This window comes from Arvicanthis niloticus, chromosome 3 (assembly GCF_011762505.2).
Source record: "Arvicanthis niloticus isolate mArvNil1 chromosome 3, mArvNil1.pat.X, whole genome shotgun sequence".
Lineage (NCBI taxonomy): Eukaryota > Metazoa > Chordata > Mammalia > Rodentia > Muridae > Arvicanthis > Arvicanthis niloticus.
The window spans coordinates 23,184,070-23,472,427 of NC_047660.1; the positions used below are offsets into that span (position 1 = coordinate 23,184,070).

General features: G+C 39.7%; 4 protein-coding genes across 9 annotated transcripts; 2 read left to right on the forward strand and 2 right to left on the reverse strand.

Moving 5' to 3' along the window:
* Positions 1–13,871: 13,871 nt before the first annotated feature.
* Pibf1 (progesterone immunomodulatory binding factor 1) lies at positions 13,872–173,674 on the reverse strand. 4 transcript variants are annotated; one of them, XM_076930667.1, is made up of 18 exons: positions 173,534–173,674; positions 172,038–172,310; positions 168,067–168,167; positions 166,583–166,781; positions 161,038–161,157; positions 137,277–137,410; positions 133,634–133,742; positions 132,900–133,081; positions 130,010–130,135; positions 120,214–120,312; positions 89,930–90,095; positions 86,963–87,113; positions 85,808–85,898; positions 77,502–77,604; positions 56,203–56,333; positions 43,631–43,715; positions 24,789–24,959; positions 13,872–14,202 (listed from the first exon to the last, which is right to left on the reverse strand). In XM_076930667.1, the coding sequence occupies exons 2-18, from the start codon at positions 172,287–172,289 to the stop codon at positions 14,152–14,154; spliced, it is 2,271 nt and encodes a 756-aa protein (XP_076786782.1). In that variant the 5' UTR covers positions 172,290–172,310; positions 173,534–173,674; the 3' UTR covers positions 13,872–14,151. The 4 variants fall into 4 exon arrangements, 3 of the variants coding, with proteins under 3 accessions (XP_076786782.1, XP_034355161.1, XP_076786783.1); XM_034499270.2 differs by lacking the exon at positions 173,534–173,674 and adding an exon at positions 173,230–173,464; XR_013109239.1 differs by lacking the exons at positions 43,631–43,715; positions 173,534–173,674 and adding an exon at positions 173,230–173,465.
* Positions 173,675–173,729: 55 nt separating this feature from the next.
* Positions 173,730–204,031, forward strand: Dis3 (DIS3 exosome endoribonuclease and 3''-5'' exoribonuclease). 3 transcript variants are annotated; one of them, XM_034498289.2, is made up of 22 exons: positions 173,759–173,957; positions 174,193–174,260; positions 174,529–174,686; positions 176,363–176,556; positions 177,329–177,402; positions 179,019–179,186; positions 185,085–185,249; positions 186,457–186,570; positions 186,756–186,893; positions 187,604–187,750; positions 188,651–188,767; positions 188,998–189,099; positions 191,205–191,269; positions 191,357–191,441; positions 193,246–193,373; positions 194,677–194,763; positions 196,095–196,251; positions 197,595–197,809; positions 197,925–198,093; positions 198,194–198,352; positions 199,126–199,248; positions 200,035–204,031. In XM_034498289.2, the coding sequence occupies exons 4-22, from the start codon at positions 176,463–176,465 to the stop codon at positions 200,116–200,118; spliced, it is 2,391 nt and encodes a 796-aa protein (XP_034354180.1). In that variant the 5' UTR covers positions 173,759–173,957; positions 174,193–174,260; positions 174,529–174,686; positions 176,363–176,462; the 3' UTR covers positions 200,119–204,031. The 3 variants fall into 3 exon arrangements, with proteins under 3 accessions (XP_034354181.1, XP_034354179.1, XP_034354180.1); XM_034498290.2 differs by lacking the exon at positions 174,529–174,686 and having other exon boundaries at positions 173,730–173,957; XM_034498288.2 differs by lacking the exon at positions 174,193–174,260 and having other exon boundaries at positions 173,730–173,957.
* On the reverse strand, positions 203,349–226,094 carry Bora (BORA aurora kinase A activator). The gene is made up of 12 exons (XM_034498291.2): positions 225,793–226,094; positions 225,002–225,169; positions 223,485–223,591; positions 219,529–219,574; positions 216,700–216,781; positions 213,314–213,379; positions 212,716–212,772; positions 211,631–211,794; positions 210,908–211,043; positions 207,648–208,228; positions 204,564–204,695; positions 203,349–203,629 (listed from the first exon to the last, which is right to left on the reverse strand). The coding sequence occupies exons 2-12, from the start codon at positions 225,152–225,154 to the stop codon at positions 203,564–203,566; spliced, it is 1,590 nt and encodes a 529-aa protein (XP_034354182.1). The 5' UTR covers positions 225,155–225,169; positions 225,793–226,094; the 3' UTR covers positions 203,349–203,563.
* Positions 226,095–226,276: 182 nt separating this feature from the next.
* Positions 226,277–239,678, forward strand: Mzt1 (mitotic spindle organizing protein 1). Its single transcript, XM_034498798.2, has 3 exons — positions 226,277–226,465; positions 231,623–231,768; positions 236,249–239,678. The coding sequence occupies exons 1-3, from the start codon at positions 226,396–226,398 to the stop codon at positions 236,267–236,269; spliced, it is 237 nt and encodes a 78-aa protein (XP_034354689.1). The 5' UTR covers positions 226,277–226,395; the 3' UTR covers positions 236,270–239,678.
* Positions 239,679–288,358: the final 48,680 nt, after the last annotated feature.

Here is a 288,358-nt window from a genome sequence, read left to right on the forward strand (position 1 = left end):
TGATATATTTTGATATGTTTGACATGGGGATGTCTTTGAGGACCTTTCTGAATTGGCTTCCTTGAGGTGAGAAGACACCGGGTCAAATGTGGGTAACCAGGGTTAAGTCCTTGGCTGCATCAAAAGGAGAAAATGTACCGAATGCCAACATTCATAGACCTTTGCTTCCTGACTGGATGCCTGGTGACCTGCAGCCCCACACTGTCTCGAGATTCCCATCACCATGAAGGACGATCTCAAACCTGGAGCTAAAATAAGCCATTCCTTAAGCTGCCTGTCTGAGGTGGTTTTCACACCAATAAAGAAACTAATATGCTGTATTAGAGTAGAGACATGTGATATCACCAAGTGAAGCTTCCTAGGTTCCAGGCTAAGACCCGTGTGTGATGAGAGAGAGAGAGAGAGAGAGAGAGAGAGAGAGAGAGAGAGAGAGAGAGAGAGAGAGAGAGAAACAAGTGAGTCGGTGTGGGTGTGGTGGCGGTGACCATGGGCAGGGTCAGGGCTGTCCACCTGAACCCTATGAAATAAAAAAAGTAGCCATGGCAAAGTACATCCTGGGGAGAGTGCTTTGTACAGCTAGATTTCAATCATGGTGTTTATATTTCCATCTTTGTTTTTTGTTTTTCAAGGCAGGGTTTCTCTGTATATAGTCCTGGCTGTCCTGGAACTCACTCTGTAGACCAGGCTGGCCTCGAACTCAGAAATCCACCTGCCTCTGACTCCTGAGTGCTGGGATTAAAGGCGTGCACCACCACCGCCCGCCTTATATCTCCATCTTATCTTGCTCCTCATGTGCTGGGGGGGACCTGAGACCCAGAGGGGAGAAAATCAGCCGGAAGGCAGGGGTGGCATTCTGCATTCTCTACCGGAGGACCCCGGGAAAACCTGAAGAGTTTAAGGAGCAAATGAAGGATTTGGTTTTGAAAAGCAGGCATCTTCCTGGAGTCAGCCTGGGTGGAGGGAGGCTGGTCATTCTAAAAGCTTTTATGTCTTATACAGAAATCCCGGGGTTCCCTATTATCATGAATGCAACACCCATTCTCTTGGGAGGTGACTACTAGGCAGCCGCAAACAGGTGCTCTTAGGTTTGCTACAACTTTGTTAGGTTTGGAAACTGCCTCTACCAAGGAAGTCTCCCCGCCCCCCAAAAACAAAAACAAAGACTATGTTTCCCCTTGTTTTCTAAGAGGGACTGGCACTTAATATCAGTGTTGTGGCTTTTCATTAAGAATATTAACCATTGTTTCAAAATAGAAACTACGAATCTGAGAAGAGCCGTCTGGTGGCCTAAAATTTTTGTTAATTTGGCTTTCCGACAAACAATGATAGTTACCAACAATGGCTCCACAAAGAACAAAAGATAAAATGGTGGAGCATTTACTTTACACTTTAGACTTAGAATGGCCCCAAGGCCCTTCCCTTTCCTGGTGTTTGGTGGTCACATGACCCTATCCCTCCTCCTCTGGAGAGAATTTCAGACCTCTGCAATTCCTCAGAAAAAAAAAAAGTGATACCAGCTGACCCACAGACAATGCAGGTAGAGACCAGATATGGAATAAGGCTTGACTTCAATAGGAAGGGCTGGAGAAGCCATTATCAGCCAGGCTGCAGGCTTTGTATGCAAGAGGAAACACAGACAAAGGGGCTATCCAACCATATTTGAGCTGAAACTGTCCCTGTAATCTTGGAATGTTGGGCAAATTTTATTCAGAATATGATTTCTTTCCCTCACACTCTGCCGCCCAAAATGTGTGAAAACTTGTCTGGGGAAAAAAAAAAAGTGTGACAGCACACACTTGTAATTCTAGCCTCTAGGAGGCTGAGCCTAGACGGCAAAGTCAAGGATGCCGGTGGGCGTGGTGGTACAAGTTTGTAATCCTTGGTTTAGGAAGTGGAGACTAGGGAATCAGGTCATCCTTGGTTTTGGAGAGTTTGATGCAATCCTGGTTAACATGGGGCCTTGTCCTCTCCTTCACAAATTAAAAGAAATATGTAAAAAGGGTGTTAGAAATATGAATATTTTGGGAACTCATTACTGTCCCATTTTTAGTTTCAACTTGAATGAAACTGCATAACGGGAAAAGTGTACTGTTGTATTTAGAAACAAAGCAAGGCTTAGGGCTCACTTTGTCTTCTTCTGGTAGAGACTGTGGGGCAGAGGATGGAAGTAAGGCCTCCTACGTTGTAGCAAGTGTTCTACTGATAACAGCCAAGCCTATGTTCTGGTTTTGTGATCAAATTTCTAATGTTCCTTTTCAATTCAAAGGGGTGTGTGTGTGCTATAGCCCAAAGATAGAACTCTTATCTTGCAGGCTCTGGAGCTTGGCTTCAATATCAAGTATTGGGGTGAGTGTATAGAATTCTTTTGTTGAATGCAGTAGCCAGTGTCTACTAATTCTGCTCTCAGAAAAAAAGGAAGATTACAGATTTGGGGTCAGCAAGGCCTAAACACAAGACTGTGTTCTCTGCAAAGTTCTTCGTGTGCTCTTCACCCGTTTAGTCTGTATGACAGAGTACTTTTTCTTAGAGTCTGAGCAGAAGTGTACGTAGCAAAGCGAGGCCAAGCAAGTACTTCAAACGGCTGCCCCAAGGCTCGAGAGTACGTGTGTGCATGTCTGTGCATACCGGTCTGCGAGAGCGCGCGCGCTCGTGTGTGTGTGTGTGTGTGTGTGTGTGTGTGTGTGTGTGTGTGTGTGTGTGTGTAGGTTGGACGACAGGGAGCAGGGCCCTCCTACAATTAGTCATTAATTAAGAGAATGCCTCACAGACTTGCTTACAGGCCAATCTGAGGGAGGGATTCTCTCATTTGGAGATTCCTCAGTTTGTGTCAAACTGACCAAGGAACTAGTTAAACGACTTTTAGAAATGTGCTCCCTCCCTCCCTCCCTCTCCCACTCGGGGTCATAGGACCAGCAGACCAGCTCAGCAGCAGCCCTTAACGTGACTCATCTCATCTGCCCTGGTTTTGGTTTTTGAGGCTGTAGCCCAGGCTGTCCTCTGGAATTGTAAGTGTGTATTGCCATGGCAGACAGCTGGAGCAGTGACTGGAGCCTGCTCTTGTACAAGGATAAGCCACATGGACACACCAGCCTTTAAGGCAATCGGCACTTCTGGTCTGGAAGGGGAGAAGTGATTTCTACAATGTCTACAAAGTTCATTGGTCCACTAGTAAACGATTTAAAAAATGTGTCACTGATACACAAGTTCATGATAAGACCACAACAATTACAACAATAAAAAACAAAGCTGGTGGAAAAGCAACAGTCATCTGTCTGGCCAGTTACAGACCAGCCCAGGCTGGTCTTGAACTTGTGATCCTTTTTTTCTGCCTCTCAAGTGCTGAGATTATAGGTGTACCTAGCTAAACGGTTTGAAGTTTATTTGTTAAAACATGGCCTACTGGCTTTCAGTTTTTAATTATTCCAATTGTATTTTCTCTACTTTTCAATTTTATTTCTTACAATGTGGGGCAATATACATTTTGAGTACATGATGCTGAGATTGGAGATGATGTTGGGAGGATACTGGGGGAATTGGATAGGGAGTAATTATCCTTAAGATACATACATATATATGTATATATATTTTTCAAAGATTAAATAAAATTACTGAAAAAAATATATTTTACATATAATATATTCTGATCAGGATTTCTCCTCTCCCATCTTCTCCTGGAAAATATTAGTTGAAAATTGTTAAGACTTACAAAAAAAGCAACTACGTATGGTGACACAGTGGTATAATCCCAGCACTTGAAATGAAGGTGTTTAAGGCCCCCTTTGGGTATATAGAGAGTTCAAGGCCAGTAGGAGCCACATGAGGTCATGTCTCAAGCAAGTAATCAAAATGATAACAGGAAACAGAGAAAGGAAAAGGATGTGTTCTAGGCTTTGCAGAATGACACATATGGATCTAGAGAGAACACATAGATAATTGTGGCTTACATTTTAAGCCCTAGGTCTCCCATGCATACAGTTATGATATGGTGCATGAGTATCATCAGATTCAGGTCTCCAAATGGCTTGTGAGAAAGCTTGATGACCACCCTGGAGCAGCAGCATTAGGGGGGTAATGGAACCTTTAAGATGTGAGGTCTGATAGATGTAAGCGACATCACCGAGGGAGGACTTGATGGGCTACTGGCGGCTGAGGCTCTCCACCTCCTCGGCCTTAGTGAGATGAGCAGGCTTGCTCCATCATGTGACCACCGGAGGGCTTGGCCCTACGGGCCCAAAGACAATGGTGCCAACTGACAGCACCAAATCTGCCTGCCCAAGCAAACTTTCCTTCCTCTAAGAGATGTTATGTCCTCGGGTATTTAGTCACAGTAAACTTGTGACAGAAACTGCTGGGGTAGTTAGGGAGGAGTGTGTGCTGGTGTGCCCACCACATGAGTTGGGAAGGGAATGAAATACGTGTATAAAACTCAAGTGCTGAAATCTTTCGTTTCCAATGAGAACTGGATACATCACTAGGAACTTGTGATTCCCCTCCCACCACCATTGATGACCAATTGATTGACACCAACGAACCCCATTTGGCCATTTGGTCCTAGCTCTGCCTTCTCCAAAGCAGTATTATTGATGCTCAGAATACTCCATGCTCTGGATTTCATAAGCTATATCCTCGTAGCATCCTTTAGCTAGACTTTATTTCCTTCCTCTTTTTGTCTCCTTTCTTGTCCTTCATTGCTTTCCTTTTTTCGATAGGGATACACACACACACACACACACACACACACACACACACACACACACACACACACGCACGCACGCGCACACACACACACACACACACACACTCTCCCAGGCTAACCGTGAATTTATTAAGTAGCTGAGAATGACCTTGGATTCCTGATCCTCTTTTCTGGGAAACTGGCAGTCTTACTAAGCCTGATTTGTGCACTTGGGGGCTAGAACTCAGGGCTTTGTGCATGTTAGGCAAACACTATCACTAAGCTACCCACACTAGCTTGGCATTTCTAGGGTTTTTTTTTTTTCTTTTTTTTCTTTTTTTTTCTGTCTGAAGACTGGAAATTACATTTGACCTAAAGATCTGGGCTAATTTAAAATTTTTATTTTGCAAAGGTGCTTACAGGTATTGTTTCCTAGCTCAATTATATCAGGCTAAGAGGCATGTCGTTTCTGGTTGTATCCTTTTTTTTTTTTTTTTTTTTTTTTTTTTTTTTTTTTTAGATTTATTTATTCATTTAACATGTGTGAATATATTCTCGCTGTCTTCAGACACACCAGAAGAGGGCATCAGACTCCATTACAGATGGTTGTGAGCCACCATGTGGTTGCTGGGAATTGAACTCAGGACCTCTTGAAGAGCAATCAATGCTCTTAACCGCTGAGCCATCTTTCCAGCCCTGTATCTGTTTTTAGTGATGGTAATAAGACTGACTGGGAGTCAGGTGATACAAACTCTTGGTGTTATCTTTTATCTAATTGCTTTGGCATTCCTGGTGATAGTCACCCAAATCATTTACTTTGTTGGCATTCGTAGATTGTGATTACCTCAGGTACTTTCTCCTCTTTTGGAAAGGCATCCTAGGAGAGTAAAAGAGTTAACTGCACATGTAATTTAAGTCACAGTGGCACATGCCTGAAATTCCAGCAACTGGGAGGTGAAGGCAGAAGGAGTTCAAGGCTAGCCTCGGCTAAACCAGCTTGGTTTACTTGAGACTCTGTTGGGGAAAAAAAAAGTTACAATTTAGGGGCTGAGAATGTAACCAGAGAGAGGTGCAGGACTTGTCTACCTGTTTGAAACCCTATTCATCCCGTGGCCTCCATCTCAAACATGTACCCTGTAATAGACACTGATTATTTAATATCGACAAAGCCATCACCATAATCAAGATAGTGATTCTGTCTCTCCAAGATATCCCTTTACTTGTTTATATACTTGGAAATATTCATTCATTCATTGTTTTTTTTTTTGTTTTTGTTTTTTGTTTTTTGTTTTTTTTTTTAAAAAAAAAACCCCACAAAGAAATCAGGACTGTGGTTGAAACAATTGCTCAGCAGCTATGAACATTGATTGCTCTTGCAGGGGACCTCGGTTTGGTTCCCAGCTGACAGTTTTCATAAGTCCAGTTCTAGGGGATATTACACCGTCTTCTGAACTGTATGATGAGAGGGCATGCTTATGTTCCATGTACCTGCATTGAGGCAGAACACTAATCAAATGTAAAACAAGCAAAAAAAACCAAAAAACAAAAAAACTCAACATTTTGTGAGGTAGACCAATCAATGGAGCTTGGGACTTGGGTCCTGAGGGTTGGGTTTAATGAAGGAAATATGGGGAAGGGTGACTAGTGACTATTAGTCATTAGTCACAGTGACAGGCAGGTTGTATTGTTTCTTGAACAGGGAACACTAAAGGACCAGCTTGGAGAGTTCACTTCGAACCTGTTTAAGGGCCAGTGTACACAGGAACAGAAGTGCCAAATAGGCAGGCGTTAAAAGGAACAGCTTGGATCAGCGCAGAAACTATATATTAATTACAGAATGGAAAGAGAAAAGGCTCATGGGAGAAAAGTGCTGAAGGATTCGGATATTTTATGGTTCTGTAGAGGGGGAGAGAAAAAGTCATCGTGCGTGGAGGTGCACACCTGTAATCCCAGCACTCCCGAGGCAGAGGGAGCAGGATTGTTGCAAAGTTTGACAATCCTTATCTACACAGGGATTTCCAGGCTAGGCAGGGCCACGCAGCTACAGCCAGTCTTAAGACAAAGAAAGAAACAAACGAAGATGTTACACCTGCCCAGAGAATGGCATTTCTGAGTGTAAAGCTGAAGACTGGCCTATGGACTCAAACCAAACAAAAGCTGCCCCCTGAGGACTCCTGGTGGCTACCTGACTGGAAGTGTCCAGTGATCTCTACGCCTCAGGATACCTTTCTCAGAAGCTCTAGTTAGTCATTAAATTAAAACAAAGTACTATTACAGCTATTTTCCTTTGGCTAGCCTATCCAATAGCAACGGAAAGTTATAACTACTTTTTTTTTTTTTTGAGACATAGTCTTGCCTGTCTCAGCTTCCTAAGTTGGACAATAAAACACATTATCATCATTAGGATGAAAAAAAAAAAAAAAAAAAAACCTGGATATTTCAGACACACAAACAGCTTTTTATTTGGTTCTGTTTGTTGTTTCCTTTTGGACACACAGGGTCTCATTGTACAGCCTCTGGCTTGGCGACCTGGGACTTACTGTGTAAATCAGGCTGGTCTCTAATGTGCAATGTTCTGGGATGATAGGTGCTTACTATCACGCGTAGCCTCTTGAAAATAAAATTAAAAATACTTTAAATAGACAAGGCCTCACTATGTTGCCAAGAGAATCATCTGGGCTCAAGCCATCATCTTCTTCCTCCTCCATCTCTTCCTCTCTTCTTACTATCTGTAACTCCAGGGAGTTGAATGTCCCTTTTTGCCCTTCTTGAACACCAAGCATACATGTGATTCACAGACATAAAAAAATCCCCATTTATATAATATAAACAGATAATTAAAAAAAAAAAAACCCTGACTAGTATAAACACTGAATTTAGAACATTTTGGAGTCACTAAATAATGGTTCTTCTTTTAAGGAATTACCATCTTGAAAATGACTTAAGAATGAAAACTTCTTCCAGGGTTTGAGATATCCCTGTTTTTTGTTTACTCGGGATGAGGGTCTTGCCATGTTGGCCAGGCACATCTAGAACTGGCTAGATCAAAGACTATCCTCTCTCAGCTTCCCTAGTAGCAGGGATTAAAGGCATGTACTGCTATACCCGGTTTGTGGAGTAATTTTTCAGTGTTTTGAGAAAAGTGTAACCCTAATTCATAGAGGCAAGGCTGGTCTCAGACTCAACGTAGCCCAGAGTGGGCTGGAACTCCCTGATGTAGCTTAGGCAGGCTTTGAAACGGATTCTCATGCCTCATCTCCCAGGCACTTGGATTACAGACCTTCACCACACCCGGTTTATGTTATACTGGGAAGCCAGGGCTGCCTGCATGCTAGGCAGGCACACAACCACGCTACATCCACAGCCCATCATTCAAATCTGCAGAACCAGATCTGCTTCCTACCCATGAGTCTGTGCGACCTAATACACTACTGTTCGTGGGCCCATATGTACTCCTACACCACCAAAGGGTGATCAGGATGGTTTTTTAGCTGGGCTTGGTGGTGCATACCTATAATCCTAGCACTTTGGAAACTGAGACAGGAGGATTTTAAGTCTAACAATATCTGTACCTGATGGCTCAAGCCCATTATCCTAGCACAAGGCAGAAGAATCACAAACTGGAAGCCAGCCTGGCTTACAAAGTGAAACCCAGTCTTAAAAAGCAAACAACTAAAAAGGACTCAAAGAACACGACCCTTCTCCCGTGGTTTCCAGCTACCACTGCACGGGCAGGATGGTGACCCTCGAATTCAGTTCGAACCCCGGTCTAGTTTCCCATCTTCTATGTTTTCCCATTTATTTACTCATTAGTGTGTGTACATGCCGCAGCACACGTGTGAAGGTCAGAGGACAACCTGTGGATGTAGGTTCTCTACTTTGACCATGTGCGTGTCTCTCTGAACCTCAACTCTACTTTTTAATCTTGGGCCATTAATTTACTCTAGCACACCTGCTTTCTCGAAGAGAGCATGCAGGCATGCTCTTTTAAAGATTTATTTATTTTATGTATGTTTGTATATGTATGTATTCATGTATGCATGTATGTATGTATGTATTTAATGTATATTGTCGCTGTCTTCAGACACACCAGAAGATGGCATCAGATTCCACTACAGACAATTGTGAGCCACCAATGTGGTTGCTGGGAATTGAACTCAGGACCTCTGGAAGAAGAGTTTTAATGTTCTTAACCACAGAGCCATCTTGCCAGCCTGAAGCCATGCTCCTGACAGTGTTGTCTTTCTGCAAGTCAGTCTTTCTCTTTTAAGATCCCCTCATTTTTTATACATTGTGTTTGCTCACTTGTCTGCTCCACAGCCAGGTGCCCCAGATGCATGGGATCCCCTGGAGCTGCAGTTTTGGATGACTGTGAGCTGTCGAATGCATGTTGCAAATCGGATCTGCATTCTCTGCAGGAACAACTGTTCTTAACTGCCAGGCCCTTGCTGCTGTCTTAACTCTCCGGCTGAAATCTATACTACAATCTCTTTATTAAGCTCCTTAAAGCAAGCCAACCGAATATAAAATAACAAATAAAGATAGGGATGGGGACTGAGCTCAGCTGGTAGCACGCAAAGAGCCTTGGGTTCCAGCCCTACCACCACCAAACAGGATTTGCTGGTGAACACAAATAATCCCATACTAGGGAGGTAGAGACGGGAACATGAGAAGTTCACAGTCATTTCCATTTCTCATTCCATAGCGTTTGAGGCCAGCTTGGGACACATGAAACTTCATTTCACAGAGGCAAAAACCAAAACCAATCAACCAAAAGTCCCAACAACAAACTCATAGTCCAGTGGTTCTCAACCTGTTCTCTCCTTTGAGGGGAGGGGTTGATGAATCCTTTCGCAGGGATCACCTAAGAACTCCGGTAAAACAGATACTTACATTACAATACACAACACTAGCTAAATTACAGTTATACAGTAGTAAAAATAATTGTATGGCTCTGGGGTCACCACATGATGAGGAACTGTACTAAAGGGCCTGCAGTAGAAAGGCAGACAACTACTGCCCAGTTAAGGAGGTAATGTGAAGACTAAGTAGTAATACTCAGAGGAGCAGAAACTACAGAACACAGTTCCTAGCTGGTGGGATGAGCTTTGGAATGGTAGGGATCCTTCTTACATTTAGGCAGTATTTCATAAAACATTCACCAGGAGAGGAGGTGAGGGTTAAGAGGTCACAGATCATTGCACGATCCAAGAGGGAGGAAGTCATTTTAGATCAAGCTGCTTTACTAGCCTCCCCCCAAACCAACCAACCAACCAATCAACCAACCAACCAACCAACCAACCAACCAACCAACCAACCAACCAACCAACCAACCCACACCACCCTCCTGACCCCCCAATGGTGCATGGTCTGGGGTGTGGCTCAGTTGCAGAATGCTTGCGTAATGTGAATGAAAAGAAACCCTGTGTATATTCCCCAGCCTGCATAAATCAGGTGTGATGGGCACATCTGTAATCCCAGCACTCAGGTGAGGAAGGAGGGTCAGAAGCTCTGGGACAGCCTTGGGTTTTCCACCAACCTGGGCTATGAGTTACCCTTGCCTGCATGTCTGTCAGTCTGTCTGTCTCTCTCAAACACACACACACACACACACACACACACACACACACACACACACACACAAACTCAAATGGTGCCGACATATGCTAGTTTATCATATTAACATTCTAGGTATCCAATGTGAAATTATGTTGCTATTTGACCTGATAGGAAATTGGGAGAATAACAAAATTTCCCAAACAGAAGTTCTCTTTGCTTTAATCCTTACAAAAGAAAAAAGGAAACGACATTAAACATCTGAGTATCATGGTGCTGGACTTTCATGCAGAGCCTTGCACTGCATCACTGAGATACACTTCCAGCCCCCAAATTAATTTGAAAATAAGACCGATCTTTTTTTTTTTTGTTTTTTTTTTTGGGTTTTTTTTTTTTTTTTTTTTTTGACTGTTTTGGGTTTTGACGACAAGGTTTTTGTAGCCCTAGAATCCTGTTGCATCTACCTCCCAAGTGCTAGGATTACAAAGTATGTCATCATTCTCAGTTTGACTTTCATTTCTGCTTCCTTCAGTCTTCCTGACTGAAGCGTTCATTCAGTTGAATGCTTGTCTAGGATGCATGAGGTCCTGGGTTCAATCCCCAACCTGAGGGGGGAAAAAGTACAAAGTCTTTACTTTGTTGTAATCTTGCCTTTGGACAGATCTTTCTGTTTATGTGTAACTGTAACTTGTTGGTGGGTGATGTAACACTGTGGTGGGATATTTGTCTAACAAGTTCACCTCCGTAGGTTCCATTCCCAGTCTGTTCTTTCTTGGCTGCTCCAGCTCCTCCTCTATGGTATGGACTTGAATACTTACTAGATGCTAAGTCCTAACTCTACCACCTCCCTTCCAACCACACAGGAGCTGGGATCTTAGGCACACTCCCATTCCTAGGGGAACATGTATGGCAAGTCAAAACAAATCATATTACTTCCTTTACCACTGAACAGCTATGTGGTTGACACTGCTCCATGACAAACAACGATACAACTTTACAGCAAACTGAACAAATATCGATGGAAAAGCAGAATTCTGCCAGATTTTACTGGCTAATGAGAATATGAAATATAAGCAAAAAAAAAAAAAAAAAAAAAAACAAAACAACAACAACAAAAAAACCAAAAAAACAAAACAAAACAAAAAAAAACCTCATAAAACACCAAAACTGACTCCACCTTGGTATTTGTCCACCACTTTAGGGGGTTAGAAACATTCTATAGTAGACTTTACAAAAGATTCCTTAATACACCTTTAATCTCAGCACTGAAAGCTCTGTGAGTTCAAAGCTAGCCTGGTCTATACACTGAGTTCCAGAATAGCTAAGGCTACACAGTGAGACCCTGTCTCTAACAACAATAAGCAAAAAACAATGCAACTCCCCCCAAAAGAAAAAACTTAATATATAGTTTATTACTTTACAAATGTTACTGTGTTGGCTGTGTAGATGCAGGTGCATGTGTGTGTCACAGTGGGTGTCCTGAAGAGGCCAGAGGAGCTTTCAGGAGTCAGCTCCCTCCCTCCTGTATCTGGGGCCTGGTTTGGAACTTAGATTGTCAAGTTGGCAGTCACTGAGTCATTTCGATGGCCCTGCAAATGATTCTTAGTGCAAGAGATGCCAGGTGTTAGGGTATTTTTATGATAATATATAATCTCAGAATTTACATAGTCCAGAAAGCTTACTCACCAAAATACTTAGAAGCCAAACCTTTAAGAAATGAATACAGAGCTAAACTGAGAATTCTCATTAGAAGAAGCACTTAAAGAAATGTACAAAGTCCTTAGTCATCAGAGAAATGCAATTCAAAACAACTCATAGGTTCCATCTTATACCCATCAGAATGGCTAAGACCCAAATCTCATGAGATGGCACATGGTGGTGAGGGTGGGGAGCAAGGGCAACACCCCTCCACTGCTGGTGGGACACTTTGGAAATCAATTCTGTGTTTTCTCAGAAAACTGGGAATAGTACTACCTCAAGACCCAACTATACCATTCCTGGGCATATCCCCAAAAGATGCTCCACCATACCACAAAGACACTTTCTCAACTATGTTCACAGCAGTTTTATTCATAATAGTCAGAAACCGGAAACAACCTACATGTCCCTCAACTGAAGAATGGGCAAGAAAGTGTCGTATATCTGCACAATGGAATACTATTCAGCTATTAAAAACAAAGACATCCTGAATTTTGCAGGAAAATGGATGGAACTTGAGACTATCATCCTGAGTGAGGTAACCCAGACCCAAGAGGACATGCATAGTATGTACTCACTGATAAGCCATATTAGTGGATATTAGCCATAAAATACAGGTACCATGCTACACTCCACAGACCCAAAGAAGCTAAACAAGAAGGAAGGCACAAGTGAGGAAACTTGAATCTCAGTTGGAAGGGGGAATAAGGGCTAGAGAGATGGCTCAGTGGTTAAGAGCACTGACTGCTTTTCTGGAGGTCCTGAGTTCAATTTCCAGCAACTACTCAGTGGCTCACAACCATCTGTAATAGGATCTGATGCCCTCTTCTGGTGTGTCTGAAGCTACAGTGTATTCATATAAATAAAATAAATAAATATTTAAAAAAAAAGAAGGGGGAATAGAACAGTTATAAGAGGCAGACTGAGGGTGAGAACAGGGTGGGAGAAAGGATGGGGAGGGGAGTGAGAGAGTTCAGGATCAGGTGTGGGGAGGGACAGGAGAGATGGCCATATGGCCATGAAAATGAATGGAAATCTGCAACTGACAGGGGTAGGGAGGTGGGGGGCATCTCCAGGATGAGACAGAGACATGGGATAAGGTAGGTGCCCAAAAATCAATGGGGGTGACCTTAGCTGTGACTCACAGCATTGGGAATATGGAACCTGAAAAGACCACCTCCTGTAGCCAAGCAGGAACCCCAGTGGAGCGATAGGGACACCAATCTACCCACAAAACTTTCTACCACAAATTCATCCTGTCTACAAGAAATGCAGGCACAGGGGAGGGAACAGAGACTGAGGGAATGGCCAATCAATAGCTCAATTTGAGACCCATTCAATGGGCCAGCACCAATCTCTGACACTATTTGTGCTCGCAGACAGGACTCTAGCATGGCTATCCTTTGAGAGGCTCCATCCAGCACCTGACTCAAACAGATGCAGAAACCGACAGCTTGGGGACTCTTATGGAAGAATAGAAGGAAGGACAGTGGGTCTCTAAAGGGACAAGAACTCCACAGGAAGACCATCAGGGTCAACTAACCTGGGGCTGTCAGAAACTGAACTACCAACCAGATGGGCTGGACCTAGACCTCCCCGAACACACGTAGCAGATGTACAGCTTGGTCTTCATGTGGATCTTGAACAACTGGAGCCGGGGCTATCCCAAAAGCCTGTATGTGGGATATTTTTTTCCAGCTGGGCTGCCTTGTCTGGCCTTAGTGAGAAAGGATGAGCCTAGCCTCCCAGAGGCTTGATGTGTCATGGTAGGAGGTATACCCAGGGAGGCCCCTACCTGTTCTGAGAAGAGGAAGGGGGAGTGGGGGGAAGAATTGTGGAGGGGGTGACCAGGAGGGGAGCAATAAGTGGGATGTAAAGTGAATAAGTAAAAAAAAAAAAATAAACAAAAGAAATCTATATTTATAAAAACTATACAATGTAGTCAGGAGATAGAAGACATTTATTTTATAACAAAATACATAAAACTACATATAAAGTATATGACTATATTTTATATGTTGATTATACTAAAATTTGTTCATTTAACATTAGTTAAAATTAACATTAAGTTACTTATATATGAAAATATCAAGTACATGATTGAAATGAGCCTTTCTCCCCAACAGACACAGCACTTCAGGAACACATGATAACACAGGCCCACTCCAATGAGAGCTGAGGGCCTGGCTGGGTTAGGCTCCAGCTCTCTGCAACACCAAACACTAGGCCTTCATCTTTTGATTCTTGGGCCATTCTTGTGCTTCCTTTTTAGTCTGAAAAGGAAAAAGAAGAAGAGTCTATTAAATAAAGTGATCCAAGGAGGAGGTGATTCAAAGGACTGCACACCTGCCTGGGGTAGCTTGTGTACACTGGACAAAACCCAGGTCTCCTTAATTCATGCAGCCATCATGCATCTGACACAGCACTTTCAGGTTAGCGGTTGCCGAGTCCTTTATAAGAAATGAGCTCCTCCTTAGTTGATGTGGGTCTTTTCCTGCTTTTGCCTTCAGGTGGTAGTGCACCAGGCAACTCACGGCCACCTAAGCCAGCACAGGCCCTGGCTTCCCAGCTACTTGTCTCAAGCTCAAGTACAACAGGGGAACTCAGACAGGAAGAGTGAGAGAGAACTTGAGAGTGGGAAGAGCTCCAAGAGAGGGCTGTCACGGTGCTGCCTTTTCTGAGGGCCTCTATGGTTTTGGAATTGGATGGAAACTGAGGTCATCTCTATTAAGATTGGATGAGATATGGGCTGAGCTGGTAAGGAGACCACAGGCCTGCACAAGCTCCCCCTGCCTCAACAGGAAAGTTAACAATCTATTTCAGGGGAAGCGCCACTGTCCAGTCACACCAAGGCCCTGGCTGGCTTTGAACTCATTTAGCCAAGGAAGATCTTGAATTCACAATCTTACATCAATTTCCTGAGTGCCGGGATTACTGGCAACACGTGTCAGTCCTTCCAATCTTATTTCAGTTATTTAGACTTTGTTTAGCACAGGTTTTAGTACACAGCAAAACCAAAGGGCAGGCTTAGATATGTCCCCCGCCCCCATTGCAACACACGATGGTCTTGAACTCTAGCCGAAGATGGCATTAAACTTCCGATCCTACATCCATCTCCTAACTGTTCAGATTATCCACATGAGCTACTGTACCCTGTTTATGCAATGCAAACCCCCTGGACTTCTTGAGTGCTCAGCACTCTCCAGGTGAGCTGCCCCTCTCCATACCCACATCCTTCACCACAGTGGTACATCTGCTATAGCTGCTGAAGCCAGAGTGTATGTTAGAGTCACTGCTGGTACAAAGACTTTGGTTTTGGGCAAATATCTAAAGCTATGTATATGTCACTAGAGTATTATACAGAATGATTTCAGTGCCCATAAGACATGCTCATGGGAGAGGATGCTCTATGTTTTTCTTATATTGTTTCTGGCTAGCTTTGGGTACTTAGCATTATTAGGACTGGCTGTGTAAGTTAGGTTGTGAATTATTCCTGATTGGCTTTAAACCAGCAAGCCCCACATGACCCTGAACTTCTGATATGCCTGTCTCCATTTCCCAAGTGCTGAAAATGTGGTTTGCTCTCCCTTATCTGATTTATGTGACACTTGAGATGGAACCCAGGGCTTCCTGCACGCTAGGTAAACACTCCTACTAAATCAATCAAGAGTTACATTCTCAACCCCCAAACTGGGAATTGTTTCTAATTTTTGAAAAAAGATGATGGAAAATTGATATAATTTCATTCTTAAAGGTTTGGTAGAATTTACCAGGTAAATCATTTGGGTCTAGTTTTTGTTTTTTGAGATAGGGTTTCTCTATATAGCCTTGGCTGTCCTGGATGTAGACCAGGCTAGTCTTGAACTCAGAGATCCACCTGCCTTTGCCTCCCAAATGCTGGGCTTAAAGGTGTTTGTCACCACTGCCTGGTCTTATTGTTTTGATAGATATAAGTCAATTCACATTTAAAAACACTTATTTTTATTATTCTCCATTTTGTATACGTGTGCTTATGTGTAGATATGGGCACTTGAGCGTAGGATCCCCTGGAGCTGGAGGTATAGATGGCTGTGAGTCACCTGACTAGGGTACTGAGAACCGATCTTGGTTCTTATGCTGAGCCATCTCTTCTGCTAGTTTCTGATTAGGTTTATTAATAGGAAGCAGAGAGGGTTTGCAGGTGCAGAGAGAGAGAGAAGCTGGGTATAATTCCCTTTTTTGTCTGGTTATAGTTTGATAATAACTAAGGTCTGTGACCACAGCAGCAGAGTTTCCACAGAAAGTCTATCATCTCTTAGGTCCTTCTGAGTCCTGGGAATGGTTATAGCATTGCACAATTCCTGTCTGTTTTATCACTTGGTTTCCATGTGCTTGTAGCAGCAGTTCTCTCAGATTGTGGCATGTCCCCTTAAGGGGCCTTGGCTGTAGTACCTGGCCTCATAGGGTTGTTAGGAGAGTAAATGGCACAGTGCATAAAAACACTTAACCCTCAACGGTTTAAGTACAGGCACTCCACAGTCCCCTTTGTCTCTCCCTTCTGCTTTTTTTTTTTTTTTGGTTTTTCGAGACAGGGTTTCTCTGTGTAGCCCTGGCTGTCCTGGAACTCACTCGGTAGACCAGGCTAGCCTCGAACTCAGAAATCCGCCTGCCTCTGCCTCCCAAGTGCTGGGATTAAAGGCGTGCGCCACCACCGCCCGGCCCTTCTGCTTTTTTGAGACAGTTTGCTGCTAAGATGAGACTGGTCTGTAACTGGTGGTCATCCTGCCTTAGGCTTCAGTTCAAGGTCACCCCAACTCTAGCAGGGCTGCTCTGAACCTCAGGATTTCTTTTAGTGCTCCTGAAGCCTCTACAAGGGTATCTGCTATTGAGATAGAGTCTCACATAGCCCATGCAGGTCGCAATCAGCTATGTTGTTGGATTGGTGATGTGCCCAGCACTTGGAAAGCAGAGGGAGGAAGACCAAGAGCCAAAATGGACACATAGTGAATTCAAGGCCAGCCTGTGCCACATTCGACTGTATCTTCCTTCCAAAGGGAGTGCGACAAGAAGCAGCCGCGTAGCTGAGGCTGGTTTTGAGATGCTGATCTTCATGCCCTCAGTTCCTAAGGACTAGGATTACAGCACAGCCGCCATGCCTGGTTTTGAGGACTGATTCTAGGGCTTCATGACTGCGAGGCAAGTGCCCTACAACGGAGCCACACACGCAGGCCCAAGCTCTGCACTTAGCTAAGTCATTACAGTTTACCCGAGTCATCTACTTAATAAGTTGTGCATTCTCTGTGGGAAGTCAGAAAATGATGTTCAATAAAGGGTGGTTTAATGAACAAATATATCTCTACTGTTAATTTTTAATCTAAATGTGATCTATAATAATGAGAGTATTTGGCAGCAGGCCTCTATGTAAGACCAAGTTTTGATACTGGATAAAATTGGATATTAATTGGATTAAAAATCTGGATATCCAATTAATATTTCTTAAAAAAACTTTTAAAGGTGAAGCAGATTGTTTTGGAACTTTTTCTGATTGAGATTCAAGTCAAGCTTTATAAAGATTACATTTTAAAATAATTTCTGTGTATTGTTGACATTTGATAAGTATTAGAAAGAACTTAATTTTAAACTTATTTATTGTAAGCTCCCACCCCCCCGGCCCCCAGTTTTTCTAGACAGGATTTCTCCATGTCGAAGAAATGGCTGCCCTGACTCACTTTAGACCAGGCTGGCTTTGAACTCACAGAGATCCACTTGCACGCACCACCACGCCCAGCTTTAAATTTTTTTTTTTTTGGATAGGGTCAATGGTGCATTTCTTTAATTCCAGCAATTGGAAGGCAAAGACAGGTGGATCTCTCAGAGTTCCAGGCTTGGATGATCTATTCAGATTTTCAGGCCAGCAAAATCTACAAAGTGAGACCCTGTCTTAAAAGGGGGAAAACAAAATAAAAAAGAAAGAAAAGCCATCTATCCATCCACCCATCATCCACCCATCCATCATCCATCCATCCATCCATCCATCATCCATCTATCCATCCATCCATCCATCCATCCATCCATTATCCATCCATCCATCCATCCATCCATCCATCCATCCATCCATCCATCCATCCTGTAGTACAGCTCCATCTCCCTGTACTCCCTTTAAGTCTACTTCCATTGATTGGAACGCATTACCCTATCTTCCCTAATGTGTCTCATGGGGAGGGTCTGTCATCTCCTCCAGTCTGTTTCTAAAGCTGTCAATTCTCCCGCTTCAGTATATTGTGAATTTCTGTTGAATTATGAAACAGATAATCTTGTTTCTGCTTCCCAAGGGCTGGGATTACAACCACGAACCACTATGTCCAGTTGAAACTATTTTTTTTTATTAGAGATATAACATACATGAATGAAGCTTGAAGACACTACACAGAGTGAAATAAACCAGAAAGATAAATCTAAATTAGATAAATTCCCATGAGCAGAGAGTAGGATTATGGTTACCAATGGCTGGAGAAGGAAAGGGGAGTTATTTAATGGTCTAGAGCTTCAGTTCTACATAACAGAAAAATATTCAGAGATTTGTCTTATAAGATTGTATATACTGAACACTACTAAACTATACACGTGAAATGGTTAAGATGGCAGAATATACATTTTGTATTACAATAGAGAAAAAGGAAAGTGTAAGCTTTTAGACAAAACACCTTGAGAGATGGGCTTGAGGACACGTATGTGTAATGGCAACATTAGAAGGCTTAGGATGTGGCTCTTGTTGTCAAGGCTACAGGCTGAGGATGCAGCTCCTGTTGTCAAGGCTACAGGCTGAGGATGCAGCTCCTGTTGTCAAGGCTACAGGCTGAGAATACAGCTCCTGTTGTCAAGGCTACAGGCTGAGGATGCAGCTCCTGTTGTCAAGGCTACAGGCTGAAGATACAGCTCCTGTTATCAAGGCTACAGGCTGAGGATGCAGCTCTTGTTGTCAAGGCTACAGGCTGAGGATGCAGCTCTTGTTGTCAAGGCTACAGGCTGAGGATGCAGGAGGATCAGTAAGAGCTCAAGGCTACAGGCTAAGGATGCAGCTCCTGTTGTCAAGGCTACAGGCTGAGGATGCAGGAGGATCAGTAAGAGCTCAAGGCTACAGGCTAAGGATGCAGCTCCTAGTGGTAGAGTGCTTGCATAACACACACAAAGCCCTTGGTTTGAGCCCAGCACCAGGTAAATCGGAGTGGCAACCTCAGCATTTGGCTGACAGAGACACCCAAGGGTATGTTCTACACAAGTGTCAGGCCACCCTTGGACCCCTAAGACCTTGGAGCTGGGTGAGAGATAATACTGAAAAATGTAGTATTTCCTGATAGTTACTTGAACTGTTATATCAGTCATGCATTTTGCTATATATTTTGTATTCTATAGCCTTCTATACTTAACAGCAAAGATGTTTTTACTACCATCTTTAAATGGTAGTAAAAGATCCATCTTTAAATGGATATTTTAAATGGTAGTTTTAGAATACTACCATTTAAAAATTCCCCCAAGGCCTGGGCAGTGGTGGCTTATGTCTTTAATCCCAGCAGTTTGGAGGCAGAGGCAAGTAGATCTCTGAGTTCGAGGCCAGCCTCATCTGGAGAGTGAGTTTCAGGACAGCGCTATACGCAGAGGAGCCTTGTGTGGGAAAGAACAGAATCTGTCTATGTGGTGAGTATGGTAGCTCATGCCTGTCATCCTAGCACTGACGCAGAAGCTTTGCTAAGAGTTTGGGGCTGCTCGCCACAGTGAGTTTAAGGCGATCCTGACTATAAAATGACACTATCTTAAAAACCAAAATACCAGGCTGGAGAAACCGCTCATCGGTTAAGAGCACTGACTGCTATTCCACAGGTCTTGAGTTCAATTCCACAGCAACATGGTGGTTCACAACCATCTGTAATGGGATCTGATGCTCTCTTCTGGTGTGTCTGAAGACAGCTACAGTGTACTCATATACATTAAATAAACAAACAAACAAATAATCTTAAAAAAAAAGAAAGAACAAAATACCAACCCAACCCAAGGCAAACGGAGCTAAGCCTTTCTCACTACTATATATGGGGTCGGATGGTGAGCGCCCATTCCTACAGATCTTGGGCAGGTGTTCAAGCATCACCTTTTCAGGCGGCTAGACCTTCTCACCCTCACCCTCCTTCCTGTTTTGCTTTTCTCTACAGACTATACCATGCTCTCACACCCTCATAGTTTACTCTGAGTCTTGCAGGCAGGGTCTCACTGGCTGCAAGGAGCTTAGACTCCTTGAACTGGCAAGTCTCCTACCTCTGCCTTCTGAGTGTTGGGATCACAGCACATCAGGCTGAGCTCTTTACCACAGCTCTGAATTTTGGGCAAACCCAGGGCCTGGTGCATGCTGGATTAATGCTCTATCACTGAGCTCCATCCCTGCCTGTGCTAGACACACAAAAGCTGCATAAATGTCTCAGTATGTAATTTATAGTATTCAAATCGGAGTGAATCCCTTAAAATATTTATTGTGAAAGAAGAAAACTCAGTCTATTTTTGTGTTGACTTAAAGTCTATCTTCATCTGGAGTATAAACAGGGGTTTCTAACCCACTGGCCTATGCCATTACTCAGCACAAGAAATGAAGGGATGCAGCCTGGATCTGCCACAACAGACACTGCTCAGTTCTATGTAAGTCTGAGCATGCGGTCTGAGAGTTGATACACAGTGTTTCTCAGATGTTCGTATGAAAGAGCATACAGGACAACAGGGCTAGAGCATGGCTGTAACTAAACCAGGAAGCAAGGTTCTTGACCAGAAAGACAGCATGCAACTCTACGGAATGGTCCAAACAGGAAGGCACAGAAGTAACACATTCAGTTGTATGAAGTTAAACTCATTTGTATTTAGATCCTACATAGCCCTGGCAGGCCTGGATTTGTGGTAATCCTCTTGCCTCTGCCTCGTCTGCAATGACATGTGTGTATCATCACGTCTAGCCATTGGGAAATGTCTGCCTTAGCTCACATAGCGATTGTAATTTATGCTTCCTAGAATTCCATTAGGACTGAACCTATGACTTCTCATCTACCTAGCATCTTATCTTACTCTTGCTGGTTACTACCAAAACGTGAACAAATGTCAAGAAAATTATGGTGGTTTTGATAGGTTGACTTGACTCATAAAATGAGGAAGTCTTTATTTCCAGATAGTTTATCTACTGATGTGTTATTACTAGTACATTAGCAAAGCTTTAACTTCTAGAAATTATTTTGGAGTGGATTATAAGTTTCTAATCTATTACCAACTCTTGATTAGTATGAAGTGATCAGTATAACATGGACCATGGATTAACAGGTATGCCCATGGTCTGCTTGTATATGGGTTAGATACTAAATTAGATATTTTAATAGAAATAAACAATACAAAGAAATATAAGCACATTATAATAGAGTCTGGGTGTAGCACACAAAGGCAAGTCATTCAGTGTTGGACCCTTTAAAAACTTTTCGAACTCTGAACAGACCATGGATAACATTTTTGGGCATAATGATTCAGATATACAAGTAGCTATTCTTTATTTTGGTAATTCCATCTTTAGATAAACAGTGGTATCTCTTTTATTCTACTATCCTAACAGTTTTTGTGTGTAACTAAGTTTGATATGCCTCCTTCAGTTATTAACACAATTAACCTTTTAAGTAAGAAGAGTCCCTGGCCCCTGCCCAAAGAGGGTTTCTGAGATCCACTGCTCCTGCCTCCTGAGTGCTGGGATTAAAGGCATGTGCAATCACTGCCTGGCAGAGAGTCCTTATTTTAAATTCACCACTCACATAAGTTCTTTCAGATGAAGCCAATTTCCATTTATTTATGTATGTAACATTATTGAGACATACTTAATGATTATCTTTTATTACTGTGAACACTGCTTTAATTATTATGTGCTTGCACTTGCTTAAGCTAATTATATTTATAATTTTATAGAGAAACAGTACAAATTAATAAAAATACTTTAATTGGTACAATGTTAACAGGTCCCAAAGTAAACCACTCCACATTTTGTAAGGCACTCAGAGAGCTGCTGTGAAAACACATGACCAGATTAACTGGGAGCCTACCAGAAGTAACTCATTAGTTCCAGGGGGATTTTGGAGCCGATGAACTGATAAGACAAAAACCTTTGTGTCATCTAGACGTAGCCAGCTAAGGCATGAATGTCTAACTTGGGGATTCTAACACAGTGAGCAAGTTTGTTAAAATGAGCAGGAAGAGTGACTGATAAAAGCAGACAAATAAGCCTGCTGGCTTACTCCTGGCATCCAGACAAAGAGCTGGGGATTGAGACTCTATTAGTGTTTAACCAGCACAACTTCTAAGGAGGAGAAAGACTGTGTTTAGTAGACATAATTACTCTGTTTTCTAAAATGCTACAGGCTAGGACACAAATATGGATTTTTAAGTCTTCATAGGTAGAGCCCAACTTCAAGGAGTTCCAGTTGGTCTGGGTTTATATGGACAAAACTTGAGACTGTCTGGGATCATTCGTCCCTTACTTCCGCATCCCAACGTCACTCAGAAATTTATTTCAAAGGGTTTTACACTAAACTATATACGGAAGAGGCTATGGTAGTATTTCTGACTTTAGAAATAAAAATTAAATCTTTTTTTTTTTCCAGATAGGTTCTCTCATTCTGTAGTGCAGGCTAGTCTGAAATTCACTATGTAACTCATGTTGGCCTCAAACTTAAGGCTAGCCTCTTGCCTCAGCCTCTCAAGTACTGAGAACACAGGGAGATATCATGCCCAACTGAGCTGCAGGCTTCTGAGTGAGAGGTCCCCATTGGGTGCTGCTAGTTGCATAGGCACTGCTAACTCTGGTTTGCAGATGGTGCTCACTTTCTAGAGCTTAGTTCCTTACTGAGTATGTAATGCTGGTTTCAGAGCTACTTAGACAAGCGAACTGGAGAGATAAGAACTGATTTCTTCCCCGGCATACAGCAAGCGTGTGCTGACACAGTGGACGTGGACAGAATGTACAGAAGGCATCTGGAGACAAGGGCTGTGCTGAGGTCAGAGGAAGGAAGGAGCCTACACTAGGCACAATGGATGGGGGCTCGGTGGCCATGGCTGCTGAGCTCCCCAAGCTGCCCCTTAAGGAGAGCGCTCAGATGACCTGCTGCTCTCCCTGGCCTACATTTCTGCACAGTGTACCCTTACAGTAGGGTTCCTTTGTTTGATGAAGACTGAAGCTTTCCCATTTTTTTAAAATGGGAAGCTAAAACTTGGGGGTAGTATGAGTCTGTAATCCCAGCATCTGCAGGCAGAGACAGACATATGAGTTGGCTAGCCTAGCAAAGCCTATCTGTGAGATCCTTCTAAACATTCAACAGCTGGAACTGTAGCTCAGAGCAGACTCCTTGCCATACACATGTAAAAGAAGGGTTTCAGTCCCTAGCACGGAGGAAAGGAGGTTAGATGACATAATCACAAAGTATCTTCACATCACTCATCTTGGGAAGCCAGAGCTGTGTGTGTAAAGAGAAGGCTGGCATCACAATTCCTGTGCTCAACTCCTTTTTATAAGCATGTAGAGAACTTCAATTTCTTTTTAAAGTTCAAGGGCTCACTGAACAAAATATCAAAGAAAACTTTTCTGGTTTTGAGTCTTGTAGGACTGCAAGTTAAACCTCATGTTTTCTCTTGGACGACCATCTTGAAGCAGAGTAATTACTAAAGGTACTGTCTGTTGCCTTTTTACTCCTTTTTGTATTATTTGCTGAAACACATATATTTCAACATTTCCTAAAGTGCTTTCTATACACGTCTCCATCTCTTTCTTTAAGCTAGGGAGGGTTTCACTATGTAGTTCACTATGGGGATAAGGTTGGCCTTAGAATCCTGAGTGCACCGACTCTGCCTCCCACATTCTGGGGCTACAGGTGTGCTAGCCAACGCCCCTTTTATTTTTTGGCTCTCCAACACTTTTTAATTATATTTTAAAAATTATTTTTGATCTTTTTCTCTCTTTTCTCCCTTCATCTCCGTCACCCACTTTGCCACCTTCCCCCACAATAAACCTCTCTCTCGTGGAAAAAAAATTATTTTCAGATAGGGTCTCATCAAAGTTGACCACACTGGTTTAGAATTTACAATTCCCCTGCCCAAGCCTCTCAAGTGTCTGAGATGGCAGGCACACACTGGTTAGCATGGACTGTTTTTATTCTGCAGGAGAGACTCAGAACACAACATTTTTTACCGAACAGGAGCAGGTGCTATTTTTTGCCCTTTTTATTCTTAGGCAAATTAAACATGATTTTCTGAGGAGGCCACTGTGGGGGGGGGGGGGGGAATAAAGTGCTTGCCATACATGCACATGCACGAGGACCCGAGTGTGGATTCCTAGAATCCACTACAGTGGGATGCAGTGATGCAAGTCTAGAATCTCAGAGTCCTAGGCATGAGATGGGAGATAGAGACTGAAAAATCCCAGGAAGCTTGAGGGCCAGGAGCAGAAAACAAGAGACGCAATGTTGTCCTCCAACCCCCATATATGTATGTGGCTCACATGACCACAATGAACATGCACAGACATAGCAGTATCATGTGCATACCCAAAATGAAAAAATCAGTTAGAATAACATTTTGAGTCCTGTAGGTGGGAGAAGGAAAAATGTAGACTTAGGATAATTTCTAAACAAGTTCAATATGCTAGTTAGAAACATAAAATTCAACTCTCATCTAATGTATACATTTAGAAAATGGATTAATAAAGTTATTGCTAGACCGTTGCATAATACTATCCAAATTAGTTTAAAACAAATATGATGGAAAAGAAAAAATATAGTGAGAATCAGAGATTAAAATTCTAAATATTTTTAGCTGTACTTACAAACAGTGTTGGCTTGGGTTTAAATATATTATCTTCATGTTCTCTTGGCATGTTCAAAGTCTTTGCTTGATTTTCTGTCCTACTTTTTGATTCCATTTTTGTAAGAAGTAAGTTGTTCTCAGAATGTTTACTACACATATTAGTGATGATCTGCTTCATAGCTGCAAATTCCTGTTGATATATGAAAACAAGAAAACAATAAGTATGATTTTGGCAGTCAGACTAATAATGATTGACATTAATGCATTTCTTTAAGTACATGAAATATTTAAATAATTATGTCATATATAAGTTGTGAAAGGAAAACGATGTATAACAATAATGCATATAATTCTTAAAGTAGTAAATATGACATTACTTTGGCATTGTATTGCAACTAACTTTTTTGTTTGTTTGGAGACAGGGTTTCTCTGTATAACAGCCCTGGGTGTTCTGAAACTCACTCTGTAGACCAGGCTGATCTTGAACTCAGAGATCTCCATGCCTCTGCCTCACAAGTGCTAGGTACAACACAATGGCTTTTAGTATGCTAGTGGTTGGTAGTTTTTCTGCATATTAGAGTCACACATGGAGCTTCAACAAATACCCCATGACGTGTGTGTGTCACAGGTACAGACGGTAACACAATTGCTGTGGAATGCATCTGGACTTCTACTGCAGTGTTCTGCAGACTTCTGTTGAGTAGATGGGTTAATTATTCTTTAATTGCTAGAAATGAAACCCGGGCCTTGTGCATGGCAGGTAGTCAGCCTGATGATGCTGTCCTCTTTCTGATGCCATCGATTACCTCGTGAAGTCCAAACTGAAGAAGGCAGAGAAAGAACACAGAAGCGTCCGTGTGACCATGACTTCGGTCAGTCAGTTTAGTGCAGCTTTAGCACTTCTGTAGCTGGAGGAGCCCTGGAGCCTTTTACAAACGGTAAATGGAGTTGCTAGCGTTGCCATTTCTAATTTTTCCAGTCCTGGAGATTGAGTCCAGGGCCTTGTGTATGCCAGCCCCAAGTACTTTACCACTGAGCTACACCCCATCCTGTCAAGTTGCCTTTCCAAAATATTTATTTCTTTACTTATTTCAGACAAGCGCTATGCTATGTAGTCATTACTTTGTAGCTCAGGATAGCCTGGAACTCAAGACAGTCCCATTGCCTCAGGCTTCACACTGTTGGGATTTTAAGCACATGTCACTTGGATTTTAGTTTGCCTTTTGAACAATTAATTATGCTCAATTCTTTGAAGAATTTAGAGTGAAATTTGCAACCGCATCCTTTCAAGCCTATTATTTTCTTCACAGACAAACACTGGCTAGTGGATGCTTGTGACTACTAAAAACCGACGCATCAAACCCAAATCCCTGGGGAAATGGTGAGCTACCTTATTCATCTGTAGACTAATGGTGGGCTCTGCTCTAGGTAATTCATGCCAACACACAAACTCAGGGCAACAGAAGGATGCCCTGCTCCCTGCTACTGATCTGTTTATAGATGTCAGCGATGTGTCAGAGCAAGTCCCTACAGGCCTCTCTTTTCTGGCTGTCATTAGTTCTATTTAGAACTACCTAGCTGGAGTAGATATTTTAAAACAGACTGTGGCGTTTGAGCCATGCTGCCTTACTAACTCCAGGGCCAGGGGAGGAGCTGGACCCTGCAGTGCTGGAGTCCTTCCTTTCTCCTTTCTGTAGTGCCACTGATGTCTTGCCTAAAACATACAAGACTGTGTGTGAACACAGTCACAATGGTTTGGGCCATTGTGAGACCCATTTTGCTTTCAAGATTGTCTTACTTAATTTATGGTAAAGAGTGCAGCATTGATTTAATGTTAAGCGTATTCTCAGTCGCAACAGATTTTATTTTATTGTTTTTTTTTTTTCCTTTGACAAGGTTTCTGGTAGCCCAGGCTGACCTCTAATTTTCTTTGTAGGCGAGGATGATTTTGGACTTTTGATCCCCCTGAATGCTGGAATTACAGGCTTGTACCACGTGCTTATGTGGTTATGTGTTTATGGACAGCGCCCAGGGTTTTGTGTAGCCAGGCAAGCTCTTTACCAAGTAAGCTACATCCTCAGCCTCATGGGACAGCTGAGCTTTTGCACCCCCTAATGGGAAAGGGGAAACTGATGTTTTCCTAGTCTATCAAAACCACAGAGTTTCTCTCTTGCTTTTGCTGGTGTATACAGAAGCACGTTCAAGAAACAGATTCTCCTTGATGTTGATCAGAAGATTAGAAGGGAGATTAATGTCTTTGTTTCATCTAGACTATGATTACCACAATTTGGGAAGCTAAGATCACAGTGCCACTTTCATCTGAGAGCATAAACAATATTAACATGGTCTCTGAAATCCAGAAAGAACACTTTAAAAGCAGCCACATTTGGTAAAATTTCTATTAGGATCAGATTGCTATTGTGCACACCAGAATAATGCTTACAAGATATTTCTCAGCTTTCTCATTTTTGGCTTGTATGCTGAGCTCTTAAGTTATTAATATAAACATATTAACATATACCAACACAAATGTTTATATTACTTGAATATTTACATATAATATATAATGTTTATTTCAAGTAGGGGCTCACTGCATAACCTTGTTTAGCCTGAAACTTCCTATGTAGAACAGGCTGACCTTGAACTCACAGATAGTCCTCTGACTCTGCATTAAAAATTTATTTATTTATTTATTGTTTGTTTGTTTGTTTAGCATGTGCATGTTTGTTTAGCATGTGCACTAGAGGACATGCTTATTCCATCGTTTGTGTGTGAAGGTCAGAGGAAGGGCGTTCTGTCAGCTGTGAATATTTGCTTTGTGCTGTAACATTTCTTCTAGTTCCTTATAGTTTCTAATTTTGAAGTACAGTTTACATGATTTTTTTTTTTTTTTTTTGGATGTTAGGGGCTGTTTGCCAGAATGACAAGATTCATTTGAAAAAGACAGTTGAAATATAAGACAGATATATATATATATCACCATTTGTGTGTGTATAATGATCTTTCTAGCAGGTCTCACTCTAGGGCTATCATGAAGAATGCAGAAGTCTTCCCCAAAAGTGACTGTTCCTTCATTCTGTCTAATTCTAGCTTATTCTTGGCTGACGATTAATTCAGAAAGTCATTTCCAAAACTTAAAAAAATTCTGTCTTTCTGGTATGTAAGGTTCATAAAATGATTATAATTATGAGGATGAATGAGGCAGTAATTACATTAACAAATGAAGAACTATTTGATTATAGAAATAAAACCAAGGCTAAATCAAAGACAAAACCAAACCAAACCCCTGTCTTGTGAGCTGGTACGGCAGCAACCCCAAACACTTATGATGCTAAGGAAGGGAGACTGAGAATTCAAAGCCAGCCCGAGCCACCTTTGGAGACCCCTCCCTGCCCCCACACACAAACACCCCTGTAGCATAGTCTTCTAGAATGGCAGAGTGAAAGCTAAGGAGCTGCTTATGACATTCATTACTGATGATGGTGACCGTTACTGCCCAATCTCTCTGAGAAACTGCTCTCTTGAATCCTAAAGTACACATCTTGGTCATTTACTATTAAGGATTCACAGAGTGGTGGCATGTTAGCACAGCTCAACTGTTGAGCAGCTGCTTAATGGTATTGCATAGCTGATGCCAATAAATTGCTCAAAGTTGTAAACTCTGCAAAGATGTTGGCAAGGGGACACATAGATAGCATTTCTCGATGAAAATAGCTCTGACAAGTATAATGCAAACTATGTGCTCCCCTGGAGTACAAGGAAGTATTTTTATATATGAGCAAAAACATGTTAGGACCACAGGGCCAGACAATTCTGTACATCTTTAGCTTTAGGTTATACAAGGTAGAAATTAACCTGGCTTTAAGTCAAGAACATACTTTGCATAAATTTCATTTAAAGGTACATTTTAAATTATATTATACATTTTTATTTACTTGGCTTTTTGAGGCAGGGTCTTTCTAGGTAACTGTAGAGGATCTCAAACTCATAGTGTAGCCCAGGCTAAATTTAAACTTGTGGTAATCATTCTGCCTCAGTTTCAGTATCTCCAGTGTTGGGATTACAGTTGTGAACCATTTTAAAAGGAAAGCATTTTGCTTTAGAAAATTTCAAAGACAAAAAAGGGGGCCAGCTGGCCACAGTGGTGCATGCTTTTAATCTAAGAACTTGAGAGGCAGAAGCAGGTGGATTTCTGTAAGTTCAAGGCTAGCCTGGTCTACACAGCAAGTTCCAGGACACCAGAGCTATGTAGTGAGACCCTATCTCAAACCCAAATACCAAACCAAACCAAACAAGAAAACACCAACCAATGAACCTATCAACAATCAGAGAAGCAACCAAAAAGAAATAAAAGGAAGAAACTGGGCCAGAAAGATGGCTCAATGGGTAAAGCCACTTGCTGCTAAGCCTAAGGACCTAGATTTGACTCAAAAGATCCACATGGTGGAAGGAGATAACCAACTCCCACAAGCTTGTCCTCTGACCTCCACACAGTGACTGTGGTATCCACATACTTCCCCCCACAAAATAAATACAGAATTAAAAAAAATTAAAAGGGGCTGGAGAGATGGTTCAAAGACTAAGATTTCTAGCTTATATTCTAGAGGACCCGGATTCAATTCCTGGTACCCACATGATGGCTCATAATGATCTGTAACTCCAGTCCAGGAAGGTCTGACTCCCTCTTCTGACCTCCATGGATATAACACACGCAAGTGGTGCCTAGACATATATGTAGGCAAAGGACCCATACACACACACATTTTAAAGGGAAGTGAAGAGTGTAGCGTGCTGGCTAGTTATACACACAAACATTTAAAGGGAAGTGAAGAGTGTAGCATGCTGGCTGGCTGGGTTGTTTTTTGGTCAATTTGACATAAGCTAGAATCACTATGAGGACTATTGAAGAGAAGAGTTGGGAAAATTCCTGTAGCAGACTAACCTATGGCAACCCTGTGGGACACTGTTTTTAAAAGGTAGTGACTGATGTGAGAGGGCCCAGTCCATTATGAGTGGAGCCAAAGTCAGGGCACAGTGGTCATAGGCTGTATAAAGAAGCAGGGTGAGCAATTCAGTAAGTGGCCTTCTGCCATTCTCTGCACTCAGTTCTTACCTGCAGACTCCTCTGACTTCCTTGGGCAATGGGGTAAGACCTGAGAGTTGTAAGCAGAAATCAACCCTTTCTTCCTCAGGTTGTTGTGGGTATGGAGTTTTATTACAGCAATAGTAAAGTATTTAATACATATAGCACGCTGGATTCTCTATTCACTACTTACCTTCAATACTGCTTATCATTTTATCAATTATTTACTGACTAATTTATTCACTTATTGTGGGGGACCATGTGTGCATGCATGTGTGTACCTTGAGACAAGTTTCTTTACCTGCATGTACCAGGCTAGGAGGCCTGCAAGCTTCTGTGAAAGTTCCCAGTCTTTGCTTCCACCTTGCAGCAGGAGCCCTGGGATGACAGAATGTTCACAGGTTCCGGGGCTTTAACTAAGGTCCCGTTAAAGCAACATGTGCTGTACCCCCTGAGCCATCTCTCCAGCTGCTATCTTTTTTGTTTTTTTTTCAAGGTAGAACTTCACACTGCAGCCATATTGACTTGCTGTTCACTGTATGGTTCAGGCTGGTGGGGAACTTGGGGCAATACTGCTTCAGACATCTGAACGTGAAGCTCTCAGGGCCAAATTTCAAAACTATTTTTTTGAAGCTTTATCAAACCAGATTTCACATGCTACATAATTCTTTTATTTAAAATGCTCAGAAGTTTTTTAGGACATAGAAATCCCTTATGTTACAGTGGCTGACTTAGCATTTTTCAACCTAACAATGGTGTGCAAGTGGTAAGATTTCAGTATATTATGTTCAATTCTGAACATAGTATATGACACGTGACATAACTTCTTCCTTCTCTCCACCACCTTTCCCTCTCTCCCCAACTCCTTGCAGACAAGGCTATCCTGGAAATTATCTATGTGGCCCAGAATGGCCTAGAATTTACAATCCTCTTACCACTGCTGCCTCCTGAGTGTTGGGATTACAGGCAAGCAGTACCATGCCTGGTGACAGGCAGGGAGTCTCCAGTGACAGTGGGCACTGGTTGTGAGCTGCAACTCTCAGCCAGCTGTGCAGGGGGATGTGCGATTTACAGTCCTCAGCCCAATGTGCTGTTAGTGTTCATGGGGGAGAACTCATAGTCACTGTGTTCTCCGCTCTCAGTACAGTACTAACCTAATTACTTGAGTGGCCAGTGAGATGCCTCAGTGGGGAAAGGAGCTGCTTGCCATGGAGCTTAGCAACTTGAGTTCAGGCCTGGGATCTACATGGTGGAAGGAGAGAACTGACTCCCGCAAACTGTCAACTAACGTCCACATGCATGCCCTGGCAAGTGCAAGTGTGTGTGCACACGCACAGGCACACGCACGCATGCACATGGCATGAGATAATCAACACCTTAATACAGAATAGGCTTTATGTTTGATAACTTTGTACAATGTTCTTAGAACATTCAAAGTTAGCAACCTTGAATGTTTGGTAAATTATTTTAAATGTATTTTTACTTAGCATATTTTATTTTATTATTTGTAAATTTAAAATTTAATTAATTTTTTATTGCCAACATGAATTAATTTTTAATTATACATTCACGAGTGTTTGGTCTGCATATTCTTTTTTTTTATTTTATATTTTATTTACATTTAAGATGCCATCCCCTTTCCACATTTCCCCTCCCTAGAACACCCCTGTCCCATGCCCCCCCTTTCCTTTTTGCTTTTATACGTTTTTTTTTTTTTAATGTTAATCAAAGGATTTATAAGTTTGGTAATCTTAGCATATTTTAAAACTATGGTAAATCTACTGAAACATAACTCCACTGTAAGTCTAGGAATATCTGTATTTACAGGTACCAGCAGCATTGTTAATTTTAATTCTCGTATTAAAAGAAATCGATTTTTTTTAAAAGAAAGAAATCTGATGCTGGCTGGGCACAGGGACACACATATGCCTTAATCCGAGTACTTTGGAAGTGGAGATAGGAGGATGAGGATTCAAGGTTATTCCTGGCTCCAGAGCTCAGTGCCACCGGCCTAGCATGTGCAAAGCGCTGGGTCCCCCACCCTGCCCATTTAGTTTAATTAAAAGTTACTTATTCCAGGCACGATGTTGTGGCAAACACCTTAATCCTAGCACTAGGGAGGCAGAGGTGGAGGTAGGTGATCTCTGAGTCTAAGGCCAGTCTGGTCTATAGAGTGAGTTTCAGGATAGCTGGGGCTGTAATATACAGAGACTCTAGCTCTAAAAGTTACTTATTCCATATTCTAAGACTTCAGTTACAGAAGGAAACAATAGCCAAAATAGCTTTTATATGGCAAAGTGTCAGAAACTGGTATCAGTATATGTTTCAGAATTCTTCAGCCTGACTCTTAAGTGGTTAATCTTATTTGTAGGGCACGCTCACATTAGCACTGACTGTCCTCACAGTGTACGGTGTGCAGGCGGAGGACATGAAGAGACAGGGACTAGTATTCACTGAACATTCCCAATGTGCCAGGCTTCATATTGTCTATTAGAAAAAATTTAATTTTGGCTATTATATAAGAAGTAAATACTATCTCAGTTTTTAAAATGAGGATTAGTAGGCTGGATTAGTAGTCAAGTTCATTTTGTTACTAAGAAGAGAAAACAGTATTCAAATGTAGGGTTTTTCTGGGTTCAAAGTATAAATTATGTATACAATCAAGGGCTTCTGTTAAGGCCTTTGAAACATAATGTCAGGTTTGAAAGGTAGCTCACATTATATAACCCAGACCCACACACAATTAAAATACTCCCTCTACACACACTGTTTACATGTATTCAGTTATCACACCACAAATACATACAATTATTATGAGTCAATAAAAGATAAAAAAAAAAAAAAAAAGACAACTCCTTTGACCATATGGCCATTAGCTCAGGCTTGAAAAATAAAGACAAATTATCAATTTAGCTTTTCTCTACTAAGCTACAAAAACAAACCAAAATCAATGCTGCCCCCACCCTATCTGCCAACAAAAGCAAAACAAAGTCAAACATGGAAGGCATCTCCAGCCTTGGATGAGCCATTTCCTTAGAACTGCTTGTTTTTCTTATGTCCTATCTTTCCTAAACACCCAGTCCATCTGTCTCCTTTAGGAGAGAGCAGCAATGTTTAATCGTCTTCATTCTTTTCTTCAGATCATCGTGTAATATGTTTCAGCCTCTGGCTGATCAAGTTCTAGCTCCTTACCCCAAGGTTTGGAGATAACACAATCATGTATGGTGCTATACTCTGTACATGACATAAGCTCAGTGAGAGTTCCAGTGTTCCGCTGAGTGACAGCAATGGGAGGTGACTGGATCACTGCTATCAGTTGATGGTGGGAGAGAAGGCTAAAATGAACAAACTGAGGTGTGAACACTTTGAAGAAGTGTGAACAGTGAGGTCTGAAGACAACGGAATATGAACCCAGTAAAGTGTGAATACACTAAAAACACATTTAAGTAAGAACACATGGAAGTATGAGTACATTGAAGTATGTCCATACTTCAGTATAGACACGCCAAAGCAGAAATTTATATAAATAAATGTATGCATTATGCACTGTGGACAACTGGTGTGAACACACTAAAATATGAGCACACTGGAGAAGTGCAAGCACACTGGAGAAGTGAGGGCACACTGGAGAAGTGTGGGCACACTGGAGAAGCTTCTGATGAAATCTGCTGCCACTGCTGACTTTGCTTGGCCTGTCCTTATACATGCATTTAGTTGCTATTTCTGGTCTTTATTGGTTTGGCATAATCTAATAGTTCTTTGATGTTTTTTTCCCCCTCTGTGACTCACATTCAGCATCAGTTTTAGCTTTTAAACCTCATCTTCCACTGTGAACACTACATTTTGGAACGTAGCTTACTTCAGGGTATACGCTCTCTCTGACTTGTATTCAAAACATTCCATTCTGGTCTCAGTTTTAGTTTCTTGATATGTGAATGATAAGTTCAATCACCTATTAAATTTAGATCAAAGTATCACCAATATTGTTACTTCTGACCATAACCTAATAGTATTTTCTCTTGGCCACTGCATATTTCAAGAGACTTGGAGCTTTTTAGGTGGGGTGTGTGTGTGTGTGTGTGTGTGTGTATTTTGTCATAAGCTACTATTGTTGAAAGGGAGTCATAAAAAAGAAAGTTAAAAAGAGGGTTAGAAAGAAGTCATTTACTCATTTCTTCTTTACAATGATCAGGGCTAGAAAAGAATGAGTGTATAGAACTTTTTGCTATGCAAGCTTGATAACCAGAGTTTAATTTGCATCACCAATGTGGAAAAGCCTGATGTGGAGGCGCACATCTGTAAACCCAGCACCCCTTGGGCAAGATGAGAGGCACAGCCAGGACAACTGCTAGCACAGCAGCAGAAAATTGTCCTTTGACTTCCAAATGTGCACTTGTCATGTATGTCCCACAACCTCCATACAAACCTTAAAAAAAGAAAATACAGATAAGTATACTTATTCTTTTAAAATATATTCAATAAACTCTTCAAATAATACACATTTCATTCTTTAAAAATAAAAGACACTCTGAAGTTGACAAGTTTCTTTAGCACATAACAGATATGAGAGTGTGGCAGAAAAAGCCAAAAGGGCATTTACACATAGATAAAATATCTTTATGATGAGATATTTTATTGCTTCATACAAGACAGAGATTTATGTGCAGGAAACAAGAAAGGTATTACAGAATTTAAAGAAGATGTTGAAAAGAATGTGGCAAAAGCAGAACAGAACAGTTCTACTGTGTTCTCTGAAGTGTAGATAAAATGATTCTAAAGAAATTCAAATGGCTGGGCAGAATGGTCCAGACTGAGGCAGGAGGGCACTAAGTTTGGTGCCTGCCTGGAATACATAGTGATATCCTGTTACAAATTCAAGTTATGCAACTCAAATTCAAGGAGTTAGCATTCCACAGACTGGAGAACTGAGAGTAAGCACTGCTCCTGTGAAGTGGGAATAAACTTAGCCCACAGCTCTTGAGAGGCTTCTGTGCAGACTGTGAAGGCAAAGGGACTACATGGTAAGACAGAAATAACCATACTGTATCTGGCTAGGCTGACCGGCCAGCAACTCCTGGGATCGACCTTTCTCTAGGTCCCGAGTGCTAGGACTGCAAGCGAGCATTTGCTACTCCACTTGGCTTTCTATTAGGCTGCTAGGGACTAAACTCAGGTCCTCGTCCTTGAGGGGAAGCCTATACTGATGAAACTATTTTCCTATGCCTTAAATATCAAATATTATTTAGAAAAGATGGCTATTTTGAGGAGTAATCTTTTTCAGTCAGTTTATTATTAGTATTTTGTGGTGGTGCTAGGGGATGAATGTAGGGCTTCATGCATAACCGACAAGTATTTTGCATTGCAATGCAAGCTTTAACTAAATTGTTCAGGCTGCAATCCATGCAGTCCTTACCCTGCAATCCTCTTGTCAACAGTCTTGTGTAACTGGCCCATGTCACCAGCCATAAACAAAAAAATTCCTCTTTTGAGTTTTATATAGAATAACCAAAAGGCATGGAGGGGTAACCTAGAGCCTGTCTTTTAGCTGTCTCCTTATCCCAGGTGTACTAGGTTGGGAGCATTCTGTAACTGTTCCCCAATAGCGTACTTAGTATAATATCCTTGACTTGAAAACATTTAAAAGAGCTTAAAAGAAGAATTTATAATAGCTCAAGATTATTTATCCTTTGAATATTCTCTGTCATGAATTCACAGACCTTTACATGGAAAAAACCTCTAACTCTGTGTGGACCTGGGGATGTATCTCAGGGGCAGTGTAGGAGCACCGCTCAGTCTGCCACCCAGACTGCAAAAAGACCCCCTACCCCCAAAAATAGGAGAACAAAAAACAAGACAAAATCTACAACAACATCAAACCAACCAAAGCAATCAGTATTGTATGTTCGAGTTTTATAGCTTTTCACTATAACGAGTCTTTCCTTTTCTTTACCACTCACCTACACTTGTTTAATTTTAATGTTTTGCATATGTTTTACCACTGACTTACTATTTAACTTGTAGCAAGCACAATCATTGTTGATTAGAAATGCACAAGCCTGAAAAGCAATTATGGTTTCATTTAAGGAAATATTACCTTACCTACTCGGTGACTTTTTATTTTTTCAGTCATGTTGAATGTAAAAAGTACTGAATAGGTGTATAAGAGGAACAATGTAACAAGTTATTAAGAAACTTTCCACAGTGAAGTATGAACCAAAAAGGGTGACACACAAACAGAAATATGCAATTTGTGGGGGCCCTTTATAAAGCAAGTGCCCAAGGGGCACGTGGGATGTGAAATGCCTGACATCTTCCGAGAAATCACAAAGAACATATGAGTGAGACTCCCGGGAACATAAACATCCCAACCGTCAAAGAACGATCATTATACTGTGACTTCACTGGGAAGGAAGCAGCCTAACTGCAGGCTTTGTTCCCTTCGGCTAGGTGACATGCACTGCCACCAGAAATGGGTTATCTAGGGCAATGGAAGTCTGCTCAACTCTCAACTGAGTGTAGCTTTGTACACTCTAGGGGATTAGTAAGGAGTGATTGATTAATTTGGGTTATATACCACTTGACGTGACCATGGATCCCAGAAACTTTACTGAAAGAAACACTTGAAATGGACTGTAGACATGCTAGGTCTTAGGTGTCCTACAAATGCTTGCATTTCCCAGACACTAGATAAGCAGAGCTGCCGCGGCTACAGTTCTCACGTCTTGGATTTTTAGTAGTGGCCCTGTGCTAGACAAACTGCTTTGGCAGCTTACAAATGTGACCAGCCCTGTTTCTTTCTAAGTGGTTTTCTTTGGGAGCAGAGGCGGTCAGTCAAGACACTGCACATGCAGAAAGCCAAGGGTGTAGGAAAAGGGGAAAGGAGGGGGACTGGTAAAAGATGCTGTAATATTTTGGCTCTGGCTTCCTTTGGCTGGAGGATGCCAAGTTAGCCAAAGTGGTAGTCTTTGTGTTTTGTGTGTCCTGGAAAGGCTAAGAGGTATTGTGTTGCTTGCCACTTGTCTTTGTATTGGTTTGGCAGCTCTTCTGTGCATCCTCTTTATTGTGGAGATGTTAGTGGGTTCCTGCGTCCTCCACAGTTTATTCTCAATGCTCTGGCCAGCTGAGGTGGGTTGCTGTCATCTGCTGCTGCACTGAGTTATCGTCTACTGCACACTATCCGGCTGGTGCTCCACTCCAGCTGCCTTAGAGAAGTGAGAACTTTCCTTTTTTTAAAAAATATTATTTATTTATTTAATGTATATAAGTACACTGTAGCTGTCTTCAGACACACTAGAAGAGGGCATGGGGTTCCATTACAGATGGTTGTGAGCTACCATGTGGTTGCTGGGAATTGAACTCAGGACCGCTGGAAGAGCAGTCAGTGCTCTTAACCACTGAGCCATCGCTCTAGCCCTTTGGTTTGTTTTTTGTTTGTTTAAGATAGAGTCTCAATATGCAGAAATCACTATGCAGAGCAGGCAAAACCCAACTCATAGTCATCTGCCTGCCTCTAGCTCCTGAGTGCTAGGAAAAAAAAGCAGGGGCCGCCTTCTCTTCCTCTCCTCCTCTCCTCTCTTCTTCTCCCCTCTCCTCTGTCCCCTCCTCTCCCCTCCTTTCCTGTTTTCTCTCCTCCTCACTCCCCCCTCCCCTTCCCTTCTCCCCCTACCTCCTTAGACAGGATTGTCCTATGTGAGGACTGTCCTATGTACTTTAGGCTGGCCTCAAACTCAGTACTTTGTCCGTGGTTCCATCCTCCTGCCTCAGACTCCTAAGAACTAGGACTAGAGGTCCATGCCACTATGGCCAGCTAATCCATTGTACTTCACAACTACTGACTAGATGGCCATTTCAGAAGTTTCAGTGCATCATGTCAGGACAGATGTGATGGAATATGACCTCATGGTAGACAGAAGCCTCCGAGAACCTGGCTTGCTTGACCTCTTGGCAGTATGCTGGTGCTGACAGCATCCTTCGCTCTTAGTGGCATTACCTGTGCTTTCTCAGCTTGCCTTTCCTCCTGATGCTCTTTGTGATGTCAGTGGCTCTTCACTCTGTTGTGTTAGTGCTTCTGGAGATCCTGCCATGTACCTTTTTTGTTCTCATTCTATGTACTCTCATGAGTTAATCTGTTTCCATGTAAAAGAATTATGCTGTGACTCACATCTTTATATTTAAATAAGTTCTTTCTTGGGCTTAAAAACTCATGTTTTGACCTTGAAATGGATATATATATTCACGTAGATATTTACCTTTCTTCCCCAAGTTTATTCTTCCTTCTACCACCACAGACCTAGGATCAAGCCAAAAGCTGGCCATCAGCTCTCATTTCTCCCTCTGCATCAGCCCCTAAATCTAATGACTAAGTGCTGCGATGTGCTTTAAATCAGTCTATTTTGACTCACACCATCACCAGCAATCTAGTTCCAGTGAAATTCTGGACTAGCTTCCTAAGTGAGGATCTCACCACTCACTTACTCTAACTCCAAAGGCTGTGGGAATGGGGCTCTTACACCAGAGCCTAAAGCTTGGGACAGTATCAAAATACACACTTGGTCAACTAAAGACATTCTTCCAACTCTCAGGAGCTTATTTATGAGGACCTATAGTCTGCCCTCTTTAAATATATATCTACACACACACACACATACACACACACACACACACACGTATATATGAAAGGAGAGAGAAAAGTATTAAAAAAATTAAAGGTTTGGGGGTGTAGCTTAGCTCAATGACAGAGCACTTCCCCAAGAAATGAGGCCCTGAGCTTAACTCCCAGCACCACAACAGACAGACAGAGACAAACAGTTCAATAATAAAGAAAAGCAGAAACAGAATTTTCAGACATGATCATATTTCTCCTTCTCTTAAGGCAATATGAAAGGAAGAAAGTGGTAGACAGTAAGTGACTCTTGGTGACTCTCAGGGGACAGTTGTGGAATAGCTGGTCCAAGAGATCATAGTTCCTTCACTGAATGCTTCCAACTTCTAGTTTCTCAGCTCTGTTACTGCTAATAAGAACAGCACAGGGCCCATTTGTTTCCTTTTACCTGTTTCTTTCTAACCCTAACTGCTTAAGGTTTCTATTTTGTCTGTGTCATCAGGTGCCAGTCCTAGAGCAAGTGACGACATATAAAGGTAAGACCTGCTTGGAAGGGAAATAAAAAAGGGCACTGTAGAGCATCAAAAGTGGAAGACGGGGAAAAGATGGTAATACCTGGGTGAGATGTTCAGCTATGAGTTTTCCTGGCAATTAGGAAAAAAATGAAGTACATTGTTTTTATTTTCTGAAGAAAGAAAGAAGGAAGGCTATAAGTTCATTTATAGAGGCAAAACTTTCCTGGAAGTAATATAAACAATAATTCTCATGTTTTTGTTTTGTTTTTGTTTTGTCTAAATGGGACTAAGCATAAAAAACCAAGTTGACTTGCCTTTTGTTTTTTAAAAGGAAAAAATGTATTTTCTTATTTCTGCAGTATGTGAGCTGCACGTATATCGGCTCCAGTTTCACCATTAGCAGCTTCGTCTGTGCCAGCAGGGCCTGTGACAGAGGTGGAGTGCAGTGAGGGCTAAAGCAAGGGATCTGCGAGGCAGAGCTTAGTGACTTCCTAGAGCAGTTTTCCAAAACAGAGACATAGCATTGGACTTTGTGCTTTTATGATGTTCATCATAAAAGCTGAGATCATGACAATAATTTGCCTTGATGGAAGGAATTTTCTGAGACACCCTGTCTTTTCCTGCATTTTAGTCTCACTGAATACTGGAACAAAGCACGGGGACACAGACTGCAGAGATGTGGCCTGACATCCAATCACATTCACATACAGATTTTCCGTAAAGATGTCAAGACTAAAAATCATCTACCATATACCTCTGATATATACAACTATTTACGAATATAAATACTAAAACATTTCAGCATAAGAGGCCAATATATAATTTTATAAATTCATGTAAGATGAGAGGACACACTTTTTCTTGTTGTTGCTTGGGTCAGAATCTCATGTAGCCCAGGCTGGCCTTGGACCTGCTATGTAGCTGATAATGTCCTTGAACTTCTAATCTTCCTGCCTCCTCCCCCCAAATGCAAGCACACTTGGTTTTTATCAAGTTTTGGTTATTAAACATGGAGCCTCAGGCATGGCAGGAAAGCACTGCACCAGCTGAGCCACACCCCAGCTCTAGAGCAGACCTACTTCTCAACAGGTATTGTTCTGAGGGAACACTAACTTAGATAATGAAAACTTTGTGTGGTCAGACTCCAAATGTCTTAGAAATGACAATCTGCCCTACTTGGTGCCTTTCTTATTATTTACCAGCAGCTGTCAGTGTTTGACTTGGCTGTAACTCATGGTACATGAACGTGTAGAGGTACACAAGAACTTTAAGGCAGTGGTCTGCCTTAAAGGTGGACCTGGTGCCCTAACTCAGAACAGTATCTGTGGAACTTTAAAGTGTTTATTTGTTTTCTATCCGAATCATTAACTTAAACATTTGAAATTTAGCTGACTACAGTCATGACCTAACATTAAATGATCTCCCCAGGGCCGTCACTAGTATGAAGTAAGCCAATACCTTGGGTGCTGTTAATCAGGTTTTGTCATTGTGACCAAGTGCCTGAGAGGACAACTGAAGGGAAGATGGATTATCCTGGTTCACAGCCTTTTAGCTAGTATCTGAACTCGTGAAAAATGTGGCTTCGAGTTTAATGTATAAAATGTAGAAATAAAACTGCTTCTATAATTTTCGAAGTCTAGCATAATTCTTTAGAATTAAAAAATTTTAATTCTTGAGGCAGAATTGAGACTTAGCATTCTGAAAGGAAAGTCAGATAGAGATTTATGATGGATCAGAAACCTTTGGTTATGATTGATCTCTTACACAGTAAGAACACACACTGGATGGATAACTCAGGCTTCCATAGTGAGGAAATAATTACTGGAAGGCAGAATTCCAGGAAAAACGTGACGGTTGCACTGATGGCGAAGGCCTAGAATGCCCAAAGCTGGGAGAAAAAAGAGGCAGCAGCAAAGCAGCCTGGCCATCTGTCACTAACGGACCTATCTACCTCAAGGGTGTCTTCAACTGGACGGAGTCCAGAGGCTTGCAATGGAGCTCAGCTGAAAGTGTGCTAGCACACATCAGGTCCCGTGTTTGGTCCCAGCAGTCTAATAACTAGTCATGGCAGCACACACCTTGAAATCTTAGCACTTGGTAGGTGGAGGCAGGAGGATCATAAGTCCAACATTTGGCTACAATGTGTGCTTGAGACTAACCTGTGGTACATGAGCCTGTATCAAAAAGCAAGAAAATAAAATACAAATCAGCTCAGGACTCCCTTCTTATCCCTTGCTTTGTTTGTTAGTTTTTAAGAGTTTTACTGTTTAGGACAGTCTGCCTCAAATTCTCCATCTCCCACTCAGCACCTAGAGAGCTGCAGCACAGGCCATGGTTGCCATGGTCACTTCTTTACTGTGTCCACCATCTAAGAGAGCTTATTCCAAAAGCCATTTATTTATTTTTAATTAGATTCTAATTTGTGTGTGTGTGTCTCCCCCCCCCCGCCCCTGTGTGTGTATGTGTGTGTGAGCCTGCTTGACTGTATATGCACCATAGACATGCAGCTGCCCACAGGGCTGGAAGATGTCAAGATACCTACAACTGGAAGTGCATGCAGCTGTGAGCTGCCCATAGGCGGCCCAGGAACTGGGCCCGAATGTCTAAGCAAGCAAGTGCTCTTGACTGAGCCAACTCTCCAGCCCCATACCCATCTCTAGCAAAGACAACCCTCTAACTCCTCCAGCACCACTTCTAGGACAGGCACCTTTAAACTAGTTCCAGCAACAGTCTCCAGTTAATCTCTCAACAATATTCTTCCAGTGATTTCCTCCCACATAGTTGACAGACTTTTTCTACACCAGAAAGTACCTTTACTAATCTCATAAATCAGTGATTTCTTTTTAGACTCTTTGTTGCATAAAAATAAAACTGATAGAAACATTGTTGAAAAGAAGCAATGATTAAGATAGTTCACTGGAAAAATGCTTTAGGCTGAATCATTACATGTAGCAGATGTTGGTAAGGATACAGAGATACTAGAACTCTTATTATTGCAATATAAAGTACAAGAACACACTCACCCTAGAAACGTCGGGCAGCTTCTTACCAACATATGCTCACCCTGCATTTGTGCTCTAGCATGTATCCAAGGGAAACAGAGGCCCATGGTTTGCACAAATATCTACATACAACTTTTTAGAGTGGTTTTTATCTGTAGATTTGATAATATAGTTTAAAATGAAACATACAAACAAATACCGTAAATATGTAATCATAATCTAGATACAAAATTATAACTAGTATATTACATTGCACATTAATGCAAGAGTAAATTAAAAATTTAAATGTACCATAACATGACCTAAATAACTGTCAACTGATGAATGGATTAGTGCACTGTGCTGTAGATGGATAATATGGCATAGATCTCAGTTAATTAAAAAATGCTATGTGTGAAATGCTACATGTTGCTAATGTAATTTATATAACTTTCTATAAACGGTGGAACTACAGATAAAGAAAACAGGTTGACATTAAGGCACAGGACTGGGGAAAAGAAAGGAAGTCACCCCAAAGGGGGCATGAAGAATTTTTTTGGGTGGTGAGATTATTTTACATATTGACACTGGTAGTAGTAACAACTACATTTATTTGCCAAAAGAAATAGAAAAATTAATGCTTCCAAAGTTAAGTCATACTATGTATTTGTGTGTGTGTGTGTGTTTTGAGGTATGGTTTTCTCATGTACCTTAGGCCAACTTCAAACTTCCTATGTAGCTAAGGATGACCTTGCATTTCTGACCATTCTGCCCCTCTTGCCTGAGTGCTGGAATTATGAGTGTCACTATGCTCAGCTTTTACCTGGTGCTAAGGATGAAACCTAGGCCCTTGTGCATACCAGGCAAGCAATTTACCAACTGTGCTATATACCTGCCCTGTTTATATTATCTAATAAATCTAATGCAAACCACAAATAATCGGCCAGCATAAACTGGACTGGATGGATTTAAAGAGACAGAAGGGTAGAAGGAAGGGAGAGGTAGGGAGGTAAGGAGAAAAAGAATTCAAGGTTAGGTGAGTAGGAATGTGGGAAGAATCTGAGAGAAGGGTATGAATATGATCTAAATACACTGTATGAAATATTGTAAAGTTTATAAATTAAAAAAATTAGTTTCTCAAAGAATTAAAACCATTTGGTGAGCAACATTTAGGAAGTGGGAGGGTCAGAAGTACATAGTTATCCTTGGCTAGAGAGCTGGGGCCAGCCTCAGACTCATCAGACCACCACCGCAACAACAACCACAACCACCACAGCAACAATACAAAAAGAAAAAGTAAAAAAAAGCAGCACTTGAACTTAGTTAAAGCTCAGCGTGTCTGCTGTGTACTAAGGCTGGGCATGCTGTAATGGTAAGACAGAGGAACAGTGAGGAAACATGGTAAAAAGAAATAAAGCAGGTAGTGATTAAATAATGTACAAATCAGTGATTGAGATATAACAAATAATACCAGTGAACAAGAAACACATTCCAGAAGTGAGTTACCTCTACAAATAAAGTCCATCACAAATCAAATGTTATAAAAATGGAGAGATCACAGTGAGCTACAAACAGAAGTCACTGATGACCACAGGATACAAGGATCTAATTATCTTAACCTAAATATGCACTTGAAAAATGCTCAAAAGATGACAGACTATCACAAGGTGGGACAAGTACCTCACGGTGGTTTAGAAGCTGCTCCAAGTCCAATGCCATCTGGTTCTTCGTCTGCAGCAGGGCTGACTTTTCTTTATTTAAGTTGCTGTTAAAAACCCAAGTTTTAAAAAGTGATCATGTTGTGTGAATTTTGTTAAGAGACAAATAAATAGAATAAACATAAATCTGATGGTGTGAACTGAAGATAAATTGGGTTTGTAGTCAATAAAGACAGCAGAGCAGATACTGTTAGATTTGATGAGTGGCTTAGTTATTGAGCAAGGGGAATTTTTGACAGTTGGACTATCCTGTCTGCTGTGGGTACATAACCACTCTTTTATTGACTGCTTACTTCTGAAATGTTGAAAGAAAGTAAAGAGCAAGTATATATACATGGACAAACATTGAAACAAGATATTAGAAGTCAAATTGAAACATTTATCCCTATAACAGTAGTATTTTATAATTTGTCACATAGTAAATTATGAAGTATATAATTTAAATAAATAAGTCTACTGTAAACTCTGCAAAAAAATCATTTTGTCTCCAAATTCTTAGTTCCTCTTCAATTTCTATGTTTACATTGCAATTTTTCTTACTGATAAGTACTGATTTATGATACTGCCCATTATAAGGTCATATTAATATTCTAAGAAATGACTGAGCACTGCTTTATATTATCTGCAATTTTACTATTTAATGAACACAAATTAGTGGGAAGAATCAAATGAAAGTCTATATATTATCATTAGTAAAAACAATCTATGTGACCAGTTCTATAAGAATTGAGAAAAGCAATAATAAATCAAAGTGGCACAGTTCCTCAAATGTTGAGACAAAAATCTGCAAGGGTGAAATGAAGTTAATAGATGTATTTTGTTGTAAGATATCTTTAGGTTATATTTAGTGAAAAGTTATCAATTATCAAAATAATAGAAGGGTCTTTTTGAACTAAGATAACTTTTAGAAGAAAGATAAAGAGCATTGTGGAAAAATTGGTAAATCAAAGGATTTAAAAAACAAAAACAAAAAAAACCCTTCCCACCTACTTGTTAAGTCAACTTCCCCTTGAGGCCCATGTATCCTCTGAAGGAGAGGCTGGAGGCAGTTCCACCGGCTTCCTACTGTGCCATTCACTCAGCTGAGCCATGCAAATGCAGTGCTCCACTGAAACTCGTTTGCACTTCTGTAAAAGTGTAAACTGCTCATGGCTGTCAAAGGGATATGCGAATTACCTAGTGAATGATTCCATAAAGCGCTGAACACATAAAATTCTACATAAATGCTGTACACTATTACTAACCTAGATGAAAAACAGGCATCAGAGGAAAACAGTAATTAAATGCCAATAAAGGCAAGCAGCTCAGCAGAAAAACAAACTGGCAGGCAGAGGTAGGCGCCAGGGATCCTACTAAGCCTAGCCGTTGAAAAGAATTAAATGGTGTTCCACCAGGTTCTAAGGCATGGCAAGCATCTGATATTTCTGAAATGCTCAAATTCAAAGTGATTTATATTTTATCTGAAGATATATATTCCTCAAAATGAATGTAAAATCCAGTAAATAGAACTAGGTCTTTTCAAGGAGTGTTTACATTCTTTTACATATACACAATGGTTAAACACTTGCTCATATACAGTTCGTGCCCCCCCCCCCCAGCCCTGCTCTGTCTCAAACACTAAGCCCATGAAACAAAATACCATACAATGGGAATGGATTGTTGAAGTACTTAAAGGACCCTGACTGGACATTTTCTAGGAAGGCTTTATGTACAGTATTCAACCTTTAAGGACAACGCAAGGACTCCACAATTAAACAGCAAAGCAGACACACACTGGGTGGGGGAATAACACAGAGTATCTGTCCTGCATTTGAAAGAAAGCGGTTTGCACAAGCAACATGGATGCTTCAGACCACATTTCTGTGACTGGAAGATCTGGGGATATCCTTGCTATAACATATTTAAGTCACAAGGCACAACACCTTTAACATGGCCATTTCTAAAATTTCCGTGATCCACTGTCCTGAAAGCACTGATAGCACATAGATTTAGTCTTTAAGTAGTTTTTAACAGTGGAAACTTACTTTTAGAAATATAAACCTTGCATGTGTGACTCAGAAAGCTACAAACAAATCTCCTTAGGAGCATATCTATCTTGAACGGTATATTACAGCTGTAATTGTTCATTTCATTGTTAATTATTACTTAGAAATTCATGTTTATGGCTCTGTCTCACCTGCTATATGAAAACATATTCCTGATATATTGTACCTTAACTTCCTGGATCAATACAGTCTGGCTTAGCCTTGTGAGAGAAGTTGACAATGTAGTCTTTCTTCTCTAACTATTTAGTTAAGAATAAACTGAGAGCTTACAGACAGCAGGGAAAGAAAATTTATGCAAATCATTCTTTTTTCATGGTCCCTTCAGATCCAAAGTAGAGATCACACTGTATTTTCCAGACTGACTGTCTCTTGTGGCATGGTGGAGAGTTAACATGCTACTTTTAGAATAGATTACCACTTTAATGACAGGGGAATTCAAAGGAGTTACTAGCAACATCTTAATGTGAGCTTTCTGACATGCTTTGGATTTGATTTCAGTACATATTTACTCTAACCTTTCTGGATACCAAGCACACTGTATATAATAGTATGGCAGTATGGTACACTGGTAGAATGCTTGCCTGAATAAATTGTAAATATTTAAACTTGTAAGGGTTAAGGGTAGTATGGTATTATTTAATTTTCCAAGAGAATAATGAAGTTACTCAGTTCTTTGTTGGTTAAGACAAAGTCTCATGTAACCCAGGTGGGCCTCAAGCTCCTACATAGCTGAGGGTGACCATGAACTTAAAACTTATTAATTTGTGTGTGTGTGTGTATGTGTGTGTGTGTGTGTGTGTGTGTGTGAGAGAGAGACAGAGACAGAGACAGAGACAGAGAGAAACAGAGAGAGACAGAGAGACAGATATGGGCCAGTGTACCTGCCTATGTGGAAGCCACAGGAAGAGATAAGGTCTCCTCTCCTTCTGCCTGATTCCCTTGGATGGTCTCCTACTAAGCCTGGAGCTAGGGGCAGTGGGCAAGCTCCAGTGATCCTCCTTATTGCATCCCCACAGCAGTGATTACAGCTACATGTGGCCACACCTAGTTTTTTTTAGTTGTTAAGATGCATACTGGCATCTGAACTCAGGGCTTTGTGTTTGCACAGCGAGCATTCTTCCGCTCTGAGCCACGTCTCTAGCACTGTCACTGGCTTCTGGAGGTTGGACCACACCTCAGCACTTACACGTGTGCAGAGGCAGATAACAATCACACTACTTTGATTTTTCACAATGCTTCACCTGGGAGCAAGATATATCCCATCAAATATTAGTTCAGAATCTGTTAACATATATTGTGAATTTATGAAACACTACTTTGATAATCTGAGAATGGTGGTGCCTTCCTTTTGTGAGCTCAAGAACAACCTGGTTTAGGTAGTGGGTTCTAGGACAGCCAAGGCTACATAGTGAGACCCTGTTTCAAAAGTATTTTCTGGTAGCTAATCCCATGACTGACTTAGTTTTATAATTACTGTTGCCATAAATATAGTTTTTTTCCCCAAATTCAACATTCTTATTTTTAAGGTAATTATCCACACACTGAGTTGTCAAGAGTTAGATAAATACAAATAATGGCAATCACCTATGATATTTAGATATTATGCTATATCTATTATAAAAATTGTATGTTAATCTTCAGAATAACCATATGAATTAGGTATGTAAACACCACTTTCACAGATGAAGAAGCTGGCTGTATAGTTCAATACCATAGCCATTAGCCACTGTGAAATTTAAAATAAACATTAACTTAATTTAATGGAACTAGGAAATTTGTTTCTCAGTGACGTGGGAAGTGGCTATCATACTGGATAGTGCAGATATAGAAATTTTTTATTGTTGCAGAAAGTTTGATAACATAATAATACAGAGAGCTTTACTAACTTGCCCCAATTCAAAGAGAAGCCCTGGGCTACATTATAACTCATGTAATCTATATACAGAGTCAGTATGATGTATCCCCCAACTTTAGGAAGAGATCTTACTCACCCTACTTTTTAATTATGCATGTATGTATGAGTCTGTGTGTGGGTCTCTGTACATGTGAGTGTAGGCACCGCAGAGTCTGGAAGAGAGTGTAGGAGCCCCTAGGGCTGGGGCAGCTGGGAGCAAAGCCTTGTGGGTCCTGGAAATTAAACTCCTTTGTGTTTTCTGCAAGAGCAGCACACACTGTCAAGCACTATGCAGCTCTCTAGCCTGTTCAGTATACCTTAAGATAAAGGTCATTTATTATGTACTATTGTAAATGAGAAAAACTATAACCATATATCTGTCATGTCATTAACTGACTTTAATAAATACCCTACTCTATTTCGTGTCTCTTTCTTAGCTATGCTATTTAAGAAGTTACCCATGATCCAGGGCAGAGCATAGGAGGCAGTATAACATAATGGCTGAGACCATAACATAACATAATGGCTGAGACTGCAGAATTATCAAGTAGGGAGACCGGGATTCAACTTCAGTTCTACTGTCACATGGTATGTTCAGGGGATAAGCTGCTTACTTTCTCAAGAGATGAATTTATCTGTGTAATCTTTTCTAACAGCTAGCTATTATTTTTTTATGATAAACATTTCTAGCTACTTTGATTCTTAGAAAAATAGTATTTACAAATTATTTCAAGGCAAAGTGTATGAGGTATTTTTCTCTAGGTTTTAACAATCTGTTTTCCAAGATGATAAAGGTAAAATGATAGTATTATAAAATCTGTATTAAATATATAATACAATGACAAAAAGTTTCATCTTTAGTTTTATCCTCAGTTTTCCTAAAATAATGACACATATAGTAGATGATGAAAGACATAATTTCTGTTTGGAAGACATAGTGAAATCCATTAACTAGTTGAATTAATTTGTCAGAAATATTTTAAACTGGGTAGGAGAAATGGCTCATCTGTTAAGAGCACTGATTGCTATTCCACAGGTCATGAGTTCAATTCCCAGCAACCACATGGTGGCTCACAATCATCTATAATGGGGTTTGATGCCCTCTTCTGGTGTGTTTGAAGAGAGCAATGCTGTACTCACATACATGAAATAAATAAATCTTTGAAAAAAAATACTTTAAAGTTTTAACCAGTAATTTTAGAAATAAACTTTTATTTATTTTGATGTTTGCTATATATATCTGACTTTATTTTATTACCCCAAAATTAAGAACACAAATAAAGTTCTGGAACAATTATTTTAGTAGGAATGATAAGAGATAAAGAAGATTTGTATTGGAATCTTGTGGCTGGGGCAGACAATTAGCTGCTTTTCTCCTGTGAAGACACCATATCCTGAGACATCCTAGAGGAGCCACTGTACCCAGAGCAGCAGACACCTGGCTGGACTGCTCCCATGAAGATACCATATCCTGAAACATCCTAGAGGAGACATTGTACCCAGAGAAGCTGGAGTTCAGGATCACAGGATCACAGAGACATCTGGACCCTGAGGAATTCTGACACAAGCAAGATAACTGGAAAGACAGGCTCCAGTCAGAGACAGTGAGTGCAGGAAGCACTAGAGTTAACCAGATGGCGAAAGGTAAGCCCAAGAACATAAGCAACAGAAACAAAAGTTACTTGGCATCATCAGAACCAAGTTCGCCCACCATAGCAAGCCCTGTGGTGTTATGGACATCCCATAACACAGAAAAGCAGGATTCAGAATTAAAATCACTTCTCATGATGATGATAGAGGACATTAAGAAGGACATAAATAACTCCCTTAAAGAAGTACAGGAGAACACAGGCAAACAGGTAGAAGCCCTTAAAGAGAAAACACAAAAATCCCTTAAAAAATTACAAGAGAACACAACCAAACAGGTGAAGGAATTAAAACCATCCAGGATCTAAAAATGGAAGTAGAAACAATAACGAAATCTCAAAGGGAGACTACCCTGGAGATAGAAAACCTAGGAAAAAAATCAGGAGTCATAGATGCAAGCATCACCAACAGAATACAAGAGATAGAAGAAAGAATCTCATGTGCAGAAAATACCATAACATTGACACAACTGTCAAAGAAAACGCAAAATGTAAAAGCTCCTAACCCAAAACATCCAGGAAATCCAGGACACAATTAGAAGGCCAAAACTAAGGATAATAGGTATAGAGGAGGGTGAAGATTCCCAACTTAAAGGGCCAGTAAATATCTTCAACAAAATTATAAAGGAAAACTTCCCTAAAGAAGAAGATGTTCATGAACATACAAGAAGCCTACAAAACTCCAAATAGACTAGACCAGAAAAGAAATAACTTCTGTCACATAATAATCAAAACATCAAATGTACAAAACAAAGAAAAATTACTAAAAGCAGTAAGGGAAAAAGGTATAGTAACATATAAAGGCAGAACCATAAGAATTACACCAGACTTCTCACCAGAGACTACAAAAGCCATAAGATGCTGGACTGATATCATATAGACCCTAAGAGAACACAAATGCCAGCCCAGTCTATTATACTCAGCAAAACTCTCAATCACTATTGATGGAGAAACCAACATATTCCATGACAAAACCAAATTTACACAATATCTCTCCACAAATCCAGCTCTTCAAAGGATAATTGATAGGAAATTCCAACACAAGGAAGGAAAAACCTACAACCTAGAAAAAGCAAGGAAGTAATCTTCCAACAACACCCAAAGAAGAGAGTTACACAAACATAATTGCACCTCTAATAACAAAAATAACAGGAAGCAACAATCATTTTTCCTTAGTATCTCTTAGTATCAATGGACTCAACTCTCCAATAAAAAGGTATAGACTATCAGACTGGATACATAAACAGGACCCAGAATTTTGCTGCATACAGGAAATGCACCTCAGTGACAAAGACAGACACTACCTCAGAGTAAAAGGATGGAAAACAATCTTCCAAGCAAATGGTCCCGAGAAACAAGCTGGAGTAACGATTCTAATATCAAATAAAATCGACTTTCAACCAAAAGTAATCAAAAAAGATAAGAAAGGACATGTTATACTCATCAAAAAAAAAAATATCTACCAAGATGAACTCTCAATTCTAAACATCTATGCCCCAAATGCAAGGGTACCCACATACATAAAAGAAACTTTACCAAAGCTCAAAGCATACATTGTACCTCACAGAATAATAGTGGGGGATTTCAATACTCCACTCCGAGCAATGGACAGATCATGGAAACAAAAACTAAACCGAGACACCAATGAAACTAACAGAAGTTATGAATTGGATGGATTTAACTTATATCTATAGAACATTTCATCCTAAAACAAAAGAATATACCTTTTTCTCAGCACCTCATGGTACCTTCTCCAAAACAGACCATATAACTGGTCACAAAGCAGGCCTCAACTGATACAAAAAGATTGAAATAATCCCTTGCACCCTATCAGATCACCATGGATTAAGGCTGGTCTTTAATAATGACAAAACCAATGGAAAGCCCATATACACGTGGAAACTGAAAAATGCTCTATTCAATGATGACTTGGTCAAGGAATAAATAAAGAAATTAAAGACTTTTTAGAATTTAATGAAAATGAGGACACATCATACCAAAACTTGTGGGACTCCATGAAAGCAGTACTAAGAGGAGAACACATAGCTCTAGGTGCCTACAAAAAGAAACTGGAGAGAGCATCCACTAACAAGTTAACAGCACACCTGAAAGCTTTAGAACAAAAAGAGTCAAATACACCCAAGAGGAGTAGACAGCAGGAAATAATCAAACTCAGGGCTGAAATTGACCAAGTAGAAACAGAAAGAACTATACAAAATATCAACAAAACCAGGAGCTGGTTCTTTGAGAAAATCAACAAGATAGATAAACTCTTAGCCAGACTAACCAAAGGGCACAGAGATAGTATCCAAATTAATAAAATCAGAACTGAAAAGGGAGACATAACAACAGAAACAGAGGAAATTAAAAAAATCATGAGATCCTACTACAAAGGCCTATACTCAACAAAATTGGAAAATCTGGATGAAATGAAAAATTTTCTAGACAGATACCAGGTACCAAAATTAAATCAGGAGCAGATAAACTATCTAAACAGTCCCATAACCCCTAAAGAAATAGAAGCAGTCATTAAAAGTCTCCCCACCAAAAAAAGTCCGGGACCAGAATGTTTTAGTGCAGAATTCTATCAGACCTTCAAGAAAGACCTAATACCAATTCTCTTTAAACTATTTCACAGAATAGAAACAGTAGAAACACTACCCAATTCATTCTATGACGCTACAATCATGCTCATACCTAAACCTCACAAAGACCCAACAAAGAAAGAGAACTTCAGACCAATCTCTTTTATGAATATTGATGCAAAAATACTCAATAAAATTCTCGAAAACCGAATCCAAGAACACATCAAAACAATCATCCATCATGATCAAGCAGGCTTTTTCCTAGGAATGCAGGGATGGTTTAATATTCGGAAATCCATCAATGTAATCCACTATATAAACAAACTCAAAGCAAAAAACCACATGATCATCTCACTAGATGCTGAGAAAGCATTTGACAAAATTTAACATCCCTTCATGGTAAAAGTCTTGGAAAGATCAGGAATTCAAGGCTCATACCTAAACATAGTAAAAGCAATACACCGCAAGCCAGTAGCCAACATCAAACTAAATGGAGAGAAACTTGAAGCAATCCCACTAAGATCAGGGACTAGACAAGGCTGCCCACTCTCACCCTACCTATTCAATATAGTACTGGAAGTCCTAGCCAGAAAAATTAGACAACAAAAAGAAGTCAAAGGGATACAAATAGAAAAAGAAGAAGTCAAAATTTCACTATTTGCAGATGATATGACAGTATACTTAAGCGACCCTAAAACTTCCACCAGAAACTTCCTAAACCCGATAAACAACTTCAGGAGAGTGGCTGGATATAAAATCAACACAAACAAATCAGTAGCCTTCCTCTACTCAAAGGATAAACAGGATGAAAAAGAAATTAGGGAAATGACACCCTTTACAATAATCACAAATAATATAAAATATCTTGGAGTGAATCTAACCAAGCAAGTGAAAGATCTGTATGACAAGAACTTCAAGTCTCTGAAGAAAGAAATTGAAGATCTCAGAAGATGGAAAGATCTTCCATGCTCCTGGATTGGCAGGATTAACTTAGTAAAAATGGCCATTTTGCCAAAAGCAATCTACAGGTTCAATGCAATCCCCATCAAAATTCCAAATCAATTCTTCATAGAGATAGAAAGAGCAATTTGAAAATTCATTTGGAATAACAAAAAACCCAGGATATTGAGAACTATTCTCAACAATAAAAGAACTTCTGAGGGAATCACCATCCCTGACCTCAAACTGTACTATAGAGCAATAGTGATAAAAACTGCATGGTATTGGTACAGAGACAGGCAGTGGATTCAATGGAATAGAATTGAAGATCCAGAAATGAACCCACATACCTATGGCCACTTGATCTTTGACAAAGGAGCTAAAACCATCCGGTGGAAAAAGAACAGCATTTTCAACAAATGGTGTTGGTTCAACTGGAGGTCAGCATGTAGAAGAATGCAAATCGATCCATTCTTATTTCCTTGTAGAAAGCTCAAGTCCAAGTGGATAAAGGACCTTCACATAAAACCAGATACAATGAAACTAATAGAAGAGAAGGTGGGGAAGACCCTCGAATACCTAGGCACAGTGGAAAAATTCCTGAACAGAACATGAATGGCTTATACTCTAAGATCAAGAATTGACAAATGGGACCTCATAAAATTGCAAAGCTTCTGTAAAGCAAAGGACACTGTCAATAGGACAAAACGGCAACCAATAGATTGGGAAAAGATCATTACCAACCCTATATCTGATAGAGGGCTAATATCCAATATCCACAAAGAACTCAAGAAATTATACTCCAGACAACCAAATAACCCTATTAAAAACGGGGTACAGAGCTAAACCAAGAATTCTCAACTGAGGAAACTCAAATGCCTGAGAAGCACCTTAAGAAATGCTCAACATCCTTAGTCATCAGGGAAATGCAAATCAACACAGACCTGAGATACCACCTCACACCAGTCAGAATGGCTAAGATCAAAAACTCAGGTGATAGTAGATGCTGGCAAGGATATGGAGAAAGAGGGCCACTCCTCCATTGTTGGTGGGATTGCAAGATGGTACAACCACTATGGAAATCAGTCTGGCAGTTCATCAGAAAATTGGACATAGTATTACCTGAGGATCCAGCTATACCACTCCTGGGCATATACCCAGAAGATGCTCCAACATATAACAAGGACATATGCTCCATTATGTTCCTAGCAGCCTTATTTATAATAGCTAGAAGCTGGAAAGAACCCAGATGTCCTTCAACAGAGGAAAGGATACAAAAAATGTGGTACATTTACACAATGGAGTATTACTCAGCTATTAAAAATAATGAATTCAAGAAATTGTTACATAAATGGATGCAACTAGAAAATATAATCCTGTGTGAGGTAACCCAATCACAAAAGAACACACATGGTATTTATTCACTGATAAGTGGATATTAGCCCAAAAGCTTGAAATAGCCAAGATTCAACTCACAGACCACATGAAGCTCAGGAAGAAAGAAGACCAAGTGTGGGTGCCTCGATCCTACTTAGAAGGAGTAATAAAATACTCAAGGGAGCAAATATGGAGACAAATCGTGGGACAGAAACTGAAGGAGGGGCCATCTGGAGACTGTTCCACCTGGGTATCCATCCCATGTGCTGTCACCAAAGGTAGACACTGATGTGGATGCCAGGAAGTGTATGCTCACAACTAACCATTGATCTGATCAAGGGGTTCCCAATGGAGGAGTTAGAGAGAAGACTGAAGGAGCTGAAAGGGTTGGTGGCCCCATGAGGAGAGCAACAATACCAACCAACCAGAGCTCCCCAGGGTCTAAACCAGCAGCCTGGGAGCACAAAGGGAGGGACCCATGACTCCATCTGTATATCTAGGGGAGGATGGCCTTGTTTGGCATAGGTGGGAGAGGAGATCCTTGGTCCCATGAAGGCTGGACACCGAGTGTGTGTGGGGGATTGGAGGGTGGGGAGGTGAGAGTGGTGGGGTAGGTGGGGGCACATCCTCATAGAAGTAGCAGGAGTCGGGGTGGGATAGAGGGTTCCTAGGTAGGGGAGAAATCGGGTAAGGGGATAAAATCTGAAATGTAAATATAATATCCAATAAAAAAAAAGAACACTTATACTTCAGAATTAGAAGGAATGGTTTAATGTCTTCGTTTGTACATCTTAGGAAAATTGTTCACCAATTTTTTTTTTTGTTTCACATTCATAGTGGTTTAACAGTTATTCAGAAAATAAAATTTTTATATTGATCTTAAATTTAATAACTATGATAAATAACCAACTACTCATGAGTCAAAATCTTGTTCTCATCTTGTAGTATCATTTTTTTTTTCCTGTTTAAAAAACTAAAAATAGGTGCTAGTAAGAGGGCTTAGCAGGTAAGGGTGCTTGCTGCTAAGCATGACACCCCCCCCTCACACACACACAGAGACAACCAATCCCCCAGACTTCTAAATGAACAGAATAAAGAATGTGAATGACTGAGCTGGTACACATTAATCCCAGCACTTAGGAGGCAGAGACAGTCAGGCAAATTTCTCAGTTTGAGGCCATCCTGGTCTCCCGAGCTACTTCAAGACAGTCACACAGAGAAACCCTGTTATGAAAAGCCAAAAAAAGAAACAGCCATTCTATAAAGAATGCGAATGACCAGTAAGTGAGGCAACTGTTTTGCATAAGTTTTTTTTGTTTCTAGCATAGAGCCAGTTTTAAACAAAGGTATTGAAAAGAAACTTATTTACTGAAACTGAGGTAATTCTTGGGTTATTTCATGTAATGGGTCAGAGGCAGATAAGCCTAGAATGTTCTAAGTAACTGTGTAAATTTGATCTGTTTCAAAAGCCATTTTGACTCTACAAATGCTATCTGCTTCTATCCTTCCCTCTTGTCTGCCCACATCTTAGGAAATAACTAAGAGGACAAGAGCAGCTGGCTCTTCTGGCCTGTAGTATGGCAGTGTGGCGCTAGTCCACATGGCCTGATTTTCATGCTAAGATTTCCTGTCATAGGGTTCATATGAACACTTCATAAGACAGTAACGTGAGAGTATAGGTGTGCACATGTTCGCAGTGTGTGGGCGATGGAGGTCAGGAGTCAGTGCTTTCCCCCTTGTTTAAGATACCTTTGTTTGTTTGCTGTTGCTTCTGCCATGATCAACATCTTGCTTTAGAAGCACTGGCACTGTAGACCTGCCCCGCTGAGGCTGGGTCCATGTAAGTTCTGGAGATCTAAACTCAGGTCCTCACCCAGCAGGCACGTTTGCCAGTGAGCTGGCTCCAAACTTCTTTTAAGTTTGGATCCTTGTATTATTTCAGACTATGCTCATAATTAAACAATTTAGAAAGTACAATCCAAGTTATGAAACAGCAACATATTAACACTGTCTTTATTATTTAAATAAAAGATGTGTCGATGGTTTACCTGACATCTTTCTCAAGTTGAGCTGTACACTTCATGAGTGAGTCAATCTTGGAATCCCTCTGTCGCACAGACTCTATGAGGTATCTGTAGGGTTGTTGAGTCTGATTTAACAGTGAGTTAGATCTGTCAAGCTAGAAAAACACACATCTCATTAAACTGCAGAAAACTTGACAACACACTGAAACCATCCAAAATGCTCTACCGTTATTGCACATTAACCTCCTAATGTGACTTTTCTGACACTGGGGACTGGACGCAGGACCTCAGGTACTGAGGACTGCACTGTACTGAGCTCCACAAATGAGAGTGCACCAAATTCTTTTGCACATTAACTATTCTGAAAGGCTACATAAATCTGTATACATTTGGAAGTTTAAAAAATAACTAATTGCTGGGTGGTGGTGATGCATACCTTTAATCCTTGGAGCACCTGGGAGGCAGAGCAGCTGGATCTGAGTTTGAGAATGGATTAGTCTACACAGTGAGTTCTAGGACAGCTAGTGCTACACAGAGAACCCCTGTCACACACACACACACACACAAAAATCAACCAACCAACCAACCAACCAACCAAAAAAGAATTAAAAAAAAAAAAGGACTAATCAATATAGTCATTATTACTAACAGGAATATGATAGTATACAAAACAAGAAAATGTAAAATGCTAAGAAATATCAGTTTTGGAGAATGGTCACCCACATTTTCTATTTGTATACCTGATCAACCACAGGACACATTCATACATACATACATACGTATGTACGTACATACATACATACTTCCTTCTAATAAACATTCACTAGATAAAACAAAGTCTTTCATTTAGACTTTATTTCTAAAAACATATAACTCTGTAGACTAGACTGGCTTTGACTTCAGCCAGGCATGGTAGCACACGACACTAATCCCAGCACTCAGAAGCAGAGGGAAGCAGATTTTTGTGAGTTCCCAAGGCCAGCCTAGTCTACAAAGTGAATTCCAAGACAACTATGGCTGTTACACAGAGAAACCCTGTGTCAAAAACAAAAACATACATACATGCATACATACACAGACACATACAAACACACACACATATATACATATATCAAAATCATTCAACAGTTTTTATTTCTTTATATTCTCTTTAGTTTTAAAATTATATAATTTATGTACCTTAATAATTTCATATAATTAAAAAAATTTAAAAATTGTAGTTAAATAATTTTTTTAACCATTTAAACCATTTTTTTTTTTTTTTTTTGGGTCCGGGGACAAAAGCCCTGGGCCACCATGTCCAGCACATTAAACAATATTTTTAAGTGTACAATTCAGTAGCATTAATTATGCTCACAATATTTTAGAACCATTATACTTATCTTTTATTTCAGTGCTAGGGATGAAAGCCAGGTCACATACATGTCAACTAGATGTCACATAAATATCAACTAATCTGTGTTCCAAACTCAAAAGAACTAGCTGGACCACCTCTGTATTTCAAGACTGAGTCATGGCTTTGCTTCAGCCTCATGAGTGGGGATTGCAGATATAGCACAACATCTGTTTACATTTTCTTTCATAAGTCCATTTTAAAATCTACATGCTTGTAAACTTTAAGCTTTATATACAACTTAATATTTCAGTTTTTTTTTTTTTGGGGGGGGGGGAGAATTTCATTCATTTTATGAACACAGTAAGAGAAGCTGGGTGCAATGTTCCATGCTTTTAATCCCAATACTTGGAAGGCAGAGGCAGGTGGATCTCTGTGAGTTCTGGGCCAGCCTGGTCTACATAGTAAGTTCCAGGACAGCCAGAGCTACAGAGCCACATAGTGAGTCCCTATCTTGAGAAAACCAACTAACAAACCAACCAACCAACCAACCAACCAAAAAAGTTAACAGTAAGTGGGCTATCGAGATGGCTGTGCTAGTAAAGACTCTTTTTGCCTACAGTGCAGTATCATGACTCCATGTAAAGGTAGAAAAATGTGTTCTCTGACCTCTGCTACACCATGCTTGTCTATGTATACACACACACACACACACACACACACACACACCCCACACACACACATACACTGACTGAGGGAAGGGGGTTAAGATGGAGATGGGATGTTTCCTGATGAAGGTGGAAAGAATGAACAAAGAGGCAGCAGACAGTGGAGTAGACAGGGAGCAGAAGGAAACACAGGAGCTGCTGTAAAGAAAGCTTCTGGGAAGGCCAGCTTTTCCTCTCTAGTTAGGGTTTTGGTGTGTTTTTCTTTTGTTCAGATATTCATTCTTTAAAACCCACTGTGAGGTCACTGGGAATCTTACTCTATTAAGCTGCTTTAGAAACATTCAAATATGCAACCGAACTGAGTTAGTTCTACTATCCTGTAAAACCAGTTTCCTTAGTCAATTATGTCAAACAATTGCCTTGACTTTGTTTTCACAGAACTGACCCTGGCTGAATAAACTCAACTGACAAGTCGCTTTGTGTTTCAAAGTGCAGTCTTCTGCTAGTGCCAGAGAGGTGGAAGGGGCAAAGGTGGAAAGGAAAGGGCGAGCACCTATGCACTGTAGGAAACGTTGGTCTAGCGTGAGCAGTCTAAAACTTAGCAATCTCATTTTAATTGCACGAAGAGTGTAACAGCTGTCATCCATCCTACACGTTTTAGTTCACTTTTTTTTTTTTTTTTTCCACAACAGCAACTCCATGTCTTTGATTTTAAAAGAGTAAAGTGAGCTGAAGCCTTACTTTTAGGGCATCACATATACCTGCCGGGACTTGCTCACGCTCAGGAAAACCACAACATTACATGTTCTAAGGATATACGTCTTTATAACTGTGTGTAATCTTCTTCCAAATATTTGTGCAGCCCCCATCCCCAGCTCTCTAGGGCCTTGTGTGCACCACCTGATGGTAGGCTAGTAAGTGCTCTACCACTGACATAAAACTTTATCCTCTCCAGGGTGAAGAAAGAATATAACGTTTAAAAAAAAAAAAAGTGGTGATATTTTTATTTTTAAAAAGGTTAATTGAACAAGTTTAATTCCTCTGATTAAAAATTTTCTCCAATATGGCTTTAAAAGGCTTTTTCTACTTACAGTAATACATATTCAAAAAGTTTCACAACCAACTCCTGCCCATTAGTAATCTTTTCCTTATAGAAAGGCATTAGTAACTAATGACTAAGGCACTATACAATACATGACTCATGACTAAACCCAGGATACAATAGTTTATAGAATTGCTATTCCTCCTTTGTTTCAAACATACGTACATATGATTCAGAGTAAATCAGTACCTGATTAATATGTATATTTTGCATTCAAATAGTAATTCAAATTATACTTTGATGATAATCCAAATTTATATCTTTCTCTTAAGATTTACAAAAATTTACAGATGACCACACTTTGTTATGTTTTGTTTTATCTCCTCCCCCACTCCCACCCTCCCTTCCTTTCTTTTGTTTATTTTTTGGTTTTTTGAGATAGGGTCTCTTTGTGTAGCCCTGACTGTTCTAGAACTCACTTTTTCACTCTGCAGATCAGGGTGGCTTCAAACTCAGAAATCTCCCTGCCTCTGCCCACACAGTGCTGGGATAAAAGCTGTGTGCCAGCACTGCCTAGCTTGAGTGCTTTTTTCTTAAATGTAGAATTTTTTCTTGTGAAATTTCTTTTCATAGGAACTCCTGGAAAGCAGATCCTTTGTTATCAGGGACAGATTGTACTGTGTTCTACGAAGTGGACTTCCATACATATGATGTAAGTAAAGGTGGATTATAATAACTGTTTGCACATCCTTGGTTACTCTTTCAGATCATGCTGGGAATATGAAATGTCTACTAGATGTTCAACATGAGGCAAAAATCTTAATCACTTAGGGAAATGTTACAAAACAATGAGTCTCATCCTGACCAGGACTAAACTAAAATTCAATAGGGCTCTGGCTCTGAGAAATAGCCGGACCTGGAAAGTGGGCAGCCATCAGTCTTGTACTTGCTTTGGGCTGTTTCAATCAACTATTTTTGTGAGCAAGCCATCTCATAACTTGAACTGAGTATCCTCCCGATCAAAGTCAGTTCTATTTTGTGTATTAACGACATCATCATCTCCAAGAAGTTTAAGATTTAGTTGTTGGAATCTGGGTGAAAGGGTCAAAGTGTGTCAAGTGTGTCGTGCTGGTTGCTGGGCTGGAGAGAGGCCCAGAGAGTCCTGGGGGTGGGGCAGTGTAGACAGGCTTGTAGTGGAGATACAACAACTGGGGTTTACAACAGTAGCTGTCCACCAATGTTTCTGCACGCTTTCTTGTACTTTAATAATCAAAAGCAAGTATGAGCTAATTGACCATCAATTATGCTTCTGGTTTTGAGAGTCTTAAAAAAAAATTGAGACAGTCTCTATGTGTAGTCCATTGACTCTTCCGTGTGTTTGGATCATAGGGATGAAGTACAAGGCATGGTCCAGCCCCAACCGTGTTGGTACGCTGCCAGCAATGTTGGCATGAGGAGACGGTCACAAGACGAAGATGGTAAAGCATTTGAATTACCAGTATGGAAAAGACAATTGGATTTACTGAAGTATACAGGACTGTAAGCATTCTCCATTCAGAGTGTGGCCCTGCATAATGTTTATTAAAAGTTGTTACAAAAAAAGAATTCTTTGGTGTCATTCTACACCTCCTTGATCACATCCTTGATGGCAGGGTTTAGAAGCCTATACCTTAAATTAGAACCTTGGATGACCCTTACGCTCATTAATGATTGTCTGGTTGTTTATTTCAGAAAGGGTCTCACACCATCGCCTGGGCTGGCCCAGAACTCACAACTTATTCATGCCTTAGTTCCCCCAAATCCTAAGATTCCAGGTGGGAACAAACTTTATTAACATTTTAGAATTACTGTTGAGGTATGAGAACTGAGCAAAGGACAGACATGAGAGGACCATCTCCATAAGAGGTAGAGGAAAAAGAAGGTGGAGACAACAGCTCAGGAAAGAAAAAGGGCGGCCCGGTTGTGGTAGCGCACGCCTTTGATCCCAGCAGGTGGGAGGCGGAGGCAGGCAGATTTCTGAGTTCAAGGCCAGCCTGGTCTACAGAGTGAGTTCCAGGACAGCCAGGGCCACACAGAGAAACCCTGTCTCAAAAAAAAAAAAAAAAAAAAAAAAAAAAAAAAAAAAAAGACTTGTCAGGAAAGAAAAAGGGTGCTTGCCGCTTGCCACACAGCAGGATGACTCAGGCTGCAGTAAAACAGACTAAACAGACTCCTGATAGTTGTTCTATGATGATCACAATACTCAGTACATATATATGCACAGTCCCCCCACACACGCGGTAGAAGATGGCTAAGTCAACTAAAGCACCATACGAATTGTAGTGGCAGGGTTACAATGGCCTCTGTAAGGTAAAATTAAATAATCTATAATGTTACATCTCAGGTAGATCAAATTTGATGTGCACCGAGAACACTAGTGATGAGAAAGTTATTTAACTATGAGGAAAGGGCATACTGACAGAGGAAGAAAATATATTAATAAATAAATGTATTTAAAGGAAGAATAAAAAAGATGCTGAAAAATCCTCTGGTAAAGGGGCTCAGTGAAAATCAGCTCAGGTGATTTAACTCTGGGATGCTGATGTTACCCATGCTGTGATGAGGGAAAGAGGTTAGATGTGTAAAGCTAAAGAACCAGGTAGCTGTTGGCGGGACCCAGTCAATAGTCAACAACATGAATTTACTATGCTTCCAAACTGCTATAAAAAGAACAACTTTCCTTAAGAAATTTTTAGCACATTTTCATAAGTCCAAAAGTGTCTTTTGCCTTTCTTCTGATACGTCTTTATAGAATACATAGTAGACTGTAAGATATTATACACCTATAATCTATTGGTAGAAATCTGTATATTTGTTATTAAGATGAAGTTATAATTTCCTAAATGGTACAAAATTTATTTTGATTTCAAATTTAAGGTTTTTATTTTATTTAGAAATAGCTGAGAGGAGTTAACAGACAACAGTCCAGATTACCTTACATGGATAGTTGGTTTTCAAAACATCAGAAGTCCATAGAATTGACGCTACAAATATCTATATATTAATGTCCATTCTGATTAGAGACCTGTCTGCTCCTGACAGCTTCCTGTCGTGGATTCTAAGAAGAAATTGAGCATCCTTGGAGTTACTCCAGTTGTGTGGTAACAGCCACTAGGCAAGAATTGCCTCTTTCCATCTACAGACAAATTACTGTCCAGAAAAGGACACAGATGCAGAATAGTCGACTGATTATATCTGCCTAGACAGAGTAATCAGCCCTTAATAATCCTGCATCACTAATGTCTGTCAGATGACTCTGGGCCAGAAGGCTGAAGATTTGATGCTTGAACGTTCGGTAGTATAGGGGCTTTTCAGGTGTTCAGCGGTCTCTATAAATTGGCTAAGTTTTAGAAGCTATGCTTAGTGCTTCCCATAACTTCAGTTAACTCAGTCATTCTGGATTTCTGATGGGGTTGAAGACCTATAGTCTCATAGCCAATCCTGGCTATTTACTTTGAGAGAAAAGATATGAGTAGATAGTTTTCAGCTGACAATCATTCTAAAGCAAAAAAAACAAAACAAAAAACAAAACAAAACAAAACAAAAAACAAAAACAACAACAACAAAAAACCCAGGATCAAAAGTAAGTGTTTTAGTTAGAAGAGATGACAGAGGTTCTGGTTAGTCAACAAAATGATGGACTGGGTATTAGGACTATCTTGTACCTCACTGGTACAATTAGGAATAAGTATGCTCTAATTGTAATTTGAGAGAAAAGTGTTACTTTAACAGGAAGAGTGATATGTAGGAGGAGCTAAGTGGGAAGGAGTATTGAGAGGAAGAGATGGAGTAAGGAGAGAAGATGAAGGAGAGGAGAAGCTAGGTGATGAGAGAGAGAAAGAGAGAGGGGGCATGGAGGCAGATGTTCACAGGTCTCCACCAGTCAGAGATAGTTTTTATATCTAGGTTGGCTATTGGGTTACGCTTCTGATTGAGCATTACCAAACTTATAAATCCTTTGATTAACATTTAAAAAAATTGCATAAAAGCAAAAAGGAAAGGGGGGGCATGGGACAGGGGTTTTCTAGGGAGAGGAAATGTCGAAAGGGGATGGCATCTTAAATGTAAATAAAATATTAAATAAAATTAAAAAAAAAGAAGTTAAAAAGTCAGGTTGAAAACAAAGAAACTCGAAAGAAATGCAAAAGAAAAGAGGGGTAATAATTGTTCTTTTTTGTATTCCATAGCATGGAATTGAAAGTTGTAAGTTAATATTTCATGGTATGGGTTTGTTAACAGAGTTAAGTTCATTATTATAGGAATCACACAGAGGTTTGCAAGCTAGTAAGTTGTTGTCCCTGGGCCATTGTGAGAGAAGGTAGGAAGAACAAAGGTCTTAGCGTTGATCTTTCAATTTAATTTTTCTATGTTTGAATTTTCCTCAGTACAAATAAAATATGATTAATTTTTTCATCAAAACTATGTATACATTCAATCAAGATTAAAAGTAAGTACTGGGTTTATTTTTTATAAGAAGAAAAAAAAAAAAAGATATTCTACACACTAAGAGACCTGGTGGATGCATTTGGCAGCAAGACCATGAAGAATACTAGTGTACATCAGCGCTACGGTGATTGATAAGGTTCAAGACAGCATGGAAAAAAAAGTCAGGAGGCTTGAGAGACTGAACAAATATAGAATGGAGTTCAAACAGAGTACTACTGTAATGAAGGGCCTAGAAGAAGCCCGGGTCCTCTGGAAGAACAACAAGTGCTCTCTATCTTTCTAGCTCTAAGAAATGAATGAATGAACTAGAGATAGAGTTTCCCTGTGGCGCTTTGGCTCTTCTGCAACTCACTCTATAGAGCAGGCTGGTCTCAAACTTAGAGATTCTCCTACCTGTGACTTCAGAGTGCTAGGATTAAAGGCATGCTCCACCACTGCCTGGCTAAGAAATTCTTTTTAAAATGGCTCAACGGTATAGCAATGTCAGATTTGAGATGAAATCTACGGAGAATTTGTATAGTGTTTTGCAAATGGCTCTTAGCATATTGTCCTAGATTTAGAATAACTAATATTTTTCAAGAATGAACCATAATCAAGATTTCTTTTTTGGCACTGCTGTTGTCTGTCCTCCCTCCCTCCCTCCCTCCCTCCCTCCCTCCCTCCCTCCCTCCCTCCCTCCCTCCCTCCCTCCCTCCCCGCTTCTTTCCTACCTCCCTTCCCTTCTGTTTTTTGCTTCTTTCAAGGAAAGAGGCCAAGCAGTCTTTGAGCACATGGTTTTCCTGTCTTAGCTTCAGGGCTAGGATTGTATTGCGGTTGTCTTCCCTCCGTTCCTCCCTTCTTCCTTCCTTCCCTCCCTCCCTCCCTCCCTCCCACCTTCCAGGACAACTGTCTTGCTACATAAGCCAAGGGTCATTGAGTAGATGGTTTTCCTGTCTGAGCTTCAAGGATTAAGACTGTAGGTACACACCACAATAACAGCTTAAAGAATTCTTGCTTTAAATGTTTCACAAGGTTTGACACAGACGTGCTACTGCAGTAACAGCAAATGTTTTGTCCTTATAGCACATTAATTATTTACACGGAATATAAGCACATGTGCTTTAACTAACTATTAATTATTTTAAGGCAGGGTAACCCAGGCTGGCCTCACACTCAAGATGTAGCTAAGGATAATCTTAAACTCCTCATCCTTTTGTTACCACTCACATGTGCTAGGATTATAGGTAGATAGATGCCACTGTGCTGGTTTATGGGGTACAGGCGGTCAAAATTAGGAATTGGTTCACGTGAAGGAAGTGACTCTATCAAATGAGTCACATGCTCAGTTCTGTTTATCATTATTAAAGCAAATGTTATTTTTCATAAAGTTCCATAGCAAAATAGCCTCAAAACACAAGTGTCAGAGTGACATTCATTAATGAAGCTGGTTTTCCTACTGTGTCACAGTTCCTGTGAATTTTGTTTGTCCAGACATCCCCCTTATTTCATAAATTCTTCAAAACTTGCCATGACTCGTCAACGTAGTAAGCACTCACATCTAGTTATATGACACTCTGAATGCCACCTCTATGAAAATGCTGTGAAAATGCTATGAAAATGCTTCTCTTTCAGAGAAGATTAGCTCCCAAATTCCTTCCCAGGAGAAAAGCCATATGCACACTCAGATTTATTATCTGCAAAGAATGGCAATATAACTCATGAAGTAAATGAACTTAACTGAATCTAACCAAGAAATGACATAATAGAATCATAAACAAACATCAAAAACAATATTGCGATTGTATTTACGGTCAAGAAAACGAAGTCTGAAAATAGGCCATGGAAATGGGAAAAGGATTCTAAGTAAAAGGTCCATAAATGAGTAGTGTTTAACATTCTTAGCCATCAGGGAAATACAGACTAAAACTACTTTGAAATTCATACTTACTGCAGGAGCAATAAACTCTATCTCACCCGTGAGATACATGGCAGCAAATGCTGGTGAAGATGTTAAGAAAGAGGAGTACCTACACAGTTGGTAGGAATATGAACTGATGCAAATGTTATGGAGATAAGTCTGGAGTTTTCTCAGAGGGGTAAGACTAGCATTACTACATGACCCAGGTCACCACTCTCTTGGACACACATACATATATAGAAGTCCATATAATATTACAGAGATACTGATACTCCATGGCCTATTCACAAAGGCCCAAAAATCGAATCAGCTTAGATGCTCATCAACTGATGAATGGATAATAAACCCATAGTACCAATATATAATGGGATTTAATGAAATGTAAAGAAAAATGCAGAAAAATGGATGGAAATGGAAAATATACTAAGGGAGTAATCCGTGCACAGAAAACCAAATGCCAGGTGCTTTCTCTCATATGTGGATCATAGATTTAGAATCACGCGTTTGCTTTGGAATGTCTCTAGAAATCATAGAGCTAAAAAACGGTGATGGGACGGGAAGGTCTTCAGGAGAGTGGGATATAGAACCAAGTGATATGAGAGTGGAGAGGAAATGCTGGGGTAGCAAGGCTTAACCAGGAAGAGGAAGAGCAACGGAGAGGAGGGACTAGGTAGAGGAAGGTTAGTCTAAACCATCAGTCTATTGGTCACTTTGTATAAGTGGATAACGCTGATTCAAGAATCCACAAGATAGCAAATGAAAGCGCTAGCACCAGATGTGGGATACTTCTCTACAGTTAAGAAGGCCCAGAGGTCAACACAACAGTATAGGTTATTGCTCTACGCAGTGCTCTGGGCTTCCTGCCAGGTCTAAAAGGTAATACCCCACTGGTGAATAAACAGCACTCTGGTTGCAGGACATGGAAAAAAACCAAAGTGGAAATAACCTTTCCTTTGATGACAAGCTTTCATACTTCTGGAAGATACTATGTAGATAGCCAGGGAGAAAACCCATCAGTGTCTTATCCGGCTGTAGACCTTGTATGCTCTAACAGTGGCTTGTAAGACAAGATCTCCAAGCTAGTACAGTAGGACAAGACTGTTATATGAGGATAAACAACTATGTTCTGACTAGATCTGAGGCCTACTTCACAGAAGGGAGTTCATGCCTAGTGCCGTGGACCTGGTCAAAAGCCCATGGCTGGTATCTTAGGGTTACTATTGCTACGATGAAACATCATGACCAAAAAGCAACTTGGAGAGGAAAAAGTTTATTTCTTTCAGAGTTCCATAAAACAGTTCATTATCAAAAGTAGTGTGGGCAGGAACTCACACAGGGTAGAAACCTGAAGGGAGGAGCTTCTACAGAGGCCATGGAAGAGTGCTGCTTACTGACTTGCTCCCTATGGCTTGCTCAGCCTGCTTTTTATAGAACAGAGAGCCACCAGCTCAGGGGTGGCCCCATCCACAATGCACTGGCCCTCCCTCATCCATTACTAATTAAGAAACTGCCTTGCAGGCGTGTGCACAGCCAGATCTTAAGGGGGCAATTTGTTAATTGAGGCTCCCTACTCTCTGATAACTCTAGCTTGTGTCAGGTTGACATAAAACTAGCCAGCACAGTTGGGGAGGTCACACGCCTTGTTTTGCTAAATGGGTAGTTGTCAAGCTTTCTCTTAAATAACTGTTTATATAAATTAGACTACAGCTGTTTTAAGACATGGTCAGAAAGCTTTATGAAGTGAACAGAGGTTGTTAATGCAGAGGCATGGATAGTCAAGGTGCTAAGACTTCTGAGTGACATTTTCTTTTTTATTAAAAAGAGTCTTCTCTCCTATAATACAGTTTTCCTGACCACAGTTTCTCCTTCCTCCACTCTTTCCAGCTCCCCTCTCCTAGATCTACTCCTCTTCCATTTCCCTTCAGAAAGGAGTGACTGAGTGCTCAAGCACTAAGATGAATATCACCTGTCCCAAGGCTCAGGGACATTAAGGAAAATGGAGCAGAGGAATGAGAGAGAGGATGTGGAAGATGGCTGTGGATGCTGTGTTCTGGGCATGCTGTGGCTATTGTACTCATGAAGTCACAGCAGCTGCAGCTGCCAACAGACCTTGCACAGGACATGTAAAAAAAAAAAATCGTAACACCCAAGGCTGCACCTGATGAACAAACCCCAGTGACAGCACTCACTCAAGATAACCAGACACAGTCCTAGAATCCTATGATACTCAGTGGACAGTATATAAGCAAAGACCAATTTAGAGAGAGACACCACCTTGATTTGCCCAGCTGGGGAGTTTCCCCTAGGATCCTGACCCTCGAACAAGAAGCTTTTGTCAGAGACTGGATCTGACCTTTAGCTAAGATATGCCACACAGGTGATCAGCCTTGGGGAAACAGGCTTAAGACCATAGTTAGGAATTTAGAGTGTAAACCTTATGTGATGATCTTCAGCATAATAAAATATAACTTTTGTTATACTAACTAATATGTATCTACCTTCTTGCTTATGACAGATTTGAATAAATTGTATAGATATATGGAACTGTCAAATAGTGAGACATTGTATTTGAATAAATTCTTTAAAAGTCAAAGGAAAGTGAAAAAAACTTATCCTCTTCCCTCCCCTGAAAGGGTTTGAGAATTTTCATTAGAGAAGTACAAGCTTCATAAAGAAACAAATTGGAATTCCAGAACTATAAGCTAATATTTGAGATCAAAGAGATAGTAGGTGAAATTAATGGCAGTTTATATGCTGGTGAAGAAACATTAGGACATGATACCACAAGAGAAATTACATAAAATCAGCTAGGTGGTAGTGGCACATGCTTTTAATCCCACCATTTGGGAGGCTGAGATAAGTGACTCAGAATCTGAGTTCGAGGCCTGCCTGGTCTACAAGGAAAGTTACAGGACAGCCAAGGCAACACAGAGAAGCCCTGCCTTAATTAAAAGAAGAGAAACAGAGGTGGGGGGGGGGGGAGAAATTACGTAAAATCAAAAGCAGAAAATAGACTGAAAATATATAGTACACCATTAGCTCGACTCTGGACAACTTCAAGCAACCATACATGTCACCTTGGAGTTACCAAAAGAAACAGAGGACAGTGGGAAATAAATTTAATGAACTCACATGTAAAAACTCCAACAAAACCCAAGTATAGCAAAAAAGAAACCATGGCAGGCCCATAGGTCAATTTAGAAAGAACAACCTGCAAAGCAGGTAAAGAAACACATGCTAGTGAGAGGCAGAGGTCAAGAGAACATATCCTAGAGGGACTAAGGTTAAAGACCATGTTCTAGTAGGAGACAACAGTCAGGAGAACACATTCTAGTGAGACTGTTTTACTTAGGATTTCCGTTGCTGTGAAGAGACACCATGACCAAGGCAACTCTGTTTTTGTTTTGTTTTGTTTTTCCAAGGCAATTCTTTTTTTTTTTTTGGTTTTTTTTCGAGACAGGGTTTCTCTGTGTAGCCCTGGCTGTCCTGGAACTCACTCTGTAGACCAGGCTGGCCTCGAACTCAGAAATCCACCTGCCTCTGCCTCGCAAGTGCTGGGATTAAAGGCGTGCGCCACCACCGCCCGGCCCAAGGCAACTCTTATAAAGAACAGAATTTAATTGAGGTTCTGAGATTCCATCCATTATCATCATAGTGAGAAGCGTGGCAGCATCCAAGCAGGCATGGTACAGGAGGAGATGAGAGTTCTACATCTTGTTCTCAAGGCAAACAGAAGACTGGCTTGCAGACAACTAGGAGAAGGGTCTCAAAGCTCCCCCTAATCCCCTGCCCCCAGTGACCCACTTCCTCTAACAAGGCCACACCTCCTAATAGTGCCACTCACTCCCTGGGCCAAGCATATCAAAACCACCGCAGAGACAAAGGTCATGAAAACATATTTTAGTGAGGGACAAAGGTCTGGAGAACAGCATTCTGGCAAACACAATGCTAAACTAAAAACTAAAATACATCTTTCAAATCCTAAAAATTAGGTAAGAATGAGACACAGGAGGAAGTCAGCCTCACACTACCCTCCCCCTCTTCCCCTACCTCCCTCCTGCCTTTCCTGGATAGGAACTGAACTTGGGGGCCCTGCTAATGTTAGAAACATGATCTGTCTCTGAATTGTAGTCCCAGTCCTCTTTTTAATTTTTTTATTTTTTTAGGCAAAGTCTTGCTAACTTGCTGAGGCTGGCCTTACACTTTTTCTATAACCTAAGTAGGTATTTAACTTAAAATCCTTTCCTGAGTAATAAAACTATAGGCCTGAACTGCCAGGCCCAGCTAACTTCAAATTTTACCTGGGCAAAAAGTCTTTCCAGAAACAAAACTGAGCCCAGCAATCCCATGTCCACTTGACTGAAAATGTGATTCAGACATTCAATTGTTCCTGAAGCATAATTCATAATAGCAGAAAGGTAGGAAGAGCCTGAATGTTTACCACAGAATGAAAAAACAATCTCTGGCAAATATACAAATACATGGAACAGAATATTATTTATTAGTAGAATGTCATGAAGTATAAGGTGTATGCTATGATGTAGATGAACCTAGAAAACAGTATTCTCAATAAAAGAGGCTAGACACAAAAGGCCAGCCTGTATGGTTCCCTTTATCCTACTACGCTGAGTAGGTAAATGCAGAGAAAAGCCATAGGTCTGTCTGTTTAGTGGTGGGTGTGAGTGATTGATTACTTAGTGGGTACTGGCTTTATTATGTAGTAATGAAAATGTCTTAGAACTAGTTAGAAGTGATTGCACCATATTCTGAATGAATGTAAGATGGTTTACTTTACAATGATTAATTTTATGACATGTGAGTTTCATCTGGGAATTAAAAACCAATGATGAATCATAAAACATAAAAATGATAAATTGGACTTTATCAAAATAAAAAAAAGTTCATACATCAAGGAACAGTCACAAGAGGATGCAAGACAACTTGAAACCTTGGAGAATGTATTTGCCATCACTTATGTGCTAAAGGTTTGCAATCCAGAATACACAGACAATTCCTGCCAATCAACAAGAATATCAAGCCAAAAGATACAACTAAAAATCAGGGAAAATGAGTTGAAAACATATTTCTATAGTTGAGAGTCCCTCATTAATTTATATTGCAATTAAGTTGTCACTGCAACTGTATTAAGATAGGTGGTATCTGAGTTAGGCATGTAGCTCATGGTAGAACTTTAGACTGGGTTCTACCCTCAGCATAGTAACAAAAACGCGAATAACAACAACATAAACACTAAGGGGTGAAATTTAAGAGGTGTTGAGACCTCCAAGAGCCTTGTAGAGGAATTTTAATCCAGCAACATGACTGCTCTGGCAAGAGACCACATCCAAAGACCTTCTAGATCTGTGCTATCCAGGTGGAATCACAAAACTTTAATCCCCCTGGCTGGAATTTGAACACACTCTTAGAAAACACCTTTAATCCAATGAAGGTAAAACTGATTTGTAGAAGGAAGCAGCCATGTTTGAAAGTGTTTAATTGAGGGCCAGAAAAAAATGATGAATCAGAGAAAGACTGACAGAATGAGTCAGAGATAGGAGATGCCCAACTTACAAAGAACAGTCAGGAAAGAGAGGTGACTTAGGAGAGCAGTACAAGGAGAGATGGGGATATAAAGAGGAGACAGTTTTACAGAGACAGGCTTGCAGGTGAAGACAGAGCAAGTCAGAGAATGAGAAGGAAGAAGACAGAAGATTAGAAAAGATTATGGTCAGAGTTAATTTAGGGCCAAGCAGAGTAATTTAGTGAGAAGCAGAGAGAAGTCAGTTTCAGTCAGTCAGCTTGGAGAGGATTTAGGGCCAGAATAGCTGAGTTAACCAGCCAGCCAGAGCCAGAGCCAGAGCCAGAGCCAGAGCCAGGCAGTGGTGGCACACGTCTTTAATCCCAGCACTTGGGAGGCAGAGGCAGGTGGATTTCTGAGTTTGAGGCCAGCCTGGTCTACAGAGTGAGCTCCAGGACAGCCTGGGCTACACAGAGAAACCCTGTCTTGAAAAACCAAAAACCAAAAACCAAAAACCAAAAAAAAAAAAAAAAAAAAAAAAAAAAAAAAAAAACCAACAACAAAAAAACCACCCCCCCCCCCCCAAACAAAACAAAAAAACAGCCAGCCAGAGGTCAGAAAGAACTAGAAAGGGTGAGCTTATTCAGCAGCAAGTCTCCAAAATGACAATTACATCTGGCCAGCCTTCATGAACATATTGCAGTCTTTATTACAAGAATGGCAGAGATGCTACTACATAGCAACAAGATGTGGCTACATCATGACCCAAGTAAACCTTTATTATATATAAATTACCCAACTGTGTTACTCTGAAAGTAGAAAATAGACCAAGACAGATATTTCTCTACGTATAGAGAAATAGCCAAGATGAAGTAAAAAAAATGCCTGACATTATTAATCATTAGGGATATGTCAAATCAAAGTCACAATGAGCTACAATTTTATATCCACAAAGATAGCTAGAATTAACAAGCAACCAGCAAGCATATAATGGGTCAAAGTTTGTCAGCTGGATGACATCTGGAATCAACTACAATCCAAGAAGCTGGGGATGCCTCTAAAGGATTTTTATGATTGGATCATTTGAGGTGGGAAGACCTCCTCTAATTCTGGGCCATACCGTCTGGTGGCAGCTTATAAGCTTTTGTTTTTTTCCTGTTTGCCCTCACTCTTGCTGGCAAGTTCACCTATTCTGTTGCCAAGACATTTCTTCACTGATATTAGAATCTACTTTTTTTCAGATTATAGTGTAGGCTGAAGATTGGCAGCTCTCTAGGACTCCACTAGGAGTCCATCATCAGATTGGGATTGCTAAAACATCTCTCATGGACTATACAACTATACAACTACTGGATTTTCAGCCTTTCCATCAGAAGATATATACTTTGACTACTCAGAAGACAGCCTGTAAACCACACTAATAAATGATATATATGGAAACAGAAAACCTTGACATGGCTTGTATAATGTAAGATGATTGTAATGCCAATGACTCTTGAAGACATAGCAAGTGAAAGACACCAGATACAAACATGGAAGGTTGCATAATTTCTTTTTTATGGAATATATAAAATAGGGAAATCTGTGGAGAAAGACAATTCATTAAGTACACACCAGATGCTGCAAGAGGTGAGAATGGGAAAGGAAATGATGACTTAGAATGTATAGGTTTCCTTCTAGGATGATGAAATTGGTCTATAATTATGTGGTAGTGATGGATATACAACACTGTAAATATGCTAAAGGCTACTCACTGAATTCTAAAATGGTTTATATAATAAACTTATGTGAATTTTCTACAACAACAACAGACTGCACTTAATACTTGGGAGTTGGAGGCAACAGTTCCAGGACATTATGAGCTAGACACAGGGAGTTCAAGGTCATCCTTGGCCATATATTGAGTTTGAATTTAGGAGGAAATCTGTCTAAAAACGGTATGTGCATGTGTGGGAAGGGTGGAAAGATGGCTCAGCAGTTCAGAACACTTGTTTCTCTTTTAGAGGACCTGGATTTGATTCCCAGAACCCACATGGTGGCTCCACTTGTAACTCCAATTTTTAGGAGTCCAGATCCATGGTACACTTACATCCATGTAAATGAGACATCCATACAAAAATGATTATTTAAACAAAGTAAAAAATGCACAAACATAAAGATAAGATTCCAGACTGTACACCAGGGATGATTAACTATTTGATTAAATATACTATCTTTTTCTCATACTAACATTTCTCTTCATAAGATGTTTAACTGTTAACAATAATGGCGATATACTGTGGTGTTCATAGACATAAATAGGTCTATGACAACAAAAGCACCAAGATTAGGAGGGGATATATAATTCTACTTAAACCAACTGCAATCATTATAAAATTATAAACAATGAAATAAAACAATAAAACATGAACTCAATTGAAAGCAGGAAGAAAATAGGACAAGATCACACAGAAGTAGTAGTAGAGACAAAGTAGAAAGACGGCAGGTCATAGCATATCAATAGGCATATTACATGATAATTCTACTTATACTGAGCATACATTTTCCTGTCCTGGCTAAACTCAGAAAGATCAAGAATCTACCTGCTGACACTAATCAAAAGCTAAAAACAGTGCTGAAAACAACAAGGACCTAATGAACAAGAGCAAATACACTGTCGATGAGTGCCGAGCAGTTCAAGACTGTTGGGTCCTCAGTACTCTTCCCTCTGACCCCTCTTCTGTTCAGTCAGCCATGTTCCAGATGGAACCTGGGGATGTGGGAATGCTAGGCAATCTGAGCTACATCATTAGCCTGTTTTCCCCCATTTTATATATAAAGTCAATGCAATCTCAAAATCATAGCAACTTTTTCTCTCCCAGGAATGAATAAACTGGTTATAAAATTCATAGGGAAGTACAAAAAATACAGAGTGGCCACAAGTTGAATCGGAGAATCAACGGTGCTGATTTCAAGATACTATACAACTGTAACAACCATGGTGTGCACATAGAGACCAGCAGGTAACTAGAAGGAAACAGGTCTAGACATAGTCTCATTCATCAATGATTAAATGATCTTCAACAAGTGCTACGACAGTTGAGTTTCAATGTGAAAATTTGTGAATTTCAATGGATGCTTTTCATTTCATGTAAAAAAACATAATCACAAATGGATCACAGACCTAAAACTATCACCACTTTAAAGTGTTAACCTTTCTGTCTACAAAAAGGCTTTGTGACACCAGAGTAGGCAATGATATTTTAGATGTAACATTTAATCAATAGTAGATGTGACTGTTAATTAATTAATTAATTGTACATCCTGACTGGAGTTTACCCTTCCCCCCTCTCCACCCTGTCCCTCTCCCCTGCTCATCTCCTCTGTTTGCCTTCAGAAAAGGATAGGTCTCTCATGGATACCAACTGGCCAAGGCAGATCAAGTTGCAGCAAGAATAGGTACTTTCTTTCCTATTAAGACTAGATGAAGGAATCCAGTAAGAGAAAGGGTCCCAAAGGTAGGCAACAGAGTCAGAGACAGCTCCTGGAGTCCCACAAGAAGCCCAAGCTATACAACTGTAACATATGTGCAGAGGGCCTAGGTGAGACTCATGGAGGCTCCCTGGTCGTGGGTTCAGTCTCTGTGAGCCCCTATGACCTCAGGTTAGTTGATTCTATGAGTTTTCTTGTGTTGTCCTTGACTCCTATGAAATTGGGTTTTGGAGACAGCATGTGATAACTAATCATGGTTGTCAACTTGATACACCTGGGAATAGGGAACCTTGGCTGAGGAACTGCCTCCAGGCAATCAATTTTCTTGATAGAAAACTAAGAAAGGGGGGACAGTGGTGGCACACACCTTTAATCCCAGCACTTGGGAGGCAGAGGCAGGCCGATTTCTGAGTTCGAAGCCACCCTGGTCTACAGAGTGAGTTCCAGGACAGCCAGAGCTACACAGAGAAACCCTGTCTCGAAAAACCAAAAAAAGAAAACTAAGAAAGGAAGGGGTCTGGCCTACTGTGGGAGGTTCCTTCTGTAGGCAGCGAGGCTCTGGTTGGATCAGCAAAGTAGCTGATCACAAGCCTGGGAGCAAACCATTGAGCAGAACTCCTCTGTGGTCTCTGCTCCAGCTTCTGTCTCTAGGTTCTTGCTTTGGTTTTCCTTAATGAACGACTGTAACCTGTAAGTCAGGTGCCTCAAGTAGCTTTCTCCACCATGGTGTTTATTACCCCAACAAGAATGACGCTAGAACAGGAGTCCTGACATTTGGTATGCAAGTTATGCTGGTCTCAAACTCACAGAAATGCTACTGCCTCAGCCTCCCAAGGTCTGCAGTTTCTTTCCTTTCTTGGTTGATTTTTTTTTTTTTTTTTTTTTTGAGATGGGTTTCTTTTAGTGCCCTAGGTTCTCCATGGATTCCTAATGATAATCTTCCTCCCTTTGCTTCCTGAGTGCTGGGGTTATACATGAGCCATTATACTTGGTTTCCTTTGATTATTTTATTGCTATTTGCACCTAAAAGTATGCTAGAACTTACTTGTAGCAACAGTAAATTTGTAGAATTTTGTGAGGTTGTTGTTAAATGCAATCAAAATTAAAATGTACATAAATATATACAAAGGTCAATTCTATTAAAGACAAAGGAATATGTAGTCAAATGTTCACCAAATGTTATGTTACATTTCCTCTGTGTGAGTTCACAGATGTGTACTACACCTAGACAGTCTAAATCTTATAATAATGTTTGCTGAAGACCTTTCTTCATAAGGCTTGGTGGTTAGAGAGACAGCCTATGGTTAGTCCTAGGCCACAGATACGAGTAAGCACAGACAACGGAGCTCCCCTCTCCTCCTGTTATAATCATTGTTGGCATCTGCCCACATTCCATTGTATCTACCTTAATCTCTGATGTTTCTTATTCTCATTTCAACACTTAGTGTAGAGACCCTCTTACCATTAAAAATGCTTTATCAGTAGATACTATAAGGATAAAGGAACAGGTTCTTAAGAAAACAAAGAGGCCAAACGTGGACTTCATGCATATAGCACTCACACTATGGCAGAATGCCCAATACCTGCAGAGGTTCCAGGCAGTGGGCCAACATTGAGTGGGCAAGGTGAACATGTCATCTGTTTTCACTAGGTTTTTGTCAATTTGACAAAAGCCTTTAGAACATTTTTTAAAAAAAATATTTATTTATTTATGTATGTGAGTACAATGTACAAGGTCATTCTCTTTACATACACCATAGGATGGCATCAAATCCCATGGTTGTGAGCCACCATGTGGTTGCTGGGAATTTAACTCTGGACCTCTGGAAGAGCAGTCAGTGCTCTTAACCACTGAGCCATCTCTCCAGCCCTCTCAGGAACATTTTCTTAATTAGTGATTAATGTGGGAGGACCCAGCCCATTGTGAGTGGGGCCACCTCTGGGCTGGTGGTTCTGGGCTCTAAAAGAAAGCAGATTGAGAAAGCCACGAGGAACAGCACTTGTCTATGATGTCTGCATTTGTTCCTGCTTCCAGGTTCCTGTTCTGAGTTCCTGTCCTAACTTCCTTTGATGATGAATAGCAATATGGAAGTGTAAGGCAAGTTTTTCTTCCCAAGTTGTTTTTGGTCATGGTGTTCCATCACAGCAATATTAATACCAACTAAGACAGGCTTCCAGCCCTAATCAAGAAACTACCTGCAACTGATATAACTTACAAAAAAGAAAACAGGTTCTCTCTTAATGGTATCTCACTGTCTATACCAACCACACTCAGTGCAACCCTGTGCCAGGAGTACTTGGCCAACACAAAGCAAACAAACTCAAGGGTATTTTTGTGGACTGTTTGTTTCATTTTGATTTGTTTTGTTGTGATTGTTTTTGACTTGATTTATTTTTGTCTTTTTTTTTTTCTTTTTCTGGAGATAGACAGAAAACAAGATTGGGTGAGAAGGGAGATCTGGGAGGAATTGAGGAGGGGAAAACATGATCAAAATATAGTATATGAAAAACTTTTTTCAATAAAAACAAAAAATTTAAAAGACTTGGTATTTTTTAATTAAACAGAAACTTTAAAAAATTCAAATATTTAAAACTCAGTTGTCAGTGAGAAAATAATGTCAACAAAATCTGCCAAGCTTGTCTTGCCAGTGGATGCTCTCAGGGCTGAGGCTCTGTGACTAGCCTCCATCACACTTCCTCGTTCTGGGCATTCCATTTCCCCTCTCTTCTGCTTTGCCATACACACTAAGCTATTTAGGACTCTCAACATTCGGTGAAGTTTACAAGTTTGAAATCATGTTGTGACCAGCTTATTTTCAGACTGCTCAGCAAGTAACTGTAGGTGTTAACAAGGCATGCACAGAGAAAGCAGCATGCTTCTTTCTAGGTCTTCTGATCCAGCTACTCACCTCTTGTGAAAGCTGTCTTACTTGGTTCTTTTGATGTTCCAGATCTTTTAAAATTAATGAATTTTGTTTTTCTAACTGAAGAACTCTTCTTGCCAAGTGGACACTAAGTAAACAAAATGAAAAGCATTTATGTACACCAAAGTAAAATGCTGCCTAAACACGCAATAGATATTTGTATGCTAGAAAGTGAACCCATTCTTCCCTAATAACACACACACAGTAACAGAAAACAATGACAATACAAAGCAAAAATCACTGGAAGAGCAATACTTTTAGCAATTCTGACCTTTGAAAGTAACAACTCTGACATTTCGATATGGTAAGTGTGATATACTGATTACCTGATTATGGTTTCTAGCCCTTTCTTTTCTTTTCTTTTTTTTTTTTTTTTTTTTTTTGGTTTTTCGAGACAGGGTTTCTCTGTGTAGTCCTGGCTGTCCTGGAACTCACTCGGTAGACCAGGCTGGCCTCCAACTCAGAAATCCGCCTGCCTCTGACTCCCAAGTGCTGGGATTAAAGGCGTGCGCCACCACCGCCCGGCTAGCCCTTTCCATTGATGCAGAATTACATTAAATTACTAGCTTGACAGAAAAAGATAACCATTTACAGCTTTCTCATTTTAACAAGAGTTTCCAAATTACAAATTACTTGAAATTATTATCAGAAATTATATGAATATTATGTGCAAAATTATTTGAAATTACTTGAATATTATGTGCAAAAGCTTACATTTGGAAAGTGTTTATACTGGTCAATATTATGAATTTTATAATACAAAACATAATCCAACAGGCTTCCTATTGCAAATGGAGGTGGAAGAGATGTGTACCATGTGAAGAATGGCCACAGTACAGGCAGAGTCTGTGCTAAAGGAACCCCCTTCCTCCCAGTGTTTTATGTCCTCCTCCCCTGGCAGGGTCTTAAGTGTGTATCCTAGGCTGGCCTCAACTGTTCCCGTACGTTAGCCCCAGTGTTAGGATCACGGGTACATACCCATAGACCATTATGGTCTGCACCCCATCACAGCCCTTCGTTTGTTTGGTTTTGATTTTTCAAGGCAGGGTTTCTCTGTGTAGCCCTTGCTATCTATTAAACAATTCCAAGGACTCAAAGAAAACACACACAATTTTTAAAAAGAAATACTGGTTATGCTGAGAAATCATGTTGTTTTCAAGACCTACATTATATTTTCATGTTTTATATTAGTTAATCTATCAATTTAACCTATGAATGGAGCATTCACAGAATCCAAATGAATAGAACTTATCACACTGTTGAGTTTTTTTTTTTTTTTTTAATTTCTACCAAATAACCCTACAGAACAAAATGAGTCCTACTGCATTTACATTTCCCAGCCAAAGACAACGGAATTCATGTAAGACTCCGTAAACATCATCTAACGAGTTTATGTGTCAGGACTGCTCATCCAAAGTGAAAAATACAAGTTTTTGTAAATGTTTATAGAGTGATCTCAACAGTGTGTCTACATCTAACATTCATGGATCTGGCATGGTATTTGCCAATCAGTTGACATTACAGATGAAAACCAAGTAGTCTTCATTTTTTTTGACAATAATTCTTTAAAAAATTATGTGCTAAAATACATAATAATATACAAGTAGCACAATAAACACCAACTTAAAGTTCAGAGTTGTGCAGCTCTCAGTACAGCATAACTTGAGACCATTTTTATTACCCTGCAAGCAGTCATCCTTCACCTTCTCCACTCTTTAGTAAATGCCTCTTAACAACCCCCCTCCCCCACTTCATTTTAGGGAACCTCTAAACAACTTTCTTCATATGCATTTTAAAGTTTTGTACAGAAAACAATTCAGGTTATAAAACCTCTCCCTCCGGGGTGGGGGTGGGGAATCAGGTTTTCTTTGTTAATTAATAAAACAAATGTAGTTTTGGGTTTCTCTTTGTAGCCCTTGCTGTCTTCAGCCTGGCATGAGTGCTGGGACTAAAGGCATGCGCCATTACAACTGTCTTTAGTCATGTAAGGCCCCCAGGAAGGGAGGACCTCACCCAAGCCTTGGGAATTCTCGGCCACTCATTAACTCACAAGACACCAAACTTGATGCAATCAGCAAGAGGTATATTTCGATCAGTATACTGAGGTCAAGACCCATGACCCACGCAGGGGCAGTGGGGTCTGACCCCTGGGCTTGGGAGACAGAGAGAATTTAAAGCCAAAAACTACAACTCAGGGGGGAAACCACAACCCAGGGGGAGTAAAGGAGGATTATTGGAGAGCACCTGTGGAAAGTCCCAGCCCATTATTTAGTTTGTGACAGGGTCCAAGGAACAGTCAATGGGGAACATTTTGTATAGGCTATTCTCTAAGAGCCTGTATGTAATCAGCCATCTATCTCGTGGTCAGCCAAGTTCCTGAAACACAGAGCTCATGACCAAGCTGACCTACACTCTTGGTTCTGCTTAGGCTGCTAGGAGTTTTTGAAAATTTTTTAACCCTTTCAGTCACATTTCTTAATGTTGCTTTTGGATTAAATCTGCTGGTTTTAACTGTGTCTGTGAACTCCATATTTTATACCACTAGCTCCAATTTTATCTGTTTAATTATAATCTCTGATTATTATCAATCACACTTTTATCTTCTTCCTTACTTTTCATATATATATATGCATATATACATATATACATATATACATATACACATATACACATATACACATATACATATATACATATGCACATACACACATAGTGTAGTTTCTATATTTTTGTTACAGAACATACCCTTTAGGGTCTTTTCTAAATAACAATTTATCAACAAATATATGCTGTAGGTATTGACAATATTTGTGTAATAATGCTTATGAAACAAAGAACACAGTTAAATTCAATTTCAAAGAAGTATAGATGAGAGGAAACTTTTATGCAAATAAAACGTTTGTTTTCTATTAAGGAATGAAATGAGATGTAACAGTCCTTTGTTTACCAACATTCTGAAGATGATAGTGACTAGGTGATAGCAAGTGAAGTACATTATACTGTTCACTTGGTTTGGGTAACTTGTGTGTAGCAAAGTGCTCTTATGCAGATATAGTGACAAAGTAAAAACTATCAGATGATGTGAACACTAAAGCAAGAAATTCCATGCCAGTGTTTTAGTGTTAACACAAGGGTAGGGTCGTAAAAAGAGTGCCCCTGGTTATAGTTAAGGCATTTTGGGAGGGAAACTCCATTCAAGGCAGATGAAAGGAGCTACAGTTTGTGTATGATATGCCAGTGGATCTCACACCTCTTCAGATCACCAGAGGCACCAGGCACACATTAGAACATATACATATGCACAGGCAAAACTCTTATACACATAAAAAATACAGAGAAGAATTAAAGAAACACAATAGGAAGAAAATTTTACAAATTAAAAATGCTGTAAAATATCTCCCATCATCTGGATCAGCATGAACAAAGAGGGGTACACCACAACAACAGTGTCAGGTGTCATCGTATAGTGTGGGGGCACAAGCTGCACAGAACCAGAAACTCGTTTGCTATTTTCAAATAGTTGCTACTCAAACAAAAACATTACTTCAGATTTTCAAGTTTTGTCACGTCAAAAAGTTAATCTTATTGTAATCTACTTCAATTATATAAGCCTTGTTTGGCTTTCCACGTTGTGTACCAGAAAGACTTTTAAGAAGGTCTGCAATTATTTATGCTTGTAGGAAACCTCAAAGTGCTAGTTACCTTACTGTACGCTTACACATTTATCAGAACCTTTAAAATTCTGTATCATATGAGAAACACAATCTGTTGCTATCATCTCACAGGAAATCAGTGTTGCAGTGCCTCCAGAAATGGACTCAGATAAACAAACAAAACAAAACAAAACACAAACAAACCAAACTCAAATGCCCACGGTTCATGTATTTTAAAGGCTTCATTAAAAATGTAAAACAAAAGTATTTTAATTAAATTATTTCATTTGGTGCCGAGAAGTTTTGGAATCCTGATCTTTCTTTTCTTTTCTTTTCTTTTCTTTTCTTTCTTTCTTTTTTTTTTTTTTTGTTTTTCGAGACAGGGTTTCTCTGTGTAGCCCTGGCTGTCCTGGAACTCACTCTGTAGACCAGGCTGGCCTCGAACTCAGAAATCCGCCTGCCTCTGCCTCCCAAGTGCTGGGATTAAAGGCGTGCGCCACCACCGCCCAGCTCAATTTAATTCTTAAAATATTATTTTGGCAGCAACAGGCAACTCTTAGTTCTTTTATGGGCTTCATCAGAGATTGATAGCAACGTTGCAGTTTTCTGTAGCTACTTCAAATGATTTGAAGCTGTTTTAAGGTTAGCGTACAATGTAGTAGGTTTCAGTGTGTCACGCATGCCACTAGTTGTTAGTCTCATGCTCCTCTTTCCTACTGACGGTCCCTTCTCGTACCCTCGGTCACCCTTTGCATTCCAAGTGTTGCTCTCAGTCTCCTAGGGAATATATTTTGAAGATTATTTATACATAAGAAATGTTCATAAGCCAGGCAGTGGTGACACACACCTTTAATCCCAGCTCTTGGGAGGCCGAGGCAGGCGAATTTCTGAGTTCGAGGCCAGCCTGGTCTACAGAGTGAGTTCCAGGACAGCCAGGGCTACACAGAGAAATCCTGTCTCAACCCCCTACCCCCAAATGTTCACAATAGGATACTAAGGTAAAAACTAAAGTATTAAATTATATAATGTCCAAAAAAGTGCAAGGAAATTCATATATTTGTATAAATTTCTGATTCGTTATTTTGAATAATGGGATTACCATCAATTTACCTAATTTTTAAAATACTTATAATCAGTTAAATAGTAACATTACATATTTAATATCAGCTGTTGAATATATAAAGTTTTAAATTAAAATAAGTATGAAGGAAATATATAGCAGTTGAGAAATAGGTTCCTTTGTATGCACTTTGTAATACACTTCCTCATAATGATATATAATGACAACTTTGTTATGAAGCACTCCATTTGCGACGGTGAGTCATTTCTATGAGTCACTTTAAATCTGCAGTGGTTTAATTTCAAATGCGAAAAACTAGTAAGTATAGATTCTGTAAAGGCCACACTGCTCTCTCATCTTAAGCAAATACATTTCAAGAGGGCACAAGGCAAGCACCTTCTGTACAAAGAGCCCTTAAGAAACCAAGTGTTGATTTTGCAATCTTCAAAAGTGCATCAGATCCTAAAGTGGATTAGGTGCCACTACTCAAACTGCACATAGTAGGTACTCAATAAAAACCGTTGAATGACTAACTGTAGGGATGCATACATGTCTTCCTTGGATGTCTAGACTTACACTCTCTTCCCTCAGTTTAGATGACCTGAGAAGCACTTCCTCAAAATAGCCTTGGGCTCACCATGAGAAGAATGCCTGGCACCAGCTGGCAAGGGTATTAATAGCATACCCATTAGGCACTTGTTCAGGGTGCACAGATAGCTCGGTGATAGAATCTTCAGAAATATTTGGACAGTTAAGATCATTTGCACTATGAATCACTTGTGGTTCTTTAAATCTTGGGCATCAAAGCAAAGCAAAACAAAACAAAACAAAACAAACAAACAAAACAAAACATCCTCTGTACCAAACACTAACCAACCAACCAAACCTACCAAATAAACAAAATACACCTAACTTCTGGTTTTGTGAACAACTTTAAAAAGTAAGCAACAATCACATTTAATTCCGAAGCTTCATATTGGAAAGGAAGCTTACAATAGCAAAAATAGTTTTCCCCTTGTAAGAACCAGTCTCCAGGATTCAGATGTTAAAACCAGGCCTGAGCTTTTCCATCAGCCTTGAACTCTGTGTGTGTCCCATCCTCTCAGCAGTGCAGGCTCTTGTTCAAGGAAGCCCATTCACATTTCTACTTTCTCCAGGAACAATGGACTAAAAGAACCAGATATATTTAAAAATTGCAAAATATCCTGAAGCATTAACATCAGCCTTGGGGAGCACCAAGAAGGGATAGGATAGCAACCAATTTTTCAAATATTAAGTAATTTAGAAGCTGGACGGTGGTGGCGCATGCTTTTAATCCCAGCACTTGGGAGGCAGACGCAGGCGGATTTCTGAGTTCAAGGCCAGCCTGGTCTACAGAGTGAGTTCCAGGACAGCCAGGGCTACACAGAGAAACCCTGTCTCGAAAAACTAAAAAAAAAAAAAAAAGTAATTTAGAAGCACCTGAACCTCTACTAAACATAATTAATCATTCTAGCTATAAACTGATACTTTCTAGTTTTATCTATTTATGATCCAGATTTTTCAAATATTTAATAAACAATATAAGTTCTTAAGCATTCTTTTTACTTTTTAAAATGCTACCCCTTACTGTTTTAGATAGTCATAAAGATAAATTATATCTTCATGTTACTGTATTGTTCCCTTCCAAACTATCTACAGAAGGAGCCAGAGACTGCTCAGTGGTTACGAGCCTGCGTACACTGCTCTCTAAAGACATAACCTTTGTTCCCACCCCCAGGATGTAATTCCAGCTTCAGGAGATCTGATGCTCTCTTTCACACGTACATAGATGCACACTCAGAGATCTGTACACTTTTTCCTACTCCACAGGCACCTGAGTGGACATTTGCAAAGACATATGCATAAATACAAATGTACATACACACACGTACACACACACACACACACACACACACACACACACCCACCCACGCAAGCATGCATGCGTGCGTACAAAATAAAAATCTTAGCAGGGCTACACAGAGAAACCCTGTCTGGAACAGACAAAAAGAAGCAAAACAAGAACAACAACAAAATCTTTTAAAAGAATTATGGAATTTATCTACAAAAGTATCAAAACATGGATTTTTTTCTTTTGTACACTTCTGAATTTCTAAATTAACCCCCATAAAACAAAATCAGTTTTGAAACCTTGAACATTCAGGCAAAGGAAAAAAATGACTAGGTATTCTACAGTGAGCTTGGAAGGTTGGAGAATAAGATGGGGTTGCTGACATGAAAAATTTCTACCTAGGTGAAGAAATTAGATGGGAAAGAATGGCTGAAAACAAACATGCTACCGCGCTGTAGAGAAAACAAGTGGAGGTGAGTCCTAAACTGTCATACTGAGCACAGAAGCAAAGGAGGATACTGATGTGTGGGGCATACTATGGAGGGGCTGGTGAGCCTGGTGGGTAAACACTAAGATTGGAGGTGGTAGCAAGAGGAGCAGTCAGATTGTAACACAAGCAATGCTCATCAGTGCAGGTGTCTGCTGGTGTATCAGAGACACCTCCCCAGGGAACCATGCCTCCTGCTTAGTCCTCTAACCAGTTCGGATCTGCATAGAGCCCTAGCCGAAAACGCTCTTCTTTTTTTTCTTTTCTTTTTCTCCTTCCACTTCCCTTCCTCTCCTATCACCTGCCTTTCACCCCTTCTCTTCTTTCTCTATTTCTTTTCCTTCTTTCTCTGTTGACCATAGGATGGTCTAGAATCCATTACCTAGCTCAGGTAGAACTCAGGACTCAAGCTTTAAGATCATCCAGCCTGGTGGTGGGGAATAAGGGTGCACCATCACTTGGGGCTAGCCTCTGTGATTTATTTTTTACATTAATTAGTGATTTCAGAGGATTAGCAAATTAGAGAATCTCTAGATTAGATTAACTGAGGTGCGCAACACACACTAAATGCCGGTGGCACCATTCATCCCACTATGCTTCCTTCCTGTGCATTTATGTGAGCAGCTACCTCATGCTCCTGCTGACATGACCCCTTGGTGAACTCTCCCCGCCCGAGCTGTGAGCCAAACACCCCTGCCTTCCTCATGGTGCTCTTCTCTAATGTTTGGTCACAGCAATAAGACATGGACCTAACACTTCTGGATAGTTGTAACTGTAGTATATATGCTTTCTCCATATTCCTTTCTTTAATATGTATTATATACAATAATATATTACATGTTAAGATACATATCAAGAAATATAGGCACATAAGTAATAAACAAAGGATATAGAAATTGAAGGTAGTTCAATTAGTTCTAACCTAAAAATTACTGCTACAAAGCATTTGTACTTACCTGACATTAATGTGAAAATAAAATGGCCTTAAAAGTTAGTGCATCTAATACCATGAAAATTCTAATGTACGCATCTACTAACCATTAAATTCACTTAAATAGAGATGAAGTTCATCATTATTAGCATGTCCTACTTTGTGAGCACTTTAATATTTATGAATATTAAGAACAAGTAACTTTATCATTCAACTCAGCACATTACCAGGATGCACTGTGTGACTCCACTCTGCCTGAGTAGATAAGAGAAATCTTATCGATTTACCTCTGCTTCAGTCGTCTTTTAGCTGTTGTGGGAACATTAGCACCATAGCCATAGGAATACAGGATTCTTTCAGCCTCATCTTCATTTTCAACTGAAAAGTAGTAACATGTATGATGTGAAATAACTCTTAATAAAAGATATGATAATGAATTAAAATTCCAAGAACATTCCTAAGGACTAATGCACATTTGAGAGAGGTGAAGCATATTAAAGTATATTTCGGTTGTATTTGTTGATTTATTTTTAGAAGATGTTAAGGGATTATATCACCTGATAAGCTATGCTTTCTTATAGAGCAAGTAACTCAGGTATGTTATTCGGAAGGATTCAAGAACTTTTAATATGGACTATACATTATAAAATATGACAAAATTGCCGGGCGGTGGTGGCGCACGCCTTTAATCCCAGCACTTGGGAGGCAGAGGCAGGCGGATTTCTGAGTTCGAAGCCAGCCTGGTTTACAGAGTGAGTTCCAGGACAGCCAGGGCTACACAGAGAAACCCTGTCTTGAAAAAACAAACAAAAAAAGATAAAATTATAGAATCAGTTTGATAAAGGTGATTTTTGTTTTGTTTTTGCAACAAATTCTCATGCGGCCTTGGCTTCCCTTGAACTTAAGTATGTCAAGGATGACCCTGAGCTACTGATTCTCCAGCCTCCACTTCCTGAGTACTGAGATTCCAGAAAGACACAACCAGAGCCAAGGCTGGCCTAGAACTGGAGAGCTTCTGGCCTCCTTTCCCTGAGGGTAGGATTATGGAGGTGCCACCACACTTACTATCAGCCTTTGGTGTTTCTGTTTTGGTTTTCACTGCTGTGTAAGGGACTGAATCCAAAGCTTGCAGAGTAGGTGAGCACTCCACCAGTGAGCTACAAGGCTAGTCCCGAGGCAAAAAATTTTTCTAAAACTTTGTACTAGTTTCTGACAGAAAGAAACATTTACTGCTTAATCTGTTTTTTTTTTTTTTAATTTAGCTACTGAAATTTTAATCAAGTAATATTAAAAACAGAATATTCTTTAAATCACATTTTAAATAAATATATACTAAGATATTTTTAGAAATGATTCCACCTTTCCTTTGTAGCCAAAAAATAAAAAAAGACTATCCATGGGCATAAGTCACGTGGGTGGGTGGGGGAGACACACAGACTTACTTTCTGCTGTTTGCATGATTATTTCATCAAGCTCCTTTTCCAGTTTCTCGTAAATGTCTAACCTTGCCTGATGCTCCGAGTTCTGCGCCTCTAGCTCGGTAATGCGTTTTTCAGAAGAAGTTTGGAGACTATAAAATTCTTTAGTTAAAACCTAGCAGTGGAAGAAGAATGACAGAAGTTGAAATAATTCAGATTTACTCAGGTTCACAGGTAAAGGAACAAGATGATGCAGTGATAGGTTTATACCTCTTCTCTTTCACCCACAGAAATGTTAAGACTACACTGAGAGGACAACTGAGGCGAGAATACATATTTACTTCTTAGGTAAATAATTCTGGTGTAGTTAACTGAACTTATGAAATGCTTTGTCAGTAACTATATATGCTTCCGAATAAAAATGAACTTAGGGGTAAGGTTAACCTTTGTGTGTTACGAGTTCAAATAGAGACAGCAGTGTGAGACTTACCTGGGGCCAGGTATGAGGCAGTCAGCACAGAACTGTACAAAGACAGTGTAGTGAGCTCTACAGTGTTCCATCAGTGCTGCTCAGCCTGCCTTGCTCATGCTTTTAGCATGTTTGGTTTCCTAACAGGCTCCAGTTAAACACAGAAAGAAAATGAAAGTTCCACATAGGGCAGTAACAAAAATGCCTATGCAAAGAAAGGGTTTCTTTTCTCCTTCCTTCCTTCCTTTCTTCCATCCATCCATCCATCCTTCCTTTCTCTCTCTCTCCTTCCTTCCTTCATTCATCCTTCCTCTCCTTCTTTCTTTCTTTTTGTTACTTTTTTATTCTTTTATTTTTTTTTCACATTTCAAATGTTGTCCCCTTTTCCCAGTCTCCCCTCTGCAAACCTCCCATCCTATTCCCTTTCCCCTTTGCCTCTAAGAGCACTCTCCCACCCACCCACTCCCACCGCCTCTAAGAGCACTCCCCCACCTACCCACTCCCACCTCACCCCTCTAGCATCCCCCTTTGCTGGGGCATCAAGCCTCCACAGGACCAAGTGCCTCCCCTCCCTCTGATAAGGCAATCCTTTGCTACATATATATGTAGTGGGAGCCATGGGCACAAAACAAGCCTCAACAGATACATAAAAACCATATATATTTTCTAAATTAGAAACAAATGTTACAATGTAATTAATTGATATTATAATTTGGGAAAAGTTTCAATTAGGAAAGTCTTTAATTTTTTTTTTAAAATTAATTTTTGCCGGGCAGTGGTGGCGCACGCCTTTAGTCCCAGCACTGGGGAAGCAGAGGCAGGCGGATTTCTGAGTTCGAGGCCAGGCTGGTCTACAGAGTGAGTTCCAGGACAGCTGAGGCTATACAGAGAAACCCTGTCTTGAAAAACCAAAAAAAAAAAAAAAAAAAAAAAAAAAAAAAAAGAAAAAAGAAAAAAAAATTAATTTTATTGTTCTGCATATGGGTGTTTTGCCTGAGTGCCTGTCTATGCTAGTGGAGTCCAGAAGAGAGCATTTGCCCCTCTAAAACTGGAGTTCTGTTGGGGGCCGACTTTTAGCAGAAAGTGGCTAGATCAACTTTGCAGCCATCTTGAGCCATATACCCTGACAAGAGACTTGTTTTTCAACAGCCTACAACAGCTGAGCACACTGACAAACATCTTGTTTATCTCACATAGCTGGTTTTGCTGTTTAGTGAGCCAGCTGCAAGGCACACGTGGTAAGGAGTCTTCAGCTGTGTTCCCCTGCTTGTGCTTATAAATACCCAGTATTTCCTTGCAATAGGAAGCAATAAAGGAGTCAATAGGAGTCAATGGGTGACAGTACATGAGACTTGACCACACTGGTTTATCTCCACTCTTCAGGTCTCTTCCCCTTCTTCCCCCCACTCTCTCTCTTGCTAGACCCCTACCCTCGGACCGGAGCAGTAGAGCAGTCTGGGACATTTTGGCCCCCAAGCATGGGGCAGCTCGGGCTGAAACAGAGTTCTAGGGTGTGAGCCACCATGTGGGTGCTGGGAATAGAACCTGGGTCCTCTGGAAGAGACATTTCTTTAGCCCCAGGAAAGACTTTTAATAGACTAATTTTCAGTTTCATTATCTTCCATTTTTGTATTGACCTATAATTATATGTTTTCATAACTAAGTCCATTCATATGCAGAGAGGAAAACTAAAAACATGAAGTGCTTAAGTTAAGCTAACAACAAAATACCACCTATTTTAAAATGTAATAAATATTTCTTCTCATTTTTTCAGAAAAATCTGTAAAAATATTGGCTATTACCTACATATTCTTCCACTTGTACTACAGCAATCCCTTGTTGGGTAACAAACATGCTGAAAATTGAGCCAATGAGATAGCTCTGCTTGCCGAGTTCCACACTGTGGAAGGACAGAACTGACTACCTTGAGTTGTCCTCTGACTTCCAAACGTTGCCCACCATGCACACAAGCGTGAACACTCACAAGCATGAAAACAAACAAATGTAAAATTTTATATGGTAAAACATTAGAAACAGTTTTCTTGATTAATGTAAAGTACCAACTATCCCATTCCAGAAAGATGGTGCTTTTTAATATACATCTTTGTAGCTCTACAGTTTTCTTCCTGTCAGTTTCAGTTTTCTTACGTGAGTATTCCCAATAATTATATATTTTTTGTTAGTGTGAATGAAACCTTTTTAATTTTTTAAAATCAATTTTAGTTGTTTGTGGCACACATATTTCTGCTATCCATATATCTTTTCTTTCACTGTTTTGTTTTTAGAATAGGGCCTTATTACTTAGTTCTGGCTGGCTCCATGAGCCTCGCACATGTGATCCTCCTGTCTCAGCCTTCAGAGTGCTGGGATTCCAGGTGTGATCCACTGTATGTAGCTCTCTATCCTTATTTTCTTGTGAGGACAAGGTACAGTCCTCTAGGAGAAACAAAGGTCTACGAAAATGTCATATACTTAGAAAGTTCATACTCTATGCTTATCAAGGGAAAGCTGGATAAAGGTACCTCCAATTTCTTCTGATATTTTTCACACTCCAACTGGCACTGTGTAAGATTTCTTGCAGTTTCCTCTTGCAGGAGTTGAACACGCTCACTTTCAAAGGACTTCAGCTGACTCTGATGGAGAAATTCTGACACTTTGCTTTCTGTACTAAGCTGGAGTTCTCTGTACCTGCAAGAAGCAGAATGGTGATAGCCTCCCACGGAGGTGTGAGGGTTTATGAAAGCACAACCTCAGCTCTACTTCCCACCCCATCATATTAGGATTGCATAATTAATAATATATATTTACTCAGAAAAGCTTTTGTAATTTAGTAATGCATATGGATGGACACATATACTAAAATATACATTTGAATATTATAAAAAATGATGTACCAAACATCAAATGGTATATTTAACAACCCAGATAGTAATATTCTCTTCATTTCCTAAGTATAACTATAATAAAAGTATTCATAATTAACATATAAGTCACCATATACTCTAACAGTGAAAATATTCTATATTGATTGTGTCCTAAGAGAAAGAGAAGCAGATATATTGTATTTTTCACAGAGTCACTATGAATCTAGCACTGTGCTATGTACATTATTAAAATGCATTTATTTAAATATTGAACTATAACTGTAAGAGATAATGGGAATATACTAGACCAATGGTTGTTCTTTGTTTCTTAAAGAACTTTTAATTTCAGGGGAAGACAGGAAAACAAATGAGTGATAAGGATACTCTCCAGGTCAAAGGGCACACATGGAAAAGAGACCAGCTGGGTGCATGTGCCTGGGGGCGGAGCGGGGGAGAGAGAGAGAGAGAGAGAGAGAGAGAGAGAGAGAGAGAGAAAGAGAATGAATGAGAATGAATGTGTGTGTGTGTGTGTGTGTGTGTGTGATCTAAGAATACAGGCCACTTCACTTTAGCACACGTATCTTTGGTAAGAGAGTGTTACATGTAGGCTGGAGAAAGTTCCAGGTAGTACATACCATATATCCAGTACCAGTAAGGCTTTAAGAAAAAGTCAGCTTTTATGCTGTTTTGTAAAGCCCTAACATATTTAAAAACTTCTTATGATTTTACTAAACATACTGTTTTAGGGGTTGGAGGGACAGTGCACCAGGTAAAGTGCTTGCGGCAATGATTTGCTTACTGTGACTGTCTGTCTCAGATAAATGACTTCATATACTTACAGCTGAGTAACATGCGACTTTGTGGATAGGTCACATTTGTTTATCCATTTAACAGATGAACGCTTGGGCTGTGTCTGCTTTGGGGCATGAGCAATGGTACTATGAACATTTGTATGAAAGTTTTATAAACATGCTTTCAATTTCTTGTAGCTAAAATGAAACCCTATTAACTATTTGAGGACTTGCTAAATTGTTTTGCAGCAAAGAGCATGATAGTTTCACCACATTTCGTTGAACACTTATCAATGTCTGATTTATTACAGCTATTCTAATGGGTATGGAGTGGTACACATATATCATGATCAAAATGTTATTAATTTAGCATTTTACTGAAATGGAAACGTCTCCTTACTCAAGTCAAACAGTATTTAAATCCATAAAAGACATGAAATCACCTGGCATGATGTGATACACCTGTAATGTCATACTGGGGAGAAGCAAGCATGAGAGCAGGGAATTGAAGCTCATCCTAGCCCCCATAGCAAGTTCAAAGCCAACCTAAGTTACATGAAACTGTCTCCAAAAAAAAAAAAAAAAAAAAAAAAAAAACCCAAAAAACCAAAACAATCAACCCCACACCAACCAATCCCCACACCATGCACATATTGTGGAAACTTTTCTCTGTATGCTAACTTCAGTGCATATATACACTACACAACTGAAGTCGATTTGGATAGGTCACTGAGACTGTGAGGTATTGACCTTTAGGGTAATTTGTTTTAGAAGGTTAAGGTGAAAAATCTGCCTTTCCTGGGTTTAGAACCCTTGAGGTGTTTTGGTACCACTGACAGCTTCAAACAGGCAATTAGCCGAGCGCTTATGCACTAGCACACCTGGAAGCTCAGTTCAGCACTCATGTTCTTTCCTAGAGTAAAACCCGAAGCAGTAGACAGCAGCAGCACAGTTAGAACACAGGTAACGTAACAAAGTTAATCAACTGTCCAGCGGAAAATGATAAGTGTCTCCAAACATCTGATCTCCTTTAGGGACGGAGCTTCTCTAAAACCAAATGATCATTCTCAGCACCGATTTATTTTCCTGGTGTTTAGGGAAAGAATTGGCCTTCAGTCATTATGTCTTTACAATAGTCTTGACGACTTGACTTTGCTAAATTGAACTGTGAAGTGCTGTATCAGCACAACAGCTACCCAAGCCGGTCTAACTGAGGAGCGGATGAGGCCAGAGCTCAGCCTACAGTTTCAGGTAACTCCCACTTAACTTGTTTTGCTCACGCAACTTGTTGCATTCTTCTCTGTTGACTCAGACCTCTCATCTCGTCCTCTTCATTTGTAAACTTACTTGAACCAAGTCAGTACTGTCCGCACAGGAGCACCTTCATGTTTGGTGTTCTACTTCAGCAAAGCAACCTTAGGAGGTCAACTCTTCTATGCAGTAGAATCAGAATGCCTACCTGTCCTCAGCCATTTGGGCCTGGAACCTGACTCCATCTATTTTTATGATATATTTATAATCAGCTCTTTAGATAAGAGCCATCTATATATTACACACTACTTTAAAACAATAGTAGAAAGTTCTAGAAAGACTTTTACAGAAATTTAAGAGCTAGAAGAACAAAGAGAAAAAGCAGGAAGTTACTAGCAAGTTAACCGTCAAGAAATCTCTTAAGTTGGGGCTGTGGGAAGAGCAATAGTGTTTGCCCCGAAAAACGTCAGGACCTGGGTCCTATCCCTAGAACCCAAAGCAGGGTGACAAAGCAGGATGGGGTGGCCTATGCTCGAAATCCCAGCATTGGAGAGGCCAAGAAAGGCAGATTTTTGAGGCTCCCTCATCAGGCAACTTAGCATGCAAGGTGAAAAGTCCTGTGTCAACAAAACAGAACAAAACCCACAGATGGCCCCAGAAGAACAACTCTTGACTTTGTTCCTTAACCTCCATAGTACCTGCCTCCAAGTGTGTACACAGGCATAGCAAGCACAAATTAAGAAAAGGAAGAGCAATCCAGCAGTAAGGTCATAATTCTTAGGAACATTTATTTAGACTTTCTCTGTTTTGCTCTGCCTTTCATCTCTCCAGCTCTTTGAGAGAGCTTTTTCAGGTTCGGCTGGCCCTGGAACTCACTTTGTAGGAAAACATGACCTTGCACTTCCGATCCTCCTCTTCTGTCTCCCTAGTGCTGAGATTACATAGTGCCACTGTCCCAGAAAGCATGGATTTTGTCTTCTAACTCCCCAACCTTTCCTTCCATATTGGCAAGGACTACAGACTTGAGTACCCTGCTAATGAACCACATTCTTCTTAGTATGAATCTTTTACTTGATGTCAGTTTTTCAAACATATGATAAAAAACAGAAATAACTGGTTTTTAAATGTTATCTACAAAATGTTCATGGCTTACCCTACATTAAAACAGGACATGGATTTGAAACACAACAACATAATCTCATTTTGTAGACAAGCAGTAAACAAAATGTGTTTTAATCAGTGGTAATGTTCATGCAATCACCAGAACCAGGAAATGCTCCACACAGTAGGAACTTTCCCAGCAGTCTTGTTTGGAAGTAGGACACTGAGAAGGTCTAGACAGAGCATTTGTTTGTGCACACCAGGACAAATGAGTATAAAGAAAGAACATGGGGAGAGCTTCTGAGCCCGGGCAGGCTGGCAAAAGCTCAGCACAGTGGCAGCCTGAGGAAGACATTCTCAGAATGGCTACCTGCTTCCAGGGCTTCATGGATGGGCCAGTAGAAAGAATCCTAGGCCTCACAGTCTTGGCTAGGACTGGGAAATCCTGACTGTAGGGCATTTTAGTTCTAATTCTATAAGCAACTGGGGTCAAAGCCTTCTGAAAACCATTCTGTCCTTGAAGGCTGAGCTTCACCAGGCAATGTTCTCTAGCCTTCAGTGGATTTAGCCATAGGGAACGGGCTGATGAGGGCAGGTGCTAACCTGTCTAATACAGTGAGAGTTAGCCCTCACTCACAGGATGACTGCTGCTTCTAGTCCCATTATTGCCCTCTCCACTGCATAAGTAATTTATGAAACTTTTCTTGAATTCTGTAAGTAACTAAACCAATTCTTAGGATAACAACTTGAAACATTACAGACATCTTTCTTTACTACTACTTTCAAACCATTTCTCCTTGTAGAAATCATCAGTTACCAGTGTTCTTTGTCCAACCCCTCCCTTCTCCCCAAACATGCATGTGTCCTGTAGAGGACAGACTCCAGTCTCCTCTGTTACACAGTTGGCACCGTATCACAATATTCTTTATTTACACCCCCCTTTCCACGTTATGTGTCTTGGACTACTTTAAGTCTGAAACTCATCCTTTTATATTTGTTTACAATGTGAATGCAGTCATGATTAATTTCCTTTTATTTGCTAATTCTAAGCTGAGAAACGTTTAGATAGTGCTCAGCCATGCTGGTGATGTTCATCCGGCTCTAAAGGACACTGTAGGACCACAGATCTGAAACTCTGCTCCACTAGCTGGCTGAGGTGGCACACATCTTTAATCCCAGCACTTAGAGGGCAGAATAGGCATATCTCTGAGTCAAGGCCAACCTTGTTTACAAAGAGAGAGCTCCAGGACATCCAGGTCTATATGGAAAAACCTGTCTCAAAAACAAACAATGCCCCGCAAACAAAAAAACCCTTTGGTATACTGTACAATTTTATACCTTAAATAGCTATATTGACTTAAAATGCTAATAAAAGCATATAAATTATGACTTCCCCATATCTTTACAAATATTTTCATTACCTATATATACTTGCTATGTATATTTTATGAATTAAACCTTCAAATAGTGCTTGCCAGCTTTCCCTTTGATGTAAATTACAAAAATATTTTTATGTGCTGAGGATATCCACTTAGTAGTGGATGACTTACTTAGTGTTCATTCAGTCTTCAGGAAAACACATGCACACGTGGTATCCATGCCTGCAAGGCATGCGGTTCATGTGCTATCCACGTGCTATCCACGTGCTATCCACGTGCTATCCACATGCTATCCATGCTATAGACGCCTGTAAGGCTTACGTCATATCCACACCTGCAAGGAACGTGGCAAAAGCCTATAAATACCCCAGATTTCCCTTCAATAGAGGAGACAAAAAGACAAGAGAATATGAGAGAGACAATAAAGGAGAGAGAGACACAATAAATGAGACTTGAGACTTGATCAGACCCTCTGTCTTTTGTCTCCATTCTTCGAGTTGCTTGCCCCACACTCTCTCTCGCTAGACCCAGACCTGCAGAACAGAGTGGGCCGTTACAGTTTGGCCGCCCCACGTGGGGCAGCGCGGCCGCTATAATTCATTATCCTCACACATAGATACTAGCCGTGGAGGTTGCTATACTCACAAGAACTTAAGTTATGAGAAAGATGAACACATCCTAAAAAAATAATGTGATTGTAAAAGGATAGCTTGGAGAAGAAGGGCAGAGGGAAAATTTTACCTCACATGGTTTGATTTAGAGGTAATTTTACAAAAAGCAACTCAAATTTTTGTTGGGAGCCGACTTTAGTAGAAAGCGGCTAGATCAACTTTGCAGCCATCTGGAACCATATACCCTGATGAAAGACTTGGTTTTCAAAAGCCTATAACAGCTGAAGCACACTCTGATAAATATATTGTTTATCCCACATAGCTTGTTTTGCTGTTTAGTGACCTCAGCTGTATGGTGCACGTGGTAAAGTGTTTTCACCTGTGTTCTCCTGCTTGTGTATATAAATACCTCAGAATTCCCTTCAATAGAAGAGACTTGATCACACCCTGTCTTGTCTCCATTCTTCACGTCGCCTGCCCCAAGAGCCCCACTCTCTCTCTCTTGACCAGAGCACTTAGCCCCAAAAGCGTTGAGCAAAAGCGTTGAGGAAGAGCACGGCCCGCAACAAATTTTGATAAGGCAAATTTAATAAATAGATATTAAGTACTTCTTATTTAAATAATTTTGTTTTGACTTCATATAATGAAGTAGTAACTGACTTTAAAATAATTATGCATAAATTTAATATTAAAGTAATTATTTTCTTAAATTATAATTTTACATATTATATATTTTACATATATAAATTATAAGTTTACATACTATTTAACAAGAAAGATTTCCCATTGTTCAGATTATATACTAATGTAGCATATTTTACAAATCATGGATACTAAGCACATGCTGTACCATTGAGTGGCATTCCCTAGTCCTTAAAAAGGTACACTATGTCCTCAAGTATAGTATAAATAAATCTTTAAAAAAATTACTGTTATATATAATAAGATTAGTACTAAAATGAGTACTACACATGCAAATGTTTTCAATATAGAAAACTTAAGAATTAGTATGTCTGAGTAGCCAGTTCTGGCAGTATACACCTATAATTGCAGCAGTTGGCAGGTAGAGGCGGGGGGGGGGGGGGGGCAGGAGTTTAGGGTTATCCTTAGTTATATAGTGAAGTTCAAGGCCAGTTTGAGCTATTTGAAATATTGTCTCAAAAGACTCCCAAACTAAAACTAAAAAATAATTACTGTTGATTAGGAATTCACTTCATGCTGATGTTAAAATAGAAAATACTATATGAGATTATGCTTTTGTCTAAACATACCTAGAAAGCAAGTCAAAAATTTTATTGAAAATTAGGGGAGCAATTATAAGAGCTTAAGTATATACACATAGACTTGTACACAAAGCTCTGCTCACATAGGTCTTCTTCCCCTCTGCACTGTGGAATTTTACAAACTGAAGAGCAATCAGGTAAGAAAAACTCCCAACAATGTGGCAATAATGACTGCTATAGGGTAGGAGAAAAGCATTTGAAAGGCAGTTGGATATTTGTGCAAACGTTTCTGTCACTTACATTTCTTCAACCAGTTAGCTTCTCAGCTGAAATACTACATCTGTCATTTTTGGCTTACAAGCTAATTCTTAAATGAATGTGAGAGATGGTTTTTGCAGAGTTAAAAAACGCTGAGTATGTTTAACAACTGTACCATGGACTTATGAGAATTTCAAGCATGCATTTAGAGTAATTTGATGCATCTATCATATCATGATAAAATAAAATTGTAAGCTCATCAGTAAAACAAACACTATGTTGTAATATTTGGCAATTTTGTTAAGGCAAAAAAAAAAAAGGTATGTGCAAATAAAAGTACTTAACTGAAAGAAATACAAAAAAAGAATGCTGTTTTTAAAATAAGCCAGAGTGTGAAGGACATAAACTTTTAGGGTAAAACATTTTATAACACTGTTTGAATACTGCTGCTTTCTATTCTGTCTTTTCTGGAACCATGACAACACCTCAAATGTCAGCCTGAACTATCCTTTGAGCAAGAGTATTTACTGTATTTGTGCTTCACAGCACACAGTTCCATCCCATAGTCCTTTCACTGTGTATGTGTACAGGGCTAAAGAGAGAGAATAACACACACACACACACACACACACACACACACACACACACACACGGGCTGATCTAAAAACATCATTAGAAGAAGCACGTGTTGTTTTCTGTGGCAGCACATGCCATAACACATGCCTATAGCACATTCACATGCCTATAGCACATGCCTATAGCACATGCACATGCCTACAGCACATGTACACGCCTATGGCACATGCTATAGCACATGCCTTTAGCACATGTAAACGCCTATGGCACATGCTATAGCACATGCCTATAGCACATGCACATGCCTATAGCACATGCCTATATCCCAGCTACTCAGGAGGCAGGCTTGAAGTCAGCATGGATGACTTAGAGACCCAGACTTAGGAAAGGAAAACAAAACACAACAGGTGAGAGTATAGCTTGGTGCTTGCTTGCTGACCAAATAAACTAAGGTTCAGTCCTTAGTACGGCCCCATCAAAAGAAAACAAGACAGAAGCATGCTGAAGGCTGCTTTTATGATAGAGACTGTGAAGCATTATCAGTGGCAGGGTGGAGGGAAATTGAGTACAAGGTATGGGAAAACTTAAGAGGGACTAAGCAAGTCATGATGCATTGGTTTCTGGAGAAAAGACACGTCCTATAAACCTTAACTTAGCAAGAAATGGCCCAGAATTGCAGGAGACTGGTAAATTCCTCACTGGGGATTTAGAAATCAGAGTCCTAGGTTTTAAAACCTCTTACATTTGGTAACCTTGATCACTCACAAGATTTCTTTCCAAATAGAAAGAATGACCCCTGAGCTTTGTTTTATCTAGTGTATTTTGGGAGGACCACCTCAACTAGCTGCAGAATTTCTAAGAATCCACCTTAATGGCTCTGCCTTGGACCAAATAAAATCTCAAGGACAAAATAAAAACAAGAACAAGAACAACAATAACAACAACTAAACATAAAACTACTCAAGCTCAAGTTAGGGGCAAATGAGTGAGCTAAGTCAAGCAAAATGGTGGCGATGCTATCCAGTACAATTAAATGCTTGTTTCTAGGAGGCAGAGATCTTGTCTAGTTCATATTTGGACTCCTAGCATCCAGTATATCAGTGGGCACGCTGGAAATTCATAATGAATTTTTGTTGAAAAAAAAAAGCAGTCCTATTACCTGACGATGTCAGGCATTGTAAAATTAAATTGTTAACTAGGCCAATAGCAGGCTACAACACAAAAGCAGATCTGACAAAGGGCAGTCTTTCTTTTCTTTTCTTTTCTTTTCTTTTCTTTTCTTTTCTTTCTAGAGTATGACGAAGCTAGTCCAGTTAAGATGATCATTTCCAGGGTTAGGTGTCAGTATCAGATAAAAACAAATTATAGGGAAAGAAGAAAAGAGAAAACAAAAATGATTACAGGTTAGGTATGACTGAGCTATAAAAAAAGATTAATGTTTCTAAAAATGTACAGTTTGGATAATGCTGATCATGGTACAAAGAGACATGACAACATTTTAGAAACATTTAAAAAACAGAAGAACAAACAATGTAATCTGACAGAATCTAAATTCTGTTATGAATTAAACTTAGTGCAAAATCTAGGCAATTTTAATAGCCTAAGCAAGTCACTGGCCTACTCCCAAGAACATGACAGACTCTACGACGTCAACAAAGAGAAACCTGAGAGTAATGCAGTTGTCTCTCCCTTCTCCTCTGACATCACATAAGACTTATGTTTACTTTTGATGTGCTCAGTAAGGTGCAGACTTCATAATGTTGAGTCTCATTTAAAATAGAGACAACAAGCAATGTAAACACCTGGAGTTGACAGGAAAGGAACTTTAGGTTCATCACACAATGAATAAAGGAACCAGAGTAAAGCTACAACGACTTATTTCTAACAGTGAAGATGCAGTCACAGAGATTTTCATCATGTGTGGTATATACACAGTTACAGAATGCTGGGGATGTAGCTCAGTTTTCTTGTCTAACACAGAGAAAACTGTAAGCTCCATCCCCACCAAAAAGAGACAAAAATAAAAAGTACTCATCAACAGTGAAAAAAAATAAGTTCAGCTACATGAAATTTTCTACTTTATGTCCAATTGTGGAAACACACACACACACACACACACACACGTGTGTATACCTGTATATCTAGGTGCATTTGCTTTGCCAGTCCATGTGCATATGGAAGACAGGCTGAGTTAGGATATCTTCCTTTGTTGCTGTCTGCCTGATTTCTTGAGACTGGTTCTCTCACTTAACCCAGAGCTCATCATTTCAGCCAAAACTGCTGGCCACTGATCTCCTGGGGACATGCCTGTCTCTGCCCTGCAAGCCCTGAGGTTACAAATATGCACCATCATGTCTGGCTTTTTATGTGGGTGGGGGGATCTGAACTCAAGTCCTCATGCTTGCACAGCAGATTCTTTAGCCAGTGAGCCATCTCCGAATCCCAACAATGTACTAGACTTTAACATTACTGAAGGTTATTCAACACGAGGGGCTACAGAGATGCTCAGTGGTTAATTGCACACAGTATGCTTGCAGAGTTTGTGCAGCCTGAGTGTGGTTTCCCACATTCATGTCCAGTGGCTCACAACCAACCATCTGTCTCTTCTGGACTCCACTGGTTTCTGATTCATACATGCAGACTGCCCCAGCCACACACATAGAACTGAAAATAAAACATTTTTAAAAGAGAATATTCCAAATGATATGATACCTGCAAATATTAACAAAATGTTTTAAATACAAAGTACAGTTCTTACAAATAAAATTCATAAAAAGAAAATAAGTCAAAATAACTTTTCCACAATTCACAGCTTTTCATAATTATACACAAATAAATTCCAAGAACTACTATAGCTATCATTTCATTGAAAGTTTATAAAATGTTTAAGCCATTAACTTCGATAGTACTGTAATGTTTTCTATCATTGCAGTTATGTGGTTAGGAAGCTGTAACTTGTAGCTCCAGCATGGCACGATATATAAGCTACAAGTGTTCTACCATGTAAAAGTGGTAAATAAGAACTGGCATAGCAATGCACAAGGCAGTAAGGGCTGTCTTAGGGTCACTATCGTGGTCATGAAACACCACGACTAAGGGCAACTCGGGGAGGAAAGGGCTGATCTAGATTTCCCTTTCACATCACTTCTTATCACCGAAGGAAGTCAGGACAGAAACTCAAACAAAGCAGGAACCTGAAAGCAGGAGCTGATGCAGAGGACATGAAAGAGTGCTGCTTACTGGCTTGCTCCCTGTGGTTTGCTCAGACTGATTTCTTATAGAACCCAGGATTCTCCCACAAGGACTGGGCCATCCTAAATCAATCACTAATCAAGAAAACACACTACAAGCTTGCCTGCAGCTGCATCTTATGGAGGCACTTTCTCAATTGAGGTTTCCTCCTTACTGAGAGTGGTACTATTAGGAGATGTGGCCTTGTTGAAGGAAGTGTGTCACTGGGGCTGGGTTTTGTTTGATGGTTTAGATGCTCAAGTCAAGCCCAGTGGCTTACTCTCTTTCCTGCTGCCTGCTGATCCAGATGTAGAATTCTCAGGTACTTCTCAAGCACCTATTTACAGCAATAAAATGCTAAGACACAATATTTGAGTAGTCTATAGATGTTGAATACTTTCTACAAATAAGAGAGGCATTACTGGTTTAATTGGACTCTAAAGAACACAGGAACTAACCAAATGAAAAACTGGCTGACATCCTGATTTCCTTTAAAAGCATTTATTTCATAGCTTCAATTTTTTAGAAATTAAAGACTGGTGTCTTTTATTGAAAAATCGAATTTATAGTTTATAAGTGTCATTTCTTTAGGCTCAATATAGAAATCAGTGAATTTTACAACATGCATTTCTCATTTAACATCTATTTACTGGTAGATCAAGTATACGATTAAACTAATGGTAAAAGGCAAGTAAGAAAGAACATGGTTTGTGGTGCTTTTGCACAGAACAATCCATTCTTGCAAGTGTGAGATTACTTACTATAGTTTAATTTTCCTGTAAGCTACTTCTGTAAGCTGTCTCAAGGTTCACATTTCATTGAGCCTTATATGTATATGAATTATTTGCAAATAAGGGAGGCTTTCCATTTGTAAAATGAAACCCAATTTTCATGAAAATTTTAATAAACATCAATTAAAAAACCCATGGATTGTGGTGGTTTCAATAGGTATGGCCCCCATAAATTCATGTGTTTGAATATGCTTGGCCAACAGGGAGTGGCACTGTTAGGAGGTGTGGCCTTATTGGAGTTAGTGTGTCACAGGGGAGACAGGCTTTAAGGTCTCCTATGCTCAAGTTCTGCCCATTGTGAACTACTGTCCCCTTCTGCTGCCTGCAGATCAAGTTGTGGAACCTCGGGCTCCTCAACAACATGTCTGACTCCTTACTGCCATGCTTTCGACAATGATGATATGGACTAACCCTCTAAGCTGTCGTAGGCATGTTGTCACTTCATAGCAATGGAAACCCTAAGACATAGATATATATTTTTTAAGTGTGAAAATGCATGCCGGGCGGTGGTGGCGCACGCCTTTAATCCCAGCACTTGGGAGGCAGAGGCAGGCGGATTTCTGAGTTCGAGGCCAGCCTGGTCTACAAAGTGAGTTCCAGGACAGCCAGGACTACACAGAGAAACCATGTCTCGAAACAAACAAACAAACAAACAAACAAAAATGCATGAAACTCACAAGAGTTTGAATTGCTAGCAGCTAGCGTATGTGGTAAGTTTTACATAAGAGATTCCTTTAGAAAGCATTATAATGGGGAGTTATTACTCAGCTGCATGAAGCAGCCTGAACAGAGCTAGTCAGAGCGTGATCTACTTCTTTATCCAGTGGTCCACTATTGTGAAGACACACCATGACCATGGTGGCTTTTTATAAAGGAACACATTTATTTGGGGCTGGCCTACAGTTTCAGAAGCTTAGTCCGTTCCTGGCATGGTGGGAAGCATGGCGGTGTGCAGGCAGATGTGGTGCTGGAGAAGGAGCTCCGAGCTCTACACCTAGATCCACAGGCAGCAGGAAGAGACAGGGAGCTACTAAGCCTGGGCTGAGCATCTGAAAACCCAAAGCCCACCCCTGTGCCACACTCTCTCCACAAGGCCAGAGCAACCTAATAAAGCCACACCTCCTAAGCCCTGTCAGGTAGTGTCACTCCCTAATGACCAAGCATTTAAATATATGACCTTATGGGGACCGTTTTTTCAAACTAACGCAACTTTTATGGTTGTAAAAATAACACCTACATATCTTACTTCAAAATTAACTAATTGAATGATAATAATAAAGAGTAGTTATTGAGAACTTCAAATTGCATAATAAATTACATTTAATTCTAATAATTGTATGAAACACAAAATTATATATTGACCCTCTTTCTTCATTTCCAGCAAAATACTAATTAACTTTTGAGACAGTGTCTTGCTATGTAGCTCAAGCTGGCCTGGAAGTGTCTGTCTACTCTATCAGATGGACGTAATTTCATTGTGCTCTCTCTCAGCCTTCTGAATGTAGGGATTACAGACACGTGAAACCATTAGAAGATAAGGCCTTTTTGGAGTAGGTGTGGCTTTGCTGGAGGAAGTGTGTTACCAGAGGGTGGGCTTTCAGCTCACCAGCTCAAGCCAATTCACTTCCTGCTGCCTGTCAATGTGGATCTAGCACTCTCACCTGCATTTCTAGCACCATGTCTGCCTGCATGCTGCCATGGTTCCCACCAGGACACAAATGGACTCAGCCTCTGAAAGTGTAAGCCAACCACAATAAATGGTTTCCTTTATAAGAGGTGTAGCCATCATAGTGTTTCTTACAGCAATAAAACCCTAAGAGAGAATGTTTTCATGTGTAGTAATGATTTTTATAAAAGGAAAATGAATGCTCACATAATTGACATATAACATAAAAGTATGTTTCCCATAAACATTTATTAAAATAAGGGAGAACAAAATGTATGCTTAAACACAAATTATTCTAAGTCTCATCCAATAAGACAGCTAATAGAGCAAATTTTGTCCCATAACTGTTTCATAGAAAACAGCAATTAAATAGTCTAAGTGATGGTAAACACACTTGTAATGTCAGTACTTAGGAAATGGAGGCAGGAGAATTTTGAATTCCAGATTAACCTGGGCTACATAGAGTTCAAGGCTAGCCTGAGACAGAGTATGTGGTATGAGATAGAGTAGGTTTGGCCCCCATAGACTCATGTGTTTGAATGCTTGGTCCACAGGCACTATTAGGAGGTATGGTTCTGTTGGACTAAGTGTGGTCTTGTTGGAGGAAGTGTGTCACTGTGGGGGTGGGCTTTGAGATCTCTATGCTCAAGCTCCTCCCAGTGTCAAATTTCAGACCCCTCCTGGCTGCCTGCAGAAGACAATCACCTCCTTGGCTTCATCCTGGTTCCTCCATCACCAGGTCTTCAACAGGCTGTCATGCTTCTCACCATGATAATGGACTAAATCTGTGAAATTGTGAGCCAGCCTCAGTTATGTTTTCCTTTGAAAAATTGCCTTGGTCATGGTATCTCTTCTCACCCTATCCAAGACCGAAGAATAATATTCTGTGTCAAAATACCAAAGGCTGGGATGATGCTCAACAGATTTTCCTAGCTTGCCCAAGGCCCTGGGTTTTATCCTTACCACTGTAAAACCAATGAAGTCAATATAGCTTGCCTCAAAATTTATTTTAGTATTGTGTGGGAGGAGCTAAGGTGGGAGGAGTAAGGTAGAAACAGGAGTAAGGGAGGAAGGGGAGAAGGAAGAGGAGGAGTAAGGGAGGAAGGGGAGAAGGAAGAGGAGGAGTAAGGGAGGAAGGGGAGAAGGAAGAAGAGGAGTAAGGGAGGAAGGGGAGAAGGAAGAGGAGGAGTAAGGGAGGAAGGGGAGAAGGAAGAGGAGGAGTAAGGGAGGAAGGGGAGAAGGAAGAGGAGGAGTAAGGGAGGAAGGGGAGAAGGAAGAGGAGGAGTAAGGGAGGAAGAGGAGAAGGAAGAGGAGGAGTAAGGGAGGAAGAGGAGAAGGAAGAGGAGGAGTAAGGGAGGAAGAGGAGAAGGAAGAGGAGGAGTAAGGGAGGAAGAGGAGAAGGAAGAGGAGGAGTAAGGGAGGAAGAGGAGAAGGAAGAGGAGGAGTAAGGGATGAAGGGGAGAAGGAAGAGGAGGAGTAAGGGAGGAAGGGGAGAAGGAAGAGGAGGAGTAAGGGAGGAAGGGGAGAAGGAAGAGGAGGAGTAAGGGAGAAAGAGGAGAAGGAAGAGGAGGAGTAAGGGAGGAAGAGGAGAAGGAAGAGGAAGAGCTAGGAGGAGAGGAAAATGAGAGAGAAAGACATGGAGGCTGATGTTTGCTTGTCTGTAGCAGTCAAAGGTAGTTGGTATATCTAGGCTGGGTATTGGGTTACACTTCTGATTGTATGGGCATCTTGTTATTGATCATTACCAAATATATAAGCCTTTGGATAATCTAAGCATTAGAGTCTTATCTGTACCGAGCCCATGTGGTTGGCGGGATAGCCTGGGCAATGCCCCGCCTTGCAGAGACAGCGTGGAAGATTAGCAGAGCCATCTCCCATGCTGGCATCTTGTGGGTGGCAGGGCTGGTGTCTCTGGCTGGCTGTTTCTAGCTACAGTGCGCGTTCAGCTAGGCAGAGCCGCTGCAGCCTAGACAGTCAGATTGACTGGAGGCCGCTTTTTTAAAATAATTACTACAACTCTTGATGTTGACAGTCATGAGGTTTGTAATGAACGTGATAAAAGTTACGGGAGACTGGGCTAGGAATGTAGCTAGCATGAGTAGCCAGCGTGCACAAAGCCCTTGTTATATCTCATGCACTGCATAAACCTGTCTCAGCAGATGGTACAAGCCTGGCATCGTAGCACATAGAGACAGAGGCAAGAGGATTGGACGTTTAAGTTCATCCTCATCTCTACAGAAACTTCAGGGTCAGTCCAGGATACACAAGACACTCTCAAAAATGACATAAAAAATAAAATGGAAAGTGACTTTTAACTTACAATAAATATATGTCATAAATCACACAAACTCAAGTCTCTGAGATGGCATTTTGCTCAAGAGTTAGTAATTTGTTAAATAGCATGCCATTAAAGTTCAGAAGATAATTTATACAAATATAGAATTTTAATTACTACTAAAATTAGCTGATAGAAAATTCTGGTTGAATTTAAAAACAAAATGTTATTTCAATTAATGAACCCATCTAAATCTGTAATTCATGTGGATTAAAAGGTTCATGTGTGAGTTGAACGGCAGCTTCTCATAGGACCTGTCCAGGCCCCAGCTCCAGGAATATGCAGATAGTGTCTTATTAGGAAAATCGATTTTTTTCGGTGTGATTAAGTATGTGAAGATGAGGAACCTGATCTACATTACATGAGTAGGTAATAAATGCTATCACAAGGATCTTATATCCTATAAGCACAGGAAGGCAAGAGCAGAGCCTGCAGTGAAGATGTGGCCACAAGCCAATGAATTCAAGGAACATCTGGAGTCCCCAGATCTGGGAAAAACTAAGAAGAGGACTTCCCTAGAGCTTTTGGAAAAAGCAAACTGGCACAAAGCTTGGTTTCCAATTTTGTCATGTTTAGTATATTTGAGTATTTAGTGTATGTGAGAGTATAAATTTATTTACTGGTGCTGTATAATATCATACATATTTATGCTTCACATACTGTTTCATAAGCTTAATATAATCCTGCAACAGGCAGTACAATTGAACTAGAAACAGAGAGAAATTTCTTTAATCTAGAGGTAGTGGTACAAAACTGTATTCCTACAACCTGGGAGTTAAAGCAGAGGAATCAGGAGTTCAAGTACTGGCTACAAGCCAGTTTGAGGCCAGCCTGTGCTCCATGAAACACTATCTCATACAAATAAAACCAAACAACAACAGAAACAAATATCAGATGTCTTTCTTAATCCTAGCTCTGCTTCCAGTAACCGTGTAACTCGGGAAAAATTACACAGTCTCTTTAATGTCTCCCATATTTCAGACCTAGTGGAATATATTCTTTTTTCACTTACTTAAAATAGATCTTTTTTTTATCACCTAACATATCCTGATGATAGTTTTCCCCCTTTCTACTTCTTCCTGTCCCTTCCTCCTCACCTCCCATCCAGGTCCATCCCCTTTCTGTCATCAGAAAATAGATTTCTAAAGGATAATAAAATATAATATAATAAAATAAAGCCAAAACTAACACATTGGAACAGGATTAAACAAATAACTAGTAAGAGAAGAGCCCAAGAAAAGGCTCAAGAAACAGATATAGGCACAGAGATGCACTCATTCACACTCAGGAATCTTGTAAAATACTAAACTGGAAGCCATAATATATATGCACAGGACTTGGTGCAGACCCGTGCAGGCCCTGTGCATGCTACCTCAGTCTCCGTGAGTTTATATGACTTTTAATCTATTTCCAATGATAGATTTTTTTCAACTCCAAAGTTTTATGAACTTTAAAGTATTAAAAATAGTAAGACATTGTATAAAGATCACAACATCAAAAAGTATATTATTAAAAATTAATACTAGATAGGCCAGCCAAATTAAGTATGTTAGAAGATTTATATTGCTCTATTAAATGGTAAATACAAAATTCATCCTGAGTAAAAAAAATAAAAATCCTCTACACACTCATTTACTTTGTGTGTGTGTGTGTGTGTGTATGTGTGTGTGTGTGTGTGTGTGTGTGTGTGTGACAGGGTCTCACTGAGTAGACCAGACTGGCCTCATGCTCACAGAGATCTGCCTGCCTCTGTTTCTATGTGGTGGCTCAGTCATAGCTTTTGCACTCCTGTAGTTCTCTGCCCAGTAAGGTTAGGGTCTATGTTTTGTAACCAAAATAGAGTCTGAATAAAAACTAAAATATTACCTCCAATGTCAGCATCACAAAAAAAAAAAATTATCCATGTAGAATATTTCCATGGTGCTAGGCATGGTGAAGAGTTCAATATGTCCTATCCACGGTAAGTTATAACTTTTTTTGGATTCCTTCTTTCACTAAACACTACTACACAAGTCACAACTACAGCTTATCAGGTATCGCTTAGCATTTGTATATAATGAAATTTAAAGACGGCATTTTTCCCTTCTTCAAAACACACAGTTCCAATCAATCCTGCTTCCTTTTTACTGAAAGAACTGTTTATGATGACTGCAAAACTTAAGTATAATTTAGAAGCTGTGTCTAAAATTGGAAATAATGTTCATCTAAATATGCCTGCCAAGTTTAAAAATGTATTAGGAGTTAAATTGAAACATGTTGAAAATGAGTCATTGTAGACCAGAATATACACTGTAGGAAATAAGAGCTCATTTACAAGTGGGAGAAATACACTCACACTTCATCTCTGGTAATTCTCTGGACTTTCCTTCCAGTAAATAACATATTTTAAAATAATCGTGGAAAATATCTTACTTTTAACTTTAGTTTTTAGGAGTTGATTTAGTTAGCTGGCATTTCAATTTTTTTTAATATAATTTTTTGGGAGTGGGTATGTTTATCAAATGTAAATCTATGAAAATATCCCTAAAGCAGCGGAGCAGTAGCGTTTGTAAGGCGAGCTGTGTAAGTGCATGCTTGTCCTCTCTGCTTTTGTTCAAATTCATAATGAATGGCTATGACTCTAGATTTCTTAGAAACATCCTAAAAACATGTATACTAAACTGTGTATTGTCTATAACTTTCAAACATGATGTTACTACTAAGAGGTCCTCAGGAGAGCAAGCACCTGGCTCCCTTCTTAATACTCATGTATTCATCTGCTCTAACTTACCTTCTCCACTGTGATTAACACACTCTTATTACGGAGTTTGCCTGAACTTAGACCAAAACATGGCTCCAGCTTAAAAAGAGACTATGACATGAAGGAACCTGAAATCTGGGTTGCATTACCAACACATTCTTAAGCTAACTAGAGAGATACACACTTACATCTACACCTATGTTACATGTGCTGTTAAACTGTATTCAATAAATTATTCTGATTAACAGCACCAGTCCAGACTGTTTCAGTTTTCTGAGTTCTTATTCCTTGGTTTATTAATTTTGAATTGAGCAGGAATTGTAAAATAGTTTGTCTGCTCAGTACCTCCATAATCTAGGTAATTTCCTTTTTTCTAAACCATTTTATAGTTTGTGTTTGTTTTGAGAGTAGCCCACAATGGCCTTGAACTTATTACCCTACCATCTCAGCCCTATGCTTGCCTTCTGAGTGACTGATGTGTGCATCATGTCCAGCTTCAAGTCTTGTTTTTATCAAGTGATCATCTCTGGAAGCAACCAAGATATTCTGGCACATCTATGCAACTGAAGATAGGATAATGAACTCTTTCCCTCCCTCCCTCCCTCCCTCCCTCCCTCCCTCCCTCCCTTCCTCCCTCCCTCCCTTTGTTTCTCTATCCTTCTTTTTTTCCTTTCTCTTTTACGCTTTCTTCTTCTTTCCCTCCCTTCCACCCCCTTCTTTCTTGGCTATCAGGTGTATAAGGACTAACTTTCCTGCCTGCCTTGTGGCAGTGCTGGGCTCGACTCTATAGTTTCTTCCATGGTTGGCAAGTGCTGAGAATGATTTTAGGCCTCGGATACTTGAGCAGATTTTACTGCCTACACATTGTTACCAGAAATTCTAATTCCCCAATAATTATTTTAAAACAAATAGTATTAAGTAGTTTTAGAACAGCTTTATAACCAGCATTATTTTTGCCTCTTAAACTAAGTCATTGCTAATGATCTCCTGTCAGTCATGGACATGAAAGAATAGTTTCTTACTCAAGCTGCATTTCTTTCCCACAGATACCTAGTAAGTGTGTCATATTTATAATTGTTAGGAAAGTTATGTTCAGTCTTTCTGGATTAAAAAAATGTCTTTGCTGGATGCTTTATTAGCTGTCATTTATTATAAGATCTGGCCTTGCTTTCCCCCATTCCCTTTTGGCTATATGCTAAATATGTAGGTTATAGTCCATCACTGCAAAGCAGTCAAGATGGCATGACTTGAAGCAGCTAGTCACAGTACACCCATAGTCAAGAGCACCCAGGTTGGGTGGCACATGGCAGGAGGTTCACTTGGGTCTAAGAGTTCTAGGCTGTTGTGGGCTACAAAGATGAGGTGTCCACACTAAGTCTCACATCAATAAAGTGACCTCCCAGCAGTAGGGAACCATCAGATTGCCGAAAAAAAAAAAAAAAAAAAAAAAAAAAAAAGTCAGTCAGAAGTAGCCTAGGCTGGAAACAGAGCAGGTCATAGTCATGAGATCAATCAATTACCATGCATGCTCACCCTCAGCTCAAGTTCTTCACTCACAGACAGTTCAGGATCCATCCCTTGGGGAATATTGCCACCAACAGAGGGGATGCTTTCTCAACCCAGTTAGCACAATGAGGATAATCTCCCACAGACATGTTCATAGGAAACCTCATCTAGACAGTTCTTCATTGACAGTCTCTTAGGTGATTCGAGACTGTATCAAGCTGATTAGACTAACTACCAGACTACGATATACTTAACACATAATTATTATTGTAACTATTTGGTATGTAGTATTATAGATATTATATATAAATGTTATTTTCTTTTGCTATTGAGTCCTAAGTTTAGTTCCAATTTATGTTTGTCTCTACTTACATGAAATGAATACGCTGATATTATACATTATCCTTATCAATTAAGATTAACTTTTATATACATTATAATGATGGTAGTTAGAGCTTATTTTATATTAAAAGTTCACTGCCTCTTCTTTCATGCTTGGCATTTTGATTTATGAGTTCTACAATACTTCCTCTGATTGGTGAATTACAATTTCAAACAGGGTTTTCAGGGTAATTGGCATCCTGAGTCCTCACTAACTGGTCCCTTCTCATCACTCTGTATAAACTCCTCGGAATTACAGTCTGTTTTAAATATTGGTGTTTGCATACTGGTTATTTGTATATTTTCTGATTTGCACCATAGGAACGTTGTTATAAAGACAAAGACCCTTTCATTTTGCTAAGCCCGAAGTGTAGTGCCTGGAAACAGTGCTTTGCTCAAACTGGATGGTCAAAAAACACTACTAGAAATAAACAGAGCGGACTATGGAGGAAAACCCACACGACCAGATTTGTTTTCTTAGTAAAGGGCTTACACAGCCAAGTACTTCACTACTGTTCCCTAACATTCACGCTTGAGACACAAAATGACTGTTTCCTGTCTTCTCCTCACTTCCCCACAATCCTTGACTTCTCATTGCAGAACCAGGTAATGGATTTTCCCTCTTTCATTTTATTGTGTTTGTTTCCATTTTGTACCTGGCTTTCTAAACACAGATTTACCCTGCTTAATCCCCGTGTCTACTGCCTTTCCTCTGGTTCATTTCCTCACTTGTTCCTCTTATTTGCTACTGTGTGTTTATGACATCTTTCCATTACCAATTTGGTTTCCTGCCCTCCCCAACCCAGTGCATGATTTCTCTTTCATTACTTTTAAGATTGCACCATCATCCTTCTATGCTATGTATCTTACATCATCAGGGTTCCCCCCCCCATCTTGTTCTATTGCCCAGTTATTAGTTTCATGAATCTTGTGCTTTCTTAAAAAATTTTTAGTTGTGACTATATTATAATCCATTTTTTTGGTTCCTAAAATAAATCTTTCAAAAAAATTTTCTCATCTTTTATAGCTTTTATATTAACCATGTTAATTCTTTTCATCGCCGGGCGGTGGTGGCGCACGCCTTTAATCCCAGCACTTGGGAGGCAGAGGCAGGTGGATTTCTGAGTTCAAGGCTAGCCTGGTCTACAGAGTGAGTTCCAGGACAGCTAGGACTACACAGAGAAACCCTGTCTCAAAAAACCAAAAAAAAAGTTCTTTTCATTAAGAAAGATTACTGTTTGAGTCTCTACATCCAAATAAATGAACAAATTTGTCTTTTAGACTTGTCTTTTTCTGATACATCTATCATCATTCACTAATCTCTGACTGGAAGTGATTTTAGACAGGTACACACTTATCCCCAAATAGTAAGAGAGAATGAGACAGGCACAGAGAGAGTCTCTCTGCAACTGGAAACTCACACTGGACTATTAATTTAGAAAGCACTGGTGTATCTCACCCACACATTTTAATGACTTAAGAATTTTTTTATTGATATATTGTGTGTATGTGTGTGTCTGCCATGAGAGGCCATTGGGAGTCACAGGCAACTGTAAGCTGTTTAATGTGGTTATTGGGAACCAAACACAGGTACCCTGAAAGACCAGCAAGTTCTTGGAACCACTGAGGGTATTTCTTGGGCTCTATTCATGGGAACATTTTAAGAACTTCTAGGGCTGTGAGGTGGCCATGTGGATAAAGAGAATTATCACCATATCTGTTGACCTAGGTTTGATGTTTGCAGCCCATATGGTGGAAGGAAAATCGAATTCCTGCAGTTATCCTTTACTTTCCACATGTGCACTGTGCCAGTGCATGTACTTGTGCGAGAACACACATGAGCCATACACACAAATAAATGTAAAATTCCCCTTAAGATCTTTCTTCTTCTGAGCTAACCATGATGGGACACACTCTAGCACTCAGACAGTGGAGGGAGAAGGGGCAGGAGGAGTTCAAGCCCTCCCTTGGCTGTATTTCTAATTCCAGGTCAAACTCTGTCTCTGCTTTTAGCTCAGGTCTCTCTGGTCTCCTCACCCTATACAGATAACAGCAATTCATTTGGGAAAAGGAAAATGGAGGCTGAGCTAACATAGTGCTATTTGGGATTAAGAGGTGGGACACAATCGGATATATTTAAAAATTAGAATTTACATGGTATGGCTGTTACACTCAAGTGCCAGAGAGGGCCTATCTTTCACTACCCAATCATGGTACCCCCTTGCCTCCACCATAATTTGTTATTATACATTTAACACAGAGTAATTACCAAACTTAACAATTATAGTCAAGCAATTATATAATTGTTTTTATATCCTTAAACCAGGTCTTAGCAATGGGGATCTTGCCACTGTACCCATAAATGTACAATACTGTAGCACAGCACCTGGGTCACAGTAGTAGGTATCCATAATGATTCGTTGTTTTAATCAATGATATGGAAGGTGAGCATGGGAAATAGCAGTCATGAATTACCAGTTTGTTCTTCAAGTGCCTGAGCAAAGTTCTAGATAAGCATCCAGATAAGAATGCTTGATGTGCGGCTAAATCAGTTATGAGATACAAGGTACCATTGAGTTTTTTTAACCATTGTTGATTGGACCTTACAGCACTAGAGGTGAGTAGAAGAGGCCAACAGAATATCTATAATTCTTTTATGTCTTTAGAATATCTTTAACATTAAACAATACCTATACATTAAATGAAATACCTATAACATTAAATGAAAATGAACCACATGCCATGAAAGCAAACTGGGGAAGGTAAAGAATCAAGATGAAGAAGACTCTGAGATTAAAGAAGACAGAGAAGGGAGGAAAGAATGATAAGCTCTCAGGCTGCAGCCTGTACCATATTCACAGTACTATGAGGTCAGTGAGTGACTTAGATAAGGGCACCAAGCACCATGCCTGGAACCTTCATGCAGGAAGAAGAGAACAATTCTAGAAGCTATCTTCCGATCTATGTATGATTAAATTTTTTTAATGGTACTATGAAAGAACATTATTGAGATAATGGATAAAAACATAAAAAGCATTGCTGTAAGCACAACACTATCAAATGTTCTTGCATTAAAATATGTTTTTGGAGTTCTGTAAGAACATTTTTTTCTTAAGAAATACATCCTGAAGAGATAAACACATTCACTACAGCCTATTCTGAAATGAGTCAGTAATATGCTGCAGGAGCACATGAATGTGTGTTTACAGGCAGGCTTTGGGGTTGGAGAGGAAGACATGGAGAAGAGAATGCCAATGTAGCAAAGTCTGTACAACTTATTAACTTCCTGGAAGAGCTGAGATAACCAGAAACACAACACTAAAAACTATAGGCCAAACCAGAATGGTAGGGCACAGGTCTCAGTCAGTCATGCTTTTTTTTTTTTTTTTAAATAGGTCTCCTGTAGTCTAAGCTGTTCTTGTACCTGATAGCCAAGGATGACCTTGAATGTCTTTTCTTGTCTGCACTTTCCTTAGAGCTGGGATTACAGGCATTACAAACACGCTCCAACACACTTGGGCTTTTGGATTAAACCTGGAGCTTCTTGTGTAGGTACAAGTTGTTTAACAAGGGAACTATATCCTTAGCCCACCGGCCTAATTTTAAAGACTTATACAAGGATAACAATAAAACATGCTAACAGAGGGAAATCACAAGGTGTCCTAACCCTAAAAAAAGGACTGCAGGCAACTATGGAAAGTACCATCGCCAGGAAGCAGTCCCCTAACTGGTTATCAATACAGCATGTCAGCCTTTAAATAACATGTATACAAGAAACACTAATGGACTGAGCAGGTTGTCTTTAAGTATTTATGCATTGACATATGTAATAATAGCAAAGAAAAGAGAGATATGAATTTGAGAGAAAGCAAGGGAGTGGGGGATATAGGAGAGGTTGAAGAGAGAAAAGGAGATAATTACCTAATTGTATTTTAATTTCAAAATTTTAAAAACTAAAAAAATAAAAGAATTTGACAAAAATCATCATTCATTGTTGGAAATTCTCAACACCCTGATATTATCAAGGATCATCCTTAATCTGGTAATCAGTTTTTCTTATGTGTATTCATAAACGGGTGAAAGTTACTGTAATATCCTCACAGCCCCTGTCCCAGGATTAGAAACAAGAACAAGCTAATCTCTTACAGTCAATACTCGATTGCAGGTTATAGGAAGTGCAGCAGTCTGTGTACAAAGAAGGCTACCTCCATGAATAGACCAGGTCTGGTTAATTTTAGGGTGTGATAGTTTTTATACTACTAATGATTATATATATGCATGCATGTAGAAATGCATCATCTGAGAGTGACAGTTGTTTGGTTAATGTGAAACGGCATGCAAACATTTATACAGCAGTTTATGTAACAAAAGCTCAGGTAACTGTAATTTCTATTTGTGCACAAGGATGTGTTGCCTCACACAATTAGGTTAGTGACAATGATAGATATTACTAATTCTGATACAGTGCTATGCAGATCGCCTCAGTGTTCTTTTGAAAAAAAGTCTAAAAGAAAGGATATCAAATCGCTGTGAGCATGTATAGTTTTTGACCTGCAAGGCAAAAAACCTATTCAAGACATGTTCTTTTAGCTGTGGAGGATGTGGGAGGTAAACTTACAAGCAGTACTGTTTATTTAGGACCTCAGGCACAGGTGAGAAGCACCTGTGAGGGTTAGAGGACTCCAGGGTCACTGCTGAGACTCATGCCTCATAACGAAGAGAAAGAACAAATGGGGGAGGGCATAGGAACAAACTTCGAAGACTGTACTCTGACTATGGGAGTTCTTATCAGCTGGATCCACAACCTTATGTTCATGATGAAAAGGAACAGATATTCTTCATCAGGTCATGACATTTCTTAATGCTTTCACGGTCACTATATTACCACTGATTCTGAAGCCTTTACTGGGAAGAAATTGAATCACGTGTTCTAACTTAGAAATAATGAATCCAGACTGAGGCCTACCTTTGTCTAAATATATGTCAAATAAATTAGCAGCTTAAGAGCCTAGAGGAAATTTTAGAAAAAAATAGGAGGTGGTTTCTTAAATATGAGCACTCTTTCAATATGAATATGCCAGACCTAAGAGAGAAAAAGACTGCAAGGAATAAGAGAATCAAGTAACAAAAATAAATCTTATAAACTTCCAGAAACTGATGAAAGTGATTGACTCAGCAATTAAAAACTTTATCAATGAGTAAACAAGAAATTCAGACACTAATATGTTGCAGGTATTTGATCACATGGTGAAGCCTGAGATTGTATAGTTTACTGGAAAAACCAATTCCAGAGCCAGATTGAACTAGTCAGCTGGGAGAGGAATTATTAGCCATAACAGCTGAGTTGAACCAGCCAGCCTGAGTTCAGAAAGATCTAGAAAGGGTGAGTTTATTCAGCAACAAGTCTCAGAGGCTGACAACATTCTAGGCCTAGTTAAGATTGTACGGAGACTAAAGGCTTCCAGGACCAGGCCTGGGTTAGCAGACTGAGGCAGTAAGCCTCCACAAGGACAATCACATATATGAGAATAAGAGATATGTGCACTAATGATTTCGTTTAACAAAGTGTTAATATATACTTAACAAAATGTTAGTGTATCTTGTGTCTTTAAGGAAGAAACACAGATTAGCAATTTCTGCATTTAAAACAAATCATGTCAATTACTTTGCAAACCATGAGAATTGCAAATAATATAAATAAAAAGATCCATTTTAAACAAAACAAAGTTTGGATATATTCCCACTTTTATTTCTACATATGTCCATAGGCTTCATTCTTCAAGGTTCATCTGTAAGCCCCACAGACACTTCCTTGCTGAAATGTAGCACAGATTAAAAGAGAGCTGGGCAAAGGCTTCTTCGCCTACAGCACACAGGAAAAGGGGTCGAGGCGAATGAGAGCACACCTAACATCTTCCTCTTGGGAAACGGAGTTGTTTCCATTCCAACTGTTGAGTTTGATTTGCTTGTTTTTTGAAACAGGTATTACATGTGGTCCCAGGTTAGTCTCAAACTCACAATCCTGCCTTTGTTAGCTATACTAACAACTTTTAAACTAGTTCAGTAAGATATAAATGCTACTATGATCACCAACTTGGCTGTATACGCTATCACTAGTAAAAATGGTGCCACCAATTCTACCATTATCAGAGAAGTAATGGGATGGGGCTGAGAACATTTCAGATTAATAGTTCTTTGAAAATACTTTTAGGCAGAAAATAATTTTAAACTAGATGCTCAAAACATAAATCCCCCCAACCCCTTATTTTTACTTTTTGTTTGTTTGTTTGTTTTTTCAAGACAGGGTTTCTCTGTGTAGCCCTGGCTGTCCTGGAACTCACTCTGTAGACCAGGCTGGCTTCGAACTCAGAAATCCGCCTGCCTCTGCCTCCCAAGTGCGGGGATTAAAGGTGTGTGCCACCATGGCCCAGCTCATTTTTACTTTTTAAGATCTGTCTTTTGTCTCTTGGGTGGGCCATTTGTCAAACTTGTTATATAGCTGAGGACAGTCTTGAACTCTTGATTCTCCTGCTTCTGCCTTGCAGGTGCTAGAATTACAAGGTATGCCATCATGTCCATACAGAAAATATTTTTAAAATAAGATAAACTACAGCCAAAAATATTTATAACACAAGTTAATTCTGAATTGTACACTTACATTATAGCTTCAAATCCAGGCTTCAAATGAAGAATCCCCAAACTGTACAGGGAATTCAGTTTTTGTAATACTCACATTGACTGAGTTCCAGAATTTGTTTCTGGTGGGAAGAACCCTCAACGTTCACAGAGACTTAAAGCAATAGAATGTGAACTAATGCTCTGCTCATGTTCTTGAGTTTGGGGTAGTTGTTACTTATTTTTAGAGACTTTACTGTGCTAGAAATTGGGACATACATAGGTTTTTATATACCTAAGAAAAGACTGTTATAGGAAGTTAAAGTCTTTTGGTAGAATGTCTTTTACATTCATATTTAAAAATGGTACATGCACTGTTTCTTTATTTTTTTAATATAATAACATGGATTGTTTAATCATAAAATGAGGCATTTGATAAAATCTCACATAAGACGAAGTGATGATACTAATTATACATGACTGGAAAATTGTGTATATGCATGTCAGATGCTTGACTTAAACAAAATTCAGGAACATCACATTCAAAATAAAGATTAAAACACATTTGTTTATTCTTATTTGGATAAAAAGAAAGCCAGAATTATATATTTAGACATTAAAAGGCAATCTCTGAAGAATGAAATGTTTTACCTTTGTATTTTACTACATTTAATAATACACACATTCCCAAAACAGCTAGGAGTATGTCTTATTGGTGAAGTGCCCATTTCTTAGTCACACAGACCTGAATTCAGTGCCCCAGGATTACAAAAAAAAAAAAAGTATGCCAAAGTATCTTAGGTCAGGCGTCTAGGAATCTACAGTAAAAACTTTCAGTAAATTGAGTATACATACACACATATATTAATGTACTATTGCCATGCTAGATGAAGCCCAAGGCCTCACACTAAACAAAAACTCAACCACATAGGTTCATTCTCAACTCAAATGCCAGCATTCATGGTGACATGATCATAGATGAAAGCATGCCCCCCCCCTTTTTTTTTCAGAGCTGAGGACCGAACCCCGGGCCTTGCACTTGCTAGCCAAGCGCTCTAACATTGAGCTAAATCCCCAATCGTAGAAGCATCCCTTTCAATCCATATTCCTAACTTTCAGGTTTTTTTGGAAAAAAAAAAAAACAAAAACAAGTGAATGTGTTGATCCTTAAAATGATACTGACAAAATGGCAAAATGGGTGAGTTAATCACTACTTTATGTGGAAATTTAACTAATGTATCATTTTCAGAAGCAACTGTCACAGATAACTACAGATGAAAAAAAAAGGGGGGGGGACTTCATTTATGGATATTAAGTGAAGTACTTAGTAAAAACCTATATACACTTAAGATTTCATAGCAGTGACCTTCACATCCCTGAAGCCTTGGTCCTCATGCATTCATTCTGCCTGAACACATCATCATCTTATTGATAGAGCATTCTGAAGAGCCACACTGGAACAGTGTTTTTTTACTCTTACTAATAGCACTTACCCAGTAGTCTCCAATTAGGTGCTTCAGGTTGCCAGGAATAAAAACCAGCTTTCATATGTCAATCATTCAAATATCTAAGGACAGTTCGAATTTAGCACTAAAAGCTCTCTTTTAATTCTCCCAATTTCGGTCATTCTCTTCTGAAGGTTTTCTCGTTTGAAGCTTGAGTGCTAAGATCCTAGCAGGGGTCTGAAGGAAAGATTATCACAGAGCACGTTCTCTATCTGACATGACTGGCTCCAGACAGAACCCACCACTATGTCACTTTTAAGCCCATAACTCAAGTTTGGCACTTGAACTTCCTGGACCCAAGCCCATGTTCTTATATACAGTCCTATTAAAATTCACTCAGCTTCTCAAATGATCAACACATCACAAAATCTCCTAGATCCCAATTGAAGTTCAATTTCTATTATTCATCTCTGCTTTTATTTTAAAATGTTGATCTCAACATTTTAAGCATGTTTTTGTTGTTGTTGTTTGTGGCTTTGTTTTCTCCTATGGCTGTGGACCCAAAGTGGTTGCTTTTCGAAGGCTCTTCCACTAAACTACATTCATGGCTCAAATTTTAGTTGCATACATTGCTTAAATTTACATATAAGGAGCCAGGCATAAAGGCAAGTGCCTCTAGTCTTAGCTACTTAGAAGGCTGAGGCAGGAAGATCATTTAAGTCTAAGACTCTAAGGCCAGTCTGGATAGTGAGATCTGAACTTTAAAAACAAACAAACAAACAAACCAATTGTGGGCTGGAGAGATGGCTTAGTGGTTAAGAGCACTGACTGTTCTTCGATAGGTCCTGAGTTCAATTCCCAGCAACCACATGGTGGCTCACATGGAATGCCCTCTTCTGGTGTGTCTGAAGAGAGCAATGATATACTTGCATACATAAACAAATAATTTTTTAAAATAAGACAACTGCAAATCCATTTGTCGGGTTTTACTTATCAATATAGGAAAACACTGAGCTTAATTTCAAAGGCTTATCATTATGTGAAAGGCATATGTAAGCTTTCTATACTATTTTATCAACTCTTCTGTCTATATATGTTTGTTTTTCTTTTTAAGAAAGAAAACAAACCATTCCTTACTCTACATGTAGTCAAATTATTTAGCATTTAGAGTTTCGTAACCAAGGAATGATCGTTTAACTTCATGCTTGTCACTTCCTTTTCATTGGACTAATAAAAATAAGTATCCACCTAAATTGGTAACTGAAGACAAAGCATGCTCTCCGCCTTCCCTACAAAACCTGCCAAGAACCTACAGATTTTGACAATGATTTGGGGAGTAGACAATGGTACAACTGCCTTGCAGTAAGTTTCACACAACTTTTTAAAAGAAAATGTTATGTCTATGACTGGCAATTCCACTTCTAGGTGTCTACCACAGAGAACAACATGAACCTACACATACACAAAACTTGAGTAACAATATTCAGAGCAGGGTTAGAAGACAACCCCAATATTTCCCAACAGGAGACTATGTTAACACAGAAGTAATTAGGAGTGCTCTCTATCAGAGAAGGTACACCACACACGCTGAGTCAAGGAAGCAGATCCAACAGTGAACAATGTATGATTCTACTAATGTTCGCTCCAGGAAGAACAAGGCTGATGACAGCAATAGAATTCAGAAGTCTGCTGACGCTTGAGGGCAGTAGATAAGATGAACTGAAAGGGTATAGGAACTCTCTGGAATGACTTAACTAAGAAAACAACACGCCTTTAAATTATACTACAACTAAAATGAAAACCATATTTCTGTTACATACACACATGCATGCACACATGTGCATACATGTGTATACTCAGACACACATACGCCCCACATACTGGTTTTTTGAGACAGGAGGTGGCCTGGCCTTCAATTCCCAGCTATCCTCCTGCTTCAGTGCTGGAATTATGGGCATGCTCTATTACAGCTGGCATTAAGGAAAACACAACGGGAATAATCACTGAGGAATTTGAATTTTAGCACTTCCTTTGTTTCTTACCTGTCTAGGAGCTGCTCGTGCTTTTCTAGAGCATCTTTTTCTGCCGCCACTGCTCGGTTCTTTTCAGCGAGAGCATTATCCCTTGCTTCACGGAGATTTCTAAAATTCAAACATGCATCTCAGTTGTTTTAAATGCATAAGCATCTATCTTTCAAAGATTCACACATTTGCTTAAGACTTAGTAGAGATTGGTGATGGCTTGGACAGTATTCTAAACAGAGCTGCGTTAGATATTAGATTGCAGTTACTTTTAATTACTTATGAGGAATGCCAGTTGCAATCATAACTGCCTCCCCAGAACATTTTCTTCATAGCTTTTTTCCTCATGGGTTGAGGGGTAGGTTAAACAGAGTATATATACATTTATCTCATTTTATTCTTATCATAAGCCAATGAGGTAGGTATAATATCCACAAGAAAACTGAGGTGGATGGCAGTTAATAAATGCTTTATGAAATTCTTTAAGTAAAGGATATACGGGCAGAAATCACAGCCGAGAATGAAGACTGAAAGCTGACAAATGAACAGCTGTTAACATTGGGTCCTAGAGTCTCAATTGTGCAAGAAAAGAAGTTAATACAGAAAGGTTGATGAATTAGGAGTACAAGGGAGAAAAAACAGAGGGCTGGAGAGAATAGATTAAGTGCAAGCTATGCTCATAGTAGACTAGAGACTGCCACTGGAGAGCAGTGCTTTGGAACCAGAGTGGCATGCTTCCAACCAAGTACTAACCTGGCCTAACCCTGCTCAGCTCTGAAACCATGTGAGATGGGGTGGTATGGCCATGTGGCAGAATTTTAGTTGGTCATAAGTCAGTGTGTCTCCAAGAATGGCTACATGGAGTACCGCTGAGATGATGGTTAATATTCATGTTTAGCTCAAGGAATATGAGCCCACACTGTTACATATGTCATCCAGGATATGATGACAGCAGGAACCAAAACTGTTGACAAGGTTGCAGCTAAGGACAGCACTCCAATGGAAGAAGGAAACAACAGGGAGTACTTAGGATATAATACAACCAGGCATGAGTTTCTTATATCCAATTCTCTTTATGTTTTAATATATGTAAAACTTGGGGCCAACAAACAAATAAATACAAACAAAAAAACCAAGCTTATTTTAGTTACTTAACCTAAAAAAACCTCTACTTCCTTAATAGAGTTCTAATATAGAGAAACATAGGACCTAACACGAATGACTTGCTCACCTAATGTCTACAATGATGCACTTGCAGTCCAGTGAAGTACAGGGAGTTTGTATAGTGGCCTTGGGATATAGAGTGCACATCTACTGTGCAGCCCACGCCTCTTACCCCACACCACAGCACTGCTCATAAAGAGATGGCCCTGATACTAAGATTTGGTCTACCATTCATACAAACATCAGTAGTAAGCCATGGAAACTCACATGCTTTGAGTACATGTGTGTGATGTACACTGGATAAACACGCCTAGTGCTCACACTTGCTTACCCATACCCAGTGCAGCTGTTTTGCACAGTGGTTGAGTAACTATTTAACATTTCAAACACGCCAACCACTAGAGAAAGAGTCATTAGCCAAAGTTTATGAGCCACAAATAAAATAGTTTTAAAAATCGATGTAAAGGTCACTCTGGTAAAAAAACAGTAACAATAGTTTATGGTATTTTGTAAACAAAATTGCTTTAAGTAGCTATTACAAAATTATTTTTGGTGTCATCATGATTGCAATGACATTAATAACTATTCTATTATGAAACCAAACAAAACATGAAATATAAATTTTAGAGAACACAATTCTCTAAATATCTTAAACATTTATCTATTTTTAATCTAAGATGACCTACATATTTTAGCCAGTAAATCACAGATTAGTTCCAATTCTCCTTTTTAAAAATAGCCTCATTATTTTAAATGTGATTTAAGGAGCAGAATTCCAAGTGGGTCACACTGGCAGTACTCGAATATGAGTGTTTAAGTTGTAGATGGAGAAGCCTCACTCATTAAGTACACTTCCTTTCTAGTTACAACAAATATTAGAAATAAAGCCAAGCCACAGAGAATCAAATAAAAAGAGTTATGACTAGAGAATAACAGTATATTTTGTCATAGATGGTGTGCATTGTCCAGCAAACTGGTTGCTATGAGAATGCATAAACAAAATTCCAAGGCCACATGGAAGAGGAGGTAATTACTCTTAAATGTAGTAAGTGAAATAAGGGAACGGAGGAGACATTTTCTAACAAGTGGCATATATATAAGGAACCTAAAGGACAAACAGCCAAAAACAATTCTGAAAGACAAGACCAAAGTAAGTAGGGAAAAGTTTCACAAGCCCAGGCCTTTCCCACTAGTCTTTCCCCCTAGGTGTCTGTAGGTAAGATTTCCATGTACTTTTGTTCTCTTCCTTGGCTGTTATACCTTTCATAGCTAGTCTACAACTAACATACTTTATACTTTTTTAAGTACTATCAATTGACATTCTTCAAATTAAGTTTGAGAGAGATAAATTGGATATAGTCTTTGACTGGCAACAGTATTGACAGTAAGCATACAGTGTTTACCATATATTAAGAGCTGTTCTAGGTACTTCATATATAGTATTTGTTATGGCTCACTGTGAAATGTCCCCATACTCATGTGTTTGAACACTTGGTAGCTAGCTAGTTGCACTGTTTGGGAAGACTGTGGACCTTAGGAGGTAGAAGTTTCCTATAGGAAGTAGGTCACTGGGTAGCTATAAAACCTGGCCCTAGTTCCTGTTTGCTGCATGCTCCTAAATGCAGATACACAGTGACAACCAAGCCTCTTAATCTTGCTTCCATACTGTGGTGGTTTGAATTAGAATGACCATCATGGGTTCTTTGTGTAAATACTTGATCCCCAGTTGGCAGAACTGTTTGGGAAGGATTAGGAGTGGCCTTGTTGGAGGAAGTATGTCACTGGGAAGAGGCTTTGAAGTTGCAACCAGTTAGTTCTCTCAGCTTCCAAGTTTCATATCAAGAAAAGTAAGTTCTCAGCTACTAGCCAGTGTCATGCCTGCTACCTTGCCCCCTGCCATGATGGACATGGACTTGAACTCTCTGGCACTATATGTCCCAAGGAAATTCTTTCATCTATCAGTTGCCTTGCTTATGATGCCTTATCACACCAATGGGAAAGTGATAACTATGTCCATCTCCTGCCTGCTGTGATGTGTTCTCACCATGATAGAATGATCCCTTTGAACAATAAGCCAGAATACAGCCTCTCTTAAATCACTTCTTGTCAGGTATTCAGTCACTGGAATGAATGAGAAAAGTAACTAAAATAGTAACTTGTCACAACTCTATCAATCATAAGTTGTATTATTTCCATTTTGCAAATATGTTTCAGTATTGAAATAAAAACACTCAGTCCAAGGTCACACCTTAAAGGACACTGTAGAGCCTGAGTGCAAATCTACTTTCTATCCAGATGCTATGCTCAGAATCACACTATGTTCCTTTCTCAGGACGCCTTTCTTTCACAGGCATTTTCCCCTTGGGATATTCTGTCATTATGAGATTTGTGCTGCATGACTAGATCATGGTGCAAATCAATGTCAAATCAGAATTAGCTCAAAAGAATTGAAAACATATTATGCATTTGTTTCTATGGCCCACAGTGTCCATGCTCTTTTAAAATTAGACTGGTTTGACAAAACACCAGATGTACTGCATCCCTGATACAGATAAAACAGTAACTTCTACATAATTAATGAATAATCCATTTCCAAATGTTAAATACATTAGACAATGTAATAAATATAATTACAGAACAAATACTAGGGACTCAAATGTTCCTCAAAGGAGAAACTTGAAAAACTGACAGAGGCTATCTACAGCATGTATAAACTAATGGGACTGAGATTTTAAAAATCCAAACCGAATGTAATGAAATGTAATTAGAGACATTGAAAGATGTCAGAAGCTGTCAACTGGCTAATGTAATAAACATTTTATAATATAAAAGTCTTTGAGTATCTTTAAGAGCCTAGGTTTTGAACATCCTCTACTGGCTCCATCCCACCAACCTGAGCCCCAGCATACCTAAACCCAAGAACACTAAAATTGTGAATATTTTCGAATGCTAAAATGGAATATTTTGCATATGATTTACAACAGGCACCCTATGCATACTTTAACTTAGTCAAAAGGCTCAATACAATGTAACATCATCCATGTGAGGATGGAGGAAACAGGCCCTTGCCAAATGCTAGCACCTTGATATTGAATGTCTCAGCTTCCAGAGCAGTGAGATAATACATTCCCATTGTATTGCTTAAGAAGCAATGATAAGGAAGCTTCTGGACCTTTCATACAAACACAATCTGTTTGGAAGTTTTGATCTGCAGTTGGTTGAATGAGTAGAGAACCCACAGATAAGGGGGCTGGAAATTAGTTAACTTTAAAAACAATTGTATGCAAAAAATTCATTTATACAGCTAAGATTTCACCACCACCCTACTTTTCATGATTCTTTCACGTTGTTGTCTATTAATTTCTCTTAGGTAGGCATATAATTTTCCCATCTGCTTTAGAGTAGTGTGGGACAGTACATTGAAAGGAAGAATGAAGAAAGAAAAAAAAAATGGTAGGGCTACTGTTAGAGTAACTAGAGTTATCCACACATATGTGTAGATATAGCAAAAGAGGGTACTATACTACTGATAACAAAAAAATAGCACAAACCAGATGTGTTGCTTGAATAAGTAGGAGATAAAGGTAAGTCATCATACTCAATGAGAGTCTCTTCAGTTCCTAATAATTCATCTATACAACAACGGTCTAATATTATAAAAAATGTACACATTTAACATGCACTGTAATGTCATCTGTGTAGTAGACAATTTAATATATGTAAGTATATCCAAAAGCTGCCCACTCAGAAGCATAAAAGCCTCAACACAAAATGTGAAAACAGAGTGCAGACTAGAATGGAGTCTATTTTCTTATTTCTAGAAGATAATATTCCTAGTATCACTAGACTAAATCTAAATTTATACTGGTGCAAAAGACATTAGAAAAATTGGAAATCTTTAGCTTAGGACTGGCCTGTAACTTTACAATCTTCTTGCCTCAGCCTCTTGATGTCTATTGTTAGAGGAACATGCTATTGTAAAAGAAATTCTTATTTAATAATTTGCTTAAGAAAAGCTATGTATTTTAGAAGAAGATACATTTTGAGATCACTATTGACTGAAAATGCTATAATTTCTTATTCTTCTCTCATAATTAGTTCTATAATTTGAATGGCCATCCCTTCCAAAGGTGGTCCAAATGTAATCACTGCTGTAACAGTAATAATAAGAGGTACTCAAGAGGTGAACAGGCCCGGAGGGAGAGGCCTTTCTGAGTGGGATTGGTGCTGTTAAAATGGGCAAGTCTGCCTGCCTTTTGCTCTCTCGCATGCTCTCTGGCCTTCTGCCACTGTGAAGATGGAGGAAACAGGCCCTTGCCAAATGCTAGCACCTTGATATTGAATGTCTCAGCTTCCAGAGCAGTGAGATAATACATTCCCATTCATTTTAAATTACCTGGACTCAGGTATTCTTTTAATGTAGCAAAACTAGGCTAAGTCAGCCAGGGCTCATATGGAGTTTTGTATTTTCTAGTTGTGACTATGAACTCAAAGTAGGTAACCAATCCATATCAAATTATAAATACAAGACAAGTCCAGAGGCATGAGAAATGTATGAGACGAAAATACTCAGTTAAGATTCATTAAGATGCTTCGGTCTAAACGGTGGTCAGCACTTACTGCTGAAACAATACTGAATAAACATGGTGGACGGTCAGCTGCGCAGCTTTTCTATCAGTCTCCAGGCTCAGCCCTAATCAGTCAGTTATCAGCCTCTGTGCAGGCTTTCTTGTGACAACTCGGCCTCAGGCTGCTTTCCCAGTCTCCCCCACTGCTCACAGAACCATGTATAAAGCATGTACATGTAAACTCTAGCACAACGAGGACTCGCCTATGGTCTATGTGGGACAGCCTACACATCTCAAAGTAAATATGGCTGACAGGGAGAGGCGCGGGAGGAGTATGGGTAAGAACAGGGAGCCATAACGGAAGACATCTGCAGCTGCTTCACAACACACCACGTGGCCTGCAAACCCTACGTCTGAATAATCCAGCTGAAAAGACCAAAAATTAAAAAATAAAATAGAGAGAGAAAAAGGCTTAAGTATTTTCACAGGAATTTCAAAATTATACAGGCTATCTGGTAAGATATGAACAAGAGCAGTGTTAGTTGAAACAAATGGGGACACTCACTTTTAAAATGTAGACTGGAACCCTTATAATCTAGCTCCAGATTCATCTACTGGGTAGATTAAATAGATTCAACTGATCCTGTAAATACATCCAGGTTCAAGATAGAAAGCTGTTCAATATCACCAATTTTCTACTGAAATGTCACGTTTGTCACTGGGGCTTCTTGAGGACTTTTGGGAGACAGTCCACTGTGATCAAGACAGCACTGAAGGGAAATACAACCATGAAGCAATAGCGCACTAATGGCCACACTTAAAAGCATTGTTCAGTCGCCTCTGTCCTGCTGCCTCCCTTTCAAAACTGTGAGGCTGTGGAGGGTCCAGACTGCAGCAAGGCGCGCCTAATGAAGGAGTCTAGGACGCTCATAGCCTGTACTACCAGAGCTGCTTTTCCGTGCTCATGAGAACATCTTACATTAAAAGGTAGTTTTGTGTTCTGGAAACATTCAGTCACCTTAGTTTATTGCCCATTTATTCTCTCGCAGAAGTGCTTAGGAAATGAATAAGGTAATCATTGTGTGTAGACCCTCTATGTGTTCTAACAGTGGATTTTAATATAATAATTTCATGTTACCAGCTAGCTTTTATGTAATAATTATTTTACTTAAATTGTCATCATATAAATGAAATGATTTTTATTATATACAGGCAAAAAGCATAAAATGATCTATATTCATGTTATATATTTTATCACTTATAATGTACTTCTCACATGTACTTCCTAATTCAGACTTCATGGGCCACTTCATGAAGCACTACTATTACCTCATTCTTATAAAAGAGGAGAGGAAACGGAGGATACGAAGTAGCTTCTTAATGGAGCTAGCAAGAGCTGTAAGGCCAGGATGTATTTAGTCTTTTTGCTCAAAATCTTTCACTCGTGGAATATTGATTTTTCTTTTTAAGAAAGGGCGTGGGCAACCTCTTGAATACTGCCATTGCAGGTGTGTACCTTGCTTTGGAAAAATGTCTTATTTTGAAACATGTAAGATGGACTATAGCCTTTACAAAGACCCAATAAGCAAGTTATTTATATAATTATCACCATTGAATTGAGTTTCTCTTATTCTGCCTCCTAGCTACCAAGGTATTTCTCTACCCTTAGCTTCTTACTCTCTTGTAAAGGTAATGCAACTATAAATAGGCAAGTGTAAATACTCGCTACATTTTAACTCAGAATGTAATAGCACACTGCTGGTACACTATAAAGGACACTATTATATAGCTAACTTCAAAGCCAGGTTAACTCAGGTTGTTCAAAACAAAACCAATATGTAAAGATTTTCTGAATTGTTTGTTTGTTTTCCAAGATACGGTTTTTCTGCCCTGGCTGTCCTGGAACTTGTTTTGTAGACCAGGCTGTCTTTGAACTTATGGTCACAGAGACTGGCCTGTTTCTGCCTCCTGCCTGCTGAGATTAAAGCTATGTGCCATCACACCTGGCTTGAATTTTGTTTTTTATAAGGAATATTAAAACCTTTCTTTAACCATTTTAAGTTGTAAGGTTTCAAAAAAACTTACTATTTATGTTACCTTGGGAAGGATTGAAGGGGACCAAGTTATAATTATATTTCAGATCTTCCATATTGAAGAGTCAATCACATAAGTACTGGGACACATTACTGTGAAGCGGAAAATCAATAAAGCAAGCTTGTACATACTTGGCTACTTAAGTGTCCCTGAGCTGGCACAGCATTGCGTTGCACTTTGGCACCATCTGGTGGCAACTGTCCATCACAGTGTTACTATTACAGGTCAATTTAAAATCCTGTGGTTGAATGGAGCACCTAGGCCCAACCCCATCAATTTTCTGGTTAGGTGGTATGATGGTTAGTTTTAATTGTCGACTCAACAAAGCCCAGAATCATCTGGGAAGAGTCCACATGAGATGTTCTCTAGATTAGGTTGACTAGTGAGGGACTGTCTTGACTGCGTTAACGGATGTAGGAAAGTCAACCAGAATGTGGGAGGTACCATTTCTCAGCTAGGGCACCAAACTGTTTAATGGAGAAAGCAAGCTGAGCACTAAAAGTGCATACATTCATTCTCTATGCTCTTAACTGTGGATGTGAGCTTGCTTTGACTTTCCAACAGGATAGACTTGTGAGCTAAAATAAACCCTTTCTCTCCTAAGTTGTTTTTTGTCAGGATGTTTTGTCTCTGCAACAGAAATGAAGCTTAAATGAAAAGTTTCCACTTACAGTGAGCAAGGATCTAGAATAGCCCCTGAGATAAGCAAAGCTGCTTCTGACTATCCTTCTTGGAGAAATGCCTGCTGCCCATTTTCCTACATAACTTTGCTAACACTAGTTTGGAGAGAGAGTTAATACATCTAAACTTATGCTATGCTAGAATTTATTTTAAATGATTCTCTTTGTTTTTGTTTTTTGATGGACAACTGAAACATCAAGAAATTGTCACAATAATTACATAGCAAAATAATATATAGTAATGGTTATTGTTTAAGCAAAATCATGCTGTATTATAAAATGTGCCATTAATTTTGAGGTTAAGTAAACAAAAACCTACAAAATGCCTAACAAATGAATGAACCATAAAATTAAGTAGTAATTATTTATATACTACATATGATCTATGCCAGAGTTCTCTGTCATGTGCACATCTTTCTCTTGGTGATATTTGTGAATTCACTATTATTTGGATACCCCACATATACTTCTAGTGAAGCTAAAATCCATGTGTCTATTAAAGCCTTTTATTTTTCTAATGTTTTAGCAAGTATAATCACCACCCACTAAGCTGGTCAACATGAAATCTGATATCTTAGCGTCCGCTTATCCCTTAACCCACTAGGGCTTGCTGGGCCATCTGCAAAGCACTGTGCCCATCTGGGCTGAGTGATACTATGGTTGGTACTGTGTTTGGGTGGAAGCATGAGGACATCAGGGAAAGTGGATAATGGAAGAGGAGAAAGGAAGGAGGAAGTGAAAGAGGAAGGAAAAGAGAGGACAGAGGCAGGAAATAGTTTAAATGCCACAGTAACTTTGGAGTTAACATATGAAAACAACTGCCAGTGAAATAAGTAGCATTTATTTAATCTTCCAATGCTCCTGGTTACTAGAGGGACCTAGAATATAACAATTCAAAAGTAACTGTGGGAATAAAAATATTCCTCAATGTTATCTGACATAACATCTTTCAGGATACATAAAATATATAACATTGCATATTTTACTATTTCAGTTTTTATAAGTGTCTAAGAGAAATGGTTGGTATAACTTTTGGTGTCTTGGCATGCTCTAATTTTTCTCTTACTCTTGTCTTCAGTCTTAAACTGAGGTAACAGGAAATAGACACATTATCATAGTAGAAAGACCTAAAGTATCATAAACCTTGTAATTAGCTATCAAAGACTTTAATGTTAATATTCCCATTAAATTTATATTTCCAAAAATTTATATTTACAACTATTAAGATAGATGTCTAAAAAATGGCATTTAATTTCAGTAAAATTCTTATAATCCCAAACAAGCTTGCTTAATCTCTCTCTCCCTTTTTACCTGTTTTCTCGTTCATACATTTCCCTAGAGGCACTTCGAAGCTGATCAATTTCTAGATTAGTTTTCAATTTGATTTGTTCCAATTCATCATGTAGTTTATTTTCATATTCTGTTTTATAATGGTCTCTGCAAAGACAAAAGAAATAAGTCACAGTTTTTATTCATTGAAAAAAAATAGATCATTGTTTTCTAGGTAAGATTTTAATATATTGGATGAACTACACTTATATAGTATATTTAGAAAACTTAGCCACTTTAGAATTCCTAAAAACACTGTTTCAGGAGTATTGAACTGAAAAAGGCAAAATTTTTAAGTTAAAAGTTATTCTTTTATTTTTATTTCATGTATATGAATGTTCTGCTTACATATATATGCATCCTATGCATGCAGTACCCACAAAGGCCAGAAGATGTTAGATTGATTCCCTGAGCCGCAGTGTGGTGCTGGAAGGTGAATACAGGTTCTCTGAAGAACAACCAGTGAGTGCTCTTAACTGCTGAGCCATCATCTCTCCATCACCAAATCCTAACTTTTTTAGTTTTGACATGGTGATAAATATAGTCTATGGATTATAAGGGCTATTAGTATAGCACATACATATTTAGCAAAAGAGAGAAGGTAGACTTGAGATGGAGACAAGATACTAAGAAAGATACTAAGTATAAGTATACTTCAACTTTCTTTAAAGTGGTATTTCTATAGATATGTACAGACTTTCAAAAACTACTAAAAAGTAATGTTAGTCGCAGGGTCATGGGATTTTTTTTTGGTTTGAAGTTCTCAGAACTAAACTCAGAACTTTGTGTATATTAAGAAGTACTCAACCATTGAACTATGATCTCGACCCAGTAGTGGGATATTTAAAAAGCTATTGTTTAAAAGAAATAAGTTCTGGGTAGTCAATGTGAGTTAGCAGGTCAAGGTGCTTACTACACCAAGGCCAACAACCTGAGTGTGACATCTAGAACTCATGAGTGAAGGAGAGACTGACCCCTCAAAGCTGTCTTCTGATTTCTCCATGAGATCCCACACTTAACAACATTGTGTACTCACACAATACTGAATAAGAGCAAAACCAGAACCAAAACTAAAACCAACCAACCAACCAACCAACCAACCAACCAACCAACCAAAATCCTTAAAAGAAAATGAATCACACATACATAGTCTACCTAAAAGAAATAGGCTTGTCTTCAACCAATAGTTCTGGGAAAGAGATAAAGATCTGAATGTAAGGCACAGAGCCTTGAAGTTACTATAAGAAAATATAGGAAAACACTTCAAAATATAGATGTGGGCCATCATTTTTGAAAAGAGCTCCAATACCTTAGGAAATAAAAAGAACTGACAATCGGGATCACATGAGATCAAAAAGCTCTACAGGGCCAGAGAAAACAACAGCTGTGATAAGAAAGTCCACAGAGTGGGGGACAAGCTTTGTCAGTCACACAGCTGACAGGGAGTTAATAGCTACAATTTGTTTAAAAAACCTATACAAGCTAAACACAAATCCGACTGACTTCAATTTAACAATTTTCAGAAGAGAAGTACAAGTGGCCAATAGCTATATGAAAGATACTCAACCTCCATGGCCATCAGGGGAAGGTAATTTAAAGCCGCACCAAGTTTCTACCACTTTCTAGTCAGTTTGTAATCTTTCTAGTCAGAAAAGCTGTCATGAAAAATAGACAAAAATCCTAGCAAGAACTGGGGGCTGAGTAGGGTGGACAAAGAACATTTACACAGGTACGTTAGTGTAAATTAATGCAGCCACTGTGGAAATCAGTATAGAATTCCCTCAACAAACTGAAAAGAAATTTACCATAGCTCCAGCTCTACCATTCTGGAAGATAATATACCATGTAGATAGCTGACTATTCAGAGACCAAGCTCTGCACTCGGCCTCGATACCCATCAACAGGTGAATGGATAAAGAAAATGAGACAAGTCAACGAAAACAACCCAGCAGGTACAGTGCTTGCGTGCAAGTCTGATGATGTGCAGCCTCAGATCCCATGCAGAAGAGAACTCCTGAAAATTGTTCTCAGACCTCCACGCATGCCCCGTGACACGAGCTTGCCACCCACCCATATACCATACACACAATAATGAAATAAAAGTGTGGTGCATTTGTACAAGTGTGTGTGTGTGTGTGTGTGTGTGTGTATTTTGTACATATATATATATATTGTATATATGTATATGTGTATATATAATTCATTAAAAATAAGAGAATGAAGGGCTGGAGAGGTGGCTCAGGGGTTAAGAGCACTGTTTGCTCTTCCAAGGTTCCAAAGTTCAATTCCTAGCAACTACATGGTAGCTCAGAACCATTATAATGGGATCTCTTCTGTTGTGCAGATGTATAAGAATATACATAAATAAACAAAAAGAAAAAATAAGAAAATGAAATTATACCATTTGCAAAAAAATATAAAAATGGAGATCATGTTAAGTGAAAAAAGGCAGATTTAAAAAATATCCTTGTTTTCTCTCACATGTAGAATTCATGTTATAAAAATATGTATATAAGGGATGAAACAAAAATGGGGTTGTTGGGAGGATAAACAAGGGAGTAATGGGAAGTGGTGAATATGAACACAGTATATGCTGTACACATAGAAATAATTTTATATAAGCCCATAATTTTATAATAATAAATATATGCTAATTAAAACATTTTAACTGCAGAAGAAACAGGCCTTTGTTGTTACTGGAAAACCACAAATATCTCTAAGAAGTCAACTAGAAAAGAAAACCTAGAAAGGAACCGAAATGAAAAGGATTTCCTCCATGCAGACCTTAAACTATCATATTCCCACAGCCCAAGCCCCGCTCACACACAAAGTGCTCATTTACTTCTACTACAAGGAAAGCAGCGAGTCTTGCCTGGACGTGACATATTTCTCATACATCTCTTCTCTAGCCTTTTTGGTCTCCTCCAGCTGAACTTGCAGCCTTTCAAGGCGATCCTCTTCGTGGGCACAGCGTACACTCAGCTCCATATTTTGGCGATTGAGGTATTCTTTATCTTTCTGCAGTAGGGTGACTGTCTGCTGCAAGGTGGTTACCTATGGGGATCAACGACATGTCCAGAGTGAGCTGCTACTTTTCCAGGTTGACTCTATTACCTTGTTTACTATGTGTATTATATAGAAATTACCCCAACCCCTTTTGTGGGTGGAGGCTGGGTTAGTTTTTGAGGTAGGGTTTCTCTTGAGTAGCCCTCACTGTCCTAGAACTTGTTCTGTAGACTAGGCTGGCCTTGAACTCAGAGATAGGCCTGTCCTGGGTGCTGGGATTAAAGGTGTGTACCATCAAGGTCTGGCTAGAAAATTTCTATTTAAGAAGTGATAATTCTTAGCTTTGGCAACTGTTAATGCAAAAAAACCAAAAAAACAAAAAACAAACCAAAACAAAACAAAACCATGCCTACTTTAAAGTCTCTTTTCTACTTCGTCCCTGTCTCTCTCTCTGTGCCTCTCTGGTCTCCCTGTCTCTTTCTCTCTGTCTGTCTTTTCCTTTTTTCTGGTAACTACATAGAGGAGAAAATATTTCCCTGTCATTTTATCCTGGGCTATTTGTTCATCAATATGTAATAAAGCACAAAGGCAGGAGCTTACCTCTTTTGATAATTCATTCCTTTCTTTAGCTTGAGCTATGTGAGAGGCTTCAAGTATTTCATGTTTTCTTCTAACCTCAAGTACTTCCTGTTCAAAAGCATCACGTTCACTATGAAAATAAAGTCACAAACACATATGAATATGGATACCTCATTCACAATTGCAAAAGCTGAGTGGCAGGAAGTTGACCAGAGCTATGGGGCTTTTGTGTATCTCTGTGAACCTTAATGTTAAAACATCAATCCATAAGTTACAGTAAGCAGTAAACTACGTATGTTCTAAGGTACGATTTCCTTTCTTCTACTGTTGTTTCAGACATGGCCTCGCTTAGCCTACCCTAGCCAGGAACTCACAGCAATCCTGCTGTCTTGGGTTTCCCATGCTGTAATTACAAGCACAGCCATCTCATCTTCAACCATTCCTCAAACCAAAGCTTTTAAATAGCTAAAAGAAATTTAAAAAATAATAAAAGAACTGAACCGTGGACTCATGCTTTCTTAGGGTAAAAGCCTGTCATAACTTCTAATTGATACTGTAGAGCAATACATAGACAGGCCGGCAGGAAGCAGGGCTCTGTTTCACTTACACATGGCTTATGATTAACCCGGATATTTTAAATCTGTCCTTTCAGAATAGCCATCTCTCAGAACGGTGAACCTAAGAACGAGGCCAATACCTTTAACAGGCATTATTTATTCTTTAAAACTGAGCACAGAAATTTGCTCATGACTCCTCTTCCCTAGTTAGATCCTGACCTTGAAACCTTACTTCACTGACTCATGGGCTGCCACAGGAAAATTGTTTTCTTTATGCCATTTAGACGATATAAACAGCCTACTCCTTGATGTATTTGACCTGAGGCTGCAGATTCTCTTGACGAGTCTGAATCAAATATTGTCAGTGAGGCTACAAAGCAGCCAGCCTGCCATACACATATGTGTATTAGTTGAAATGCATTATTCAGGTCTTTCCCCATGTACTGTTAGCATCCCCTCACAGATTCGTATTCTATCAATGGGTTATAACTACAATTGCCAGTATTTATTTTTTTAGTGTTTTTTTTTTTTTAAATAGTTTTATTTTATGTGAGTACACTGTGGCTTTCCTCAGACATACTGGAAGAGGGCATAAGGTTCCATTATAGATGGTTGTAAGCTACCATGTGGTTGCTGGGAATTGAACTCCAGACCCCTGCAAGAATAGTCAAGTGTTTTTAATCACTGAGCCATCTCTCCAGCTCTCACCAGTATTTATTTTTATACTTTGGTTATAAATAGAAATATACTCTATTATATTTGATTGGTTGAGGTTCTTCAGTTGACTATTGTGGAATTAACCAGAAATAAAAGTTTCAATCTGATTTTGTCCAGTTTATTACGCTCTTCCATTTTCCTTCTCTCTGGTCCTTGCCAAGAAACAATGGCTGATCTAGAAATGATCACAGCCCAAATATTAATTTTGAAATAGCACTTCCTGTTACTAGAAATCAGAACACACTGAATCAAGGAAATTAAATTACAAAATAAAGCTGGGACTACTATGTTATGCCAGAGGCTGAAGAGCTGTTGAGACAAAAGTGACTCAGACATAAGTTGACGGCTTAGCTGCCACATAGAATTTATGTAGAAACAAGTTCCTTATTCAGAAGCATTTGAATTCTAGAGATGACATAATATCTATCTACCGATTAATTTTGTACATTTGAGACTCTTTATCAAGGGGAATATATCCAGGTTACATTGTATTTTCATAACTTCTTTTATTCTTTGCAGTGTTGCTGAGTGAACCCAGGATCACAGTGCTTGACCAATGAGCTACATAGAGTCCTGGGCTTGGTTTTCTGAATCAGGATGTGTATTGTTGCCCATGCTGTCTTCAAGAACTCAGTATCTTCCTACCTCTGCCTCCCAATGCCCGCCAAGACTGTTGCCACTGTACCTGGCTTGTTTGTATTTTTTAAAAAACTCATTCATAAACCAAAAGGTTCAGTTGGAACCCCTTCCTCTTTCTTACTGTCCTATTTTTTTTTTTTTTTTTTTCCGAGACAGGGTTTCTCTGTATAGCCTTGGCTGTCTTGGAACTCACTCTGTAGACCAGGCTGGACTTGAACTCAGAAATCCGCTTGCCTCTGCCTCCCAAATGCTGGGATTAAAGGTGTGTGTCACCACTGCCCAGTCTACTGTCCTATTTTTAACAGACAGAATTGCTTATATTTTTTAATCAAGGTTTTATTTTTCTTAATTTTTTATTATAAAAAATAGAAACATAAAAAAAGATAAAAAATGAACTCCCATTATCTATCAGACAACCTTGATGATTATCCACTGTGATTCATCTTGTTTCAGCCACCATGAACAAGCCACCATGAACAAGTCAGGGAGCTCTGGATTAGTCAGACGGTTATACTTTTTCTCATTTTGTTAGATTTAGAGAGGAAAATATGGTATCAAAAATCAACTGTAAATATCGTCATATGATCTCAAACAACTTTACTAAAAATGCTTCATACATATATATATATATATATGTATATGAATAAAATTATATATGGAAGTGTTATAATGAAACCCACTATGTATTATTAATACATACTAATAAAAACTTAAGGCCAGGCAGTGGTGGCGCATGCCTTTAATCCCAGCACTTGGGAGGCAGAGGCAGGCGGATTTCTGAGTTTGAGGCCAGCCTGGTCTACAGAGAGTGAGTTCCAGGACAGCCAGAACTACACAGAGAAATCCTGTCTCGAAAAACCAAAAAAAAAAAAAAAAAAAAAAAAAAAAAAAAAAAAAAAAAAACCTAGTAAAAACTTAATTATAAAATGTTTCTTTTGAAATTTATCTTTATTCAGGAGTCCACTGAACATAACTCTCATAGATTTCAAGATCAAATTATTACTGTATTTAGGCATAATGATAAATAATAATACATACCACATACTAGCCAAGGTGGGAATAGAAGTATCAATTTTATTTGCTAAATTTTTGTAAATTCACTTACAGCATTATAATACTCATTGACTACTACACTTTAAGAACTCTAGCTGTAGCAGATCTAACAAGTGAACAAGTGCAAGTCTACGCTACCTGTGAAGATACAATACTTACATACTTTAAAGTGGACACAATAGTCCTTTGGTTAATATTATATGACAAAACTCAGGTTTACAAGAAATTTACTAAGGGATACATTGGAAAAGCTCATTAAGTACAGAACAATAGAGAAATTCATTCCAGTTAAAGGAAGACTGTTCTCACAGTTACTCAGCAGCAATATACTTGGTAATGTTCTTACAGCTTTGTTTTCTGAGAGCGAAAACCTTTCATCTCAAGCTGAAAATCACTTACATTGACATTACATGAAATTCAACAAATAACCTTAGCAAATACTCTCAAGGCATTTCACAGGGTTCTGTTTTCTTTTACATTTTAAAGGGTGGGGGCAATCTCTACATAAATTGAACTGTGCCAGTACCCGTCGGGCTGTGCGGGCAGTCTCTCCATAAACTGACCTGTGCCATACCCACCGAGCTGTATAGGTTTGCACAATAAAGAAGGAAATGGAGAGCATGACTGTGGGTCATACAATGCAGGTGACTGTGATGGGTACTAGAAGGGAAAATTCCCATGGCCACCCTAACACTTACCTCTTCACTTTGTCATAGTTCTCTTGACGGTAATCACCTTGCTGGACTAACTGTCTTGTGTCTGCTAATTCTAAGGCTAAACGTTGACATCGAGTTAGAAGTTCAGAGTTGTTTCTTCGATCTTCTTCATATGTCTGCAAATGAAATGAAGAATTTCATATTTCAAAGTGAACACAGATCATATTTTGTATTGAAATTTTCTGCTAAGGACATATAAATGTCCTCATATATAAGGACACACACGGACATATAAATGTCCTTAAAAGTAAAGTAAAACATGTCCAAATAGATTTTAATAGTTACTCATTCTAAATTCTGGTCATCTTGACATAAGACAGGTCATCTTGAATTCATAAGACTATTTGTGAATTAAATTCAAAATATTAAATAATATCTGCATGTCTGGTTTGGGCTAGATATTGTACATACAAAGATGAGTAAGATGGTTTCTTCCTTCTTGAAAACATAAAACAAAACCACCACTAAATAGCAGGTTCCGAATTTCTATCAAAGATCCGCTTGAAAGACAATTGTGGGAAATTTGAAGACAGGGCGTTTTGCTTTGGTTGAACATCATAGCCTCTTACACTAGGGTTCTTTGTGAGAATGGAATGCTACTGAGCTTATAGGATTTAGCTGAGGATACTCTCTTATTCCCCAGAGAATCATCCTGTACATAATTTAACACCTATGTCCTGAAAGAAGATTCAGTTCTGCCAAAGCTGAACATTTAACTCTGTCAGGAGAGAGGACAGATCTGTGATTAGGAGGTAGGGTTCAGAATTTAGTTTCTAGAAGTGAATAATTTACAATATGACATTTGTCTAAGCCCCGAAATTACCTAATGGAATTCTTATAAAGATTATATCAATTAATACATGTAAAGTGCTTGCAAAATTCATAACATAATGAGTGCTCATTAAGTAAAAATTAATGTCTATAATATTTTCTATTTGCTTTGACTTCTTAAAGGACCACAGACAAATCTATAGTACACTAACTACACAAAGACTATGATATAATTCAGAGAAATATACACACAATACAAAATTTGCAAAAATTTAAAGGATGGGCAAAAGGCAACACACCCAAGTAACCCAAAGGGTTAGGAGATGTGTTAGTCAGAAACAACAGGAAAGGTTAAGGTTGGGGTCCTGAATCTTGCTAATGTTATGACGCTTTAATACAGTTCTTCATTTTGTGGTGACCCCAATCATAAAATTATTTTTATTGCTACTCTGCAACAATAATTTTGCTACTGTAATGAATCATAATATAAATAGCTATGTTTTCCAATGGTTTTCGATGACCCCAGTGAAAGGGTCAATGTGCCCTAAAGGGGTTTGGCCCACAGGCTGAGAACAGTTGCTCTAGGGATGACCCAATAAATAAACAGTGTATAGTTCCTAAAGGAAAACAAATCAAATCAAACAAACAAACAACACCCAGCAAAATTCTGTGAGAATTCATAAGTAGGAACAGAAGACAGAAGTGGAGGCTGAAACACACACATAAGCACTTAGAGCCTTGTTTTGTGATTTTTTTTTTTTTTTACTTTTGTTTTGAGATATGGTCTCATTATGTAGTTCTGACTGAACTGGAATATGACATGTAGACCAGACTAGCTTCTGCTTGCTGGAATTAAAGGGATTAAAGTCAAACACCATTAATTACTACCATGACCACTACGACCACTACGACCACCACGACCACCACCACTACCTACACTACTACTACTGTTGTTTAGACAGGGTTTGAGTATATTCTGACCCTGGATTTGAACTTACTATTTAGCTAAGGGTGAACCTTAACTTCTGATGCTTCTGAATCCAGTCTAGAATGCTTGGATTATAGGCATGTGCCATGATACCCAGATTATGTGGTGATGAGAATTGAACGCAATCTAAGCTTCTTATCTAAGGCAAGTAGTCTACCAGTTTTATGGTATTTTATGAACATCAAGATAGTTTTGTTGTTGTTGTTTGTAGTAGGTGCACAGGTATACTAAAAACATTTGCTGTAGTACAGTCTAGCTCTTACTCCAATGTTTTTTGTTGTTGTACTACCCACTTGGTTACTGTCTTGGCTAGTTTTTAATTTCAACTTGACACAAGCTGAAATCATCTAAGAGAAGGGAACCTCAATTGAGAAAATGCCTCCATAAGAACGGGTCATAGGCAAGCCTGTAGAAAAGTTTCTTAGTTAGTCTTGGATGTGTGAGTCTATTGTGGGTGAGGTCATCCTTGGGCTGGTGGTTCTGGTTCTATAAGAAATCAAGCTGAGCCAGCCATGAGAAGTAAGCCAAAAATCAGCACCTCTCCATGGCCTCTGCATCAGTTTCTGCCTCCAGGTTCCTGCCCTGTTTGAGTTTCCCAACTTCCTTTGATGATGGTGAAAGATGATCTGGAAGTATAAGCAAAATAAAGCCTTTCTCCTCCATTCTTTTTGGCCATATTTCATCACAGCAATAGTAACCCTGACTAAGACAGTTCCTATATGAATTTTCTACTCCTTCTGCAAGAGTCCTCTTCCCAATAAAACCAGTAAAAACAAAGAAATCAGAATGGGTCCAGGTATACAGTTAGGCTTTCAGGACAGAATCAAGGGAATTCTCATTGGAGAATTTCCATTTTCTTTGTGAAGTGAAGCACCAAGTAAGCTGACAGAAATGAGAAGTGTGAGGTTGGGAGGAAGGGAGATAAGGCCTAAAACAGCTCCGAGGAGAATAGAAGGACCAGGGGGGAAAAGCCCAGAGGTGCTCCACTGGAGGCCACCAACAAAGAATTAGAAGTACTTGTTGCTGCTAATGTGATTTTCTCCCCAGTAATGTTCTGCTAGACAAATAGAGGTGCCTCAGGCTATTTTGATAAAAGGAAAGTTGAATTAAAGGCCATCAACAAGAGAGAGGTTGAAGATGGTTAAGGCAGTTAAGAGAGAAGAAAACATACTTTTGGACTGATTAAATCATGAACTTCGAAATTTTGTTATAAACACATAACTGAGAACTGTGGTTGAGTATTCTGATGATGTGCACATGCAAAGAAGCAGATGCCACAGTGAAGGGAGACATGCAAAGGTGTACAAATCTGCAGACCCTGACCTGGGAATATAGCTCAGAAAACAGCACATGTCTAGCATATGCCTAGCACATGAAGAGCTCTGGATTCTATCCATAGTACTGAAAAAGAACTGAAACAAAACATAGAGTCGGGAGGGAAATAAAGCATAACCGTATCGTAGACAGTCACACTGAACATGACTTCATCTGTAACTTTCATTCACCTGATATAATTGTTCTCTTGGAGACTTATTGCCTCAGTCTGCTAACCTAGGCTAGTCCTGGAAGCTTCTAGTCTCCATACAATCTAATCTAACCTAGAATGTTTGGCCTCTGAGACTTATTGCTGAATAAGCTCACCCTTTCTAGATCTTTCTGATCTCTGGCTGGCTGGTTTAACTCAGCTGTTCTGGCCTAAAACTCTCCCAGCTGACTGATTCAATCTGGTTTCTCTATTGGCCTCTGACTTTTGCTCTGTTTGGCCCCAAATTCTAGTAATCTGTTCTAATTGTCTCATCTAATCTAATCTGTTCTCATTCATTCTCTGGCTTGTTCTCTCTTCACCTGGGTCTTGGCACCTGTCCCAGTAAAACTGCCTCTTAAGTAGCTTCCTTTCTTTCTGCACTGATGCCTAAGTAGCTTCCTTTTCCCCTCTGTTCTGAGAGTTAGGCATATCCTATTGTGTCAAATCTTTTTCTGATTCATCACTTTGTCTGCCACTCAAGTAGATATCACTTTCAAATATGAGTGATTCCTTCTACAAACTAACTTGACTGTTTGGGATTAAAGGTGTGTACTAAGGGTGTGTCTATATTCCAGCCAGATGATTAAAGATGGCCCCACGTTGGGCACCAAAAAATGTTGGGGGTCTGAGCTGCCCCACTTTGGGCGGCCAAAAAATGTTGAGGCCCGAGCTGCCCCACTTTGGGCGGCCAAAAAATGTTGGGGCCTAAGCTGGAGCCTCACTTTGGGCAGCCAAAAATGTTGCGGCCTTCTCCACTCCACGCTTGGCGGCCACTGTTTCCCGGCGCTCCGGTCAGCGGGTCAGGGTTCAGCAAGAGAGAGAGAGTGAGGACAGACTCGAAGAATGGAGACCAGACAGAATGTGATTCAATCCCGTTTATTCTTCAGTCTCTCTTCCTAGTCCAAGTCCCAAGTCTTGAGTTCCTAATTGTACTCCTCCTAGTTCCTAGTTGTACTCCTTCTAGTTCCTAATTGTACTCCTCTTGTTCTCTTCTGAGTGTCTAATGTCTACTCCTACTCCTAGTGTCTGAATCTCTGTTACTCCAAATTGTTCTGTACTCTCCTGTCTGCCTCTTGCCTTTTATATGTCTCACTTCTAAGCCATGCCTTAGGTCACACCTTTAAGTCATGTCCTTAGGTCTTGTCTTTAAATCTGATCTCTAAGTCACATCTTTAAGTCAAACACCTTTAATCTCACACACCTTTAATCTCACACACCTTTAATCTCACACACCCAAGGAAAGTCCTGGGTATCTAAAGCAAGATGTTATCAGAGTGTGCTCAGCTGTTGTAGGCTATTGTAATCAAGTCTCTTGTCAGGGCATATGGCTCAAGATGGCTGCAAAGCTGATAGCCGCTTTTTGCTAAAAGTCGGCTCCCAACAGCTAAGGCTGAGTCACACCACAACTAGAAACAGTTTTTTTTTTCTTTTTTTCTTTCTTTCTTTCTTTTTTTTTTTTTGAGACAGGGTTTCTCTGTGTAGCCCTGGCTGTCCTGGAGCTCACTCTGTAGACCAGGATGGCCTCGAACTCAGAAATCTACCTGTCTCTGCCTCCCAAGTACTGGGATTAAAGGCGTGCGACACCACCACCAGCTAGAAACAGTTTTTTTTTTTCCCAGTAAATAACACATCTCAGGGTTCATAGCATGATCAAATATCCTTCAACATGTGACTTTGAAATATGGGAAGTACAGGTACCTGCCATGGAGAACAGTATGCACACATGCATATATACACACACATATATGATTTTTTTTCAGTATAAATGCCACATAAGCAAATACAGTCAGAAGTTCAGTTAAATAAAAATTTTCTTTCACGTCAAAAATGTCCCTTTAGATCTATGTTGAAGAGACAGATTTATAAGAGCCAGAGGTGATGGATGACTTTAAGGAAACAATATCTTCCAGACATAGGGACTATGGCAGTCTGTACAAGGCCTGAAACGGGTCCAGCAATAAGAGGAGAAAGTGATATGGGTTTATACTTCATGCCCCTGACCAAGACAATATCTGCAATTAATACCCACTGGAAAAGAAAGAACAGCTTTATTCCAATGGAGTCAAATCTCACCAGGTCTATTAACCATACTTCATACCTAGCTGGCCAACAAAAATGAACTCAGTGGTATTTTTGTAGATGTTTTGTCTCATTTTATTTGTTTAGGCATTTTTAAAAATTATTGTTTTTCTTGTTTATTTTAAACTCCATTTTTGTAGAGTGTGTGTGTGTGTGTGTATATTTCTTGTTTTGGTTTTTGATGATTTTTTTTTTTTAAAGAAAGAAAGAAAATGAAAAAAGTCAGGTAAGTAGGGAGTTGGTGGATCTGGGAGTGTTGAGAACCGCACTAGCCCCACGTTTGGGCGGCCAAAAATGTCGTGGCCCGAGCAAAATTTTGAGGCCCGGGCTGCCCCTCATTTGGCGGCCATTGTATCCCGGCCCAAGCTGCCGCTCTGGTCCACGGGTCTGGGTTCAGCAAGAGAGAGAGAGTGAGGACGGACTCGAAGAATGGAGACCAGATAGAGTGTGATTCAATCCCGTTTATTCTTCAGTCTCTCTTCCTAGTCCAAGTCCCAAGTCTAGCTGTACCCTCTAAAGAGTCTCCCTAAAGAGTATATCTAAAGAGTCTGATTCTCTACTGTCTGCCTCTGCCTTTTATATCTCTCACTTCTAAGCCATGCCTTTTGGTCACATCTTTAATCATGCCCTTAGGTCTTGTCTCTAAATCTGATCTCTACACTTCTAAGTCACACTCTTAAGTTACACACCTTTAATCTCACATACCTTTAATCTCACACACCCAAGGTATCTAAACAAAGATTATCGGAGTGTGCTCAGCTATTGTAGGCTATTGTAATCCAAGTCTCATGTCAGGGTATATGGCTCAAGATGGCTGCAAAGCTGATAGCCGCTTTCTGCTAAAAGTCGGCCCCCAACATGGGAGGAATTGGGGAGGAGAAAAAATGAACAATACAATGTATGACATTTTTGCAATAAGTTAAAAAAATCTCTCTTTAAAGTTACAACTTCTGTTCTTTGGGGTAGGGAGCTCTACTCTGGGTACTCTTAGACACTAAAGGTAAGAATTGGATATGTCTGTGCATGTTTATAAGCCTAGTACTTGTGAGGCTGAGGCAATTGTACTTAAAATCCTGGAATACAGAGTTAGACCTCTTTGCTATAGTATTGGAAAACAGAAAACAGTGTACTGCCTCAAAAGGGATCCACACTTTATGGCTGCACAATTCTGTGGATAAGACTAAGAGGCAGTAGACTGTGTTGCATTCCCCACTGTTTTTTCCCATGTATTCTGTGGGAAGATGTCTACCTTACGCTCTCTCACCACTGAAAAGTGGATTGCATGTGCTCTGAGCAGCCATTCCTTGCCTCCCACAAGATAAGCAAAAGATTAAGTTTCTCATAATCCTAGCACCTAGTAGTGTGGCTTTTACATGAAAGGTTTGTAAGTAATGTTTATAGAAAAGACGAAGCAAGAGAGGACCATGTATAAACTGAAAGAGATACAAAAAAATGATAAATGTTTTTATATAAAAAGAAGTAGACACAAAGTTTGCACTTGCCACCCCTTTCAAACTAGGAATTTCTAGGTAATGGTTGAATGAATCAACAGCCAAGTATCATTTTCTTTTTTGAAATGAGAAAACAATTCTATAGGGAAAGCAAGTGCAATGTGAGGCATCAAGGAGACCTCCCACTGCTTGATAGATTTATGTACTTGGAACACAACAGACTTTAACTGCCAAGGTTAATGTTAATGATACACACACACACACACACACACACACACACACACACACACACTGTCATTTAGGTTGTTTGCTATCTCCATGGAGAAAATACTATTTTTGTAATTATAACTGTATGCTATAATTGTCTTATCTATGGCCCTATCCTTATACCCACACATAACTCTGTACTTTTTAAAGGCCTGTCCTATCTCTGTATATTCAGTAACCCATATAGTAGAAATACTTAACGAGTACGCTAATTATGAAAGCTAGACTCTATAGTGTTTCGTATAGGTATGTCAAACATAGACAGGTTTACTTTAAATTAATATATGCCTAGCAACTAATTGTTTCCCAGCCAAAATTAAAGATTAAATAACATATCACCTCTTAAGCAATAATATTGTATGCAATGTGTGTGTGTGTGTTGTGGAGAGGCAGTATGAAAGAAATTTCTATTGCTTGATATGTTGTTAAATGGGTGAGGTGTTGATTCATGCAAAATTGAGCTGTACCATTCCAATTTCTTTATGTCTCACAAGCTTTTAAAAGAGGCTTGAACGGGCCCCACCCTCCAATTCTCTTGAGCCCAAACAACAGCAGCTATTTTAGATACTCAGCATTTCAGAGATGAAAAACACACTGGAGATAATCTCCCACAATCTCCCTTTCCAGATAAGGCCGTGGGGACACACCAGAGGAGTACGTGTAGATTCATGTTCATTGCTGCACTATTACACAAGTCAGGAAATGGAACCAGCGTAGATGTCCATCAACAGATGAACAGATAGAGAAAATGTGCTAATACATATACACAATGGAATTTCTTGAATGGCAAAGAACTATGAAATCATGACATCTGCAGGAAGACAGAATCAGTTATAAATTAAATTAACTGAAAGGCAAATATCATGTCTTTCTTAATATGTAGAAGCTAGAGTTGTAAGTATGTGTGTGTCTGTATTTGTGTGCCTGCGTGCGCAACTGCACACAGGAGTCAAAAAGGGTGGGAAGCAGAGTAGTGGAAAACTGATAAGAAAGCAAGCAGGAGCTGGTACTAATTTTGTGACCATGATGATAACCAAAGATAACAAAATATAATGACACATCTGTATTAAAAAGTCACCACGAAACATAGAAACAATAAGTAACAGTGAAACAAAACAAGGTACCAGCAGCATAGAGGATTGAATGGTTTGCATAGGATTGCAGGTCTAGAGTCTATGATCTGGAAATCATACATAGTTTGTCCTTTTCTTAATTTCAAGTTTGTTTTTTGAAGGATCTATTTTGTAGTAACTATACAACCACTGAACAGAAGCTAATTTTATTTACTGCCAAAACCCAACTTTTGATTATAGGTTTCATGGCTTCAAATATCACATGTACATAAATCCAAGTTGATTCTCAACTCTTTCCCCTAAAATAACCATTACAATTATTTCTTGAATACATATTTTTTTTTTAAAAAAAAATCATTTGACAGTTTATTGTGGTGGTACATAGCCACAATCTGAAACCTTAGGAAGGTGTGGCAGGATCAAGTTCATGGACGGGCTAGACTACATAGGCAGATCCTGTTTCAAAAGGAAATCTAAATAAGAGAAAGTCATTTGGTAAAATGACCTCAAGTCTAAGTGATCCTATGAAAAGTAAAGAGTACTCAGTGAAGAAAGGAAACAGGCACATTTAAAAGCAGCATGGAACCAAATGGCAATTAGCCTGGATGGAATGAGCTTCTAAGCATTTGGGCCAATTTGCAGTCTCTCACATCATACAAACCAATGGTTAACACATGAAGTACTCTCCGACTATAGCACTATAGCGAGACAAAGCAACTAAGGAGGCTGGGATGATGATATCATCAAATGGCCAATCAGAAGCAGTTTACATTTGAAAGATACTCTGTGAATGACAATTTATGTTTCAACTGTTTTAGAAAAGTGAGAATTAATTCCTCAGAATTCTCTACAAATTTCACATGATCAATACTTTGATCCAAAGAACTAACTCCTGAGAAGAGCCAGGAGCCTAACTCACTTTGACTGCTGTAGACTGCCCATCTGCCAAGGGTCAGCTCTGCTGCCAGAGTCTACTCTTTGCCCTTGTTAAGCTCCTTAAGAAATATATTACTAGTTTAAAGTTGAAGACATTTTTAAAGTAACACATAATCTCGATGAAAAAAAGGATACCCTCATCAGATCTGGACACTGGATTATGATGAGAGTTTAAATCTGTGACCTTTCTGTCATAAACAATACCTCTGCAAAAAACATACAAGAAACTGGGTGCTGGTGGTGCATGCCTTTAATCCCAGCACTCAAGAGGAAGGGCAGGCAGATCTTTGTGAGTTTGAAGCCAGCCTGGTCTACAGAGTGAGATCTAGGACAGCCAGAGCTTTAAAAAAAAATCTGGTTTTATGTGATGGTCCTTTATCCACTTGGACTTGAGCTTTGTACAAGGAGATAAGAATGGATTGATTTACATCCTTTTACATGCTGACCTCCAGTTGAACCAGCACCATTTGCTGAAAATGCTGTCCTTTTTCCACTGGATGGTTTTAGCTCCTTTGTCAAAGATCAAGTGATCATAGGTGTGTGGGTTCATTTCTGGATCTTCAATTCTATTCCACTGATCTTCCTGCCTGTCTCTGTACCAATACCATGCAGTTTTTATTACTATTGCCCTGTAGTACATACAGTTTGAGGTCAGGAACGGTGATTCCCCCAGAAGTTCTTTTATTGTTGAGAATAGTTCTCCTTAGTCTGGTTTTTTTTTTTTTTTTTTTTTTTTTTTTTTTTTTTTTTGGTTATTCCAAATGAATTTGCAAATTGCTCTTTCTATCTCTATGAAGAATTGATTTGGAATTTTGATGGAAGAGAAGGTGGGGAAGACCCTTGAATACCTAGGCACAGGGGAAAAGTTCCTGAACAGAACACCAATGGCTTATACACTAAGATCAAGAATTGACAAATGGGACCTCATAAAATTGCAAAGCAAAGGACATTGTCAATAAGACAAAATGGCAACAAACAGATTGGGAAAAGATCTTTACCAATCCTACATCTGATAGAGGGCTAATATCCAATATATACAAAGAACTCAAGAAATTAGACTCCAGACAACCAAATAACCCTACTAAAAATGGGGTACAGAGCTAAACAAAGAATTCTCAATTGAGGAAACTCGAATGGCCAAGAAGCACCTTAAGAAATGCTCAACATCCTTAGTCATCAGGGAAATGCAAATCAAAACAGCCCTGAGATACTACCTCACACCAGTCAGAATGGTTAAGATCAAAAACTCAGGTGATAATAGATGCTGGCAAGGATATGGAGAAAGAGGAACACTCTTCCATTGTTGGTGGGATTGCAAGCTGGTACAATCACTCTGGAAATCAGTCTGGCGGTTCCTCAGAAAATTGGACATAGCATTACCTGAGGATCCAGCTATACTACTCCTGGGCATATACTCAGAAGATGCTCCAACATATAACAAGGACATATGCTCCCCTATGTTCATACCAGCCTTATTTATAATAGCCAGAAGCTGGAAAGAACCAAGATGTCCCTCAACAGAGGAATGGATACAAAAAATGTGGTACATCTACACAATGGAGTATTACTCAGCTATTAAAAATAATGAATTCGAGAAATTCTTAGGTAAATGGATGGAACTAGAAATTATCATCCTGAGTGAGTTAACCCAATCACAAAAGAACAAACATGGTATTTACTCACTGATAAGTGGATGTTAGCCCAAAAGCTTGGAATAGCCAAGACTCAACCCACAGACCACATGAAACTCATGAAGAAGGAAGACCAAGTGTGGATGCCTCAGTCCTACTTAGAAGGAGTAACAAAAATACTCAAGGGAACAAATATGGAAACAAAGTGTGGGACAGAAACTAAAGGAGGGGCCATCTGGAGACCATTCCACCTGGGTATCCATCCCATGTGCAGTCACCAAAGGCAGACACTGATGTGGATAGCAGGAAGTGCATGCTGACAAGAGCCTGATATAGCTGTCTCCTTAGAGGTCTGCCAGAGGTTGACATATTCAGAGGTCGATGCTCACAGCTAACCATTAATCTGATCAAGCGTTTCCCAATGGAGAAGTTAGAGAGAAGACTGAAGGAGCAGAAAGGGTTCGTGGCTCCACAAGGAGAGCAACAATACCAACCAACCAGAGCTCCCCAGGGTCTAAACCACCAGCCTGGGAGCACATAGGGAGGGACCCATAACTCCATCTGTACATGAAGGGGAGGATGGCCTTGTCAGGCATAGGTGGGAGAGGAGATTCTTGGTCCCATGAAGGATGAACACTGAGGTGGGGGGGGGGATTCGAGGGTGGGGAGGTAGGAGTGGGGGGGGTAGGTGGGAGCACATCCTCATAGAAGCATGAGGAGGGAGGATGGGATAGGAGGTTCCTGGGTGGTAGGGGTAAGGGGGGGTAAGGGTATAAAATCTGAAATGTAAGTATAATATCCAATAAAAATAAATTTTAAAAAAGAGAAAAAAAAATCAACAACAGAGAAACCCTGTCTTAAAGAACAAAAACCACAACCGAAACTACCAATGGTACCACCACTACCAGAAGCAGTTTATAGGAACTGATCAATGGCTCATTCATTATTGGATGATTTTCTATGTCACAGGTCTGGCAGAATCTTCATGGCCAAAACACTATGCTGAGATCTTAAATGACACATTTTATAGCCAGGTTACATACAGTTGAAACAAACCTGAAATACTAGTTTTTCAATAGATACTGATCCAAATATAATTTTTCCCCATGAGACAATGTCTAAATATATAGCCAAGGCTGGCCTTGATTTTGTAATCCTCCTGCCCTTGGCTTCCTGACAGCTAGAATAACAGTCATGGACCACCATACTCAGCTCAAATTTCATCTTAATATTTGAGAAATGAACTTAATGTATCATGTTTAAAATATCATGTAGCAACAAAGAATGTGAATATATCACTGTAACAATAGTATGGCTTTCAGGCCTTCTGTGTCATTGAGATTAGCACTCAAGTATAGCTAGGAAAAAGAAAGGCAGAAAGTTAACCCACCAATGGAAGTAAACACCTTGAGTTTTGCCTCACTGGCCGGCAGCTTCTCTAACCTCTATAACAATGCTAGCCAATACAACTTCGTGCAGTGAGAGATGTTCTGTTGTAACATGCACTACTTTGGAGATGAACCAGCTGTGCTCAGCGAGGCAAACTGCCTGCATTTTAATCATGTTGAATTTAAACAGTCGCAGGTACTGTTGACAGCTGAGCTCCAGGGCTGGACTGCTCAGGTGCTCTACAGGTTGCAAATACACTGGGGCGCAAACATCCTGCAGTCAAGACAAGAGCCATCTTTGATTTCTCTTTTTGAATATATTTTTAATGATTTATTTATTTTCATTGTAGGAGCGCTGGTGTTTTGCTTGCATGTTTCTCTGTGTGAGTGTGTCAGATCCCCCAGAGTTGAAGTTACAGACAGTTGTGAGCTGCCATGTGTGTGCTGGGAACTGAACTAGGGTCCCGTAAGAAGAACAGCTAGTTTTAAGGTTTCTATTGAGTTCTTGCTTGGTCTACGACATCCCACATTCCCCTAGCTACATATGTGCTATCTCTCTAGCTTAGCCTCTTTGTTTCTACCAAAATATGTGTATCAGGTTTCAGGTCAACAAGAGCTCCAGAATCCTCACATTCATTTAGAGATTAACAGAATAAAATAACAGCATTAAATGAGAACTTTTTCAAGGGTTTTTTTGTAATGTGGATTCTACTCACATTCTAGTGACATCTGTGAATCTCTTTGAGAGAACTATTTCTAACAGCTCATATAAAAACACACCAAATTACAAAGCAAATAAAGCTATCAAAATATTTTAATTGTGAATGTCTTCTTTGTAAATGTATTAAAGTTAAAACCTAGTGATATCTAAAGTCTAAGAACTACTATAATGTTCCAGTAATGTTGAGCATACACTCTAGATACTTAGCAGATTTAATTCCAAATATCAAGAGCCACAAGAACTGCTAATCTTTTTGAATTTTCTTCTTATATATATATTCCTAAACTCCAGCTGTAAATGTAATTTCTTTCTTAGACTCTAAAAATATATTAACTGTAAGTTAGAAAGCTCAGTGACTGTTAAAGTAGTTGTGTTTTTTTTCTTCTTGTTTTTTGTTTTTTTGTTTTTTTGTTTTTTCGAGACAGGGTTTCTCTGTGTAGCCCTGGCTGTCCTGGAATTCACTCTGTAGCCCAGGCTGGCCTCAAACTCAGAAATCCACCTGCCTCTGCCTCCCAAGTGCTGGGACTAAAGTCGTGCGCCACCACCGCTCGGCTGTTTTTTGTTTTTTTTTTTTTTTTGTTGTTGTTTTTGTTTTCTTCTTCTAACATTTTAACTTACATGAAGTTAATCTTGTGCTATCATATAAAATGTAAGGACAGACATCTGTTTACATGTCAACAGCATGCTTAGCTGTCTATGTAAGCCCTAAGGTTACACTGAGCTCTTGCTTGGTCTCCCACACCCACATCCCCCTAGCTGCATCTTCTCTTTCATACTTTTCTTGGAAATCCTGGAACACTTATTTTTCACATCAACTAAAGCATGTTACTGACACTTAATTCTGTATTACATTTCTTTCCTCTGAATCTCCCAAATGATAAACAAAAAACTCTGGAATATAATTTAACTGATCTTGCTTATTATTATTAACCATGGAAGAATACTATTAGAAACTTAGATGCTTTCTAAAACATGGTATTTCCATGCTAACAATGTAATTTTGTAGTATTTTTGCTTCATGTGTCTGTGTGGTAAACATGCATGAGTATACACATGTGAGTGTGTGCGGTTGATTGGTTGGATGTGTGTGAGTGTACACATGCATGCTGGTAAGGAGGTAGCAGGCTGATGTTGGAAATTAAACCCAGCACTAGTGGACGCAGACAGCTTCTAGTCAGCTTCTGGGGAAAGCTGTCTGAAGCTTCAAAGGCTGCCACCCACCTGGCATTTACATAGGTTCTGAAAAAGTTGAGCAATCTTCCCAGCACAGATTTCATATTTCTTCATTGAGTCATTCTTTTTCTTGCTAGAGATGCACATGAGGAAAATACTGCATTCAAAAAGAAACTGGGGGACTCATCAAGTACAAAATCTGACCGCTACCGTCAGCTGCTCCAGACAGACAGATTCACAGAGGCATTCTCCTTCAACCTGACAATACACTACTCTCTATGTTTGAAATATACTTTAATGAATCATACCAAGTATCATGATTTTGTTCTAAGGGTAGAATTCAGGCTGGAGATGAGTCAGCAGTTCAGAGCATTTACTGCTCTTGCAGAGGGAACTGGTTGCTTCCCAGCACTGGCACAGTGGCTCCTGCTAACTCAGTTATATAACAGCCAGGTGATTTGATGCTCTTCTGACCGCCACAGGCACTTGCACATACATGGCACACACACATCACATATACACACATACACATAAAATAAATGCATAATGGTACAATTCATTTGTGAACATTTCATTTTGAGTTTTTGTTTCAATAGGTTAAATAAAATGAGCTGATAAGTCTATTTTGTTTTGCTTTTATGCTACCTCAGAATTTTATACCTTTTCAGTACTCTGGAGTAGTATTGTTAACTATGATTTAAGAACTGATGTGAGACCCCACCTGGGTTAATACATTTCTGAACCTAGTAATAACCAGATTAGTAGACACTTTCACTCTCCTTCATAATATTCCCAGGCTAACTGCACTCACTTCTGTTGAATTCACAAGCTACACTTCACCATCAGTTTCAAGTTTGTTGATACAAACACACACACACACACACACACACACACACACACAGAGAGAGAGAGAGAGAGAGAGAGAGAGAGAGAGAGAGAGAGAGAGAGAGACAGAGACAGAGAGAGAGAGAGAGAGAGAGAGAGAGAGAGAGAGAGAGAACTAAATTTCCAATACTTTATTTCTATTCGTTTTTTGGTTTTGTGTTGTTTTTAGCTTTTTCCCCCATCTATTTCCCTAGGCAGCCCAAGCTGGCCTCAAACAGGAGGTGCCCCTGGCCTGAGCCTCTGAAGTGCTGGCTTGCAGGCAGGCTGCAGCCACGGCTCACTCTCCTTTTTTCAGATGAGGAATGCATATCTTTATTTTTTGTGTTTCTTGTGAGGTAATTAAAAAAAATTTAGGGCCAAAGATTTTTCTCTAGTACAATTTTAAAAATGCTTTGAGAACTCTGACATAAAATATTCTTGTTTTCAATGTTTTCCCTTTTAAATTCTTTAAGCCAAGAGATATATTTAACTGTCAAGAAAGCTTAGTTCCCTTCACTCTGTCTGCTTTACTAAGTTATGATAAAAATAGAAACTATAAAACTTGTACCTAAAAATGTACTTGTTTCCTATGTGATCAAGTATATACACAGTAGTCTTGCAAATTTTCCATTGATGCTTAAAAATAACATGGTCTCTGGTTAGGCTTTCTTCATAGCAGCTGTATCAAAACACTGATGAAATTAGTTCTTCTAGGCCTCATTAATTTTCTCTGTCTCATCTACACCAGTTCTCATGGAAGCAGATTAACTTCCCAAGCTTACTGTGTTACACTAAGCTCTCACTATCACTCGTCTATAACATCATGCTTTGCCATAACACATTTTGCTATTCTGTTATACGGTTTTAATTTTAAATTTCACCTATTTCATATTAATATTACCTTGCTGACATCATTTTCCATAATTATTTTTCCTATTTTTCAATTTGCACTAAGCACTATTGCTTCCTTAGGAATTCAAGAAGTATGCAGAACTCTCTACATCAGCAGGATAGCTGAATACAGCGCAGCTGTGCTGCAGACGGCATGGTGGATAAAAGGGTTTTCTGTGCAAGCATGAGTTTGAAGACTCAGCGACCGTGTAAAAGATGACACAAGAGGTAGTGGCGCAGGCCTGTAAGCCTAGCATTTGGGAAGCAGAGGCAGGTGGATCTCTGTGAGTTTGAGGACAGCCTGGTCTATAGAGCACGTTCCAGGACAGCCAGAGCTACACAAAGAAACCCGATCTTGTGGATAGGGTGGGAGGGAAGCTGCCTGTGAATGTCCCTTAACCCCAGTATGGAGAGGCAGAAATTCAGTTGGGGCTTGCTGGCCAACAGTCTAGTTCTAGGTTTAGTTAAAGACTCTGCCTTATAGGCTGGCAATGATGAAGAGTAGGACTCCCAACGTTCCCTGACCTCCTGAGTACCGCACATATATGTGTTCATACCATACACATACACACATAATGGAAATTTATAATAAAAGTGTTCGTAAGCACTCATACATTAAATATCATAAGCAAGTTTATGAGAATACAGTACAGCTCAAAGTAGGCTATAATCCTACTGTACTTAGAAATCTCAGACTTGAAATAAAAACAAAACTACATTTTGCCCTGTAGCATCTACATATTTCAAATAATTGGATGTTTAAAACTAAATACAGAAATGGTATTTTAGGAAGTTATTTCTTTTTTTAAAGATCAAGAGTTATATTCTATTAGGTGTCGGGAGCCTTTTTACCTTTTCCCAGCCATGAATGAACTGACTATCTCAACAGGCAGGGTTAAATTAACTGTAATTGTGTGGCTTTGACATCTCTCAATGTTTGGGTAGGCATGACTATGAAGTTATTGCAATAAATGAAGAATCTTTTATCTGAAGATCATATATTAAGAAAGAAAAGTTTTTGTTTTTCTTATTTCACATTGCAATGGAATTACACATGTTACTAGGAAGAAATAGCATTTGATGTTTTAGTCAGCTGATTGAAAATAAGAACTATAAAAAGGCAAGTTATTGTAGTGCAGGTTTAAAACCAAGATTTTCCAAATAACCAAAACAATTTGTTTGTTTTTTTAAAGGTAGATGGGTATATACTGCCATCTTGTGGTTAAAACACAAAAACAAAAATAAAAGTTTAATTTCTTAATTAACAGTCTCAAAATTCAGAGACATAGCTAATAAATGTCTGAGTCTGAGAATTTCTTAAAAGTTTTACCAAGTTGTTATTATTGAGATCTCCCCTTTTGTATGATGCTACCTTTGCTTCTAAGTTTCCCTGTGATTCCTAGTTTCTGGAGGAAAGAATTTGTATTTGACTTGTATTTCTACTAAGCTCACTCTCTTTCAAATCAATAACCTACTTGTTACGTTTTCAATTTTTCTACGTTTTTCTTAGCTGCTGGTGTCCACTGAACATATCCTAGCTTTTATGCATCTTTGCTGAGTGCCGCCTCCTGCTTACCTGGTTTTTCATTTTTATGCTCTGAGCTTCACTGCTTTATCAGGAATTAATAATGATCTGTGGTAAGGAGCCCAAACTACTAAGTCAACCGACAATATTCTAAAACTTCATGTTCTCTTTAGATTCTGGTTATGTTTTTAAAAATTCTTCTTCTAGTATATTCTTTCATATGTAATGGTGAAAAAACAGTCATTCATTCATTCATTCATTCATTCATTCATAGTCAGTAAATGCCAAATGGGAAAATTAGTTTGCAATGAAACTGAGACTCTTCCTAGGGTAAGAGATCTTGAGGCCAAAAATAATTTTCACATGCTTGACAACACAAGAGTGTTTTCTTGTCTCGTGTGTATCATTCTGGTCAAGGTAATGGCCAAACAAACTCCTACCTGACCAATCCTATTACATAGTCAAGGAAGAGGCCCAGGAAAAGGATGAAAGCCCGACAGATGCCTGTAAGCACATCACTGCATGGAAGAGAAGAACACTTGTGTGGGTTTCTCAGGCCTGCTGGTTTGTTTCAGTGTTGTTTAAAATGAGGGCCAGCCCATTTTCTGTCATGCTGTATACAGAAAGGTGGAGTGCAAAGTCCTCAGTCTTTCTACCTTGGATAGAAACACTATCTAGAAGACAACTGCAGCTGCAGGAGAGGGAGGAATTCCAGAGGCAGCCAGAGAAGGGAAACTGAACTCTATGGGTTATCTTTGCTCAGGTTGCTAGCACCCTAATCAATACATATACAAGGATAGACTCTATAGATCATAAAGGTCAAAATATCAGAATTAAAATTTGTATTGCTATCAAACGAACATAGACACAGTGAATCTATTCTAAAATAAAGACAACAGCACTGTCCAGATGGAACTTAGCACATAGCATGCTCACCATGATAGGACCTAATTGTACTCTTTGATGGATTAAAAAAATAAAATTAATTGAAGAAATAGAAATATGTGACTAGGGGCGTGACTGTGTTAGGAGGTATATGCATTGTTCCGGGCTGGTTCTCCTGGGAGGTAATGGGAATCTTTAAGGGTCTCTCATGGCAGGCTTCTCACATTCTCATAGGGGATTGTGAGATCTGGCTCTCCTTCCCTCTCTGTTTATGAACTGAGCTGTTTTACTCTGCTATGCACTCCCAACCATAGTAAGCAGTATTAATCCAGGCCCCTACACAACGGGGCCATTCAACTATGGACTGAAAACCCCCAAAACAGTGGGCCAAAACCAAAGCATTTCTGTTTGCAATTTGATTATATCAAGTATTCATTATAGCAATGGAAGTTCTCTAATACTTTATGTATGCTTTAAAATTTCTATAATAAGGGTGAAGATTCTATAATTTCTAGGGCTGGTGGTAAATTCTGCGCATACTAATTTAGACACATAAACTGACAGCTTACATAAAAATCTGAAGTTGCTCGACTGCCTCACTAGTTATGTCCTGCTACACACTCAGACAAACCTTGCTAGAACAAGCTTGAAATTGTGATTTGTTCTTCTTCATCAATGCAATAAATTAAACTATTTAATATTAAATAATGCTAGATTGAACATTCTGTAGAGAATTTTTATATTTTCATTCCTATATTTTGGTTTTTATCCTTCAACTGCTGAGGAGAAAAGCAATTCCCTCAGAAATCAAGGTATCAATTCTTAAAAGTCTGTCAAATATTGTCAAGACATTGAATCTATCCAGATGTTCACTGTAGATGAATAAGGAAATGTAGTGTATGCATAGAATATTAAGGATAGCCTTGTCTGCCATCAATGGGAGGAAAGGCCCTTGGTCCTGTGAAGGCTGGATGGCCCAGTGTAGAGGAATGCTAGGGCAGGGAGGCAGGAGTGGGTGGGTGGGGGAGCACCTTCATAGAAACAGGGGGAGAGTGATGGGATAGGGGGTTTGCAGAGGGGAAACCTGGAAAGGGGTAACATTTGAAATGTAAACAAATAAAATATCCAAAAAAAAAAAAAAAAAAGAATCTTCAAAAAGGACACTATATGGATGAATCTTAATATTTACACTAAGTGAAATAAATGTTAACCCTCCATGATTCCATTCATATAAAGTATCTAAAGTAGTCAAAACCATAGAAACAAAGTAGAAAAGTGGATCTCGGGGCAGGGAGAGGGAAGGGGTTTGGAGCTTCAGTGTTTCAGGACAGAAAAATTCTGGAGGTATGACTGAACACTTCAAAAGAGCATGCTGGGCCAATGGGAACTGCATCTTTACTACAATTTTTAAAAGGTATTAAATTTCAGTACAAAAATTTGGAATGTTATTGCCTTTTGAAAATTTATATATTTAATTCTGTATTTTATACACAAATGTAAGTGGTTACCACTTATGTGAAATACCATATGCACATTTGAAAAGCTGGTGGTATCCCCCAGAGACATATACCTGCCTACTAGTCACCAACTCCAATTCTTATACTTTATAGAAGCTCACACAAGGCTTGCTTCTTTAGTTCCCAGTTCCTGGGGTCTCTAGATTCCCACAGGCGATTGAGTAGCCCTCTATGAAGTGAGCTCTGCACTCACTGCTCCAATAATGAACGATGAGATTACACATGAATTTAAGTTTTGTGCTCGCCAGTGACATATCTTAAAATTCTTAGGCCATGTACTCACTGACTGCACTTCTCAGAATTCCCATTTTATCAAAGTTTTAAATTACAGTGATTAATAAGATCCACATAATTTCCTTTAAAACACCCAACATTAAGTATGTGTAAGTTGATTTACTATAAACTATTGCACGAAGAGACCGTTCAAATAATGTAATACAATAATGTGGGTCATACCTTAGTAAGAGCTTGGTAAGTTTATTATAGGGCAGCCACTAACAGTATGACCTGACCCAAGATTTAACAGAGCAATGTCCTTAACTGATGAACAGAGAGCAGCACCTCCCCTTCCTAACATTAGCCTCAGTGAGGCCCTGGTTGCACTGATGCACTTTCATGTTCACTACAAAAGAAAACATTTCTTCTCCTGTTCTATGGTACATTGGAATATAGACTATTTTAAGCTGAAGGAAACCTTTTAAGAAAAGTAGAAAAGCAGTAAGACCTCTGACTAGGAATGGACATTAGAAATTCTCTCACCAACCCCACCCAGCAGGCCACATAACCCAGGGAGGCTACTCTCTGACTTTTCCTCTCTTCCTTTGAAGATGTTCATATTGGGGTGTGAGGCCTTATATCTAAATAGAAGAAATGTTACAAAGAAAAACCCAGAATCTGATCCAACAGGCTGGGCCAGGTGTCCTTCAACCTGCCCCACCCCCTGTCCACATTCCTGCCATTAAATCACACCCTCATCATCTAATGCTTACAGATGACAGTCCACACATACAGTTTCCTACTGGCCTGCATTCCTGAGGGCTCCTACGTTCCATCAAACTGATGTTAGACAAGTCTGCCATGCTCTTCTTTGTTCATCTGTCTTCTCATTAGAGAGGGGGTCAAGCCCTTTTAATGGATGGTAAAAAGCTCGTTTTCTTTCCTGAATCACTTAGGAAAGAAAACTATATTTTGTCTCAAAAAATAAAACAGAACATTTATTTTTGTGGTGGTCAGGAAAAGTAAGACATTTTTGCTATGTGTATTTGATGGACAATTTTGTGTTTTCACTACATATCTTTGTCCACCAATGTTAAACAAATATATTACCCACATACTAAGCAGGAGAAGAATATGACCAAAGCACCAAACAGAACATTTAAAGCAACAGAAGAAAAAAAAATCGGAGACATCCAACTAAAGAAACTGGCCACTTCATTTAGTATTTTTATTAAACTAGGATGATGACGACTTACGTACTAAAAATAATGGTTCTCATTAATAACTGAATCCTAGTTACCTACCATCTCCAGCTGATTCTTCAATAATGCAGATTTTAACGCCCTCCCTTAAAGATGATAATATTCTTTATTGTCCTTAGACCATTAGATTGGCCTGTGGGATGTCTTTTAGAGTTGCTGTAGGAGATTCCAGTCTACTGTGCAGTGCCATCTCTAGGCATTTGGGCCTGGCCTACAGATGAAAGACAGCTGACTGTGAGTCTCGGAGCAAGAAGCAGTGCTCCTCCATAGTGTCTGTCAGCCCCTGGCTCCAGGTTCTCACAAGCTCCTGCCCTGCTTTCCCGAGGTGATGAACTGTAAAGTATGGGATAAAAATTAACCCTTTCCTCCCCAAGTTGCTTTAGTCGAGGTGTTTATCAGAGCAACAGAGAGCAAGCGAGGATAGATATCAGTGATCTTGCTTTAGTAATACAATTATTGTTATTGGACAAGAAGCATTTTTAAACATGCTCAACATCCTTAGTGGTTTGGGAAATGCAAATTAAGCCTCCTTTGAGATTCCATAGTACCCAGAGTTAGAATGGGCAGCATCAAGAAAACAAGCAGCACCCAATGCTGGGGAGACGTAGAGAACACGAGCCACAGTCACTGTTGTGGGAAGGCAAACTGGTGCATGCACGTTGGAAACCAATGTGGATGCTTTGGAAGAAGCTAAAAATAGACTTCCACATTCCCTAGCACTGCACCTACACGAATAGGGACAGTACTCTATAGCCTACTGTAGACAGACTTTCACATACAAGTGTGTTAATGACCTAGTCACGACAACAAGGAAGTGGAATCACCCTAGATATCTATCAATTGATGACTAGTCATTAAATAAATGCACAACATATATAATAATGAAATTTTGTTCCAGTTTTAAGAGAAATAAAATTTATAGGAAAGTGAATACTTTCTCTCATGTGCAAATACTAGCCTGTAACTTATATATGTGTGTTCACATGGCAGTGAGAATGGAAGGCAAGAACAGTAGAAAGGGGCCTGTGGTATGCATGGGGCAGCAGAAGGAACACAACAGGAAAAGAGAAAGGAGAATTAAAGGAGTCCAAGTGCTAGAGACATTTAAGGGACACAAAAAGAACTGACGACTAACGATACAAGAAGATGACATAAGGCAATCAGATACTTAATAAATTCATCAAAAAATTAAAAACAACATAATGACTTTGATTGGAGGTGCCCTGTGTGGATAAAACTATGCCTAGAAGCCACTAGTTACTGAACAGGAATCCCAGTGCTACCTCCCAAAACTTGCTGGCCACCAAATGCCAAAACAATCCAGGCACCCGCCTCTGCTATTGCTGTCCTCCTGAACCCAGAAAGACCGTATGCTGAAGATACCACATGCTTATGCAACAGGACACAAGAGATCAGAGAGGGGCTGGGCTGGACCCTTCCGTCCTGCTCACAGTGCCAAAACTACAGCATTGAAATATAAATTGATATAATGACTTACTTCTGGGTAACAGATCATTGAAAAACCTGCACTTTATATAGATATCACATAAATATTTGTATGATACTTTGTGAAGATAATGTTTTACTTTCTAATATAAACATGGGTGATTCAATACTAGTGTTTTTTCTTCAGTTGAAAATGAAGCCTATTAAACTTTCAGCTCTATGAGGGCAGATATTGTCTTCTGCTGTTGACACACAGAATATTGTCAAACATATTAATGACACACAGGGAAACACATCAGCACACATGCTCAGAAGAATTAAGAGTCAACTGAACAGCTGATACACTGACAGTTGCTTCCTTTCATACCACAGATAAAGCTAACCTATAAGAAACAGCTGCTGTAGACTCCTCTTGTAAACTTGTTTTCATTCTACTTTGATGAACTCTTTGGAGAAAATAGCTATCCCAGTTTTAAAAAAGTTGTTAGAGAGGAAAATAAATCAATCCACCATTATTTCTTATTTAGTCAACGTAAGTACATGATGGTATTCTGGGACAATTGGTCAAAGTTATAATCAAAGTAATGATCAGTGTACCCTTCCACAAGTGAAGAGTTCTAAGCATGAGAGCCTTAGATGATTAGGATTCCTCCAAGAACACAGGAGGTGCACTTACACATCAGTAATAATGAGGACTGTCCTGGCAACTTATGAGTCTGGAACTTGGGAGTCTAACAAGAAAGGCAACTACATTCTTTTTCGTCCTACTAACGGCACCCGTCAGAGAGCCCGCACAGTACATCTGAAAGCTGGAGACATTCTCACCTCTTGTGTGCGTATTTATTCCACAAGAACATTCAGATATGGTTCATTTTGTGATCTCAAGAGCATTTGGTTATGAATATGTTACAATAACAAATGCTATCATATGGATTGGAGGATAAACCATAGTTACCATGGTAATTTTTAGAATGAAGACTTCCAGTTGCCCTCCTGCTTCTGACTCTCTAAGCGCTGAGCAGTCAGTACCCCTGGTCTCATTTACTGTCACTTTCCTGTCCCATGCACAAACGTTAAGAAGCTCCTAAGGAAAAGCTGCAATGTCTTTCCAAGAGTAGTAGAAATATTACAAACCTCCGTCAGCTGCTTCAGCTGGTCTTTATTTGCACTTAATTCTTCAGATAGTTCATTCTTCTTCACTTGTAGTTCATAGATTTCCTTTCTTAATGGATTTACTAGCTCATAGAACCGAATCTTTAAAAAAAAAAAAAGAAAAGTAAAATAAGCAACCCTGAATCCAAACTTGAATTAAGCACTGTCACTCGCACGCAGCAGGCTGTCCTGCACTGCCACTCGCATGCAGCAGGCTGTCCTGCATTGTCACTCGCACGCAGCAGGCTGTCCTGCACTGTCACTGGCATGCAGCAGGCTGTCCTGCACTGTCACTCGCACGCAGCAGGCTGTCCTGCACTGCCACTCGCACGCAGCAGGCTGTGTCCTGCACTGCCACTCGCATGCAGCAGGCTGTGTCCTGCACTGCCACTGGCACGCAGCAGGCTGTCCTGCACTGTCACTGGCACGCAGCAGGCTGTCCTGCACTGTCACTCGCACGCAGCAGGCTGTCCTGCACTGTCACTGGCATGCAGCAGGCTGTCCTGCACTGTCACTGGCATGCAGCAGGCTGTCCTGCACTGTCACTGGCATGCAGCAGGCTGTCCTGCACTGTCACTGGCATGTAGCAGGCTGTCCTGCACTGTCACTGGCATGCAGCAGGCTGTCCTGCACTGCCACTCGCACGCAGCAGGCTGTGTCCTGCACTGCCACTCGCACGCAGCAGGCTGTGTCCTGCACTGCCACTCGCACGCAGCAGGCTGTCCTGCACTGTCACTCGCATGCAGCAGGCTGTCCTGCACTGTCACTCGCATGCAGCAGGCTGTCCTACACTGTCACTGGCATGCAGCAGGCTGTCCTGCACTGTCACTCGCATGCAGCAGGCTGTCCTGCACTGCCACTCGCACACAGCAGGCTGTGTCCTGCACTGTCACTGGCACGCAGCAGGCTGTCCTGCACTGCCACTCGCACACAGCAGGCTGTGTCCTGCACTGCCACTCGCACACAGCAGGCTGTGTCCTGCACTGCCACTCGCACACAGCAGGCTGTGTCCTGCACTGTCACTCGCACGCAGCAGGCTGTGTCCTGCACTGTCACTCGCACACAGCAGGCTGTCCCGCACTGTCACTCGCACACAGCAGGCTGTGTCCTGCACTGTCACTCGCACACAGCAGGCTGTGTCCTGCATGGTCTCACTTTCTGCCGTTTACTTACTCTGATTCAACTGTGGTAAAACTAGTAATTGGAAATTTTTGGAAATATTTCAAATAATTTTACTAAGATACACTGCTATAATTGTTTTTGGCTGCCTTTTTGTAATGACTTATATAATCTTCACCACAGATACACATATATAGGAAACAGAATACGCTGCCAAACACTCAGTACTACTCACTAGCAGACTTGGAATGCATTCTCCACTGATCTATCAATAATAAATCTAATTAAATTTATATATCAAAATGCCCTGCAGACTTAACTGAACTCCCTGTCCTTCATCCCCATTTGTTTTCTCCGAAGCACCTGTAATACATTCCACACACTCCATCGCTAAGTCGCTGTTTGTCAGGTTCTACACCAAAGTAAGCGCTAGGAGGGCAGGGATTTCTATCTGGGTCCTATACTGCTCTGTCAGCCTAAATATCACTTTGATTAAGAGAGAAATAAATTTCATTTTTTGCTCTCATCCCAGGCTCTTGGTAACTTCCCACCACGTGGCTGCCCTGTGGTTGTCAGGGGTCCTGAGAATGAATCACAATGATAGGAGAACTGTTTCCACTCAATCCAGACCTCTCCTCACTCTTCATTCCTGTTATACCCCAAGTATCCCACCCTATAAGGTTCTAAGAACCAATAAGCCATCAATAAGGCAGGAACAAGCAATTAGGAATTACTTACTACATATAAGGCATCTAACCAAGAAGTCCTTAATACATGATTTCACTGCAGAAATACCCAGTCTAGTAAGAGGCAAGTATTCAAGTTGGTTCTTTAGGTAGTAAAATCTATATCAGTCAATTAGTTAGAATAATATTTCATGCAAAAGTATATAAGAATAGTAAACTAGAAAGCAAAAATGTATATACTTTATATCTACCATGAAGCTTCAGCGACAGCACTTACAATATTTCTTTTAGACAGTATATGTGGGCAGAAAAACTGTAACTGACCCATTTAAATCAAAAGTTGGACAACAAGCTATCATATGGTTTTCTTCAAGTCGCTAATCCAGAATCCCTGGTCCACTGAGAACCATTCCAGCAAGATAGTAGGTGGTATTCCGCATTTACAAAGGCTCAGTGAGCATTGTGCTTGGCATTTAACATGTTTTACATACTCAGTCTTCACAACAGAGAGATATATTACTAGCTTTTATAAATGAGGAAAAAAGGAAGGCTCCCAGTGTAAAATCATACCTAACAAAAAAGCAAGAGCTGTCAGTGCAGGCGTTGGGCATTTCTGGCTCTTGCCCTTTTCCCTGTTCTTAATTCTTTTAGGGAATTCACAAAATAAAAAGTATTTTCACAGTAATATTAGGTATTATTTTGTCCAACTTAATTCTTGCTTTCTCATTCTCTATATGATATATGATGATGACACTGGGACTTTTAAAGCAAATGGATACTGTATCTAATTTTGTATTTATATTTATTTGTTTTTAGGGGAGGTCTTGCTTCACAGCTGAAGCTGGCCTCCTTGAGCCTTTGGGTTCAAGAGCTCCTCCTGCCTCAGCCTTTCCAGCAGCTGGGACACACACTGTTAGAGCACCAGCACACCCAGCACTTCTTGTGCTTAATCTGTTTCCCTAAGGTTTAATTTCAAGTATTGCAAGTGTTGATGGATACGCCCATACAAACAAAAGCTCTGTAGTCTACAAGGGGTTGCTGAGACCAAACGGACTTGAGACTCATGCCAAACATTAAGCCCAAGTACGAGTTTCTTTAGGAAAACTAGATTCTGAACTAATCTATACCAAGACTCTGCACCATTGTTACCCCCTAATAATCATAAACACTCCACTCTCACCCACTAGCCCTAATTAATTCCAGACAATACTAATCTGGGTCATCCTAATAGTTTCCCTTTGGAAACTATTATAAACCACTATAAAATAACTCGTTTTGCAGACTATCAAAGTCACTGAAATTTTGGACTTAAATAGTCTCTCCATTTTTTAAGATTAAAAAATATTATCACTTGGGTGTTTCAAAAGCAATACTCTTTGGGTAAGGTAAGTCTACACTTGCCCCTGGATGACCCAGAAACGGAGAGTCAGAGTAAGATTAAACAAGACTACCCCAAAGAGAAAAAAGGCTTGGAAATCCACAAAGGAAATAAAAGAATACTTGAACAGTGCAGAGAAAAAGACAGAGCATGGACTGCTAAGAAGTGAGCTGAGAGGCTGGGGAGTTAGCAGTTGGTCATGTGTCTGCCAGAAGCAGGACAACTTGAGTTCAATACCCAAACCCCACAGAAGAAAGCCAGCAGTGGTGGCACACAGTCATTATCCCAGTGCTGAGAAGGTGGGCAGGCAAATCCCTGGGCTTCACTGTCCTAATTAATTGGCAAGCTCCAGGTCATTGAGACTCTGTTTCAAAAATCAATGAATGAACGAACAAATGAATAACAAGGTTATGCCTGAGTAATACTGAAGGCTGTCCTGTGGCCTCTACTGCATGCACGCCCATGTGCACACACACCAGCACACATATATAATACATATAAGCTTACTATAGCTTCACCCTAACAGCTGTCTAATAGGAGAGGGTGGGTGAGCAAAAGTGGCTTCCGTAAGGTACACCAAATAAATGTCAGCAGTCGTACCCCCAGGATAAGCCCAAAGCCCCCAAGAACCTCAAGTCAAACTAAGGGATTTAGTGGGACACTCATTCCTACAGCAGTGGGTCAGCAGTGGAGAGAAAACTCTGTTGTCTTTCTATATGACTTAGTGGGTGGCAAGTGACAGTCATCTTGAGACAAGACCCACTGTTACAAACTCAACTACCCTAGGGACCTAAGAACTTAAAGCCCACCGGCCAGGGAGGCTCAGTTTAGTCGGCCACAACACCAGGATGAGAAAAAGCCCACGAGGGCAAGCAGTAGTGGACAACAAGGTGAGTGGACGCTGATTAGAGGAAAGTATAGGCAGCCGGAGGCTTGGTTCAGGCAGAGAAGTGTACAGAGAAATTCAGTCTTGCCCTCAATGGCCAGGACCTATCTCAACTAAGAAGAGTCCCAGAGTTAGCAGCTCTGGGTCTGATGCCGACGGATATATCACTCAACTGCCGAAGCCACTGATGTCCATTCACTACTGTAGAGCCCAAGAACTCTGAAGGTCCAGTAGTGAAGCTGATGCCAGAGCTATAGCCCTCCAACAGGATCAAACGCTACAGGTCAGGCAAGTACAAAGACAGGTTCTCTATCTCTGCAGACCTGCTGTGGCCACACTACTAACACCCCTGGGAGACATCTCCCACACCAGAAGGTAGGATTGGCTTTATCTAGCGAGACTGAGAGAAACTGCCTCCCAAAAAGTACAAAGTATGGCCAGGAGAGGCCTATGGCATACAAAGAAAATCTACCCAGTAAAGGAAGGAGATACCTGGCATCTGTCTAGGATAGTGTCCTGATATGCATTAGCTACAGGAAAGCCTAGAGTCCACATGCGCAAGTCATTGTGTCTCCACAGTCGCCCTTTTTGTTTTTTGTTGTTGTTGGCTTTTTTGTTTGTTTTTGGCTTTTTGAAAAAGGGTTTCTCTGTGTAGCCCTGGATGTCCTAGACCTCACTCTTTAGACCAGACTGGACTTGAACTCAGAAATCCACCTGCCTCTGCCTCCCAAGTGCCAGGATTAAAGGCGTGTGTCACCACTGCCAGGTATCCTTTTTGTTTAATCTTTTGTACTACTGTGATTTCCCTCTCCCCTTTTTTGGTACATCTTTTACGTTGTTTGTTTTTTGTTTTACAGCATTAAAAACTATTTTTGAATCCTACAAATATGTATCTAATTTTTTTACATATGGTTTCATTAGGCCATATATATATAAGAAGACAAATATGTTTTCTCTCCTATGTGGAACCCACTTTAAAATTAAATGTGTGTAACTCCAAACCTAGAAGGGGGTGGTGGGGGGAAGAATTCTTCGGTGGAGTGGCAACTAGAGGGGTAAGTGCTCACATGTAACAGGAAGGAAGTGAACTGCTTATGGGAGGGAGGAAGCATCTGGAAGGAGGTCAGGAGGCAGGGCGGTCTCAGGGAGAGGAGGATGAGCAACAGCAACACGTGTGTCATAAACACACCAAAAGGTAATGAATTACTTTGTATGCTAACTTAAAACATAAACATGAAAAACATATATAGAAAGAATGTCTCTATAAACATGCCAAGCTAATTTCAGTCTGAGATTAGATGGAGCTTTGTTCTTTGTTTACTGTTTTTGTTTTTCTGAGACAGGGATGGCTTCCAGCTCACTCCAGAGATCCTATCCCCAGATCTTGAGGACTGAGATTACAGTATGTGTTACTACCCTGAGCTTTGGAGGTTTGTCCAGATGATGCATGACACTTACAGATACATATTCAGGAATAGAAAGTTGATCTTCAGGAAAGGATTTTAGCTTCACATACTGCTCTTCTGTCAGCTCAAAGTCTCGCAGATTTCGACGAACATCCCCAGCCTTTTCTCTTAGCTGATGATTTGTCTCTTCCAGTTGCTTTTGTCTCAACAAAATGGTTTCCATTTCTTGTTTCATTAGTTCTTGGTATTTTCTACATTAAGAGAATTTATGGCAAGCTTTAAAATCACTGAGACTTTTCTCAGAGTTTCATATAGTATTATTGGCTACCATCAGTGCTGATTTATGTATGCAGTTAAATATGAAGTAGCAAATCCATACAGATTAGTAAAATATATAATCTCAAATTATTAGAGAATCAACATTCTTAATAACTTAAAAAATTCAAATCACAAAATTATACATTGGCTCTGCTAGAGTAGTGGTTCTCAACCTGTGGGCTCATGATTCTTTTGGGGGCATTGAATGACCCTCTTAGGGATCACCTAAGACCCTTAGAAAATACAGATTTTACATTATAATTCAAAACAGCAGCAAAATTAGAGTTATGAAGTCTGAGCCATGCTGGCAGTATAGAGACTAGAAGCTGACTCTAGAATGTCCTTCTCAGCTGCATCTAGAGTCAGCTTCCAGTCTCTATACTGCCAGCATGGCTCAGACTTACTTTATCGGGTTCAGTGTTATTTATTGTATTAAAGAGATGCAGTATCAGGTGGAAGAGAAATGGAAATTAGTAACTAGGGTCCAAAGCCAACACAGAAGGCTTTAAAACTTTAGCACAGAAGTTGTCAGTGTTCCTGATGCTCTGACCACTTGATATGGTTCCTCATGTTGTGGTGACCCACCCCTAAACAAAACCTTATTTTCGTTGCTACTTCATAACTCTAATTCTTGCCTGTTCGTTTGAGATAAGGCCTCACCTAGTCAGAGTTGGCCTCCAACTCATTATGTAGCCAAGGATGACCTTAAGCTCTTGATCATTCTACCTAGTGTTCGGGTTATATGTGTGTGCCACTACACCAGGCTTAATTCCCACTTGATAAATATATACCTACCTGACATAGGCATATTAATTGTGTTTGTGTATGTATGTGTGTATACACACACACACACACACACACACACACACACACACTTATATATCAGTGAAATTCAATAGCTGGGATAATCCAGAATGTTTTATAGAGTGAATGAAGAAAACGTTTATGTACATACCAAGTTGTGGTAAATTTAGAAAGTTCTTTCTGTAATTTATAGGTTGCTTATACAGGCCAGTATTTGTTGAATGAATATTAAATCTTAACTGTGTATTTTATATACCGTTATAAAGCAACCTACTCTTTGGTGGTCTAGCTGTGAAGATAAGCATATTTAATTTAAAATTTCTCTACTATAGCCTATAGCAAAATGCATCAGCAAAAATAAAATTACTTTTAGTTGATAAACAGATGTTAGGTTTTTGTGAAAAACTGTCTTACTTGGCATCTTTCTGTTGGATAGTCAACTGATTGTCTAATCGCAAAGTCAGCAGCTGCTTCTGGTGAAGGGCGTCATTAAGTTTTTCCTCCAGCTCTTCAATCTGAACAGAGAGGATCTAGTAAGTTCTAAGTTCAGCTTTCAGTTAGCATGACAACAACAACAACAACAAAACAAACCACTCAAAAGAAACAGAACAGGAGTCCACAAAGATTCTGGGTTGAGGCTACTGTCTTATAGATGTTTTTGCCAGGCTATGATTGCCATGATTCTCCCCTAACTTACCCACAAAGCTCATTCAGACAGAAACTTCTTGTAAGCACTCTGCTCATACTGGTAAATCACGAGTTAACCTGAGCACTGCACATCCTCTAGTGACTTCCATGGAGGTGACAACAGAAACACCCAGAACAAAACAAGTGACTGCTCAATTCACTTATCTCATAGTTTCTGAATTAAAAAGAAAAAAAGGGGGGCTCTGTTGACATGCCTGTCTGGCCTACTATATGCTTCCTCACCAATTTCCTTTTCTGATACTTCACAAACTTCCACATCTTCCTTTATCTGACCTTTAAAATGTATAACAAAAGTATACCACTTTCCAGTCACTTTCTTTGTAAAAAACTCTACTGTATCAGAGTACACTCCCAGAGATCTTTGCCAACAAGTTCCGCTGTGACTAACTGAAAACAACACATGGCTCAGCCCATATAAATCTTACAGTTCCCTTATGTCCTGTGCTATCTGTTAACCCCTGCAGACTTGGTCCTGTGCTAGTCTATGCATTCCTTTTCCCTTCCTTTCAATCCAGACAGTTCTTGTTTCTCCATTAAAAAGTAGATGAATTTAACATCATCCTTCTTACATCAAGCTCCCTTTCTCCTAGATCATCTTTACCATGAAGCAAATACATCCAGCCTCCTATGTACAAAACAACAGCACTACCTTGATCTCATCACTCCTAGGCTATAATAGCATTTCCCTGCTATCTTTCAGAGTAAAGCTTCAATATACATTTGTCCCACACTATTCCAGTGGAACTATTCTTGTCCAAGTCTGTACTGCTCAATCCAGAGGTTTCACTTCAGTGGACAAAATGAGGTTAGACAGTTAAGCACTATATGTGAGACACTAGTCAAAGTACTACAACCCAGCAGTAACACAGTACAAAGTGTGTCCTTGCTCTTAGGGTCCTTGTAGTCTATTAAAAGACACTAACAAAGTGGGCTGGTGACATAGCTTGGTAGGTAACTGCTTCCTGCCAATCTTGATGACCTGAGTTAGATCCCTGAAACCCAAACAGTGGAAAGAAAGAACCAGCAGTTATGGTCTTAAAATATTTCCACTCTCCTCTTCCAAGATGTACCCTGGGCCTTAGGTACACAGCGGTTGTCTCATAGATGTATCAGTTGGGTTGAACTCCCCAAGGTCAGTTGTTTTCTGCATTTTGACTAATTGTGGTCTGCTGCAAACCATTTATTCATCTGTGGGTTCATAGATAAGTTGTAATGTAGCTAGAAATTATAGCGGTTTAGGGACATGGTTATAATGGGTTCTCCTCTAGGTATATGGCTTCACCAGCCAAGGGTTAGGTGCCTATGCGTATAGTATTAGACATGAAAGTCCTTCTACTAAATGGGCTGCAACCCAGTTAGATGGCTGTTGGTTACCTCCTGATTAAGTACATATTTCAGATATCTTGCCAAGTAAGAAGCCTTGAATTTGGGGGCGAGGAGGAGGGAATACATTGGAGGAACTGGAGCGAGGAGAGAGGAGGGAGAATAAAGCACATAGAGAAGTCAGATTTGAAATTTTCAAAAGTTAAGTTAAAAATGGGGGGGGGGGGAATCAACTCTTATGAGTCCTTGAACTCTGTATGTGTTCTACATGTGCTCTATAGTATGTGTGTTCTCAGAACACAAAATAAATGTAAGAGCGAAAGAGAGAAACAAAACCAGTAGATCTATATGTGTGGGTACATGTACATGTATAATTTGGTATACAAAGGAATGAAAAATAACATTACTATTTCATTAATATGTATTGTGTGCTTATTAAGTGTCTGTATTCTCTTATCTCTACTTCCCTATATGGTAACCTAGTCACCAATGTTATAGGAGTTGGGGGGGGGGGGGCGCGTCTAGGGAATGCTTAGGTTACACAGACAGTGTGCCCAGGACAGGAGTGATTGCCCTAATGAAAAAGACTGATGGAGAAAACTAGCTGCCCTTCAGTCAGGCAAGGACCCAGCAAAAGATATAAGACCCAGAACAGATCAAGAACTCACAACCGCTCCTGGATAGCTCACCCTCTATACTGTGAAAAGAAATTCTGATTCCTAAATTCCTGTTCCAGGAGCTCAAATAGAGCAAGGCAAGAATAACAGCTCTAACCTTATGTGCTCAGCTGGCTCAGTCATTAATGTGAAATGCTATTTCTTGACTTTGTTAAAACCTGGAGGTTTTGGAGGGGCACCATTAAGAAATTGTTCTTTCTTCCTCATGTATTTTCCTCATGGGTAGACACATGTCTAGCAGGTTGAAAGCCCTGGGTTCAAACCAATCATTTCAGAAATAAGTAAATAACACAATTTTAAAGCAATACTTTATTTTATGATTTATTTAACTTTTATGAGTTTGAATGTTTTGCCTGCACATATGTATGTTTGAGTCTGGTGCCTTTAGTGGCCAGAAAACATTATTGAATCCCCTGAAACTATGGGTTCTGGAATTTGAACCCACGTTGTATGGTAAGTGTAATAAGTACAGTTAACTGTCTAGCGATCTCTCCAACCTTCTCCTTTTTACTATTAAGTTGTATGAGTGTGTGTGTGTGTGTGTGTGTGTGTGTGTAAGCGCACGTGCGCATGCGTGTGCATGCCATGGCAACTTTCATGAGTTAGTTCTCTCTTTTCACTAGACATCCCAGAGATGGTACTCAGGTCCCCAGGCTTGTATGGTTAAGCATTTTTACCCATGAAACTATCTCATTGGCCCAAAAGAAATATATTATCTTCTAGTAGAAAAACACTGATGCTTCTTAATATGCCTAGCATATTAATTACCACAGAGCTAAAACAGAAGACCAAGTTAACAGGAGGAAGTATCATGAAGACAAAAGCAAACTGCTGGACAGAGGGGCTCTGCAGGGGAGCTGCGATGGAGAGTAAAGCTGGAAAGTTCACTGTCAGAAACAAGTAACTGTCTTAGGAACAGAAGAAGTAACTGCAGAAATGTCTGAAGTCCGTCACTATTTCTTAGGACTCGCTTAATCTCTACCAGGTAGTCCCTGAACTATCCGGGGACAAAATAACTACACAAGACCAAAATACAAGAACTAGTTCACCTTTGCTAAAGGATAACACATTTGCTAAGGACAATGGTCACTTAAGTCTCACTTGTATGACACAGTAACTCTCAGACACACAGGGACTGTGTAGGAAGGTAACAAGAAAATCAGACTTCTAAAGAAAGGACAATTCAGATTCAACGATACAATTATGATCTTGATTCTTCTTATCAAACCAGTCAGTCACAGAAATCTTGGCTACAAATTACTCTTAAGAAAATACATATTCTACTAGTGCCACACTTTAAAAATTGAGCCTTTAAAAGTAACTCATTAATATATTTAAAACACCCCATTTTAATATGCAAAGTGCAAAAAGGCAATATTAGAAAGAAAATGAAATATACCATTTAATTTCCAATTATATATATATGTATGTATACACACACACACACATATATATATTTAATTTTTTTTAAGATAGAGAAGTCACATAGTCCTGGCTGCCCTAGACCTCACCATGTAAATCACGATGGCCTAGAATTCAGAGATCCACCTGCCTCTGCTTCCACGTGCTGGGATTAAAGGCATGTGCAACCACACCCAACCTATATACCAACTTATTTTTTTTCTTTTCAGTTTAGAGATAATAAGGCACATTAACAGAATTTGCATCTGACCTTACCTTTGTAAGATAGTCCATTTTCAAGTTGTCGATCATCATGTTTTTTTGGGATAGCTCGATTTTTAGTAACTGAATATTATGAAGTATTTCTTTTCTTTCGATTAACTGCCTGGTGATTTTGACTTTACCCTCTCGCTCTTCTGATGAGGAAACATCATCTGTGTGAATGGTTGTTTCTAAACTAATATCTTCAGATTCCAGAGAACTGGAGATATTTACTTTTTTTGATTCCTTGGCAATTTTTCGAGACATTTTGTTATTTGAATCAATCTTCTGTAGAATAAAAAGAAATACAGTTAAATATACAAAAAACCTACTACAGGGCATGCAGTGCATTAATGAGACACCAAAGACTGCCAAAGTCATTAGGTATTGAAAGGTCCCAAATCTAAGATAGATTAGTGCTATGAATTATTGCTCAAATCAAACACATTCACTAAATCCTATCATGAACTCACCCGTGTGTCCTGTGTGTGTATCTTGGGGGCAAGAATCTTACTTGAAGGTAACAGAGGTAAATAAAGTCATGTAAAATAGAAAGGATAGCCCTATAATAACAAGTATTCAAACTCAAGGAGAGGTTGATTTTTGTCAGTGTAAGTTCTCATTAGAAGTAGTATTTAAATCTGGACAGACACAGGAAAAGGTTTGTATGTTGGTGGAGGGTTCATAAAGCAAGAGCAGAGGAGACATCAAGACTTACATGCCAGGTTTAGTTTTGCAGGTAAGGCATCACTGAAAAATTTGAAAAGAGGCTCACAGTGAAACAAAAGCGTTTTTAAATAACTTGAAAAACAAGAGGTTAGGAGAGTAAAAACTCGAATATTCTAAATAAATGGCACATTTTAGCCTTCACAAAGATTTTGGTATCTCCTTTGTTTAAATACTACACGATTTAGTGAAATAGTTACAGAATTAGCTATTTCAGATTTTCTAAGGGGAACGCTGAGGAACGAGGTGTGTGTGGTGGTGGGAACAGGAAGAGCTACAGTACAATCCGCCTCTTTCCTTTTGAAAGGGAAGGGGTGAAAAGAAAAGGTAAAATAAAAAAACAAATCCTCGCGTGAGTTACAAAGGACCAGGAACTGGCTTCTCCCTCTTTGGCTAAGAAATCTATAAATTCTAAACTTGATACATTTTAGCATCTTTGCACCGCGCGTGAAAGAAAGGGAGACAGATTCCTGGAAGCTACCTCTCAAGCGTCAGTAACTCCGCGTGGAAGGCTAAAACCACCTTCACTTCGGACACTTGGAAGAACCACTGGCGTCTGCAGTCAGCAGCCCAGGCTGCAACCCCTCAACAAGTATCTCGGGGCTACCGGACCGTTAGGAGCGGTCACCAAGACAACCACCCTCCCTGTCCCAGAAGAAGTCGGAAGAACTTGGGGCGCACAGGTACCCAAGCGCACTGTTTCCCGGAAGCCAGTCGGAAGCGGTGCAGGCTGGGAGCTGCAGTCCAGAGGAAAGCCCCGCCCACATATGGGCAAAATGACCTACACTCGCCCAATCACCGCGACCGTCCGGGAACTAACGTGCATCAGTGTTTTCTCGCGAGACGTGAAACTAACAGCTCGCGGGAAGAGGCGGAAATACGAGTTGGAAGCGGCTCCGTTTCTTGTCTGACGCCTTTTCCGTCCGAGTTTTGTAGCGGTCGGGATTCCGCCCTTGTCGGGATTCCACGCCGCGAGACAAGATGCTCAAGTCCAAAACGTTCTTAAAGAAGACCCGCGGGGGCGGCGTGGTGAAGATCGTGCGCGAGCACTACCTGCGGGATGACATCGGCTGCGGGGCGCCGGCTTGCTCGGCCTGCGGCGGGGCGCACGCGGGTCCCGTCCTGGAGCTGCAGCCCCGCGACCAGGCGAGCAGCCTCTGCCCGTGGCCGCACTACCTTCTGCCGGACACCAATGTGCTGCTGCATCAGGTGCGTGGACGCTGGGCCGCGTGGTGACGAGGGGGCGTGGCAGATAGGGACAGTGGGGACCGGGGAGGCGTGTCTTGGGATGGAGAGGCAAGTACCTTGGCCACCCTCGCTTCCAGTTATCCAGGCCGAGGTACCTTTCCCTAACGTTGCCTTATTTATTTATATTTTTTCGGTTCTTGGAGTCGTATTTTTAGACACGTTAATTTTCTAACCCCTGGTGTCTCTTCTACTTTAGATTATAAATGCCTGGAAGCCGGGGACCTGGGCTTCTGTGGCCTCCAGATTGCGACCCCCAGGCAGCTTGTAAGTGCCTACGAACAAAAATTGTGTGGGCCAGCGTAATTTATTTATTAGTAGCTTCGATATTGCAAACTTTGGTGGTCCGATTACGGGTGCTTCATCATCTCATGTCTATAGGGTCCAGTGACGTTGTCACGTTTTCTACAGCAAAGTAACACTTTAGCCTAATGGAGAGTCAATATTTTAAACTGTAACAAGAATTTAGGCTTGACAGAAACAAGTTATAACTGAACACTAGGGGAAAAGTTAACATTTTGCTTTTGTTTTTAAGATTGATGTTCTCGAGGACCCTGCCATCAGGAATGTCATTGTGCTACAGACAGTCCTGCAAGAAGTGAGGAACCGGAGTGCCCCCATATATAAGCGGATCAGGGATGTGACTAATAACCAGGAGAAGCATTTCTATACGTTCACTAATGAGCACCACAAGTAAGTCTCACAAAAATCACAGGGTTACCGAAATTCAAAACAAACTTCCTGGGAATAATTTATCAAAAACCGTCTGTAGCTTCCTGTGCTGTTTGGTTGTTACCTAGCTCTGTGCAAGACAGTGCTATGTAGGTCTCACAGTGTTCGTGAGGTCATACCCAAAAACAGGATCCAGTGGCTAAAATAGTCCCTTTACCTCTGAAATACTCCCTTTAAGTTGTGTCTATTGAGTCGAGTGAAAGATTCTTTGGAGATAAGAATCGCCTGCGTTCCTGCAATACCATATTATGTTAGTAACAAATATAGGATGAAAATGGGGCAGTTTGGCTCAGCCATTAAAAGCACTGACTGCTCTTCTAGGGGTCTTGAGTTCAATTCCCAGCAACTATGTGGTGGCTCACAACCATCTGTAACAGGATCTGATGCCCTCTTCTGGTGTATCTGAAGACAGCTACATTGTATTCATATACATAAAATAAATAAATAATTCTAAAAAAATGTGGGAGTTTGTGAAAAAAATTAAAAATGCAAATTTATGATTAATAAGCTTTATCTCACATCTGATTTATTGAAATTGGATTTCTAAAAATAATTTGTTATAATTCAGGTTCATGACCTTTGTGCACTCTCAGAGCATATGGATCGTCTATTATAACAAATAATATATAATGTGTATCTATGATGCTTAGTCACTTTCTCCGCTTTGACATTATTAACATTTTTGAACCGAGTAGATTTTGTTGTATGGAATTATTTTATACATTGTAGGTTCTTAGCAGCATGTCTGGCCCATGCCAAGGATGTGCGTTCACCCATCAGTTCCAAGGTTAGTGAGCCAGAGTGTTTCTAAACATTGTCATGTGCATCCCATTTTTACATCTTGGAACTAAGTTTAACCAAATTTAAATTTTATGTTCATATGATTTACTGGTAAGCTTAGCTTTATTAAATTTGTAACCAATGGACCATTTATCAGAATAGTTATGAATGTGGCGAGCACATTTGTAGAGGCGCAGACATGTTGCACCTCTGAGAGCATTAGTAGGTAGAGTGAATGGGAGGGAGTAAAGCCATGCTAAAGACAGTGGCTTTGAAGAACAGACTGAAAGAACTATACTAGTGCACTTTTGTGTTTGGGACTTACTGTTTGTCTTGTCAGTTCTGCACAGCCTTTGTTGTTGATTTGGTGATTACCATGGATGATTTTCCTGGATTATCTATTGATTAACCATTGAATCACATGATCATTGAATCACATGATCATGTAGTCAGTCACACTACAAACTTTAGCAATTGCTGTTATTCTATGGTTTGTTGAGTGAAGTTTTATGTAGTCTTCAAAGTTTTATTAATTCTTCCTACCCTATAAAGTATTATTTAATACCATGGTTTAAAGAATAAATTCAGGGCTTAATATCTTCTTTTCATGAAATGAAACTTTGAGTTTCTGTATTTTCCCACTAATAACACAATTTTTTTCTCAAGAAAATTATCTTGAAAACTTTAAAAGGATCTCAGTAGAATTGTTCCCTGGAATGTGAGCATATAAATTTAAGTAGAATGTGTATGCCATTTATATGTTTCACATTAGTGGCTGTTGAACATTTATGTCCCAGAAGTTTTTACACTACGGGCTAACTTTTCTTTTGTGTTTTTCTGTCTTTTTTTACATTTAGAGACACCTACATAGAACAAGAACAGGGAGAGAATGCCAATGACAGAAATGATAGAGCCATCCGAGTAGCAGCAAAATGGTACAATGACCACCTGAAAAAGATGTCAGCAGAGACTCAGCTACAAGTTATCCTGATAACAAATGACAAGAAGAACAAAGAAAAAGCTGTAGAAGAAGGAATACCAGCTTTCACATGTAGGTCTGACTGTAGGCGCTTTTATGGGTGTTTGCAATTGTATATAAAAATTAGGATCGGACCACATGTCCACATGACACATAATTTCATTGTCTGTGATTTCATGTGATCTTTTCGAAACAAATGGTTTTCAGTTTTTAATGTGAGTGACTTTTGCTTACATATATGTAGAAGTCAGAAGCAGGTATTGGAAACCCTGGCACTGAAATAAGGGATAGTTGTGAGCCACCATGATGGTGCTGGGAACTGAAAGCAGATCCTCTGCAAAGCAGCAAGTGTTTTTAACTGCTGGGTCATCAGTCTTTTTACATTTTAAATTTCTCAGTGAGCCGATAAGTAAGCAAGTTGTAGATAGTGGCTGTTAGGTTGTTCCTCATTGTTTGCAGTTGATGTAGTAAAAATTCGAGTGCACTGGACCCATTGGTCTGTTTCAGTCACTATCACATAGTTGGCATGGTGTTTGTTTCATTTATTAAAAATGGCAGGTATCAAACAAACAAAAAGCCGGGCAGTGGTGGCGCACACCTTTAATCCCAGCACTTGGGAGGCAGAGGCAGGTGGATTTCTGAGTTCGAGGCCAACCTGATCTACAGAGTGAGTTCCAGGACAGCCAGGGCTACACAGAGAAACCCTGTCTTTAAAAAAAAAAAAAAAAAAAAGCAACAACAACAAAAAATGGCAGGTATACTGTCAAAACAGGATCATCATGTTTCCTCATGCCCAGATGAAATGCCAGGCCCTTGAATTTAAAAATAGAACTTTTTTTTTTAGGTGAAGAGTACGTAAGGAGCCTGACTGCTAACCCTGAACTTATAGATCGTCTTGCCTGTTTGTCTGATGAGATGGTATGTTGCAGTACACTCTGTTTTGAAAATATGAAAATATAAAAATAACCATCTTGGGATGTTGGGTTATAGTTACCATATTTAAATTTAGAACATGCCAGTGAACTAGACTAGGAACAGAGTTAGGTTATAAACAAGAAAATTCTGATTTGCTAATTAGAATGTCATTGCTGAATAAATTGGCTTTTTAAAATTGGGCTTGACACCTAGTACCTGTGTGTGTTGAATTAAAAACAATGAAATGAAATCATGGTTCATTTGTGAATAATTTAGTAGTTTGATAAAGTGGCCACCCATGCATACAGCGTGAAGCATAAACGAGGGCGATGGAGTCATACGGAAATACATAATTTCACAGTAGGCCGGTAATGGGCAGCTAGAATCCTTCTGTTGCTCAGTAAGTTTTCAGTCTAGTGATGACCTAAGTAAAGGTCTATTATGAAGTGAAATAATAGGATTAAGCTCTGTACATTAAATATCAGGCTAACCTAAATAAAGGGTATCTAAGAGGGAATTGGAGAACAGAGAGTTGTGATCAAAAAGGTAATTTATATAGAAGGCTGTTCTAATGGCAGTATAAGACAGTATATTGAATCAGTGCAAAGATTGGAGACTGGGGGATAAGTACACAGTTACTATAACAGACAGTTTGAGAAAGACCACAGGAGAAATTCTTCAGTGTATGTGCATATACACATATTTATTAATAATTATACCATTATTAGAGAGATGAATAAAATATAATATGAAGCATTCATAAAATTCTTGTCTTGTTTGGCACATAGCTACGGTAAATGTAAATGATGACTATTGGTCATAAGAATTCACAAATGAAAACTGCAGTGATACTAATCAGGCCCAAAGTCTCAGTGAGCTGTGCAGTTAGCGTAGCTATTCTGAGCTGCGGCACCTTTTTTGGTTTTTGAGACAGGGCTCATCTTTGTAGCCATGGCTGTCCTAGAAGTTGCTCTGTAGATCAGGCTGGCCTCAAAATCATAGAGATTCTACTGCCTCTGCCTCTTGAGTGCTGAGATTAAAGCCATGTGCCCAAGCCATGTGCTAGCAGCGTCCTTATCAAATATATTTTGAAGCACTTATCTACCACTATAAAAAATAAGCACGACTCAAGGGACTGGAGTGTTTCATACCTGATTGCAGGATAGCTGTTGGTACAGAGGTAGCTGTCTATCTAATAGGACATGATACATGCATCTTTAAACAGTTTTCCCCACATCCTGTTTGTCTTTAGCTACCTACTTTACAAAACTAAGGAATGCTGGGTGATACAAGCTGGACTGGCCTTTTGGAGTATATGTTCTGGCGTACTCTAATAACTAGTTACTAGTTGCATGTAGCTGATTAAATGTAATTTAAATATAAAATCCATTATACACATTTCAACAGTTGAAGAGATTTGTGCTTAGTGGCTACCATGTTGAAAATCAGTAAAAAATTTCACTTTCTTTACAGCAAGTTATTTTAGATAGCAGTGGTCTAGAAAAATGTTCTGCTCTGTTCATTTAAATTCAGTTGTATATTTTATATGTGATTTTTAAGTTGTATGATACTTGTAGAAACAATGTCTTAAACAGACTTTTGATTTGCTTGTTTCATAGAATGAAATAGAAAGTGGGAAAATAATATTTTCAGAGCATCTTCCCTTAAGCAAACTTCAACAAGGCATAAAATCTGGTTCATACCTTCAAGGAACATTCAGAGCTAGCAGGGAAAATTACTTAGAAGCTACAGTGTGGATTTATGGAGACAAAGAAGATGAAAAAGAGGTAAGTGTAAATAAATACCTTTAAAAATTAAAAAACAAATGTATTGTTGTGTATAACTGTGGGCTTTTCTACCTAGTCTTTTTGTTCCCAGAAATAGCAACTCTGAGAGTAGTTATTTGTTAATAAATTCCTAGGCCATAACCTTTTTCTTGTTTCCCGACAACCTCGTAACTTATTTATCCTATAGATTATTCTATGTCTTCCACACGGTTAGTTAACACTCCTCGGGTTTATGTGACTGTCCCATAGTTTGAGTGAATGTCCCATGTGCCTCACTTTGTCCTGGATTCCTCTTGCTCAGAATTGGAACTACCTCCCTATTTCCTGTCTAAGCTCATAGACCATAGCTGCTGTATGTCAGGTGATACACCCGTATATTACACAAGAGATTTTCTACATTTTCCTCTTTTAGTCCAATGAAAGGTATTTTCTTTTGCAGTAATAAACTATATACAATAATAACAATTATTAAAACTATCAGGTAAGATTGTATTCACAATGTCTAGTTCATTTGTATTTGGCAACTTTGAAGAAAGTACTCTACATCTATCCTGTCTTGGTGAGTTAGAGTTCCATACCTAAATCATTTTATATCAAAACTTGTATTTGTAAACCCAATAATAACTTCTTAGATGTACAAACAGTCCTAACCAATTGAAGCTTAATTGTTAGACTAGCTAGTCTTCAGCCCCATCAGAGCCATGTGAAGGAATAAATATTACCAGAGTGTGCAGGAAGTTCAGGCAAACAGCTTCCAAAACTATAGAAATGATAATAGAGAAAGCTGGCTGCCTGGCTAGTTCCCCAGAATTTCTCTGTAATGTTGGAGCATCCATCTTCTGCCTTCTGTGGACTTTTTGTGAATTGGGAATATAAAGGACTGCAAAGCTCAGCAGTCGACTTCCCTGTTCTCGTTTGTCCAGTTTGGACAGTATTCTATCAGCAGTTGAAGTGTGGGTAGTTTGTATCTATCGTATTTCTGAATTACCTGTCTCTAGCTATTTACTATCTGTTCAACTTTGAAAACATCTTACTGTAGAATAGTATCTAACATGACCATGAGTCATGATTGATTGTCTAACTACTAACTTGAATTTCTTACTTAATCCTTAGTGGTTTGTAATAGATTTTAAAAGGACTAGAACTTAACATTGCAGTTTTAAGAATTAGATAGGTACAATATCTTAAACAAGAGTTGGAGCATATACTTAGTATGTTGTAACAAAATATAATCTTAATTTTGCATCAGTATGCAAAGGTCTATACCAAATGTAAAAATATTTGGCTTGTTTTGATGTTCTTTGGTCTAAGTAAATTCAATAATCCACCCTTTTATCCTGTTATTCCTATATTCACCTTTTTTCTTTTCACCCCTTCTTCACCCCTTCCCCTTAACATAAAGAAGGATAGAGGAAAGAACAGAGAGAAATCCCTGAGTCTTAACCTCCCTTATCTTGTTTCCCCCCTGCCCAAGACCATAACTAACACTGCTTTAAATGACAACAAACATCTATCATCCATTGAATGAATGACAACCACCCACCTTGTCTTTTGGGAATGGGATGTGGCTCTCTTAAAAGAACTTCCTGCTGATTTGGAGTGTCGTTTTCCTTTTTGTGGCCCCTCCAAAAAATTGAGATATTGGTCAGTCTTTTTTTGTTGTTGTTTTTGTTTTTTTGGTTTTTTTTTTTTTGTTTTGTTTTTCAAGACAGGGTTTCTCTGTGTAGTTCTGGCTGTCCTGGAACTCACCCTGTAGACCAGGCTGGCCTCGAACTCAGAAATCCGCCTGCCTCTGCCTCCCAGGTGCTGGGATTAAAGGCGTGCGCCACCACTGCCTGGTGGTATTGGTCAGTCTTAAAGCTAGCTATAAATTTGCTGTCCAGTCTCTGCTGAGAAAGTTCAGGGCTTAAGTGACATCCTGACTAGAACATTCTTAGTGATATCAGACCAATTGGGTCAGCAGCTTTCTTTGAAACTGTCCTGGATGCAGAATTTTGAGTGAATAGCATTGAGGCAGTCGGTGCTAGGATCAGGCAGGATTCTGGAGTAAATATCCCTCAGTGTTTCAGCATCCCTGAAGGTGAATCTTGTCAGGGCTATATTGACTTCATTGGTCTAAACATAAATATACACAAGTAAATACACATTTTGCAATAACATTTGCATGGACTGTGCAGTATGCACTATTCAGTTAAAGATGACTCCCAGTTCTCAGTTTGAGATGGCAAGGCATTTGTGTTCTATAAGTTAGTTTGGATTGTATAACCAACCTGAATAAAATTTTTATCTATGCAATTTAAAAGGATGGGACAATTAAGTCTTGAGGATTCTGTAGCCAGCAAGATTTATTGACTATGCACAGCTGAAGTTCTAGCTGGAAACGTTTGCGTCTCTCAACCAGTCTCAGAGCTGTTCCCATGTAAAGGATCAGCATGTACTTTACCTGTTTTGTTCTTCTTGATTTCTTTTTTGTCTGCAGTCAGGATCTTCAGGGGGTCTTCTGACAAATCTTATTTTTATCAATTTGATGGAATCAACAGTGTTTTCTCTCCTGTTGAAACAAAGGCAAAATCTTCTCTCCAGTGCACCACACTTTCTGCTTTCCATTCTGAGGTTATCGCATATTTATGCTGATCGCATTCAGTCTTTCCAAAACTCCAGTGCTTTTCAGCCACTGTGCTGTCTGTCTCATTGATGCTTAAAACCTTTAAGGTCAGGAAAGCATTATTTCATCTCTATTTGGGAGATTCCATGTCCCCCTTCTATTTTATGTTAGGTCTCTCCACAATTATGTGACCTGTCGGATTGTAAAATATATATCCATAACATTTTCTATGCCGTGTCTAAAACAATAGTTGTATTATAATGGAGACATGCCTGAGCATCATCTGCTGTAATCTGTAAAGGCCAAGACAGCCATGGTCTCTAATATACGTGCAGTCTTAAAATCGTCCCTTTCAGAGCTTAAGACAGCCCATTGGGATTCTAAATAGGCATCAATTGTAAGATATATTGACACAGTGTGTGTGTGTGTGTGTGTGTGTATTTTCTCCAAACTACAGAAAAATGAAACATTAGCTATTGTATGACATTGCTCTACAGTAGCATCATTAAGCAAAATCTGGATATTTAATTCAGCATATTGCATCTTTATGGGTTGCCATTTTAATTCCTCAAGCCTTTGTGAATTTTTCTCATTTGGAAGGACTTTTCTGTTGTTGCGGTAGGTTCCAGACCCTCTAATCTCTGTTCTGTGGCTTGTAATCTAGCACTCCATCTTTCAGTCCTCTCCTTAGCGAAGTCTGTTTTATTCTGATCTTTCTAAAAAAGGATATATAAAATTGTAATTGTTACTGAACATATTATTTATATGCTGATAAGTGAAGCAAAATGTGAGATCCAGATATATATTGTTTCCTTGTGTTTTCCATTTTAACAAAGGAAATATTTTTCTTTTAGTCTTATTTTTTTATTTGTATCAGATCTCTCCTCTTTTAATCTCTTAATTCTCACTTTAAGGACTTAATTTTTTTAGTTTTAAACTACTCTTTTTTTTTTTTATGATTGTCTATACCTGGTTTCTTTTTTTTCTTTCTTTTTTTTTTTTTTTCTTTAGTAACTAAGCATATTTTAGTACATATTGTACCTGTTCAGAAGGTTTTCTCAATTTGGGACTGGCTTCCATTGCCTGTAGCCATTCTCTGGTGTGTACGCCAAGCCTTAAAGGGCCAACCTCCCAGACAAGGAGGGACACTCTGAGCCATTTGTCAGCTTCTCAGTGGAATCTCCCAACCTCCCTGCGGTGACTGGCCCAGGAAACCTTGGTCCCCACCCTGTGAGTGTCTGGACTTGCAGAGAGTTTGTCGTGCAACTCTGGCATGAGTCTCCTAAAGCCAGCTGCTGACAGGTCATTCAAGTACTAGGCAGCCCACCAGCCTTGTTGCACAGCAGGGCCTCTAAAGGAGCTACACTAGGCCTCTCTGGTTTCCCACTCCCAGCTGGTTAGGAAACCTCTTTCTACCAAGGACTTCTCAGACTCTGAATCCCACATTCAGTGCGCCATTTGTAACCAAGGGCTTTTCATCCACCCACACCCAAGTTCCTTGAAATAACCTCTGAGACTTCATTATAAATAAATGTCTAGAAATAAAACTTTGGCTTGTCCCCACTAGTTTGTAACTTAATGAACCTGGTTATTCTATGTGCTGCCACGTAGTTGGTTATCTCCTCAATTCTATACACCTGTCTTCATCAGCGTTTAGGGTGACTCTTCTATGCCTGACTGTATTCCAGAATCCCCTTTCTATACTTTCTGGAACTTCACTCTCCCCCCGCCCCCCTCCATTTCCTGCCTAAGCTAATAGGCCAGCATCAACTTATTGACAGGTGATGCTTCCGTACATTGCACAAGATATTCTCTTGTGTGTGTACATTTGTGTATGTGTATGTGCATACATATGCTTGTGCATAATGTGTAGAGGTCAGAAAACAGCTTGTACAGTAGTTGATTCTCTCTTTCCAAAGAGTGGGTCACAGGAGTTGAACTAGTCCAAGCCAAGATTTACTATGGAACTACCTTACTGGCCTGTCTATTAATTCTTTATACACTAAAATACCTTGAGCTGATTAAAATTTTTATATGAGAATTTAAATTGCCTCACACTTTATTTTATTTTATGTTTGGTCTTTTAAAGACAGGGTTTCTATGTGCAGCCCTGGCTGTCCTGGAATTTCCTTTGTAGACCAGGCTGGCCTCACAGAGATTTGTCTGCCTCTGCCTTCCTAGTGCTGGGATAAAGATATTCATTACCATCGCCTGGTTTTCACTTTTTAGTTTTAGTTCATGTGTGTATGTATGTACATGTGAGTTTAGAGACAGAGGTCAGCCTCAGTTGATAGCCTTAGAAGTGTGGTCTATTTCCTGAATAATAGGCTTTCTTTTGACCTAGAGCTTACCAGTTAAACTGGACTGTCTGTCCAGTCAGCTCTAGAGTTGTTGCTGTCTCCATCTGCTTAGGACTGAATGGCAGGCATGGACCACCATGCCCAGGATTGTATGTGGTCTGTGGGCTTCAGTGCAGATATGTGTGCTTGCAGGCAACACATGACACAGCCAGTTCTCAGGCTTACCTTCTGTTTCTGGTTGGTAAGAAGGGAATAAACACTCGAACAGTAATGACTTTTCATGAGACCAATTGTCTTCGAAGTTTCTAGGAACTCACTTTTAAAGAGAATCATCAAGGATCGTAAACTGAGATATTTCTGTTTCATGTGTCTACTTTTAATAAATACTATTTGCACAATAAAAAGAGCTTCACAAACACACGATAGCAAGTAGCCTTTAGAGTGTGTGCTCTCATCAAGTTTGTCTAACTGCTGACTTGGGGGCCTTTCACTTAGTCTTCAATGCAATCTATAAAAGTTGTATTTTCATTTTTACCAACCAAGAGACTGAGATTGAAATAGTTTGGTTTTCCGAACTGTTTTATAGCCATTGTTTATGATGGAGTCCTAAACAAAATCCATATATTTCCTGAACTGTTTTTCTCATTAAAATTTAAAAATTAAGATTATGAAATGAAGAGTAGTATTTTTAATTTTGAGAATGATTATGTTGTGTATAAATGATGTGGAGTGTGAGTTGGGAGTATGATGTGAAATAAAGGACATCTTTCAGGTCTCCTTCCACCATGGGCTTGGGACCTAATTCAGATCAACTAAGTTTGTTTAGCATTCATGTTTACCCAGCAAACCTAACTCAGATGATTATTTTAAAATAGGAAAAATCATAGAGAAATGGATATTAAATACAATAATTAGACTATAGCCTTCTATTAGATAACTTTCGTTATTCTCATTACATCTATTTCAACGCATGCCATTTATTGGTTTACACAGATACTTATACAAGGACTTAAACATCTAAACAGAGCTATTCATGAAGACATTGTGGCTGTGGAGCTACTGCCCAAGAGTCAGTGGGTGGCACCGTCTTCTGTGGTTTTACACGATGAAGGTCAAAATGAAGATGATATGGAGAAAGATGAGGAGAGAGAACTCCTGGTATGAGAGAAAGCAAGTCTTGTTGTACTGTTCAACATGCCATCTTTTTTCATATTTATTGAGTAAAACCATAGTTCTGAATTTTTTAAAAGTTTTATTCATTTTTATATGTATGGGTATTTTGCCTGCATGTGTGTCTGTGCAACATGAATGTGCATTGTCTGCAGAAGCCAGAAAAGGATGTCAGATCACCTAGAATTAGAATTACTGACAGTTGTGAGCAGTCAATACTCATAACTACTGAGCCATCTCTCCCAAGTTCTGTACTTTTAATTTTATTACAAGTTATGTACATTGTTGATTTCTATTTTAACTACACAAACTTGTGTTCTTTTAATGACATTATACCTAAATGAGTTTAAGTATTTCACATTGTGAATCAAATGGAAATCTGTTACATTCTGTATATGATCTGAATTAATGCAGTTTAAGGAAATAGAAATGTAGAATTTTCTGAACATTTTTTGCAATGTTAAAATAATTTTAGAAACTGTATTTCTGGATCTTTGTATTTAGACATGCTTAATTACCCTGTTTCTACTAATATGTTTATTAGGAAGAGTGAGTTGTTTCTTACACGTTATTATATCTTCCAGACATGACCTGTTTACCCATTTTCTCAGGATGACACAGGTCTAGCATATGTTGCTCTTGTTTTCATTAGTTACAGTTAATTTCCTGAAATCTGACTATAGCATTATTCTTGCAGAATATAATAATCCTTTGGAATTGTTAGAGGTCTAATATTATAGGGTCTATTTTTAGTGGTTAACTTTTTTTTTTGACTTTTAACTTGTGATAAGATAGAACTGTTAAAGATATATTTACTTTGTAAAGTATTCCATACAACATAACATGGTCTTCATAATAACTACATAGTTAACTAATTATTAACTAACTAATCCCTAGACACTGTGTTTTGTCAGGAAATCCTCACATTAACTTTGAAAACACTGAGTTCTGGCACATTTATTCACCTGTGCACATCTTGACATCATTTATGGAGTGCTTTATTGTCGTGGAACAGTTAGCATTGTTCAGGTGGTATGCTTGTGTCTAGAACTTTGAAGCATAAAGGTTCTGAATTTCATGGCATTGTTTGCTACCTGAATGTATTAGTGTCCATATGCATATTCTAATTGGAAGAAAAATGACTTCATTTTACTTAGAAGAAATATAACTGAAGATTTTTGTTTTTACATTTCAGCTTAAGACTGCTGTAAGTGAAAAAATGTTAAGGCCTACAGGTAGAGTCGTGGGGATAATAAAAAGGAATTGGAGACCATACTGTGGCATGCTCTCCAAGTCTGAGATTAAGGAGGTAAGTAACGCCCTTGGTATCATTACTGAAAACTGATAATCACTGACTACAATTCAAAGCTCTCCCTTTGTCCCCTTTGGTTTTCGTAAGTTAGAGATATAACTCAATGGTAGTGTACTTGTATAGCATGTGCTAGGACCTATGATTGATCCAGGACCATAATTCTTGTTTTTAATTTTCTCTAGTCCAGAAGACATCTCTTTACACCTGCTGATAAGAGAATTCCACGAATTCGGATAGAAACCAGACAGGCTTCTGCATTAGAAGGACGGAGAATTATTGTCGCTATTGATGGTTGGCCCAGAAGTTCTAGATATCCAAATGTAAACTTAGAATATTAATTTTATCTTTGTGTATTTAATTAAAATTTGTAGATAATGTTGTTGATTTTTGGTAAAAATATGGTACTTACATGTATACAAATATTTCATGATTACCTCTTTGTAGCATAGATGAAATTTTTCTAATTCCAGTATAAGTCATCTGGCTACTTTTACTCAAATTGCCATAAAACCTTTACTGATAAACTTTATGGAAGAAGAATGTGAGTCAAATAAATTTTAATCAAATTTTGAAGCTATTGCTTTTAAAGTGTAGGTTACCTTGAAGGTTAACAGGAACTAAACGAGCATTGTGGCCTAAGAATCAGACCCGCAAAGGCAGTTAAAAGTCTTGTTATTTTTCACTAGAAATTGTTTGATTTACTAAAGGGTTTTTGCCAGCTTGATTGTTTTTATGTGTATGGGCATTTTGTCTGGGTACCACAGTATATGCCTGGTGCCCATGGAGGCCAGCAGGGGCTGTCAGTCCTGGAGCTGCAGTAACATCATTGTGAGCCTTCATGTGGGTGCTGGGGAACAAATCTGGGTCCTCTGCAAGAGCAAGTGTTCCTAACCCGAGAAGGGCTGTCTTCATCTGTTACAGAAACCGGTAGGAAGGCGGAGCTGATAGACAGAGAGGGGTGGAAGAGTCAGCACAATGGAGGTGACTTAGTTGACAAGTGTACCTTTCTGATAATACTTTCTGATTTCAGGGACACTTTGTGAAAAATTTAGGTGATGTTGGAGAGAAAGAGACAGAAACTGAAGTTTTGCTGCTTGAGCACGACGTTCCTCATCAGCCTTTTTCCCAGGCTGTTCTTAGCTTCCTGCCAAAGATGCCCTGGAGCATTACTGAGCAGGTGAGCTGAAAACAGGTCATAGTGACTTTAAACATGATGTTGTTCTTTGCCGTTCATATTGGTGATTGAACCTAGGGCCTTCTGCAAGTTAGTCAAGCACTCTGCCGCTGGAGTAAATTCTTAACCCGATTTTACATTTTGGTTTTTCTTTACAGTTGGGTTTTACTAAGTTACACAGTCTGCCTTGGATTTTTATCCTGTCTTAGACTCCTGAGTCCCTAGGAACCAGACCACGATGTAGTTTAATTTCTGTATGTTTTTAAATAATGTAGAAACCATGGCTTTTTTTTCACATTTAGTTACAGCATTGTTAGGTGTTTACTGTTCTAAACGTAGTGGAACCTTGGAGAATGGAGCCTAAACATGTGGCAGACTAAAGTCTTAGGCAATAGCCAACTTTATTCAGAGCATCAAACAGTTTATCCTCGGAGGTTAAATATGGGTAAATGAGTAAGGTGTACAATTACATGGACAAGCCGCATGTGTCAAAAACATGTTTTTCCAAAGAGGCATCTAAGCAAATATCAGTACCAGCCGTGATGAGTAACCCAGACTCACTCCTATCTCCTACAGTGGGAGGAGCACGGAAGCATAGTCCAAGACAGTTTCATGTTCCTGAAGAAGTGAGATCACAGGACTCTTGTTTTCCTGGAGTTTTCTCATCAGCACTCAGAATTCTCACATAACTCCCTTTTTAGGTGTTACACAAATCATTTGCTTTTTTCCGTGGAAAATGATGTTTCCAGGCTGTAGAATTAGAAGCATAGAACAAGTTTCTCTATAACAGGGAAAGCTAACTTATTTTTAGGGAAATATTTGTTTCCCAAGAGAGTGGTGTTGCTATTGTATTCCTCCAGGTTTTCTGTTGTTGTTTTCCCTTTTTAACATGGTATTTTCTAGGACATGAAAAACCGAGAAGATCTGAGACATCTGTGTGTTTGCAGTGTGGACCCTCCAGGATGTACTGACATAGATGATGCCCTGCATTGTAGAGAACTCAGTAATGGAAACGTGGAGGTACTGATACCATCGCTACACTCTTAGCTAATGTGATTTCAGTTTTAGGGTTCACTGTTTTTTGATCCAGGACAAACTATAAAAGTATAGCTGTAAAAACCAAGAGCTGTGTGTCAGAGTTGAATTAGTAGCTGAGTCCATTTTCAGTTTAGCTACATTTCTTCTGATCTAAATCCCATTGTGTAAGTCTCCTATTAATGAGGCAGAGTGACAGCTTTTCTCTTTTTAAGGTTGGCGTTCATATTGCGGATGTTAGTCATTTTATCAGGCCAGGAAATGCATTGGATCAAGAATCAGCAAGAAGAGGAACAACTGTTTATCTTTGTGAAAAGGTAAATGTATTAACTTTCTTTCTTTTTTAATTTTTTATTGGATATTATATTTACATTTCAGATTTTATTCCCTTACCCCATTCCCCACCACCACCCAGGAACCTCCTATCCCATCCCTCCTCCTCCTGCTTCTATGAGGATGTGCCCACACCTTCTCCCCCAGTTGGTGTCCAGCCTTCATGGGTCCAAGGATCTCCTCTCTCACCTATGCCCGACAAGGCCATCCTCCCCTACATATACAACTGGGATCTTGGGCCCCTCCCTATGTGCTCCCAGGCTGGTGGTTTAGACCCTGGGGGGACTCTGGTTGGTTGATCTTGTTGCTCTCCTTACGGGGCCATTTGAGCATTTCTTCTCGGCCATTCGAGTTTTCTCAGTTGAGAATTCTTTTTTTAGCTCTGTACCCCATTTTTAAATAGGGTTATTTGGTTATCTGGAGTCTAATTCCTTGAGTTCTTTGTATATATTAGATATTAGCCCTCTATCGGATGTAGGATTGGTAACGATCTTTTCCCAATCTGTTGGTTGCCGTTTGTATTAACTTTTAAATCTCATACTGATCATAGCACTTTGCATTTTGTTTTGTTGTTGGTTTTTTTTGTTTTGTTTTGTTTTTTTGTTTTGTTTTGTTTTGTTTTGTTTTTCCCAAGACAGGGTTTCTCTGTGTAGCCCTGGATGGCCTGGAACTCACTCTGTAGACCAGGTTGGCCTCAAACTCAGAAATCCGCCTGCCTCTGCCTCCCAAGTGCTGGGATCAAACATATGCGCCACCACCGCCCGGCTGCATTTTGTTTTGTTTTGATGTCCATGGTCAGGGTGATGGTCATGTATAGGTCAGGGTGGCCTCAAGCTGTTAATTTTCCTGCCTCAGCGTCCTAAAGGCTGAGCCAGGAACTTTTGGTTTTATGAGCAACCACAGTCTAAAGTAAATACATGATATATTTATCTAAAAGAAATGCATGGGTGAAGGTGTCCTAAATTACAGAGAATATTGCATTTTATGGCCTTAGGCAGTGGCTCAGTTGGCAGAATACCTGGTACCCAAGCATGGGAACCTGAGTTCAGTTCCCGACAGGCAAACAGAAACTGTACCACATCTGCAGTCCTAGCACTGGTGGGTGGAAACAGAATCCCTGGATATCATTTTCCAGCATAAACAAATCAGTGAAGTCCAGGTTCATTGAGACTCTATCTCAAAAACCTATAGTGGAATGTGATCAAGGAATGCGTGTTAATCTCAGGCCTCTACATATATGAACATGTACATATGCTACACTCCAACACAAAACAAAAATTGTAATTTGCTACCTAGTGATCCAAACAACATTTAAATGTAGTTGACATAAATTATTTTCTTGCAGTATGATTTGGGGGCAGGGAGTGGCACTGAGGAGATGGCTCAGAAGTTAAAAGTTGAAAGCACTGGCTGCTTTTCCAGATGAGTTGGGATCAATTCCTACCACCTACATGACGGCTAATAACAGTCTGTACCTTTATTTCCAGGGGTTCCAGTATTTTTTATTGACCTCCTTAGTACCAAGCATGCACATGTTTTGTGTGTGTGTGTGTGTGTGTGTGTGTGTGTGTATGCAAGCAAAATGTGTATACACATAAAATTAAAAATTCTTTAAAGTACTGTTTTTTTATAAATTTATATAGACCAGATGATGAGATGGGAAGAGGGGGAAGGGTAATATTTTATAAATTCATGTTCAAAGTATACTATAAAACTCAAAAGTTTGCTTTTTTCTTTTACTTTCAAGTATATTTAAAACACTGTAGTTTAGGTTTAGCAGTGGGGAAATCTTGGTTGGTAAGGGTTTGTAACTTAATAGGTACCAACTTATACAGACCAGAAATTGCAGATTTTGACAGGACAGGTTAGGGGGACTGAAACTTCAGTCCACTGGCACAGATGCCACCCTTACTGCCTTCTGTAACAATTTTGTGTCTTTTCCTACAGACTTTACTATTTTCTCAATTCTCTAGTCAATGACCAGGACAGTCAGTGAACTGCCCCTTTCTGCTCTCCTGATGCTCTTTGCAAGTGGAAACAGACTATGACTATGCCTAAGTAACCTGAGGTTTATTGTCCTCTCTTCCAGAGGATTGACATGGTTCCAGAGTTGCTTAGCTCCAACCTCTGTTCCTTGAGATCCAACGTTGACAGGTATTTCTGCATTGTTTTTGATAAGAGTGACTTGTTGACTATATTAATTGATTCCCATAAACCAATACCATCTCTTTTTCCCTGAAGGTTGGCATTTTCCTGTATTTGGGAAATGAATCATAATGCTGAAATATTAAAAACGAGATTTACCAAAAGTGTCATTAATTCAAAGGTTAGTGTTATGATTCATTTCTAACATTTCAAATTTTTTGTGCTCTTAACATTTCTCAGATACTTTTGAAAAAGTTAAATTCTATACAATTAAAATTTTCAGTGTTAATAGTAGTCCCTAGTTTGTTTCAGAATTTAAAATTTGTTTAATTATTGATGTTATCCAGAAGTTACTTTATGTAGTAATTGTCCTGTATTCTGGAACTTAGAATCCACACACCTCAACTAAAGAGCTTTAGGACGTAACTCATTAATCATAGTAATTGAGATTATTTGTAGTTAAAAATAATACTGCTTGAAAAATTAGCATGTGCATCATGGATAACATAAATCATACTTAGATTCCAATAGAACTAACCTGAAATTATATTCAACAGAATAGAGCAAGACTTTTCTTATTTTCGTACTTACCCTTCTCCATATTCTCTTAGTCATCCTCATCTTGTGCTAAGTAATTCTCCAGTGTATGCCAGATGTTTTTCTTGTAATGACATTTTCAGACAATCAGTTTTCTAGTTCCAAGTTAGTATCACTCTGTTCTGATGACTAGTAGAAATTTCTATTAACCAGCAAATAATGATGTGGGAATGATTTTGACCTTAGAGATTCATATTTTTAGAGTATTTCGAGGCAGTAATCTCCTGAACAATAGTTTTCTGTTGTTGTTTTATTGAGACAGGGTTTGGATGTGTGTAGCCAAAAGAGATCTGCCTGCCTCTTTCTCCCATGTGCTGGGATTAAACGCATGTGCCACCACCAACCTGGTAACATAGTTGTTTTAACAAAATTATATGAATTAAAATTAAAAATTAATGCAAATATAAACATTTTTCTGGAAAGAGAATTTTTAGCCCTTAGTAGATAAAAGTACTCTGAGAAACTTGACTTGCCTATATTAAGTTATTCCTTTATATGGTTTGTGGATTTTAATTATAAAGCTACATTTATCTTTTAATGTATTTCCACCTGGAGAGAAATAGGAGCAGAAGCAACTATTTCCATATTTGTATTATCTGTTAGTAGAGATTGCTTTGAACTTTAATTATTTTTTACCCCATTTTGGTTTCTGTTTTGTTGGTTAGTAGCCTGTAAAATACTTCTAGACTCTTCCTATTTGCCAGAGTAGGGAACTAATAATCTTTTGGAAAAGGATTTTAGAGAATAGCCTGAACCTGCCTTGTGTTTTATTCTAGTATTTCCTAAAAATATACTGGCTTAAATAAAGAAATATTAGAAAAACTGCCATTTTCCTTTATTTTAATGGAAATAGCTCATGTTATATAATAATTGCTTGAGTTAAGCAAACTAGAAATTATAGGTGTAAATTTAAGTATTGCTATAGATATCTCTTGTTACTTATTTTGGGCTTCCTGAAAGCATGGACATTTGTGTAGTGGGAATATGAGATAAAATAATATAGTTTAGAGGTATGGAGTATAAAGGCAGCTTGCTATGCAAGCCCAATACCCAAGGTAGGAGTTGCAGAACTAACATAAAAGTGGACATTGTGGCGTTCATATCTAATCACAGTGTACTCCTGTAAGGACTTAGTAGAAAGGGGGCAGAGACAGAACCACCATTGGACCAGCTCTCCTGGATTATCAAGCAGTGAACAAGAGAGACTCTGTCTTGAACCAGGAAGGGGAAGAAACTCTGACCACTGTATGTTCATGTGTGGCCCAGTACTAACATATGAATTAGTGTGTGACCTTGTGAACATATGAAGCAAACATAAAGTATGGGTCAAATAGGAAAAGGTTTTTATCAGCCATGAAAATTATATTAACCTAAGGTTTCTGTCTTAGGCTTCTCTTACATATGCTGAAGCACAGATGAGAATTGATTCAACGGCTATGAATGATGACATTACCACTAGTCTCCGTGGACTAAATAAACTTGCTAAAATTCTAAAAAGGGGAAGGATTGAAAAAGGGTATGTTCTAAAAATATCTATTAATACATGCTTTAATCAGTTATGATGTTGCGATAACATTTGGTCTCTTTAGTGTATTTTGTTAGAGCAGTGGTTAGTTAGCTGGTAGACTATACGTAATAGATTTTTATCATGGCCTTACCATAACAGGCATAGAGGAGTGGCAGATCAAACTTGTTGGAAAGAAGGCAGTTAAAAGGAGCTGCAGCCTTGAAAGACTGCTGTAAGAGGAAACCACACACAAGAGCCTTTCAGAGTTGCTCCCTAGGTTTTGCCACCAGCAGTTAAGAAAAATGGTTTTGCTGGTGATGCAGACGCTGCCTCTGGATTATTCATACAGTGCCTAAGATGGATTCCTGAGCATTAGCCAGTGAGCGCCATAGCCACAGGTAATGCTGAGCAGCCATGTGTGGCCAGTGACTACCATATTTGAAGAATTAAATAGGAGATTTAAAAGTCTTACAGATTAGGTTATTGCATGAGAACAGAGCTATCAAACTGGAGTAAAGCTGCTGCTCAGCTGACGCATAAGGTTAACACTGTGCTCTTAACGCCTCTGATGCTCCAACCTTAGGAAAAGTATTTCCAGCCCAGTGACACAATTCTTTAATCTGTGCATTCAAGAGGCAGAGGCAAGTGGATGTCTGATTTCTGTTCTTGTCCAGCCTGCTCTAAATTGCTAGTCTGAGCCTAACCAAAGCTAAAAGCCGGCCCCTGTTTCAAAAACCTTAAAGAACAAACCCAACAACTAACAACCAGGCTTTCAGGTTGATTTGAAACTTGATGAAATAGCACCACATCTGAAGACACCTTAGTGTGTGACCTTGTGAACTTTGCAAAGGAGAACTAGTCATTAAGAACCACACATAACCTTAGTATAGTATATTCTCAGACAGCAGTCTCATCAGAATAGCCATCAGTCCTTACGATGTTTCAGTGGTAGTCATTTCAGACGTCTTCATGTGGTTGCCTGTGCATCTTCTCTGACTAGCCTGTGTAAGCTGCTCTGGTCCTCTCTGTCATTGCCCATCACAATACTTTGTTTGCCACAGAAAATGAAGTATTGGCAGTTTGCCTGTTTTTAGCTGCTTTAAAAAAATGGCTGCATATTTATGTAGTTTAATAAAAACATAAGTTAGGCTTTATATTAAAATTGAATATAAAACTTTGTAGATGGTCCTAAAGCCTTCCTAAGAAAAACTCTTAAATCCTTGTTCACTCATTTTCTGTTTTACAGGAATTCCCTGTAGAATCTGTTCTTTGTCCTCGCCTCCTTTGACTCCTTTCTCTCCTTTTTACCCAGGGCTTTGACTCTGTCTTCTCCAGAAATTCGATTCCACATGGACAGTGAAACTCATGACCCAATCGACCTGCAGACCAAGGAGCTGAGGTATGGAATGTTTTACAGATAGATATTAAATAGTACATTTAAATGTAATATCTCCAGTAGACACTAATCACCAGAGGATTCATTTATGCCTGAAAGAGTTGTTACGGTTAGAATATCTATGAAGTAAACATGATCTTATCTTTTTAGCTTTTCTCATATAAAGTTGAGATAGGATACTTGAAAGAGTTCAGATTTGTCTTGATTTACTTTAGGAATTCGAGTTAGTTATAGAACAAAAAGATTGCAGTGATTAATTTCTTAAGTATGTAATATAGTATACAGAGATATGAAGGGAACACAGCTTTGCATCTGAAGGGATTGTTTAAGTTGCTGCTGTTTTGAGAGGACCCAAGGGTTTTTTCCAGCTTGCACACCTGCACACACACACTAACACCTGCAACATGCACATAATTAAAAAAATAAGTCTTAAAATGTAAAGTTTTTGAAGCTAAATTCTTAACTTTGAATTTACTGCTACTGTTTATATAACTTAAAGAAGTTGAGGTCAGTCATTGGATTTTCTTATATGGAAAGCTTTCTAATACTTTAAAAAGTTAATGTAATTTAGAAATATTGTCAAGAAATGATTTATTTTAATAATTAAAATACGATTGAAAATTAATCCTATGTATTCAGTGATTCTAGAGAAAGGAAACCATAGATACAGCTTGCAGATCATTTATTAAACTAGCTTAGAACTTAGGATAAAAGTTGCATCAGATTGCTTTAAGAATTGAGAAATGACATCATGCTGAATCCCAAGTTTTGATGCTACTGCTAAAAATTATCTCTATGAGAAAATAATGTTCCACACCTGTCACCTAGGAATCAGTTGTGTGTTGTTTGTGTGTGTTGTATTTATACAGCATTTACAATACAATGCTTACCAGAGATAAGTACCCAAATTAGCTATTGGAAATATATTAGTGATTTATTGCTAAAACTGTGGGGAGTTGAGATAATATGTGTGAACTAGCTTTTTTAATTCTCCCGGGAAAGTTTATTTTCATAGTTCTTTTTTGTAAGAGAAGGTAAAGATGTTGGCTGTGTAGTTATGTTAGTAAAGTAGGAAAGCTTCCATTTTTTCCCTTGAGTACAGTTTGAAAGCTCCTAGCATACTCGCGTTGTTCAGGAGAGACAGAGTTAATAGATGGCTAGAATAGAAGTTGACACATTAAGGAAACTGTAGGTATTAAAAATAGATAGGAGTTACATGCACATGTTTTTATATAGGAAGTATTTTCATTATCACCAGAAACGTTAGCTTGTGAATAAATGTGATAACTATCTTAGCTTCTCTTTCCTTTCTTAATGATTTTCCTGACTGACAGAGAAACAAATTCCATGGTGGAAGAATTTATGTTACTTGCTAATATTTCTGTTGCAAAAAAAATTCATGAAGAGTTTTCTGAACATGCTCTGCTTCGAAAACATCCAGCTCCACCTCCCTCCAATTATGACGTTCTTGTTAAGGCAGCTAAGTCCAAGGTAGAGATTGAAAAGTAATATGTATTTGTATTGTAATCTGTACATTATACTGAAAAGATTAATATTCCTGTTTTTATAAAATTTCAATTGCTCTAAAGTAAACTTGTTCTTTTTTTATATTAAAAATGTGACTTGGGGTAAGGACATCTCTTGCTATATACACATTGACACCAGCTATATCTTAAAATCCTTTATGTCCCAGCCCTAAAGCCAAATGATTTAAACTAAGTTATTTACAGTATCTTAGACAAAGCGTGCTCTTCGATCTCTTTATGCAAGGTGTCCTGGCTAGTGTTTTGTTAACTTGACACAAGCTAGTCATCTGAGGGTCGGAACCTCAGCTGAGAAAATGTCTCTGTAAGATTGGCCTGTTGGTAAGACTTAAGGGCGCTTTTGTTGAGCTCATTTGTCTGACTACTAGACATCCTTCTTTCTCTTTCTTTACTTTCATCATACTTTGGCCTGGCATGACCTAGCTTACTTTGGTTTTCCTGGGATCTTGGTTAGGCCCTTTTCTCCTATTGCAAGCATGTAACGAATAACATTGGCTCCCTGGCCATTACTCGGATAGTAACGGTATGAGTGTCTGTGTTTACCGTGCACTCACTACATCTTTATCCATCAGAAACTACCCCAGCTTCCCAGCCCCACTGGTTACTGTACATTGGGGGCTTTTCTGGGGTTGTATTATTTCTTACTAAGACATGGGTAAAAAGGGAGGAGGCAGTGCTTTCCCTGGAAGCTGAATACAGCAATGGGCCTTGATGGACACAGCACTGTATCGCTGCCCCTGCTTGGTACCTGCCTTCACTTCTAGTTTCAGTGAAGGAGTAAAGAAGAAGCCAGACATACTGAAAAGTGTCCGTAGCTACTTTATTTCCTTTCCCTCCTTAGAGATAAGTAAGCATAAATTGGGGTCTGAGAAAGAAATGGCATGTCCTCCTTTCCCTTGGAAATATTCCAAAGTCTTGATACTTTCAAATGCATTCAGGGTTTTAAAAGTTTTAATACTACACAAGACAATCATTATTTATCTTAAAGTTATTTTTAATGCCCCTGGTTATCTGATAAAATGTATAAGTTCATACTATGTGTACACAAACACTATGTATTTGGTCTATTCATACTTTAAAGATAGGGCACTAATTCTGGCTGTGGATGCTAGTGTATGCCTTTAATCCTAGTGCTTGGGAGACAGGCAGGCCAATCTCTTTGGGTTTCAGGCTATCCTAGGCTACACAGTGTGGCGGAGTCTCTAAGAGAGACAGAGGGACAGGGCGGGGGAGGGGATACTACTGATTTTGAATTGTTTCATTTGGTGCTTCTCTCCCTTTTATTGACAGAATTTGGAAATTAAGACTGATACAGCCAAATCTTTGGCTGACTCTTTGGACCGGGCTGAATCCCCTGATTTCCCGTACCTGAATACTCTATTAAGGATATTGGCCACTCGCTGTATGATGCAAGCTGTCTACTTCTGTTCTGGGATGGATAATGACTTTCATCATTATGGCTTAGCCTCCCCAATATACACACATTTCACGTCTCCTATCAGAAGGTACTGGTTTTTTTTTCATACAAAAGTAAAACACATTTTTTTAAAAAAGGTTAATTTCTAATTAAAAATTTTAAAACTAATTTGTCGTCATTCTTGTTTCATCCTCTGTATGTAGATATGCAGACATAATTGTTCATCGGCTGTTAGCTGTGGCGATTGGGGCTGATTGTACTTATCCAGAGTTGACAGACAAACACAAGCTTTCAGATATATGTAAAAACCTCAATTTCCGGCATAAAATGGCTCAGTATGCCCAGCGTGCATCAGTCGCTTTTCATACACAGGTACTTGTCTTTTTCTGTAGTGCTGAGGGTGGGAAATTTTGTTCATTTTCTATTGAATTTCAAAATAAGACTTCTAACAAGATTGTATGTTATTTTACAGTTGTTTTTCAAAAGCAAAGGAATAGTAAGCGAAGAAGCCTATATTCTCTTTGTAAGAAAAAATGCAATTGTGGTGTTAATTCCAAAGTATGGCTTGGAAGGTACAGTTTTCTTTGAAGAAAAAGATAAACCAAAGCCACGCCTTACTTACGATGATGAGGTAAGGTATTGCTGATCCTTCTCATCTTTGGGAGAAAGGCACATTTTCTTTACTAGTTGGCAAACCATAGCTAGAAATTGTTAAAACTTCTGTATTTATATCCTAAGTCTCAGAATACATGCCAGAAATGGCACATTTCATCAACTGAACTTTGGTATCACTCAAAAAGTGTCATCTCGTTATCTCTTCCTTCATGCCGTGCCCGTCTTTCTTGTTGGCTGCTCGCATGGAAAGCTCAACAGTGAAAGGCATACCTGATTGACTGTCGCTCAGGGGAGGGGTTGTTATTCTTTTTTTTCCAGTTTAATTGTAGTATCTTATCTCACACATCCTCTACTTCACTAACTTACCAGAATTACATTTCTTGAGAGAACATGTAAAGGGTATGCCCTGTTCCTTTACCACAGACAGCTGATTCACCAAGATGAATGAATGCATTATGAGGACCACCTTAGTGATGAGACGAAGTGTGCACATAGACTACATTTGAGACTATTAGGTTACTATGGGGTTTTCAGTTGAATACTAGGTGCTTATGGAATGGGTGCTTTTATTCGATGAAAATGTCCTACAGGGGTACAGTATATCTTGATCATATCCACCCTCACTTCTTTCCCTCCAACTCTCTAGAGCCTATCTCATTTCCCTTCCAACTCCATGTCCTTTTAAAGTAGGGAGTAGTTAATATTTAACATTTAAATTACCGTGGAATGTAAACAAGAAATAGGAGATTCAAGTTTAAGAAAAAAATGTCGTCTTTTTTTTTTTTCAAGATACCCTCACTCAGAATAGAAGGTACAGTGTTCCATGTGTTTGATAAAGTTAAAGTGAAAATCACATTAGATTCATCAAATCTTCAACATCAGAAAATCCGAATGGCCCTTGTAGAACCACAGGTGAGACCAAATTTAATTTAATGGTATGGAAAAATTAACCTATTTTGAATGATCTAGTTTTCAAGTAATGTTAAGATTCTACGTATTCCAATTATTTGCATAGCAATCCTACTTTCCGTTTGACCCACACCAGTGGATTCCAGGCACCAGATTCTAGAGGACCTCAAAGCTGACATCTAAGACTCTTCTGTTCTTTTGCTTATTCCGTTACTCTGGTTTTAGAATAGACAAGTTGAGTATGGGGGCTTCACCTAAAGGGCTGTTTTTGCTCATTTTGTTTTGTGTTTTTGTGGCAGTTTCTCTCTGTAGCCCAGGCTGTCCTGGAACTTGCTATGCACCTTTAACTCAGTTTTGACTGCCTCTGTTTCCCAAGTGCTGGGATTAATGGTGTGTGCTTCTAGGCCTGGCTAAGATCCTGGTTTTAAGCTTTTGATGCTTGTTGTCTACCATTACAGTAAGTTGGACATGAGGAACACACTGCCCAAACTGAAGCTTCTCAGTTGTCTTGCTATGCAAACAAGGCTATCCTTGAATTTGCAGTGATCGTCCTGCCCATTTTCCCTAAGTGCTGAGATTGTAGGTGTGAACTTCCATACACTGTGAAAAGCTTCTGAGACCCTTGGCTTCCGTCTGAACCATGGTTACTCTGGGTGTATAATTGTGGATGTTGCACTGGAAAATGTGTTTCAAGTTGAAAGTGGTAGTAGCAAAGGGGGTAGGTAACAGTTATTTCTTATTGGATGCTTCTAATCATGTTTCCCCTCTCCCCCATTTACACTTTTTTAGATACCAGGAATAAATATTCCTCCTGATGTCTCAGATACAGATCTTAATGGACCAGGAGGAAAGAAGAGGAAACTTGAGAAGTAGATCCATCAACAGAAAACTTCAAAGACTGGTTGCTTTGACAACAGCAACAAAATTGAAAGCACACTTACATGCTCCTGTGTGATAGCTACTTTTAAATACATTTCAATAATTTTAGGGAATTTGCATTTTTATTGAGTTGCTGACTGAATCTATCTTATTGTGCTTCTGCAACAACAAAAATTATGCAGAAAAATTCATTGGAATATCCATCACTTAAATGGTGACAATAACAACGTCAGAGATCTGTGATGATCATTTAATGGAGTATTCATCTTCTCATTGAGGAACAGATTAATATTATCTAAGTACTTTAATATCAAAAACAACCTGTCAATTTCTGAGGAAAATAACGTTTTAGAAGCAAAGAACAAGCCTTTCTGAATCTTCAGCTGTCAGTGTTTGGCATTTAATCTTTTTGCCATTTTAATTTGCCTACTTACATTGAGTTCATATATTTTGAAAAGACTCCAGTACTTTACCAGTGGTCCTCAAACAGTTATGAATGTTTCAGGATTATAGGAAAATAAGACCTGGAGTACCTTGATTTGAACACTGTGATTTTTGTTGTTTCTAATCTAACAATCTTTGTTGCCGATATTTTTCCCCAACAAGGCATTACAGAGAAAGAAGAAAGGTGGTATTTTAAATGTCTGCTTACTTACAAAAACAGATAATGGCTTATGAATTGTGATTATATCCAATTATATAGGTGAGGAGGGATTATAGTAAAGCCATATTAAAAGGAACAAATGAAGTCTCATTTCGTATGCCAGATTGCACTTGTTTTACAAATTTCAGATTAATGATTACATTGGTATTTAGGAATACTTTCACATTCAACTTTGCTTACTCCATTTCCAGTCAAGTAGACTAGTTCTATACAGTAAAAATGGGCTGAGAAATCCCTGTTACTATGGAAGACATCTCTATGTAAGGACAGAACTTGATGTATCTAAAATAAGATAGTCTTACAAAATGTTTGGTCCAAATAAAATGGATCAGTGCCTGCGACTAGAGCAGGAGGCTGCCACCCTGTTTGTAAAGGCCACAGTTATCAGATGTGGCTGAACTCAAGCTGTCATTGTACTTTATAAGCATCTAGACAATACATAAACAAGTATGGTTATAGTCTTGAAAAAGAATCATGTAAGATACAAACTTCAATTTTATGTATAATGTAGATTTTGCTGTTGAGTTGGGCATGTAGCATACAGCTTAGTGGTGTAACTGTTGCCTAGTATATAATAGACTTGGATTTGATCTGACTATTGCAAAACACAAGATAGCTTTTTACCACGTGCTGGAAGGATGGCTCAGCAGTTAAGAGCAAGCACTGGCTACTATTCTTCCAGAGAATCTTGAGTTTGATTCTTAGCACCGGCATGATGGCTGCTAGCCAGCTATAACTCTGGTTTCAGGAGTTTCAATACATGCTGTTCTCAGTTGGTTTTCCACATTAATTTTTTGAAACAGGATTTTTCACTGAACTTGGGAGCTCGTTATTTCAGCTAGACCTGTTAGAATCAACAAGTTTCCACTCTTCTAATGCTGGGGTCATAGCCACACACATTGGCCGTCGTCTAGGTTCTGGGCATCTAAACTCATTTTCATGCATTTACAGAAAGCACTTGATCATTTCCCCAGCCCATGTCTGTTATCATTCTAGTTGTCTAGAGTGATGTTAATAAGGAATACAGGCTTCAATCTCAATTGAGCAGATTATGATCAAAAACCTATATTTCCCAAAGCCTTGAGGCTTTAAAATGTTTTCTCTAGTGCTAGTTATGGAACTTAACAGATTTAAAACGTGGGGAGCCTCCCAGTATCCAGGCTGTGCTTCTCCATATTTGAAAGGATGAAGGTACTCTAAAAACAACAACAAAAAAACCCAGCATCTATGCTGAATGTGTTAAAACACTTTTTATTATTCACCCAGTAACTACTATTTTCATTGTATTTATGTTGTAGTAGATATTAGAATTTGAGTGGACTTAATGTATATGCAAAAATGTGCATACCTTATATGCAAAGACTGCCATTTAGGGACATTAGTATCCACTGACTGTTATTATTTTGATCCCTTAGTGGTCCTAGAACTAGTTCCTGTTAGAATTGAGGATGACTGGATTGCACTGAAACTAAAAAAGCAGCCAGATAAGAAAATACCTTTGACCTTCACATCTAGAGGACTGAAACAAGACTCAAAGTAAAGTGAAAGCTAAGGCTACATTGTGATAAGATCTGAAAACAAATTCAAAAGAGCCCCTTTAGGACTGCTATTCCTGTTCAACAGATGAAGTCCAGATCAACGATGGAGACAAGTTATTTGAGCCTAGGTTGTGGTTACTACTTTAGAAAACTGATGGGTAGCCTGGGAGGCTGCTTCTCTTACACTCAGAAATCATAGAGAATAGTTGTTTTCAGATAAACATATTCAACTGGCTAGTCAACTTCCAGTGTTGTATATTTCACAACATTGGTCAGTGTTAGTGGAGCACAGGTGAGGAGGTCATAGGCAGAGAGTGTGTGTGTGTGTGTGTGTGTGTGTGTAAGTTAGCAATAAACACACCAAGGATGGAATACCATACAGAACAAGGAAGAAAATGACAGAATGGTAATAAATCTTTATTTTCTAGGACTAATGAAATCATTTTGAGTATGCAGTTTTTAATAAAGTACAAAAATAGTTTTTGATGTTCTCAAGCACATTATATCCATCTTTTTCTAATACAGATTTTTAAAATGTATTTTATTAAGCTATTTTCCCAATCGTTTCTTCATAGTTCTAAGCTCAACAGGAATTCTACTGTCTCCCAGTGATTCTGATTCTCCCGTGTTCTGTTCATCTCCCTACCAAGCCTAGGAATGGCAGGAATGGCGGTACATACTACTGTGGCATCCCATATTCACCCCTACTCGTGGCAGCATATAGGATGGTGCCCAGTAGCATCTTCCTGCATTTTCAGAACAAAGTAATTTCCCCAAAGAAGTGAAGTTTTAGGGAGTCCATTTTACTTTTTACTTTCGTGAGTTTTATAGCTCAAGATTTCTTTCACATAGTTTCTTGTAAAATAATATAGTGCATTCAGTTTTAACATTTTTTCTCAAGTTCCAAGAACTGGTAAATTCAAGACTACCATTCAAAGTCTTAAGAAGCCGTTCACTGACCCTGTAGGACAGGGGAAAGCCATGAGATCTGCTATAACTTTTTGTTAAACAAACCACTCAAAGCAAATATAAAAATATTTATTGATTTTAAAAAATAAACGTATAATTTAACAACTTGGAGCTTCTGGTCCTGTCACCAATTTCCTTTGCAGCTTTTCACATTAAGGAGGGAAGTAGGCATATTAGGTGAAGCAGGTACCCCATCACCATCGCAGTAACTCGCAGCCCTTTATAAACAGCTAAGGGCTACTGAGCGGCAGTCTTGGGTCTTGAGACTCTACGGGCTGCTACACTGAGATACACTTGTAGTTTTCATCCAGCACCTCTGCACTGTATGATTTTGCTGTGAAAAAAGAAAAGAACATCTCTTTAATTTAGGACCATTCAAAAATATAACTTACAGGAACTGTTTTTAAAATCTACATGCCGATTTCCTGGTTTGAAAGGCAGAGTAAAGCAAAGTTTTTGTTTGTTTTCAGTCAAGTGTTCTACTGAGCTAAATACAGCCTTAGCCCAAAAAGATTGTATTTTAATATTCTGTTTCAAAAGAATCTCTCCCTTAGGTTTACAGGGATAACTGAAGAGAGCTATATTATCATAATCAATTTTGTTAGAAATTTGATACTACGTATAACAAAGCAAAATGAAAAGGAAAAATAAGATCGATTTCTTACTGAACATTACTGGGAGAGAGATTTTGTTGCAGAGTTGATGTTTATACTGTATAATAAACTATTTAGCAAGAGATTGTCCTGTCTAGTTCCTACAAGGATGGGCTTCAAATGTGAATATATAGTTGTAATGATCAGAACAAGGGTCATGAAATGTCTACACCAGAAGTACGCTGTATTAGTACAAATATTTGACAAATCTAAAATATCTTTTTCTTTTACTTAGAACAATCAAAATCTTTAATGGGCTGCTGAGTGTTAAGAGGGGGATCCGTTCAGTAAGGAGAAGAGAGGATGAATATTAGCAACATGCATGATAAACATGTAACAGTGATATAAGGAGACCATTACTGTTATGACCACACGAAGTCTTTATAAATGCTTTTACCTACATAGATAATCAATCGTACTAGTTTCCTCTCTAATAGTAATTATTTTTTGTTTAGGTTTGAGCTATTTGAAATGTTTCAAAGACAGCAGTTTCTGCCTTTCCTATTTCCCCATGGATATAACTTGACATGCTGTTTAGGGTTTAGTTAGTTCTCCCACTCCAGGTCTCATTTAGTAAATATTACAGATATTTTTATCAAGCTGTGTTTTCCATACCGTTATGTTATTAACTTGAGATTTCATTTCTACTTCAAAGGACTGTGTGACATTCTCTTTGCAGTAGCTTTCTGTCCCAACAGTATCAGTGATATTACTTCCACAAGTCTGTGTGTTATAGCCACTGTCCATCTGGAATGAAATGAAAAACGAAACACCTTATAAGATTGCAAACTCACATTTATTTTATAGTTTACATGAAATAGTTTAAGAAATGCAAAGGCTAAGTGAGCATATAGTATAATTCACTATATCAGAACAATATAATTAATAGTGATCACTGTGAAGAACTTTAATACTATAATCTTAAGGCTTTACACAAAATTGCTTTTCACTTTAATACCATGGAAATTTTAGTATCACAGAAAGCAAATGTAATCTCTTTAGCATCAGTAGACAAGTTACCAAGTGCTTTTCTTTTTTGTTCTTCTAGGATTATGTCCAAAATGAAAATAAACACTGCCATTAGTTTCCCCTTCCAGCTTGTTTCCCTAGCTCATCTCTAAATGGATTGCTTATACAGTTTCTCTGCTGTTTGGAGTATTCAAAAATAACACAAAAGCTGAATAATACTCATACCCAGTTGTTCATAATGGTACATTATAAGAAAAAAAAATTTTTTGAGGGGGGAGGCAGTTTCGAGACAGGGTTTCTTTGTGTAGCCCTGGCTGTCCTGGAACTCACTCTGTAGACCAGGCTGGCCTCAAACTCAGAAATCTGCCTGCCTCTGCCTCCCAAGTGCTGGGATTAAAGGTGTGTGCCACCACTGCTCAGCTAAATTTGTTATGTTTTAAAACACACTGGCTTGCCACAAGAGAGAAAGGGATTGGTACACTTTTAGTACGTATTCCCCCCTTATCATGGAGGATCCCGGCAAAGATACTCCAGGCCATGCCTGAAACTACAGATAATACCACACAAAACTATGTCTCTTATGTTTTTCCTACCTACACATACTGTGATAAGATTTAGCTTACAAATTAGGTACAGTAAAAGTTCAATATTAAGAGCAGAACAGCTAGAGCCAATTTGTTTAACACTAGTCCTGTTTGGCTGTAAATTTTGCCTTAGATTCCAGAGTGCTGGGATTGGAGGAGGCATGTGCCACTATGCCCAAATTAAAAGTATGTTTATAGAAGTTATGGGATATGGCCTCAAAATATTTTAGTACTGCTTTTCCACTTCAAGGAAAAATTCTCTGGCTCCTCTTTGGCATAAGCGAATGGCCAGAATCATGATTTTAGTGCTTTTCAGTCAACATTAAGTTTGTAAAAAGCTCTATGAATACCAGTTACGTGTGAACTAGTAGTCAGTCGGATAACTGAGATTGCTGTGTGATAAAGGTGTGAGTAGTACAGTGTAAGAGTGTTAGTCAAAGCATGGTGTGACACCCTGGACATCCTGGTGAGGGGCAGCTCTGTGTATTATCAGAACCAAAATAGCATGCATTTTGAAGCAAAGTGAATATTTTAAAATTGAAACAATTTTGGACCACAGGTATCTAAAACCACAGAAAGCAGAACTATTGGGGGGGGGGGGGGGTCTACTGTAGTGTAAAAAACATTTACTGAATGCCCAGTCTTATGTGGCACTGGAATGCCATTTTTTTTGTCTGTCCTTTCAACATCTCTGTTAGTTTTTAAGTGAGAAAGCTAAGGTTCAGAAAGGTTAGCTTAGTGTCATACAGTAATGAGATGAGAGTCAAAGGCTTACAACTGAGGGTTCACTTCACTTTAACTACATAAGGCTAAGAGCCAAACAAAAGCAACCCCCCACCCCCCACACACACTGCACTGACCTAGTCCTTCACCTTTCCTTACACATTAGGAGCACACAAGTCTGTTTTCTCTGTTGCCCTCATGAACATCTTGAACAGCCTATATAGCCATTCTAGTACTCATGATCCCAAGAAAAAGTTTATGTCCATTTGCTGGCTAGTGGAAGTCACACTTCATTAACACAAAACCCTTGTAAAGAGTAAAATTAAACGGTATATCACAAGGGTAATCCCTAGTGCTGGTACATTCGATAGACATTTGATCAAGTATAAATATCTGATTGCTTATAAGAGTCTTCCTTTTAATATTTATCACTGCCATATAAGTGGCTCATAACTCAGTTCTAATACACACTACCATCAAGGCCAAAGTAATCCAACAGTACAGGAGAACAAGGCACACAGGGAGCCTGTCTTACTTCCTAGTAAGAGTAACAGCCACGTGCAGATAGTGGCTGATCTTACTGTCCCCAGACCACTATCAACGTCAGAACCAGTGGTGTGCCAGACAGACACAGGGAATTTACTCAGCCTCTGACGCACAGCTTTCTTGAAAACTTGGGAATGTATGATTCTATGGAAAAATGTTTACTGTTTTCAAGTATATAAACCGTTATACATAAAAGTGCTCTAAGGTTTCTTTTTCTCCTAAACCACATTAAGGAAAATCAGAAGTACCCAAGTTTTAGAGTGCACTACTCTGCTAGAAACGGCCTTCTACTGGCAGCAGGTCCCTAGGGTAGTGACTCCTGAGAGGGAGGCTGAACAGCGATCTGCACAAACAGCAGCCTGGTGTCTTTTCTGCTCATCATTTACAATGACAAGTAGACAGTGGTTAATAGGAATATTAAATATGAGTAATATAAATCCTGGTTTCGGTTGGCAATTTTGCTTTAGAATAGACTTTTTTTCAGACAGGTTCGCACTATGGCCTGGAACTTGCTCCCTTTGACATCACAACAATTTGCCTTCTTCTGACTCCCAAGTACTAGCCTTAAAAGCCTGCACCATCATGCTCAGAAGTCCTGGTACTTTTTTTTTCTTTTTTCTTTTGTTTTTTTTCGAGAGAGGGTTTCTCTGTGTAGCCCTGGCTGTCCTGGAACTCCCTCTGTAGACCAGGCTGGCCTCGAACTCAGAAATCCGCCTGCCTCTGCCTCCCAAGTGCTGGGATTAAAGGCATGCGCCACCACCGCCCAGCATCCTGGTACTTTTAAAATAATCAAATAGAGTCAGCACATTTAGTCTTCTATCATTCTCACAGTGGAAATCCACCCAGAGTCCAACTCTAAACTATTAAAAACCCTTACCTGGATAGTACTGCTTTCACAGGGCAGAACACTGCTTTCTGCAAGAGGCGACATGCACATATGAGAGTTTTCAATACTGAAGGCAATGCCACTCGCAAAATCAGTCATGGGGGAATGGCCATTATCCACTGGCTCTTTTATCCACATGCTTTCACCTCCTGTGTCGATTGGATCGACCATATCCACAGTGTCGTTTTCCCTCTCACTTTCCACATCCTCCAGCGACGCTCGCTCTTTCTCAGAAGTACTAGACTGACTCTGTGTAATGGACATGGCAGTGACAACTGAAGGCTCCCCACAAGCCAGAGTCTCACAGTTCAACTGCTGAAGGGGAGCTGGCACAGCATCTGTGCCTAGTGCAGCGACATCTGTGGAAGAAACGTCTTCTTCATCTTCACTGGGAGCCTCAAGAGTAAAAGGTACCCGAATCAGAGAGGACAAATACTGAGGACCACCTCTGAGTCTCCGAGGAGACCAGTTTTTAATTGGTGAGCAGCCATCTATATACGGACTCCTGATGCTCGGATTAGCAATCCCAGTCGAATTTGCTTCAGGAGAGTGAAATGTAAACTTCCTGTGTTCTGAAGGAGTGGAGGGAAAATCATATCACAAAACCACAAAAACCAGAAAAGTCATTTTTAAATGGTAATCACATTTCATGCCAGAAAAAAAGATGGATTCCTATAACAGCTGTGCTTACTGAAATGAAATTTTAGTGTTAAGAATAACAGAAAAGGCCAGTGTATACCTCAATAAATTCAAGCCCAAAAATTGTTTCTATTTCTCTTTGCAACTTTTAACTAAAATGTTTTATTTCTTCATAATTTATACTGTATTATACCAAAGCTGTTTATATACAAAGAAGATCCCTAACAAGTTGGCTTTTGGACAACTTAACAACGGTACTAGGCAAATGTGTAAAAATTGTGTTGTTATTATATAAAATACTTATAATAAATGATACCTAAAGGCAAACAAAATCTGGAAAACATTATTTAAATAATAAAAAGCGTAACAATATTTAAAATGATAAAAATGCTTCCGCTTAATATTGTTTACAATGAAAACTCAGTTGATACAACCTTTTATGATAAAGTAGTACAATTCATTAAAATCCTTAAAAATCTGGGCAGAGGATCCACACAGCTCTGGAGCAGAGCACTTGCCTCGTATGTATGAGACCTGAGTTCAATCGCTAGCACATCAAGGGAGAAAAAAGAGCCTTCGAAACATTTGACCCTTCTGATGAAATTTTACTTTTGGGAAATTAACCTGGGCGGTTTTAGTAAGACAAAACCAAAAGTGAGACAGGTAGAGGGATACATGTATGAAATTGTTCAAGAGCAGGTTTTCCAGGTAACAATTTATTTGAGTGACCTGTGAAAATACCTGTAATAAACCATGCAAAACAAATGTGTTTATCAACACATCTATATTTATGTTTATACACATATGTACAAAAAGCAAGTTTTTAATATTCCAAATGTTTAATATGAATCGATTTCATAGTTATATAAAAATATTAACTTTTGGGAGGGTGGTCCGGGAGGAGGGTAAAGACTAGACTGTAAAAAAATGAAAGTTAAAAAAAAATTTAACCTTTTGGAAATTGGTAATTTTTTTTTTCGAAGAGCACATACATATATTTATTTTAAAAACCTTAACTGGCCACTGGGGATTCAGCTCAGAGGTAGCAAGCACAAGGACCTGGGTTTAGTCCCCAACTCTTTTAAAAAACCAAAAACCTAAAAGCCAAAAAGAGTTTTTTGTATTACTATAATAAACCAGCACGAGCAAAAAAGCCACAAAACCTTAACTGAGTATGTTCCAGGACTTGAATATTTGATTGTCAAAATCTGTTTCTGTAAGAAGGCACATGAAAACCAACCTATCTCTAAAACTGCCATCTCTCTGGTAGAGTGAAGCAACAGTGATTATCAAAATAACTAGACTAGGAAAGTTTCCTGAAAAGCCTAGACTCTGAGGGTGAATTACCTTCCACCCTTTTTTGTAGTGCTAGGGACTGAACATACACATTATACAGCACAGACAAGTATGCTACACTGAACTATATCACCAGTCTTTTTTTTAATATGGCATTTTTTTATATAATGATAGACTGTTTATGAAGTTAAGAGTGGTTCTATATATATGAGGAACCTGACATTCTACTCTATTCTATTTTATATAACAGTCTTTCTTTTTGATATTGTAATTATACAATTTCCCCCATTCCCAGTCCTTTTTACAAACACAAACACACACACACACACACACGCACAGGCACACACACACATGCACACACACACACACACAACGTTTTAGGGCTCACCACATTAGCGTGTCTATTGGTGTTGTCCTTGTTTAGGACGTGTTTAGGCAGCCATGATGGGGAGACTTCACGGGTATTGCTTCTGACATTTCTAGGACCCATAGTCTAACAACACAGCAGACGCCCTATTTCTCAGGCACGCCTCTCTTCCTGTTTTTGAGTCAGAGGCTTTGTCTTAAGCCACTGTTCTACTACTATTAAGAAACACCATGACTACAGCAACTCTTACAGAAGAAAACATTCGATTAGGGGCTTGTTTCCAGGTTCAGAGGGTTAGTCTGTTATCACCATGGTGGTGCACATAGTGACGGAGCAGGACACCCACATCCTGATCAGCAGGCCCAGAGAGAGACTGGACCTGGCATAGGCTTTTGAACCTCCATCAAGACCACAACTCCGAATCTTGGTTCTCTCAAAGAATTCCACTCCCTATGACTAAGCATTCAAATATAAGCGCCTATGAGGGCCATTCTTACTCAAACCACAGCAGCCTGACTAGGTAGCTCAGGCTAGCCATGAAGCTAAGTATCCCCAGGGTGGCCTTGAATTTATAACAAGTACTGGCATTTATAGCATAAGCTACCACATTTGACTTACACTGCTCATTTTATTTAAAAAAAAAAAAAACCTGTTTCTACAAGTTAATACCAAAGTGCTCATTTATAGCTGTTAAAAGAGCCTTTTTTTGTTCTGTTTGTTTTTGTTTTTTGAGACAGGGTTACTCTGTGTAGCCCTGGCTGTCCTGGAACTTACTCTGGAGACCAGGCTAGCTTCGAGCTAAGAAATCCGCCTGCCTTTGCCTCTCAGCCTCTCAAGTGCTGGGATTACAGGCGTGCGCCACCACTGCCCGGCCTAAAAGAGACTTTTTAACAACAAATTTGGACAGTGTAAATTTTAGCTCTGTATGTTATGTTATTCTGAGAAATACCTGAGAGCGGTGTCTTTCCTACTTGCAGTGCAATTGGTGAGAAAGTAGGTGAAGAAACCACCGATGGGCTGGCAGTGATGCTCCCCAAACTGTATTTTTTTGCACTGTTCTGAATGGGGCTGGAAGAAAACTGTCCCTGTGATAAAAAATAAAATTAAAAAATATAAATCAAATCAGTAATCAGTGGCTCTATTTAATTTCTCTTTGTCATGGTTACACTGCATGTTCTCTGCCACCTTCACAACATGCTTATAAATGAGGAGTTCACAAGAGCCAACAACAAAAGGCACCCTGCAACAGAGATAAGACTCCTGAAGAATTCTTGAAATAAAATTTCAACACAAAATGAATTAGGTTCAAAAAACTCATTCATATCAAGTAGCTGTCTACGAAAATATCTCTTAATTGACTCCACCAATGCTAATCCAGTTGTTCAATCTTTTAACACTGCTAATCTTTTGTTAATTCAGTAAGAAACGCAGGCTGTGATTCCTTGAGACAGTTTGTTCACCTCTCTACCTCTAAATACAAAACTGAAGTCTGCTGGAGTCATACATACAAACTGAGAAAATGCACAGTACCTGAGGGTAATACTCTTGGATGTGACTTAAGTCTTTACATCCATACATATCTAGGACACACTAACCAGCCACTTTCTATGGCACGTGCCATCTGCACAGGGTTTCTACACTTTAATGGAGACAAATCCATTGGGTAAAACACCTCAAGAGATCCTCGGGCAGTGCTGGGAGGACTTCTGGGAGAAGCTGAAGGCAAGGAGTCAGAGATGCTCCCATTCACATCTAAGAAGAGCTTTCTTCTGAGAGATGAAGAACTGAGGTTCCCAGGAGATTGGTCCACAAAGTCATCTGCTCTAAAATAGTCTCCTATATTTACCAATAACAAAAAGAAACCTGGTCATTGCAAGAAGTAACTACACTTGTAGCACCCGACTGTTTAAAAAGTCATAAAACATGTTTGAAATTCTTTCAATACACGTGTGTATAATGCTTAAAATGATACTCTTTAATTTTGGAGTGTTTCATTATTTATTTGCTGTTGTTACTGTTTTAAGTCAAGGCCTTACTATGGAACCCAGGTTGGCCTTGAACTTGCGGCGATCCACCCGTCTCACCTGCTGACTGCCAGGAGTGTGCCTCTATGCCTGACTTGTTATCAGTATTGTTGGGAGCCGACTTTAGTAGAAAGCGGCTAGATCAACTTTGCAGCCATCTGGAACCATATACCCTGATGAAAGACTTGGTTGTCAAAAGCCTATAACAGCTGAAGCACACTCTGATAAATATATTGTTTATCCCACATAGCTTGTTTTGCTGTTTAGTGACCTCAGCTGTATGGTGCACGTGGTAAAGTGTTTTCACCTGTGTTCTCCTGCTTGTGTATATAAATACCTCAGAATTCCCTTCAATAGGGGAGACTTGAGGGAGACTTGAGAAAATAGAAGAGACTAAATCACACCCTGTCTTGTCTCCATTCTTCGCGTCTCTTGCCCCAAGAGCCCCACACTCTCTCTTGACCAGAGCACTAAGCCCCCAAAGCGTTGAGACAAAAGTGTTGAGGCAAAATGTGGGCCTCAACACAGTATTGTACCAGCACCATTAAAATGCTTATCATCTGCTACCCACAGTAACGTTCACCATGATAAAACACTCATTCAGGTCACGGTCAGGAAACAGTAAAATCTGGGACAGTTTCCTGTTTAATGTCAACACTACCGTTCACAAAAAGCCAACAAAATGAAAAGCTATGGTTTAAGTTAGGAAATACTCAAGTCATACAGTGTTTACCTAATATGGCTTCCAAATTAAAATCCACAGGAAGAGACAGCAGAGTCTGACAGGCAGCTGAAAATAAGCAAAGAAATTGGAAGTATGCACACACCCAAGTATGTGGAGGCCACGGCACGGGCTGTGCGCGTGCCTGCCAACCAGCCCTCTCCCCAGCATGCTCCAGGGAAGAGGACCAGTCTGCTGGTTCTCTATTCCATGCCAGACACTGTCCCCGGCTTCATTTCCCACAGCTTCCAATCAGAGCTAATGGCAGACGGCATTCCCAGCCTGTGAGACTTGTACTTGGACAATGCTGGACAAGACAACAGCAGACACTAGGGGACTTCTCATATTAACACATCTGTGTTTTCTTTCCCAAACCAGAAATCAATTCACAATTCATATATTCTACACAAGAAAGCAACACGATTGCTATTTTTCTAAAGCGTGGCTGAATACAATCTGTTCTAACGTAACTATTTTTAAGTCAGTTCTCTTATGGCTAATTCACAAAACAGTCACTTAATTTGAAATGAATGGTACAACATGAACTCTGTTTACGTTAAATGTAGCTTAATACGGAACCCGCTGCTTTGTGGAGTCTGCTCATACCTACCATTGCATTTCTGAGAAGGAAGACTCGGCTTTTTCCCAACAGGAGAGACACTATTACTATTTAGGCCTGTAAAATATTTTAAATATATTAAATATATTTATCTAATTCAGGGTTACATTTTCCAGAATAAAACACTACACACTATAGCCTTTCATATTTTAAGGATAAATATCTAAATTTATAATTTTAGTGTGTTTCTGTTGGATTATTTAACAAAGGAAAATAAAAATAAAAGATTACTATAACAAATAAGAAGGTACCATATAATTATTAGTTTTTAATGACAGGTAATTATATGTGGTTTTGGTATACAATTAATGTTTTGATCTGTATATACATTGTTGAATGAGCACATAAGGCCAATATATCTCAAACAGGCTGTGTCATTTAATTTTCCTAAAATGGGTTTAGATAAACTCAGTTAAAATAATAGATTATTTTGTCAAAGAAAAAAAACCTGACATGTGATAAATAAAACTATACTCAATTTTATCAGAGTCAACAATACATATTGCATGCTGGTACACGCCTTCAATCCCAGAACTTGGGAGGCAGAGACAAGAGGATCAGGACAGCCAGAGCTGCAGAGACCCTGTCTGGAAAAAAAAAAAAAGTTCATGTTTTAATTGTTATTTTATTTTAAGATTTATTTTATGTATATAGCACACTGTCGATGTCTTCAGACACACCAGAAGAGGGCATTGGATCCCATTACAGATGGTTGTGAGCCACCATGTGGTTGCTGGGAACTGAACTCAAGACCTTCTGGAAGAGCAGTCAGTGCTGTTAACTGCTGAGCCATCTCTCCAGCCCAAGTTCATGTTGTTAAATCTTCGATTTTATAACTTAACAATCACTAGATCCAGTACAGAACCAAGTTGACCAATCCTGAGAAGAGTAAATGAGTGGGCCAAAGACTGAATGAAGGTTACTTGTTGAATACTGTCACAATGGGCACAATAAAGACTGTTGGATTTTGATGCTTCCTTCTGCCAAAACCACAGATGATTTTAGAATGAAGTCCAAACAACTTAATATTAGACTCCCAAACCCCTCGGAGCGTCGGCTGCCATCTGTTTTACTGCTGTTCTCACTGGGGTGAGCAAACACGACGTGAAGAACCTTACAAGAGGAAAGACTCTAGTGCACACTTCATCACAGCGGTACACAAGGCAGGGGAAAGGAGACAGAGGGGTAGGGACAAGAGACTCCCAAGGACTTGCCCCAGTGACCCACTTCCTCTAGGGCCCCATCCACCTCCTAAAGTTTCCAGATTCTCTTAAAACCAACTGGGAGGTCACTGTCTGGGAACTAAGCATCATGGTACACTTTCCTCCCATTCTTCTGTACCAAACCCAATGGAGGCAACAGAGAATAGCCCTGTCATGTACAATGTGTGCTAGACATGCAACAGATGCTATCTCTTGGATCTAGAATGTCTCCCGATGGCTCACGTGTTAATAATGGCTTTAGTCTCAGCTTAGTGCTATTTAGAAATGTCTATGCTTTAAGGTGTGGGGTTTCACTTAAAGGGCTTACTAGCCAGTAAGGTAGACCCTTGAAGGGGACAGAGGGTCCACAGTCTCCCTCCTTCCTCTTTTCAATACCTGGCCATAATTAGAACAAGTTCCCTGCATCAAGCACTCCTACCATGATGCACTGTGCTGCTATAGACCCAAAGCAGAAAGACCAATCATCTGAGGCCTGAAACCTCCAAATCGAAGCCAAAATAAAGCTCCAATTTATCTGCCATGCACAGGCTCCGGGTTTGATGCCCAGCACGGCATTCCCTAGGTATGATGACAGTAACCTCTGAGTTCAATAAGTATAGACAGAACAGAAGAGAATGAAAGGAAGGAAAAAAGGAGGGGAAGAGAGGGGGACATTCTACAAAGGGAAGCTTCCTCTTTATTATTCTGAACATGAAGTAAGTCTAACTCTCTTTGAAGGACACACTGTCTCTGTCCTCCAAGTGTGATGAAAACATCTTCAAACATACACCTATGCAACCACACATATGAATATAGCTTTACAAAGCTACTTTGGAACAGACTCTTTCCGTTTAACTGCTTGCAATGGGTGCAGGAGTGTGATGTCCTGGAAGCTAGTCCCACGGTGTTACCTGAGGCAGCCCGGCCCTGTAGAGCATCTCTTGATGCTAATTACTCTTGATGCTACATTCCACGACAACAACGAGCTGGTCTCCTTTAGAAAGACTGTCTTTTCTGCTTGTTTCTGATACTGCCTCACTTCAGCAAAAACCTTTCTCATAACAAAATTACTACTAAAAACTAAGATTATATGAAGGGATAATCATCTGCAAGAAAATCTAATACTAAAAAATGGGAATGGGGAGAGGCTAGTAGTTACCAAAACGTCACTACAGACTTTCAAAGTTGTGAGGATAATTCTCTAGCTTAATTCTTTCATTTTCCAAACAGAAAGGCAGAATCAACAAAGACTGAATACTAATGAGTACTCTTCTGGTCAACAGTATCTGGACAGCCACAATCCAGGCCTCCAGTTCCTATCCCATGCCAATTTTAGTCTGTAATGGCTGACAATAATATGATATGAGACACCTGGCTTTAATCCAGGCTTTATCATCTATCACTCTTACCATCTCAGTAACTCTAATACGTGCTCAAATCTTCCTGACATGATGTGTACTCAGCAGTAGCAGGGGCCAATGACTGCCCTACCCCCACTGTGAGAAATTCCTGAAAACACAGAGCACCACCCTTGTAGAGAAGGTGCTTACCCCGTCACTTACTGAACGTAAGGCATGCCCGCCTTACACTAAGAGCACACCTATGCTAGACAGTGGTCAAAACAAATGACAGAGCAAATACAAGACACCCACTGCCTGTGGGATTGCTGGCTTGCCCTTCACATGCTTGGTGCAATTCACGGATGAACAGTTCTGCTGTATATCCCACCCCCAAATCTTCCTGTCACCAACCTTCCTCTGTCTGTGTAAAACCTCAGCAAATCATCAAAGAAACCAAGTGACCTGAGGATCTTATATAAAATACTAACCTTCAAACATCACTGAAAATGGCATTCATGATTCAACTCTTTATTTAAAGCCAACTATTAACACTTATGAAGTCAACACAGGCATCCTTAGAATTAGTACTCAGAATGGTCATTAAAAATGCTGAAGAAAATAGAAAAAAAAATCAACAAAAGAAAGCCCAAACATATTTCAATTAAGTTTTGATATTTACCTGAAAAGGAGTTAATCTTATCACACAGAGATTTAATTTGAAGCAGCCTCCTAACCAAAGCCTGCAAATGGGTACGGCACTGTGTTTCCCCGGAGACATGGTTTTGGATGCATGGTGAATGCTCACATTGACTTAGTCCCTGGCTTTTGTACTCACATTTACTGGGATGAAGCTCTGAAGGCTGTTTCCCATCATGATCAGTCCAGGGAGAGGGCACAATGACATCTTTAGTAAAAAACTAGAAAAATTCAAGTTGTACAATTAGGCTTAAACTCCCCACAAATGGGAAAAAAAGTACCTTCATTATTTTTAAATAACCATCAAGGGTGCCATATATGCTAACTTGGTAATTTTAAAATGTTAATATTCAATGCAACTGACCAAAGTTAACGGGGGAAGAAATGTAAAGTACACATAGAGAGAAGTCTTCATACTTTAGATCAACCATTTAAGTTTGAAACTTACAAAATAAGCTAAGGATATTATTCACTGGCAAATTACTTTTGCTTTCTCTGCCGATTTGTTTTGGGGCTGGTGACAAATTTAAGATTAGAAGCAATAAACGGAGATAAATGTGCACATGTAAGTAAATGGTGTGCTGGCCTAGCCTGTGCTGCCTCTCAAGATCTGATTCTAAATTTTCAGGAATTCGGATAACTGCTGTTAAAGCCAATACTATAAGTAAAAGTATATAAATTTACAGTTAAATAAACTACACTAAATCAATCATTCAAAACAAATTACTTACACATTTTACATTTGCCCATATCTATGTTTTTGAGGCTAATTACACCTTGGGTATATATGTGGTGGAATTTGTCTCATTGTGGTGTATGCATGGCAACCGTAGTCTTCCCATCCAGTGATACATTAGTAGCTGAAGTTGGCTATCGTTTGAGTATTTACAGTATGGGTAGCAGCAATCACTGAAAACATACTAGGTTTACAAAGAGAGAGTCAGCTGATACTAATGTACCTGTGTCCCAAGCTATTCTACTCAAATGAACAAAACCCATCTATCTACATCTATACTTATCTATGTACGGATTTCTCTATCATCCATCTTCTGTCTGTTTGTCTGTCTGTCTGTCTGTCTGTCTGTCTATAGCTGCTATAGTTTTTTGTTCCTACTGCAGTATTTCCTTTTCCCTTTTTTTCCAGGGGATAATGTTTTCTTTTTACTTTTAGACACTCTTAGAGGATAAAAGCTAACTCCTCAACTAAAGCTGGGATGAGTCTGTAAGGAAATCAGGTGAAACAAAAGGGAATGGGAACGAGTTAACGCTGTAGGAAAGTACAGAGAAACTGGAAAAAACCGATAAACTTAACAAGTGTCACTCACGCTTACACGTACACTCAACATTAACTAGAACCCAACTATGGTGCATTTAAAATAACAAGTAGAGCACAGACACTTGAAAGTTTGGTAATGTTCAGTATCACAAAAGCAAAGAAGCAAGCAGGGGTATCCCGGACAAGGAGCAGAGATGCTCTGGCCTCTTAGGGAGGCAACAGGGTACCGCCCACCCAGGCTGAAAATCCACAGAGCCTCCAGCTTACCAGTCCACTGCAAGAAACACATACAGACCACACGCTGTAATAATGAGCAGAACATCTATCACCAAGGCATTATTTATGCACTTACAAAAATACAAAAATCTGTATGGGTGATTATTTGTAAAAATCTAAGAAAGATCAAGAAAAAAAATAAAAATAAGATGCAAGTTGAAATGAGAATGAACCTGTCTAGCATATTTAAAGGGTGTACGATATTGTAGATATAAAATTATTCCCAACTACACGGGAAAAGCTGCAGTAATTTCCTTCAGAGACTGATAAAGACAGCTTTTGTTCTCTCTTTATATTTGACAGGTTTGCTTTTGACATGTATATATAAAATATACTCTGCATATGATATACCAAATCCTGACTTCCACTCCAATTTTATTCCCCGATGTTTTACCTGTTGAACTTCCCATGAAACAACTCCCAGGATTCTAAAACAAGAAGATATTTTCCAAAGAACAAAAATAATAATAATAATAATAATAATAATAATAATAATAATAATAAAAAATAAAAAAAAGAAGAAAACACACACACAAAAAAAAGAAGATATTTTCCAAAATGTTGGAAAACTCTACTTGAGATATTTAGCTGGGGAAGAGTAACAGTGGAAATTTAAAACTAGATATAAAGAGGAAAACAAGGTTTGTCAGGATTAAGCATTACACCATTTTCTAAATCAAGGTTGTAATCTGAAGTATAAGGGACAGAAAACTTATGTTAGAAAAATCAAGCAGGGGCCAGTCACCTGACTCCAGAACAGGCCATTAATGCAAATCTTTTGGGGTACAAAAAAGCCAGTGTAGTTAAGTAGAGACCCAAGGGCAAACAGGAAAGCTCAAAAGTGCTGCTCTGACATAAATCCTTTCTGAGGTAAGAATTAGGTAATCTTTATACTAGTTTAGAATTAAGGCATTTTATGAAATACATTCTAAATCCTTAAGGATTAACAACAAAAGACAAAATTATTGTGTATGGAAACTACTCAGCTTCCTTTACATATACTCCAACCGGAATCAGAAGCTTGTGTTCACCAGTCTTCTGAAAGCACAGGGAAGACAAACTCTGACAGGCCTTGAGCATGGAATGATGGCCAGAGAACAGTGCCCCAAACCAGACTGACCTAGGCCGAGAAGCGCTAAGCCCGTGACTCCCAGGAGCACTAAGAGAACTATTGAGACAGTGAAAACTAAGGGCCTTGGAAAGAGCTCAGAATGATGCAGGAATAGATGCGGAGGGGAGCGCTGAGGACCAGAGGGGAGCACTGAGGACCAGAGGGGAGCACTGAGGACCAGAGGGGAGCACTGAGGACCAGAGGGGTGCTCTGACAGTGAAGGATTTCAAGTCTTCCTAAAGGAGAGGGCACACATGCAGAATTCATTGTTGGCTGGCTTAATGATCATAACAGTGTTCAGTTACCTCTTCAATGGCTTTTTGTCTTTTGTCTTCCACATCTTTATCTATTCTATACAGAGATAAAGAAGAAAAATAACCAGGCCATTATTTAACCTTATTGAACATTAAAAAATAATAACCTTTCAAAGAAATAATTTTCCTTCATTGAAAACTGACAACCATTAAACTCATTGTAAAAGAAAAACTTGTGTCTTATAGCATTTCGCTCATGGAGGTTTCTGACATTCACAGTAGCTGTCATGCTTATTTTCCTCTCAGTAGAACCCTGGATGGAAGAAAACTTTCTTTTAAAAGGATTGTGCTGATATATCCAAGGTCCTACCAATAATATAATTTAATAAAGTGCTTTTAAATGACAGAAATGAAGTATTTTGTTTGATAGAAAACTAACAACTGTCCAAATTCTCTTTTTTTCAATTATAGCAAATTCATTATAGTGGTAATTTTAGGGTAAATTTAATTTAGAAAGAAAATTAAGAATCTACTGTTCTGAATAGATAAGCAAAAATATTAATTCTAAAATATACTAACAATAAAAAATTTTGTTCAAATTACTAACTTTTTTGTTCTAATAAAATACAGAATTACAACACAAATTTTTCTGCTATGAAATTTAGTATAAAATGTCGGGTCCCAAGCACAGGGCATGACTTGCCAAGGATGTGGCAATTAGCCTTGTAAGACCACTTTTTTATCTTGTGCTAGGAAAGAATGGTTGAAATCCATCCATAAATTGATAAATAATATTTAAAAAATAATTTTAAGTTAATTTCCTCAGTAACTAACTGTTCATATACATAGCTGTTCCTGCTTTAAAAAAAAAAAAGAAAGAAAGAAAGAAAAGAAAAAGGAAGCCTGTATGAGGGTGTGTGCATTTCAGAAATTAAAGTTAAATGAATTTTTCAAGTCAGGGAATTATGACAAAATAAACTATGATGATCCGCATGTCTTAGCATGTGTGACAGGCCCTGAGTCTAACAACTGAGTTGCCTTCATTATCATGGCCATATGATAACCATGTCAAAATAACTGTTTATTCATTAATCTAGCTTTAGCCCATCCCAAATCTTTCTGCAACTTCACCAGAGGGGCTCGAGCCTGAAAATATTCAGCTAATTATTAGAACCAGGTAATTGCTGGATCTGAAAACTCCACGGAGGCGGACAGGGCAAAGCACCATGTCTAGCATACCATGGCATACCACATATGCGCACAGGTGGTAGGTGCTCTGAGTCCTGATGTTTTCCCTTATCCTGATCACCTGCGTGAGCCACACACACCACAGGAAGGACTGGGGGCCCTGGTTTGTTAAGGAGAGGTGTTAGCAGCCATTGCTTGTTTCCAAGCATGAATCGATACAATCTGTGGAGAGTGTGTTCACTTCCTTTGGTAGAAGTCTTACAAGCATTCAGTGAACTACATCAGTAAACTAACATTAGAGCAGATTCCCACTTTCCTCCTATATAGCATATCCACCTACTCAAATATACTAAAATTCTCTCTCTAAACTCAGCCAGATAACACACCCCTATTTTTGTAAAATATGCTGCAACTGTGGGCTACTTGTCCAGTTAGGTTTTCAGGGCAGGAGTAATGTGCAGTGCCTCAGAGCTCAAGAAGTGTCCACGGATGACACCACAGTTGTCTGAACTCAATATGCTGAAGAGATAAGGCAAAAAACAGAGTATATATTTTACAAGGAACAAAAAAAATTATTCATATATTCATTTGACTTTTTTTTTTGGGGGGGGGGTTTCAAGACAGGGTTTCTCTGTATAGTCCTGGCTGTCCTGGAACTTACTCTGTAGACCAGGCCTGCCTCTGCCTCCCAAGCACTGGGATTAAAGGCATGAGTTACCACTGCCCAGCTTGACTTATTTTTTAATCTTCCCTATAGAAAGTATTACTTAAACTTTAAAATCCCACATGTTTTCTCTTCAGCCTATTCCCCTTTGTATAAGACTTCAGGTGAGTATTGATTATGGGTGAGTGGATCAGGACACCAAGCAGAGAGAAACGGAGTAGAAAGGCAGGCAAGTGATTGGAAGGGCATCTCAACAGATGCATCTTTCTATGACTGAAGCCAAAGAGGAAAAGATCCAATTGCTTTGGACTAACAATGCACCTATCTTATGACAGAAAATTAAACACTGAAAAGCCATGTATTTGATTCTTTTTCAAATATTAAAAAAAAATAGACTATAAACCTTGCTCAGCCATTATTAGAGAAGTTTCGTCCTGAAGCAGATGAGAACAAATACCCATAGTTAGACATTATGCAGAGAACTTGGAACACTCAGCATAGCATAAATGGGATGTCTCCATCACATCCCTCTCTCAGGGCTCAGGGAACACTGCAGAAGAGGAGGCAAAAAGAGTATAAGAGCGCCAGCGCTGGGCAGTGGTGGCACACGCCTTTAATCTCAGCACTTGGGAGGCAGAGGCAGGCGGATTTCTTAGCTCAAGGCCACCCTAGTCTACAGAGTGAGTTCCAGGACAGCCAGGGCTATACAGAGAAACCCTGTCTTGAAAAAAAAAAAAAACCAAAAAACAAAAACACAAACAAAACAAAACAAAAAAGAGCCAGAGGAGATGGAGCACACCAAGGAGACAAACCCCTCTATATCAACACGAGCAAAGCTCATATGAATTCAAGATGAAGCAGCATGCATGAGCCTGCGTGGGTCTGCACCAGTTCTTCTGTGTATAGGTTATGGCTTCCAGGTTGGACCAAGTGGGTCTCTGATTCTTGTGCTTTCTCTTGTGCTCTTTTCCTTATGTTTGCTTTATCCAACCCCAACATGTAAGTTTTGTCTCACCATATTATATTAATATACTATATTATATTATCATCTCTTAGAAGCCTGTTTGTTTTCTAAAGAGAATGGAAAGGGAGTGAAATCAGATGAGAGGGGAGGTGGGGAGAAACTGGAAAGAATAGAAGGAGAAACCATAATTAGGATATATTATGTGAGAGAAAAAAAACTACTTGCAATAAAAGAAAAGAAAAAAGAAAAAAATCAGACTATAAGACAAACATTCTTTAAACTATAAATAATGCTTCTTAGCAATGTGTTAATTAAAAACCTACCTCTGGTCCACTAGCAAAGTGCAAGCTCTCACTATATTGAGCATCACTGAACAGCACAAGTCTGAGGCACAGTAGAGATTGAAAAATACATAGTCCATCAGCAAAGATGTGCAGACTACATAGGTGGCACGCAGAATTAAAGGAAAGAGAATTTGTGGGCCCACAAAATGGCTCAGCAGGTAAAAGCACCTGTCATGTACACCCCCCTACCTAAAATCAACCTCTGGACTCCAAAGTGGAATGAGAGACCAACTCCAAAATGCTGTCCTCTGAGCTCCACACCCACTCCATGGCATATGTGCTCGCACACTCAGATACTGTGTGTGTACTCACAGATCTTTTAAAGGGAACTGTGATTCCTCGATGAACTGCGGTAAAGCTGAAGGATGCCTAACGCTGCTGTCAACAAATACTGCTGCATTCAGTGTGTTTTAACTTGTTAGGTTTTAGACTTCCCCGGGCAGGCAGCAACTGAAATGAATCTTGTTTTATTCTTAGACATCAACCCAAATATCAGAAAGACAACTATGGAGAAAGGTACACATGTTAAAGAGCTTTTCCAGCCAACCAAGCTGTAGGGAGGCAGGAGTGTTTTGAATCAAGGGTGAAGGGGGCGAAGGGGAGACAGGTGGTATGTGTATGCATGTGTCGGTTGTACAAGAAACGAGTTTCTATACAGACTGCAATTCTAAGTCAAGGCCTCTTTCCACATATAATTCTCTAAACTTAAAAAGGAAAAAAAATCCACATTATTTTTTTTTCTTTGTTGATCTATATATACATATAAATAATAGGCTTTTAGAAATTCTAAGTTTTTCTTTACTTAACAGTCTGTTATTATACTCAAGAAGGAGAAAGGAAAACTTACCGAGAAAGACTTAGGTAGGAAGCCTGGCGATGAATCTCCTCTGGGTCTATTTCTATAGGATTTATTACAGCCAGCTGATCAATAGACCACCTAAATTTCCCTGGAGTCTTAATAAAATAAATATACATATAAAATCAAACTAAAGCAGTTTACCAAAATGATACCCAATGTTACCTTCAAAACTGTAGATGGCTATGACATAAACTTATACTTTTGAAGCTTATACTTTCAAATCCGAGTTCAATTACTCTAGATTAAATGGCAAATGGTAACCAAGTCACACCAAGTCAACCTGCTGCACACTCTCTCTTAAAACACCAACACCTTCTGAGTAATTTTAAGAATGGCACAATACTCTAAAAAGCAGAGCAACAAGGTATAGAAATAAGATTAGCACTCAGGAGGGAGAAACCATGCCCATGGTTAATTTACCAAAGGCTGAAGACCTTTATCGTCAGTGAGAATAAAATCTTAGCTATACAAGTAGCTCCAACAGCTCCTGAAATAACTGATCCTCAAAATATTTAATATCATCTACGGTTTCTCCATATGCAACTATTCAGCTGATCCCAAACCTTACTCAAATCTAAAACTGTAACTACGAATATCCTCAGAGGGAGGTGGGCAAGATGTCATGATTTTTGGCTTTGAAGTTTAATTACAATTTAACCGATGCTAGGTAGTGGTGCGTGCCTTTAGTTCCAGCCAACCCTCTGGAGGAAGAGGCAGGAGGATCTCTGTGAGTTTCAGGCCAGCCTGGTCTAGAGAGCTTGTTCCAGGACAGCCAAGGCTAGACAAGGAAACTCTGTCTGGAAAAACCAAAACCAACCAAACCCAATTTAATTGAAAGCATTTGTGTGTGTGTGTACAGAATAGAGTTTATTCAGGGCACGGGGAGGGGAGTTAAGAGGGTAGCAGAGGCAGGTAGAGGCAATGGGGAGGTGGGGGGTGGGGGGAAGAAGAGAAGTAGAGGCCAGCCATGAGTTCCTGGAGAGAGGGGGAATGAAAGGGGGAAGGGTCGAGGAAACAGGGGGGGGGCAAGAAGGCAAGAGATCAAGAGAGAGCAAGAGAGTAAAAGGAAAGCATTCTTTTACTATTGTGTACTTATCTATGTCCGTGTTTTTGTGTGTGGGGGGGTGCGCGACTGTGCGTGTGTGCACACTCATGCATATGCACACTAGGATGCTGGTGACCAATCTCAGGTATTATCCCTCTTGGTTTTTGAGACAGGGTCTTCACTGGCATTGATATATCCAATTAGTAATCTAGGCTGGCTGGGCAGGGAGCTTCAAGGACTGCCCTGTAATTACCTCCCCTGCAGTAGGAGGACAAACAGCCATTATTCCTGGCTTTGTGAGGTAGATGTCCACCTATATGCAAAGAGTGCTCAGATCATGTTTGCTGAAAGAACCATTAAAAGATTAGGTGCCATCTTCTTCCTGTATTTACACTTAAAATTATTTGTAGTTACTTTCACTTAAAAATCACTTGTAAACACTAGGCAAGAAAAAACTTACTGGTAGTTTTGTGGACTTAAAGACAGAAGGACTAGCAAGGGTTTGTTCATGGAGATTAGAATAATCACTAGGACTTTCAAAGGGATTTAAAACAGGGATCTTTCCTGGAGTTTCTGGTGTTATTTGCATTTTTAATTCGCTGACATCTCCCATAGCCCAGGAAGCAAGCTAAAAAAAATCAGAAGTATGCATATTAAAATTATTGAGTATCATAGATATTAATCTTGACAAAAACACATTAAACATCACACAAAGACTTTACTCCAAATCGAAACCTCTTGGGGTTAGTTTATAGTTTACAAAGGAAAACCAATCCTGTACGTTTTCTCAGATAATCCCAAAACTAACCTTGGGAGCTGGGGAAGGTAAGGCATTGCTGCAATCATTTTTTCAGAGGAAGCAACACATGCACGGAAGTTAAGTGGCATATATGAAAGAGCCAACCAGTTATGAGTGAGCTCTGGTCCAATCTGATTACACTAAAAACAAGTACCTTTCCAACCAAACGACTTCTAGTTGTCGTTTTTCTTTATTCATCATTTCAGGACTAAACAGTATGAACATCCTTCGATGTTCATCCAAGTAATTCCATACAGAACTGCACTTATTACTACTGGCAAGTTAGTCCTCGCTTGAGCAGGGTGATTGATTGACAGGGTGGATCCAGGTGGGAATTTAAACTACTTTTCCTTTAGACCACGCCCCCTCCAGGATCCAAAGGCAGGCTGCATTCCTTCCAAAGAGGATTACAGCCAGAAGGAAAAAAAAAGAAGAAGAAGAAAACAATTTACTTTTGGAAGATCAAAGTTGAGCGGGCTCCCTCTGTAACTGCAGAGACGTCACTTCCAGCGACCATTCAGTTTCCAGGCGCCCCTCTCTCTGCTCCCCTCCAGACCTAGGTGAGCGCACAGGCACGTCTGGAGCCAGGAGACCAGAGCGGTCCAACTCGAGACAGGAGTCCAGGCCTGCGGCCACGGAGGACGTACCTACATTCGTGGGTAACGTGGAAGTTCTAGCTTCTCCCGCAGAGCCCACGGCAGGCGCCGACTCTTTAACTCCCTCCGTGCTCTCCGGCCAACCAGGGCGCGGGGCGGGGAGAGGCCACCGGCCAATCGCGTCTCACCGCCGTCCGCGAACCAGCCAATGGTGTCGAGGCGGTGGGGTGAATTCGAACGCTAACTCCTCGCTCTACGTTCCGCGCAAGGGAACGAGGCTCCAAATTCAAATCAACGCGGTCTGGCGTCCGCGCTCTGCGCGAGGGGGCGGGGCCTGGGCGGCGGGGGCGGGGCCTGGGCGGCGTGAGCGCGGCCGCGCGGCGGGATTGCCGGGCCGAGCGGCGGGCGCTCCAGTTCCGGGTCAGGCCTTCGCCCACCGGTCGGGGACTCCTCCACACCATGGCGAGCGGTAGCGGCGCGGGCGCGGCGGCCTCGGCCAACCTGAACGCCGTGAGGGAGACCATGGACGGTGAGTGCGCGTCGCGCTTGTTTTACCCGGTCTGTGGTTCCCGGCGCCGAGCCCCGGTGGGGGCGTCGTGCAGGGCCCCGCGGTCCCCGCGTCGACCTCAGCGGTGTCCTACGAGGGGACGGGGAAGGGACCCGCCGCGACCTCGAAGCTGGCGGCCCCAGAGCGCCGGTCTTCCGCTGCGGCGTAGTTGGGCGCGCGCGGGCCGTTCTGGCCTTGCGTCCGCTGCCTGCGCGCCCAGCCTGGGTCCACGCGACCTGCCCGGTGTCTGGCGCGAGCTTGTGGCACCGGAGAAGCCTGCGACTGAAGTCCCGGGCGAAAGGGGTCGTGGACCTTCGGTCACCGCCCCGGCGTTTCAGTAAAAAGCTGTTTGTTTCCAGTGTTTGAGCACGTCCTCCCGTCACCATCTCCCACTCCTTAGACGGGGCGACACGGGTGACCGCTGTTGTGGGTGTGTCCGCGCCCGCTGTCGAATGGGTAGAGCGCACCCACAGGTACAAAATTAAGTCTCGGGGTTGCCTTCTCTCTGCTATGGTTCTGCAGCTTCGTACCTCTTGAACCCAACCTTTCCAAAATAACTACTAACCGTAGTTTTTGTTTTGTTTTTTTGTTTTGTTTTGTTTTTGTTTTTGTTTTTGTTTTGTAAAAATAAAGTTGTAGCTCGTGGGATATTGTGGGTATTTAAAATAAGACAACCAGGTAAAGTGTGTGTCAAGTGATCAGTTTTGTTTTTTTCTTTTGCATTAGCTACCATCCCGTTTGCAAGCATCTTTCTTTGTCTGCATTTTACTCGTTTCCATCTACATGTGGTGCTATATATGTTTTGGCAGTGGCTTTGATGGTTTCCAGGGGTTACCCCCACAGCATCTTTCTCAAAAGATAACCTTATGTAATTGTCACCGTACTGCCCCGTGGTTTCTTGACTAAATGCCCGCCTTCTTATCTTGCCCCTTCTGTTGGAATCTTGGAATGTCCTGTACTGGTCACTGCTTTCGGTTTTTAAAGAATGAAACTGTTAGAAGCCTTTACATTTGATTTCTTTGCTTAATTGGTGTTTGCTACATTGCTCCTTTTCTGTCTCCAGCCTGTTTTTTTTTTTTTTTTCCATATTAGATGTTCCACGGCTTATTGTTTTGTAAAGTAAATTTCTGTATACAGGGATACCATTGTGGGTTTGGGGTTGTGTTGTGTAGCCTAGAGTGACCTCTGTCTGCCTCTGGCATGTCCACGGAGTGCTGGGTGCACCAGAGTGTGTTGTGAGTAGTGTCGAAGAGGTTAACTGGGTAAGTTGGGTGGGCCGGCTTTGTGAGCTAAGGCTTTGCATCCCGACCTTAGAACCTGCTGTAAAGTAAAAAGGACAGAATATAAAAACCTCTAAAAGTGAAGACCAAGTGTGTTTGCCTTTGTTTTTAATGCAGGGAGAGTATGTGTGAGGTTTTAGTGCATATCAGTCCTTGTATGGGAACCTACAAGAAATTTTCAAAGTTTGGGTCCTGGCTCTTCCCTTGATAGCAATTTTCCTCAAGCTCAAACATATGTCTCATCATTTTGCTTGTTTCAGACTCCTAACAGTGACTTAAGCTTTTGCTGTCAGTGGTTCACTAGGTTAGTGGGACTCAAAACAGTGACTTAAGCTTTTGCTGTCAGTGGTTCACTAGGTTAGTGGGACTCAAAACAGTGACTTAAGCTTTTGCTGTCAGTGGTTCACTAGGTTAGTGGGACTCACCTATAAAGTTTTCTTTTCAATCTCTAGATGTCATTTGTTTGCATATGCTTTGGGAAGAATCTGATTTTCCTCAGCCATATACACTCAAAACCAAGACAAGGAAGTCTCCATTGATGAAAAAGAGGTTTTCCCTGTAAGAAAGGAGCAGAGGGGAACCTCAGTGGGGTTGGAGGATTTTGAGGAAGCATGTTGCTCTGTCAGATGGAGAAACATCTGTGTGTTGAGCTAAGATGCTTCTATAAACCTTTCTCCAGAAAGCTTGGGGTCAGATTGAGGGGGGATCAAAGAGCTTGTGAACAAGAGGAGCTTCCCATCTGAGAAGAGTCTTCATCCAAATGTCACAAAGTACCTTAGGTAGGTGAAAAAGAGAAAGTCATTATAAGTAATAGTTATGAAATATAATGGCGGCAGGATACCTGGTGGGCCCATGCCAAGGTGTCCCCCTGCCCCAGAAGTCACACCATGCAACAGATCTGGTGTAATGGGGTTTATTTGGGGGAAGGGAGAACAGTAAGGGCCTGGAGAAGGGGTACTGAACATATAGACAGGCCCACAGATGGAAGCAGAGCCATGAGGGCAGAGAAGGGGGACAGAGGACAGAAAAGGAGGAGATGAAAGGAGAGAAAGAAAGCAAGAAAGACCAAGAACATAACGGAACAGAGCAAACTGGGTTCGAGCAATCCTGAAGATCAGTAGCTAGTGCAAAGAGCCTTAGTTAACACGTTTACCACCCAGAGACGCAGGTGGGAGGGGGCACAAAACACCCACAGTAGTAGAGGAACACAACACCTTGCTCCCATAGGGCTGGAGGACCATACCATTCTACCATTCTACCAGCCAGGGTGGAAAGTAGTTTGTGAACAGTGGGAGGAGTCATCAGCTGTTGACTAAGGTGCTTTGGCTCTGCCTAACTGATTTGAAGAGTTAGACCTGAAAGAATCAGTCCTTTACCAACAAAGTAAAATGTACAGTATCTGGCTTATACTCACTGGCTATATAAAACAGGAAAATATGAGTTATGATGAGAAAAATTCAAGCCATTAACAGAAAAAACACAGGCATTAATTACTGTATTCCATAATCAAAAACTTTCAATACTGACATGGAAAATATATTTTTAAGACTCACACTGAACTTTGAGACATGAAAAGTAGGAAAGGTTGGATGTTCACATGAATACTACAGTTTTCAGTACTTAGAGTTAAATTAGTGAGTGACTAAATATTTTTAACTTGTCTGTTTTTCCCAAAATAATCCATGCTTTTTTGCAACCAAAACAGGAATCCCAATAAATTTGTTTTAGAAATTCATGAAAATGTCTGACCTCACCTTGAGATTAAAAAGGCTTATATACATGAAAGTGGTAAAAGAATATTTAACCTACTCTGTGTAGTATAAAATTAGTAATTAATGATACAGATATGACACAAATATGCTATATTGATCTCAGATAACATATATAGTAAAGGTAGCAATTGCAGTTTAGTGATAAAAGGGTATATCGTCCAATAATTTATATTGTAACTGGCTTATTTCTGGCAAAAGGGTCTTTTCTTCTACTTACACTACAGGTATTGGATATTTAAATGTTTATGGAAGGAAGAAATCAACTCTCAGTGCTGGATGAGAATAATGATAAATTCACTCTGCATGGGAAATAATGTCTGACGTATAATGCAAGGGAAAGTATACAATAGATAATCTGTTGTCAGTTGGCACGAGTTCTAAGCACACTGTTGGAAACAGCCATCATTTAACAAAGTTAATGTAACTGTTGTGTGTATGTCCTGTAAGGAAAGGGATTCCTGGGAAAGTGCTTCGTTCTGATGCTACTTTTTATGTCAAAGACAGATATTTTAATGGATTAACAAGAAATGCAGCGCTGGAGAAAATGAAGGTAGGGTCACATGTATTGCTCATAATGCCTATAGGCAAAACACTTATGTACATAAAATAAATATAAAAAGTTTAAAAGTGAAGTTAAATTATACAAGCTTTTATTAATAAACCCAACAGATGCAGTTATGTCAAATTATTATGAAAGGTTCCAAAGCTTTAAATGCCTGTTTTGCTGAGTATTTCTTTTAGAATTTGTTTTGAAATAAAATTTAGTACATACAGATGTATCACAGTTACCACAATATTATGTCAGTGGGGGAAGTGTTAAGAGCATCTTAACTCTTGACGCAGTGCAGAGGTTAGGAAGTTGGCATGTCAATGGAAAGGCATGTTGTGCAGCTAGTTTTTATTTATTTATTTATTTTTAGTTTTTAGTTTTTAATTTTTAAGATTGAGTCACTAGGCTGGCAAGATGGTTTATAAGGTAAAGGTGCTATGCCAGCAACCCTGACGACCTAAATTTGTTCCCCAGGACCTACATGGTGCAATGAGTGAACTGTAAGTGGTTCTCAGACCTCTGCTTGTACACTGTAGCCTTGGGAACCCATACATATAAACACATGCATCAGTCAGTCAATAAATGTAAAAAAAAAAAAAAAAAAAAGCCTGAGAAGCACATGCTGGTTTCTGACTTCTAAGGTGCTGACTCCTTAACAGAGCAGTGCTTTGCTCAGCCACTATCCCAGAAGCTTCCTCTTGCAGGAAGTGAGAAAAACTAGAGACCCTCAGCTATATGTTATGCAGAGTTACAGGCCTTGGAAGACTCAGACCCAAATGGATATCAATATCTCCATCAAATCCTTCTTAGAACCCAGGGGACTGCTGAAGAGGACACCAATGAAACAAGGCCCTCTAAATCAAAATGAACAAAACCTATGTGAACTCACAGAGATTGAAGCATCATACACAGGGCCTGCATGGATCTGCACCTGGCCTGTGCGCATTCTGGCTTCCAGTTTAATGGGGTTTTTTGTTTGTTTGTTTTGTTTTTTAAGTGGGATTTTTGAGTATCCAAATGAGTGGGTCTCTGACCCCTTATGCCTCTGACTTCTGTCTGTTTGTTTGAAGCCTGTTTGTTTTCTAATGCTAATGGACAGGGAGTGAGACACAGAAAGGAGGGGAGGAATTAGAAGGAGTAGAGGGAGGGGAAACAGGAACCAGTATATATTATGTGAAAAAATAATCTAGTAAAAGTCTTTTTTTTTAAAGTATGAATGAAAAGACTTGAATTTCAAGTTATAGATATCATGTCAAAGTGTCTTCCACAAATTCTTTAACTTTTTAACTCCTCATATTATAATTTGATTACTATGTTTCTCTCTTCCTTCCATACCCTCCCATAGACTTGTACCCTCTCCTTCAAATTCATGGTCTCTAGTTTTTTACTAATTGTTATTGCATGCATATGTATATACATAAATATGACTAAAATAAAATGTGTCCAGTCCCTTAAAAAAAAAAGAACAGAAGTGCCACATGCATTTTTATTTTTAGGTGTTTATGCTTTTTAAAAATTGTGTCTATATCTTTTTTAGTTCTGCTTGAGATTTCAAGAATTTTGAATACCGGTTTAGATATGGAAACGCTGTCTATTTGTGTACGACTTTGTGAACAAGGAATCAACCCGGAAGCCTTATCATCTGTTATTAAGGAGCTTCGCAAGGGTACTGAGGCACTAAAGGTTAGATTTGCATGTTAGTTTGTTATAAATAAAAATACTATATCTACAAGTAACTAAGAAGCTATATGAAAAATCTTAGTTAAACTAGATTATGCTAACTTCTGATGCTATCAGGAGAAAGTCTCAAGACCAGAAGCTAAATGTTCAGACCACAAAAATTAGTGATAAACCATTATATTTTTTCCTTAGGAATTGCTCACTGTTTTTAGAATTTTTCTATGTTGACTAGAATTGTGCCTCCTGCTAGATGTTAAGTTCAAGTTCTAATTCCTGATACCAGTGAATCTAACCATATTTGAAAATAGAATCTATGTATTCGTCAGAGATTACAATGACCTCATACTGAATTGGGGTGGCTTCTAATCCAGCAATTGGTGTCATAATTAGATAAGGGAAATTTGAATACAGATAAACAGAACACCGCATGAAGGCAACAGGAGAGAAGCCTGTTGGTGGTGACTATCTCATTAGCCATGAGTATTGAAATTCCAAGTGATTACAGTTAAACTTGTCCAACATCAAAATGACTTCCTTTATATTACTTCAGAGAAAATGGTACTATATGAAATATGTAAGTTGATTGTTTTTCACATTGTTGTTTTCCAAACAAGTCACGAGTTTTTTATTTTCTTCTTTTTAATCTCTGATTTTCCAAACTAATACAAAAAGGTAGACATGGGGCTGGAGAGATGGCTCAGCGTTTAAGAGCACAAGCTGCTCTTCCAGAGGACCTGAGTTCAATTCCGAGCAACCACATGGTGGCTCACAACCATCTGTAATGAGATCTGATGCCCTTTTCTGCCATGTCTGAAGATATCTACAGTGTAGTCATAGAAACAAAATAAATAAACTTTAAAAAAAAAAAGGTAGACAAAATATACTTACAGAGGAAATATTGATTTAAAGATACAGAAAGGGCTGGGAAGATGGCTCAGTGAAGTCTTTTGAGATGCAAACATGATTTTGATCCCCAGGATCCAGTCTGGGTTCAGGAATATGTTTCCTAGAGCAAGGGGGGCATGGAGGGTGGGTAGAGAGATAGGGTTTCTGGGGCTTGCTGGGCAGTTAGTGTAGACCAATCAATAGACTCATTCATTCAGTCTCACTAACTGAACTACACGTCTAAAACTACTTTAACTTTAAAAAAGTTTACACTTCATTTAAATGCAATCTTACCCTGTTTCCACTGGGTTCTTTCCTTTCCTGTTATGTCTATGGTGTTCATTTATGTCGAATGCCACTGTGATGTGTTCCTTTCGTGAAAATAACTTTCCTTCCCTAAATCTACAACAGTTTCCTCTTTCTGTGATGAGTAGTACATGCTGAGTTGTGCGACTGTGAGCCCTAGTTAGCATTACTGTAGTTCATATCTCTCTATGCTTATATGTGTGCGGTTGTTTTAGCTATGTACCTAGGCATAAATGGCTGGGCTGTAGGTTGTGTGTTATCAACTTAAAGATAGATCATTAAAGTGCTGAGCTTTCCCACAGTAGTGGTCTTGGTTTATAGTTCACCAGCAGCAGCACATGATTTGTTGCTTCTCTATGTGACCAGCAGACAGGAACGACACAACTCGGAGTTCTTCTCAATGCAGTTTTATTCAGGATCCTTAACCATTCTCTCTCTTTGGAAGCCCTTTTCTTATCTCTCTTTCTCTGGATGCCCTTTTGTCCTCTCCTCTCTCTGGATGCCTTTCTCCTATCTCTCTGGGTGGTCTTCTGTATCTCTCTGGGTGATCCTACTCTCCTCTCTCTGCCCTTTTTCCTCTCCTCTCTCTGGATGTCTTTCTGATCTCTCCTCTCTCTGGATCCCTTTCTCCTATCTCTCTAGGTGGTCTTCTGTTATCTCTCTTAACGGCCATCCTTTTTATACCCCTGCCTGTCCCAATCAGCACCTGCCATGTGGGCATGCCTCATTGGTGCACCTCAAACAGCCCGATCCTGCATAGCAGCCAGTCTGCGCATTGTGGCTCAGTTAGGGAAAAACTGCACACTGCGCAAACTGCCAAGAAGCAGAGCTCGAGTGCACCCGCTCCTCACAGTGATTTGCCTTTGCTTCATGTTCATCAGTGATCATTACTGGGAGCCTTAATTTCAGCCATTTCTCATTAAGGAGGATGTTTGGGACCTCTTTTCTTAAATTGCACTTCTGAGTACCCTAAAAGTGAGTGCATTTCATAGGGTTTTGCCTAGCCTTTTAAAAAATTTACTTGCCTTCTCTGTCATCTTTTTAAAAACTCAGTTTATAGCTTTCACACAGCAGGATGAAAAAGAACTTCGAAGTAAGTAGACCAGAGACTAGAGAGACCACAGGTCAGGCTGTGCTGCCGTTACTTCCTCCAGCCATACAGGAACAGTCATGTGCCCTTTAGGAAACTGAGGCTGATTATAATGTAGTCCAGCTGCCGATAGTTAAGTGGTAGACTGGAGTTTTAATTTGCATTATCTGACAAAGAATGTGTGAGCCAGCTTTTTAAATGTTTTTTTGTTTGTTTGTTTGTTTTGAGACAGAATTTCAGTATGTATCCCTAGCTGGCCTCAAACTGATAGAGATCAGTCTGCCTCTGCCTCTAGAGTGCCACTAGACCTGGTGTCTTAGTTAGGGTTTTACAGACACCATGACCAAGGCAAGTCTTCTATAGGACAACATATATTTGGGGCTGGCTTACAGGTTCAGAGGTTCAGTCCATTATCATCAAGGCTGGAGCATGGCAAAGTCTAGGCGAGCATGGTGCAAGCAGAGCTGAGAGTTCTACATCTTCATCTGAAGGCTGCTAGTGGAAGACTGACTTCCAGGCAGCTAGGGTGAGGGTCTTAAAGCCCATGCCCACAGTGACACCCTACTCCAACAAGGCCACACCCCCAAACAGTGCCACTCCCTGGCTCAAGCATATTCAAACCATGACACCTGGCAACAATTTTCAAACTCTATTCTTACTCTTGTGTGGTAAGTCTGGAGGAGAAAAAAAAACTAATTCAGACTGGTTGTGATGTGATGATTCTAAGGAAAGCAAGGTCAGTTTTGTTGCCTGTAAAGGAAAAGCTTAGGCTTCTTATTTGCATTATTTATAATTTTCCCAATATTTTATTGTATTTTCTTGAAATAGCTAAACAGAAAAATTTAACTAGGAAATAGAAATAGAAGTACATTAGAAATCTAGTATGTTTTTCTAAAAATAAATAGATCATTTTCATATTAGCATTAAGAAATTATATTAAGTCTTTGTTTTGTTTCTGATTTTTTGGTGCAGGATTTCTTCCCCATGGAGGTCAAGGTTAAGCTCCAGCTCTTTTGGGCTTAGCCTCCCAAGTGCTGGGCTTACTGCAAATAGATGCTTATTCTTTCAAGTCATTCTAGAATACATATCAGATTTTTTTTTTTTTTTTTTTTTTTTTTTTTTTTTTTTTTTTTTTTTTTTTTGTGAATCAGACACACCTGGGAGATGAGGTCACCCAGTCTGGGAAAGAAAAACACACTGCATATCTCACGCATGCAAATCCTAGCCTATAATACATACATGTGTAAAAGGCTGCAAGGGATACTGTATACCATTTAGAAAGGAGACCAAGAAAGGGTGATCCTGGGTGATGAGGAAGAGCAAAATGGCAGCAGAAGGACACAAGTCATGAAGATTCAGAGCTCATTCATTTTCTAGTTTTCACTGTCATGCTGTTCCCACCCCCAGTGTGTGTCTGCATAAGTACATAACAGTATAATTGGTAGTGAAGTATAAAACACTAAATGAAGTTCCATGGCTTCAGAAAGGATGTTCTCACTGTATCAGTGAAATATATGGTATTTGGGACTGGGACCCCAGTGTGATGTCTCTATTTCTGAGTTCATTACAATAAAATTATTTTTAGTTTCAAGTATAATACCATAAATACCTTTTAGCAAAAAGAAAAAGAAGAAAAATTACAAATATGTTCACTGTTTATTGCTAGTATTCTTTATTTGTAGCTTAATAGGTCTTTCTCTCTCTCTCTCTCTTTTTTTTTTTTTTGTTTTTTTGAGACAGGGTTTCTCTGTGTAGCCCTGGCTGTCCTGGAACTCACTCTGTAGACCAGGCTGGCCTCGAACTCAGAAATCTGCCTGCCTCTGTCTCCCAAGTGCTGGGACTAAAGGCATGCGCCACCACCGCCCGGCTGTCTTTCTCATTTTTAATTCTGTCTTTGCACTACAATAAAACAAACTAGTGAAGACCTTGGAAAACAAGTTATGTGTTAACTCTTAAAGAAGTAGTACATTTTACATGATCTCTATTATATAAAAGAATTTTTCTGTTTGTAATCTAGCAGTAAATTTAAAACATCTTGATAATAGAACCAAAAATAAAAATCATTGTATTTTTCCAATAAAACTGAGTTGTGTTGTTGAATAGATAGCCATTTGTTAAATATGGTATAATATTGATAGATTTATCTCCTTGGTTGTCTTAACCATGGTTTTTTAAACAATGGATCTTGCTCTCTTGTTCTAGGCTGCTGAGAACACAAGCTGACTTCAGAGAATTCCAGATGAGATATGTCAATCTTGGCAAGAAAATATGAAAATTCCATCGTAGTCAAGATATAAAATGACAATGCAGCATGCTGCGTAGAAAATGTTTTCTTTTTAAAAGAATTGTAAAACTACAGCTGAGCAAGTCAGTGGGAAGTGGCTTGAGAGGGAACTATCACGTGTGTTTACATCACGTCTTGTTGCTAATGCTGTCGCTTCTCTTCTCTATGTGTTCCTTATTTATAGCTCTGCTAGCTGTGAGTCTCTCGACAGCATCTAGCAGGTATGAACAGCTGCTGGGCCTGGTGGAAGTTAGTGGGTCATATCAGAGTTGATGCATAATAATTATGACTTGTTGACATTTCCATTATAAACCTTAATTTTGAATTGTTTAAACATAAAAACTGTGGCTGTATATTCCATTGAGCTGCAAGTTGATGGGATTTGAGCTGCCATATGTGAATTTTGCTTTTCTTGTTTCACATCTCAAAAATAGGATCAAAGACATGGCCTTTAATCATTTCCTTAACAGAATATTTAGTTTTTTTTACACAGTTTTTTGGCAGTTAAAGGTGATTTAGTGGCATAGCCCATGCTCATTTCCCCCCATGCAGTCAGACCTGTTTTCCCAGGCTCCAATTTTATAGGATCCTTTTCACAAACACACAAAATGAATTTAAATATAAGCATATGCTGTGCTTATACAGTGAAGACCAAGACACCATACTAATAAAAATGAGAGATTAATATGTAGCTGAGTTTTAGTGTCGAGGCTCGCATAGCTAATTAGAGAAAGAGGCCCGTGGGGATGAGAATGTGTTGAGAGAAAAAATAAAGATTATGAATAAATTTTAAGTCTCTTTTCCACATAAAAAGAGCCCATTGTTCTCAGTTGCCTCTGATGGACCCAACGGGAATATCAGTGATCTTTGTTCTTGTTGAACACGGAGAACCATCATGTAAAAGGAGCAAACAGCTGCTAAATGAAAGCTGCTTTGGAAGTCTAGTGCTAGGACGTTGTGCGAGAGGAAGGGTGGCCAGGGAGAGCTCTCTGCACAGTTTCATTTAAGCACTTGGATAAACATCGTCTCTACTTTCATCTGCTTTACCTAATAGAAATGGGAAGAGTTTTGTCAATCAAGTTAAGAAAGTAAGAAGAGGTAGGAAAGGAGAGACTTTGGCCTACACACAAAAGTGCTTTAATGTCCTCCAGGTGGCTCAAGGCTGGGGTTCTACACAGAACTTGCACTAGGTTGTCAGTCAGGCCCACCTCTTAGGAAAAGCTGCTGTGGACCTAGCCAGGCAAGGCAACAACCATTAGCATGACTTCAGTATAAAAAAATTGACCTGTCACTTTGATCAGTTTGGAAAGCTTTGAGAATATATGTGGGTTTTTTTTGAATTGGATATTTTATTTACATTTCAGATGTTATCCCCTTTCCTCATTCCCCATCCTTCCCAGGAACCCCCTATCCTATCCACCTTCCTCCTGCTTCTATGAGGATATGCCCCCCTACTCCAACCTCTCCACCCTCGAATTCCCCCACACTGGGCATCCAGCCTTCACGGGACAAAGAATCTCCTCTCGAACCTATGCCTGACAAAGCCATCCTCCCCTACATATACAGCTGGAGCATTGGTTCCTTCCCTATGTGCTCCCAGGCTGGTGGTTTAGACCCTGGGGAGCTCTGGTTGGTTGGTATTGTTGCTCTCCTCATGGGACCACCAACCCTTTCAGCTCCTTTAGTCTTCTCTCTCACTCCTCCATTGGAAACCCCATGATCTGTTCAGTGGTTAGCTGTGAGCACCCATCTCTGAATATGTCAGACTCTGGCAGACCTCTAAGGAGACAAAGACAGCTATATCAGGTTCCTGTCAGCATGCACTTCCTGACATCCACATCAGCATCTGCCTTTGGTGACAGCACATGGGATGGATACCCAAGTGGACCGATCTCTAGACGGCCCCTTCTTCAATTTCTGTCTCACACTTTGTCTCCATATTTGCTCCCTTGAGTATTTTGTTACTCCTTCTAAGAAGGACTGAAGCACCCATACTTGGTCTTCCTTCTTCATGAGCTTCATGTGGTCTGTGAATTGTATCTTGGGTATTGCAAGCTTCTGGGCTAATATCCACTTATCAGTGAGTAAATACCATGTGTGTTCTTTTATGATTGGGTTACCTTAGGATGATATTTTCTAGTTTCATCCATTTGCCTAAGAATTTCTCGAATTCATTATTTTTAATAGCTGAGTAATACTCCATTGTATAAATGTACCACATTTTTTTGTATCCATTCCTCTGTTGAAGGACATCTGGGTTCTTTCTAGCTTCTGGCTATTATAAATAAGGCTGCTATGAACATATGTCCTTGTTATATGTTGGAGCATCTTCTGGGGTATATGCAGGAGTGGTATAGCTGGGTCCTCAGGTAATGCTATATCCAATTTTTTGAGGAACCGCCAGACTGATCTCCAGAGTGGTTGCACCATCTTGCAATCCCACCAACGATGGAGGAGTGTTCCTCTTTCTCCACATCCTTGCCAGCAGGTTTTTAGCAGTTAACATGGATACCTACATAGCCCAAGGTGGGAGAGTATGTGGCCAATAGTGCTGTCTCGTCTGGGATTTCTCAAGTCCTGTCTCCTCTCTCAGTTTTTGTGTCAAGCTTTCCTGTTTCACTTATGTGGCTCACAGCCAACAGTCCATACTAGGATGTTTCCCATCAGACACTTCTTAGGAAAGGGCATCTGATTCTACTGAGCTCAACTCCTGAGCCATCCAGGCTATGATCAGCCTGGCTCATTATCTGTGACTAATACAAACTAGATAGAGCACTATTCTTATCTTCATACAAACTAGATAGGTAGTCCTATCTTCCCACTTCAGATGTAATCCTGTTGCTTTCTGTTTAGCCCACTTCATGCAGTTCTTGTCTTGTACCACTCCTCACAGGCTAGCCAGGTAAATAGATTCTAGACAGATACTGTGAGAATAAATTGTAAAAATGAAATTTTAGGTCTCAACATGAAAGATTCTTAGGTTCAGAGTTTTAATTTACATTCAAGTGTTAGCTGCCCCTGGGGTGCATCCCAGGGACTTGAAATAACATTTCAAAAGAACAAAGGACCCAAGATAGAGGCAATAAAACACCTGGGTAAACCAAGATACAGATGTAAATTGAGACTGAGATACAGATGTAAATAGGGACAGAGATTTGGGAAGGAAACTAAGCTTGAGAATGGATGTTAAAATCAGCCTTTGTAGTTATTAAGAGGTAAAACTGTCTTTATGAGCCTTGTGAATATTGGTATATAAACGGCCTCAACTCTGATTCAACATTCTCTTTTGCCTGCATACAAGAGAGTCCTGGTGCACCAGTATCAATAAACCTCATGTTATTACAACGAGTCCTGCCTGTGGGTTCTCTGTGGGACTGCGTCCCTTGGTTTTGGATACTTAGAGTCCTACAATACCCTATACAGGAAATAAGGCAGATGGGAACAGTGCTATTACCATAATACATCCAGGAAATCAACGGGAGTGGTCTTTTCTTACATTATTCTAATACAGCTAATTTACTAGAGTGGTTAAATTATCAAGTCCTATCACCAGAACAGGGATGATTTTTATAACTATGGCACTTAGAAAGATTACTCATGTATTTCTATAAGATCTGAAGCATATATGTAAGCTGTAATAAAGCAAATGTGATTGTATATAGTTTTTATTGTCTAAAGAAAAGAAATTGGGCTGAGCATGGTGAGCATGGATTGAACACTTTTCTTCTGTTTTTCTATGTCAGGACATTCCATAAGTCACACTCTGTATGTTCAGGAGGAAATGATATAAGCAACATGTTAGCTACAAGGCACCAGGGTGAATGCCAACATCCATTCTTTGGCAGTTTTAATAGCCTGGGTTTTATATCCTGTCAAATATTAATAAAACTTCACAGATAAACTAAGACTCATATGCATCATGAAATAAATACATGCACAAGTTCTTCTTTGGAATATCTTTTGTTAGAAAAAATATCACACTCAGCTTATGAGTTGGACCATTGACTGTCATCGCTGGACCTCTTTGAGGAACATAACTGGTGGAATCTGTTTTGGGGAAGTCATTTTCATGTGTGCTGCAAACAGCTATGAAACAGTCTCCCACCACTGCACTGGGCAAGTGTATTTTCTGAATTGACCATTAAGGATATTATCTCCTTTGTGGCAAAAGTGGACAAGTTTTCTACCAGCTTCTGTTTTAGGGTTTCTATTGCTGCAATGAAACACCATAAGCAAAAAGCACGTTGAGGAAGACCGGGCTTATTTGGCTTACACTTCCACAGCATTGTTCATCATGGAAGGAAGTCAGGACTGAAATGCAAACGAGTCAGGAACCTGGAGGCCGGAGGTGATGCAGAGGCCATGGACATACTTGACACAGAAAAGGTGTGCGTAACAACTGGAGCCGAAACCCTGGAATTTCAAGGTGCCGCGGAAGACCCCCCAAGTTTTGGGGCAGGTTAAAAAACTACAGGATACGGGGTCACCTTTGGAAGGTATGCTTGGGGTAGAAACCTTCGTTGCGGGTGGATATTCACCCATTGCCACCGCAGCAATAGCTAGCCTCCTGTTTGCGTTGCTTTCAGCTATTGGGGCAAGTCAAGAGGTTTCAAGAGAGGTCCGCTCCAGGCTATCAGAACCAGAGTGTGTTAGTGTTAGCCAGCATCAGGCCAAGGAGCCTGGAGGTCAGGCCAAGGAGCCTGGAGGTCAGGCCAAGGAGCCTGGAGGTCAGGCCAAAGAGCCTGGAGAGATAGAGTACTCAAAAGGAACAAGGGCTACTGCAGAGTCCATTAAGCTTGAGGACCCTCCACCGGATGGTGGAGAGAGAACGGAGGTCAAAAGGACCCCCCTGTACTTCATTAAGGAGCCTGACTCCATAGAACTGGGCAGCTCCGAGGAGGAGAGCATAGAGGAGGAAGTAGCCGCTTGTGCAAAGGATAGCCGTTCTGAGATAAGACTAAGAAAGATCTTAAGTCACTCAGCCCAGCCCCACCGACCTCGGCCGGAGCCAGCGGCTCACTCGGGCTCGAGGGTCCCCTGCCTTGCTTCTCGGCTCGGGCTGTGGGAACAGAGACACTGCGATGGGGCCTGGGTCAGACCGGTTGCGGAGGCGTCTGCGCTCTGCTACGTGTGGCGGCTTGCAGCCCGGCAGAGCAAGGGAGCGTGCCGCGAAAGGCAGACAGAGGAGGGAGGCAGTCTGCCCTGGGAAGCTGCCTTCCAGCTGCGGGCACACAGGGAGTGTCCTGCGGGCTCAGAGCAAGCAATGCCAGTGATGGAAAAGATGATCTTTGAGGATGTCATGGCTGGGTGCCGTGCAGCCATTGTCCCTCGTAAGAACAAGAGGATACAAGATTGGCTAAGGGCCTGCTGTGGCCCGGGGTGGGAAGCTGTTTGTGTTTATTTCACAGGTGGAAACAATTTAATTTAGGTCCCCACGCGGCTGCTGCAGCCAAAATGGCGGAGCGCGGCCTGGAGTCGCTGGCCCCCATGTGGTGCAGGCACGGCTGCAGGAGCTGGAACCGCCTGAGGATCAGAAAGAAGGAAGCTGGATTACAAGATTTCGGCTCTGACTCTCCTGCCATTTGTGGCTGAGAAAGTGGAATGGGAAGTTGGTCCAGGTACAGCAGCAATTGCAAATCCAGATTTCCAGCCTTGATGGAGTGCGGATGGAACCTGTTTCCTGTGGAGATTTTACTTCTTAAATGTCTTCTGCCCTTTTCTTTCTTTCTTTCTAAAGAGCAGGAATAGGCTTGATTGGTACAGCCCTATGATGTGAATTAGTATTCATAGATGGTTGGTTTGTAAGCTCAGAGCCCAGCAAAATAAGTGACAAGGTAGCTTAAAGCCTAAGCACTCACAAGCCTTGGAGCAAGCATCCCTCCCTGAAATTTGACTATCTAGGCTAGAAAATAGCCTATGACAGAGACTCTCTCAGTCTATGCACCCCAGGAGCTCAGCTCATTGCACTGGGAAGATGAGAGGTCTAAGTCCAGTCAGCTCTTGCCTAAATAATTGTGGTACCTAATAATAGGTTGACAGCCCTCGCACTCCTGGGAGCTATATATATATACTCCATTGCACAGGAATGGGTGTCAATGCCTCTTTATATTTCCTTAGCCCGTGCACCCAGAGGACTGGTCTCCATTGCACCTGGAAGGGTAAGGAAAAAATCTTCGGGCTATAAGCTCTTGATCGCTTATTCCCCCAAGATGGAGTTTGCTTGATCGGGTTTGAGTTCGAATCTTATTTGGTACTACATTTAATCGGCAAAAGGCTGTTTCATTTAATAATTTAAACAGGGGGAGATGTAGTGAGCCGCTGTTTCAGTGGCTACACATTTGCATTTCCAAGATGGCGCTGGCTGCGTGTCTTCTCCAGATGTAAACAATTATCTGCGCAGTTGCTAGGCAGATAGGCGTGCCTTAGTCACTGCCAATCCCGAGGCATAATATTGGGTGGTGAGCGAACAGCCAATCAGAAGTGAATACGTCACTCTAGGGTGTATTTAAGGAGCCTCTTCCGGTTTCTTCCGTCTTTTCCGCTTTTGCTGTTACAAGAAGTAAAGCCTCGTCTGTAGTGATACCCGATTACTGCCTCCGTGTCCTTATTCGCAGGCGAAGGGGACACAAAAGAGGTGCGCGTAACACTTACTGACTTGCTCCCCATGGCTTGCTCAGCCTGCTTTCTTAGGGAACCCAGGACCACTATCCCAAGATTGGTACCACCCACAATGGACTGGGCCAATAAATCACTAATTAAGAAAATGTCCTACAAGCTTGCCTACAGCTCAGTCTTATGAAAACATTTTGTTAATTGAGGTTCCCTTCTCTCAGATGACTCTAGCTTGTATCAAGTTAACATAAAACTACTGAGCACAGTTGATCCCTTGTGAACTTGGCACACAAACACAGCATTGAACCACAACCTTTTGTTTCTCATTCATCCCCCAAGATTGCACATTAAAAACACAAATAGCTTTATAAGTCCCACAGTCTTCACAAATTTAAACACATTAAAATTTCAGTCCCAGTGTCTTTAAGTATCCAGCGTCTTAAAAACAAAAACATCTCTTAAATGTTCAAAATATCTCAACTGTGGGCTCCCATACAAATCAAAATTAAATAATTTATTTCAAGAGGGAAGAATCAGGGCACAGTCATAATCATATTAAAGCAAAACCAAAACTGTAAATAATGCAGTATTCAGTTTCTGGGAGCCACTCATGATCTGGGCTTCTTCAAAGGCCTTGGGTCACTTCAGCTCTGCTCTCTGCAGCACACAGTTTGTCTTTTACGTTCTGGCAGGCTCCACACCACTACTGCCATTCTTGGTGGTCATTTTATGGTACTCCAAAATGCTGATGTCCTGGGCTGCACTTTTTTTTTTTTTTTTTTTTTTTTTTTTTTTTTTTTTACAAGACGGGAAGGCAGGGTTTCTCTGTGTAGCCCTGGCTGTCCTGGAACTCATTCTGTAGACCAGGCTGGCCTCGAACTCAGAAATCTGCCTGCCTCTGTCTCTCAAGTGCTGGGATTAAAGGCGTTCGCCACCACTGCCCAGCTGGGCTGCACTTTCACCAATAGCTTCTTCCAGGTTCTCTGGATTCATGGTGCCAGGCTTGGCCTCTCTTCATGACCCCTTTAGTTTTGGGCCTTCAACTCTGAAACTGTACCTTCATCCATAACCACCTGGGTGGCTCTCACCCTACCAAGTTTTGCTTCCAGGACAAGGTACAGCCTTGACCACCTCTGGAACACGGCTTCTATGTGCTGACTCTCAAACACTTCCCAGATTGCACCTCAACGATGCTGGTCTCCTTTTAATCCCGAGTTTCTCAGCTCCAGCTAACCAGCATCGGTTGTCCCAGTAAAGCAAATATGCTGGGCTTGAGTTGATCGTGGCTAATTCTTCAGCCACAGCTAACCAGAACAACAGAATTGTAATTCAGAAGTAACAAATGGTCTTTACAGTTCCCTCTAAAACTTCACAAGCCAGGTTCCATCATCTGCATTGCCCTCAGCACAATTGTCTTCCAAGCTCCTACAGAACAGCTTGCTACTCTCTTAACCCTCAATGGCTTTTCTAGCCCCAAGTGCCGAAGTTCTTCCACAATTCTCTTGAAAGAAACATGGTGTCCGGTCTGTCACAGCAACACTCCACTGCTGGTACCATCTTGTCTTAGTTCAGGTTTCTACTGTTGTGATGAAGCAAGACCAAAAAGCAAGTTGGGAGTAAAGGGTTTGGCTTATACCTCTACGGCATTATTCACCATGAAAGGAAGTTAGGACTTAACAGGGCAGGGCATGAACAGGGCAGGAAGTTAAACAGGGCAGGAATCTTGAGGCAGAAAGTGATACAGAGGACATGGAGCAGTGCTGCGTATTCCCCATGGCTTACTCAGCCTGCTTTCTTAGAGAACAGAGGCTCACCAACCCAGGAATGGCACTACCCACAATGGGCTCAGCCCTCCTATCAATCACTGGTGTCCTACACAGCTCCCCTACAGCCTGATCTTAGAGGCATTTTCTTAGTTGAAGTTCCCTCTTCCCAGATGACTAGCTTGTGTCAAGTTGACGTAATGCTGTCCAGCACAGCCTCCACTGGAGAATTGGGGTTTCCCTAGCTAGGGAGCTCTGAGCTCTTACATTACTTGTAACAAGTGCAAAAATCTCAGGCTGATTTTAGCCATTAATATTGGACTGGAAGATGAAAGGAAAAATGTAGCCAAGAAGCTCATGAGGTTGGTTGGGCTGTAGTGACATAGTTTGTCTCTGATGCAGGAGTCTCAGTTTCCATCAGTCTCTGAAGATGTGTCTGGTTGATGTCTCAGCTTCCAAAGAAGGGAAACCTTAAACTGTTTACAATTCCTGAAAAGATTCTCTGGGAATCTTTTGGGAATTCTTTGGGAAGAATTCTTTGGGAAGCTTTTTCTTACCACCCCACTTTACAGTGGTATGTCTAAGAACTATGGCAGAAAACACAGCCCCATGAGTAATGTAAAAAGCATTTATAAGTATTTTTATTGTTTCACACTTGATTATATTCCCGCAGGGCATATATTTATGTTTCTTTAAAAACACTGGACATTTTTTTCTGGAAATAGAAATCAGCTCTTAATTTCATTAATTCAACAAAAATATATTCAATGTTTATTAAGTGTAAGACATAATCAGAATATTTATGTAATTACTTCTTTAAATGATGTGTATACTACTTAAGCATGAACATAATATCTAATATTTTTTTTATCCTTTATAATCGTTTTTTAGGGCAAGTCAACAAATACTTGTTTACATCTGCTGTATGCAGATGGTATGTTAATTGCTGGGTATATAAGTAAGAGGGACTTTACTCAGAAAGAGCTCAGGAAGAAAGATTCATGCAGTCTGAGGAGGAAGAACAGGAATAGAGGGGAGGTTTGACCACATAGAAGTATGGAGTGTGGCCTTTGTCAGGGCTCTCATTGCTCAGATTTTTATTTAATTTTTATATTTTCAGCATTGTATAATACATAGTAGACACTTTTGAAAAGGTGATTAGGGTGAACGGATAATTCAAATTAAAAAGTTGGTCAGATCCCAGCTTTGAAACTTATGCATATACTACAAGGTGGCCATCTAAGACTTGCTTCTCTGGTGCACGCCTTTAATCCCAGCACTTGGGAGGCAGAGGCAGGCGGATTTCTGAGTTCAAGGCCAGCCTGGTCTACAGAGTGAGTTCCAGGACAGCCACGGCTATACAGAGAAACCCTGTCTTGAAAAAACAAAAAAAGAAAAAAAAATTGCTATTGAGCTCTGATTCTGTGTATTTAAAAAGATATGCCCAACAAGTGTGTTCAAGTAAGAGTGTATTGTCAGCACATGGCATAGCTTCATACCACAGGCATATGTGCAGTGTGGGGATGGGGAGATGGCTCAGTGGCTAAAGCACTTGCTGTGTACACTGTAAGGTCCTGAGTGTGACATCCAACACTAACATTAGAACATGGATCAAAACAGCAGGAGCCAGTAATCCTAGAACTGATGAAGCTGAGTTAGGAGAATTCTTTGGGTCCTCTGTCCAGATGAATTGGCTCTAGCTCCAAGCTGGTCCAGCTGAATTGGTAGGCTCCAGGTTCAGCAAGAGACGCAGTCTCAAGAAATAAGAAGGAACTTCAGAAAGGAAGACATTTAACATTGACCTTTAGCCTCTACATGCGGTATACACACAAGAATACATGCTTTTAAATAAAAATATATTCCATGTATGTCTCTATCCTTATGGGTGTGTTCACAGTCAAGTAAGACAGGTATGTTGAAGTATTTCAAAATGGGCCAGATGGTATAAAAAAAAAGAAAAGAAATTGAGTTTCCATTAACAAACTTAGAATTCATGCCACTAGGGTCTAAGGGTGGATCTGGTGAGGGAACTGATTGAGCTGGCCTCCAGAGGATGTCCACAGGCAGAAAGATAGAAGGTGGAAGGAAGGTTCCTTTTGTGTCCTTCAAACATATTAAACACCTGCTGGGGCAAATTTAGTACAGAGCAAAGGTAAAGAAAAGGGGAAAGGGGAAGGACAGGAGACAACAGCACTGTTTTTGATGCTTATGCTGCTTTAACTTAAAAGAGGGAGCCTCTAATTAAAAAAAAATCTATTCTCTGTCTCTCTCTCTCTCTCTCTCTCTCTCTCTCTCTCTCTCTCTCTCTCCATCCAGTGTGTGTGTGTGTGTGTGCGCACATGTGCACGAGCGTATGTGCACATATGGTCAGAGGACAATGTGAGGGAGTTCTTCCATCATGGGTCCCAGGGATGGTATTCAGGTCGTCAGGCTTGAGTAGCAAGCATATTTATATGCTGATCTGTGTCACAAGGCCAAGATCCTATAATTTTACTATTATCATTTGAGACGGGATCTCGGTATGTAGCTCTGGCTAGCCCAGAATTAGCTATATAGATCAGGTCTCCCAAGTACTAAGATTTAATTTTTAAACAGTAAGTCTAACAAAGAACAAAATGAGGAGGGTCTCGAATGCCAACTTAGTGGTGTGAACTCTCTAGTCTGTGGGCAGAGGCTGCGGTAAATGACACAATCAGACCTGTGGGAAGGAGAGACCAAAGGGAAAAGATAGTGTCAGGGAGAACCTGGAGGGGTAGGGGGGAGATGGACAGGAAGAAAACAGATGGAGATGAACAAAGAACAAAGACATGGGGTGAGGCTGGAAACGAATCAGCAGAACTCTGTGGCTGACTTGATGTGGGTGATGCTTGGGGAGAGGACTCTGAACCTTCTGTTCTGGAGAGAGAAGAGACTAATAACAGCAAACAGCTCTGGAGAGAATAAAATACCCTTAGCTCAGAATAGCTCAGAATACTTTACAGCTTAGGAGAACAAATCAATCTCTAATGAAAACTTAATCTTTAATTTTGTTATATTTTAAGGCAACATTAATTTGTTATAATCACAGGTAACATTATTTGGACTAAGTCGGAGATTATATATATATGTGTGTGTATATATACACATATATATGCATATATACATATATACATATATAAATATATACATATTGTGCTTGCATGAGTGTGTGTGTGTGTGTGTATGTGTATGTATGTCTGCTAGGTACACACACCTTTAATCCCAGTACTTGGGAGGCAAATGCAGGTGGATCTCTGTGAATTCCAAGACAGCTTAGTCTACATAGCAAGTTCCAAGCTATCCAGGGATACAAAGCAATATATCATTTAATGTCTTAATGTATATCATAAATATAGATATATGAATATGATATATGTGATATATAACAATTATTTTAAAAAAAGAGCACAAGAATTTGAGATAGGGAAGTGAGAGAGAAGACACTGGAAGAGTTAGAGAAGGGGACAAAGGTCACAATAACCACCAACCAAAGAACCTTCATGTGGGTCCCAAACAACTGGAGCAGGGGTTATATATATGTGTGTGTATATATACACATATATATGCATATATACATATATACATATATAAATATATACATATTGTGCTTGCATGATTATCCCAAAAACTATTGCCAGTACATGGGATATGTTCTTCTAGCTGGGCTGCCTTGTCTGGTCTCAGTTGGGGAGGAGCTGCCTAGCTTGGCAGAGACTTGAAGTGCCAGGGTAAGGGGGATACTGAGAGGGACCCACACCTGCTCAGAGGAGAAGGAGAGGGGGGATGGTGGAAGGGTTGTGGGAGGGAGTGACTGGGAGGGGGCAGTGAGAGGGATGAATAAGTAAAAATAAATGTATATGTATATATAATTTAAAAACAAAAAAAAATAGATAAATGGTCACTACTGTATTTTTCATTATATTCTGTTTTTTTTTTTCTATTTAACTTATATGGTTATAACTCAGCATATAAGTTATGCTGCTGACCACTAGGGCCCAAGCAAGCACCCAGAAAGCTTACACCTTAGGAATATCAACTCTCCTGCTGCCATCAACTACCTCTATATAGCCTTTCATCCAGGGGAAAGGCCTGTATACCCCTCCCCTATTCGTGTTGGAAGGTTGACTGGTATTATAAGACCCCCCCCCCCAACACACATAAGAAGGGAGGACCTCCCTCAAGCCTCAGGAATTCATGGCCACCCCAATAACTCACAAGACACCATTCTTGATGCAACAGCAAGAGGTATATTTCGGGGTCAGTCGACTGAGGCCGAGACTCGTGACCCACACAGGGGCAGAGGAGTGTCGACCTCGTGGGCTGGGACTGGAGGGCTTATATAGGGCAGAACCACAAACCAAGGGGGGGGGGATGAGGGGGTAACCAAGGAAACATAACATAGAAAGTCTTAAAAGGCCCCAACCCAAATTTAGTCGGGGTCATGCAGAAAACATCTTATACACTTATCTTTTGTAAGGATGTAACCTTGCCCAACCATTTATCTCAGGGTCAGCCAGTTCCTGGGACCACCCAGATGACTTGCATCTTTCTTTGTGGTCAGGAATGTGTCTTCCAGCTTTGGGCCTTCCCCACCCACAAGTGGGTCCTCTCCCCTTAGGTCTGAGGAATGTTAATTAGTCCCTCCCTTTCTCTCTTGAATGTTAATCCAGCAAGTGTCCTCTGACTCAGGGATAATGTACCCCTCCCGGAATGTGGAATGTATCCCGAGGCAGTGAAGGCACAAAATCTTAGTTTTAGTTCTGCTTTTGGGAACTAGTGAACCTGCATTCTTTTGCTCAGGTCTAGGGGTCATAAAAACTTTTTATATTTTTCATAAGTTTTTAATATCTTTCAGTATAGTCTTGTGCAGGCTTTGTGCAGTCAGCCATATTGTTGACACTTCAGGTGCAACATCCCTGCATGGCCAGAAGATGCTATTTTGCAGGTGTCCTCCTGATCCTCTTAGGATTGTTTTATCCCCTCTTCCACAGTGTGAGCCTTGTGTACAGAAGTTGTGTCATAGATGCAATGCCATTTGAAAATAGGCCATTTAGTGTCACTAATTCCCTGTGCTTTGATCAGTCACAGATCTCTGCAATAGTCCCTGTCTGCTGCAAAATAAAGCTTCTTTGATGAGTAGTAGTTGTAAGTATAAATATTATAAGTTGTAAGTATGAGTAAGTATAAGCAGTAGTTGTATTGTAAGTATAAGGGGAAAGCATCTATTTTATTTTACAATTTTAGTTTTATTTATGTGTACATATGTATGTGAGTGTGTGCCATGTGTGCAGGGATGACAACAGAACAGAAGAGGCATCAGTTCCCTTTGAGTTGGAGTTACAAGTTACAAGCTGCCTGTCGTGTGCTGGAATCCATGGGTCCTTTGGAAGAGCACAGAATGCTCTCAACCAATGAGCCATCTCTCCAGCCCCAACAATAGATATTTTAAAGGCAGCTGGACACTGTATCAGTTTAGGAAAGTAGAGACAGTAGGTTCTTCTCTAGGGTCTGGTTCCTCTTTAGCCACGAGTTCTTGGCTAGGTGTATAGTACCAGGTCCTATTGCTAAGGCACTTCAAGCCCGACTAAGCGGTATGTAAGTCCAACCAGCTAACAGCAACTTAGCCCTGTGATAGGGCCACTAATGGCACCACTGGGCACATCTTCCTGGCTTGGTCATTATTGTAGTCTACAGGATTTATAGCTGGGTAAGTGCTGCTGACAACTTTTCTCCTTCAGTGGCCTTCTTAGCACATGTTTGACTCTATGAGAACTAACTATTACAGAGGAGTACCAACATCATTTCTGCAAGTCTTCTGAGAAAGTGGTTGGTATCTTCAGCAATAAGGTCTTATCGTAATATTCTAGAAAACAACCAAGAGCGAGAGTCAGAGCCTAGGTTACTTTTGGGATCTCTTCAACTCCTCATGATCAACAACTTGAAGGGCGGGGGAATCCCTCTCTTGGCAGTGTTTTTTTTTTATGATAGTCTATGGCTTCTGGGAGGAGCTTATTTTTTTGTACTTTATTTATTAATTGATTTATGGTATACCCATGTGTGTCTGCGCATGCGCACACACTTGGCATGCGTGTGGAGGTCAGAAGACAACTTGCAGGAGTTAGTTCTTGCCTTCTACCATGTGGGTCCTAGGATCTGAGGTCACCAGGCTCAGGTGCAAGCACCTTTACCTTCCGAACCTGCTTGTCAGGTCATGGCCTTACTTTAGACCTCTGTATTCTGATGTTCACATCCACACGTGCACAAATAGCTGTGTACTTCGCTTGGAATATTAAATACATGCTTTAGTGGAGTTACAGGGGTTTTCTTTTCTCTCCGTTTCACTTTCCTTTTGTCTCCGATCTCCTCCCATCACCTCTCCACCCCTTGTGGGACTGTGGATTCACGTGAACGCTTGCTAGATGGTAGACATATCCTGTCACGGAGCTATCCCCAACACTTTGTGATTTATTTGGGTACAGGGTCTCACTAAGGTACCCAGTTTTGTTTTGTTTTGTTTTGTTTTTAACGCTGTAACCTAGGCAGACCTGGAAGTAGCAATCTTCATTTCTCCACCTCCTGAGAACGGCCCAGCAACCCCGCAGCCTGGCTGTGCTTCCATTTTAAAGTTTGGAAGCCACAGTTTGAGATAGACGTCCTCAAATCGTGTCCCTTCCTCGGAAACGTTCAAGCCACTGTTTACAGAGTGAGGGCATCTAAAGGACTAGAAGAGACTTGCGACCCTGATTAGTTTGACAATGAATGACAAGCAGTTGCCTCAAACAATGGGTGCTAATACCTTAAGTGGAGTCAGGAGCTCAGGTGGGTTCTTAGAGACAGCTTGCACATTTTTCTCTAAGTCATCTCTCTTGCGGTTCTGGGAAGAGTCAGTTTACCCACATGTGGCCTAGTCAGAGAGCAAGTCTGGGAGACAGCACACTGTTTTGCTTTCTTGCCATTTCAAACAAGCCTTTTTCTACACACAAAACAATTTTAAAATGTAAATTATGCATCCTCTTAGGTTCCACTTTTCCACTAGATGGCAGCACAAGCTCTTGTAATAGAGACTGCTTTGCCCTCTTAATCAACTCTGCAGATTTTTTTTTAATAAAGGAAGGTGTATTTTATTTCAGTTTGAACAGTAGAATATGATTATAAGACAACCGATTATTCTATAACCGACTTAATCACATTAAGCTTCAAATTAAAAAGAAAAACTTTAAATTAGTCTGTGTTTATTTAAGCATCTGTGTGTCCACACGTCTCAACTGAGATAGAGGAGAAGGGGCAGCACTGGATTTCGACAAAGTGTCATCTTCTCTTTTAATGTAGACCTTTTAATAAAAAGTGGTAATTAAGTGGGCTTTTCAATGAATTTTGAGAATTCATCTCAATTTGAATTTGAGAATGTTTTTATATTGGACATGTGTGTAGAATTAGGTACGCAATTAAACTTAACTCAATTGTAATATATAAGTATATAGGCAACTTCATTAATAATATATGCATCAATAATTAATAAGAAAACAGGCAGCAATATCATGATTTAAAAAGAGCAATGATAAAACTGGTCATAACCTCAAAATGAGCTCTTTTTCTTTTAAACAGTGGAATGGGAACTATGTGTGCTGGGCATACACAAGCTGAGAACCAAGTGCAGCATACAGTCTTTCTCTTACTGTATTAATCATACTAAGTTTTAAATCCTGCATTTTTGAATCATTGTAACTTATCAATAATATTTTTAAGAAACTTACCATTAGAACACTTAACTAAACCCTTGAGTTACCTAGAAGTTTTACCCTCAACCAAACACAACATTTTGTTGTATGAACCTGCAAAGAGTTAAATGGTTAAAAGTGAGTCAGGTCAGAGAGACTTAGGGACAATCAGCCTGGCTTGATGCCATATTGTCGGGCTATAAAATAAAAACTACTGCAAAGTTTCCTGCTTTATCACATTTTAAAATTTTATTTATTATTATGTAGGTGTTTGTGCATGTTCTCTCTCTCTCTCTCTCTCTCTCTCTCTCTGTGTGTGTGTGTGTGTGTGTGACAGTATGCAAATGGAGGTTACAAGATGTTCTAGTTTGTTTTGTGTTACTGTGACATGACCAAAGCCAATTTCAAGCGGGAGGGAAGGGTTTATTTGGGCTTACAGGTTACAGTTTATCATCAAGGGAAGCCAAGGGAGAAATCTGGAGGCAGAGTGTAAAAACTAGAGGATGCTACTCTCTGGCTTGTTTACGCTGGCTTCCTTTTGTTTCTACTCTTGGCACACTTGGCTAGGGATGACACCACCCACAGTGGACTAGGCCCTCCTGGGTCAACTAGTAATTAAGAAAAAGCCCCATAGGCTTTCCCACAGGCCAATCAGCTGGAGGCAATTCTTCCCAGGTAACTCTAACTTGTGTCAAGGTGGCAGAACCAAGAACAGAGGAAAGCCTATGGCATTAGTTCACTCCTTTCTGAGCTTCTCACTGCACCCAGACTGTTATTTTTGCTGTTGTTACTGTTTACCTTAGAAATGACTTTAAAAAGTTAAAAGGTGCACTGCTAGCAGAAGAGAAGAGAAAAGGGAAGGGAAGGGAAGGGAAGGAAAAAAAGAAAAGGAAGGAAAAGAACAGGTTGTGATACAATTGAGTGCAGCCAGTCACTTGTGCAGCCCATGAATCTTTGGGTATTTGCTCCAATTCAGGCAACAGTAGTGAGAGGGGGTGTGTGGGTCCCTCTGGAAAAGTGAGAGTGTATGAGGGAACAGGAGATTGGGATGAACAGATAGGAAAAGGTAGAAATGTTGATAAGGATCTGTTGTTGTTGTGAACTCTGATGTTGGCCACATGATGGTATTGCCTCGGGGCACTTCTACCAGCCTGGGGCACCCCTACCAGCCTTATCTGGCTGCTTTATGACCAACAAAACAAGCAAAACTCTAAAACATGCTAGCAGTTCTCAGTCTTCAGGAGCTTAGGAAGGGTCCTCTGGTGCTATGAGAGGGAAGGAGGCAGACACATCTGTAGTGACCCCCAGTGGCTTGCTCTTTGTATGGAAATAAGGAATTTACATCCAGTCCCAGGGTTCCTAGCTTTGAAAGCTTTATGCTATGTATGTATGTATGGCAAAGCCATTTTAACTCGCTGGGAACTAAGGTGTGTCAACACTTTTCAGGGAATAATCCAGTCACATGCTACGGCCAGTAAGTTTCCAGGACAATGAGATCTCTGAGTAAATTCTCCTCTCTGGTATATTGACAGAAGACTACTTTTCTATCTGTTTCTTTGTATTGGAAACTCAGATAAAGAAAGCAAAATAAAAGTGAAGCCTTCAGGGAACATTACATTAGATTTACTGGAACATTCCCTCGTAGAGTCACATTTTAGAAAGCATTCCAAGGCCTGTTGCCTGTGAGATGTGAGGTTCTGCTTAGTCACTTGACTTGTCTGGGCTCCCTTTCTTGAGATCTCTTGTCATGGAGAGTTAGCTTCCTCCACACCTCTGTAGAAGGGATAGCAAATCACTAATCATTCAGCTGAAGCAACACTATCCCACCCAGCGCCTTCCATCTTCTCTCTCCTTTTCTATTTTCAGAAACTCAGGGCTGTTCCTGTACAGCAGGCAGGCACACTACCCCTGAGCTGCACCCTGTAGCACTGTCTTGCATCAGGTCGCTTCCTAAACCTTAATTAAAGACCTAGGCATCTGGGCTTTCTGCAAAAGCGTTCTACAACCTGAATGGTTTCTTTAGGCGGCATGAATGGATGGTTCTCCTCTGCGGATCCAGCTCTGATGCTCTGTCTCCGGTTGGATGAATGGGTTTGGTCTTCCTGCTTAAGCCCAGAGAGAAAGTATAGTGGGGCGTCAGAGCACACAACCCTGTGGATCTACGCTCAGCACACCTCTAATGGGCTCAGCCCGATGACAGCTGTGACGAATACCACAGCAATTTCCCAGATAAGATTGTATCCGAATCAGGACTACATTTCCTTCAGAGTTGCGGAGGCCATTATTATTCTTTGGAGAGGAATTCTGAGGAGGAAATAGCTGATTTAAATGCCTGCTGTCAGTTGCCAAAGAAATTGCTACAAAATACTGCTATAATGACGTGGAGAACTGCCCGATGGTTTGGATTCCACTTTTTTTGTGTGTGTCTCTCTCATTCATCTTCAGAGGTTTTTTTCTCTTTAACTAGCCAGGTACATGAGGACTTATGCATACTAGGAGTTAAGTAGTACTCTAATGTGGGTTTTATTTATGTGGTCTGTTGTCTTTACTCAGCCAGCCATTTTTTGTATCCTTTTAAACTCTCCTGTGGCATTCCAAGAATGGATGCATGGTGCAGAAATACCAGCATAGTTAGCCTGTATACTAAATCATTCAACAAGTACTTGTTGAGCATCTGGTACCTTTCTGAACGTAAGATAACACAATGCGCTGGCCGGTTTTATGTTAACTTGACACGAACTGTAGTCATCTGAGCTTCCATAAGATATGGAAGGCAGGCAAGCCTGTAAGGCCTTTACTTAATTAGTGATGTGGGAGGGTAAAGCTCAATGTGGGTGGGGCCGTCTCTAGGCTGCACTCCTGGGTTCTATAAGAAAGGGTGAGCTAACCCTGAGGAGCAAGGCAGCAAGCAGCTTCTGCATCACTTCCTGCTCCTGTCCTGTTTGAGTTTCTGCTTTAATTGCTTCTGATGATGAACTGTTATTTGAAAATGTAAGGGAATACGCCCCGCCCCCGCCCCCCATTACTTTTGGTTTGAGCACTTCATCACAGCAATAGAATTCCAGACACACAGTGGTAGTGTTCTTGAGCTACCTCTCTGGAATGAAGCTGCCCGAATTTAACCCTGTCTCCAGCAGGATGACTAGTTGTATGACTTTCTTGGGGTTTTGTGAGCTCAGACAAATTACTTTTCATACCATTGTAAGGGGGCCAATACCTCAAAGGGATGAAACAAGTTAGCTTTTAATAGCTCACAGTAAATATGTGTTGAAATACTCATTACATCTGCAGAGAAGATACCTTTGTCATATGGAATTTATATCTGAGGTATAAGAAAATACCTGTTCATTGGTGGCGCACACCTTTAATCCCAGTGCTTGGCAGACAGAGGCAGGCAGATCTCTATGCATTCAAGGCCAGCCTAGTCTATAGAGCAAATTCCAGGACAGCCAAATATAAGCACAGAAACACTGTATCGATAAACAAACAAACAAACAACAACAACAACAACAACAAAAAACCCCAAAAATGACTTTTGGAACTGGAGAGATGGCTCAGTAGTTAAGAGCACATACTGCTCTTCCAGACGACCTGAGTTCGATTCCCAGCACCCACATCCAGCACCTTAAAACTGCCTTTAACTCCAGCTTCAGAAGGATCTGACACCTCAGATCTCTGTGGGTACTTGCCCTCCCCTACATATAATTAAAAATAATAATCAATATCAAACAAGACAGTATACCCCCCACACTCTCTGATTTAGATACCGTTTTATCTGGGAAATTGCCATGGCCATCAAGCCGAGCCCATCCACAGGGTTGTGTGCTCTATTGCCACATGTTCTTTCTGGGCTTAAGCAGGAAGAACAAAATCATAAGTGAGGAAATTAAAAAAACTTAAGTCAAAATAAATAAATAATTGACAGATTGAGCAATGTAAAAGCTTCAAGTTTGTGGACACACACAAACCAAACCACTTGTGTATTTGACAGAATGTTGGTATCCTGCCTGTAGGGCACTTGGTGAAATGCGTATCTGTGAAAAACAGAAGATTTTAGAGTCTATGGAAAAGAGTCGTCAATGTTTTCTAGAATCAGAATTGCTTCTAAAGAAGGCTCTTAGGACAGTATGTGTTGGGAGGGATAGGTAATAAGGACTAGCTAAGGCTTAGGATACTGGCAAGGGCAAGAGGAGCTTACAGTGTGGTGGAAGGGATAGAATGTCTCTCCTTGGTTAATCTCTTCTAGTCTACTGTATTCCTGGAGACCCCACCTCCTGCTCTTCCCCACTCTCTTCCTCTTCTCTCCATCCTCTCTCTTGTTTTGAGGATGAAACCCAGACATCCTCAAATATTATTTTGAGGATGAAACTTTGACATGCTAGGCAAGAACTCTACCAATGGAGCTGCACCACAAGCTCAAGAAATCCTTAACTCAAGCAAAAAAAAAAAAAAAAAATTAACAGATGTGTATGTGCTTAGGGAAGCTAGAAGTATGGATTTGCTTTTTTGTTTTCTCTTTTTGGAGTGCTTTGATGTAATCAAAGCTTGTTCTCCATACTATCTATGTCTAAGGCAGGTTGACATTTGCCTACGACCAATAATCTGCAGATTGAATGGAAATAATGTGTAGGTAGACCAGCTGGCTTTACGTATTCACTCCTCATTACTCTCATTTCCTGTTTCTATGGCTGTTGGGTCTCTGGGGACCCACCTTTCTTAGTGCTTGGCTAACCAGAAGAGGTGTGCTGTAGGCTAAAATCAATGTGATTTGTAGTCATTTTGTGATATCTCAACTTTTCTCTGTAACTGGATATAATAAATGATATGTATGATGTAATTTTAGAAATACAGATTTTTTTCCTTTTGCAACAAAATATTTTACAGATATGACTTTGAGGGTCTTTTGTTATTATTTGTTTGTTTGTGTTTAGTGTGCGATTGAGTAGGCTGTCATAGATAAAATGACTTATGTACTACCTTGTAACTGCAGACATTCAATGTTTTTGGAAAATCCTTATACTCTCTAGTTTTGTGTGTCAACTTGACACAAAGGAGCCTCCCTTAAGGAAATGCCTCCATGAAATCCAGCTATAAGGCATTTTCTCAATTATTTTCTCCATCATTTTCTCAATGATTGAGGGTGGGAAGGCCCATTGTGGGTGGTACCATCCCTGGGCTAGTGGTCCTGGGTTCTATAAGAAAGCAAGCTGAGCAAGCCAGGGAAAACAAGCCAGTAAGCATCACCCACCACAGCCTCTGCATCCATTCTTGCCTCCAAGTTTCTATCCTGTGTGAGTTCCTGTCCTGACTTCCTCTGGTGATGAACAGCAATGTGGAAGTATAAGCTGAATAAACCCTTTCCTCCCCAACTTGTTTCTTAGTCATGATATTTTGTACAGGAATTGAAACCCTGACTAAAACAGTCATGATTAGATTTTCTTGAATCTCATTAGAATGATGCAGAGATTTTTTTGTTAGATATTTTATTTACACTTCAGATGCCATCCCCTTTCCCCATTCCCCCCCTTAGAAAACCCCTATCCCATGCTCCCTTTTCCTTTTTGCATTTATACATTTTTTAAAAATAATGTTAATCATAGGCTTTATAAGTTTGGAATTGTTCAATCAGAGGTGTAACCCACTGACCAACCTAGATATAACAACTATCTTTGACTGGTGGAGATACATGAATATCTGCCTCCCTGTCTCCCCCCTCTTTCTCTCTTTCATCACCTAGCTTCTTCTCTCCTTCTTCCTCTCCTCTTCTTACTCCTTTTCTTCCTCTCAGTACTCCTCCTACCTTAGCTCCTCCTACACATCACCCTTCCTGTTAAAATGGAACTTTTCTCTCAAAATACAATTAGAGCATAATTATGCCAATTTGTACCAGTGAGGTACAAGATAGTCCTAATATGCCGTCCATTCTTTTGTTGACTAACCAGCACCTCTGTCATCTATCCTAACTAAAACATTTAGTTCTGAACTTGGCTTTAGGATGAATGTCAGCTGACGACCATCCACTCAAATCTTTTCTCTTAAGGTAAATAGCTATAAGTTTTCAACCCCGTCAGAAATCCAGAATGACTGAGTTAACTATAATTGTGGGAAGCACAAAGCATAGCTTCTAAAACTTAGCCAATTTATAGAGACCTCTGAACACCTGAAAAGCCCCTATACTACCGAACGTTGGAGCATCAAATCTTCAGCTTTCTGGCCCAGAATCATCTGACAAACCTTAGTGATGCAGGATTATTAAGGGCTGATTACTCTGTCTAGGCAGATATAATCAGTCGACTATTCTGCATGTGTGTCCTTTTCTGGACAGTAATTTGTCTGTAGATGGAGAGGCAATTCTTGCCTAGTGGCTGTTACCACACAACTGGAGTAACTCCAAGGATGCTCAATTTCTTCTTAGAATCCACGACAGGAAGCTGTCAGGAGCAGACAGGTCTCTAATCAATATGAACATTAATATATAAATATTTGTAGCGTCAGTTCTATGGACTTCTGACGTTTTGAAAACCAACTATCCATGTAAGGTAACCTGGACTGTTGTCTGTTCACTCCTCTCAGCTATTTCTAAATAAAATATGGAAAACACCCTAACAATAAACTCAAAAATATGAATTTGCTATAGTCCCTTAACTCATAGGTTAACCGTCCCAAATCAGTTAAAAAAGTTAAAATAGGGCTGGGTCTAGGCCTTGTATTCCTAAATGTGTTATACAGGCACAATGCCCATGAGCGTATCAATATTCATCTCATTTTTATATTAATAAGAGGCTCATACCAATGAAAACCTTAAATTTGAGATCAAAGTAAATTTTGTGCCATTTAAGAAATTATAACTTCATCTTGATAATAATTATATAGATTTCTACCAATAGGTTATGGCTATGCAATAAGTCCTAGCTAATCCCCCCTGTTCCAACAAAACCACTACTTTTCCCTAGAAAGACAGACCATTATTAACCACATTAGTCCCCAAGCCCAGGGAATAGGGGCGCTGACTCTTCTTTAACTTCTTCAAGCTGATTATGGGCGTTGAGATATTAGAAGAGGGGTGGGGGGAAGAGTAAGTTGATAAGCCTCTGATGATGTGTCTTCACTGAATCCAGATGGAATTCCAGGACATCAGAGGTTTGGGCAGGTCTGCTCAGTATGCTTGATGAGTAGATACACCAAGGCTGTGTATTCTGCAATATACAATTCTCAGAACAAGTTTTAGTATCAAGAAAAAAAAAATTTTCCACCCCCAGGGGGCTGACTTTTTTTTTTAAAGATGTTGGTTCTGACGACATTTTTTTTTCCCGCTTGTTAAAATTGGTTGTAGTATTTACGTTTCAGATTTTATCCCCTCAGCCTACTTCCTCCCACCACCCAGAAACCTCCTATCCCATCCCCCTCCTCATGCTTCTATGAGGCAGTGACCCCACCTATCCCCCCTCACTATCCTGTTCCCACCTTCACATCCCCCCCCCCCCCACTGTGTGTTCATTTTTTTTATGGGATCAAGAAACTCCTCTCCCACCTATGTCCGACAAGGCCATCCTCCCCTACATATACCTCTGGAGTCTTGGGTCCCTCCCTATGTGTTCCCAGGCTGGTAGTTTAGACCCTGGGGGGCTCTGGTTGTTTGGTATTGTTGCTTTTCACCTGGGGTCACTAACCCTTTCTGCTCCTTCAGTCCTCTCACTAAGTTCTCCATTGGGAAACCCCTGATCATATCAGTGGTTAACTGTGAGCATTGTCCTCTGAGTGTGTTAGTCTTTGGCAGACCTCTAAGGAGACAGCTATATCATGTTCCTCACATTATGCACTTCCAGCCATCCGCAACAGTGTTTAGCTTAGGTGGCTGTGCATGGGGTGAATACCCAGGTGGAATGGTCTCCTGATGGCCCCTCCTTCAGTTTCTGTTCCATGTTTTGTTTCCCTATTTGCTCCCTTGAGAATTTTTGTTTCTTGTTCTAAGTAGAACTGAGGCATCCCCTCTTGGTCTTCCTTCTTCATGAGCTTCATGTGGTCTGTGGGTTGAGTCTTCGATAATCCAAGCTTTTGGGCTAACATCCGTGGAGATATGTTTGTGTAACTATCTTCTTTTGGGGTTTTTGGAAGATTACTTTCTTGCTTTTTCTAGGTTGTAGTTTCCCTCCTTGTGTTGGAGTTTTCCACCAATTATTCTTTGAAGTGCTGGATTTGTGTTGAGATACTGTGTAAATTTGGATTTGTCATGGAATATTTTGGTTTCTCCATCAATAATGATTGACAGTTTTACTGGGTATAGTAGTCTGGGCTGGCATTTGTGTTCTCTTAGGGTCTGTATGCTATTGGTCCAGGATCTTCTGGCTTTTATGGTCTCTGGTGAGAAGTCTGTTGTAATTCTTATAGGTCTGCCTTTATATGTTACTTTGCCTTTTTCCCTTACTGCTCTTAGTATTTTTTCTTTGTTTTGTACGTTTGATGTTTTGACTATTATATGGCGGGAAGTATTTCTTTTCTGGTCTAAACTATTTGGAGTTCTGTAGGCTTCTTGTATTTATGGACATCTCTTTCTTTAGGTTAGGGAAGTTTTCCTCTATAATTTTGTTGAGGATATTTACTGGTCCTTTAAGTTGGATGTCTTCCCCCTCATCTATACCTATTATCCTTAGGTTTGGCCTTCTCATTGTGTCTTGGATTTCTTGTATATTTTGGGTTAGTAGCTTTTTGTATTTTGCATTTTCTTTGACAGTTGTGTCAATGTTTTCCATGGTATCTTCTGCACATGAGATTCTCTCTTCCATCTCTTGTATTCTGTTGGTGATACTTGTGTCTATGACTCCTGATCTTTTTTTTAGGTTTTCTATCTCCAGGGTATTGTCCCTTTGTGATTTCTTTATTGTTTCTACTTCCATTTTTAGATCCTGCATGGTTCTGTTTAATTCCTTCTCCCATTTGGTTGCATTTTCTTGCAATTCCTTAAGGGATTTTTGTGTTTCCTCTTTAAGGGTTTCTATCTGTCTACCAGTACTCTCCTTAAGTTCTTTGAGAGTGTTATTTATGTCTTTCTTAAAGCCCTCTATCATCATCATGAGAAGTGATTTTAATTCTGATTCCTGCTTTTCTGGTGTGATGGGGTGTTCAGGGCTTGCTCTGATGGGGGAGCTGGGTTCTGATGATGCCAAGTAACTTTGGTTTCTGTTGCTTATGTTCTTGCTCTTGCCTTTTGCCATCTGGTTAACTCTAGTGCTGCCTTTACTTGCTGTCTCTGACTGAAGTCTGTCTTTCTAGTTATCTAGCTTGTGTCTGATCTCCTAGGGGTCCAGATGTCTCTGTGATCTTTTCCAGCTGCACTGATTGCAGTGGTACCTCTAGGATGCCTCAGGATATGGTCCCTCCAAGGTAGTAGTCCGGCTAGGTGTCTGCTGTTCTGGGTGCAGTGTCTCCTCTAGAATATCTCAGGATATGTTGTCTGATGCTCTGAGTTCATTTGTTCCTCTGTGGCTCTGGATTGAGTGGCCCTTCCAGTATGTCTCAGGTGGAATCCGGGGTCCACACAACAGCAGACCTGGCAGAGGTCTGATCCAGGCCTCAGATCTGAGAACTAGTTTCTAAGACACTGTCCAAGTTAGAGCGCCTGGGATCCCCGCTTCCTCTGGGTTCTTGGAGGTTGGGGGCAGAGCTGCCACCCAAGATCTGTTCAGTGCTCTGGCCCAGACTGGAAGGAACCCGTGTTCCGGGCCCAGAGTGACTTCCTGGGTCCTTTTGGTTCCCAGTTACTCCCTGTTTAGGGCGGGCCTTGCTGTCTGCTTACCTAAGATACTGCCTGAGTTCAAGCTCCTGGGATCCCCACTTTCTCTGGGTTCTTGGATGTTGGGGGCAGAGCTGCCACCCAAGATCTGCTCAGTGCTCTGGCCCAGCAGAGATTTTTATTAAAATATAGCAAGGTATTCTCACTTTTAGATTGTTAATAGATTGCTTTTGTACATGGTGACATCCCTGGGTTAAAATCAACATGGTACTCTTTTTTTAGTTGTCAAAAGCTCCTTCACCTGATCATGTAGAAACACTACTTTTGCCCAGTATGGTGGTTGATTTTATATATCAACTTGACTGAGTCATTGGCTGCCCAAATTAACTACCGTAGTGACTTCCTCTTATTTGTAAGTAAGTGTTTTTAAGTGTAGGTATCACTTGACTAGGCTGGATTAGCATCCAGATACTTTATCAAACAGAAGTCTAGGTGTTGCTTTACAGCATTTTCCTTTTGAATGAGAAGCCTATAGATAAAGCAACTATCCTTTATTTACATGGGCCTCATCTAATCAGCTAATAGCCTGAAAAGAAAAGAACCCTTTCCCCACAATAGTGAAGTGAAGAATTTGCCTTCATCAGACTGAAGACTCCGGTACCTCCTGCACCTCCCTCATCACCCTGACCTCTGTTTTTCTGAATAATCTTGTCTAATAAAATGAATTACAGAAACACTTTCAACCTGAAGGAGGCCATGATGTAAGATATTTTAATAAATCTAGCTGGTTAATTTAATACACTAAAAATCTCTAGCCAAAATAGAATCTGGCCACATTCATCTTTGTTCTAATGTGATCTGATATCAAATGAACCAGAATTAGAGACTTAGCAGTAAGAGTTGCTTTGAGCAAGGTTCCAAAACATTATGTGTATTAAGATTGACGACTCTAGTTTACCTTCTTTCATGATCTTGTGGACTTTAAGTATTACGGCATCAGTTGATACCAATGTTACACATAGTGTATTTTTCTTCCTACACCTGCTTTATAGTGATTGGTTAATTAAACCCTGAAAGCTCTGGCGTTAAGAAGAGGGAGCCCATGGCTCACTGACTTCTGCAATTGAATTAGGTTTTCACAGTAACCTCATATTGTTTCAAGGAAGAAAGCAAGAAGAATGACATTTGAAATCATGGGAGGAGCAGGAGCAGGTATGAGTTAATTGCTTGCCTTGGAATTTTGCCAAAAGACAGATGTTAATAACTTTTTCCATAAAAAGCGCCAAGAATGCTCTTCAATGAAATCCACTATTGTGAATTTTGACTCCCTGTTCCATCAGAAAGTGATGCTGCCGTCAAAAAGAATCCACTTGCATGTTAAATACTAACCACAGACCCCCAAGCTGATTTCTAGATCCTTGCAAGCAGTAAAAATGCATGTAGAGGTATTTTTCTAGTCTTTCATGTGAAAGATGAGGAAAACAGAGCTAAACAACTACTCTGGTATGTTTTTTATGGAGAACACTTTCCTGGGACCAGCCCATGTCTTGGTTCTCTACCAGTAGGAGTACTGGTAGAGAAAAGATGTTCAAGAGGAAGGAGGGAGACAGGAAGGAGGAAGAGGAGGAGGAGGAGGAGAAGAAGAGGAGGAGGAAGAAGATGAGGAGGAAGAGGAGAAAGAGGAGGAGGAGGTTGGTACCTCTATCTTGTGGATGACTTCTTTTTCCCACATGTGTCTGAGAGCCAGGCTTCCCTCTCTACTATTTTGGATTTCTTTTTTTGGCCTTTGGAATCAGACTATCACCGTCAGACTTCTATTTCCCAGCATTTCATATCAGGTACCATGAAAAAATTATAAGAAAATTAAGCATTCCTAGTCGGGCATGGTGGCACACCCCCTTAATACCATACTTTGGGAGGCAGAGGTAGGCATATCTCTGAGTTTGTGGCCAGCCTGTCCTACCTATATGCTTCAATACTATTCACAGTAATAATGCACTAAAATGGTTTAGATGGCTTGGGTTGATATGATGAGATACAAGTGACTGGGACGTTTAAAGCACAGGAATTTATTTTTCATAGTACTGAATGCTGGGAAACATAATTTTAACGTGCAGACCAATCATGTGCAGGCCAATTATGTTCCTGTGTGGGACCTTCTTGATTAGCAAGTAGACACTTTCTGGCTGCATACAGAAATGGGGCTTAGACAAGAATCTCTTGTATCTCTACTTGTAAGTGCAGTAATGTCAGTCATAAAGGTCTCACACTCATCATCATCACATTGAGGATAATGTGTGTGAGGATTAAGGTATTACCATATGAACTTTGGGCTAGAAGAAACACAAACATTCAATCCATAGCAATCCATAACCCCACATTTAGTGGCAAAAATGCTAATCGTGTTTTGTATTCACAGATCTGCACATTGGTAGCAGCTTGTCTTGTCTAGGCTTCCAAATTGAAGCTGTACATTTAAATTAAGTTTATTTTGTGTCTTGATCCTCCTGGGATTGTGACATTCATGCTTAGCCCTGTGGCTCAAGTTGGAGGGTTAGCATCCACTTGAAATATGTTCTTCTCATGATAGATCACCAAAATGCAGGAAACAAGCCAAATCGATGGAACATATTTAAGACTGCTGTTCATGAGAGATGTTATCATTCTATGAAGCCAGTAGATCCTTTGGCCAAGTTCAATATCTAGAAGCCAGAGAAGTCTAGTTTGTATACAACGGGAGGGGAAGAGAGTATTTGCTGAACAGTCATCTAAATACCTTTGGAGGACAAGAGGAGCCGTGTAGCTGTGGGGAGCAGCCCTGGAGCAAGAGTAGGGTTGAGGTGTGTCTGAACCTTGGAAATCTCGTCCTGAGAGCTGCAGGACTAGGTTGCTCCCAGCACGGCATGGCCTGCATATCCCAGGCTCATAGCCCTATGACCCTGCCTTTGCCTTCCCCCCCTCCCCCACTTGAGGCTGTGACATAGATGGTAGCCAGGTTAAACTTCTTCTCGCTTTATGATGCCATGTCCAGCAGCACCTGGGATTCCTCCTTATGCAAATGAGGCATCCTCAGCACACTGACACAGGCCAATGATGTACACTTACCATGATAATCCCTGCTCACCCCCACAAGAGTTTCAATACCCTTTGTCCCCCACCCTTAAACCAGCTATTTCAATGAAGCCCGTCTCTGTTGTCATTATGCTCACACATCCCCTGAAGTCTCTATCCCCCCAGTCATTCCTGCCTTGCTTCCCTGCTCAGGATCCACTGGTTTTGACCACAGATCAGTCACCCTGTTACAGGTGGGGAAGCAGAGCCTGACAAACATACCTTGGCTATATGAAACTGAATAGACAGCTAAATTTCAGTCATCAACAATGTTCTCATGTTACATAGAAATGATACTAATAACAAGTAGCTATTAAGGGGCTGGAGGAGGTAAAGGGTCATGATCTATGAAGAAAACAGTCCAGTTTCTCAAGGACAGACCGAGAAGCTTGGAAAAATTCCAGCTCTGACTATGAATCTCTATTGCAAGGATGAAGGAGAGTGAAAGAATGGGACAAAGAAGATGAGGTGGAGAGAAGACATTAGTAATCAACACAGAGGTGGTAAGATGAGTTCAAATTGCAAGCTCATATACAGGGTGTAAGAAGAACCCAGGTATTATAGAGGAAGAGGAAGGAACATGGAGAGTTCAGCCCAATCCTGTGTTGTATAATTGGACTCTGTCTCAAAAGAGGGGTGGAGCATAGTATGGGAGAGATAGTTAATGGTATTAAGCAGTCAGTTCATAATTATGATCCCACATGTTATTATTAGCACTCAGATATTTGTCCCTTCTGTTACTCTATGTTGAGAATTATATACACATTGTGCTTTAAAACAATGAACAAATTCAGGCAAAGCCAACATCTTGTTAATTAGTCAATTTGGCAAACGTGATAAAACTACATACTTGAAGAAAAAAATGCACACCATAGGAAAAGGCAGTGATTAAAACGAAAACGTGCATCATAATGAACATGTTTAAGTAAGCAGTCACTGATAGCATCTGTACTGGGGAGAAATACTATACTTTAACTAAAATTTCCATTTTCCGGCGATTTGTCCGTTTTGACAGAATTGTGTGTTTTTAGAAAGAAAATACTAAAGACACGTTGAGATTAAAACAAAAGTTAGTAGTGATTTGTCCGTTTTGACAGAATTGTGTGTTTTTAGAAAGAAAATACTAAAGACAAGTTGAGATTAAAACAAAAGTTACTATATCGCTAAGGGCAGACCCTCTTATTTCTGACAGACTGAGTCTGATCACAGCCCCTTTGACATCACTGGTCACCACTCAGCTCCGTCATGGCGGCTACACAATAGTCTGGGCTCACACCACTTAGGCAGATTTGATTGCTGTGTGTAGATACTGCCTTAGTCTTGACATTTAATCTCCCCATTCTCCAATATTACTTCCTTCCATCTGATAAAAAGCAAGTTTAAAAGCTCAGAATTCCTTAGTTCTATTGAGCTAGAAAATCGTCTCTTTTAGTGGCATTTAACTGCTGAGCTCTGATTTCCATAAATGGAATATAGTGGTATTTGCTTATCTCTAATCTGAGACCAGCTCCTTCCATAAATAGGCTAGATGACCTAAAGCTGTTTTTAACAACAGTACCGATGATATCGAGGGGGGGCAGCTTCTCTGCCATTTCACGCACACATTTCCACAGACTGGTCTCACAGATGGCTTGCTTAGCAGGCGAGGAGAGGACTTAACCCAGAGCTCCCAGCTTCCTCTCTGCTCAAAAGCTCTTTCCTGCCTTATTTCCAATTCACGCCTGCGCACTATGGCAGTAAGAACAGCTCTGCCCCCAGTCAACGTGAGCTTGAATTGAACTGTCTGCAGTTCCAGCTTCTATTTCCGTATGTGATCTGCTATAACAGAATGCTGTGGCTTTGCTGGTATTTATGTCCTCCAGACATTTATTTCTCGTAGATATTTATTTCTCCTAGACATTTATTTCTCCCAGTTCTAGAGCCTGGAAGCTTGGGATCAGGATGATTGGCGGCACCATTGAGTTCTGGCAAGGTTCCTTACTGGGCTGCAAGCAGCTGACTTACTCTGCGCTTCCTCATGTAGCAGGGCTGAGAAAGCTCATGGTCATTTACAAGGACACTCCTTCTGTTTAAGAGGGCTCACTCTCAAGATTTAATCATGTCCCAAGGCCCTCAGCTCCCAGTGCTGTAACATTGGGGTAGCGATTCAATATATAAAATTGGGGGATGGGGGGTTGGCACAAACATTCAGTCTATAGCATCTCAGTTCTCTGCTTGTGTGATTTAAAGATAGAACACAGATATTGACATCACTTCAGCTCTTTTCCCAGTTAGAAATTGTGTGTGTGTGTGTGTGTGTGTGTGTGTGTGTGTGTGACTCTAATTTTCTGATTCTGTCAATGTATCCAAGTAAGTAGAAAGTCAAAGTTCTTTTTATAGACTGGACCAGAACTGGCTTTTTGAAGGCATTTTACCTCTCTGAGTGTTTTTCCCACTAGACCTGACATGAGTTTCTTTATTCCAAAAGAACAAGGGATCAGGCTACAGCCCAGGTGCAAGGCAAAGCAAAACAAGGAAGAAGGAAAGAAAGGACTGGAGAATCATTGTTTAGCTTGCTTTCTTTCCTTTGTTGACGTAACCAGTATTAATAGAGTGAATGTTGTGCTGTGGACACAAGGGTGAGTGGATGTTTTATTTATTCTTGATGAATTTAGAAAACACATGAAGGCCAACAAGTCATTCCAAATCAATGCAGAACTGCCCCAATGGAGGTAGCACACATACAGATAAACCTATAATCTAAGATGACTGAGTGTCAAACATAGAAGCAGATTAGACTTGCCCTCTTTCTTATTTTCTTCCAGTTTATAACCAGGGTTCAAGAGTTTTGTGGACACCAGAGAAAACAAGCTACTCTCACCATTACTCATGGAGATCCATCTTTTATGCACAATGGACAATAATTCTCAATGAGTTACTTCATACTTTTCTAGAAAATTATACAGCAGACACACAGTCTAGTAGCCAGAAGGTACTCTATAATTATTACAATATGGATGCTTCCTTTGTGGCTAATATTCTTGAAGATGTGAACGCTCCCAAGCATCAGTGGGAATGGTCTCCCGACTCCTCTCACAGGCCTCTCATAATTCCCACATAGAGTGTTTTCACCATGCCTCCTTGGTGTTACCTGATGCTACTGGTGGCACCCAGAATCCTTCCATCTACTTTGTTATTAAAAACTTAGAGAGACTTAAAGAATACAAGGCTTAGAAGAATAATCAGTGTTATCTCAACTATATCAAGGGTAAAAAAGGCATCTGTGGACTTCTCTGGTTTCATATTTACTACTGAAAATACTGTTTCTTTTGAGACAATGTACAGTCATTTACAGGTAAAGTGTTATCAAGGTAAGTCTGCTTACATTAAACTTTCTCCTAGGTTAGAAAGAATAAGTCGGAAAGAAAGACTAGCAATAATTACGTGAGTACTAAGTGCAAGATACTATGCTAGGATGTGTTTGTGTGTTAGATCACGTGATCTTTATAAAATCTCAGAGTAGCATAGTTTAATATAATAACACCCATATTATGAAAGACACAATGTGTACAAGTGTAAGTAACTTGAATATGGTAAATACAGAACTGGACTTAGAACACATCCAAGCCAGCTTTGTGCTCATAAGCACTGCACATGATAATCTTTTTATCAAGAGATAATTTTTCAAATTATAGGCTATTTGAAAGAATAGTGTCTTAGAGCTTGTGGTGCTTATGTGAAAGAATAGGATAGTGATAAAATGATACATTCATTAAAAACAAAGCAAGAAGAGTAAGTTCCAGTAGACACGGGTAAAATTACATATTAAATATCCCTAAATTCTCAGATGAAATATTTGTCTTTGTGTGTTGTTATATCTCATGTAATAACTACTAATAATATTGTAACTTTCTCTTTGAAACTAAAATGATTTAAAAGTTTCTTCCAAATTGATTTATGCATATTCATCATCCATTGCTTTCTGGAAGTTCATTTATCTCAATTTGTCCTAGAGTTATGCAAACTGCTTACTAAACACATTAGCATCATGTTTAGGAATTATGCAAAATATTAGAGTCAAATATATTCCAATTTTTAAAATCCTGCATAAGCATATAAAATGGACACATGAACGTGAAGTGATACAAACATTTTGAAAGACAACATGGAAGCTTCTTACGGAAACAAACACACAATACAATCCAGCCATCTGACTTCTTTGAATCTACCTGAAGAAGACTGGCTTCAACTTAGATCACACTTTTCTAACAGATGGCTTTCAGATCTTTGAGTCATATTGTGTCATCAAATGAGCTATAAAATGAATTACAGATTTTTAGATTTGGTGATTGTGGATAATGACTTGTGCTTTAAATTTTATGTTTTCTTTTTAAATTAAAAATTTAGAAATTAAAAAGTATAACTACTCCATTTAACCTCTAAAAATGTTTTCGAGACAAAGTCTTAGGGAATCCAGACTGGTCTCAAACTCACTATGTGACCACTTTGAACTTCTGATTCTCCTGCCTCCTCCCTTCATCATTGGTACTGGATTTACAAGAGTGGGATTTTATGCTCAGTTTGTGCAGTGTAGATGATTGAAACCTGGCTTCATGAATGTTAGGGAAAGACTCTACCAACTGTGCCACATCCCCAGCCCCACTATCTAACCCTTTGCTGTATAGTTTGTTGGTACATGGTCACAACATTGTGCAATATTTACAATAATTCCCCAGCTATTATCCCAACATACTTTCCATATCCATAAATATTAAGTTACTAGTTTTTCCTACTCCTAGTTTTTGATAACTTCTAATCTGTGTTGAAGTTGCCTACTGTACATGCTTCATGTGAGTGAAGTCACGTGACATTTGTTATGTTGTGTTTGGTTTATTTCCTTAGCATAAAAAATTTCAAGATTCACTTGTTCATTTCTTTTTATGCCAAGTAACAATCTGCTTAGGCGTTTTTCACCCCAAAGGTGATTACCAGCCAGCCAATCAGCTGAGAGACTGTGATGTGTAATAGGCTGTCGACCACATGGAGGAAAGAGAAGGAAAGAAAGCACAGCACAGAGCTTTCTCCGTGTTTCTCAGCTGCACTGTGGGAGAGAGTGCTCTTGATCTCCGTAACCTTTTCTCTAAGCATATTGTTAAAGCTGGAATTTGAGAGTAAAGAATTTCTTCTCCTGGGCTGGATGTAACTCCTGGTGGAGTATCTGACTAATATGTGGGAGGACCTGCCCTTCCATCTTTAGTAATAAGGATTAATGACAACAACAAAAAAAGATAAATTTTAGATGACGTCTTGGCAAACACTTATATTTTATTTCACGTTTCACCTATTTAGTGGTTCTAAAGGATCAGTAGAGAGACAGAGATGGGTATGTCTGTCTCTAGAGTTCACATGTATAGAGGTAGAAGTAACTGATATTACCAGTGTCAATTTCACTGTACTGTAAATCTCACGTTAGTATGGATTTCTCTGCATTTAGAATTGTATGTGAAGCATTCACAGTTAAGCTTCAAGGAGAAGAAACAAAGAGAGAAAAGATTCATGTATCCATTCTAAGACCCTGGCCCTCCAAATTTAAAAAGAAAATATACAGGAGATGTAGTGACTATTGCATTAACTTACTTTTTCAATGTTGGAACTATTTCCAGGTAGGAATTTTTTTGAATACCTCTGCCTCAGAGAAATGCTTATTAAAATTTCTTTTTATTTTATTGGATATTTATTTACATTTCAAATGTTATTCCCTTCCCCCCCCAACAACCCCCCTTTTCCATTCCCCCTCCTCTGCTTCTACGAGGATGGTCCCCACCCACCCACCCATGCCCGCCTCCCTGCCCTCCAATTCCCCTATACTGGAGCATCGAGCCTTCACAGGACCAAGTTCTTCTCCTCCCATTGATGCTGATAAGGCCATCCTATGCTACATATGCTGGAGCCATGGGTCCCTCTATGTATGCTCCCAGGCTGGTGGTTTAGTTCCTAGGAGCTGGGGGGGGGGGGTCCTGGTTGGTTGATATTATTGTTCTTCCTATGGGGTTGGAAACCCCTTCAGCTCCTTCAGACTTTTCTCTAATTCCTCCATTGGGGACCCTGTGCTCAGTCCAATGATTGTCTGAGAGCATCCCTTCTGAATTTGTCAGGCTCTGGCAGAGCCTCTCAGGAGGTAGCTATATTAGGCTCCCATCAGCATGCACTTCTTGGCATCCACACTAGTGTCTGGGTTTAGTATTTTGTTATATAGGATGGATCCCCAGGTGGGGCAGTCTCTGGATGGCCTTTCTTTCAGTCTCTGCTCCACACTTTATCTCCATATTTGCTCCCGTGAGGATTTTGTTCCCCTTTTTAAGAAGGATGGAAGTGCCCACATTTTGGTCTTCCTTCTTTTTGAGCTTCATGTGGTCTGTGAATTGTATCTTGGGTATTCTGACAAAAATGATCAAATAAAGATTTAAGTGGTAAAATTTGTACTTGACATATTTGCATGCTGTCATTTACAGTATTTTTCTACTATGCACAGTAGATGTTTCTCTCTTCTTTTTTTTTTTTTTTTCTATGAACACCCCCCTGCCCCACCCCCACCCCCGGCAGATCTTGTTATGTGACCCTGATTGGGCTGGAACTCGCAGAAATCTGCCTTCTGAGCGCTGGGATTCAAGGCATGTGCCACCACACCTGACTTCTAAGAACATAATTTTTTTTTGTATTATGTTATTATAGCAGGTTATGATTTTGGCTTCAGTTTTAAGGAAATGTGGTTACAGTTATGATTTTTTTCATTTAGTGAAGTTCTGTGAGACTTAACTTACAAAGCTGTGAGCAGCTTTGAAATTAAGTTTTATGTACAGCAAGAGAACTTGGTATTTTTTAGAGAATCTGGCCATTCCTTCTCATGTTGCTGATTTTGCATTTTTTTCTATTCTTCTTCACAGTAATAAGTTACCGATTCAGCATCTAATAATTAGTTTCATGACACAGGCATGAATTCCTCTCCTTTACAGAGCTTCAAGTACTCATGGGAAAAGTTCAGAAATTAAACAAAACAAAAACTAAGACATTATGGCGAATCAATAGTCCTGCCCTCCAAGGTACCTCTGGCTAACATTTGTCATCTTTCTTACAAATGTCTACATAGATACACATGTGCACATGTGTACACATACATATATGAATAGTCCTTCTTTAATAAAAAGAAAAAATCTTACTGATTTAGTTTTTTTCTCCAAAGTTATATGATTGTCTACAACTAAATTGTTCCTATAACAGCTCAAATGAGTACTTTGTTTTTAAAGAAAGGATTGTTCATGTATATGTCTATAGTAAAAACCCAAATAATATTGAAACCTGGATGACAGAATGTAAATTTCAGTATATTCTCCCTAACCACACTCTTGTCCTCTAGAGAAAACTGGTAATATTTTACTAAAAATGTCTCATCTGAATGTCTAATCAAGACTTAGCATTCAGTTATAAAAAACCTGGGGGACAGAGGAATCAGTTACTAACCGCCAGCAACTAAATGACCCAGAACTGGAACATTCCATGAGGTACTGTTAGTCACAGGAAATACAGAAGCCTGCTCTGGGTGGAAATGGAAGCTGCCCGATCGTATCCCCAGTCCTCAGAGACAACCACTGCCAGTGGAGTGACAGTCTCGCAGGCCCCTCTATACACAAATAATGTGCCCTCAAACCATAATTTTCATCATGCTCTCTGCACTGTTTTGTAACCTGCTTCTCCCTCCACCCCCGCTTCCCCATCGGACAATTCTTCTTATGTTTTAAATTCCCCATTCTTCTTATGTTTTAAACCCTTAATTATTATATATTATTTCTCATTATATTTAAATCATGATTTTTCTTTCACCAAGGAACATAATTTGCTTCCTATTTCTCTATATTATAAATTAGCTGCAATGGCCATCTGACTATACTTTGAAAAATTCATTGGATGGATCACAAAAATTAGAACTGCTAAGTCAAAGAGAGATTATATATTTAGAGCTATGTGACTATATTTATTTCTTCATAGATTTAATTTATTTTCTTCATATATATTATAAATATTTCCTCTAATTATAGTTTGTTTATAAATTTGTCGGAAATGTCTTTACTAAATAAAAGCTGTAAGTACATATGCAATCATTCAAACATTCTCTCCCTGTCCTTCCTTCCTTCCTTCCTTCCTTCCTTCCTTCCTTCCTTCCTTCCCTCCTTCCTTCCTTTCTTCCTTCTTCCCTCTCTGCCTCCCTCCCCTGTCTCCCATTTTTCCCCACCCCCTTCTTCTAGATTTTCTCTTGAGAGCATTTTTTTATAACTTGATTTTTTTAAATCACTGATTGCATATCCTGTATATTTTAGCATTTTTCTTTCCCATTTTTTTTAAAGAGAGAGAGAACTTGCTAAGAAATTGCCTTGTTTTCTCATCTTTACTTGAAGTTTTCTGGTTTTATTTGTTAAATTTCTGAACGTATGCTCTGAATTTCTTTGTACATTGGTAGATCTTTTTGGCTCTTCCACGGGGGCTTCAGGAGAATGCTCGTCTAGGTTGTTCCTTTGTATTTTCCTTTCTTGAATGTCATGGACAGTCCTGTGGCTTTGTTTTCAAACTTCAACTTTAGGGTGTTTCATGAGTTTTGACACATGAAACTTTTCTTTATTATTTTTGTTAGTGAATATTAATTATACAGAACAACGGGCTTCATGATGACCTTTGCAAACATGCACACCTGGATCATAACCAACCCCCTTCACCCTATGTCTCCATCCTCTTCACCTGGATCATAACCAACCCCCTTCATTCTATGTCTCCATCCTCCTCCTAGATAGTCTCCCTTCTCCTTCCAAGTCATCCCTCTTTTTATTCCCCTTGATTCTGCACGTGAAAGAAAGCATGGTGTTTGTTTTTGTGTTTTGTTTTGTTTTGTTTTTTGGTTTTTCAAGACAGGGTTTCTCTGTATAGCCCTGGCTATCCTGGAACTTACTCTGTAGACCAGGCTGGCCTTGAACTCAGAAATCTGCCTGCCTCTGCCTCCCAAGTGTTGGGATTAAAGGCGTGCGACACCATGGCCCGGCTCTTTTTCTGTTTTTAAGAGCCTGGCTTATTTGTGTTGACACAATGACCAATTCATTTTCCTGAAAATGGCGCAGTTTTGCATCTTAGGGCTGAGTAATATTTCACTGTTTACATATACAATATTTCTTTATCCATTCATCTCTCTACAGGCATCTAATGATGCAATAAGCACAGGTATGCAGGTTCTCCTCCAATTGTGTGCTGGCTTTGGTTTCTTTGGTTGTACCCTGAGGCATGCAATAGTTGGGTCATATGGAAGTTCTATTTTTAGTCTTTTGAGGGACCTCCATACTGATTTGCATAGTGAGTGGACAATTAAATTATATTCCCACCAACAGTGGGTGAGGCTTTCATTCCATTCACATTATAGCTTGAGTTTATTTTATTTTTGTGAGAAGTCGGCTGGAGGGATTGCATGACTGTGTGAACTTATGTGTGGGAGTTCATGCCTAAACTTGTATGTGTGAAGAGCAGAGGTCAAGATCAGGTGTCTTTCTCACCCTCTATTTGGAGACAGAGCTCCTCTCATTGTACCTGACGTTCACCAATGGGGATGATTGTCTGGCCAGTGGGTCCCTGAGATCTGTCTGTCTCTGCCCTTGCTCCCCTCCCCTGGAGCAAGGGGTTACGAATGCAGGTTTCTATGCCAAGCTTCTTTGTCAGTACCGATACCAGGGATCTGAAGCTAAGTCTTCATACTTGAGCAGCAGGCACTTTAAGAGCTAAGACGAATCCCCAGCCCTGCCTTCCTATTCTTGATTGCTATCTGACTGCTATGAGATGAAATGTCAATATAGATTTGATTTGCATTTTCCTGGCAGCTAAAGATGTCAAACATTTTTCTTTTTGCATACTTATTGGCTACTTGTGCTTCCTTTGAGAAGTGGCTACTTACTATGTGACTGGTTAACTTGTGGGTGCATGCATGTGTGTGCTTGTGTGTGGGCTTTAAGTGTTTTATATATTCTGCATATTAAGCCTTGTTGGAAGAATTATTGGAGGTGAAGAGAGAAGGGGACCTGGGAGGGAGAGAGGAGGGGAAGGAAATAAGGGGGCAGTATCAGATACTGGTGAGAATGGGAGAGAGGAACAGAGGGTCAGGGAATCGGATAAAAATATGTAGCAGTGTGGGCAGATGAGGAACTAGGGTTAGCCACTGGAGGGTCCCAGACACCACAGAAAAGAGAGGCTCCCAGGTCCCAATGGTGATGACTCTAGCTGAAATGCACAGAGAAGGGGGAGATAGAACCTATGGAGACCACCTCCAGTAGATAAACATGGCCCCTGGTCGAGGGATGGGAGCACCCACCCATCTTAAAGATTTTAACTCAGAAATGTTTCTGTCCAAGGGAAGAAAAGGGGCAAAAAATGGAGCAGAGACTGAAGGGAGGGCCATCTGGGGACAGCCCTACCTGGGGATACATTATGTCTGCAGGAACCAAACCCAGATACTGTTGCTGGTCAAGAGGCACTTTCTGACAGGAACCTAGTGTGGTGGCTCCTTAGGAGGTCTGGCCAGCAATTGACCAATACAGATGTGGCTGCTTGGAGCTAACCATCAGACTGAGCTTAGGAATCCCATGGGGGGAGCTGGCAGAAGGACTGGAGGAGTGGAGAGGGATTGCAACCCCATAGGAAGAACATCAGCTAGCCAGATCACTCAGTGCTCCCAGATACTAGACCACCAACCAAGGAGTGTACAGGGAAGGATCCATGACTCCAGATACTTATGTAGCAGAGGATGGTCTTGCCTGACAGCAATGGGAGGGGAAGCCTTTAGTCCTGTGGAGGTTTGATGCCCCAGCATAGGAGGATGCTAAAGCAGTAGGGCAGGAGTGGGTGAGTAGGTGGAGGATCACCCTCATAGAGGCAACGGGGAGTGGGGAGAGGGTGGATGTGGGATGGAGGGTTTGTGAAGGGGTAACTAGGAAGTGGGATATCATTTGAGATGGAAACCAATGGAATGATTAATTTAAAAAAATGAAAAAAGAAAAAAAAAGGAAAAGAATTACTGGGAGAGTTTTTAATTTCATTCTATGGCTGTCTCGTCACTGTGTGTTTCCTTTGCCTTTGGCATTTGGGTTTGATGCAATCCATTTGGTCACTTTTGCTGTTATTTCTTGAATAATATTGGAATCTTATCAACAAAGTCTATACTTTAAAATGTTTCCCTGATGCTTTCTTTCCTCCCACAGTTTCAAAGGTGAGGTTTTACATTAAGGCCTTTATCCCACTGAGAGCAGTTTGTGGTCAGGATAAAGCTTATACACACTGATCTAGTTTCCCCAGCATGGTCTGTCAAAGAGGCCGTTTTTAGCCAATGTATTCTTTGGACTGTAGCTTGTGGGTTTTTATATGGGTTGACTACTCTAGACCATTGATCCATGAGCCTGGTTTTATGGCAGTACCGTGATAGCTTTCATCCTATGGCTCTGTAGTATAATTTGAGATCTGTTGGGAGACGACTCCTAGCAGAAGGCGGCTAGCAGAAGGCGGCTATCATCTTTGCAACCATCTAGAGCCACATACCCTGACAAGAGACTTGTTTTTCAACAGCCTACAACAGCTGAGCACATTCTGATAAACATCTTGTTTTTCCCACATATCTTGTTTTGTTGTTTAGTGACCCCAGCTTGTGCTTATAAATACCCAGGATTTCCTTTCAATAAACGAGACTAGGGACTTGAACACACACCCTGTCTTGTCTCTGTTCTTCATGTCTCTTGCCCCTCAATCCCCACTCACTCTCTTGCTAGACCCTGACCCTCAGACTGGAGCAGCAGCTCAGGCTGGGGCACAGTGGCCCCCAAACCAGGCAGTGTGGGCCTCGACAGAGATCAGATATTGTGATGTCTCCAGCACTATTCTTGTTCAACATTACTTTGGATATGCAGTGTCTTTTATGCTTCCATATTAATTTATTTTTTTGTCTGTGAACAGGGTTATTGGTATTTTGATGGGAATTGAATGAACAGTTAATTTTAGAAATGCAATCATTCTTACAGTATTTAATTTTCTTAGTCCACAAAGGTGATGATGGTCTTCCTGTTTTCAAGTGTCATCTATTTCTTTTGTTAATATTTTATAATTTTTATCATAAAGATTGTTCACTGTTTTCAGCAAGTTCATTAGTGATGAGATTCTATTTTGTTGTTGTTGTTGACTTTGGACCTTGCTTCTTTGCTAAATCTATTATATTTCCAAGTATTCTGCTGGAGTCTCTAGGGTTTTTTTTTTTTTTTTTTTTTTTTAGATCATATCATCTATGAATAAAATTACTTTTATTTCTCTTGCCTGACCCTCTAATAGGAATAATACCTTTGGGGTCCTTCTACATCTGCTTTCTTCTTATTATATTATTGTAGTTTTATATACACACACATATATTTCTTTATACATAGTTTATATACAACTTATAGTTTTCTTTATATATAATATGTTCTAAATAATCTTTTATTTAAAATAGATTTTTTTCTAACATAATATATCCTGATTATGGTTTTCCCTCTGTTTACTTCCCAATTCCTCCCACCTCCCCTCTCCTCAGGCTCCACCACCTTTCTCTCTCTCTTTAGAAGACAAGAAGTCTTCTAAGGAATAATAACAAAATAGAACAAATGCTAGCATATTAGAATAGGACAACACAAACAAACGGAAAAAGAGCTCAAGAAAAGTCAGAAGAAACAGACTCAGAGATCTACTTGATTACATGCTGTCATAAAAACACTAAACTGGAATGCATAATATATATGCAAAGAACATGTAGAATAAAAAGAGGAAAAACCAAATAAAATAAGATAAAATTAAAAAAGAAAAAGAAAAAAGTAAAAGAGAGGCCCCGGCACGATATAATGAGGCAGAAGATAAGGACTATCCAAAGATGCTGTAGTGATCACTTTCTATTGCCCTTCAACGGCTGGGTATGCAGGCTACCCTTCACAGTAGTTTGTTTCCCCAGTAGGACTTCCTTGAAGAAAACTAAATTTTCATTTGTAAGTAGTTATAAACTGGAGATGGCTTTTGGGTTAGGGATGAGAGTGTGTGTCAACTTCTTTCTGTTCTAGGACCCTTCTGGTGCAGCCTCATGCAGGCCCATGCATGCTGTTCATCTGTGAGCTTTGCTTACATTGATTTGGAGGGACTTGTCTCCTTGGTGTGCGCCATCTCCTCTGGCTCTTATACTCTTTTTGCCTCCTCTTCTGCAGTGTTCCCTGAGCCCTGAGAGAGGGATTTAATGGAGACATCCCATTTATGCTGAATATCCCAAGTTCTCTAACTCTGCATATTGTCTGGCTATGGGTTTCTGTATTTATTCTCATTTGCTGCAGGAAGAAGCTTCTCTGATGATGGGTAAGTAAGAAACTGATGTGACTATAGCTGAATGTCAGAATGTCATTAGGGGTCATTTTATTCTCTCCCCCTCCCTCCCTCCCTCCCTCCCTCCCTCCCTCCCTCCCTCCCCCCTCCCTCCCTCCCTCCCTTACTCCTTCCTTCCCTCTCTCCTTCTCTCCTTCCCCTCCCTCCTTCCCTCCTTTCCTTCTCCTCTCCCTCCCTCCCTTCTTTCTCCTCCTCCTTCTCCTCTTCCTCCTCTTCCTCCTCCTCCCCTTCCCCTTCCCCCTTCTCTTTCTCCTCCTCCTCTTCCTTCTCCTTTTTCTCCTCCTTGTCCTCCTCATTCTTGTCTTCATCCTCCTCCTTATCTTTTTAAAAAGAGTACTTTTTGGTATTACCCTAGATCAATAGGCTATCTAGTCTTTGGTTCTTGGTCATCCAGCAATGTCAGGTGTGCGTTCCAACTCATGGAGTGGGCCTTAAGTCAACTCAGATATTACTTGGTCACTCCCACAAGCTTTGCACCGCCATTGCACCAGCATATCTTGCAGGCAGGATACCTTCAAACATCAAAGGGTTTGTGCCTGTCTTGGTGCTTATGTTCCTTCTTTGGTAGGTGCAGAGTATCTTCCAGTACCAAAAATACTAGCACATAGGGAAGAAGGCTCGAGGGTTAGGTGCATCTTCACTGAGTCCCGACCCAGCAGTCCTTTGCTGTATATGTGTTGTGGGCCTCATATCAGCTAGTGTTTGCTGGCTGGTTGGTGGTCTGGTGTCTGAGAGATCCCAGGGGTTAGTTGAGACTGCTAGTCTTCTTATAGGGTCTCCCCCCTTCTCTGTTTCTTCTAGCATTTCCTTAATTCAGCCACGGGAGTCGCGAGCTTCTGTCCATTGGTTGGGCGTAAATATCAACAGCTGACTCTTTTAGCTGCTTTTTGGGCCTTTCCGGGGGGCAGTCATGATAGGCCCCTGTTTGTAAGCACAATATAGCATCAGTAGTAGTGTAAGGCGTTCCCCTGACCTGGATCTCAATTTGGGCCTGTTGGTGGACCTCCTTTTCCTCAGGCTCTTCTCCATTTTTGTTCCTGCCATTCTTTCAGACAGAAACAATTCTGGGTCAGAGTTTTTGACTGTGGGACAGCAACTCCATCCCTCCACTTGATGCCCTGACTTTCTACTGGACGTGAATTCTACAAGTTCCCTCTCTTCACTGTAGGGCATTTCATTTAAGGCCCCTCCCTTTGAGTCCTGAGAGTCTCTCACCTCCCAGATCTCCAGTCCCCCCATCTCCTACCTCCTGAGGTTGCCCGTTTCCATTCTTTCTGGTGACCCTACTACCTTCAAATGGCCCTTAATTTTAGCAGGCTCTCCCTGTATTCCATCACCCCTTCTTCTTTCCTCATCCCCACTTGATCCTCCCATTTCAGTTCCTACTTCCATCTATCACTATTGATTCTAGGGATATCTACCTGTCCCCTGACTCAGTCCCTTACTCTATACCTAACCTCAATGGTTCTATGGTTTGTAACTTGGTTACTCTTGACTGAACAGCTAATACCCACATATAAACAAATACATACCACATTTGTCTTTCTGGTTCTGGGTTGCCTAGCTCAGGGTGTTTTTTTTTTTTCTTTTTTTCTTTTTATTTCTAGTTCTATCCATTTACTTGTAACTTCCATAATTTTGTTTTTTAAGTGGATGAGTTATGTTCCATTGTCTAAATGTACCACATTTTCTTTATCCATTCCTTTGTGGAGGGACAGCTAGATTATTTCAAGCTCATGGCCATTAGGAATAAAGTAGCAATGAGCATGATTAAGCAGCTGCCTCTTGTAGATGAAGCGCCCTTTGGGTATATGCATAAGAGTGGTACCTTAGGGCTACTATTGCTGTGATCAAACACCATGACCAAAAGCAACTTGGGGAAGAAAGGCTTTGATTTACTTTATTCACAGTTCCAAATAACAATGTCTTATTAACAGCAGTGAGGGAAGGTACTCAAGAAGGGCAGGAACCTGGAGGCAGGAGCTGATGCAGAGGCCGTGAAGTAGTGAAGTACTAACTTACTCCTCATGGCTTGCTCGGCTTGCTTTCTCCTAGAAGCCGGGACCTCCAGCCCAGGGTCCTTAATGGACACACCCTTAATGGGCTCAGTCTTACCCCAAAATCATCAATTAAAAAAAATGTCTTACAAGTTTGCCTACAACCTGATCTTGTGAAGGCATTTGGTCAGTTGAGGTCCCCTTTTCTCTGATGACTCTAGCTTGTGTAAAGTTAACATAAAACTAGCCAGTACAGGTGATATAGCTGGATCTTGAGGTAGATCAATTACCATCTTCCTGAGGAACCACCACACTGATTTTCACAGTGGCTGTACAAGTTTACACTCCCACCAGCGACAGATGAGTGTTCCCCTTACTCCACATCCTCATCAGCATGAGCTGTCACTTGTTTGATTAATCTTAGCTAGTCTGATGGGTGTCAGACATAATCTCAAAGTAGTTTTGATTTGCATTTCCTCGATGACTAATGATTTTAAATGTTTCTCAGTCATTTGAGTTTCCTCATAAAAATTCTCTGTTTAGAACTGTAACTCATTTTTAGTTGGGTTATTTGTTTTCTTGATACCTAGCATTTTGAGGTGTTTATACATTTTGGATATCATCCGTCTATAAGGTGTATAGTTAGTGAAGACCTTTTTCCATTCCGTAGGCTGCCACTTTTTCTAAACGACAGAGTCCTTTGCTTTACAGAAGCTTTTCAGATTCATGGAATACCATTTGTTAATTGTTGGTCTTAGTGGCTGAGCTGTAGGTGTTCTGTTCAGAAAATTGTCTCCTCTGCTAGTGCATTCAAGGCGAGTCCTCATCTTTTTTTCTATCATGTTCAGTGTCTCTGATTATATGCTGAGGTCTTTGATCCATTTGAAGTTGAGTTTTGCGCAGAGTGATAAGTATGGATTTATTTGGATTATTTTACATGAAGCTCTCCAGTTTGATTAGCAATGATTAGCACCATTTGTTTAAGACTCTGTCTTTCTTTTCCAGTATGTATTTAAGGCTTCTTTATCAAAAATTAGTTTTTCATAGATGTGTGATTTATGTTGAAGTTTTCAAATTTGTTCTATTGATTGATGTCTCTGGTTTTGTGCTAATACAGTGATTTTTAAAAATTATTGTTATGCCAATATGCTGTTTTTATTACTATAGCTATGGAGTACAATTTGAAATCATGGATGGTGACACCTCCACCAGATGTTTTTTTTCAGTATTATTTTAGCTGTTCTGTTTTATTTGTTTTTGATTTTGTTTTTCCATATGAAGTTGAGTATTGGTTCAAGGTCTGTTAAGAATAGTGTTGGCATTTTGATGGGGATTGAATTGAATCTGTAAATTGCTTTTTGTAGGATGACCAATTTTACTATGTTAATCCTATTGATCCATGAGCTTAGAAGATCTTTCCATCTTCTGATATCTTCTTCAATTTCCTTCTTGAAAGACTTGAAGTTTTTATTATGCAAGTCTTTTGGTTGCTTGTTTAGAGTTATATAAAAATATGTTATATTATTTAAATTTATTATGAAAGATGTTTATTTACTTATTTATTTATTTATTTATTTATTTTTGAGACCGAGTTTTTCTGTGCATCTCTGTCTGTCTGTCTTGCTCTGTATGTCAGGCTGGCCTTGAACTCAGAGATTCATCTGCCTCTGCCTCCAAAGTGCTGGAATTAAAGTCATGTGCCACCATTGACTGGCTGTTTTCCTGATTTCTTTCTCATTTTCTTTGTCATTTGTATATGGGGGGGTGTTGTTTTGTTTTTTGAGTTAATCTTGCATCCAACAATTTTATCAGCTGTAGGAGTTCCCTGGTGGAATTTTAGGGTACATGTATCTATCATATTATCTGCAAATAGCAATCCTTTGACTTCTTCCTTTCCAATTTGTATTCCCTAATCTCCTTCAGTTGTCTTATTGTTGTCTTATTGATCTAGCCGGAAATTCAAGTACTATATTGAGTAGCTATGGAAAGAGTAGACAGCCTTGTCTTGTTCTTTATTTTTTTTAAGATTTATTTATTTTATGTATATACGTACACTGTTGCTGTCTTCAGACACACCAGAAGAGGGCATCAGATCTCACTACAGATGGTTGTGAGCTGCCATGTGGTTGCTGGAAATTGAACTCAGTCGGTGCTCTTAACCACTGAGCCACCTCTCAAGCCCCATCTTGTTCTTGATTTTAGTGGAATTGCTTTGAGTTTTTCTCCACTTAGGTTGATGTTGGCTATAGACTTGTTGTAAATTGCCTTTATTATGTTTAGGTATCTCCCTTGTATCTCTAACATCTCTGGACTTTAATTGTGAAGGGTGTTGGATTTTGTCAAAGGCTTTTTTTTTTTTTTAATTTTTAATGCAACTAATTAGAGATTTACTGATTTTTGTATATTGAACAACATCTCAGAACCAAGCTCTGAGATGAAGCTTACTTGATCATGGTGGATGATCTTTTTTGTGCATTCTTGGATTTGGTTTACAAGTATTTTATCATTTTTTCATCTATGGTCATAAGGGAAATTCGTCTACAATTCTCTTTGTTTTTTTTTTTTTGTTGTTGTTGTTGTTGAGAGAATTTATGTGGTTTGAGTATCAGGGTGACTGTGGCCTCATAAAATGAACTTGGCAATGTTCTTTCTGATTCTATTTTGTGGAATAATTTGAGGAGTATTGGTGTTAGCTCTTTTAGGAAAGTCTGATAGAATTCTCTACCAAAACCATCTGGCCCTGTGTTTGGTTCAGAGACTTTTAATGACTATTTTTGTTTCACTAGGAGTTATAAGTCTATTTAAATTGTTTATCTGATCTTAATTTAACTTTGATAAGTGTTATCTATTGAGAAAATGATCCATTATTATTTATCATCATTATTATATTTTCCAATGTGGTGGAATGCAGGTTTTTAAAGAATTTTCTTAAGATTCTCTAGATTTCTTTGGTGTCTGTTTGTCTGCATTGACTGTATGTTCCTCTTTTCATTTCTTTTTTTTTTTTTAAATCTTGTTGATTTTTTCAAAGAACTAACTTTTTGTTTCTTTGTTTCTTTATGTTGTCTTTTGTTTCTATTGTATTGATTATTTCTCTCTGTCCACTCCTCTTGGGTGTGATAACTTCTTTTTGTTCTAAACCTCTCAGATGTGCTGTTAAATTATTGTATGAGATTTCTCCAATTTTTTTTTTAAATGTAGGCTCAGTGCTATGAACTTTCCTTGGTACTGCTTTCAGTGTGTCTCAGACGTTTGGGTATATGTGAATTCATTTTTATTGAGTTCTAGACAATATTTAATTTTTTTCTTTATTTCTTTTTTGATTCATTCTTCATCCTCACCTGCCTAAAGGCAATCTAAGAGATGTCCAAGTGATGTCTCATTGCTGATTGGTTGTAATAAAGAGTTGACAACTTATCCTGGGGCAGGAAGACAAGGATGGAACTTCTGGGTAGAAGTTCAGCCATGAACAGTCATGGCAGAATAAAAAAGGGACATGGAGGGAGAAAACACAAACCACACTGGAGGAGGGAAGTATAGAGCTAGCTAGCCACATGGCACATTGTAGGCTAGAATAGTTGGGTTAAGTTTAGAGTAGCTGGGAGATTGCCCCAGCAAAAGGCCTATTTTTAAAACTATGTAGAAGTCTCCATGTCTTACTGAACCACTGGTGGGATCCACAGAAAGTACTACAATAATAATTCCATTATATAACCAAGAATACATACTGTGAAGATACAGAGTCCATGGCTGCTATGTCTCTTTGTACAGAACCCTGATAACACTCATTTGCTTAGCTTATGTTTCATAAATTACACTCCTACTGTCTGGATACCTAGAGTTTTGCACAATTCACAGAAAGCTTGGCTATGTCTCTTTCCCTTAGTCCAGATGGTTTGAGCTTCTTGCAGGCAGCTCTGCTCAGGCAGTGTGTCTCAGTGGCCTTTACTGTTTATACATATTTTTTAAGAGTGAGTTGCCTGCTGCATCCTGCTGCATCTGGTCAGTTTCACGAACTTTCTGGAGCTTTTGAGCTCTTTTCTTCCTGAAGAAAGGTGATGCTGCTGCTGCTGCTGATGGTGGTGGTAGTGATGATGATGATTATTAATTATTGTTTACAAAATGAAATATTTTGTCTCCATTTAGAACCTCCTAGCTTTTAATGAATTCCCACCAAAGAAGGAGTATTTTGTATTAAAGGAAATTGGGAAATTGCTACAAACCACAACCTCCCAGCCCTAACAGAAAAGTAGTAATATTCTAAGAAAAATGGCTGACTCTTTTTAAAAAAAACAAAAAAAACAAAAAAAACAAGGTCTTACTTTCTAGTCCTGACTAACCTGGAACTCACTATGTGGAACAGATTGTTCTTGAATTTGCTTTGCTTCTCCTACCTCTGTGTGCTGAACCTCTAGTGACAGATAGACATACACTACCTGCTCGGCCACTTGCTTCTATTTTTTTCTGTGATTTTTTTTTTTTCTTTCTGAGATGAGGTCTAGGTGTAGGCTAGCTTTGAACATGCATCTCAACTGAAATGACTGGCTTTAAACTCTTGATCCTTCTGTCCTGAAACAAAAAATATAGTGGTTGTCCCTGAGCACTGAATCTCTACGGAAGTCCATCCTCTTTCATGATAAACTAAAACGCAAAGCTGAATTATGAAGCTGCATTATTAAGAGTTAGCATTTATTTCACAGTATGCCTTATTTATAACTCTAAAAGTCCTACCAATCAACATTAGAGTGGAAAATAGAAACTGATGAATTTTCAAGCAACAATGGCAGTTGAAAGCTTTACACTTCATAACTGCCATGAGAGATCAAAGTTTCCAAAATCTTTCTGAACAGTTGGCTTGGAGTTGTAAGTAGGAAGGGAACCAGCAATCTAGCTAATAACACAGAACTGAGCTCTGTGGACTTTGTAATGGAAATCGCACTACAACTCAATTTGCTTTTTCTGGATAACTTCCCAGTTTTATTTTGTTTGAGAGGAAGTAACATTTTCCTAATGCAAACAAAACCATTTGTTTTTTTTTACTAGCAAAGATAATAATAAATACATGTTGGAGGAGTTTATTGCCTTAGAGATCTTAGGGATAGGAAACATATGGACCGTTATAAAGGTCACTTTGTATCCCCCTGATGCATTTGGGGACATTTTGGTAACTTTTCTACTTTCAGTAAACTTGGGAGAATTCAAATATCAACAATGTTGTAATTTATAAAAATAATGTAGTTTTGACCAACCACATTAACTCTTTTTCTTAAAAGACGAAACAAAACAAAAGAAAACAAACTAACCAAAAAAGAATTTTTTTTTTTTACCCAAACTTTGTGTTTTACCTCCAAGTAAAAATTACACATGTCAGTTATGGAAATATCTTAATTTCTTTGAAAGTTCACTTTAAATATCCCATTTGGAAATAATTAGGGAAGCATTAGAATTAAACACATTTTAAAAGCCCGATCACATTGAGAAACATAAGAGTAAAAGCTATTTGTGCCTTCAGCCAATGCTCCAGGTTAAAGTAAGAAAATCATTGGGAAAAGAATGTGAGAAACTCTATTTGGTGGGTGCAAAAAATAATATCAAAAAGTTTCAAGCTGCAGTAAAATGGACCTCCCTCCTGACTGTTTCCTTTCTTTGTGGATGCTGTAAATAACAAGTTAGCTAGTCCTCCTTCTGTGTTTTCCTATCCCTCTCTCCCATCCTCTGATCTTTGAAGTGTGTCAGTCTTTCATTCTGCTGTTCAACATCCTGACATTCTAAAGCTTTGTTCAGACAGTTTAATTTAATCACTGCCACTGGTTCAACAAGATGATAAAACCCCATGTGCTGTACAACATCCAACATCCAACATCCAGCCCCCTGTTATCTGATACCGTTTGAAGCTTCTCTCATGAATGCAGGCTGATAGCACAAGAACTCCAAACATGTCATAAACAACACATTAATGTCCCAGTTGGAATTCCATTAGAATAAGAAGTAGATGAAGTTTAGGGCATTCAAGCCGGCCAAGGTAATAAAGTGTAATTCGGACTAATCTTCTCAAAGAATGTCCTGTGTTTGAAGCTGACAGTCTCCTATCACATGCAAAAGTAATTGCTTGTTGACTGCATTGCAGACTTTTGAATCATGGTCTTTGTACTTCACGAACTTTCCAGGTGCCTCAGCTTGGAGACAATCTGCCTCTTTGTTTGAATGGAAAGACATCTAGATGATAAATAATAAAACAAGCAGTGAGTCCTTTAATGAATATTACTCATCTAGATTGGAATTTCTGGAAACCTGAGGCAGGAGTTAAAGGTGAAACACAATCGACCATTTATTATTTGAAGTGTTTATTCTGATGATAATGTCTTTAAGTTTTACTAATTTAAAAAAGGTGAAAATTTCAACAAATATTTTAGGAATAGAAGTTTGCTCGATATATAAAATTTAAAACTAGTTGGAGAAGATGACATTTTTCTTTTGTAATTTAGTATCTTTGAAGTATTTAGGTTCGTTACCATTAAAAAGTCTTTGACTTGTGAGAGAATTATAGACATGATTAACTTAAATGCTGCTCACTGAAGAAAATGTTAAGGAGTCGAAACCTTTGCTGATGGTCACCACCTAATAAATAAGACTATGAAACATTTATACAGAACTTACTATGCCAAGGTACTGTTTTGGGAATTTTGCTAATTTGGATTCTTTAAATCTGAAAAGAATTCATTTCATTACAGAGGACACAAAAACAGGTTAAGTAATTTTCTCAGTGTCCTTTAACTGTTGGTAGAAATAGATTTAGATCCAGGCAATTGATTGGGTCTTTGTTCAAAGTGATTCCATTTTCTATTGTCCTCGGGAAGGATCGAGTTTGCGATGATGTAACACATTTTATTTTGGTGAACACTGCAAGTTGAGGGTGTCTAGGTTATGTGAGGGTGATCTGATGTAGTCACAAGCATCTTATTGGTGTCTTGAGGCTTGCTGACATTCATTCATTCATTCATTCATTCATTCATTCACAGAGGATGGAGGGGCCTCTTAGGGCTTATTCTACCTTCAGCACGTGTCCTTTATGCTCTGAGTGTTCCAGTGATAACCAACGTCTTGTATTTGCAATTCATGTGGTTCCTTTTATAAAAACCTCATCCTAACGAGCTTTTCCTTTACCAAAGAAAAGAGTAAAATTTTATGATGAAACAGTAACTTCATGTAGGGTTATATCAATGGAAGGAACATTTCTATCCTCTTAACACTTACATGTTGGTGGCCAAAGACGGTTAGCTATGAACATTACCGACCAGTAATTCGGTGTGTTGGAAGGCGATAAATGGTGAGAGGAAAGGGCAGGGCAAAGAGACAGAGGATGATGCAAAGGGCCTGTGTTGGGAAAAGGCAAGATGAAGCTTCATGTGGAGTGTTTGGAGGAACAGGTGGTACTTGAATGGGACCTAAAGACAATGAAGGAATTCACCAGGTAGTTTATTTGGAGAAAAAGTTTCAGCAGGGGGAACCGTTAGCAACCAGGCATTCCACCACCTGACCCAGCAACAAAAGGATAGTCATCACTAGCCACCAAGAAGCATCACATTCTCATTGTCTTGAGGTGCATAGCCTTCCTCCAACCCTCCCACCCCCAAGT

Excerpts from the sequence above, each read along its gene's own strand:
- Bora (XM_034498291.2), bottom strand. The coding sequence starts at position 225,154 with ATGGGAGATGTCAGCGAATTAAAAATGCAAATAACACCAGAAACTCCA. Across the intron at positions 212,773-213,313 it reads TCCTTCTCAGAAATGCAATG|CTGCCTGTCAGACTCTGCTG; the intron begins GTAGGTATGAGC and ends GCTTATTTTCAG. Across the intron at positions 211,044-211,630 it reads CTGCCCGAGGATCTCTTGAG|GGACAGTTTTCTTCCAGCCC; the intron begins GTGTTTTACCCA and ends TTTTTATCACAG.
- Mzt1 (XM_034498798.2), top strand. The coding sequence starts at position 226,396 with ATGGCGAGCGGTAGCGGCGCGGGCGCGGCGGCCTCGGCCAACCTGAAC. Across the intron at positions 226,466-231,622 it reads CGTGAGGGAGACCATGGACG|TTCTGCTTGAGATTTCAAGA; the intron begins GTGAGTGCGCGT and ends TATCTTTTTTAG. Across the intron at positions 231,769-236,248 it reads AGGGTACTGAGGCACTAAAG|GCTGCTGAGAACACAAGCTG; the intron begins GTTAGATTTGCA and ends CTCTTGTTCTAG.
- Dis3 (XM_034498288.2), top strand. The coding sequence starts at position 173,730 with ATGCTCAAGTCCAAAACGTTCTTAAAGAAGACCCGCGGGGGCGGCGTG. Across the intron at positions 177,403-179,018 it reads CCTGTTTGTCTGATGAGATG|AATGAAATAGAAAGTGGGAA; the intron begins GTATGTTGCAGT and ends CTTGTTTCATAG. Across the intron at positions 189,100-191,204 it reads CTGTTTATCTTTGTGAAAAG|AGGATTGACATGGTTCCAGA; the intron begins GTAAATGTATTA and ends CCTCTCTTCCAG.
- Pibf1 (XM_076930667.1), bottom strand. The coding sequence starts at position 172,289 with ATGTCTCGAAAAATTGCCAAGGAATCAAAAAAAGTAAATATCTCCAGT. Across the intron at positions 133,082-133,633 it reads GGAATGAATTATCAAAAGAG|GTAACCACCTTGCAGCAGAC; the intron begins GTAAGCTCCTGC and ends TGATCCCCATAG. Across the intron at positions 130,136-132,899 it reads GAGAAATATGTCACGTCCAG|AGACCATTATAAAACAGAAT; the intron begins GCAAGACTCGCT and ends TTGTCTTTGCAG.